Source organism: Macaca mulatta, chromosome 7 (genome assembly GCF_049350105.2).
Source record: "Macaca mulatta isolate MMU2019108-1 chromosome 7, T2T-MMU8v2.0, whole genome shotgun sequence".
Classification (NCBI taxonomy): Eukaryota; Metazoa; Chordata; class Mammalia; order Primates; family Cercopithecidae; genus Macaca; species Macaca mulatta.
In genome coordinates, this window is record NC_133412.1 from 122809241 (window position 1) to 123097598 (window position 288358).

The 288358-nt window shown below is 41.6% G+C and overlaps 8 protein-coding genes, 3 long non-coding RNA genes, 1 other non-coding gene and 3 pseudogenes across 25 annotated transcripts in view; 9 read left to right on the forward strand and 6 right to left on the reverse strand.

Annotated features, from left to right (window-relative positions):
- Nucleotides 1–9839: 9839 nt before the first annotated feature.
- LRR1 (leucine rich repeat protein 1) lies at nucleotides 9840–24305 on the forward strand. 2 transcript variants are annotated; one of them, XM_001088975.5, is made up of 4 exons: nucleotides 9840–10477; nucleotides 12034–12132; nucleotides 17430–18151; nucleotides 23622–24305. In XM_001088975.5, the coding sequence occupies exons 1-4, from the start codon at nucleotides 10295–10297 to the stop codon at nucleotides 23860–23862; spliced, it is 1245 nt and encodes a 414-aa protein (XP_001088975.2). In that variant the 5' UTR covers nucleotides 9840–10294; the 3' UTR covers nucleotides 23863–24305. The 2 variants fall into 2 exon arrangements, with proteins under 2 accessions (XP_001088975.2, XP_014999133.1); XM_015143647.3 differs by lacking the exon at nucleotides 17430–18151 and having other exon boundaries at nucleotides 9960–10477; nucleotides 23622–24034.
- A 4061-nt stretch (nucleotides 24306–28366) lies between these two features.
- On the reverse strand, nucleotides 28367–30278 carry RPL36AL (ribosomal protein L36a like). The gene is made up of 2 exons (XM_001088742.5): nucleotides 30235–30278; nucleotides 28367–28816 (listed from the first exon to the last, which is right to left on the reverse strand). The coding sequence occupies exon 2, from the start codon at nucleotides 28780–28782 to the stop codon at nucleotides 28462–28464; it is 321 nt and encodes a 106-aa protein (XP_001088742.1). The 5' UTR covers nucleotides 28783–28816; nucleotides 30235–30278; the 3' UTR covers nucleotides 28367–28461.
- Nucleotides 30279–30458: 180 nt separating this feature from the next.
- Nucleotides 30459–32989, forward strand: MGAT2 (alpha-1,6-mannosyl-glycoprotein 2-beta-N-acetylglucosaminyltransferase). The gene has a single exon (XM_015143648.3). It carries the CDS (start codon nucleotides 30926–30928, stop codon nucleotides 32267–32269), a length of 1344 nt encoding a protein of 447 aa, XP_014999134.3. The 5' UTR covers nucleotides 30459–30925; the 3' UTR covers nucleotides 32270–32989.
- Nucleotides 32990–35135: 2146 nt separating this feature from the next.
- Nucleotides 35136–44193, reverse strand: DNAAF2 (dynein axonemal assembly factor 2). Of its 2 annotated transcripts, XM_001112551.5 has the most exons (3): nucleotides 42307–44193; nucleotides 37353–37496; nucleotides 35136–35994 (listed from the first exon to the last, which is right to left on the reverse strand). In XM_001112551.5, exons 1-3 carry the CDS (start codon nucleotides 44191–44193, stop codon nucleotides 35488–35490), a joined length of 2538 nt encoding a protein of 845 aa, XP_001112551.5. In that variant the 3' UTR covers nucleotides 35136–35487. The 2 variants fall into 2 exon arrangements, with proteins under 2 accessions (XP_001112551.5, XP_002805277.4); XM_002805231.4 differs by lacking the exon at nucleotides 37353–37496.
- A 9123-nt stretch (nucleotides 44194–53316) lies between these two features.
- On the reverse strand, nucleotides 53317–112071 carry POLE2 (DNA polymerase epsilon 2, accessory subunit). 6 transcript variants are annotated; one of them, XM_028851535.2, is made up of 19 exons: nucleotides 111883–112071; nucleotides 100778–100878; nucleotides 97214–97289; nucleotides 91861–91938; nucleotides 91631–91724; nucleotides 87061–87135; nucleotides 83843–83926; nucleotides 82621–82677; nucleotides 82140–82188; nucleotides 80869–80941; nucleotides 66776–66948; nucleotides 66128–66217; nucleotides 65906–65960; nucleotides 64959–65018; nucleotides 64794–64871; nucleotides 62273–62381; nucleotides 61269–61445; nucleotides 57973–58040; nucleotides 53317–53431 (listed from the first exon to the last, which is right to left on the reverse strand). In XM_028851535.2, exons 3-19 carry the CDS (start codon nucleotides 97276–97278, stop codon nucleotides 53413–53415), a joined length of 1404 nt encoding a protein of 467 aa, XP_028707368.1. In that variant the 5' UTR covers nucleotides 97279–97289; nucleotides 100778–100878; nucleotides 111883–112071; the 3' UTR covers nucleotides 53317–53412. The 6 variants fall into 6 exon arrangements, with proteins under 6 accessions (XP_028707368.1, XP_014999135.1, XP_077797092.1 ...); XM_015143649.3 differs by lacking the exon at nucleotides 111883–112071 and adding an exon at nucleotides 105372–105472; XM_077940966.1 differs by lacking the exons at nucleotides 91861–91938; nucleotides 111883–112071 and adding an exon at nucleotides 105372–105472.
- LOC100425163 (serine/threonine-protein kinase 16 pseudogene) lies at nucleotides 94383–95543 on the forward strand (annotated as a pseudogene).
- LOC114680029 (U6atac minor spliceosomal RNA) lies at nucleotides 101731–101852 on the forward strand. The gene has a single exon (XR_003732104.1). It is a non-coding gene; the product is annotated as a U6atac minor spliceosomal RNA (small nuclear RNA).
- KLHDC1 (kelch domain containing 1) lies at nucleotides 111795–172342 on the forward strand. Of its 3 annotated transcripts, none has more exons than XM_015143652.3 (13): nucleotides 111795–111965; nucleotides 127898–127968; nucleotides 128447–128564; nucleotides 129005–129123; nucleotides 142238–142316; nucleotides 144384–144467; nucleotides 147625–147708; nucleotides 148160–148218; nucleotides 151811–151947; nucleotides 153743–153815; nucleotides 159426–159510; nucleotides 163365–163417; nucleotides 170975–172342. In XM_015143652.3, exons 1-13 carry the CDS (start codon nucleotides 111861–111863, stop codon nucleotides 171159–171161), a joined length of 1254 nt encoding a protein of 417 aa, XP_014999138.1. In that variant the 5' UTR covers nucleotides 111795–111860; the 3' UTR covers nucleotides 171162–172342. The 3 variants fall into 3 exon arrangements, with proteins under 3 accessions (XP_014999138.1, XP_001098337.2, XP_077797095.1); XM_001098337.5 differs by having other exon boundaries at nucleotides 151835–151947; XM_077940969.1 differs by lacking the exon at nucleotides 111795–111965 and adding an exon at nucleotides 118680–118812.
- Nucleotides 139559–141160, reverse strand: LOC144330250 (small ribosomal subunit protein uS13 pseudogene; annotated as a pseudogene). The gene has a single exon (XR_013396254.1). The product of XR_013396254.1 is annotated as a small ribosomal subunit protein uS13 pseudogene (transcript).
- A 17141-nt stretch (nucleotides 172343–189483) lies between the features above and the next one.
- Nucleotides 189484–206040, forward strand: KLHDC2 (kelch domain containing 2). 2 transcript variants are annotated; one of them, XM_077940970.1, is made up of 13 exons: nucleotides 189484–189536; nucleotides 193716–193795; nucleotides 196953–197070; nucleotides 200245–200360; nucleotides 200584–200665; nucleotides 200827–200910; nucleotides 202464–202544; nucleotides 202617–202675; nucleotides 203083–203192; nucleotides 203594–203666; nucleotides 205272–205359; nucleotides 205445–205497; nucleotides 205730–206040. In XM_077940970.1, the coding sequence occupies exons 2-13, from the start codon at nucleotides 193779–193781 to the stop codon at nucleotides 205851–205853; spliced, it is 1005 nt and encodes a 334-aa protein (XP_077797096.1). In that variant the 5' UTR covers nucleotides 189484–189536; nucleotides 193716–193778; the 3' UTR covers nucleotides 205854–206040. The 2 variants fall into 2 exon arrangements, with proteins under 2 accessions (XP_077797096.1, XP_014999142.1); XM_015143656.3 differs by lacking the exon at nucleotides 189484–189536 and adding an exon at nucleotides 190295–190768.
- Nucleotides 206041–206192: 152 nt separating this feature from the next.
- On the reverse strand, nucleotides 206193–275906 carry NEMF (nuclear export mediator factor). Of its 3 annotated transcripts, XM_015143655.3 has the most exons (33): nucleotides 275765–275906; nucleotides 274884–274952; nucleotides 274636–274738; nucleotides 269223–269348; nucleotides 263350–263498; nucleotides 261270–261337; nucleotides 257494–257580; nucleotides 256540–256613; nucleotides 254683–254753; nucleotides 254527–254602; nucleotides 253774–253836; nucleotides 251197–251274; nucleotides 250902–251110; nucleotides 250475–250666; nucleotides 250157–250220; nucleotides 247790–247878; nucleotides 238655–238758; nucleotides 237874–237936; nucleotides 229020–229132; nucleotides 226231–226288; nucleotides 225666–225724; nucleotides 225450–225570; nucleotides 223715–223994; nucleotides 222945–222987; nucleotides 222771–222820; nucleotides 219094–219247; nucleotides 212700–212777; nucleotides 212390–212587; nucleotides 209662–209694; nucleotides 207862–207962; nucleotides 207734–207777; nucleotides 207568–207647; nucleotides 206193–207356 (listed from the first exon to the last, which is right to left on the reverse strand). In XM_015143655.3, exons 1-33 carry the CDS (start codon nucleotides 275821–275823, stop codon nucleotides 207279–207281), a joined length of 3234 nt encoding a protein of 1077 aa, XP_014999141.2. In that variant the 5' UTR covers nucleotides 275824–275906; the 3' UTR covers nucleotides 206193–207278. The 3 variants fall into 3 exon arrangements, with proteins under 3 accessions (XP_014999141.2, XP_077797090.1, XP_028707369.1); XM_077940964.1 differs by lacking the exon at nucleotides 274884–274952; XM_028851536.2 differs by lacking the exon at nucleotides 263350–263498.
- LOC144330253 (uncharacterized) lies at nucleotides 239517–242238 on the forward strand. Its single transcript, XR_013396258.1, has 2 exons — nucleotides 239517–240322; nucleotides 241920–242238. It is a non-coding gene; the product is annotated as an uncharacterized LOC144330253 (long non-coding RNA).
- LOC114679775 (U6 spliceosomal RNA) lies at nucleotides 262373–262468 on the forward strand (annotated as a pseudogene).
- Nucleotides 275907–283992: 8086 nt separating the features above from the next.
- On the reverse strand, nucleotides 283993–285742 carry LOC114679282 (uncharacterized). The gene is made up of 4 exons (XR_013396256.1): nucleotides 285493–285742; nucleotides 285129–285310; nucleotides 284727–284890; nucleotides 283993–284229 (listed from the first exon to the last, which is right to left on the reverse strand). It is a non-coding gene; the product is annotated as an uncharacterized LOC114679282 (long non-coding RNA).
- Nucleotides 285743–285947: 205 nt separating this feature from the next.
- The window catches only part of LOC144330252 (uncharacterized), a 5020-nt gene continuing 2609 nt past the window's right edge, over nucleotides 285948–288358 (forward strand). Inside the window, exons 1-2 of the long non-coding RNA XR_013396257.1 lie at nucleotides 285948–286083; nucleotides 288194–288260. This is a non-coding gene — a long non-coding RNA (uncharacterized LOC144330252). The remainder of the gene's footprint in view (nucleotides 286084–288193; nucleotides 288261–288358) is intronic.

Here is a 288358-nt window from a genome sequence, read left to right on the forward strand (position 1 = left end):
TTCCCTTGAAACTAAAACTTTTTTTTTTTTTTTTTTTTTTTTTGAGACGGAGTCCGCTCTGTCACCCAGGCTGGAGTGCAGTGGCGCGATCTCGGCTCACTGCAAGCTCCGCCTCCCGGGTTCACGCCATTCTCCTGTGACACATAGTTTATCTATAGAACCAACCTGTACATGTTCCCTTGAAACTAAAACTTTTTTAAGAAAAAACCTGGCCGGGCGTGGTGGCTCATGCCTGTAATCCCAGCACTTTGGGAGGCTGAGGCAGGCGGATCACAAGGTCAGGAGTTCAAGATCAGCCTGGTCAATATGGTGAAACTCAGTCTCCACTAAAAATACAAAAATTAGCCAGGCATGGTGGCGGTGGCCTGTAGTCCCAGCTACTCTGGAGGCTGAGGTAGAAGAATTGCTTAAACCCAGGACGTGGAGGTTGCAGTGAGCCAAGATTGCACCACTGCACTCTGGTGTGGGCAACAGAGTGAGACTCCATCTCGAAAAAAAACCAAAAAACAAAAAACCCTGCATCACTCTTGAGTTACTTTCAATTTCAGAACCTTTAGGAGGCTGGGCATGGTGGCTCACGCCTGTAATCCCAGCACTTTAGGAGGCCGAGGCAGGCGCATCACGAGGCAGATCGAGACCATCCTGGCTAACACAGTGAAACCCCATCTCTGCTAAATAATACAAAAAATTAGCTGGACGTAGTGGCGACCTCATATAGTCCCAGCTACTCGGGAGGCTGAGGCAGGAGAATGGCGTCAACCCAAGAGGCAGAGGTTGCAGTGAGCCGAGATGGTGTCACTGCACTCCAGCCTGGGCGACAGAGCAAGACTCCGTCTCAAAAAAAAAAAAAAAAAAAACAAAACAAAAAAAAACAGAATAGACTCTTTAGGAATAGAATCATACTTTTCCTCTAAACTTTACAAAACCTGTTTTACCAGAGACAGAGTCTAAAATACATGTTTTGCATGTTTGGTTATTACAATATGCACACTTCAGTGTCATGCCCCAGTTAGAATGAGGTCTTATTTTTTTCTTTTCTTTTGGAGACGGAGTCTTACTCTGTCACCCAGGCTGGAGTGCAGTGGCAACATCTAGGCTCACTGCAACCTCCACATCCCGGGCATTAGTGATTCTCCTGCCTCAGTCTCCTGGGTAGCTGGGATCACAGGCGTGCGCCACCACTCCTGGCTAATTTTTATGTTTTTATTAAAGACAGGGTTTTGCCATGTTGGCCAGGCTGGTCTCGAACTTCTGGCCTCTAGTGATCTTCCCCCCTCGACCTCCCAAAGTGCTGGGATTACAGGAGTAAGCCACCATGCCCACCCAGAATTAGGTCTTTATTAATAATTATTAACCCGCCGGGCGCGGTGGCTCAAGCCTGTAATCCCAGCACTTTGGGAGGCCGAGGCGGGCGGATCACAAGGTCAGGAGATCGAGACCACAGTGAAACCCCGTCTCTACTAAAAATACAAAAAAAAATTAGCCGGGCGCGGTGGCGGGCGCCTGTAGTCCCAGCTACTCCGGAGGCTGAGGCAGGAGAATGGCGGGAACCCAGGAGGCGGAGCTTGCAGTGAGCCGAGATCGCGCCACTGCACTCCAGCCTGGGCAACAGCGTGAGACTCCGTCTCAAAAAAAAAATAATAATAATAATAATTATTAACCCTTCAAAAAAGCCCAGTTGTTCAATAGTGTTATGTGTTTGTCCATATCTATTTTAGGAAATATTAAATTTTAATTAACTGTACGTATTATATTTTAAAGTAAAACATACATACTTTGGGAAAGGGGACTCAGAAAAAGGAAAAAAAAATACACACATACATGCATACATTAAATATATTATTAAAAGTAAGTCTTTCTCTAACCCCAGGCCCCTATTTTCCCAGTCTCCCTATCCAAACCAACAAGTTAGCAGTTTTTAGAGGTTTTTTTGTTTTGTTTTGTTTTTGTTTTTGTTTTTTTGACAGTCTCACTCTGTTGCCCAGGCTGGAGGGCAATGGCGCAATGCAATCTCAATCTCAGCTCAGGACAACCTCTGCCGGGATCCCGGCTCAAGTGATTCTCCTGCCTCAGCCTCCCAAGTAGCTAAGATTACAGGCACAGGTCACCACACTCAGCTAATTTTTGTATTTTTAGTAATCACAGGTTTTCACCATGTTGGCCAGGCTGGTCTCGAACTCCCGACCTCAGGTAATCCACCTGCCTCAGCCTCCCAAAGTGCTGGGATTACAGGCATGAGCTGTCAGGCCTGGCCCAATCTGACTTTTTTTTTTTTTTTTTTTTTTGAGATGGAGTCTTGCTGTGTCGCCCAGGATGGAGTGCAGTGGTATGATCTCGGCTCACTGCAACCTCTGCCTCCCGGGTTCAAATGATTCTCCTACCTCAGCCTCCCGAGTAGCTGAGATTACAGGTGCCCACCACCACGCCCAGCTAATTTTGTGTATTTTTAGTAGAGAACGGGTTTCACCGTGTTAGCCAGAATGGTCTCGATATCCTGACCTCATGATTTGCCTGCCTGCCTCAGCCTCCCAAAGTGCTGGGATTGCAGGCGTGAGGCACCGTGCCTCACCCCAATTTGATTTTTTGAAGTCCATTTAGCAAGATTCAATTTGATTTTTTGATGAGACACAGCATAATTTCCTATGTTTATAAGCCAGACATGTATCTTTATCTGGGAACTTTTTTGAGTCCATAGCCCAATTTTTTAATCCATTGGTAATCTAGAGTTTATATATTTATAAATACTTATGTATAAGGAAATACACCTTTGACCTTCAGATAAGATGCAAAGTTATTTTCTTTGCCACCATCCCAGATTCTTATTTATTTATTTATTTATTTATATTTATTTATTTTTTTTTTTGAGACGGAGTCTCGCTCTGTCACCCAGGCTGGAGTGCAGTGGCCGGATCTCAGCTCACTGCAAGCTCCGCCTCCCGGGTTCACGCCATTCTCCGGCCTCAGCCTCCCGAGTAGCTGGGACTACAGGCGCCCGCCGCCTCGCCCGGCTAGTTTTTTTTTTTTTTTTTGTATTTCTTAATAGAGACGGGGTTTCACCGTGTTAGCCAGGATGGTCTCGATCTCTTGACCTCGTGATCCGCCCGTCTCGGCCTCCCAAAGTGCTGGGATTACAGGCTTGAGCCACCACGCCCGGCCGATTCTTATTTATTTTTTAAATTTGTTTATAGTATATTTTTCCATGCAACAAGTTTTTATTTTTTGTTTGTTTGTTTTTTAGGCTAGTCAAGTGAAGCAGTGGGAGTGGAGAAGGAACAAATAAATCTGTAACTGGTTTAGTTGTAAACGCCACTGCACTCAGACCAGCACCATGCAAAAAGTTTTAAAGTCTATGTTTTTTTTTTTTTTTTTTGAGACGGAGTTTCGCTCTTGTTGCCCAGGCTGAAGTGCAATGGCGTGATCTTGCCTCACTGCAACCTCTGTCTCCCGGGTTCAAGCGATTCTCCTGCCTCAGCCTCCCGAGTAGCTGGAATTACAGGCATGCGCCACCACCCCAGCTAATTTTGTATTTTCAATAGAGACAGGGTTTCTCCAGGTTGGTCAGGCTGGTCTTGAACTCCCGACCTCAGGTGATCCACCCGCCTCAGCCTCCCAAAGTGCTGGGATTACAGGCATGAGGCACCGTGCCTGGACAAAAGTCCATGTATTAAATGTGTTAACTTGTCATACTACTGCCTTTAGGTTTTGCATCAAAATTCTTTAAAGGTTACATGTGTTTTCCTGTGATATTTTTAAAGTTTTTATTTTAAATCTTGAAACCACCTAAAATTGATGTCACTGTTCCCCAGGAATGAGGGAGAAATTCAGCTTCTTTTCCCCTCCCAAATGGCTACTTATCCCAACACAAGCATGTAAGACTGCTGTATTCTAGCACAATGCATGCTTTCACAAATATTTGCTAAATGAATAAATGAAAAGCAGTATTTGTTTATTCTTTCTACAAATATGCATTGAGTACCGACTGCATATAAACACTATGCTAGGCTTTGCATATAACAGCAGTGACTCGGAAGCCAGGAAGCATATCATCTAGAGGTGAAGATAAGCATTAAATAAGTAATCATATAGCAATATTTTGAACAGAATAAAATTCCTCTTACCGTCAACTCCCAAATGTGCTGGATAAAATATGACATTTTGGCTGGGCGCAGTGACTCACGCCTGTAATCCCAGCACTTTGGGAGGCCAAAGTGGGTGGATCACCTGAGGTTAGGAGTTTGAGACCAGCCTAACATGGTGAAACCCCATCTGTACCAAAAATATAAAAATTAGCCAGGCATAGTGTAATCACAGCTACTCGGGAGGCTGAGGCAGGAGAATCACTTGAACCTGGGAAGTGGAGGTTGCAGTGAGCTGAGATCGCGCCATTGCAGCACTCCAGCCTGGGCGACGGAGCAAGACTCTGTCTCAAAAAAAAAAAAAAAAAAAAAAAACCTTTTAAAATGCAGAGGTGAACTCACAAGAAAGGGGTATACTGGGGGCAGGTGCTAAGTGGGAACTGAAAAACCAGAGGCTGTCCTGGGGCGATTTGTCCTGCTAAGTAATATTAAATATAACCTGGATTCCAAAGGGAGCAAGAGACAAGCCTTTGGGCAACAGACAAACCTTTGTATTTAATTAAATTGTGAAGAGTAGAAATCCATGAAGGTTTTTGGGAGAAATTAAATACAGCATCTGAGACTTGAGTTCTAGACCTCTTTAGTCTAACATTGACTATCTATGAGGTCATGGTCAAATAGTGTACCTTTACTCTTAATTCCATTCCCTCTTGTGCGAAATGAGAGAATTGAAGTAAAATATCTGTAATCGACATTTCAGCTCTAAAACTTGAGGATTCTATGATAGGATATCCCTTTACAAATTTAATTTGGCTGCAGTATGGATGGTGGATTATTACAACAGCCTCCTGATACATCTGCTTTCAGGCTTGCTCTACCTCCAAAATCATCTTTTTACTGACCACAAGAACCTTTCCTGATCAGGTCTGAATTTTATCTTTTTAAAAATTTTTCAAAGGTTTTCCAGAACTTTCAGAGCCTGGGGGACAGGGTGTGAACCTGTCTCAAAAAAAAAAAAAAAAAAAAAAAATACTGTGTTAAATGAATGAATAAATGTATTGAAGCAAGAAGACCTTGTAAATTTTGCAACAGCTCTGTAGCAAAGTAATGCAGCTCTGAATTGATACGGCAGTGCTAAGAATGGAAAGGTGGTCATTCATTAGTAAATAATCATGGAAACACAATCTATAAGACATAATCAAAGAGTGTCACTGAAGAAAGGCAGCACTGAGAGGAGTGAAATTTGCAGATACCAGGATGAAATCACTTTTGTCAGAACCAAACAAAATAGGGCCAGAAAGGCACAAAGGAAGGGGCTCATGTTTGTATGTCTGAGATAAGAACTGTTCCTGAAGACTTTCTAAAAGCTCCACAAGAGATCAGTTCGCATCCTTCACACATGTCCTCCTTTGCACAGTCGGCAGGTTTCAGACATATACATGTTTCTATGACAAAGCTTATCATTCTTTAGGACTGCAGTAATTTAGATAAGATGCTCTTAAAAGAACACTTGCCCAGTAACAGCATCTCCACTAATGAAATGATGACAACTCTGGCTCTGAGCCTCTGGAACCAATGAACTCTGTTCATTGAACAGAACTCTTGCTTCTGTTTCCAAGCAGCTTTATTTGAACTTGCCCTTTTTGCCAATAAAAGCTTCCTTTTACCCTTCCCTCACTGGACATACTTTTGGCTTGCCATTTCATGCATCCTGAATTCTAATATTCTCTTCCCATTCCTGAATAAATTCAACATATTTGGAGACATTTTTCTCCAGTCTTTTTTTTCCTTGACATTGAAAGAGGTCTGATGCTTAGCTTAGGTTCATATTTGTTAACTATTTAGCTGTACTGAGTCTTAGATGATTTTTACCACTAAAATAAAAAAAAAAAAAAAAAAAAAAAAAAAAACTAACTCCAACATCTGGATCCAATGTGCTAGGGCAAGCAAGTCTACATTGTCCATAGCTTCTGACCTAGTTCTTTAAGAATCTGATGTGGGCGGGGCATGGTGGCTCATACCTGTAATCCGAGTGCTTTGGGAGGCTGAGGCAGGAGGACACCTTGAGGCCAGGAGGTCAAGACCAGACTAGGCAACATAGCAAGAACCCCCATCCCTAGCAAAAAGTGAAAAAAAAAAAAAAAAAGAAAAGAAAACCACACACATCTGGCCATGGTGGCACGCACCTGTAGTCTCAGCTACTCGGGAGGCTAGGGCAGGAGGATGGCTTGAGCCCAGAAGTTTGAGGTTGCAGTGAGTTATGAATGTTGCCACTGTACTACAGCCTGGGTGAAACCCTGTCTCCAAAACTAAACTAAAAAAAAAAATTCTGATGTGACTGTGATTTTATTAGCTCAAATCTAGTGAGCTACAATGTGAGCAAAGTTCACTATGACTACAAATGAAAAGTTAAAGAAATCCATTATCACCAGGGCGCGGTGGCTCACACCTGTAATCCCAGCACTTTGGGAGGCCGAGGAGGGTGGATCACCAGAGGTCAGGAGTTCGAGACCAGCCTGGCCAACATGGTGAAACCCCATCTCTACTAAAAACACAAAAATTAACCGGGCGTGGTGACGGGCACATGTAGTCCCAGCTACTCGGGAGGATGAGGCAGGAGAATCGCTTGAGCCCGGGAGACTGAGGTTGCAGTGAGCTGAGATCTTGCCACTGCACTCGAGCCTGGGAAACAGAGGGGAGGGGAGGGGAGGGGAGGGGAGAGGAGGGGAGGGGATTCAATCCAAGGGAATCCATTATCTGTTGAATGCCTAGTATGTGCCAGAAAGCCAGGGAAATAAACGAAAAGTGCAATTGGAGCTTGCAAAAAGGAAGGTCAAGATGCTAAAGAAGGTTTAGCGGAAACTGAACTGGAATTTGATAATATTAATTAGTATGAACAAAACAGAGAGAAAAGAATGTAGTTTGTAGGCCAGGTAGAAGAGAAACTAATTTTATAGAAGAAAAACAAATCTAAATGTTTTATCTCTTATTTCTCTTGTCAAAAACTTGTAACCCAATTATTTTAAACTCCTTATGTATTTCCATTTTCAGTCTGTCTACAAGGGAAACTAACTCGAGGTAATTAAGGGTAGAGATCAAAGAACAGATTTTATTTGTATGGTGGTAATGTTCAAAGGGCTCTTTGCTTCACAAGCAATCCACTAAGACCAAAACCTTTAGGTGTACTCTAAAGTGTCAGATCCAAGTATTTAAACCATTAAATTTGGGTGGACAAAGGGGAGGATGTGGAAAGGGAAATGAGATATCAAAAACTGATAGATGTTTAAAAAAGAGGTAGTTTTGAAACTACCTCTTTTTTGAGACTGACAGGAAGACAGGTTTTCGGCAGTATACACCACTGTTTCACTCGAAAATCACCGTTGAACTGTTATGTAACTTTCACCTATTTATTTAATTACTGAATCCATGCTTCAACAACCCAAGCCTAAGTAACACCAAATAAAGGATTGAGATTGAAGCTTTTCTTTTTTTTTTTTTTTTTTTGAGACAAGGTATCGCTCTGTCGCCCAGGCTGGAAGGCAGTTTCCGCTCACGGCAACTTCGGCCTCCCAGGCTCAAGCTGGGACTACAGGCGCGCGCCGCCCCGCCCAACTAATTTTTTTTTCTTTCTTCTTTTTTTTTTTTTTTTTTTTTTTGAGAGTCTTGCTCTGTCGCCCAGGCTGGAGGGCAGTGGCACGATCTCGGCTCACTGCAACTTCCGCGTCCTGGGTTCAAGCGATTCTCCTACCTCAGCTTCCCGAGTAGCTGGGACTACAGGCAGCGCCACCACGCCCTGCCTCCCAAACTGTTGGGCTTCAGGTGTGAGCCACCGCGCCCGGCCTAGCTAATTTTTTAATTTAAATATTTCGTGGAGACAAGGTCTCACTATTGCCCAGGCTAATCTCGAACTCCTGGGCTAAGCGATCCTCCTGCCTCGGGCCTCCCAAATTGTTGGGCTTACAGGCGTGAGCCACTGCACCACGCCGGCAGAACATTTCTACTCTAATGAAAATTTCTGTATTTTTAGTAGAGACGGGGTTTCACCATGCTGGCCAGGCCGGTCTCCAACTCCCGACCTCAGGCGATTCTCCCACCTCGGCCTCCCAAAGTGCTGGGATTACAGGCGTGAGCCACCGCGCCCGGCCTAATTTTTTAATTTAAACTTTTTGTGGAGGCAAAGGGCTCACTATTGCCCAGGCTAATCTCGAACTCCTGGGCTAAGCGACCCTCCTGCCTCGGGCCTCCCAAATTGTTGGGCTTACAGACGTGAGCCACCGCGGCCAGCCTAGCTAATTTTTTAATTTAAACTTTTTGTGGAGGCAAAGGGCTCACTATTACCCAGGCTAATCTCGAACTCCTGGGCTAAGCGACCCTCCGGCCTCGGGCCTCCCAAATTGTTGGGCTTACAGACGTGAGCCACCGCGGCCGGCCTAGCTAATTTTTTAATTTAAATTTTTTGTGGAGACGAGGTCTCACTATTGCTCAGGCTAATCTCGAACTCCTGGGCTAAGCGACCCGCCTGCCTCGGGCCTCCCAAATTGTTGGGCTTACAGGCGTGAGCCACCGCACCTGGCAGAACATTTCTAATGAACAGTTTTTAGTTTTCCTAGTTCCCAACTGTACTTGGAAGTTCAGAGTCCATTTAATGTACTTGTAATAATTTAGGCTGTTTTATTTTTTCTATATTATTACCCTCTCAAAGAACAAAAGCAGGTAACTCCTATAAAGTCTAATAGTCTGAAAATTGTAGTGTCCGTTTTCTCTTTAGGCATAAGGTTAAGTTTTGCTAAATGCTGAGTAGCGTTTTAATGCTCTACTAGATGTACATGTAAGAATACTAAATGGAGGGGAAGTTAATTTTTTTTTTGAGTCGAGATGGGGTCTCACTGTGTCACTCAAGCTGGAGTGCCAGTGCGTGATTATGGCTCACCGCAGTCTGTCGACCTCCCTAGGCTCAAGTGATCCTCCCGAGTAGCTGGTACTACAGACACGCGCCACAATGCCCGGCTAATTTTTTTGTATTTTTTCGTAGAGACGGGGTTTTGCCATGTTACCCAAGCTGGTCTTGAACTCCTGGGCTCAAGTGACCTGCCTGCCTCAGCCCCCCAAAGTGCTGGGATTACAAGCGTGAGCCACCGCCGCCGGCCATAATTTTATTTTAATCACTATTTTTCAGAAACCATTACGTCTTAAAGAATGAGGAATTGACCGACACCGCAGGTTCAACATGTAAATAGGGACGCTCATTTGAGAATAAGCCACATTTTGTCACAGTTGTATTGAAAAATCGGTATTTCTGAACGTCATTTTACCATTACGGAAGTATAACTCAAACAAAATAAAATGTTTACTATACAGCTAGGACTAGGTTAAGGCGAAAGAGGCGCCTAAAGCACAAATTTTAAGGAGGCAAGACTACTACCCCGACAGTGAACGCCTCCTTAACACTTGCTCCCCAGGCGCTTCCCACTCCCCAGCCAGGCCCCGCCCTAGTTCAATCAATCAAGAAAATCAAGAGTACGAAGGCCTTGTGCGGTCTGGATGGTCTTTCCACGTCTCACGTGCAGTTAAGCCAGTCACAGTCCATCCACCCTACTCGCCATGGAAAATTATTTGTTCAGCAGGAATTAACAAGTCAAATACAGCCATATAAAGCCCCCCTCCGACGTGCCAGGTTTGCCTCCGGAGAGCAGCCACCAAAACCACCAAAAGCCCGTCCGCGCCGGGAAATGAGCCCTCGCTGGGTTGGCGGGCCACGCGGACAGTTCTAAATCCCTTTCCCCGTAACGCAGACGCACACCTGCCTTCCCTTGGGAAACAGCGGCCCAACGTGCGCCGGCAACGCGTAAAGCGTCAACAGCTGAAACCCTCGGAATCCGCCCCAAACAGAAACAACCACCCCTGCCAGCTGCGCGCTCGGGGGAAAAGACGTTGCGCCCCCGCCGATTGCCGGTTTCCGGGGGCGCGAGCCCGGATCTCAAGTGGTCAGTCCCGGTACGCAGCCACGGCGAGGACCCGGCGCTGCGAAGGGAGAAGGGAAGCCGTTTCCCGCGGGCTTCATAGAGCCACCGTATTAAGACAGCCCCAGTCGCGGACAAGTCCAACAGGCAGGCGGATCCGCGGGCAGCCCGCGTGCGCGAGGACCCCGGTGGCGGCGCTGGGTGGCGGGAAGGAGGAAGTTTCAAAGCCAGGTGGCCTGGTTGTGGCCTCTGGGCGAGATGAAGCTACACTGTGAGGTGGAGGTGATCAGCCGGCACTTGCCCGCCTTGGGGCTTAGGAACCGGGGCAAGGGCGTCCGAGCCGTGTTGAGCCTCTGTCAGCAGACTTCCAGGAGTCAGCCGTCGGCCCGAGCCTTCCTGCTCATCTCCACCCTGAAGGACAAGCGCGGGACCCGCTATGAGGTGCGTGAAGTGGGCAGGCCCTGTCAGCCTCGCGTTCTTCTCGGAAGCCGAGACGCGGGCCGCCCTAGGTCCTCATGCGCTCGCCTGCTCCCGAGGCGAGAGCCCGCCTTGGGGGTTCCTGAACTCCCAGCCCTGAGACCTACTACCAACCGGACCCCAGGGTCCTGTGCGTCTTCCTACGGACCCGAAAGAAGAAAGCTTTTGAGAGTGCACCTTTTCGATATTTTTCCTCCCCACTTTTACGACTTTGAATTTACAGTGTTGCTATTTAGTAGTGGATGGCAATCCCGCCTGTTTCAAGCTTCTGAAATTTTGCGTGAAACAACTGCAAATGAAGCCGCTGTCCAATTGGGGAACAGTAAAATAACTGCACTTCTGTTCAGTGAATTCTTTCTCCCACAGTATTTTCCTTAGCTTAAAAAAGGAGGTCATAGCATCCTGCACTTCCCTTGTCTTGATATTTGTTATAAGTACTTGTTTAATAACGCTCTCTCATTAGATTGTCAACTCTAAGTGTAGTTACCCAGTCAGTCTTATTCATTGCTATGTCCCAAGACCCTATTAGAGTACCTGGTACATAGTGGGTTGTGACTCAATAGTTGTTGAAATCTAAAGCAGATGCAACAGCAATCATTAATTTTTTTAAATTTTAAATATTCCATTTATATAGATGATAGTCATTAAAATTTTTTTCAGCATCCATTATGTGTCAGTCACCGTTCTTGCACTCAGGATAGAATAGCAAAGGAGACAAGATTCCTGCTCTCATGGAGTTTGTATATAATCTACTGGGAGGTGTGCCCACCCCAGGCTAATGGACTGAAGTTATGAAGGCAAGTAACTACTATTGGCAACTCTGCCTACAATTACATAGTTGGAATGGGAGAACAGGAGCATTCTCTCAAAACATGGTGATCCTGTTCTCAAAGGAGAGTTACTGGACAGACAGAGCAGTAACATCCACTACCAGCTAGATGGGGAGTATAACTTCCCAACTGCTTAAAAAAAAAAAAAAAAACTTTAAAACTTGGCCAGGCGCTGTGGCTCATGCCTGTAATCCCAGCACTTCGGGAGGCCCAGGCAGGCAGATCACTTGAAGCCAAGAGTTCTAGACCAGCCTGGCCAACATGATGAAACCCTGTTTCTACTAAAAATACAAAAATTAACCGGGCATGGTGGCATGCACCTGTAATCTGAGCTACTAGGAAGGCTGAGTCAGGAGAATTGCTTGAACCTGGGAAGCGGAGGTTGCAGTGAGCCAAGATTGGCACCACTTCACTCCAGCCTGGGCGAGAGTGAGACTCCATCTCAAAAAAAACAAAACAACTGTTTTTTGTTTGTTTGTTTGTTTTGAGAAGGAGTCTCATTCTGTTGCCCAGCCTGGAGTGCAGTGGTGTGATAAAAAGCTTTAAAACTTAAAACTATGAAAACACTCAGACTCAAGGACTAAAAGCCAAACCAAAGTCTGGCAAAGTGACTGGCACATTCTAGTTGTAATAAATGTTACTGAGTAACAATAGTTAATTTTGTTCTTTTTTCCCACTGGTTTTATGCAGCTAAGGGAGAACATTGAGCAATTCTTCACCAAATTTGTAGATGAGGGGAAGGCCACTGTTCGGTTAAAGGAGCCTCCTGTGGATATCTGTCTAAGTAAGGTATGGTATTAAAAACATTAATGGTTAATGTTTGGCTGTATTTTCTAGAAACAGAATCTTGTTCTGTCACCCAAGCTGAAATACATTGGCACAGTCATAGCTCACTGCAGCCTCGAACACCTAGGCTCAAGCGAGCCTCCTAAATATCTGGGACTACAGATGTACCTCACCACTCCCGGCTAATTTTTTAAAATAACTTTTTGTAGAGACAGAGTCTTGATATGATGTTGCCCAGGCTGCCCTCAAACTTCTGGCCTCAAGCGATCCTCCTGCCTCAGCCTTCCAAAGTGTTGGAATTACAAGCATGAGCCACGATGCTCGGCCTGGCATGTATTTTCTTTCCTTCTTTTTCTTTTTTTTTCTTTTTTTTTTTTTTTTGAGACGGAGTTTCGCTCTTGCTTCCCAGGCTGGAGTGCAGTGGCACGATTTTGGCTCACTGCAACCTCTGCCTCCTCCTGGGTTCAAGTGATTCTCCTGCCTCAGCCTCCTGAATAGCTGGGATTACAGACATCTGCCACCATGCCTGGCTGATTTTTTTTTTTTTTTTTTTTTTTTTTTGTATCTTTAGTAGAGACAGGGTTTCACCATGTTGACCAGGCTGGTTTTGAACTTCTGACCTCAGGCGATCCACCCACCTCAGCCTTCCAAAGTGCTGGGATTACAGGCGTGAGCCACTGTGCCTGGCCTGGCATGTATTTTCTTTACAGAAGGCTGTTTGCACATTCTGATATTCCATTTGCTGAACAGGGACAGACTCTTGCAGGTTTGTTTGAAGAGGCAGTGGCACAAGAGGTAGCTTCCCAAATATGCTTGTGTGCCTTCTAAAAGGGCAAAGTCTGCCTCAGTAAGATTCCCAGGATGGGAAGAAAACTGAGTTTGCTTCTGTGCTGAAGATGGAGCCCTAGGGTATTCTTAGACTGGAACTCCATAAGACAACTGCACAGGTCTACATTTTGCCAGCTAAACCACAGGTTACAAACCTTAAGTTTGGTGTAATAAAAGAGGAAAAAATTCAATTAGAACTATCTTGTATTTTATTTACTGTAATCATTCTTTTTACTTTTTTTTTTTTTTTTTTTGAGATGGAGTCTCACTCTGTCACCCAGGTTGGAGTGCAGTGGGAAGAGCTTGGCTCACTGCAACCCACAGCTGGGTGCCACCACTCCTGGTGAATTTTTGTATTTTTAGTAGAGATGGGGTTTCACTACATTGCCCAGGCTGATCTTGAACTGAGCTCAGGCGGTCCACCTGCCTCAGCCTCCCAAAGGGCTGGGATTACAAGTGTGAGCCACCATGCCTGGCCCCTACTGTAATCACTTTTTGTTGTTGTTGTTGTTTGAGACAGAGAGACTGTCTCTCCCTGTCACCCAGGCTGGAGTGCAATGGTGCGATCTCAGCTCACTGCAACCTTCGCCTCCTGGGTTCAAGCGATTCTCCTGCCCCAGCCTCTGAGTAGCTGGGATTACAGGCACGTGCCACTATGCCCAGCTAACTTTTTGTATCTTTAGTAGAGATGGGTTTCACCATGTTGGCCCAGCTGGTTTCAAACTCCTGACCTCGTGATCCGCCCACCTCAGCCGCCCAAAGTGCTGGGATTATAGGCGTGAGCCACCGCGCCCAGACTGTAGTCATTCTTTTTTTTTTTTTTTGAGACGGAGTCTCGCCCAGGCTGGAGTGCAGTGGCGGGATCTCAGCTCACTGCAAGCTCCGCCTCCCGGGTTTACGCCATTCTCCTGCCTCAGCCTCCCGAGTAGCTGGGACTACAGGCGCCTGCCACCGCGCCTGGCTAGTTTTTTTTGCATTTTTTAGTAGAGACAGGGTTTCACCGTGTTAGCCAGGATGGTCTCGATCTCCTGACCTCGTGATCCGCCCGTCTCGGCCTCCCAAAGTGCTGGGAGGCCAGGCTTGAGCCACCGCGCCCGGCCCAGTCATTCTTATGAAAACATAAACCGAGGCTGGGTGCCATAGCTCACACCTCTAATCCCAGCACTTTGGAAGGCCAAGACTGGTGGATCACTTGACCTCAGGAGTTCAAGTCCAGCCTGGGCAACATGATGAAACCCTATTTCCACACACAAAAAAAGAAAAGCCAGGTGTGGTTTTCGTATCTGTAGTCCCAGCTACTTGGGAGCCAGAGGTGGGAGGATCACTTGACCCTTGGAGGCACAGGTTACAGTGTGCCAAGATTGCACCACTGCACTCCAACCTGGGCGACAGAGTCAGACCCTGTCTCAAACAAAACAAAACAAAAATACCATAAACTGGTTGGGTGCAGTGGCTCACACCTGGGAGGCCGAGGCAGGAGGATCACTTAATCCCACAAGTTAGAAGCTGGAGGCCAGACGGGGTGGCTCACGTATATGATCCCAGCACTTTGGGAGCCCTAGGTGGATGGATTGCTTGAATCCAAGTGTTCAAGATCAGCCTGGGTGACATGGTGAAACCCCATCTCTACAAAAAAATTAGGCACGGTAGTTGTACACCTGTAATCTCAGCTACTTGGGTGGCTAAGGTGGAGGGTCACCTGAACCTGGAAGGTCAAGGCTGCAGTGAACTGTGATTGCAGTCACTGCACTCCATCCTGGTTGATAGAGGAAGACCCTGTCTCAAAAAAAAGTTCAAGGCTTCAGTGAATTATGATTGTGCCACTGTACTCTAGCATGGGTGACAGAGCAAGACCCTTTCTCAAACAAAAATATATAGATCTTTAGAATTTTAAAACTGGTGGGGTTTTTCTGCCCTCTCTCACCTTTTCCTCTTTCCCTTCCAGGTGGGTGGAAACAATGTCACATTCAACCTTACTTTTTTTTTGTGTGTGTGTGTGTGTGTGTGTGTGAGATAGGGTCTCACTCTGTCACTTAGGCTGGAGTGCAGTGACACCATCACAGCTCACTGTAGCCTCGACCTTCCAGGCTCAGGTGATCCATCCTTCTCAGCCTCCCAAGTAACTGGGACTATAGGGGCACAACACCATGCCCGGCTAATTTTTTTTGTGTTGGTAGAGACAGGGTTTCAGCTTGTTGCACAGGCTGGTCTCAAACTTCTGGGCTCAAGCAATCTGCCCATGGTGGCCTCCCAAAGTGGTGACATTACAGGCATGATCCACCACATCTGGCCCAACTGTGCATTATTCTTAACTCCAAGCAAAGTGCTTTGCAACATTAAAAGTTTGATAACTAAGGAGTTTAGATTGAATGGGATCATTTTGTCCATTGATCCTCCTTGTGATTTTTCATTTTTTTCTTGACTTGCAGCTTATTCTTTCACTAATTCCTCCTTTCTATCTAAAAACAAGCTGAGATCTGACTGATTTAAACAAACAAATTTCTAGAAAGACAAGGCTGAATTCATTGTCTCCACTTTTTATCTTTTGACCTTTACTTTTACTGGTTTACTGAAAACACTGCCTCAGAGATCAATGATCTTTTCACTTGTCTGTCACAGTATCATTTCTCATTATTTTTGCACTCTGTAGAATTTGACAATGATAATTACCCTTTTCTTAATAAAACTCTTTTCTTGGTATCTATGATAGGGCACTATGGGTTACCTTCAGTTTTCTTAGTCACTTCTTTGTCTCCTGCTTCCAGCAATGTTTTTTTCTATACCCAGAATAAAGGCTTTATTTCAGCCCTCTGCTGTTTTCTGTCATACCTGCCTTCCGTTTGATAGCTCAGCTGTTATGTGGGTGACTCCCAAGTCTGTGAGCCAGTATGCTTTATAGTACCTAGTTGACCCAGGTCTTCTCCAGACTTTTTCCCTACCCTGCTTCATTGTGTACAGTGCTACCAAAATAGTATTTAGCTCTTGTCATGTAACTTTCATGCTTAAAATCCTTCCACTTTATGCTGGCATCTGAGCTCATTTACAATCTGTCCTCATATTATATTTCCAATCTTTTGCTCTACATGGCTTCCATATTCCAACAAAAATTAGCTTTTTTTTTTTTTTTTTTTGATATGGAGTCTTGCTCTGTTGCCCAGGCTGCCGTGCAGTAGTATGATCATGGCTTACTGCAACCTCTGCCTCCCAGTTTCAAGCAACTCTTCTGCCTCAGCCTACCGAGCAGCTGGGATTACAGGTGCCTGCCACCATGCCCCGCTAATTTTTATATTTTTAGTAGAGACGGGGTTTCACCATGTTGGCCAGGCTGGTCTTGAACTCCTAACCTTAGGTGATCCACCCACCTCAGCCTCCCAAAGTGCTGGGATTACAGGCGTGAGCCACCACTCCCAGCCTTTTTGTTTGTTTGTTTTTGTTTTGAAATGGAGTTTCACTTGTGTCACCCAGGCTGGAGTGCAGTGGTGTGATCTCGGCTCACTGCAATCTCTGTCTCCCAGGTTCAAGCATTCTCGTGCTTCAGCTTCCTGAGTAGCTGGGATTACAGGCGTGCGCCACATTGCCTGGCTAATTTTTATATATTAGTAGAGAAGGGGTTTCACCATGTTGGCCAGGCTGGTCTCAAACTCCTGACCTCAAGTAATCTACCTGCCTCGGCCTCCCAATGTTTTGGGATTATAGGCGTTGAGTCACTACACCTGGCCTTAAATTCAATTTTTTTTTTTTTTTTAATTTTTCAGATGGAGTCTTGCTCTGTTGCCCAGCCTGGAGTGCAGTGGCATGATCTTGACTCAGTGCAACCTCCACCTCCTGGGTTCAAGCGATTCTCCTTCCTCAGCCTCCGAAGTAGCTGGGATTACAGGCACGCGCCACCACACCCAGCTAATTTTTGTAGTTTTAGTAAAATCAGGGCTTCACCATGTTGGCCAGGCTGGTCTCAAATTCCTGACCTCAATTGATCCACCTGCCTCGGCCTCCCAAAGTGCTGAGATTACAGGTGTGAGCCACTGCACCCCACCTAAACTCAAATCTTAAGTGGAATATTCAATCCTTTCCTGTCTTATTTTATACTCTTATGATTTCCCTTTATTTTTGTTAATTTTTGTTTTTTGAGACAGTCTTACTCTGTTGCTCAGGCAAGAGGGCAGTGATACTATCATGCTTACTGCAGCCTCTACTTCCTAGGCTTAGGTGATCGTCCCACCTCAGCCTCCCAAAGTGTTGGCATGATTTCCCTTTGAACAGTTTTATTTAGAATGTGTCCCTCCATGTAATTTTTTTTCAAAAACTTTTAAACTTGAAATTTAGTCAAAGTACTAAGAAAAGTTTTACAGCCAATTTCAATAAATCATTGTATCATATTCATAAGAAATGCTATAGAATTTGTTATGGGAAGAACTAGCATGTATGCATTATCTCCAGTGGAATTTATAATTCTACAACTTTTATTTATTCAGGCCAATTCCAGCAGTTTAAAAGGTTTCCTTTCAGCTGTGAGACTGGCTCATAGAGGCTGTAAGGTTGATATACCAGTTTCAACACTCACACCAGTGAAGACTTCAGAATTTGAAAACTTTAAAACTAAAATGGTTATCACATCCAAAAAAGACTATCCTCTAAGTAAGAACTTTCCATATTCCTTGGAACATCTTCAGACTTCTTACTGTGGGCTTGTCCGAGTTGATATGCGTATGCTTTGCTTAAAAAACCTTAGGAAATTAGACTTGAGTCACAACCATATAAAAAAGCTTCCAGCTACAATTGGAGACCTCATACACCTTCAAGAACTTAACCTGAATGACAATCACTTGGAGTCATTTAGTGTAGCTTTGTGTCAGTCTACACTCCAGAAGTCACTTCGGACTTTGGACCTCAGCAAGAACAAAATCAAGGCACTCCCTGTGCAGTTTTGCCAGCTCCAGGAACTTACAAATTTAAAACTTGACGATAATGAATTGATTCAATTTCCTTGCAAGATAGGACAACTAATAAACCTTCGCTTTTTGTCAGCAGCTCGAAATAAGCTTCCATTTTTGCCTAGTGAATTTAGAAATTTATCCCTTGAATACTTGGATCTTTTTGGAAATACTTTTGAACAACCAAAAATCCTTCCAGTAATAAAGCTGCAAGCACCATTAACTTTATTGGAATCTTCTGCACGAACCATATTATATAATAGGTAAGATTTTAATAGTCACATAATGTGATGTCTTTGATAGCATTCTAATATTCTCATCAAACTCAGAGTAATAAAGTCTAACATTGCTTACAATACTATGCACAGTCTAACCCTTTGCTGTAATAGTCTTCTTGCTGTTCTTTACCTCTACTTAGAACGATTTTTCTCCAGGAAGTCTCGTAGCTCACTCCCTCACTTCATTCCGTTCTCTGCCCAAGTGTCATCCCAGAAAGGTCTTACCTGTCCATTCTATCTAAATTTTATTTCTTACCTCCTTACATTGCTTTTTTTTTTTTTTTTTTTTTTTTTTGTCATAGGACTCATTGCCTATTATATATTTTTAAACATTTTTTTTTTTTGGTTTACTGTCAGTTTTCCCCACTAGAATGTAAGATCCACGAGCACATGGATGTTGTTTTATTCTCCACTATTTCCCTGGGATCTAAACTGTATCCCCTGCTCCTAGCATATATTAAGCACTCAATAAGTAGTTAAAGGAATGAATGACATTGTTTCTCAAAGTGTGCTCCCCAGACCAGCAGGATCTGTATCACCTAGGAACTTCTTAGAGATGCAAGTTCTAACATTCCAGACCTACTGAATCAGAAACTGAGAGTGGGGTCCAGCTATCTGTGTTTTAGTGAGTCCTCCAGATGATTTTCATGTACTGTAAAATTAGAGAGTTGGCACAGTGATGAAGTATGGTCTTTGGAGTCAGACTTGGGTTTGATTCCTGGCTTCACCACTTTGTATGACTTTAACCTCTTTTTTTTTGAGACAGGGTCTCACTCTGTTGCCCAGGCTGGAGTGCAGTGGTCCAATCTCAGCTCACTGCAACTTCTGCCTCCCGGATTCAAGCGAATCTCCTGCCTCAGCCTCCTGAGTAGCTGGGATTACAGGTGCCCGCCACCATGCCTGGCTCATTTTTGTATTTTCATTGTATTTATTTGTTTGAGACAGAGTCTCACTGTGTCACCGAGGGTGGAGTGCAATGGCGCCATCTCGGCTCACTGCAACCTCTGCCTCCCGAGTTCAAGCGATTCTCCTGCCTCAGCCTCTTAAGTAGCTGAGATTACAGGCACCCACCACCACACCTGGCTAATTTCTTTTGTATTTTTAGTAGAGACGGGGTTTCACTATGTTGTTCAGGCTGGTCTTGAACTCCTGATCTCGTGATCTGCCCACCTTGGCCTCCCAAAGTGCTGGGATTACAGGTGTGAGTCACCACGCCCGGCCTTATTGTTTTAATTTTTGAGATGGAGGCTTGTTCTGTCGCCCAGGTTGGAGTGCATTGGCATGATCTTGGCTCAACTATAACCTCTGCCTTCTGAGTTCCAGCAATTTTCCTGCCTCAGCCTCTCTAGTAGCTGGGATTACAAGCGTGTGCCACCACGCACAGCTGATTTTTGTATTTTTAGTAGAGACGGAGCTTCACCATGTTGACCAGGCTGGTCTCCAACTCCTGACCTCAGGTGATCTGCCTGCCTCGGTCTCTCAAAATGCTGGAATTACAGGTGTGAGCCTCTCAAAGTGCTGGGATTACAGGCGTGAGCCACCACGCCCGACCTATTTAACCTCTTTGATTCCATTTTCTCAGCTGTGAAACAGGAACAATAATACCCACCTGACAGAGTTGTGACAATAAATGAGATAATGTAATGCCAAAGCATTTGGCATATAGTAGGATTCAGTAGCTGTTGGTTCTCTTCTCTTTGTCTTTAAACAACACTAACTGCATTTGGTTTCATGACACCCTGAGCGCCAGATTCATTTTGTTCAGGCTTTCTGTATTTTTTTTTTTTTTTTTTTTTTTTGAGATAGAGTTTCGCTCTTGTTGCCCAAGCTGCGGTGCAGTGCCCAAGCTTGAGTGCCTCCTGGGTTCAAGTGATTCTCCCGCCTCAGCCTCCCAAGTAGCTGGGATTACAGGCACCCACCACCATGGTCGGCTAATTTTTTGTATTTTTAGTAGAGATGGGGTTTCACCATGTTGGCCAGGCTGGTTTTGGACTCTTGGCCTCAAGCAATCCACCTGGCTCGGCCTCCCAAAGTGCTAGGATTACAGGTGTGAGCCACCATGCCCTGCCATTGTTCAGGCTGCTTTTTATTTTTTGAGACGATCTCTCTCACTGTTGCCTGGGCTGGAGTGCAATGGCATGATCTCAGCTCACTGCAGCCTCTGCCTCCCAGGTTCAAGCAGTTCTCCTGCCCCAGCCTCCCAAGTAGCTGGGATTACAGGCACCCACCACTATGGCCAGCTAATTTTTTGTATTTTTATTAGAGGCGGGGTTTCATTATGTTGGCCAGGCTAGTCTCGAACTCCTGACCTTGCGATCCACCTGCCTCGGCCTCCCAAAGTGCTGAGATTACAGATGTGAGCCACCGCACCCGGCCTGTTTAGGCTTCTTGAATGCATGTGTGGAAGCTAAGATGTGGACCAAAGTATTACTGAGAGCCTATAAAATGGTAGAAAGATCATATTTCAAATAAGAAATTCTTAACTTTTTTAGGGGGAAGGGGCTGTTAAAACTGACCAAAGTTAAGGATCCAGAAAACTGTACACATGAGTACACAGAATGTTGCATAAAATGAGCCTGGTTCCCACTGAAACTCAGTCCAGTCATCTCCTTGCCATCCCCAGTGTAAGAATGCTTATTCTAAACCAATGGTTCTCAGACGTTACTTCAAATTTAGAATAACCTGAGAAACATTTAAAACATCTGAAGGCCAGGTGCAGTGGCTCACGCCTGTAATCCCAACATTTTGGGAGGCCAAGGCAGGTGGATCACGAGGTCAGGAGTTCGAGACTAGCCTAACCAACATGGTGAAACCTTGTCTCTACTAAAAATACAAAAATCAGCCAGGCGTGGTGGCGTGTACCTGTAATCCCAGCTACTCAGGAGGCTGAGGCGGGAGAATCACTTGAATCCAGGAGGCAGAGGTTGCAGTGAGCCAAGAAGGCACCACTGCACTCCAGCTTGGGAGTGGAGATTGAGACTCCATCTTAATCAATCAATCAATTAATAAAATCACCAGAAGTGATACTGATGATTCAGGGTATCACCAGAAGTGATACTGATGATTCAGGGTAAATCCACTGATTTGAAGGAACTCCAAATGGTATCTTTTGGCAGTGAGGTGCACCTGAGGCTATTGTTTCTCTAAGCCATACATAAAAGAAATTGTAAGGCGGGGCGTGGTGTCTCATGCCTATAATCTGAGCACTTTGGGAGGTCGAGGCGGGTGGATCACTTGAGGCCAGGAGTTTGAGACCAGCGGGACTAATATGGTGAAATCCTGTCTCCACTAAAAATATAAAAATTAGCCAGGTGTCATGGCAGGCACCTGTAATCTCAGCTACTGGGGAGGCTGAGGCAGGAGAATTGCTTGAACCCAGGAGGTGGAGGTTGTAGTGAGCCGAGATTGTACCCCTGCACTCCAGCCTGGGCTACAGAGCGAGACTGCATCTAAAAAAAAAAAAAAAAGGAATTGTATTTATTCAAATTTGAAAATTATGTCCAAATGAGAAATGTTATAGTTTTGATTTGAAAAGACTAACAAGTTGGCTAAATGATCAGGTAAAAACATGCTAAAGTCCAACACGAAAAAGTACAAATTTGGAAGGAAAAAAAAGATCAAAATATAGTATAATTGGCAAGGCAAAATTTGGCAGAATAGTAATTTATTAGTGCTGAATGATTTCGCATTATAGCATTTATATTGCTTTTTAAATCTTACCCCTATTAATATAGCTTTCTTGTAAGACGACCAAACCTTTGCTGAAGTATAATTTTGCATGTTTTAAGCTCCCTTGTTTTAAAAAGTATATAGATTTAAAGCTGTGACACCAATATCTATTATCTAGCTGTTGATAAATGGCTCTAACTACTGGTTACAAGCATACAGTTATGATCTATTAGGAAAATATGTGGGAATTTAAGTTATGCCAGATAGAAAATACAGTTTTTAACTATTATCTGTTTCCTCAGACTAGAACCATCTATCCTGAAAGAGATTAACATAAACATGTGAGAGACATTCCCTGGCAGAGTTTTTTTAAAAAATGGTTACTTACACAAGCAACAGATTAATACAGTTTTTTATGAAAAATTTAAAAATTGCAAATAGGGCCATCCTAGATCCCCTACCAAAGGTAATCGCTGTTTTTATTTGAAATGTGTATCTTTTCAGACTTTTCTGATAGGGTTTTAAACTCTCATTTTAAGTTATAAGGCTAGGCTTGCTTGTTTGTTGAAAAATATCTGAGCACCTATTATGTGCCAGCCTAAGCTAGATACTAGAGAAACAACAAAGAGCAAGACAATGTGTGGGAGGCAAAGTGGCTGGGGCATGGTTGTGTGTAGCGGGGACATTTGGGCAGTGAGCAGGCAATCTCAAGACTGTCTTTTAGTGTCTTGTGGGTGATTTAAAAACTTCGAGGCCCAGCGCAGTGGCTCTTGCCTGTAATCTCAGCACTTTGGGAGGCCGAGGTGGGCGAAATCACTTGAGGTCAGGAGTTCAAGACCAGCCTGGCCAACATGGTTAACCGCCGTCTCTACTAAAAATGCAAAAATTAGCTGGGAATGATGGTGTGTGCCTGTAATCCCAGCTACTTGGGAGGCTGAGGCAGGAGAATCACTTGAACCCTCGAGGTGGAGGTTGCAGTGAGCTGGGATTGCACCACTGCACTCCAGTCTGGGCAACAAAACGAGACTCCATGTCAAAAAAAAAAGTTTAGGCCAGGTGCGGTAGCTCACACTTGTAATCCTAGCACTTTTGGAGGCTGAGGCTGGCGGATCACTTGAGGTCGGGAGTTTGAGACCAGCCTGGCTATCATGGTAAAACCTTGTCTCTACTAAAAATACAATACAAAAAAAAATTAGCTGGGCGTGATGGTAGGCGCCTGTAATCCTAGCTACTTGGGAGGCTGAGGCAAAAGAATTGCTTGAACCCAGGAGGCAGAGGTTGTAGTGAGATGGCACGCCACTGTACTCTAGCCTGGGTGTCAAAGCGAGACTATGTCTCAAAAAATAAAAATAAAAAGTTTGACTTGGGCACCATTGAAGGGTTTTAAGTGTGAGAGTGAAATGCCTTAAGCAAGGTAAGGTTAGCCTTACTTGCCCAGCCACTAAAGTAAAACTCATGTCCCAAGTAACATGTATTTTAAATTTGTCTTACAGAGTTTAAATTTCCCTTTTGAACAGTTGATCCCTGAAAGAGCCTATATAAAAGACAGGTGACTTTTTCATTCTGTTTAGGAAGTTATGCTATTAAGTGGTTGTGCTGGAAGATATTTTATGGTGTCATATCTGAAGTTTACAATACATCATATGCTGTATTTTAGTATATTTTAAATATACTAATCACTTAATAAAGTAATTTTATTTTTCATTGTTACAATTCCATGTCCTAATAATTCATGTCCTGAATCTAGTAACATGTTATAAAATATTTTTATCATTCTTTCCAATAGGATTCCATATGGCTCTCATATCATTCCATTCCATCTCTGCCAAGATTTGGATACCGCAAAAACCTGTGTTTGTGGAAGATTCTGTCTGAACTCTTTCATTCAGGGAACTACTACCATGAATCTGCATTCTGTTGCCCACACTGTGGTCTTAGTAGATAATATGGGTGGTACTGAAGCACCTATTGTCTCTTATTTCTGTTCTCTAGGCTGTTATGTAAATTCCTCTGATATGTTAAAGTAATGGGAGAGACCAGAAAAAGAAATTTCAATAACAGATCAGTTTGGGATGCAAGTATGATTTTGCGACGTCAAATTGGAGTAAGGGAAGATTTCTGTATAGTTGCTGGAGAGGAGGAATGTGTATAGTTACTCATTTGACTCCAAAACTTTTATTAAAACCAATTTTAATTTCACTGTGGGGTTAACTTTTTTTTAGTTTATTGTACTTGTGTTTATTTCAGCCTAAAGTTTCCAAGATGGGTTGTGGAGTTTTCTTTTAATGTTAAACAGATATTGATCCCAGTTACTCTGTTGATAAGAATTTTACCAACTTTCTTCTTGCATTTCAGTTAAACACATCTGAGTTTCTGTGTGCAGAAAATATCTGTTGGAGGGCTAATATGTCCTAAATTATAGTGAAAACTTGTTTATTATGAAATTATATGTAAGTTTTTAAGCATGCCACTTTTTGTGTGTTTCAGATACATTATTCTACATGTGGAATTTACATTTACCAAGCAAAACATAGGAATTGTTTCGGGAAAGACTTCAGCTTTCATAATTTTTAAAAATGTTCCCATAGTAATTGTTGTGATTTCTTTTTTTGTTTTTGTTTTTCTGAGATGGAGTCTCTGTCTCCCAGGATGGAGTGCAGTGGCGCAATCTCGGCTTACTGCAGCCTCTGCCTCAGCCTCCTGCATAGCTGGGGTTGCAGGTGCACGCCACCATACCCGGCTAATTTTTTGTATTTTTCAGTAGAGACGGTGTTTCACCATGTTGGCCAGGCTGGTTTCGAACTCCTGACCTCAAATGATCCACCCATCTGAGCATCCCAGAGTGCTGGGATTACAGGCTTGAGCCACCGTGCATTGGGATTGGGTGGGATGGGAACGGGAACAGAAAATTGCTACTTTTTTTTTTTGAGACAGAGTCTCACTCTGTCACCCAGGCTGGAGTGCAGTGGCATGGTCTCGGCCCATTGCAACCTCCGCCTCCCAGGTTCAAGCGATTCTGCTGCCTCAGCCTCCCGATTAGCTGGGACTACAGGCGTATGCCACCACACTCAGCTAATTTTTTTGTATTTTTAGTGGAGACAGGGTTTCACTATGATGGCCAGGCTGGTCTCGAACTCCTGACCTCGTGATCCACCTGCCTCGGCCTCCCAAAGTGCTGGGATTGCAGGTGTGAGCCACCGCGCCCGGCGAAAAATTGCTACGTTTTGCTGATTACATTTTGTATTATTAGGGTGGGTTTTTAAATTATTTTTGTCACATAAGATGACAAAAATATATTAATGACAAAATGTTTAATATATTATTTTTGTCGCTCACGCCTGTAATCCCAGCACTTTGGGAGGCCGAGGCGGGCGGATCACGAGGTCAGGAGATCGAGACCATCCTGGCTAACACGGTGAAACCCCGTCTCGACTAAAAATGCAAAAAATTAGCCGGGCGAGGCGGCGGGCGCCTGTAGTCCCAGCTACTCGGGAGGCTGAGGCAGGAGAATGGCGTGAACCCGGGAGGCGGAGCTTGCAGTGAGCCGAGATCGTGCCATTGCACTCCAGCCTGGGCGACTAAGCGAGACTCTGTCTCAAAAAATAAAAATAAAATAATATATTATTTTTGTCATATTAAATGACAAAATGTTTAATGTTTTTAATTTTAAAAGGAGTGGCAATATACCAGCTAAATGGTGATTTGGGCCCGGTGCAGTGCCTCACTCCTGTAATCCCAACACTTCAGGAGGTCGAGGCGGGCAGATTGCTCGAGCCCAGGAATTCGAGACCAGCCTGGGCACCAAGACAAAATCCTATCTCTACAAAAAATACAAAACTTAACTGAGCATTGTGGCGTACGCCTGTAGTCCCAGCTACTCTGGAGGCTGAAGTAGGAGGATCACTTGAGCCTGGGAGATTGCAGTAAGCCAAGATCATGCCACTGCACTCCAACCTGGGTGACAGATGGAGACCCTGTCTCAAAAAAAGATGACGTGAACTAGCATGAGGAATGGAAAAATAACCAACTTGAAAGACTCATGGAAAATAAAACCAGTATTAACTTTTTCATTCTGTTCATTCCCACTGACCTATCATGGAAAATAGAACCAGTATTAACTTTTTCATTCTGTTCATTCCCACTGACCTACCTCAAGTCAGCCTCTCCACCAGAACATTGCAATAACCTCAGACTGGTTTTTGTGAACAAAAGAAAGAATAAAAGTTACTGGAGAAAAGCCCTCTCCAGTGTTAACATAATTGCTGTTTTGGGCTTGTTAGCAGGGTCTCTGTACGATTATTTCTTACAAAATAATTAACTGCCTTTGTCTCCCTAAAATGTTTATTTGAGGCATTTTTTTTTCTTTTTTGAAAGTTCAGATATTTGAGTAGATGCAATTTCTTTTTGTTTTTGTTTTTTGAGATAGAGTCTTGCTCTCACCCAGACTGGAGTGTGATGGCATGGTCTCGGCTTACTGCAACCTCCGCTCTGCCTCCCGAGTTCAAGTGATTCTCCTGCCTCAGCCTCCCAAGTAGCTGGGATTACAGGCATGTGCCACCACGCCTGGCTAATTTTTGCATTTTTAGTAGAGACAGGGTTTCACTATGTTGACCAGGCCGGTCTCGAACTCCTGACCTCGTGATCCACCCTCCTTGGCCTCCCAAAGTGCTGGGGTTACAGGCATAAGCCACCGCGCCTGGCCATCTAATTTTTGTATGTTTAGTAGAGTTTTCACCATGTTGGTCAGGCTGGTCTCGAACTCCTGACCTCAAGTGATCCGCCCACCTCGGCCTCACAAAGTGCTGGGGTTACAGGCATGACCCACTGCACCCAGCCATTCCAGGTGTTTTATAAGCATTTATTCTTTACAAATCATCCTACGAAGGAAGTACTATGAACCCAGATCAGATTTTAAGCCCAGGCTACTGTCTTCTAGTTAATTCACTTTTGGTCTTTAAAACCAAGAATTCTCTAAGTAAAATATTTTAGGATTTTCTAAACTTGTAGGTTGGTGAGGGATTGTCCATAAATATTACAAAACAGCTGCATTAAAACGTTCTTTAAAAAGTGATGGGAGGCCAGGTGAGGTGGTTCACGCCTGTAATCCCAACACTTTGGGCTGAAATGGGTGGATCCTTTGAGCCCAGGAATTTGAGATCAGCCTGAGCCACATGGCAAAACTCCCTCTCTATAAAAAATACAAAAATTAGCCGAGCATGGTGCTGCGTGCCTGCAGTCCCAGCTACTAGGAAGGCTGAGGTGAGAGGATAGCTTGAGCCTGGGAGGTCAAAGCTACAGTGAGTAGAGTAAGCCACTGCACTCAAGTCTGGGCAACAGAGCAAGACCCTGTCTCCAAAAAAGTAAAAAGTGATGGTGATGTATTTAAAAATAAACTTGTATACATGATTTTTACAATCAACAAATGCAGCTATAATCGTCAGTTATTGGGATTATGTGCAAACCATGTTACTCCTAGACACCCTAGCCCTTTGCATTCTCTTATTCAGTCATTCCCATGTATCTTAGTCAACTTAAATTCATATACAAAAGGCAGAAATTGCCCTCTTATAACCCATACCTTTTCCCAGCTTTTCATTTGATGCTGAACTTTTCTTGCCTTTCATAACTACAAGGCTCAATTTTTTTCATTGTGAATTTCAACCTTTTTGTTTTCAGTTTATAACTCCTAAACCTTCCCAACTGTCAGTAAGTTCTGGCCAAGCACAGTAGCAGACACTGTAATCCCAACACTTTGGGAGCCCGAGAGTTGAGACCAGCCTAGACCAACATAGTGAGACCCCATCTTAAAAAAAATGCCAGGCAAATTTGCCAGGCATGGTGGTGCCCAACTACTCCAAGGCTAAGGTAGGACCTATAGAGCCTGAAAGGCCACAGTGAGCCATGAATGTGCCACTGCACTCCAGCGTGACAGTGACAGATTGTCTTAAAAAAAAAATTTCCGTACCTCCTAGAGTGTTCTAAGAGGTTCAAAAAACAAAATTTATGCTATCTTGGACTTTCACTCGATTAACTTTAGTTTGAAGTCAAGTCAATTTTGAACTATTCTTTTATACTCAAGGCCATAGTCTATACTGTCCAAAAGAACTTTCTGCAGTGGTAATGTTTTACATCTTTGTTGTTCAATAAACTAGCCACACGTGGCTGTTGAGTACTAAATGTGACTAGTTTAACAAGAAGCACATTACCTGGCTAGTTACCCCTACTAGACAGAACATTTGCCGTCAGCTCTTACTATCCCCCAACTTCAATCCTCTGCCTAACCCAGCCTGCTATACACAAGCCTAGCATATCTTGTTTCTTATCTTGCAAAATCTTATAGACCCTTCTAAGCTGCTCAATGTTTATGAATTCACTCAACATTTGAAATTGACTAGAAAACAATATAGTATTTTCCCTTCATATATATATATATGTTTATATAGATAAATATATATATAAACTTGTTAGAAAAGTTTGAGGTGGGACTACACTAAACATGGAATTCTATTTATAAGTAAAAACGACAAAAGGTTTGCGTAAGAATATCACTATTTATTTTCCCTCAGGTAATCTTCCTATGGCTTCAACATTTTCTCTTCAAAATCAGAAGAAAAATATCCCAAAGTTTAGAACTGGATCACTTGGCCCTTTCTCTTCTTATCTCCTCCCAGTTCAAAATGCTTGCATCTCTTAATGGCCAGCATCCTCTTGGATCTGCAGTTAGGCTCAACACATTCCAGCCTTAGCACAATCTTCTTTGTGGTCTTAGCCTTCTTCCGGAAAATTGGCTTTGTCTGCCCACCATAGCCACTCTGCTTCCGATCATAGCGCCTCTTTCCCTGGGCATACAAAGAATCCTTGCCCTTCTTATACTGTGTCACTTTGTGAGGCTGATGCTTGCCACACTTCTTACAGAAGGTTCTTCGGGTTTTAGGCACGTTGACCATCTTTGCAGCAGGGCTGTTGTCTATATGATGAAAACTGTAGTAAAATATTTAAGATAGCGGACATTAAACATTCCGAAAAGTGAAAGTGCTATTCAAGTAGATATACGAAAACCGTATAAATAATATATAAACCCACCACGTACTCATTTTCCATATGAATAAATGCACATACAAGTGCATACCTTTTTTAAACACTTCGTTTAAATTACTGGAGGACTAATTTTTTGTCAACCTCAAGAACTGAGGCAAGGCCGGGCGCGGTGGCTCATGCCTGTAATCCCAGCACTTTGGGAGGCCGAGGTGAGTGGATCTCCTGAGGTCAGGAGTTCGAGACCAGCCTGACCAACATGGAGAAACCCCCGTCTCTACTAAAAATACAAAATTAGACGGGCGTGGTGGTACATGCCTGTAATCCCAGCTACTCGGGAGGCTGAGGCAAGAGAATGCTTGAACGCGGGGCGCGGAGGTTGCGGTGAGCCAAGATCGCACCATTGCACTCCAGGCTGGGCAACAAGAGCGGAATTCCGCCTCAAAAACAAAAACAAAAAAACAAAACACAACTGGAGCAAAATTCATAAGTAGAGTGTTTATTTGGGCCAAGTTTGAGGACTGCAACCCGGAGCACAGATTCAAATTGCCGTGAATAGCAGCAGTTGCAAGCGGATTTTTAGAGAAAAAAATGGCAGTTCCTAAGTTGTTTACCAAGAATTTACATTAAAATAACACAAGCGATTGGCTGGCTATACATCGTTCTTTTTATGACAAATTCCAGGAGCACGGACATAATGGGTGAAGCAGCTAGTCAGGAATAAAATGCCAGGCATGAAGTGGGGAGGTGTCCGAAGTCTCATACTCCTGTCTCTCTGGGCCCAGCAAATTTTGCACACCTCAAAGAACTCACAATGCTACGAGCCATTTTTCTTTTCTCATATAGAACAAGATTCACGAAAATCAAGAGCAGCAGCTTTAGGAGGCCCAATACAGTCAGTTTTCTGTACGAAATGGGTTTAATTTATTGTGGCTGCCCCAAAAGAAATGTGCGGCTCATCTAGTTTTCTTCCGCAGAAAAAGAAGAGTTTCTTTGACTCTCTTTCCCCCAACCACCTCCTCCATTTTCCAACTCTAGAGAATGGCTGGGGCAGTGCGCGACGTCGTAGCTACGGTTACGACCCGCCCAGTTCCTTCTCCGAGAACCACATCAGCGTGGTATCACTTTTCCTCTCCGAAGCACGGTCACCCGTCAGCAGCCTAGAGGGCTGACGTGTCTTTATCAAGCCAGCGCGCCTCGCGATCCTATAGCCGCCATGCCTGAAGGGAGAAGCCTGCTCTCGAACTAAGGCCGACGAGGGCCGTGGGTCTCGCCTTCCCTTTCCTAAGAAGGCCTAGTCCTACCCCGGATTCTGAGCAACGGAGGCTCCAATTGGAACCGCTACAGTTCCGTTCTTAGCTTACCGAGAAACGGCGTCCGACACCCTCGCGTAGCGCAGCTCTCGCCTAACAGGAAAGGGAAGAGAGAAGCGGAAGTAGGAACTGCACCTGAGCGACAGTACTGCGAACCAATAGGCAGCCGGTCACGGCGGCCAGGCGCCTTCGGTCGCGTCTGGAAAGCACCAACCAACGGTCTAAGGGGCGGGCCGGAGGGGTGTGGGCCGGAGGGCCGCGGTGTTCCGCGGGCCAGTTGCGGGTTGTCAGAACTGTCGCCACCGGAGTGGGGCGAGGCTGCGTCGCTCAGTCCTCGCCGTCTAGGGCCCACGTAAGGATGAGAACACAGAGGACGCAGGGCCGCTGGAGGCGCAGGTAACGAAGCTAGGGTGCGGTGGGGCAGCTGCTGGGTTTCTTCCGGGACCCGTGGTGCTGAATGGAGAGGACCGAGACGAAGCCGAGCCGCGGCTCCTAGCGGCGGCGCCGATGCCCGAGCTGTAGCTGCCAGGCGAGGATGTGTGGAGCGCAGGCGGCGCGGGGTAGCTGAGAGGTCTCGGGCCTCAGGACCCCCGGGGTCCGGGATGAGTTAGCGAGGGCAGCCGCGGGGGCCAGTTCCGACCGTGACAGGCCAAGGCGACGGCCGCCGCCCGCCCGCCCCATCCGTGCAGAAGCAGCTACTCCTTTCCGCGCCCGCCCGCCCGCGCTCCCGGCCCTGGAGACCATGAGGTTCCGCATCTACAAACGGAAGGTGCTAATCCTGACGCTCGTGGTGGCCGCCTGCGGCTTCGTCCTCTGGAGCAGCAATGGGCGACAAAGGAAGAACGAGGCCCTCGCCCCGCCGTTGGTGGACGCCGAACCCGTGCGGGGTGCCGGCAGCCGTGGCGGGGACCACCCCTCTGTGGCTGTGGGCATCCGCAGGGTCTCCAACGAGTCGGCGGCTCCCCTGGTCCCGGCGGCCCCTCAGCCCGAGGCGGACAACCTGACGCTGCGGTACCGGTCCCTGGTGTACCAGCTGAACTTTGATCAGACGCTGAGGAATGTAGATAAGACTGGCAACTGGGCCCCCCGGGAGCTGGTGCTGGTGGTCCAGGTGCATAACCGGCCCGAATACCTCAGACTGCTGCTGGACTCACTTCGAAAAGCCCAGGGAATTGACAACGTCCTCGTCATCTTTAGCCACGACTTCTGGTCGACCGAGATCAATCAGCTGATCGCCGGGGTGGATTTCTGTCCGGTTCTGCAGGTGTTCTTTCCTTTCAGCATTCAGTTGTACCCTAATGAGTTTCCAGGCAGTGACCCTAGAGATTGTCCCAGAGACCTGTCGAAGAATGCCGCTTTGAAATTGGGGTGCATCAATGCTGAGTATCCCGACTCCTTCGGCCATTATAGAGAGGCCAAATTCTCCCAGACCAAACATCACTGGTGGTGGAAGCTGCATTTTGTGTGGGAAAGAGTCAAAATTCTTCGAGATTATGCTGGCCTTATACTTTTCCTAGAAGAAGATCACTACTTAGCCCCAGACTTTTACCATGTCTTCAAAAAGATGTGGAAACTGAAGCAGCAAGAGTGCCCTGAATGTGATGTTCTCTCCCTGGGGACCTATACTGCCAGTCGCAGTTTCTATGGCATGGCTGACAAGGTAGATGTGAAAACTTGGAAATCCACAGAGCACAATATGGGTCTAGCCTTGACCCGGAATGCCTATCAGAAGCTGATCGAGTGCACAGACACTTTCTGTACTTACGATGATTATAACTGGGACTGGACTCTTCAATACTTGACTGTATCTTGTCTTCCAAAATTCTGGAAAGTGCTGGTTCCTCAAGTTCCTAGGATTTTTCATGCTGGAGACTGTGGTATGCATCACAAGAAAACCTGTAGACCATCCACCCAGAGTGCCCAAATTGAGTCACTCTTAAATAATAACAAACAATACATGTTTCCAGAAACTCTAACTATCAGTGAGAAGTTTACTATGGTAGCCATTTCTCCACCTAGAAAAAATGGAGGGTGGGGAGATATTAGGGACCATGAACTCTGTAAAAGTTATAGAAGACTGCAGTGAAAATCACAATTACAGAAGCAAAAGTGACAGTCTTCTATTTTTGATATTTGTCCAAACAGGACATACAATTGAATAAAAGAGTTTAGGAACTGGTTTCTGCTTTAATACAAAAACAAAATCTTGTAAAAGGTGTCCAAATACATAGTAATCTTTTCCAATTATGTCTGATTAAGATTTAAAACTGAAGGTTTCATTTTGGGAGTAGGATTTTAAAGCTCAATCTGTATCTGCTAAAACTGATTATTGTTGATTGATAGAAGAGGGGAAATTTGATTTAAATTGCATCTATTAATCTTTTTATCTGAAACTTTGTACACTTTTCCACTTTTAAAACCTATTTTAAGTACAGCAAAATTTATTTAAAACTGTCAAAGCAGTAAAAAGTATTACCATGAAATGGTTAGGGTATTAATGGAACAAACCCAGTTTCCCTCTATTGACACACTTACTAGGAAGGGATTGCTTCACTGGTTTAATAATTAAAAAGTTATGTTTATTAAAACACCCTGTCAGAACAGTCATTTTCAGTATTAGATTCCTGTACTGTTGTGTTTTGAGTGTGCTTTGGAACCTTCATAGAACACACTTTCTTTTGGAATGTATTTGATTGATAAGAAAGTTTAAACATTGTTTTCACCTCAATGTAGAAATACAGTGGTTTTGTTTTTTTTTTTTTTCTTTTAGTGCTGACAAAATAAAATACTCATTTTTGCATAAAAAGGTTCCTAATCCTTTTGCAGAATAAGTTTTGTTTACTCTTTATAGCAAGTTTAGTGAAGGCATTCTACAAGTTTTGAGTTAGCATTATAATATTTATTATTGCCACATTGTATAATTGAGTTTGAAATAAAACCCAGCTCATGACAATGCATTCCCTGTGCAAGAAACTGTTTGGCTTTCAAATTACCCAGGCATAGATAATGAACAATAAAATGTTGCTGTGTAAGGTAAATACAGCGTAAATTGTTTTTGAAAGCCAGAAATGGTACAAAGTTCAGTCATGCCAAAGTGAAATACTTTCTAGTGCCGGCTTTAACTTAAATCATACTTTTTAAAAGGACAGATACAGAAAATTATAGGAAACAGGCTTAAATTTTGCTCCATATTTAATGTAGAAGTTTCCCTTAATTTGTAATTGCATTCAACCAAAAATTTCTCATAAAAGACTAATTTCTGTGTAAAGATATTAGGGGCTGGGTGTGGTGGCTCATGTCTGTAATCTCAGCACTCTGGGAGTCTGAGGCAGGCAGATTGCTTGAACTCAGGAGTTTGAGACCAGCCTGGGCAACATGGCAAAAACCCATTGCTACCAAAAATACAAAAAATTAGCCTGGTGTAGTGGTGCATCTGTAGTCCCAGCTACTTGAGAGGCTGAGGTGGGAGGATCCTTTGAGTTTGGGAGGCAGAGGTTGCAGTGAGCCTAGAGCATGCCACTGCACTCCAGCCTGGGCAACAGAGTGAGCCTCCATCTCAAGAAAAAAAAAAGTTACTTCAACTTACAACTATTAAATGGTAGTCTCAAAATTATTGCATCAATTTAAGATTCATAGTGGTTTAAGAGCACATATGCTCATCCAAGGTGAGGTAAATAGTTCTCTTGCTTTACGAGCTACCTTTAGACTTACCCTCACAGCCCAATCTGGTGCAAGATTTGGGGGTGGTTAAATAAGGGTGAATCAGGAGGCTTTTTACCTATTTCTGGTACTCTGACCTGACATCACTAGTTCAAAGAACTAAAAACTTAGGTTATTTCCAGGACAGAGCTAAGAAGGCCAGAGTCTGAAGTAGCAGCTGTTTTTGAAACAAATAGATCAGTTCCTGGCTTTGGGGGTTAGTGATTAGATCAACAAATATTTTCCTTTCTGCATTTTCTTCCTTTAATTTTCTTGCCCTAAAATTTTTTGTGAGAAAAAAACCTGTTAGGATCTTCTCTTTGCCTCACATTTTAGGTGTTATAAAAGAAATTGATTATGCAGGAGGCTGAGATGAGAGCTTTGCTTGAGCCTAGGAGTTTGAATCCAGCCTGGACAACATAGCAAGACCCTATCTGTTGTTTTTTTTGAAACGGAGTCTCTCTTTGTCACCCAGGCTGGAGTGCAGTGGTGTGATCTCAGCTCACTGCAAGCTCTGCCTCTCGGGTTCATGCCATTCTCCTGCCTCAGCCTCCCGAATAGCTGGGACTATAGGCGCCTGCCACCACGCCTGGCTAATTTTTTATATTTTTAGTAGAGACAGGGTTTCACCATGTTAGCCAGGATGGTCTCGATCTCCTTACCTCGTGATCCACCCGCCTCGGCCTCCCAAAGTGCTGGGACTACAGGCGTGAGCCACCGCGCCCGGCCGACCCTATCTCTTAAAGAAAGAAAGTGATTAGGAAACACTGGCTTTTTTTGTTTTTGTGTGTGTGTAATAATATAATGAAGGCAATTTTCCTATCAGAGCAAATTGCCAGATTCAAAAAATTCCAGTTTTACTCTTAAATTTCTATAAAACCACAAGATGTTTTAGTATTTCAATAACTTATAAGAAATTCTTCAAAATTGAATTTTCAAAATCATTACTAAATAACTAAATCTATTATATATACTTTATGTGACAAAAATATATATAGTTTGTGTGACAAAGTGAAATATAGAGTTGATGAAAAATACTATATTTTATCTGGTGTATTTGTATCCTAATTATTTAGATTAATATTGGTTAGTAAAGTTCTTTCCCCTCTAAGTTCTATTTCAAGCTTAAAAATGTCCTATTTAGTGAGACTGAGAAACAGTTTTGAAATTCTACCCCCAACACATGTACTCACAATTCCAGTTAATTGCATTCTTGAGAATTACTTTGTGTGACAAACACAACTTAGTGAATATTTATTTTGAAATTTTATTAAAGTAATGACAAAGCAAAATTTAACACAGAAGTATATATACACAGGTTATATTAAACAATGTTTTAACTCTCAAATAGAAAAATATACACATCTATTACAGGAATCACAAAACTTATCTCCATAAGGAAACTTTAAACTCCAGAGGTAAAAAAAATAAAAATCTCCAGTTTCCCCCATGAGAATCAAAACTGCAATTTAAAAAAAAAAAAAAAATTGCAAATTTTAATTTTATACTTTAATGCCTTTAGTTTTAAGACAACAGTTAACAGAATCAATTTTAGATACAGGCATTTTTTAACCTTAATATTTAAAAGTCCAAAATTATATAGAATTAATCCAAATCATATAGCAAAGAATTCTGAAAATTGAATGCACAATTGGTCACATGATCTTTAATGACCTGTACACTACCATCCTGCATATTGGTTTCTTTTATGCTGTCAAATCCAGGTATATTGTGAACTGTAGTTTTGTTCAGTAATGAAGATAGGTGATCTCCATCTGTTTCTTTCTCTTCAGTTATTATTGACTCGTTTAAGTTATCTTTTTCCTCATTTGAGCAAGTAGCACTTTTTTCTTTTATAAATTCAGATTGCATTTTTGACTCAGGTTGCTGAGATTTTCCAAGTATCATTTGAGAAACATCAAGAGACTCTTGTTGAAAGCATGTAACTGAACCAAAGCTATCTATTTGTAGTGCTTTAACTGCTATAGATGAATCAGAATCAGTTGTAGAGGTGTTACAATGTTCTATATATTCCTTTTTAGTTAGACGACTTTCTTCGTTTACTCTTTCTTCCTTTCCTTGTAGCTGATCAGAGTTACTACATTCTTGCAACTATGTCAAGAGAAACAACCAATTAATAATTATTTGAAATAATATAAAATTAAATTGTACTACCTCCTGGCCTCAAATGATCCACCTCCTTAGCCTCCCAAAGTGCTGGGATTACAGGCATGAACCACCACAACTGGTTTGCTGCCAGTCTTTTTTTTTTTTTTTTGAGATTGAGTCTGGCTCTGTCGCCCAGGCTGGAGTGCAGTGGTACAATCTTGGCTCACTGCAACCTTTGCCTCCCAGATTCAAGCGATTCTCCTGCTTCAGCCTCCAAAGTAGCTGGGATTACAGGCGCCCGCGACCATACCCAGCTAATTTTTATATTTTTAGTACAGACGGGGTTTCACAATGTTGGCCAGGCTGGTCTCAAACTCCTGACCTCAGGTGATCCGCACACCTTGGCCTCCCAAAGTGCTGGGATTACAGTTGTGAACTACTGCACCCAGCCTACTGCCAGTCATTTTTTAACAATGTAAGCCTGGCATTGATATCCTGATTATATCCTTTCACAACAATAATCCATACTTTTCAACATGGTCTACAAAACTATTTAAGTTATTCTTATAAGCACATTGTTGAATTTCTTGAATTTTCTTGAATTCCTCTTAATTTTTCGGAGCCGCCCTTCTAATACATATGTCTGCCAATTGTGGTAGTTACTAAATTATTTGCATCTTCAATACTGAAGACTATAAAAATGACCAAAATTAAGATTGAATTAGAAAGAATGTTACGACATAGTTCCCATGGTTTGAGAGTCAAAAAAGATTGTATGTCCCTGGACTAGTACTCAAACTTCCTAAGTGTTATTCTCTCTTTGTTCCTCATTGTAGGGTTATTTTGGGATTAAATGAGATGACGTGAAAATGAACAGCAAAGTGTGTAGCACATAATAAATACACAGACAAAAGGCTTTCCTTGGCCGGGCGCAGTGGCTCACGCCTGTAATCTCAGCACTTTGGGAGGCCGAGGCGGGCGGATCATGAGGTCAGGAGATCGAGGCCATCCTGGCTAACACGGTGACACCCAATCTCTACTAAAAATACAAAAAATTAGCCGGCCATGGTGGCACGCTCCTGTAGTCCCAGCTACTCAGGAGGCTGAGGCAGGAGAATCTCTTGAACCCAAGAGGCAGAGGTTGCAGTGAGCCGAGATCACGCTACTGCACTTCAGCCTGGGTGACAGAGCGAGACTCTATCTCAAAAAAAAAAAAAAAAAAAGACTTTTCTTCTCTTAACATCACTCTGCTCCACCATTATGTTCATTTTGTTTAAAGTTATGACATTAGAAATGAATAATTTGTTAGGTTTTAACTCTGTGCTTCATTACTCCTCTATAGAGCCCACCAACTTCCTTACCTTTGCATTAATTTCAATCTTATTATCAGTAACTTGAAGAACTTCAATTAATGGTGGGGTTAAGGACATACACTGTTTGAATGGAGAGCTCAGGACCTCTTCAAGAAACTCATTAACATTTTCTTCATTGACAAATAACCTTTCCTAAAATAAAAAGGGAAAAAATATTCTGCCTTATAAGTCACACTTGACACAGTTGTATCTCAAAGCAGCTCACAAAATTTCTCACATTGTTCAGGGGTATATTTTTTAAAATGTTTATTTTGACCGGGCGCAGTGGCTCAAGCCTGTAATCCCAGCACTTTGGGAGGCCGAGACGGGCGGATCACGAGGTCAGGAGATCGAGACCATCCTGGCTAACACGGTGAAGCCCCGTCTCTACTAAAAAAATACAAAAAACTAGCCGGGCGAGGTGGCGGGCGCCTGTAGTCCCAGCTACTCGGGAGGCTGAGGCAGGAGAATGGTCTAAACCCGGGAGGCGGAGCTTGCAGTGAGCTGAGATCCGGCCACTGCACCCCAGCCTGGGCGTCAGAGCAAGACTCTGTCTCAAAAAAAAAAAAAATGTTTATTTTAATGTTATTCCTATGAGCTGTCTTGGAAAAATTTAAGTTTGGTATTATACAGAGCAGTAAGAGTTGTACTGAGGACAAACATAAATGTATAGGAAAAGAACCTAAAAGAAAGAGGTCTTGGTACTTTGTCTATTAAATCTGACCTTTTAGTATTTCTTTTCTTTCTTTTTTTGTTTGTTTTGTTAAGACATAGTCTCACTATGCTGGAGTGCAGTGGTGCAATCTCGGCTCACCGCAACCTCCGCCTCCCAAGTTCAAGCAATTCTCCTGCCCCAGACTACCAAGTAGCTAGGATTACAGGCAACCGCCACCACGCCGGGATAATTTTTGTGTTTTTGGTAGAGACGGGGTTTTACCATGTTGGCCAGGCTGGTCTTGAACTCCTGACCTCAAGCTATCCACCTGCCCTGGCCTCCCAAAGGGCTGGGATTACAGGTGTGAGCCACTGCACCTGGCCTCTTTTAGTATTTCATAAGAATAACATCATCTCTAGGGCTATAAATGGGATCCCAGATACAAAATATAATTCAGCTTTAAAACATTTCCTAATGAGGTGGCTAAGAAATATACATGAAAGGATCTATTCCAATTTTGTGTGACCAGTTTGCCTTATAGTTCTTGGGCAGGTAAGAGCTAATTACAGTATTTTATTTAAAAGAAGTGGTGTGTTTTTTTGTTTAATTTTGTTTTTGAGACAGAGTCTTGCTCTGTCACCCAGGCTGGAGTGCAGTGGCATAATCACGGCTCATTGCAGCAGCCTTGACCTTCTAGGCTCAAGTGATCTTCCCCCACCTCAGCCTCCAGAGTAGCTGGGACCACAGAACATGCCACCATTCTCAGCTAATTTTTGTATTTTTTTGTAGAGACAGGGTTTTGCCATGTTGCTCAGGCTGGCCTCAAACTTCTGGACTCAAGTGATCCACCTGCTTTGGCCTCCCGAAGTGGTGGGATTACAGGCATGAGCCACAACCACACCCAGCCCTTTTTTTTTTCCCCCTTGAGACAGGGTCTCGATTTGTTGCCCAGGCTGGAATGCAGTGGCACTCATAGCTTCCTGCAGCCTTGACCTCCCTGGCTCAAGCAATCCTCCCATCTGTGCCCCCAAGTACCTAGGTACCTGGGACTACAGGTGCATGCCATAATGCCCAACTAATTTTTACATTTTTTGGGCCGGGTGTGGCAGCTCACACCTGTAATTCCAGCACTTTGGGAGGCCAAGGCGGGTGGATCACTTGAGGTCAGGAATTCAAGACCAGCCTGGCCAACATAGTGAAACCCTGTCTCTACTAAGACTGTGATCACTTGAACCCGTGAGGCAGAGACTGCAGTGAGTCCAGCCTGGGTGACAGAGTGAGGCTCTGTCTCAAAAGAAAAAAAAATTTTTTTTAAAGTTTTTTGTAGAGACAGGTCTCACTTTGTTGCCCAGGCTGCTCTCCAACTCCTGGATTCAAGCTGTCCTCCCACCTTGGCCTCCCAAAGTGCTAGGATTACGGGTGTGAGCCACTACACCCAGTCAAGAAGTGTATTGTATTTTTAAGCACTGGGATACTCCAGTGTGACATTAGCAAACTGTATAGTTATTAAAAGAATGAAGTAGAGCGCATATATTCAGGGCATTTTGAATCTACGCTCCAGAGAAAAGGTAAATTATGAAAAAAAATAGGTTGGGCACAGTGGCTCATGCCTATAATTCCAGCACTTTAGGAAGCCAAGGCGGGTGGATTGTTTGAGCCAGAAGTTCGAGACCAGCCTGGGCAACATGGCAAAACCCAGCTCTACAAAAAATACAAAAATTAGCCAGGCGTGGTGGCATGCACCTGTGGTCCTAGCTACTCCAGAGGCTAAGCTGGGAGGATGGCTTGAGTCTGGGAGGTTGAGGCTGCAGTGAGCCATGATCGCACCACTGCACTCCAGCCTGGATGAGACAGACTGAGACCCTGTCTCCAAAAATAAATAAATAAAGAATGAGATAGATTTCGAGATGCTGACACGAAAAGATTTCCAAATTATTACTAGGAAATGCAAAAATCACTCTTTTACCTGAATTCCAAACACAAAGCAGTTTGTTCACGTCAAGTGAATACAGGTATATAGTTAGGGTGTGGGGAGAATAACCATATTTTAAATTACTTAATTTATAAAAGCAGTTCATTGTTGCCCCAAATAAAAATGTTTTCCTCTGTAGTTTTATATAAGCAAATTTTGTAATTACAAAATAAACACAGCTCATTGTTTGGTCCAAATAGGTAGAAAATATCAGAAAGAAACAAGTTTCAAGTTATCTTCTATTGGGAACATATATTCAGGGCCACTTGAATATGTGTCTCCCGGGTTACAGTCCTCTATTTTGGCCCAAATAAACTCTCTCTACACACACACACACACTCCGTTTTTTCTTTGAGACGGAGTCTTCCTCTGTCACCAGACTGGAGTACTATGGCGCCATCTCGGCTCACTGCAACCTCCACTTCCCGGGTTCAACAAATTCTCCTGCCTCAGCCTCCCAAGTAGCTGGGACTATAGGTGCGCATCACCACACCCGGCTAATTTTTGTATTTTTAGTAGAGACGGGGTTTCACCATGTTGGCCAGGATGGTCTCAATCTCCTGACCTCGTGATCTGCCTGCCTCATCCTTCCAAAGTGCCGGAATTACAGGCGTGAGCCACCACGCCTGGCTGTATATTTTTCTTCCATTAAACAGTATTTAAAATCGTGAAAACCTACCAAAACAAAAGTGAACCTTGAGAATAGAAAGATTTTACATTTAGAGTAATTGGCCTTGCTATTATTTGAAGATCCAGAATAACACTGTGTTACAGAAACATCCCCATCAAAAGCATTTCTAAGGTTCATGCCTCTAGAAAAAGACATCATCTTTGACTCATTGCAAATAATACACCAAATATTTTAATTTTTAGTTAACCCAAGGAATATATAACAGAAATGGTTATGAATAAAATACAGAAGATTTGCGGCGGGCGCGGTGGCTCACGCCTGTAATCCCAGCACTTTGGGAGGCTGAGGCGGGTGGATCACGAGATCAGGAGATGAAGACCATCCTGGCTAACACGGTGAAACCCCCTCTCTACTAAAAATACAAAAAATTAGCCGGACGTGGTGGCGAGCACTTGTAATCCTAGCTACTTGGGAGGCTGAGGCAGGAGAATCCTTTGAACCCAGGAGGCGAAGGTTGCAGTGAGCCGAGATCGCGCCACTGCACTCCAGCCTGGGCGGCAGAGCGAGACTCCGTCTCAACAATAACAACAAAATAAATAAAATAACCTCTTCCCAGAAGAGGTGCAGTTAACGTATGTACTGTTAGGTTCAACAAATATTTATCACACTTTGTTAAATGCTAGTCATTGTGCTAAATATTAGTAGGGACCTAAGCATGATTACGAGATGCAAAGTGACATAATCTCAATTTAATATAGCGCCAACCCAAGGACAATCCCGCCAAAATCTTAGACTAAAATTAAGCAGCACCATATGGCCCAAAGGGCATTTGAACATAATAACTGTGTGAGTAACTGGATAAGTAACTGGCTGAGTTACTTTTCCTCTCTGGAAGTAAATTATTCTTCTCTACTTTCTAAGCTCGGAAAAAATGATTTACTAACTTCAAATGCCCATTATAGAATGCTTTTTAAACTTCTTTGTGTTACAAACCCCTTTTAAGAACATAACTAAAATTATAGCCCTTCTCCCCGGAAGAGATCACTCCCTACTTTTTGCATACAATTCCAGAGGTCTACGGCTCCCTGAAAATTCATTTAAGGTCTCCTTCCGAGTCAATGGACCTCAGGAAACAACGCATTCGAGGTAACTTTGAAGATCTGAAACCCATCCACCAGATGCGATGCATGTTGTTTTTTTTTTTTTTTTCAAAATACGCTTAACAAGCACTGACATCTTTCATCATGTGCATCAGTGCAAGTCATTACAAGAAAAGTTATAATGGAAAATGCTTTGTTTAGGATAAACTGAAAAGGTGCCCGTAATGGCAGTTTTTTTTTTTTTTTTTTTTTTTTTTTTGAGATGGAGTCTCGCTCTGTCGCCCAGACTGTTCTGCAGTGGCACGATCTCGGCTCACTGCAACCTCCGCTTCCCGGGTTCAAGCGATTCTCGTGCCTCAGCCTCCCAAGTAGCTAGGACTACAGGCGCCCGCTACCATGCCCTGCTAATTTTGTATTTTTAGTAGAGACGGGATTTCATCATATTGGCCAGGCTGGTCCAGAACTCCTGACCTCGTGATCCGCCCGCCTAGGCCTCCCAAAATGCTGGGATTACAGGCGTGAGCCACCGCGCCCGGCCCGTAATAGCAAATTTTTTAAGTGAGATGGGATATTTCAAATATGAGGACTCTGGAAAGAACTGTTACCTCCAAAGAATCGTTGTTTACACCATAATACCACTCTCTCCAATGTCCATGGCTCTCTGGAGATTTTGCCAGTTCTATCACTGCATTGTTTGAAGAAATGCTAATCACAGGTTCTGTGGTACTCAATTTATTCTCTGGAGCAAATTGCAAAAAGAAGGAATAAACTAAGTCTTGTGTGGAGAAGCGTAATTTGTACCAGAGGGGATTCAAATCTCCTTGAAGACTTTGCGGCTGGATCCGAGGCACCTGAATGAGCAGAGTCAAGGTTTCTTTGTCCTGATTACACAGTAACGGAGGACACAAAGGCTCCCCGCTCTTGGTCCCGGGACCACCCATGGCGCGGGCTGAGGGCTCGCAGCGCTTGCCCTCCGACTCCGCGCGCGTCTCCACACCGGTATCTCCGCGCGCACTCTCTCTTCCCGCATAAGACTCCCAGGCAAGGCCCCGGCAGGACGTACAAAGGGAGCCTCCGCCACCAGGTGAGTTCTCTCCTCCGGAAGATGGTTCCTCCACGCTGCCCGGCGGCGACCCCGCGTGCGTGCTCAAGTCCTGCTCCCCCGGCTTGGGGACACGTTCCTCTCCAGCGCCGGCCGGCGGGGACGCCACCTTGGGGTAGCCCACGGTGGTGACCCCAGAGCTCGCAGCCCCAGCCACGCAGGTATCGCGGCCTCCGTCCTCGGCGGGACTCCCCACGGGTCCCGCCTCCCCCTCGTGAACGGAAGTGCAGGCCTGGCCATCAGTTCCGGACGGGTCCAAGGACTCTTCCGGCGTGGCGGCGGCGACTGCGCCGGCGACGGCGGGATCCCGGCGCGCGGCCGGTAGTACCACTGGCAGCGTAACCACCAGCTGCCGCCGGGCCTTGTTGAATTGTGCCTTGCCGCGGCCGTCGTCCACTGGGTACGGGAGCGATAGTCGCAGCCGGTAGTCGGGTTTCCTTGAGTCGAGGCACAGCAGCTTTCCCGTCACCTCCAGCGCCGCCTGCGCGGCCGAGCGCAACAGCGGCAGTTCTATGGTGACCACCAGCTCATGGGGTACGGGGCTCGGGGCTGAGTCCCGGGAGCAGCGGTAATCCTGGAGGTCCACGTGGTGGCGCTGCACCACGCTGTAGCGGGGCTCAGTGGGGGCGGGCTGCAAGGCCGCTTCCGGAGGGGAGGGCACCCGGGGCCCGTGGGTTGCAGAGTTCCCGGAGGTTGCCGGGTACTGGTAGGGGTAGGGGAAGTCCGGGAGAGGACCCTTCGGCTCCTCCTCAGGCCTGGCCAGGATGACCCCGGGCAGGGGTGTGCGCAGCACCGCAGCCTCGGGGGTCCCCTTATACTTGGCTTTCAGGGTCTTGGCATTCCTGCGGTCCAGCTTCACGCCGAACTGCTTCTCGACTGCCTCCAGGGCCGTAGCGTCCAGCATCTGGCGGAAGCCCTCGTGCCGCCGGGCCAGCGCTAGCGCGTCTGGATGGAAGACCACGTCGTAGACCATGTATCGGCTGCTGTTGCGCCCCGCGTACTCACGGCCTGGCGCCAAGCTGTAGGGCAGGGACCAGTGACTGCCAGGAGCTGCTCCCCGGTCGTCATCGGAGCCGGGCCGGCTGCTGGGCGCGCCCACCAGCGCATTGCTGCAGACGTTCACGAAGCAGCGCCGTGTCTCGTCCAGGCTGGTGCGCAGCACGTGCCCCGGCTCCGGGTGCACGAACCGCACCTCCACCCCGCGCTCACGCTCTAGCGCGGTGATCTCCGCCTCGTAGCGCCGCCGGTTCTCCGGGTTGGTGAGCTCCTCGGCGTACTGGGAGAACATTCGCCGGAACTCCGGGTCCTGGAAGGCGGAGGTGAGCCGCTGGACCTCCTCTCCACTCAGGTCTAAGTCCTCCAGCGACGAGGAGGCCTCCGCTTTGGCCATACTGCCCTGTGGCTTCTCGCCCTCTGGCCAAGGGGGATCAATCTGAGACTGGCTTGGGGGATCCGCCTCAGAGTCTCTTGGCAGCCGAGAGTGACGCGGTGGAGATCAGTAACGGCTGGAAAATTGAGCCTTGAGCAGCGCGTGCTTGTTGCCATAGTGACACCACTAACATTCGGGAGGAGGGGTAGAAATCTTGGTGGAATAGGCTGGGCGCGTGGTTCAGGCCTGTAATCCCAGCACTTTGGGAGGCCGAGGTGGGCGGATCACGAAGTCAGGAGATTGAGACCATCCTGGCTAAAACGGTGAAACCCCGTCTCTACTAAAAATACAAAAAAATTAGCCGGGCTAGGGGGCGCCTGTAGTCCCAGCTACGTGGGAGACTGAGGCAGGAGAATAGCGTGAACCCGGGAGGCGGAGCTCTTGCAGTGAGCCGAGATCGCGCCACTGCACTCCAGCCTGGGCAACAGAGCGAGACTCCGTCTCAAAAAAAAAAAAAAAAAAAGGAAATAATGGTGGAATAGTGGAAATGCCAGAAATAGCCCTCTTAGATTCTTCAAACTAACTCACCGCTGTACTTTCTCTGTTTTATAGATTCCTGTGCCATAGTGCAGTTACTTACTTCTGCAGAATAACTATCGTAGTAACTGTCATAATTTCCAGCATTACGTGCATTATCCCATTCATTGCTCACACCACTAAAAGATAAAAACCTCATCCCCCTTTCACAAACAAGATGGGACCTGAGAAGTTGAACCAAGGTCACATAGCCAGTGTATTCAACAGGCGAATCCAAACCTAAGTTTATCTGCGTTTTTCACTTTGCTAAACCAACATTTCAATCTTTTTTGTTGTTGTTGAGATAGTCTCACTCTGTCTCCCAGGCTGGCATGCGGTGGCGAGATCTTGGCTCACTGCAGCTTTAGCTTCCCGGGTTCAAGCAATTCTCCTGCCTCAGCCTCCCAAGTAGCTGGGATTACAGGTGCCTGCAACCACGCCGGGCTAATTTTTGTATTTTTAGTAGAGATGGGGTTTTACCATGTTGGCCAGGCTGGTCTTGAACTCTTGACCTCAGGTGATCCACCCTCCTCGGCCTCCCAAAATGCTGGGATTACAGACGTGAGCGATGGCGCCCGGCCAACCTTTCAATCTCAGTGTTCCTCCTTTGCATTTTCTGGCGATTCCACTATAATATTTACCCAGTAAAAACTCATTTAGGGCAAGACATATGGGCAGGGTGTTCATAAACAATTGCCAGTGGCCCGTGAACATATAAGACTACATTAATAATAAAAATGCAAATATACCACATTTAAACTACCAAAATAGCAAAGATCCTTATAGTTACTGTGTTTCCTTGGGGTGGGAGTAGACTTTAGTAAAATCTTTTTAGAAAGCAGTTGTGCAATTGTATCAACACCATTTATTCATTTGTGTATGTATGTATATATTTTTGAGACAGGGTCTCACTCTGTTGCCCAGGCTGGAGTGCAGCTTCAACCTCTCCGGGGCTCAAGCAGTACTCCTGCCTCAGCCTCCCAAGTAACTGGGACTACAGGCATGCGCCACCATGCCTGGCTAATTTTTTAAGTTTTTGTAGAGATAGGGTTCTCACTGTGTTGCCCAGGCTGGTCTCCAACTCCTGGATTCAGATGATCCTCACACCTTGGCCTCCCAGAGTGCTAGGATTATAGGCGTGAGCCACCACACCAGGTCCAAAACCCTTTTTTTTTTTTTTTTTTTTGAGGCTATCTCACTCTTTTGCCCAGGCTGGAGTGCAGTGGTGCAATCATGGCTCACTGCAACCTCCGCCTCCCAGGTTCAAGCAATTCTCGCTGCCTCAGCCTCCCAAGTAGCTGGGATTACAGTCACTCACCACCACATCCGGCTAAGTTTTGTATTTTTAGTAGAGATGGGGTTTCACCATGTTGGCCAGGCTGGTCTCCCACCTTTGACCTCAAGTGATCTGCCCACGTCAGCCTCCCAAAGTGCTGGGATTACAGGCATGAGCTACCGCGCCTGGCCTAAAACCTTTCTAATGTGCTTTTTTTTTTTCACCCAAATGCCCTTAGAGTATTTGACACAATACTCTTAGAACATTCTCAAGGTGACATCATTTATGATTCTAAAGGTTTGAGAAGAATCTACAAATTCAGCAATGGAACTGATTGAGCAGGTTTTGGTAGAGCCACACAACAGAATTTTGTACAACCATTGAAAATGATCATATGGAAGTATGCTTATTTACTGGAGTAGTTATTTATTCATTGGTAATTGGTCAATTCAGTGATCATTTTTCTATTCTCAGCAACATTTAACACAGTTGATGTTGGCATTACCTCAGTGACAAGACACTTTCCAGATTTCTCTTCTATCTCATCAGTCACTCTCATAGTTTTGCTCTGTAGGTATCTACTTCTTTTCAACTTCTACATGGAAATGCCCCAAAACTAGGACCCAGTCTGTTACCCATCTATATTCTCCTTCAGAAATATATTTACACTCACACATACTTGTCTTACACTCAGGTTTTACACTCCTATATCCAGCTGCACATTCGAGGTGTCCATTTGAGTGATTAATACGTAAGCTACTCAGGCTTGAAATGATCCAGATCAGCAGAACTCCTGACTGTCTTCCCAAACCACTGCCTCATCTTATGGTCTCTTGGAAGCATTCAAAGCAGTTGACTGCCCCCTTGAAACACATCTTTCTCATGTTTTGCAGAACTCCAAACTGTCCCATTTTCCTCCTCCTTTATGCTCCTGCCAGTTTTCCAAATGTGGGAGTCACCCAAGGCTTTGTTCATCAGCCCTCTTACCTAATCATATTTCTTCCAAGATGTCTTATGCAGGCCCATAGTTTTAACTGCCATCTGTGTTCAAATTAGTCCTTTCAAGAAATATTTATTGTGTGCTCATTGCACTTATTATATAGGTAATTAACAAGGATGTGAAGCAGTTGCATTTCCTTTTTTTTTTTTTCTTTGAGACAGAGTCTTGCTCTATCGCCTAGGCTGGAGTGCAATGGCGCGATCTTGGCTCACTGCAACCTCCGCCTCCTGGGTTCAAACGATTCTCCTGCATCAGCCTCCCAAGTAGCTGGGATTGCAGGGGCCCACCACCATGCCCGGCTAATATTTGTATTATTTAGTAGAGATGGGGTTTCACTATATTGGTCGGGCTGGTCTCGAATTCCTGACCTCAGGTGATCCGCCCACATCAGCCTCCCAAAGTGCTGAGATTACAGGTGCAAGCCACCATGCCCAGCCAGCAATTACACTTTCATATCCTGGGAGTCTGTATTGGAACACTGTTAACATAATGCTTATGACAATGAAATTCTACTCCCAGATACACATTCAACAGAAACACGTATCCCCACCAAAAGACATGTACTACAATGTGTGTATTCATAGCGGCACTATTCATAACTGACAAATTCTGGAAACAACCCAAATTCTCATTCATAGTAGAATGGATAAATAAATGGTAAATACCCGCCCATACAATGCACTACTCAACAGTATAGATGAATATCATTAACATCATGGTGCTTGAAAGAAACCAGATGTAAAATAATACATATGACTCTGTCATATAATAGACAAAACTTGGCAAAATAAATCTGTTAAGCCAAGCTAGTGATGGCCATTTTGGGAGAGCTTCTGGGGTGAGAGTCTGTTAATCTTGGTTACATTGGGTATGCAATTTGTGAAATTCATTGTGCTGTACACTGACAATAGATTTTGTGTATCTTTTAAAGTCAAAAAATGTACTTTTTTTTGTTTTTTTGGAGACAGAGTCTCCCTCTGTGATCTAGGCTGGAGTGCAGTGGCACAATCTCAGCTCACTGCAACCTCCGCCTCCCAGGTTCAAGCAGTACTCCTGCCTCAGCCTCCCGGGTAGCTGGTATTACAGATGCCCACCACCCACGCCTGGCTAATTTTTGTATTTTTAGTAGAGATGGGGTTTTGCCATATTAGCCAGGCTGGTCTCAAACTCCTGACCTCAGGTGATCCACCCTCCTCAGCCTCCCAAAGTGCTGGGATTACAGGAATGAGCCACCTTACTCAGCCTAAAAAAAAAAACTTTGGTTTTTTTTTGTTAAAAAATAAAGAAACTTTGCCCTCATGGATTTCATCTGGGGTGAGACTAGTGAGTCCAAAATGGTATCTCCAGTTCTGTCTGACCACTGAACTCTAAGAGACTTACATGCCACTGCCCTGCAGAGTTCTCCACCTGGATGTTTGATGGGCATCTCACATTAACAGTTCTACATAGAAATCTTGATTTTTACATCTTGAACTTGTCCTCTCCCCAGTCGCACTAAATGATACTGCCTGCCCAGCTACTTAAACCTAAAACGTAAGCATAATTCTCGATTCCTCTTTCCCTCACCCTGCTGCCATTCAGTTACATAGTCCTGTTGCCTCTTCTTGTACACTCCAAATATATCCACTTCTTTCTATTTCTACTGTGAGCCACCATCATCTCCATCGCAGACTAGTGCAATAGCTTCCAATTGGTCTCTTTAGCTCTTCCCTTCTGACAATCTCTTTTCCACACAATTGCTTTAGTGATCTTTAAAATCAAATCAATTTACATCATTCTCTGCTGAAAACCTAGTAGCTTCATATCCAGGTTCCTTACATGTGTCTACACTTAATCCCTAACCCTCTTCATATTCACCATCTAATTTTCTTCCCCAGATCAGTCTAATGTCAGAATACTCTTGACTCCTCTGCAGCCTGGGTACAGGCCATTGAACCTCAAGACCTTAAATGATGTCACCTTAGTGACTCCCTGCAACATGCTTCTCCCACCTCCAACACCTTATATAATTATGGCCAGCAACGTTTTTTGTTGTTCTTGTTTTGAGATGGAGTTTCACTCTGTCACCCAGGCTGGAGTGCAGCAGCGCGATGGCGGCTCACTGCAACCTCTGCCTCCTGGGTTCAAGCAATTCTCGTGCCCCGGCCTGCAAGTAGCTGGGACTACAGGAAGGTACCACCATGCCCAGCTAATTTTTTTTTTTGTATTAGTAGAGATGAGGTTGTCTCCATGTTGGCCAGGCTGGTCTCGAACTCCTGACCTCAAGTGATCTGCCCGCCTCAGCCTCCCAAAGTGCTGGGATTACGGCCATGAGGCACCATGCTTGGCTTTTTTTTTTTTTTTTTTTTTAAACCATGGTTTATATTTGGTATTTTCTTGTTATAGGGTATGGCTCTCCCCATTTGAAAAGGGAAGCATCATGAAATCTAGGACCTTGCCTTTCTGATTTACCACTGGATTCTCTGATGCCTAGAACATTATTGGGCAGGCAGATGAATTAATATAGTAAAGAAAAAAATCAAGTTTAGTATGTATAGTATGATCCCAAAATATTTTTATAGGAAAAATGTATACATAGAGAAAAATCCGGAAGCATATTTACCAAATATTAACAATATTTCTGATAGTGGAATTGCAGGTTGTTAAAAATTTTCTTTATGCTTGCTTATATTTTATAATTTTCTATGAACTTGTTTAGTAAAAAGTCTTAGAACACCCTGCTGTTAGGTTTTAAAGCTTTGCATCTAAAATAGCTTTGTGACATAAAGATGAGTTCCAAAGGGTTTAAAGCACCTGAGGGATGTGTAAAATTGCACTCTTTTCTATTATAACCCTGAGGTCAGTGAGCATAACCAAGGATTGTCAACTTATTTTCACTCACCTTTATAATGTCAAAATTCTGGACGTTTGACCTTAAAAAAGGCATTTCCAAACATGAACACACCATACTTCTCAAAAGACAACAAACTACAACTGGTTGTTTAGAAGTGATGATGGCCTTTAGGGTTCCTGAACCCTCTGAAATTATGTGTAGGGGTAGGCTCATGTGGGGCTGGGGGACATGGGTCTCAGTAGAGGCCCATAGGGCCCGTAGCTTTCATTAGATTTTCTGAGGGTTCCTACCCTCTGCTTTGCCAAATTTCTTACTATGTGATGTTCTCTTTCCCAGAAGAATCTCTTTGGGAAAAGACAGTGTAGTTGTGGAAGAGCCCCCTTGCCCAAGACAAATGTTCCCTTGCCTAAAATTCATCCATTAAAGAAAGCTGTCCTTAAAAAAAACAATGGGCCAGGTGCAGTGGCCCACACCTATAATCCCAGCACTTTGGGAGGCCGAGGTGGGTGGATCACCTGAGGTCAGGGGTTTGAGACCAGCCTGGCCAACGTGGTGAAACACCACTTCTACTAAAAATACAAAAATTAGCCAGGAGTGGTGGCGGGCACCTGTAATCCCAGCTAGTTAGGAGGCTGAGGCAGGAGAATTGCTTGAACCCAGGAGGCTGAGGTTGCAGTGAGCCGAGATTGTGCCATTGCATTCCAGCCTGGGCGACAAGAATGAGACTCCGTCTCAAAAAAAAAAAAAAAAAAAAAAAAAATGCCTTTTGGAGGGAGAAGGTCCTAAGTACTAGAGCCATTATCAGTTATTAACCCCTTTGTGCAACCTGTCTTATCCTATCCTTCCACAAATACTGCTTTTGCTCTCTTCAGATGCCATTGTTCTATTTACTGGGAAGTAGAGGTCCAGAGTAGATGGCTGAGACCTACTGACTTAAGTGAGACACTGTGATAGCACATGCCAGATCCTAATACATAACAAACAGCTTCATGAGACAAAACTTAATGCACTGGAATTTTCTATTCTGCCGTGACTTATTTATATTTCAACCCACGGATCAGTTTGACCTTCAGTCTGAAACACTGCTCAAGATAAATGATCTTTTGTAGCTTCAGTAGCATGTTCAGTAAGGAAGTAGAGGAAGGCAAGACAATACTATGCTGGTGAGGCGCCTGGGCTCCATTCAGATAACCCAGCATCAACTCTGCTGTGACCCTTACCAGCTGTGTGACTTTGGGCAACTTATTTAACCTCCTTATGCCTGTTTTCTTCATGTATAACTAAAGGTAATAGTGAACCTAATGAGGATTAAACTGCGCAATGAATAAGCACTTAGCACAGTGCCTAACATAGTAAACATTTAATACATGCATTAAGGAATTGGAGCAACGGTCTTGCAACCCTTTCCACAACCCCCCCAGCCCTTTAATTCAGAAAACCTGCCTAAAAATGAAGCCCAAAGTGTAAGCACAATAAAAGAAATAAAAGTGGAGCTTTTGAATAGAGTGGGTAGGAGCCTTAGCTCCAGAGAAAACGTGTATGTGGGCACAGGATCAGAATGAAATGTCCCATTTTAAGTTTACCTTCCCTCATCACCAGTACAAGAGGACACTAAATTTTACAGATGGTGGTGAATGATTGGGGCTCACCTGATTTTGCTTAATAGGGATATCTTATGGACCACAAAATTAAATTCCTGTGCCTATAAGGCAGAGAAAACAGTTCGTGAGCACAATCCAATCTGTAAGCATGTCTTCTTGGTTGCAAACTGCAATTTAAATTAGTGCTTGCGAAGTCAGGATATTGTACCGAAAACTCCAGATTTCTCTAAAATGGCCCTATAGGCCTGGTTTCCTGCATGGCTGCCCGTGGCTAAAGAATGCTTCATTCGGTCTGTCCAGTCTCTGGCATTCCATGGTTTCCCTACAGAGACTACGTGTTTGCTTTTATAGTAGAGAAATCTTTTGTGTGTTAATAATCTGGCTCCTGCTCTGAGGTGCACCTTTACTTAATGGTGCCTCGTAAACACTGCAGCAGTGAGATCAGCCGGGCTTCAGCTGATTAAACACCCATTTGGGAACACCCAGTTGGGAACACGCTGTCTCTGTTCTTTACTAAAGTCAAGTCCAGACGTTCTTTCACACCGGCTCCTCTGCTGTCTCATCTCACAGACCTTGGCTTTCTTTTCCATCTCTGAACGATGTTGATCCTCACCTGGTTCTAGCTCCTGCCTTACCTTATTCTATTGATGGCCTGCTTCTGGCAATTTACTGCTCTGGGTTAACTGCCTTGTTTCACTTCACTTCATCTTGTTTAACCCCTAAATGCACCCTACTTTCACTGTGTTCTTGAAAAGATCTCAAAATACCTCTAATTATAGAAGCAATTATGTAACCAGTGAATGAGAGGACACCTTGATTTCAATTTCCATTTATAAACTTCTGCCCATCGTCATTCATATTTAGCTCTGTGACTCTCATAACTGGACCAGCAGCCTTGCATGTCTATTTTACTGCTACTTTCTAGGCCCTGTTTAAATTTATGTCTTGACTTCGTCTTTAAATTTTGATTTTACCAGGTTATTCTTGAAATTAAAGCTAAACCTTGCTCTTCTAACATTAGGCCCCTTCTAACATCCTTCCAATTTTCCATCTCCAAACCACATGTCAGATTGTCATGTCCTTGCTGCTAAATTCACTTATCACTGCATTCATATTAAATTTCCTTGAGGAATTTCCCGTTCACTGTGTCATTTTTATATTTTTTTATTAGTACCTTTTCTCTCAAAAGCTAATTCTCTTTGAAAGCAATGTCTTCCAGTCCAGGCTCTTCGTTTTTTTGTTTTTTTTTTTGAGACAGAGTCTCATTCTGTCACCCAGACTGGAGTGCAGTGGCCTGATCTCAGCTCACTGCAACCTCTGCCTCCCAGGTTCAAGCAATTCTCCCTGCACTCCAGCCTGGGTGACAGAGCAAGACTCTGTCTCCAAAAAAAAAAAAAGAGTATATCTTAACACATATCCACATAGTTTTCTTTCTTTCTTTCTTTCTTTTTTGATGGAGTCTTGTTCTGTTACCCAGGCTGGAGTACAATGGCACGATCTTGGCTCACTGTAACCTCTACCTCTTGGGTTCAAGTGATTCTCCTGCCTCAGCCTCCCGAGTAGTTGGGATTACAGGTGCCCACCACCACGCCCAGCTAATTTTTGTATTTTTTTTTAGTAGAGACAGGGTTTTGCCATCTTGGCTAGGCTGGTCTTGACCTCCTGACCTCAGGTGATCACCCGCCTCGGCCTCCCAGAGCACTAGGATTACAGGTGTGAGACACTACGCCTGGCCCCCATTATATTTTTCTTAAAAATACGCAGAAAATATTTTTCCTAGAAATCTTTCTAAAGTATACCATCATATTTATCACTTAGTATCAAAATTTCACAAAATACAAATTTAAGCAGAACCTCCTAAAGTTTACCATAATTTTATTGTAATATCAAAATCACATAAGATACAGAGTTAAGCAGAAAACTGATGAATTTTCTTCAGATGGTCTTCAAGATCTCAAAAGCCTTGAAGTTTGCTGAAAATAGGAAAAGAAAAATATTTGGAAACCTAAGTTGTACACTTACTAATACTTAGTTGTAGTTAATTTTTAAAAATAGGTATAATTGATTTTAAAAAGTAGGTCAATACATACATACTGTTTCAAATTCAAAAGGAGACTCTAAAAAATAAGTCATTCTCACGCCCCTTTTCTGCTCCCCAAAAAGCAAGTGTATATCTTTTTTTTTTTCGAGATGGAGTCTCACTCTGTCGCCCAGGCTGGGGTGCAATGGCGTAGTCTCGGCTCACCGCAACTTCTGCCTCCTGGGTTCCAGTGATTCTCCTGCCTCAGCCTCCTGAGTAGCTGGGATTACAGGCACCCACCACCACATCCAGCTAATTTTTGTATTTTTAGTAGAGACGAGGTTTCACCATGTTGGATAGACTGGTCTCGAACTCCTGACCTCAAGTGATCCACCTGCCTCGGCCTCCCAAAAAGTGCTAGGATTAGAGGCATGAACCATCGCGCCCGGCCGACAACTGTATGTTCTTATAAAGGTAGACTAATTTTAAAAAAAGGTAGCCGGGCGCAGTGGCTCACGCCTATAATCCAGCACTTTGGGGGACAGAGGCAGATGGATCACCTGAGATCTGGAGTTTGAGACCAGCCCGACCAACCTGGAGAAACCCCGTCTGTACTAAAAATACAAAATTAGCCGGGTGTGGTGGTACATGCCTGTAATCCCAGCTACTCAGGAGGTTGAGGCAGGAGAATCTCTTGAACCCGGGAGGCGGAGGCTGCGGTGAGCCAAGATGGCACCACTGCACTCCAGCCTGGGCAACAAGAGCGAAACTCTATCTCCAAAAAAAAAAAAAAAAAAAAAAAAGTAAGTCTAATCATATGTAAGCACATGTATATGTGGTCTTATGCTTTAAAAACACAGAAGTGAGATGATATTATGCATACTTTCTACACCTTTTTTCCATTAGTAGTAAATACATTATATTTATCTATATTTAATTCTTTAAGGCTTTGAAATTTAAGTAAATCAGAAAGTTCTGAATAGGTACATTTAGATATATATACATTTTTAAAATTTCTTGGTATAAAAACTGCAGTAAAAAGGCTGGGCACAGTGGCTCATGCCTGTAATCCCAGCCACTTTGGGAGGCCAAGGCTGGTGGATCACCTGAGGTCAGGAGTTTAAGACCAGCCTGGTCAACATGGTGAAACCCCATCTCTACTGAAAATACAAAAAATAGCTGGGTGTGGTGGTGTGTGCCTGTGATCCCAGCTATTTGGGAGGCTGAGGCAGGAAAATCGCTTGAGCCCGAGAGATGGAGGTTGCAGTGAGCTGAGATTGTGGCACTGCACTCTAGCCTGGACAACAGAGCAAGACTCCATCTCACAAAAAAAACTGCAGTAAAAAGCCAATTGTACCTAATTCTACATGATGTACTTGTATACATAGGCTTAAGTATACCTTAAGGATAAATTCCTTTTAGGATAAATTCCTAAAAGTGGAATTGTTGGTGTAGGCATTAATAAATCTTGTCAAATTGTCCTCCGAAAAGGTTTTTGCCATTTTTCATTCTGACCAAGTACATGTGAGAATGTGTATTTCCTCCACTACATCACCAACATTGTCTTTAAATAAAACTACTTGAAAGTCATGTTGAAACAGGGTTAATTTTATCAACTTTGACTACATTTCTGTGATTAATTCCACAATATAATTTCGCAAATATTCTAACAGAAGGCTTCTTAGAAGAAACTAAGTGGCAAGAAGACCAGATTATTTCAATATATCTTGAAATTTTCTGTTTTCCCAAAACATAAACTCAGATCAATTTATTTGATCTAGCATTGAAAAGATTCCCCAGTTACCAATACAAAATTATAGTTTGGAAATTATGTCAAGGCTTTCAGCATCTGAGGCCACAGCAGATAAAGGAAGCAACTATTTCAGTTCGACAAAGAGTGAGCATCAACTACAAGTACCATGAGACAGGGTACTTAACAGCTGTCACCCAGGCTGGAGTGCAATGTGGACCAATCACAGTTCACTGCAACCTCCGACTCCTGAGCTCAAGTGATCTTCCCACCTCAGTCTCCCCAGTAACTGGGACTACAGCTGTGGGCCACCACGCCCAGCTAATTTTTTGTATTTTTTTTTTTTTTTTTTTTTTTTTTTTTTTTTTTTTTTTTGAGACGGAGTCTCGCTGTGTCTCCCAGGCTGGATGGAGTGCAGTGGCGTGATCTCGGCTCACTGCAAGCTCCGCCTCCCGGGTTCACGCCATTCTCCCGCCTCAGCCTCCTGAGTAGCTGGGACTACAGGCGCCCGCCACCACGCCCGGCTAGTTTTTTGTATTTTTAGTAGAGACGGGGTTTCACCATGTTAGCCAGGATAGTCTCGATCTCCTGACCTCGTGATCCACCCGCCTCGGCCTCCCAAAGTGCTGGGATTACAGGCTTGAGCCACCGCGCCCGGCTTAATTTTTTGTATTTTTTGTAGAGAAAGGGCTTTGCCATATTGCCCAGGCTGGTCTTAAACTCCTGACTTAAGCCATCTCCCTGCCTTAGCCTCCCAAAGTGCTAGATTACAGGTGTGAGTCACCACGAATGGCTGCAGGCCGTTTTATGTCTACAAGTTTTATGCCAAATCTTACTTTAGTAAAAGTCATTCTAACAGTGGACAAGACCATATGCTCCAGGCTGACAGCCCTCAGAGTTGACTTAGTCCTGAGGTCACAAAATCAAGTGCCCTCAGGATATCCAGCGTAGACAGGTGGGCTGGAAAAGAGCATATGTCTGTCCCTTACCTAAAGGCATTCCAAATCAATTTTTTAAGTATTCAGTGTGGGCTAGGTAAAATCAAATACACATTAGGCTTTCATAAAACTAGGGGCTAGAATATCTTATGTCCTTTATGAGAATATCTATCTGCCCCTATATTCCAAGAACTAAGCTGTGCTTGGAATACAGCAAGAATCAGCTGTATGTAAAATAAGCAAATTCAAGAATAAAATTTAGAATATATCATGGAATAAATGGACTTAAATCTTCCATGAGTATTAAGCAGCAAGAATATATGCATAAAAATTTTCTAAAATAAATATATTTAAGAAACTTAATCATGGTTTCAGGATTAGGAAACAGAGGTGTTTTTCCTTTTCTCTTTTTTTCTTTAAGACAGAGTCTCGCTCTGTTACCCAGGCTGGAGTGTAGTGGCACAATCTCAGCTCACTGCAACCTCAGCCTCCTGGGTTCAAGAGATTCTCCTGCCTCAGCCTCCTGAGTAGCTAGGACTACAGGCGTGTGTCACCATGCCTGGCTAGTTTTTTGTATTTTTAGTAGAGATGGGGTTTCACTATGTTGGCCAGGCTGGTCTCAAACACCTGACCTCAGGTGATCTGCCCGCCTCAGCCTCCCAAAGTGCTGGGATTACAGACTTGAGCCACAGTGTCTGGCCTCCTTTTTAATTTTATATTTGTAAGCATTATTTTGAAAATTTTGTTATTCATTTTGTATTCACTTTTATTTAAATAAATATGTTAATTCCAAAAAGAAAAAGACAATTGGGCTGTGTTCAAGATTATATTCTCTGACGAGAATCTGGAGGGGAGTTACTTGATTTGGTCACTTGTTCTTGTTTTTTGAGACGCTCTGTTGCCCAGGCTGGAGTGCAGTGGCACCATCTCCGCTCACTGCAACCTCTACCTGCCAGGTTCAAGCAATTCTGCCGTAGCCGCCTCCTCCTGAGTAGCTGGGATTACAGGTACATGCCACCATGCCCGGCTAATTTTTGTATTTTTAGTAGAGACGGGGTTTCAGCATGTTGGTCAGGCTGGTCTCGAACTCCCGACCTCGTGATCCCCACACCTCGGCCTCCCAAAGTCCTGGGATTACAGGTGTGAGCCACTGCGCCCTGCCTGGTCACTTGTTCTTAACCAGTGGTGGGAGCTTTTTCAAAATATAGTTATCTGAGAAATCACGTTAGGATGTCTGAAATCAAGGGAAATAATATTTAACATGCCTATTCTTTACAATTAGAAAGTCATTTGATGAGTCTGGGGTAAAATCCTAAAACTTAACATTTTTAACAAGGACCCCAGAGGATTCTGATGTGGGTGATCTATATAGATCACTCTGAAAACTACTACCCACTAGCTGGTTATTTTCTTCTCTCCCAAGACCTTTCTGTAACTCCAACCCCATACCATCACCAGACTCACACACAGCTCCCTCACTGTCAATTTAAGGGAAAGTAGGGCTGACCTCTCAGAAGAATGAGAACAGCATCAGGAGTCAGCCTGTAAGAGAACTAGCCCACCTCCACAGCTGGCCTGAGATTTCCCCCAAAAAACAGTTCTTGATCTATTTCAACACAAACGTACTGTCATGTATGCACAATTCTATGTCACACAGCATAACCATGATAAGCTCAGCCAATAATATTTCTTACGGGCCAGTGTAGACATTTTCGAAAAATCTCAACACACTGATAGAACATCTCATTTTCAGTAATTTAACACCTAGAGAAAGATCTTTTTTACTGTGTCTGTGCACACACTTACCTATCTTCTACTGTCTTATTAGAAGGATAAAAAACTTTGAATGAAAATCCACTTCTTGGAAAAGAGCCCTTTGGGGAAGAAAAATGTCTGTAAGTGAATATTCCAACTTTTTTTTAAAATAAATTTTTAAAAACAATATATGTATATATATTTTTTTATTTTATTTATTTATTTATTTATTTTTTTTTTTTTTTTTGAGACACGGTCTCACTCTCATCATCCAGGCTGGAGTGCAGTGGGGGCAATCTCACTGCAACCTCCATTTCCAGGATTCAAGCAATCTTCCCACCTCAGCCTCCCAGGTAGCTGGGACCACAGGCGTGGGCCACCATGCCTAGCTAATTTTTGTATTTTTTGTCAAGACAGATGGGGTTTCACTGTGTTGCCCAGGATGGTCTTGAACACCTGGGCACATGTGATCTGCCCACCTCGGCCTCTCAGAGTGCTGGGATTATAGGCATGAGCCACCGTGCCCCGCCGAATACTCAAGTTTTATAAAATAATCCCTGTTTTTTAAATTAAATTCCTTGGTTATGATTTAAAAATGACAAGATGTGACTATAAAGTAACACAACAGGCCGGGCGCGGTGGCTCAAGCCTGTAATCCCAGCACTTTGGGAGGCCGAGGCGGGTGGATCACGAGGTCAGGAGATCGAGACTATCCTGGCTAACATGGTGAAACCCCGTCTCTACTAAAAATACAAAAAACTAGCCGGGCGTGGTGGCGGGCACCTGTAGTCTCAGCTACTTGGGAGGCTGAGGCGGGAGAATGGCGTGAACCCGGGAGGCGGAGCTTGCAGTGAGCCGAGATCTCGCCACTGCACTCCAGCCTGGGAGACACAGCGAGACTCCGTCTCAAAAAAAACAAAAAAAAAACAAAAAAAAAAGTAACACAACAGATTTTTACATGATCTCTGTACAGAGTTGTTCCTATAAAATATCTCCACTTGAAGCAAGTCTTTCGAGTTGGCTAGACAGTCTTATGCTAAAAGATGAGGTTGGAAATGCTGAGGAGGAGCCTACTTAGTATAAGAAATAAACAGACTGTGTAATGCCAAATATGCATGTGAGACAATCAGCAAGTTCAAGAAGTCTTTCCTGCCCCTCCCTCTAATGCAAATCTGATTTGCATTCCTATGTGCCTGTTTGATTCCCTTCCTATGTGCCTGTAAAGCAACTGAGCAATAATCACACATACAGTTGTCTACTATGAAACTCTCAAGTGGCTGAGCAGAGGCCCTGTCTTTTCAGTCTTTGTGCCCCAAGCACTGAACCCAGCGCCTAGCCTATAGCAGGCATTCGTTAATGTGAATAAATATCAAGAAAGGATGAAGTAATGTCTAAAGCTAGTTTTGAGCTTGCCCAAAAGGTATAAATAAGGTAAAAAAGATATAATGATGGTGTAGGAGGTGGTGGTTTACTCACAGGAATGAAAAAGTAGAAAAATTCAGAAAGAAGTTGTATTCAAATAGAGCATTAACTAGGAGAATGCTCAAAGTTTAAGTAAGGAAATAGGATCACTATGAAAGACTATTTCAATGTGAATAAAAATGAGGTCATAAATTTCTAAGCAATAAAACCAAATCAGTTAACTGTGTTCATCCTTAAAGCAGACGTTCTTTCTTTTTTTTTTTGGAGACAGAGGCTCGCTCTGTCCCCCAGGCTGGAGTGCAGTGGCGGATCTTGGCTCTCTGCAAGCTCCACCTCCCGGGTTCATGCCATTCTCCTGCCTCAGCTTCCCGAGTAGCTGGGACTACAGGCGCCTGCCACCACGCCCAGCTAATTTTTTTTGTATTTTTAGTAGAGATGGGGTTTCTCCTTGTTAGCCAGGATGGTCTCGATCTCCTGACCTCGTGATCTGCCCGCCTCGGCCTCCCAAAGTGCTGGGATTACAGGCGTGAGCCACCGTGCCTGGCCAAAGCAGACGTTCTTAACCAGGGCTACTTTGTCCCTCGGGGATATTTGGCCAATGTCTGGAAACACTTCTGATTGTTACAGCTGGGGGATGCTACTGGCATTTATTGGATAGAGGCCAGGGGTGCTGCTAAACAGCTTACAGTACACAGGATAGCCCCCACAACCAAAAATTACTTGGTCCAAAATGTCAAAAGTGCCAAGGTTGATAAGCCATGTCTTAGAGGAAGCCGGACAAACTGTGTGTTTGTGGAAAGCAAAGTAAGTAGAGACAGGCCCTTCCTATGTTGCCCATGCTGGTTGTGAACTCCTGGACTCAAGCCATCTTCCTGCCTCGGCCTCCCAAAGTGCTAGGATGACAGGTCCAGCATCATGCCAAAACTAAGGCATGATGTTTCTAGAAATTACTCAGATGAAACAAAAAATTAGTAAAGTCTAAAATTCACAAGAATCAAGGAAGCATGCAATTCAAAAATCACTAGTGGAGATAATATTTTGTTTGACATAACTGTGTTTATGTCATTGTTTATGCAGTATTTATTCTCCAAGTTCAAAAAGTCAATTATATTTCTTTTCTTTTTTTTTTTTTTTTTTTGAGATGGAGTCTCGCTCTGTTGCCCAGGCTGGAGTGCAATGGCGTGATCTCCACTCACTGTAACCTCTGCCTCCCGGGTTCAAGCAATTCTCCTGCCTCAGCCTCCCGAGTAGCTGGATTACAGTTGTGCGCCACCACGCCCAGCTAATTTTTGTAATTTTTAGTAGAGACGGGGTTTCACCATGTTGGTCAGGCTGGTCTTGAACTCCTGACCTCATGATCCACCTGCCTCAGCCTCTGAAAGTGCTAAGATTACAGGCATGAGCCAGCACGCCCAGCCTAAAAGTCAATTATATTTCTGTAGAAATTCTGAAGCAATGTCAAGATTCTGAAGCAATTTCAAGGTTCTACATAAAAAGTAATAAAATGTGTACCAATGAGGTTTCTACATTAATCAGGCTTAGATTTTTGGGACCTGTGCAATTTCTAAAAATCAAAATCATTTTCAAAGGACAGGTACCACCAATATACAGACTCTGAAGCAATTCCCAGAAGGGAATCCCAATATAAGTTTTAAAGAGGAGAAAATACTGTTTTGGATTCATGTTTTGGTATGGTTGTTTTGTTTTTTTTTTAAAAAGTCACATTACTTTATAGTCACATACTATACTGAAAATTTAAGAACTTTCTGTGTATACCAACTTTCTGTGTATAGAAACTTAATTCAGTGTTTCCTTAATAGCATATTTTTATTTCAACAATAATTTTATTAAATATATATTTTAAATTAAAAAATGTACTCTAATCTTGACAAATAATGACTATATAAGATTAACTACATTCTTACAGGGTTTATGCAGAGGCATTCAGTATTCGTGATAGTGAAGGGATCGTATTTGTCTGCAATGACAAGTAGATCGGGCACAGGATACACTCTCAAAGCATAGTCATATGCCCAATACACTGGGCAGACATAAAGAGGTAGGGGAGTCAGATGTCCTTGGGATAAGATAGTCTTTACAAACTACAAAAGAGCACAAAACAAAACAAACTTCAATTCATTTGCAAAAGTGAAAATAGCTAAACAAATAATTTCAAATTAAACCAAAAGGAACCAGAAAATTTGAGAAACAACTAGGAAAGCTTTGACTCACAGAGCTTTGGGAGACACTAATTTAAAAACGAAATGAACTATTCTGTATTTTAGGGAAAAAAAATCTATGAGTTTTCATTTAATAACATATATATATACATCATTATGCTGCCCAGGCTGGTCTCAAACTCCTGGCCTCAAACAAGCCTCCCAAAGTGCTGGGATTACAGGCATAAGCCACTGCGCCTGGTCCATAAACTTTAAATATTATAAAATGAATAACACAAATGCTCTGTAACATCTATTTCCATACTTCTCAAATGGGGGTATATGTAACCTGGGATTGATAACTGTATGTGAGGGAACCTTGAAGCTACAAGATAAATACTGCACATTCTTGTGATATGGACATACTATATAAAATATGTAACCAATGGGATAAATAAGAACAGTTTATTAAAACAAATATACATATATTTTAAAGTATGATTTAAGAGTTTAAAAGACAAAACACAAAGCTTGAAAGAAATTTTCTGCTTATTCTCAGCTTTTCTCTGTCCTTTAGGGTATACACTTTGGTAGAAAGCTGCGAAACACTGACTTCACTAACAGAAATTAACATACTGACAAAAGTATGTTCAAACTATTTTGAACCATAAATAAATGTCCTAACCCAAGGACAAATTATTAAGTGGCTTAATAAAATTTTATATAATGCAACATGTAAGACAGTTTAATAAAAAAGATGTTTCACTTACATGATTAGGAATAGCCAAATTGCTACTAGGAAAACGGACGCAGTTTCTGCACATTTTATTTACTAAGTCTTCACGGAAGACAATAATTTCCTGTGTACAGTACTGAATTCTGAAATGAAAACAGTAGTTGAATTTGACTTCTCAGAAAAAAATGAGATTAATTTTAAAGGTAAAATCTCTTAGAATACAAGCCCATTCCCACATCAACTGTTCACCATACAAAACTGCAACCAGAGTCTGTCTATTCATCCATTCATTTAACAGCTATGTATTGAGCTCTTAATATATGCCTACCCCCTTCTAGGGATTAGCGAACAGAACCAAGAGATCCCAGCCCTCATACAGTTTACATTCTAGTGAAGAGTGGGGCTAAGAAAATAAAAAGCAAACATAATTATATAGTATGTTTTAAGATAATTAAGTGTATGAGAAAAAGAAAAAGACAGGCTAAGAGGGATAACATATGTAGGAAGAGAGAGCCTAGAAGGCTGGCATATTAATAGGATGATCAGAACAGGCAGGGCTCATAATTTAGTGTGACTTGAGCACAGGCTTGAAGCGGAAGAGGGACTTAGTCAAGCAGATATCTAGAGGAAGCGCACTGCAGGCAAAGGGAAGATGTAGCACAGGCCCTCAGACTGGAGCTTGCCTGGCATCCTTGAGGAACAGAAGGGAAGCTAGGGTGGCTGGAGTAAATGGGGAGGAGAGGAAATCAGAGGGAGAACGGGGCCAGATCACACAGGGCCTTGATTCCCACTGCAAGGATACGGCTGTCACTAAATCACATGAGGGGGCCCTTTTTCCAGGATCAGGAAGATGGACTGGATATGTCTTATGCTTTACAGGATCACTTTCACACTGCATTAAGAGTAGAATATGGAGGGGAAGGGGTAGAAGCTGGAGACCAATTAGGAGGCTATTGTAATAATCCAGGCCGACCAGATGGCAGAGCGGGGCTCTGCTAGCAGTCCATGGTCTGTTAGGAACTGGACCACACAGCAGGAGGTGAGCGGCAGGCTGCAAGCAAGCAAAGCTTCATCTGTATCTACAGCCGCTCCCCATCAGTTGCATTACATCCTGACCTCTGCCTCCTATCAGATCGGTAGGGGCATTCGATTCTCACAGGAGCACGAATCCGGTTGTGAACTGCACATGTGAGTGATCTAGGCTGCACACTCCTTGTAAGAATCTAATGCCTGATGATCTGTCACTGTCTCATCATCCCCAGATGGGACCATCTAATTTCAGGAAAACAGGCTCAGGGCTCCCACTGATTCTATATTATAGTAAGTTGTATAATTGTTTTATTATATATTACAATGTAATAATAATAGAAATAAAGTACACAATAAGTGTAATACGCTTGAATCATCCCAAAATCACCCCCACCCCCCTGGGGTCTCTGGAAAAACTGTCTCCTGTAAAACCAGTCCCTGGTGCCAAAAAGGTTGGGTACCACTGTGGTAGAGGGTTGTGGAGGTGGAGGTATAGACAGGTGGCAGATTCTGGATATAATTTGAAGTTAATAGGACTTCCTGAAAAAACATATGTGAGAGAAACCCTAAAGTGTTTGGCCTGAACAACTGGAATAATTGTTATTCAGGCCATGAAGGTGCCACGAACTAAGATGGAGAAGTCTACAGAAGAGGTTAGGGGCGCTGGTGGGGAGGAAGATCAGGAGTTCACTTAGGTTGGGATGGTGATAAGTAGGCAACTGGATACCTGAGTCTGGAGTTTGGAAGGTAGGTTGAGGTGGAACTATAAATGTGGGAGGTGTCAATACACAGATGATACTTAAAGCCAGAGGACACTGGAGAAGGCCAGCAAAGAAGTGAATGTAGGCAGAAAAGAGAGGCGAACCAAGGCTGACTCTTCCCACAGGAAGAATTTATGATTACAATGAGCAATACCAACAGTAAATAAGTAATCTTTGTATTCTTCCTTTGTAACCTTTCTTAAAGGATGTGTAATAATAGTATCTATTTTTAAATCGCTATCCATTATTCAAGAGTCTGAATTCACTACCAATAAATTATTTAAATATAGTTAAACTATTTTCAAAGTTTTGAGAAACCTAAAACAAAAATAAATTTTCTACTTGTATTTATTCCATAACTGTTGAAATTCAGAGACACACTTTAGGAATCAAGTTAGTTTTTTTTTGCTGTTTTTTTTTGTTTGAGACAGGGTCTCACTCTGTCGCCCAGGCTGCAGGCTGGAATGCAGTAGTGCACTCTCAGCTCACTGCAACCTCTCCACCGACCAAGCTCAAGCGATTCTCCCATCTCAACCTCTTGAGTAGAACCACAGGCGTGTGCCACCACGCCCAGCTAATTTTTGTATTTTTTGTAGAGATGGGTTTCACTGTGTTGCCCAAGCTGGTCTTGGAACTCCTGAGCTCAAGCAGCCTGCCTGCCTCGGCCTCCCAAAGTGCTGAGATTACAGGTATGAGCCACCGCAGCTGGCTGAATTATTTTTTAAATGAAAGGAAAAATGTGTAACACAGAATACTAATTCTTACCTGCAAGGATTAGTAGTAAAAACTGAAAATGGTACCCTTTGTCTGAATTCATTAGTGATGCTTTCAGCAAGTGGTGGCCTATAAAAACAATTTATGTGATATAGTTTATCTTTTTAAATTTTACAACATTTTCTACACTGTTGCAAAAATTTGAACAAAACTTACCTTGGTAAGATGGAACCAAATCCAGGATCCTCTGGACCAGGTACAAACACAAAACGACTACTGTAGCAAAATTCAACACAATTCATTTCAAAATATTATTGTAACACTATCCAATAGCTTAAAAACAAGTAATTCCCTTTGTTTTCACTTTAAAATTAAAAAATGTTTAAATTTCATGCATTATAATAAATGAACTATTAAGTCTCCAGACCAACACTGTCTAGTAATGTGATGATAGAAAAGTTCTATATCCGCACTATCCAATTGAACACTTGAATTGTGGCTAGCATAGCTGATGGACTGAATTTTATATTTTATTTAACTTCAATTAAACTTAAATTTAAAGAGACATGTGGCCAGTGACTATCATATTGGAGAGTGAAGCTCTAGACTCTTTTTTTTTTTTTTTTTTTTGAGATGGAGTCTGGCCCAGGCCGGAGTGCAGTGGGCGGATCTCAGCTCACTGCAAGCTCCGCCTCCCGGGTTTACGCCATTCTCCTGCCTCAGCCTCCCGAGTAGCTGGGACTACAGGCGCCCGCCACCTCGCCCGGCTAGTTTTTTTGTATTTTTTAGTAGAGACGGGGTTTCACCGTGTTCGCCAGGATGGTCTCGATCTCCTGACCTCGTGATCCGCCCGTCTCGGCCTCCCAAAGTGCTGGGATTACAGGCTTGAGCCACCGCGCCCGGCCGAAGCTCTAGACTCTTAAGAGTAATGTCACAAAGAAATTCCAAGTATGGCTGAAATTACCTCTATCCCTTTCAATACTTTTCATTATAAACCTCTAGTACAATGTGAGGATAACTTTATCTCTTAGCTCTTTTAATTTTCTCAACTTTATCTTTCTTCCTTAGTTTTGTAATAATTATTGCTGATATGATATAACAAAATTCATTTTTTGTTTTTTAAGCAAAATGGTGAAAAAAATATACAGTGGTGAGATCATTACCTTTGGTGAATATCTGGGTATTCACATATTATATCTGCCAAAGTTTTTAGGGAATCTAAAATTTTAAAAAGGTATTGAATTAAATTTGCATATAATGCCATAAAAATTATATTTGATTAGACACAATTCTGTATATTCTTAATTAAAATATTATGGATAATTCCTTATTACTTTAGTTTATATGACTATAGAAACACTTCTTATTAAATAGACCCTTAATACCTTTCAAAGCTTGAACTTGATTTTTTCCATATGGTGCAGATGAAAAATTACCACACAGAATAAAGCAGGTTGGAGGTGCTGGTGAATAACCTAAAGAATAAAAGAGTAATGAACAATACTTTTCTAGTCTACAAATCAAGTTAAAAACCTTTAACCATGAGTTTTTAATAATAAAAATTTATTTTAATTAAAATAACATTTTAATAACTTATTAAAATAATACTAATAACCGTACTCATTTATTGGGCACTTACTATAGGCCAGGCCTGCACTGGCTTAATTACTCCTTAGAATGTCCATATAATCTGAGACTTAGGTTAAGTAACATGCCCAAGGTAATAGGCTCACACTTAAACCCAGTTTGTTTTTGTTTTTGTTTAGAGATGGGGTCTCACTATGTTGGCCAGCTGGTCTTGAGCTTCAGGACTAATTCTTATTTATCATGACTATAAACACACACACACACAGGTTTTGTTCTTAATGTAAAAATTTAAGTCTTTAAAATGAAATCTAATTTAAATTATCTCATTGTTAACTCAGTATTTTTTTTTAAATAGAATACTCAAAAAGATAAATATAATACTCAAAAAGTTTTAAGACATGAACCCTCATAAGAGTTCAAGAAAGAAGAAAAAAAATAAGACCTACCAGCAAACATTATGCGAAGTTTTTCCAATACTTCCACCTGGTCCAACCAAACATCAGATAAAAACACAAACATAGCATCTTTATTCTCTTCTTCTAGTTGTTTTAGTTTTGCAGAAGTCTTCACAGATGTATTAGAAGGACCTCCAAAAAAATTAATATTTCCATAGTATGCCCTAGATAATTATAACATAATTATCTTCTATATACTACTAGAGATATTTTTCTAATAATTTTATACATTTAGCTTCTTTTTATCCTATGAAGTTATTTTCCAGTGTAAATAGGTGAAAATGTACTCTTTGTAATACTTTAAAAGTACAAAGGTTATCTAAATATTCTAAAATAAGACAAGCAATATGGAAGCAGTAAATAAAATAATAGGCTATATCTGTGTCTTAAAACTGACTAAAGCAAACATTAAAATAACAATTTCCTATGTCGCTGAAAGAGAAATGAGTACACCATTTGAACAATACCTAATAGAAACCTCAAAATATGTGCTAACCATCTGCCCAAGTAATTCCACTTCTGGAATGGTTAATCCTAAGGAATTAAGGATATATACAGAGACTAGCCTATATCCAAGAACTGTGAAAAAAATTATTCAACGGTTCCTTCAAAGCTTGGTTTTATTCAACGCTCACCAAGCAAGGGTCAGTAGGAAAGTGGGTAATCTACACACTCCCAGCCTCCACCACTCTTGCCCACTCTACACTGACAGCTTGCAGTTCCCAGCTTAAATGCAAATACCCCAGAGGCCTCCTCTGAGGATCCCAAAAGAGGTTAGATTTTCCCATTATACACTCTCATAGGAACCTGCGCTTCTCCTTTGCAGATCTTATCAAATTTGTAATCAGGCCAGGGTGGCTCACACCTGTAATCCCAGCACTTTGGGAGGCCGAGGTGGGGGGATTGCTTGAGGTCAGGAGTTCAAAACCAGCCTGACCAACATGGTGAACTCCACCCAGTCTCTACTAAAAATATGAAAATTAACCAGGTGTCGTGGCAGGCACCTATAATCCCAGCTACTTGGGCGGCTGAGGCAGGAGGATCGCTTGAACCTAGGAGACGGAGGTTGTAGTGAGCCAAGATCGTGCCACTGCACTCCAGCTTGGGCGACAAAGCAAGATTTAGTCTCAAAAAAAAAAAAAAAAAAATTGTAATTGGCCAATTGTAATTGGGCATTCTTTCATGTCTGTCTCCCCCACCTAGTGGCAAAAAGTATGTGCTCAAAACATATTTCCTAAATGTCACAAATCATGCTATAAAACAATATTTCACAGTAATAGAAAATGTTGATAGCATATTATTAGATGAAAAACATGTACAAAGCAAGGTACAGTATGTATCCATTTATAGTGCCAAAAAAAGGGAATATAGACCTCTGCATTCATGCATAAAAAGAAACTCTCTAGATACACATACATACCCTGTTATAATTAATTTCCTTTTTTTTTTTTTTTTTTTTTTTTTAAAGACGGAGTCTCACTCTGTCTCCCAGGCTGGAGTGCAGTGGTGCATGGTGCAATCTCAGCTCACTGCAACCTTCGTCTCCCAGGTTCAAGCAATTCTCCTGCCTTAGTCTCCCAAGTAGCTGAGATTACAGGCACGTGCCACCACGTTCAGCCAATTTTGTATTTTTAGTACAGATGGGGTTTCACCATGTTGGCCAGGCTGGTCTTGAACTCCTGACCCCAAATGATTCGCCCTCCTCAGCCTCCCAAAGTGCTGGGATTACAGGCATGAGCCACCATGCCCAGCCAGTTGATTCTTGTTATTAGTGATAGTTATGTTCTATAAAATCTCCACAATGAATTGGCAAACACTGAACCACTGCTCCATGGGAAAATTTGTACATATATATACGTGGATTGATTATAGTCTTAAGTCCTAAAACCAGTTTATCCTGGTAGATTCTAATTTACAAATGAGAAAAGTTTAATGACTTGTCTCAGGTTGCTCCAAAAACAAATGCCAGAGCTGAGATTCAAATGCCCCCTCTCCACTCACAACTGGCCCCAGGGCCAGAGCTTCTTGCACTACCCTGTACTGCTCCCTGCAGTCTCTGTCCTCTGGTCATCTCTTTTTTTTTTTTTCTTTTTGAGATGAGTCTCGCTCTGTCACCCAGGCTGGAGTGCAATGGCGTGATCTTGGCTCACTGCAAACTCCGCCTCCTGGGTTCATGCCATTCTCCTGCCCCAGCCTCCTGAGTAGCTGGACTACAGGCGTCCGCCACCACCCCCACTAATTTTTTTTTCTTTTTTTAGTAGAGACGGGGTTTCATCGTGTTAGCCAGGATGGTCTCGATCTCCTGATCTAGTGATCCGCCCGCCTTGGCCTCCCAAAGTGCTGGGATTACAGGCGTGAGCCACCGCGCCTGGCCCCTCTGGTCATCTCTTAATGAAGCTGAAACAAGAGGGCAGTGTGGCCTTGTTCGACTTCAGCTGGGAACATGCATGCCAGGTGACTCAAAATTTTTTGCTGTTCTGCTGAGCATAAATGACTAAAGCACCTTTACTATTGGCTTTAGGAGGTACAAAAACATTTTAGCACAAATCTGTAAATAATGAGGATCTACTATATATGGACAGTCATGCACAGCATAACAACATTTTGGCAATTACAGACTGCATATATGAGTGGTTTCATAGAATGACAATGGAACTGAAAAGCTCTTATGGCCTAGTGACATCTTAGCTGTCAAAATGTCCTAGTGCCATACATTACTGTGTTTGTAGAAACCCTGGTGTATACAACCTACTGAGCTGCCAGTTGCAGGAAAGTAGAGCACATACAATAATGTACAATATGTAGCACTTGATAACAATAATAAATGACTATGTTACTAGTAAATATGTAAACATTTACTGTACTTTTAATCATTATTTTAGAGTGTACTCCTTCTACTTTTTTTTTTTTTTTGAGTTAACTGTAAAACAGCCTCAGGCAGGTCCTTCAGGAGGTCCTTCAAGAAGAACGCATTGTTACTACAGATGGCAGCTCCATGAATTATTGCCCCTGAAGACCCTCCAGTGGAAAAGATGTGGAGGTGAAAGATAGTGATACTGATGACTAACTGTGTATAGGCATAGGTTAATACATTTGTCTTAGTTTTTAACAAAAAACATTTTTAGAAAATATAAAGATGGAAAAAAGTGGCTGAGCACAGTGGCTCATGCATGTAATCACAGCACTTTGGGAGGCTGAGACAGGAGGACTGCTTGAGGCCAGGAGTTCGAGACCAGCCTGAGTAACATAGTGAGACCCTCCCCCACTAATCCCTACACAAAATTTTTTTTTAATTAGCAGTCCTAGCTACTTGGGAAGCTGAGGCAGGAGGAACACTTATGTCCAGGAATTTGAGGTTGCAGTGAGCTATAATCCAGCCTGAAGAGAGGAGTAAGATTCTGTCAGTAAGTCAATTAATCAATGAAAGAAAAAAGCTTACAAAATCAGGATATAAAGAAACAATTTTTGTGCAGCTGTACAATGTGTTTGTTTTAAGCTGTTTATTACAAAAGAATCAAGAAGTTTACAGTTTTTTAAAGTTTCTAAAGTAAGAATGTTATAGTAAACTACAGTTACTTTCATTAAAAAATTTTTCTTCTGAGACAGGGTCTTGCTTTGTCACTCTGGCTGGAGTACAGTGGCACAATCATAATTGACAGCAGCCCTGAACTCCTGGGCTCGAGCAATGCTGCCACTTCAGCTCACCAAGTAGCTAGGACTACAGGCACACACTGCCACACCCAGCCAATTTTGTTGTTGTTGTTGTTGTTGGTAGAGATGAGGTTTCGTTATGCTGTCTAGGCTGGTCGCAAACTCCTGGCCTTAAGCGATATTCACTTCATCCTCCCAAAGTGCTAGGATTGATTACAGGTGTGAGCCACTGTGCCCAGCCTAGGTTAATTTCTTACTGAAGAAAGAGAACCTTTTTTGGCCGGGCGCAGTGGCTCACGCCTGTAATCCCAGCACTTTGGGAGGCCGAGGCGGGCAGATCACGAGGTAGGAGATCGAGACCATCCTGGCTAACACGGTGAAACCCCGTCTCTACTAAAAATACAAAAAATTAGCCGGGCGTGGTGGCGGGCGCCGGTAGTCCCAGCTACTCAGGAGGCCAAGGCAGGAGAATGACGTGAACCTGGGAGGCGGAGCTTGCAGTGAGCCGAGATCACGCCACTGCACTCCAACCTGGGCGACAGAGCGAGACTCCGTCTCAAAAAAAAAACTCTTTTTAAATAAATTTAGTGTAGCCTCAGTGTACAGTGTTGATAGCCTACAGTAGTGTACAGTAATGTCCTAGGCCTTCAGATTCACTCACTACTCACTTACTAACTCACCCAGAGCAACTTCCAGTCCTGCAAGTTCCATTCATGGTAAGTGCTCTATATAGGTGTACCAATTTTATCTTTTAAACCATAGTTTTACTTTATCTTTTCTACAATCTAGATAGACAAATACTTATCATTGTGTTACAGTTGCCTATAGTATTCAATACAGCAACATGTCATACAGGTTTGTAGCATAGAAGCAACAGGCTGTACCATACAGCCTTGGTGTGCAGTGGGCTATATCATCTAGGTTTGTGTAAGTACACTGTGATGTTTGCACAATGCCATAATCACCTAACAACACATTTCTCACGATGTATCCCTGTTATGTAATACACAACTGTATATACATATAAAATGTAATGTTAACAGTGTTTTCTCTGTTTAGTAAAATTACAGGTGATTTTCCTTTCCTTTTGTGTGCCTTTATATATTTTCTAATTTTTTTTTTGCAATCATGAACTACATTATTAATGAGAAAAAAAACTTTTTTTTTTAAAGACCCAACTACTTTTCCAATGCAGCATACCAGCTTGAGTCAGAAACCTTGGGATCAAAGCACATCTCTAACACTAAAAAGTTTGGGCCAGGCGCAGTGGCTCATACCTATAATCCCAGCCTCCCTCTGGAAGGCTGAGGCAGGTGGATCGCCTGAAGTCGGGAGTTCAAGACCAGCCTGACTAACATGGCAAAACTCCGTCTCTACTAAAAATACAAAATTAGCTGAGTGAGGTGGCACATGCCTCTAATCCCAGCTACTTGGGAGGCTGAGGCAGGAGAATCGTTTGAAACCGGGAGGTAGAGGTTGTGGTGAGCTGAGATGGTGCCATTGCACTCCAGCCTGGACAACAAGAGTGAAACTACATCTTAAAAAAAAGTTTGTGACCGTGGACAAATTACCCAACCTTTCTTTTTTGGGGGGTAGAGGGACAAAGTCTCAGTGTGTCGCCCAGGCTGGAGTGCAGTGGCAGGATCTCGGCTCACTGCAGCCTCCACCTCCAAAGTTCAAGTGATTGTCCCGCCCAAGTAGCTGGGACTATAAGCACATGCCACCACACCTGGCTAATTTTTGTATTTTTAATAGAGACAGGGTTTACCGTGTTGCCCAGGCTAGTCCTGAACTCCACAGCTCAAGCAATCCACCCACCTCAGCCTCCCAAATCAACACTTCTTAACCTAACTCTTCAAATGCAAAAAAACTAAACTCATGTCTACTGCACAGGTTTACTAGAAGGAATAAAAGTGATAATGTACAGAAAGCAGATAGGGCACAGTACTTAGTACACTGTAAGCCCTTAGACATGGTAACTGATATTGTTCCCACCAAGTGGACCAACTGGCATTTTCAAAGGTACAGTAATAATTTTGCAGTTGCTAGAGGAATGCAGTAAGTAGATGCAATTATATGATGATTTCAGTTAAGCATATACCCAAACATAAACCAGAGCATCACAGAAACACCTATTAAGCTAAATATTGAGAAATTAAACTTCAGAAAAGCCTTACTCACATCTTCCATTTAAAAAAATTATTTGCATTAACTACACAATGGTAGGGAGGGTATTAAGTCAGTGTAAATCTCTTTAGGATAGGACCATACTGTAGACCTATTTGCACTTATTTCTAAAACAGTATTTTCACATAAAAAAACTCAGTAAAATATTAGTTGTTGAGTTGTCTACCACCAGATTTAGTGCCCTGAATTTTGTATTTTGAAGGTATTTTAAGAGAAAAGTAATTTATAATCCTAACAGGAATAAAATGATTATTTCATTTTAATGTACTTTATTACACCTCATTACCAGTCCTGTGGTTTACTAAGCATATACTGAACAGCTGGATGTAGAGAAAATGGTACAATTTAAGTGGAAAATTATTTGAAACATTATAATAATGATCTCTTGGCTAAAGAGAAATAAATGGTAAACTGACAGCCAGCCAACTCAAATATACCTCTCATTCCAAAGTAGTAATTTTGAAACTTGTACAAAACAAAAACACCACAGCGCTTGAGGTTCCAAGATGGCCGAATAGGAACAGCTCCAGTCTACAGCTCCAAGCGTGAGCGATGCACAAGACAGGTGATTTCTGGATTTCCAACTGAGGAACTCGGTTCATCTCACTGGGGCTTGTCAGACAATGGGTGCAGCCCATGGAGTGTGAGCCGAAGTGGGGTGGGGCATCGACTCACCCGGGAAGTGCAAGGGGTCAGGGAATTCCCTTTCCTAGCCAAGGAAGCTGTAACAGACGGTACCTGGAAAATCGGGACACTCCCACCCAAATACTGCACTTTTCCAACAGTCTCAGCAAACGGCACACGAGGAGATTATATCCCACACCTGGCTCAGAGGATCCCATGCCCACGGAGCCTCGCTCACTGCTAGCACAACAGTCTGAGATCAAACTGCAAGACACAGTGAGGCTGGGGGAGGGGCATCTGCCATTGCTGAGGCATGAGTAGGTAAACAAAGTGGCCAGGAAGTTTGAACTGGGTGGAGCCCATTGCAGCTCAAGGAGGCCTGCCTGCCTCTGTAGACTCTACCACTGCGAGCAGGGCATAGCTGAACAAAAGACAGTAGAAACTTCTGCAGACTTAAACTTCCCTGTCTGACACCTCTGAAGAGAGTTGTGGTTCTCCCAGCATGGAGTTTGAGATCTGAGAACAGACAGACTGCCTCCTCAAGTGGGTCCCTGACCCCTGAGTAGCCTAACTGGGAGACACCTCCCAGTAGGGGCTGACTGACACCTCATACAGCCCAGTGCCCCTGTGAGACAAAGCTTCCAGAGGAAGTATCAGGCAGCAACATTTGCTGTTCTGCAATATTTGCTGTTCTGCAGCCTCCACTGGTGATACCCAGGCAAACAGGGTCTGGATTGGACCTCCAGCAAACTCCAACAGACCTGCAGCTTAGGGTCCTGACTGTTAGAAGGAAAACTAACAAACGGAAAGGACATCTACATCAAAACCCCATTTGTACGTCACCATCATAAAAGACCAAAGGTGGACAAAACCACAAAGATGGGGAGAAACCAGAGCAGAAAAGCTGAAAATTCTAAAAATCAGAGCGCCTCTTCTTCTCCAAAGGAACGCGGCTCCTCGCCAGCAACAGAACAAAGCTGCATGGAAAATGACTTTGATAAGTTGAGAGAAGAAGGCTTCAGACAATCGGTAATAACAAACTGCTCCAAGCTAAAGAAGGATGTTCGAACCCATCGCAAAGAAGCTAAAAACCTTGAAAAAAGATTAGACGAATGGCTAACTTGAATAAACAGCGTAGAGAAGACCTTAAATGACCTGATGGAGCTGAAAACCATGGCATGAGAACTACGTGACACATGCAACAAGCTTCAGTAGCTGATTTGATCAACTGGAAGAAAGGGTATCAGTGATTGAAGATCAAATGAATGAAATGAAGGGAGAAGTTTAGAGAAAAAACAGCAAAAAGAAATGAACAAAGCCTCCAAGAAATATGGGACTATGTGAAAAGACCAAATTTACGTTTGACTGGTATACCTGAAAGTGACGGGGAGGATGGAACCAAGTTGGAAAACACTCTTCAGGATATTATCCAGGAGATCTTCCCCAAACTAGCAAGGCAGGTCAACATTAAAATTCAGGAAATACAGAGAACACCACAGAGATACTCCTCAAGAAGAGCAACTCCAAGACACATAATTGTTAGATTCACCAAAGTTGAAATGAAGGAAAAAAATGTTAAGGGCAGCCATAGAGAAAGGTCGGGTTACCCACAAAGGGAAGCCTATCAGACTAACAGCGGATCTCTCAGCAGAAACTCTACAAGCCAGAAGAGAGTGGGGGCCAATACTCAACATTCTTAAAGAAAAGAATTTTCAACCCAGAATTTCATATCCAGCCAAACTAAGCTTCATAAGTGAAGGAGAAATAAAATCCTTTACAAACAAACAAATGCTGAGATTTTGTCACTACCAGGCCTGCCTTACAAGAGCTCCTGAAGGAAGCACTAAACATGGAAAGGAACAACCGGTACCAACCACTGCAAAAACATACCAAATTGTAAAGACCTTCAATGCTAGGAAGAAACTGCATCAACTAATGAGCAAAATAACCAGCTAACATCATAAGGACAGGATGAAATTCACACATAACAATATTAACCTTAAATGTAAATGGGCTAAATGCTTGAATTAAAAGACACAGACTGGCAAACTGATGAGTCAAGACCCATCAGTGTGCTGTATTCAGGAGACCCATCTCATGTGCAGAGACACACACAGGCTCAAAATAAAGGGGTGGAGGAAGATCTACCAAGCAAATGGAAAACAAAAAAAAGCAGGGGTTGCAATCCTAGTCTCTGATAAAACAGACTTTAAACGAACAAAGATCAAAAGAGACAAAGAAGGCCATTACATAATGGTAAAGGGATCAATTCAACAAGAAGAGCTAACTATCCTAAGTATTTATGCATCCAATACAGGAGCACCCACATTCATAAAGCAAGTCCTTAGAGACCTACAGAGACTTAGACTCCCACACAATAATGATGGGAGATTTTAACACCCCACTGTCAACATTAGACAGATCAATGAGACAGAAAGTTAACAAGGATACCCAGGAATTGAACTCAGCTCTGCACCAAGCAGACCTAATAGACATCTACAGAACTCTCCACCCCAAATCCACAGAATATACATTCTTCTCAGCACCACATCGCACTTATTCCAAAATTGACCACATAGTTGGAAGTAAAGCCCTCCTCACCAAATGTAAAAGAATAGAAATTATAACAAACTGTCTCTCAGACTACAGTGCAATTAAACTAGAACTCAGGATTAAGAAACTCACTCAAAACCACTCAACTACATGGAAACTGAACAATCTGCTCCTGAATGACTACTGGGTACGTAACAAAATGAAGGCAGAAATAAAGATGTTCTTTAAAACCAATGAGAACAAAGATACAACATACCAAAATATCTGGGACACATTTAAAGCAGTGTGTAGCGGGAAATTTATAGCACTAAATGCCCACAAGAGAAAGCAGGAAAGATCTAAAATTGACACCCTAACATCACAATTAAAAGAACTAGAGAAGCAAGAACAAACACATTCAAAAGTTAGCAGAAGGCAAGAAATAACTAAGATCAGAGCAGAACTGAAGGAGATGGAGACACAAAAAACCCTTCAAAAAAATCATTGAATCCAGGAGCTGGTTTTTTGAAAAGATCAACAAAATTGATAGACTGCTAGCAAGACTAATACAGAAGAGAGAAGAATCAAATAGACGCACTAAAAAATGATAAAGGGGATATCACCACTGACCCCACAGAAATACAAACTACCATCAGGGAATACTATAAACACCTCTACGCAAATAAACTAGAAAATCTAGAAGAAATGGATATATTCCTGGACACATACAGCCTCCCAAGACTAAACCAGGAAGAAGTTGAATCCCTGAATAGACCAATAACAGGCTCTGAAATTGAAGCAATAATTAATAACCTACCAACCAAAAAAAGTCCAGGACCAGACGGATTCACAGCCGAATTCTACCAGAGGTACAAAGAGGGGCTGGTACCATTCCTTCTGAAACTACTGAATCAACAGAAATAAAAGGAATCCTCCCTGACTCATTTTATGAGGCCAGCATCATCCTGATACCAAAGCCTGGCAAAGACACAACAAAAAAAAGAGAATTTCAGGCCAATATTCCTGATGAACATTGATGCAAAAATCCTCAATAAAATACTGGCAAACCTAATCCAGCAGCACATCAGAAAGCTTATTCACCATGATCAAGTGGGCTTGATCCCTGGGATGTAAGGCTGGTTCAACATATGCAAATCAATAAACATAATCCATCATTTAAACAGAACCAAATACAAAAACCACATGATTATCTCAATAGATGCAGAAAAGGCCTTCGACAAAATTCAACAGCCTTCATGCTAAAAACTCTCAATAAACTAGGTATTGATGGGACGTATCTCAAAATAATAAGAGCTATTTATGACAGATCTACAGCCCATATCATACTGAATGGGCAAAAACTGGAAGCATTCCCTTTGAAAACTGGCACAAGACAGGGATGCCCTATCTCACCACTCCTATCCAACATAGTGTTGGAAGTTCTGGCCAGGGCAATCAGGCAGGATAAAGAAATAAAGGGTATTCAATTAGGAAAAGAGGAAGTCAAATTGTCCCTGTTTGTAGATGACATGATTATATATTTAGAAAACCCCACTGTCCCAGCCCAAAATCTCCTTAAGCTGATAAGCAACTTCAGTAAAGTCTCAGGATACAAAATCAATGTGCAGAAATCACACGCATTCCTATACACCAATAACAGACAAACGAGAGCCAAATCATGCGTGAACTCCCATTCACAACTGCTTCAAAGAGAATAAAATACCTAGAAATCCAACTTACATGGGATGTGAAGGACCTCTTCAAGGAGAACTACAAATCACTGCTCAACAAAATAAAAGAGGACACAAACAAATGGAAGAACATTCCATGCTCATGGATAGAAATAATCAATATCGTGAAAATGGCCATACTGCCCAAGATAATTTATAGATTCAGTGCCATCCCCATCAAGCTACCAATGACTTTCTTCACAGAATTGGAAAAAACTAAAGTTCATATGGAACCAAAAAAGAGCCTGCATTGCCAAGACAATTCTAAGCCAAAAGAAGAAAGCTAGAAGCATCATGCTACCTGACTTCAAATTATACTACAAGGCTACAGTAACCAAAACAGCATGGTACTGGTATCAAAACAGAGATATAGACCAATGGAACAGAACAAAGCCCTCAGCAATAATACCACACATTTACAACCAGCTGGTCTTTGACAAACCTGACAAAAACAAGAAATGGGGAAAGGATTCCCTATTTAATAAATGGTACTGGGAAAACTGGCTAGCTGTATGTAGAAAGCTGAAACTGGATCCCTTCCTTACACTTTATACAACAATTAATTCAAGATGGATTAAAGACTTAAATGTTAGACTTAAAACCATAAAAACCCTAGAAGAAAACCTAGGCAATACCATTCAGGACATAGGCATGGGCAAGGACTTCATGACTAAAACACCAAAAGCAATGGCAACAAAAGCCAAAATTGACAAATGGGATCTAATTACACTAAAGAGCTTCTGCACAGCAAAAGAAACTACCATTCAAGTGAACAGGCAACCTACAGAATGGGAGAAAATGTTTACAATCTACCCACTGACAAAGGGCTAATATCCAGAATCTACAAAGAACTTAAACAAATTTACAAGAAAAAAATCAAAGAACTCCATCAAAAAGTGGGCGAAGGATATGAACAGACGCTTCTCAAAAGAAGATATTTATGTAGCCAACAGACACATGAAAAAATGCTCATCGTCACTGGCTATCAGAGAAATGCAAATCAAAACCACAATGAGATACCATCTCACACCAGTTAGAATGGCAATCATTAAAAACTCAGGAAACGGCCGGGCGCGGTGGCTCAAGCCTGTAATCCCAGCACTTTGGGAGGCCGAGATGGGCGGATCACGAGGTCAGGAGATCGAGAGACGATCCCGGCTAACACGGTGAAACCCCGTCTCTACTAAAAAATACAAAAAAAAAAATAGCCGGGCGAGGTGGCGGGCGCCTGTAGTCCCAGCTACTCGGGAGGCTGAGGCAAGGAGAATGGCGTAAACCCGGGAGGCGGAGCTTGCAGTGAGCTGAGATCCGGCCACTGCACTCCAGCCTGGGTGACAGAGCAAGACTCCGTCTCAAAAAAAAAAAAAAAAAACAACTCAGGAAACAACAGGTGCTGGAGAGGATGTGGAAAAATAGGAACACTTTTACACTGTTAATGGGACTGTAAACTAGTTCAACCATTATGGAAGACAGTGTGGCGATTCCTCAAGCATCTAGAAGTAGAAATACCATTAGACCCAGCCATCCCATTACTGGGTATATATCCAAAGGATTATAAATCATGCTGCTATAAAGACACATGCACACGTATGTTTATTGCAGCACTATTCACAATAGCAAAGACTTGGAACCAACCCAAACGTCCATCAATGATAGGCTGGATTAAGAAAATGTGGCACATATACGCCATGGAATACTATGCAGCCATAAAAAAGGATGAGTTCATGTCCTTTTTGGGGACATGGATGAAGCTGGAAACCATAATTCTCAGCAAACTATCGCAAGGACAGAAAACCAAACACCGCATGTTCTCACTCATAGGTGGGAATTGAACAATGAGAACACTTGGACCCAGGGTGGGGAACATCATACACTGGGGCCTGTTGTGGGGTGGGGGGCTAGGGGAGGGATAGCATTAGGAGATATACCTAATGTAAATGACAAGTTAATGGGTGCAGCACACCAACATGGCACATGTATACATATGTAACAAACCTGCACATTGTGCACATGTACCCTAGACCTTAAAGTATAATAATAATTTAAAAAAAAAAAAACACACACACACAACAATGGCAATTTTGCTCTAAACATATTCCAAAGGAAACTTACCATATTGGAAAAAGCCACAAACTGCACCAAAAGCACTCACCAAAAGCTCGAGGTGAGCTTGGCTTGATTAGGGCTTGTGTTCTCCTTAGCAAGATCAGTACCTTTCCCTCAGTCACTTCAACAGGAAGAGTAGATGCTCTACAAAGGCTGCCCTGCCAGTAAACTCCCAGCCAGAAAATGTTGCCTTTGCACCCTGAATTTATACAGGCATACTAAAACTAAAATCTTTGTTGTTGTTGTTGTTGAGATGGAGTCTCGCTCTGTTGCCAGGCTGGAGTGCAGTGGCGCGATCTCAGCTCACTGCAACCTCTGCCTCCTGATAAAACTAAAATCTTAATCCTTATGCTTCCTTTTGATATCATCACCATCATACAGAATCTCATGATTAGAAGTCAACTACTTTAATTCCCCCAGAAGTGGCAAATTCGAATGCTTACAGGCTCCAAGAAGATAACACCAAATAGCAAAGCAGCAGTCCACTGACAGTAACTAGGGCAGACATACCTGCCCTGCCCAAAGTGGGCAACCACTGCAGTTTAGTTTTTGCCATGTGAAAATTCAGGCACTGTATTGCCAGATCCTACTGTTAAAAGAGAACTCCGAAACCTAGACCTTTATGAGAAATCTTCTAATTTTTATACAACGGAAACTAACTCAAAATGTTTTTAAATACCTCAAAGTGGGGAGAAGGAAAGGTCTACAGACTACTTTCAACCCATGAGCCACCAAGTACAACTTTTATACTATCATACAGCCTCTGCCCAAATAACTCAAGTGACAGGGAGCTCAGTTCCTCTAAGAGAAGGCCATTTTGGAATAGCTCTAGTATTATGATGCTTTTACTTATATTAAGGAGCTATAAGCTACCTCACATAACTTTCATTCATTAGAATATAAAAGTGAGAATTTTATATTAACATGGAATTATATTCTTCTAAGTGTTATTCTATCTCTCTTATCTCACTTGAACCTCTCATCAACCCCAAAGATAAATAAAACAGATAGACTGGAAATCTTTCCCAGTTAAAGCTGAAGTACAAAGACGGTATTGCAACTAATCTTTGGCCAATCTGTGAGTTTTCACATTACATATAAAATCCAGTCTTCTAATTCTCATTTTCCATTGCTCTTTCCATTCTGACACAAAGCCTGACACCTTGTAGTAACTGAGATATGATGTACTATCTTACATTCACTCCTGCCAGCATTACCAAATTCCCGTAGAGTATAAACCAAACATTTTAATACCTAGTAGTGCTAGAGGGCTCAGTGGGTGGAAATCCAAAGGCATTGACATGAAACACTTGATCTTCAAACCAACCTGAAAAAAAGTAACATCACTTTCATTTGTCTAATCCTCTGTGTTTGAAAGGACAAAATTATGTTACAACAAAGCAGTAATGTCAGGCTAGTCTTATGCCCTGTGAACTAATTACAGAGGTTGCCAGACTCAACTTTAGATCCACAGAGTCTCAACTTATAAAGTTCATAAAATAGAAATAGATTCATAACTTTTCACTTTTCAGTTTGGCAGTACGTGTTGAAATACATATTAGGAAATGTTTCATTTTATGGCCCTATATAAAATTAAGTGTTTTTTCCAACTTTATTGAGATATCATTCACATACTATACAATTCACCCTTTAAAAGTATATAATTCAGGGCCGGGCGCAGTGGCTCATGCCTGTAATCCCAGCACTTTGGGAGGCTGAGGTGGGCGGATCACAAGAAACCATCCTGGCTAACATGGTGAAACCTCGTCTCTACTAAAAATACAAAAATAAAAAAAAAATTAACCAGGTGTAGTGGCAGGCAACTGTAGTCCCAGCTACTAAGGAGGCCAAGGCAGGAGAATGGCGTGAACCCAGGAGGTGGAGCTTGCAGTGAGCCGAGATTGTGCCATTGCACTTCAGCCTGGGCGACAGAGTGAGACTCCGTCTCAAAAAAAAAACAAAAAAAAAAGTGCATAATTCAGGTCGGGCATGGCTCATGCCTGTAATCCCAACACTTTGGGAGGCCAAGACAGGTGGATTGCCTGAGCTCAGGAGTTTGAAACCAGCCTGGGCAACATGGTGAAACCCCGTCTCTACTAAAATACAAAAAATTAGCCAGGCATGGTGGCATGCACCTATAATCCCAGCTACTCGGAAGGCTGAGGCATAAGAATCACTTGAACCCAGGAGGCGGAGGTTGCAGTGAGCCGAGATCACACCACTGCACTCCAGCCTAGGTGACATAGTGAGACTCTGTCTCAAAAAAAAAAAAAAGTGTATCATTTGGTGATTTTTAGTATATTCACAAGTTGTATAGCCATTACTACTATCTAATTTCAGAACATTTTCATCACCCCAAAAAGATATCTATTAGCCCATTAACAGTCTAAGAGTTATTTTGCCAAAAATATGCTCTTCTAATTAATGGTATCCCAAATTATATCATGTTAACATATTTTACCCAAAGCAGAAATAGTTTTACTGGAGAATGAGAAGGAGGACAGTAACAAAGTATACTGACTTACCTTCTGCTAAGACAAAGCATGCCTCTGTGTATAAACCACTATGGAACTGGTATACAACAGCTGAGGAAAATAATTCTATTCTTGAGGCAGTAATAAAGTCAACATACATTTTGAGACCAATAAGGCTTCTAAATAATAAATTCAAAGACTTCCCATTTGAAACTGTGAATAGACCACAGCTTAGAAAGAGCTTTAAAAAATTTAGGTTTAAATGTCCTCATGTTTAATTCTTGGTAATATTGACAGGGTGGATCATTCTTATCATGATATAAACTTCGTCAGTCATTCGTCTAGATTCTTCAAATAAGAGGAAATTAAAGTTGTTCTGTCTCTGTTTAGGATTATATCTCTATATTCCTATACCAGCAACATAGAGAAGTTACATTGAGAACCCAAATAGGTAAGTTTTAGAAGGATATATAATCAATTTCCCCAATTCACATAATGCAGATTTTAAAAAATACAGACAAGTGAAGGATATAGCTTTACTAAGGTCTAGTTGTACTGTTCCAGTAGGATCTTCCAGAAAAAATTTTCCCTAAAAAAAAAATGAAAAGAAATAAATCCACATTTATGTAACAATGAAAACTATGACCAAAAAATGAAACTACAAGTTTGACAACAGAATACAGTAGGGAGAAAAGTGGATTTTAAAAATCAGCTATGATTTCTAGTCCAGGCTCTTCCATTTACTAGTTTGATAACCCCAGACTAATCACTTAACTGAGATTCTGACTCCTCACAGGTACAAAATGGAGAATGACTCCTACAGATAAAAAATGGCAAGAGGGACACTCAATGTCTGCCATACGGAGGGTCTCCCCAGGTACCTTCTAAGACAGCCAACAGCATCTCCAAGTGACCAGGACATACTCTGCAGATTGCTTGTTCAGAAACCCAGTACTCTCTGTTTATCCAGAGGTCACTAGGGGCCTAATTTCAGGCTATGCAAACTGGGCTCCCAGACAAGACACTGTCCTGATGTCTACTCAGGAAACCAACCACAAACGAAAAAGACACTTGGTAACTGAGAAAAGTTTTTTGTGTTTTTGTTTTCTGGTTTTTTTGACTATTACAAAAGTTTATTTAACAAAAAGTCTAATATGAAAATGAACATGACCTAATTTTTACATCATTGTAAAACAGGCCCTATGGAGACAGGAAATGGGTTTCTCTGCTGAACAGCCATTATTTTATTTTATTTATTTATTTATTTTGAGACAAAGTTTCGCTCTTGTTGCCCAGGCTAGAGTGCAATGGCACCATCTCGGCTCACTGCAACCTCCACCTCCTGGGTTCAAGCAATTCTCCTGCCTCAGCCTCCAGAGTAGCTGGGATTACAGGCATGCGCCACCACACCCGGCTAATTTTGTATTTTTAGTAGAGACAGGGTTTCTCCATGTTGGTCAGGCTGGTCTCGAACTCCTGGCCTCAGGTGATCCGCCTGCCTCGGACTCCTAAAGTGGCTGGGATTACAGGCGTGAGCCACTATGCCTGGCCAACAGCCATTATTTATCCTTATTCCAAGGCTTCTAACATGATGATACTATTTCCTTATATTACCACTATTCCAATATTTTTCTGTTGGTGAGGCGAGTTTTCAATAAAGAGTACATTCCTGTGCCCGCCACAAAAATGTTCTATGTAACCGACATTTTATCAATCCAAGGCCAAAACTAAAAGTTTGATGTTTATTAAGTTACCTCTTTTAACTGCGTTATCATTCCAAGAACAATCACATCTCCGATTTTGGTTGTACTACCCAATAAGGTTTCTATTGTTTTAAGCTAAAATAAAACAAAATAAATTTTAAAGACTATAAATATATTCTTTCAAGAAACTAAACTTTTTATAAGTAAGTAAATTTGGGGTACACATTTCAGCATTTATAACTACTTTACAGTAGAAAATCAAATAAAATGGAAATAAAGTTGTAAAATTAAACTTAGGATGTTTAATTTTGTCCTACAAAAAAGCTGTAAGATCAAGTGTATGATGGCCTGAAAGAATCATGCCTAAAGAAACACCACATCAACTCAGGCTCTTACCAATGACTGAATCCACACCATATCATTCCGAATAATGATAAGTACATTTATTTTTAAAATATAGAAAAGAATATCAATTTTATTTTATTTGAACAGTACCTTTTGAAAATTAGCAAGCTATTTAAAAATATATATTCTAATTTTACTTAGTATTTTAAAAGGCTCTCATTATTATTTACATTCTCAATCTGATCTTTTTTTCTAATCAGAAAGTTTAAGGTAGTAAAAATTGGGACACCATTGTAAAAAATCCTTGCCACCCGGGCACAGTGGCTCACACCTGTAATCCCAGCACTTTGGGAGGCCAAGGCGGGCGGATCACAAGGTCAGGAGATCGAGACCACAGTGAAACCCCATCTCTACTAAAAATACAAAAAATTAGCCGGGCGTGGTGGTGGGCGCCTGTAGTCCCAGCTACTCAGGAGGCTGAGGCAGGAAAATGGCGTGAACCCAGGAGGCAGAGCTTGCAGTGAGCTGATATCACGCCACTGCACTCCAGCCTGGGCAACAGAGCAAGATTACATCTCAAAAAAATAAAAATAAAAATAAAATAAAATAAAATAAAAATTCCTTTCTAACTTTTTCTGTATGTAATCCTAAATATATGTAAATACATACATATATAACTTATGACACACACCTATACAGTTTATTCACAAAGATGAAATCATAGTATATGTACTATTCTGCAACTTAACTTTTTGAAGTTAATATCTGAGATATCTTTCCACTTTTCTACATATAAATTTCCTTCTGTTTAAAGAATAGAGATATCTATATTATACATATGACCATTTATTTCACCAAACTCCCATTAAAGGACATTTAAGTTGTTCCCAGTTTTCTACTAATAAAAACAATTTTTAATATTTCTGTGCACCTTTCTTTGGCCCACTACAGCGATAGAAACTTTTTTCTTTTTTTTTTTGAGATGGGGTCTCACATTGCCCAGGCTAGAGTGCAGTGACACTCTCATACCTCACTGCAGCCTTCAACTGGGCTCAAGTGATCCTTCCACCACAGCCCCCTGAGTCACCAGGATTACAGGCACTAGCCACTGCATCCAGCTACAGATAATAATTGTTGAATAAAGTTCTACACATTCTAGAAACACAATTGCTAGATAAAAGGATATATAAGTTTTCATATTTATAGAAATTACCAAGTAGAGCTTCTTTTATCTTTATGTTTTATCTTTGTTTTCTTATTACAAATAATTCATGTATACTATAGAAAAAAATTTAAAATATAGACAAGAAAGAAAGAAAAACTTATACAATCCTATCATTCCATAGTAATCACATTAACATTTAATACTGGAGTTACTCTTAAAAAATCTGAACGTAGGGCTGGGCGTGGTGGCTCACGCCTGTAAACCCAGCACTTTGGGAGGCTGAGGTGGATGGATCACTTGAGGTCAGGAGTTCAAGACCAGCCTGGCCTACATGGCAAAACACCATCTCTACTAAAAATACAAAAAAATTAGTTAGGCATGGTGGTGTGCACGTATAATCCCAGCTACTCAAGAGGCTGAGGCAGAATTGCTTGAACCTGGGAAGAGGAGGTTGCAGTGAGCCAAGATTGCACTACTGCACTACAGCCTGGGTGACAGAGCAAGACTGTCAGAAAGAAAGGAAAGAAAAGGGAAAGGGTGAAGGGGGAAGGGAAGGGAAAAGAACCTAGCCAAGTGTAGTGGTGCACACCTGTTGTCCCAGCTACTCAGGAGGCTGGGGCAGGAGGATCACTTGAGGCCAGGAATTCAAGACCAGCCTGGGCAACATCACAAGACCCCATGTCTCTATCAAAAGAAAAAAAAAAAAAGAACCTAAAACAACACAGGAGAAGTAAAAATAATAGTATTTTTTAGCACATCGTTTTTGCAATCTGTAAAGGGATATTATCATACAGGTAGATAAATGTAATTTAAGTAGGGAATGTGCCATCACAGATACAGAATTAGACAGTTCGAAAAGAATAATTATTTAGTTAAGCCTTAAATTACTTTGTCAAAGAGGAGACGAGGGAAAAGGCTCCTGGGCTGTGGGCATCTCAGTTGCCAGAGAAAACCTAATATGGAAAACATATAGATGATCTTTGGTAGGGAAATATAAGTAATGCCAATTTCTAAAACCTAATTTATACTCTAATAAAAGTTTTGTTTGTTTGAGGGGGTCCTTACACTGTCACCCAGGCTGGAGTACAGTGGCATGATCTCAGCTCACTGCAGCCTCAACCTCCCAAGCTCAAGTCATCCTCCCACCTCAGCCTCTCAGGTAGCTGGGACCACAGGTGCACACCACCATGCCTAGCTAATGTTTTTTATTGTTTGTAAAGATGAGGTCTTGCTATGTTGCCTAGGTTGTGGGATCCATTTGTGTTCTCACATTCATTCTATAAATGTTGTTTCCTTAGTACGTTAAGTAAAGTTTTCACTTCAACCAATGTAACACATTCTAGTTCAATAACTGTGTGTGGTGGTCACGAGGGATGAGTTGGGCAAGGAACCAGTATTTGAGTTCCTTAGTGCTATGGTCACTAAGGGATGAGTGAGGGCAAGAAAAGAAATGTTGAAAAGTTATCAGAAGGCCAGTGTAGTATCCAAATGGGCTAGAAAGCTATCTTGGAGGCCAGAGTGTATCTGGGGCTAGCATTGTATCAGGGCCTTCTCAAAGGAAGCAGTAGCTTCTGATAGAGATTTGTGGGACACAGGACTCTAGGAATGGACTATATCAAAAGTGGGCATGCAGCCAGTCCAGTTAGCTAAACAGTTACCAGTAGTTTATTTTCATTTAAAATTCAACAAATTAGAATTAAGCAACAAATATTAAACTTATACACTTATATCCCCTACATAACTAGGATAATGTTCTAACCTGGAATTTGCTTCCGCTTTCATCAGGGTGAGAACCTATCACCGGAGGAGTAAATAATTCATGCCTGTGGGTCCTCTATAAAAAAGAAAGATTCACATGAATTCCTGAAACAGACATTTAAATGTAAGATTCACTAAAATAGTGTCCTGATGAAACATTGTCCTTAAACTAATGTCACTATTACTCATTCTCAACAAATTTGAAAACCCACATAATTTAACATACAAATATCTAGTAATATAAGTTTTAAAATTAAAAAAATAAAAGTAAAAATTTTAAAGGTCTATTGTGCATATGGCAGCAGCACATAGTGGGCTGAGGATATGAAGAACAACCAAGTGTCACTCTGAGAGCACTGGGGCTACTGAAAGAGAAGTGCCACCACACAACAAAGTACTGTGAGGGCTGACTGTACCCCAGGCCAAAGGGGCCATTGAACAACAGCCCAGATGATAAATAAGGTTTGGGTAGTAAGAAACAAAAGGAGGCTGAGATAAGACATTTCAGGGCCAAGCACAGTGGCTCACGCCTGTAATCCCAGCACTTTGGGAGGCCAAGGAGGGCGGATCACCTGAGGTCAGGAGTTCGAGACCAGCCTGGCCAACATAGTGAAACTCCGTCTGTACCAAAAATACAAAAATTAGCTGGGTATGGTGGCAGGTGCCTGTAATTTCAGCTACTCAGGAGGCTGAGGTAGGAGAATTGCTTGAATCCGGGAGGCAGAGATTAAGTGAGCTGAGATTGTGCCACTGCACTCCTGCCTGGGCAACAAGACCGAAACTCTGTCTCAAAAAAAAAAAAAAACGGCATTTCAGGCAGAGAAACCATAAGAGTTAGAGTATTTAGGAAGCTATGCAAAGTTTAACACAGTTGAATTATGGAGTGCAGACAAGGCCAGAGATTAGTAAGATCCATGTGGGGATACTTCCCTCCCCAACTCTCAGTCCATATAGTTTAGGTAGGATTGATACCCCTTCCCCTTTCTATAGATAGGAATTCAAGGCCTAGAAAATGAAAGTACTCCATCCTTTTGGCCAGTGATTGGTTCAAGGATGAGCAAGTGCTTCAAGGTAGGCTCAAAAAAGACAGATTCAAGACTTTTGCTAGAACTATTAGAAAAGAGGAACTCTCTTTCCAAGAGTTGCTAAGGCTACTAGTGGAGATCTTTGTCACTTTATAGGGAGAACCTATTTGAAAGTAAAATCAATTTTTTAAAAGAGCTGGGACATGGAAAGAGACAGATGCCTCCTGATATTGTGTGAACACCTGGATCCAGCCAGGCTTGAAACTGGTGGACTTCTAGACTTCATAATACAAGCTAAACCAATATATTCCTTTTTCAGTTTTAATCAATTTGAGTTTCCGTAACCTCCAACTCAAAAAGCCCTGACAATACAAACTGTATCCCCAGCCAAGAAGTTTATCATATAGACAATGAGAAACAAATATTTTGAAGTAGGATAATGAAAACATCAGATTGATTTTCTGGAAGATAACTGCAATGAAAATATGAATGGACTGAACTTCAACCTGTTTATTTCACAGATGAATAAATGAGGCTCAGAAGGGATAAGTGGCACACCCACAATAACAGAGTAGACTTCAAAACATACTTAAGAAAAAAGAAATATGGTGTTTACTAAGCACCTTCTTTGTATAAAGGACAGTGCCAAATGTGGCAGAGGAGATAAACAAGGAATTCACAGTCTAATCACAGGGTAAACACCTCAAATGCAAGGTAGGGCCAAGTCCAGTCAGTGACAGAAAAGACGTACTACTCGGCTGGACTCAGTGGCTCACGCCTGTGATCCCAACACTTTGGGAGGCCAAGGCAGGTGGATCACGAGGTCAGGGGATTGAGACCATCCTGGCTAACACAGTGAAACCCTGTCTCTACTAAAAATACAAAAAATTAGCCGGGCGTTGTGGCATGTGCCTGTAGTCCCAGCTACTCAGGAGGCTGAGGCAGGAATATCTCTTGAACCTGGGAGGCAGAGGTTGCAGCAAACCGAGATTGCGCCACTGCACTACAGCCTGGGCAACAGAGTAAGACTCTGCCTCAGGAAAAAAAAAAAAAAAAGGACGTACTACTCGGTTCGAGCAGAAAGAGATTGCATTCAGCTAGGCATGGTGGCTCAGGCCGGTAATCCCAGCACTTTGGGAGGCTGAGGTGGGCAGATCACTTGAGGTCAGGAGTTTGAGCCCAGCCTGGCCAACATGGTGAAACCCCGTCTCTACTAAAATAAAAAAGTTAACTGGGTGTAGTGGTATGTGCCTATAATCCCAGCTACTTGGGAGTCTGAGGAAGAAGAATCACTTGAACCCAGGAGGCAGAGGTTGCAGTGAGCCAAGTTTGTACCACTGCACTCTAGCCTAGGCAACAGAGCGGGACTTCATCTCAAAAATAAAATAAATAAAAAAGAAAAAGATTGTATCCAACTGAAGATCAAGAAGGGCTCCAGAAAGGAGGAATCTGAGAAGAGCCTTCCAAAATTAGGACAGTTTCAACAGTGGAGATAAGAGGGAAGAGCAGTCTACAGGATAAACAAAGTCACAGAAGTAGTGAAAGAAACAGAAACAATAATTCCATATTTCAGTTTTGGCTCCAGCACAGAGTATGACTAGAGGAAAAGTAGAGATTAGGACAATTATGTGTGAGAGAAGATCTTACATATTAAGGATAATCTGCATTTAATAGGCAGTGAATTTCCTTGAAAGACTTCTGTGCAAAACCCCTGAGGTGGTCAGAGCTACACTTTGGACAGATTAACCTGGCAACACTATGTCAGCAATGAAAGCAGCAGAGGATACTGTTTCCTCAAGGATCATTCTTTTCAACCTTTATTTAACCTACTGCTGACCATCTGCTCCTCCTTGAAGCCTTCTTGTGCTTCTACCATATAACACCATCCTCGCCTGGCCCCCAAGTTCTATCTATCCGCTTCCCCTCTTCTCTCTTTTTTTTTTTTTTTTTTGAAATGGAGTTTCGCTCTTGTTGCCCAGGCTGGAGTGCAATGGCGCCATCTCGGCTCACCACAACCTCTGCCTTCCGGGTTCAAGCGATTCTCCTGCCTCAGCCTCTCCAGTAGCTGGAATTACAGGCATGCGCCACCATGCCTGGCTAATTTTGTATTTTTAGTAGAGACAGGGTTTCTCCATATTGGTCAGACAGGTCTCGAGATCCCGACCTCAGGCGATCCACCCGCCTCAGCCTCCCAGGGTGCTGGGATTACAGGCGTGAGCCATCGCGCCTAGCCTCCCTCTTCTCTTTCTGCCAGGGTCTCATCCTTGTAGTTCCATTTTTTACTCTATGCAGATGCTCCCAAATCTCTCTCATGCTACCAGCTCTCTTTCCTTAGCTCCAGATGTACACTTCACTTGATATTCTCCTGGCAATCTTAACTCAAATGCTTAAAACAGAAACTGCCATCACCTTCTACAAACATTCTCTTTTTCTGTTTAATGCATTATTCTATATTCTACTCTCTCAGACTCCAGGCCTTACTCATCTCTGATTCTTCACCCCCTCCCTTCTCCTTCACATCCAGACAGTCACCATGTGCTTATAGTTTCTGCTGCTTGAGGGTGATGCCCTCATTCTACACCCCTTGCCACTTCCTTCATCCCGGCTATCATTTATGCCAAGACTAATAGCACAGACTTCTAGAAGGCTTCTCTCACACTCTTAAGTCATCTCCATATCTGCTGGGGGAGGAAGCACTCAAAAAACCTGGCTGCGATTTTCTCTGGTATTCCAAAGCACCTCGCACAAGGAGAACAGTCCCAACTCCCAACGGTGGCATCCAAAGTGCTCCTACAATTTGGCTCCCACTTGCCTTTCCAAACTGATCCCATGCTACTCCTGATTTTCTCATCATTTCCTGCACAGAGTCCATTTTTTGCTGTACCTTTGTTCACAATCACCACCACCCTTTCCCCATTTCCACAAGATTAAAGCAATCTAGGTCCATGCCAAATGCCATCATTTCCTTGAAGCCTTCCCTGATTCTTTTATTGAATACATTGTTTGTATCTGTTATAGCACATATAAAATTCTACTTTATATATTTGCACAAATGTCTATAACTTCATAGACTGTAAGCTACTTGAAGGTAGTAAAGTATAGTAGGCAATGGCTGGGCTTTAGAGTCAGGCTGGATTGAAATCCTGTCTTACTATATGTGATCTATGGGCAAGTTACTAAACTTCTTTAAGCCTCAGTTTCCTCATCTGTAAAATGGGGATAATAATAGCATTTACACATATATTAGTATCATGAGGATTAAATGAGGTAAATAATGTATGTTAAGTGCTAACTGGCATATCATGTATTAAATGGTAACTACTATTTTTACCACCATCATTGTTGTTAAGAGGAAAATAGCTTTTTCAGCTCTGTATCTTCTACATGGTCTCAATTACAGAAATCTCAGTAACAGTTTATTGAATGACCAATTTTGGACCACAAAATTCCATTCATTAAACATCCCTGAGATTTCCCTAAACTGAAACAGTCTCTTTTTTTCTCTGTTTACCTAATATCCTCCCCTCCGCCCGCTACCAAACTTACCTGGTGCAAAATGGTATATCGCTCACGAAACAGCTCTGCTTTATCTCTTGCTGTTCCAAATAAATTTGGTGCAGGGTGGTTGGTCATTAACAGCCTAGAAAAAAAGAATGCCTATTTTTGACTATCATAATACACAAAGGTGAGCCAAAAGTGAAGCAAGAAACTATATACCTTCTGGGAAAAAAAAGTACATTTGAAATTAATTTAAAATCAGTGGATGGCATACTTACGGAAGAAATTTTTTTCTTTCTGAATTGTACACAAAGCGTGGAATATCAAATGCTCCTATGATATTGAAAACGTGCTCTCTGAAAAACATCCCACAAAACACAGACCTGATTTACTAAAACGTAAGTACTCTAGGTGAACATGATAACTTGCATTATAAGTCTTTGTAATAACACACTTTTCACATTTTCTCAGGCCAGGCACACAATTTCTTTCTCTTTTTCTTTCTTTTTTTTTTTTTTAAGACAGAGTTTCACTATTGTTACCCAGGCTAGAGTGCAATGGCGTGATATTGGCTCACTGCAACCTCTGCCTCCCGGGTTCAAGTGATTCTCCTGCCTCAGTCTCCCAAGTAGCTGGGATCACAGGCATGCAGTAGCTGGGATCACAGGCATGCACCACCATGTCCAGCTAATTTTGTATTTTTAGTAGAGATGGGGTTTCTCCATGTTGGTCAGGCTGGTCTCGAACTCCTGACCTCAGGAGATCCACTCACCTCGGCCTCCCAAAGTGCTGGGATTACAGATGTGAGCCACCATGCCTGGCCCACAATTTCTTATAGTGTCAAAAATACTATGGGGTTTAGCTTGTGCATTTTCATCTCAAGGGACAAGAAAGCATTGCCAAAACTCACAAGAAAAAAAAATTAATCAAGTTAACTTCCAGTTAAGAATTTCATCTGTTGAAAAAGAACAATTATATAAACAATAGTCACATCTTAAAGAAATCTCTACTTTTACGAGCTACAGTGTTTTTGTTTTTGTTTTTGTTTGAGACGGAGTTTCGTTCTTGTTGCCCAAGCTGGAGTACAATGGCTCGATCTTGGCTCATCACAACCTCCGCCTCCAGGGTTCAAGAGATTCTGCTGCCTCAGCCCCCCGAGTAGGTGGGATTACAGGCATGCACCACCACGCCCGGCTAATTTTGTATTTCTAACAAAGGCAGGGTTTCTTCATGTTGGTCAGGCTGGTCACTAACTCCCAACCTCAGGTGATCCGCCTGCCTCAGCCTCCCAAAGTGCTGGATTATAGGCATGAGCCACCGTGCCCGGCCATGAGCTACAGTATTATTAAAGGATATGATTAAGTTCCAACAATTTTTATTTTTTTGTTTTTGTTTTGTTTTTTGAGACAGTCTCACTCTGATGCCCAGGCTGGGGTGTGATCTTGGCTCACTGCAACCTCTTCGTCCTGGCCTCAAGCAATTCTCCCGCCTCTCAAGTAGCTGGGATTACAGGCATGTGCCACCACACCCAGCTAATTTTTGTATTTTTAGTAGAGAAAGAGTTTTGCCATAGTGGCCAGGCTGGGCTCAAACTCCTAACCTCAAGTGATCCGCCTGCCTCAGCCTCCCAAAGTGCTAGAATTACAGTCATGAGCCACCATGCCCAACCCCAACAATTTTAAAAATCTAAAATGTTTTTTTGTTTGTTGTTTGCTTGTTTGTCTGAGATGGAGTCTACTTCTGTCACCCAGGCTGGAGTGCAGTGGTACAATCTCGGCTCACTGCAACCTCTGCCTCCCAGGTTCAAGCGATTCTCCTGCCTCAGCCTCCCAAGAAGCTGGGATTACAGGTGCCCTCCACCACGCCCAGCTAATTTTTGTATTTTTAGTAGAGATGAGATTTCACTGTGTTGGCCAGGCTGGTCTTAAACTCCTGACCTCATGATCTGCTTGCTTTGGCCTCCCAAAGTGCTAGGATTACAGGCGTGAGCCACCGCATCCTGCCAAATCTAAAATGTTATGTAAAAGTGTCCCAGGAAAAGTTATACAATGGAAAAAGAACCCCCCCCCCCCCAATTCTGGCCATATCTTTCAGACTTATACAATATGTATATAGTGTTAGAGATGGAAAACCAAAAAAAAATATTTAATTTCAGACACTTTTAATAATACAACCATGTTTAAAAGAAGTTAAAAATTTCCACAGCACTATTGTATAAATATCCCAACCTAAAAATCTTTCCTAAAATTATATGTTTATCTCCCAAATTGAAAATGATCAAAAAAGGTTAATGCTACCCTAGAGGTAACAGGTATGGAGTAGCTGAGAATCAGTGAACTTGAGGAAACTCTAGACTCCAGACACTGCTCCACTATTTTCTGGTGGATCAGTCTGAGTAAGTTATTGAACTTCTCATGCCTTCTCTTCATCTATGAGAACAAGAGCCTCTATTGTGGTATGATATAATGATTCTGACAACTGAAGGTACAAAAATCCTTTACCGTTCAGTCCCCACTGGACCTCCATGTGGGTTGGCTGTAACATATAAACAGCCTGACAGAAATAGCCGAGCCAGGTCAGTGAGGAGTGCGGGCTGGCTGACCCTGGCACTGCACACTGAGGCCAGGGATAGGCCTGAGGCTCGCACCTCCTCTGAAACTGTGCCCTGCCTTTGAGGCCTGGCAGGTGTGGGAGCAGGGGCTGCCCAAAGGTGGGCTGGGGTTGGAGGAAGCAGCCTGGTAGTTGCTATGTGTCCTGAGGCTTTAAGGCACCTGACCCCATCCTTGTTAGAACTGGCGTCACTAGGACCTGTTTACTCTTGATGAGAATCATGATCCCTGGGCACGTAGTGCATTTTCTGGAAGAGCCCACTCACCCTGGACCAGCCCTTTGGCAGCCTCAGACAGTCCTTGAGGAGGATGACTGAGACATCATGGGCCACACACTGTGTGCCATCTCTTAGGGAAATGTCATCATTGACAATAGCTATTTCTTCATCCAGAACCTGGGGGAGGGTGGGTTCAGCTCTGTGGACCTAGTGGAGAGGTTACAGGATGGAGACTTCTACGCCCTGAAGTGAATCCTGCGTCACAAGCAGCAGGACCAGGAGGAGGCCCAGCCAAGAAGCGAACATGCATCGCCTCTTCAATCCTTTACCTCACGGCTTACTGTCTGAGGGAGCAGGGTGCTGAGCATGAGGCCTGGCTGCTGCTTCCGTTCTTTAAGAGAGGTATACTGTGGAATGGAGAGAAAGGCCGAAGGACGATGGCAACTTCCTCACTTATGATCAAATCTTTCAGCTGCTGCTGGGTATCTACAGCAGCCATGAGGCCATTCATGCCAAGGGTTAGGCCCACAGGGACCTGAAGCCCACCAGTATCTTGCTTGGAGATGAGGGGCAGCCAGTTTTAATAGACTTGGATGCCATGAATCAAGCATGCCTCGAGTGAAGGTCTCCCACCAGGCCCTGACCCTGCAGGACTAGGCGACCCAGTGCACCATCTCCTACTGAGCCCTAGAGCTCTTCCCTGAGCAGTCACTGTGTCATTGATGAATAGACTGGTGTCTGGTCTCTGGGCTGTGTGATACATGCCACAATGTTTGAGGAAGGCCCTTATGAAATGGTGTTCAGGAAACGTGACAGTGTGGCCCTTGCTGTGCAGAACCAACACAGCATCCCACAAAGCCCCATGCATTCTTCAGGAGTGTGGCAGCTCCTGGCCTCAGTGATCACTGTGGACTTGCTGCAGCAGCCTCACAATGCTTGCCTCCTCAATCAGCTGGAGGTACTGCAGCCCCCAGCTCCTGGCCAGCACACTACCCAAATCTGAACAAAGCAGTGGCCATGTTGAGGAGGTAGCCCCTTGTGCCTTGGAAAGAGGCTCCCATCCCTCACTGGACTCTCTACCCATTCTTTCTTTTTTTTTCTTTTTCTTTTTCGTCTGTCCATGCTGGAGCAGAGTGGCACGATCTTGGCTCACTGCAATCTCCGCCTCCCGGGTTCAAGTGATTCTCCTGCCTCAACTTCCCAAATAGCTGAGACTACAGGCATACACCACCATGCCCAGCTAATTTTTGTATTTTTTAGTAGAGATGCGGTTTCACTGTATGTTGGCCAGGCTGGTCTCGAACTCCTGACCTCAGGTGATCTGCCCACCTCAGCCTCCCAAAGTGCTGGGATTACAAGCATGAGCCACTGCGCCCAGCCTGATTTTCTGCTTTCTTACCGCGAAGAGCAACACCTGGACAAGGGGCTTTACTGAGTGGGGGTGAGACAGGGGTTGGGAAAAGGAAAACTGATGGGATATGGTACATGGCTCTGTGCAGGACTGCTGAGCTCATATTATTATGTTCTGCCTCCAAATCTGGGAGCAGGAGAATGTATAAACAGAAGAATAAAGTGAATGCAGATTGATGTGGGGGAAAGTAAGTAAATAAATAAATAACAGGTAACTTTAGGGTAAACAATGAGTAATGTCTATTTTAGGATAATAATCCTTAAACTTTAATACAATCGTTTTGAATTTCTATTGATTGCTTTAGGAACATTCATTATACTCTAGTATTTATTTTATTTTATTTTTTGAGACAGGGTCTCACTCTGTCACCCAGACTGGACTATAGTGGCATGATCTCAGCTCACTGCAACCTCCACCTCCCAGGCTCAAGTGATTCTCCTGTCTCAGCCTCCCAAGTACCTGGGATTACAGGTCCATCCCACTACCGCCCGGCTAATTTTTGTATTTTTAGTAGAGACGGGGTTTCACCATATTGGCCAGGCTGGTCTTGAACTCCTGACCTCAAGTGATCCAACCACCTTGGCCTCCCAAAGTGCTGGGATTATAGGCGTGAGCCACTGTGCCTGGTCACACTAGTATTTTAAATGAGTTTGCAAGGGTAAAATTAAAAATCCTCAATTTCTGTATTTATTTATTTATTTAGCAGTTATAAGTTCTGACACGGAGAGGATTACAACTTCTGACTAAAATAAAGATAATGACTCCTTTCAGTCACCTCCATTACCCCAAATAGGAAAGAAGTGGCAATGTTAAAACTGTCTCTCAGCCCATTTTCCCCAGTGTTTTCCATGGCAATTCATAATAAAATGCCATGAATTTGGATAGAAGTATCATATCAAGAGGGATATTCACAGAAATAAAACCCAGAAGAATTACTGCCATATAAATTCTTAAACCTAAAAACATGAGATAGTAGAGTCACAAAACTGAGGTCCTACTCTCATTTGCCATTCACCATGTGACCAAGTAAAGTTGCTGAACTTCTCTGGGCATGGTACTTTCCTAAGAGCAAAGTAAACTATACTTCTGAATATTCATTTCAATTCAACTCATTTGTAGCATACAGAATAAAAAGTCAGATCCACTGGCTGGGTAGGCAGCAAAAGTTAGTAATGAATGGTACAGCAACATTGTAACTTCAAATCCTAGGAGAAACCAGTAAAGATGAATCATTTAATAATGAGGTTTGCAAAGAAAGCCATTATTTAAAAAGACATACAGAAATAACAACAGCAACCACTGTGGAAATGTTGATCACTAATAATTTTCCAAGACAATAATTAAAACTAAGTGCTCAATAACACCTCCAATGAGGTTAACTGTACCCACATACATAGTTTCATCAACAGACTGACTGCATTCCTGGACTGCTGCTTCCACCACAGATCGTTCAATCATGCTTGATGACACTGAAAAGAGAATTGCAGAGTCAAATTTTAAAAACAAAAAAAAAATTAGTTCTTTCCACAGACAGCTCTTTTCCCAAAAATAATTTGCAAATATTAATACTGGGATTCTCATTATACAGTTTTTGGAGGAAAAAAGTGTTAGGTCAGAACAATAACAAAAGCCTTATCTCAAATACCTTAATTTTCCACTCCAGACTCCCAGTCTGGAGTGCGGTAGCATAATCTCAGCTCACTGAAAAGTTTTCCACACTCAAAGTTACAATACCTTAATATATAATCAAATGCCTTAATTTCCTAAACCCTGTTTAGTTATAAGAACATTTCTGAGCCAGGGTCGGTGGCTCATACCTATAATCCTAACACTTTGGGAGGCTGAGGCAGGAGGATGGCTTGAGCCCAGGAGTTTGAGACCAGCCCAGGCAATGTGGTGAAACCCCATCTCTACAAAAAATACAAAACTTAGCTGGGTGGGTTGGCACACGCCTATAGTCCCAGATACTCAGGAGGCCAAGGTGGGAGGATCACCTGAGCCCAGGGAGGTGGAGGCTGCAGTGAGCTGTGATCATGCCACTGGCATGATCTCAAAAAAAAAAAAAAAAAAATTCCCTAAGCTCTCACTTTTAATAAGGTTACATTAGTATAACTTTATCGTTGTAACTGCTCAGTTTCAATGAGCATGATAGTAACAATAATAACAATAGCAGCTACCACTTATTAAGCACTGAGTAAATGTGGGGCACCATGCTCAGTACTTTATTTACAAGCATTATTCCATTAGGTAGACGTCCTGTAAGACTGATGTTAAAATGCCCATATCTTATAGATAGGGAAAATACAACTTTAAGAGGTTGAAAATTTTGCCCAAAAACTAGAAGAGATAGAGAGCAACAAAAACCCAGGTCTGATTCCAGAGTGGGCTCTTTTAATCACTTTGATATGCTGTCAAGCAAAATACCATGTGCCATCTTAAATCAATGTACACAGAGACAAGTATCATTTTCTTTTTCTTTTTTTTTTTTTTTGAGACGGAGTCTTACTCTGTCACCCAGGCAGGAGTGCAGTGGCGCGATCTTGGCTCATTGCAAGCTCCACCTCCCGGGTTCACGCCATTCTCCTGCCTCAGCCTCCCAAGTAGCTGGGACTACAGGCACCCGCCACCACGCCTGGCTAATTTTTTGTATTTTTAGGAGAGAAGGGGTTTCACCGTGTTAGCCAGGATGGTCTCGATCTCCTGACCTCGTGATCTGCCTGCCTCGGCCTCCCAAAGTGCTGGGATTACAGGCGTGAGACAAGTATCATTTTCTAAATTTATGTAAAAACTCCCCCAGGTATACGGCTGAAATGGACTGCAAATTATAAAACAGCGGAACAGAGGTTTAGTTCATGTATTGGTGGTCCCATTCTAGCTTCTTTGGGCATGTTTCAACAGATGTGAATTTCCAAAAAAGGACACGAAGAAGGAGTGGAGGGGCCGGGCGTGGTGGCTCACGCCTATAATCCCAGCACTCTGGGGGGCCAAGGTGGGTGGATTACCTGAGGTCAGGAGTTCAAGACCAGCCTGACCAATATGGTGAAACCTTGTCTCTACTAAAAATATAAAAATTAGACGGGTGTGGTGGCGTGCACCTGTAGTCCCAGCTATTTAGGAGGCTGGGCCAGGAAAATCACTTGAACCCAGGAGGCAGAGGTTGTAGTGAACCGAGATCGTGCCACTGCACTCCAGCCTAGGTGACAGAGTGAAACTGTCCCCCTCTTACTAAAATAAAAAAAAAAAAAAGGAGAAGAAGGAAGCACTGTGTAGAAAGGAAATGCCTTGAAGGAATTCCCAAACCTCTACCTTCCTGGGTCACCTTATGTTTCATAACTTTGGTATACTCAAGAAAAAAACGACCATCTTTTATAGAATGTGCTTTTCTTGAAATCCACTTATTCTTTTTTTTTTTTAAGATGGAATCTCATTCTGTCACCCGGTCTGGAATGCAGTGGCATAATCTCAGCTCACTGCAACCTCTGCCTCCCAGGTTCCAGCGATTCTCCTGCCTCAGCCTCCCAAGGAGCTGGGATTATAGGCGCCTGCCACCATGTCTGGCTAATTTTTGTATTTTCAGTAGAGACAGGGTTTGCCATGTTGGCCAGGCTGATCTTGAACTCCTGACCTCAGGCATTCCCACCAGCCTCGGTCTCCCAAAGTGCTGGGATTACAGGTGTGAGCCACCATGTCTGGCCCCACTTATCACAAGCATTATATAATTTTGTACAAATGTCTGTTTTCGCCGGGCGCGGTGGCTCACGCCTGTAATCCCAGCACTTTGGGAGGCTGAGGCGGGAGATCACCTGAAGTCAGCAGTTCGAGACCAGCCTGGTCATCATGGTGAAACCTTGTCTCTACTAAAAATACAAAAATTAGCCAGGTGTATTGGTGCACACCTGTAATCCCAGCTACTCGGGAGGCTGAGGCTGGAGAATCGTTTGAACCCAGGAGACAGAGGTTGCAGTGAGCCGAAATTGCACCACTGCACTCCAGCCTGGGTGACAGTGTAAGACTCCTCGGAAAAAAAAAAAAAGTCTATTTTCTATAGTTTGCTTTCAGTAAAATGCTTTCCAACTCTGTTTAGTATATTCATTATCAGTGCATTAGTAGAATTGCTTTTTATTGAAAAGTTACTATCTCTGCCCTTTAACTTAGACTTACAAAATTAAGTTAAAATGACTAGCCATTCTATTAAAAAAAAAAAAACCCTGAAGAAATTAAGAAGAGATGGCAGCTCTGTTTACTTTACTCTTTTTTCCTCCCAAACATTTAGGAGTACCTCACTTAAATATGACATGGTAATAGCCACTAGGAGAGACAAAGTGACTGTAAAGGACCAGATCAAAATCAGAAGCCAAGTGCAGGAAACACGGTGGTGACACCTCCACTGGGGGAGAGGAACTATAAAAGGGCCCTTGGGGAATATCTTGAGGTTCCAACTAAATTAAAGGTTTGGATGTCTTCAACAGTTAAAATAAAAAAGAAGGCCGGGCATGGTGGCTCCCACCTGTAATCCTAGCACTTTGGGAGGCTGAGGCAGGTGGACTGCGTGAGCCCAGGAGTTCGAGACCAGGCTGAACAACACAGTGAAATCCCGTCTCTATTAAAATACAAAAAATTAGCCCAACATGGAGGTGTGTGCCTGTAATCCCACCTAATCAGGAGGCTGAGACAGGAGAATTGCTTGAACCTGGGAGGTAGGGGTTGCAGTGAGTCGAGATAGCGCCGTTGCACTCCAGCCTGGGCAACAGAGCGAGATTCCGTCCCAAAAAAGAAAGAAAAAAAATTAAAATAAACTAAAGGTATTACCCCTTGGGAAGAAATGCTACCATGCATACATCTTATAACACTGGGACATCTTAATACTGAAGCCTCAACTTCACTATAAATCTACACATCTAACTGAAGATGCAGAACTATATTAACAATTTAGGAGTTATCAGAAAATATTACTTACAGGGTTGCTTTTCAACTGCATCAATTATCTTTTCCAGTTTATCGTCAAGCTCTAATTCACTGATAGACTGCAGAGCTTCTGTGAGGTACTTAATAGCTTCACTAAGAAAAGGAAAGAAAAAATGAGGCAGGTCATTAGTAATTAAAGGCTAAAAGTTTTCTGCCAAAAAGCGGCAAACACTCATCAACCTGGCACTGAAAGGAAGAACACTAACTTCTCTCTTCAAATAGCACTCATCTTTCCTGTGCTTTCTGAACAAAATCATCCTCCTATATCTTGCTAACATAAAGCCTCAAATCACATCGTTCCTCTAAAAAGCCTTCCTAGACCAGCTCTACCTGCTGCAATCTTCCCTTTCTTCTGAAATTGTTAAAAATCATATTTACATATACCTTAGATCTGATATATCACATTAGCCTTGTACTACTTACTACCCTACATTTAAGGCAAGAGTCCATCTGTTTCAATGTCAAGCACCATATCCTGAACATAACAGACACTCATATATTTAATTTGATAATGCACTTGTTCAAAGTAAATTCCAGTAATCACTGTTTTCAATTATAAAATAAGACAAAAAAATAGGCTTGGCCGTGTGCCGTGGCTCACGCCTGTAATCCCCGCACTTTGGGAGGCCAAGGCGGGCAGATCACGAGGTCAGGAGATGGAGACCATCCTGGCTAACACACGATGAAACCCCATCTCTACTAAAAATACAAAAAAATTAGCCGGGCATGGTGGCAGGCACCTGTAGTCCCAGACACTCGGGAGGCTGAGGCAGGAGAATGCCGTGAATCTGGGAGGCGGAGCTTGCAGTGGGCCGAGATCGTGCCACTGCACTCCAGCCTGGGCGACAGAGCGAGACTCCATCTCAAAAAAAGAAAAAGGCTTAAAAAAACTATGACATCTGAATATAATCATAGAAACAACACTCATTAAAATCACATGAATTTGTGTTATATGAAAAGAGAGGTTGGCACTCCCTTTGACAAAGATGGAAGAGGCCCTCGGGCCTGACAATACGCATATTGTTAAGGCACTGCCACCTGCTTCATGGATGAGTCTGACCATCATTAAAAAAAAAAAAAAAAAATCACAGCTGGGCGTGCAGTGGCTCACGCCTGTAATCCCAGCACTTTGGGAGGCCGAGGTGGGCAGATCACAAGGTTAGGATATCGAGACCATCCTGGCTAACACGGTGAAACCCCATCTCTACTAAAAATACAAAAACAAAATTAGCTGGGCGTGGTGGCAGGCGCCTGTAGTCCCAGCTACTCGGAGGCTGAGGCGAGAGAATGGCGTGAACCCGAGAGGCGGAGCTTACAGTGAGCAGAGATCGCGCCACTGCACTCCAACCTGGGCGACAGAGAGAGGCTCCGTCTCAAAAAATAAATAAATAAAATAAAATAAAATAAAATCACATTAATTCCTGACTTAAATCCCAATAATGATCAGAATGAACAGTATTAACTAGTTACATGCCATTACATGCCATTCTGTATTTGCAGCACACAACTTTACACCTCACATCAATATTATTGCTGATTACCGTATTAAACAATTAGCTAATTACATGCCATTCTGTATTTGTAGCACACAACTTAACATTTCACATATTATTGTTATACTCATCACACTAATTGTTCTATATGTTGGGTTGCTTATTAGTTGTTTTGTGTGTAGGTGTTGCATCTCTCCAATTTATTATAGATAACTGAGAACTGAGTTATTATAGATAACTTTAAAACTGTAACTTAGAAGTCTGTGCCATCCTTCCACAGGGTTCTAAATACACTTGAAAGTGGTCCATAAATATTTGATCACTGAGTCCCTAAAATCATATACATTTTGGGTACGTCTTGGGACAGTTCTTAGCATAGACCAAAACCTGCAAAGCCATACAGGATCTTGCCCCTGCCAAATCCCATTAAGCTCATACCATGTCCCTGGCCTTCCTGGCACTCTCCTCCTGCTTCGGGGTGTTTACATGGCCATTTTCTCCCACTTTTCTCTCCACCTAGTCAGGTCCTGTTCTTTTTTTTCTTTTTTTTTCTTTCTTTTTTGAGATAGAGTCTTGCTCTCTCACTCAGGCTGAAGTGCAGTGGCGCAATCTCGGCTCACTGCAACCTCCACCTCCCGGGTTCAAGCTATTCTCCTGCCTCAGCCTCCTGAGTAGCTGAGATTACAGGCGCGCAACACCAGGCCCGGCTAATTTTTGTATTTTTAGTAGAGATGGGGTTTCACTTTGTTGTCCAGGTTGGTCTCGAATTCCTGACCTCATGATCCACCCGCCTCAGCCTCCCAAAGTGCTGGGATTACAGGCATGAACCACCACACCTGGCCAAGTCCTGCTCATTTTTTAACAGTCAGCCCAAACCACTTCTGAAGTGAAGTTTTTCCCTGACTCTACAGCAGTTTATACACGTTATTATACACTCTCATAGCACTTCTTTCCTGAAATCCCTTTCACAATTGAGATTAAATAGCTGTGAAATAGTCATTTAATATCCATGGTAGACAGACGTCTAAGATGGCCCCCAATAATCCATTACTCCTAGTAGTTACACCTATGTAATCCCCTGCCCTTAAGTGTGGGCTGGACCTAGTAACTTGTTTCTAAAAATAGAATATAGCAAAAGGGATAGAAAAACTTACTGTATTGTAATTTTGAAAGTAAAATTTAAAAGTGAAAAGAAAAAATTTAAAAATAACAAGATGTCGGGCGACAGAGCGAGACTCCGTCTCAAAAAAAATAAAAATAAAAAAAATAACAAGATGTCACTTCCTTGATTAGGTTACTTCAGAGTTACTAGCGGACTCTCTCTCTTGATGAAGCCATGTCGGGGGCACACATGGCAAGCGACTGAGGGTAGCCTCCAGCCAACAGCCTGCAAGGCAATCAGGAACTGAATCCTGCCAACAACTGAATGAGCTTGAAGCGAATGCTGCCTGGTCAACATTTGAGATGATCCATCTTGACTGCAACCTTGTGAAAAGACCCTGAAGTTGAGGACCCAACGAAGCCACACCTGAATTCCTAACCCACAGAAAATGTGAGATAATAAATGTGTACTGTTTTAGCCTCTAAGTTGTGGGGTAATTTGTCATGCAGCAATAGAATACACTATCTGCCCCCTACAAAGCTCTTGCTCTCTCTTGCACCCCCTTGCCCTAGCACAGTGCTTTGCAGCTAACAGATTTAAGTATACTTATGACTGAAATAATTAATGAACAAAAGCTTAATATTAGGTCAAATTCTAAGTGAAAAGAAAGTTAATTCATCAGTTGCTCATGCTTTCAAAATGTCAAGGACCAATTGAACAAAACTCATTATTTTCCCCCAAGGTATATCCATTACTAACCCAAAGTACAGTTAAAAGTCCCATAAAACTCACAAAAACCAACAAAAAATCTACACACACGAGAGCAATAAAAACAGATACAATGAGGTATATCCAGTTCAGCAGGTATTTAAATATGTATAAAATATTGTGTTCTAGGCCAGGCACGGTGGTTCACACCTGTAATTCCAGCATTCTGGGAGGCCACAGCGGGAGGATTACTTGAGCTCAGGAGTTCAAGACCAGGCTAGGCAACATAGCCAGACCCCGTCTCTACAAAAAATACAACAAAAATTAGCCAGGTATGGTGGCCCACGCCTGTAGTCCCAGCTACTTGAGCCCAGGAGGTTGAGGCTGCAGTAAGTCAAGTTCGCATCACTGCCCTCCAGCTTCGGCGACAGTGAGACCATGTCTCAAAAAAAAAAAAAAAAAAACACACACACACACACACACACACACACAGAGAGAACTCTAAAACACCTAACAGATTTAATGAGAAAAATCTTGGAAAGGTTAATATGTTCTATAGGTCCTCAGAAACACAGATATGTCCAGACTTGGACCTGACTTTCACATAAATTGGCAACTGCAGACGTGCGAGCGGGCTGTTTTGGGTCTCTCATCTGATGTCTCAGCAACCTTCCCCGGAGCCTGAGAGCTGACCGGGTCACCAACGCTGATAACCGGCTGCCATAGACAGGTTGCCGCTTCTCGGGCTCAGTTTGACACGTGAAAAGAGCCCGGGCCCGCCTAGAAGAAACATTAAACTCCTTGCACGGGTCGGTGAAACCAAAGAAGGCACGGCAGCCTCAAGATCTTAGAACTTTTTTTTTTTTTTAATGGAGTTTCTCTCTGTCGCCAGGATGGAGTGCAGTCGCGCGATATCGGCTCACCGCAACCTCCTCCTCCTGGGTTCAAGCGATTCTCCTGCCTCAGCCTCCCGAGTAACTGGGACTACAAGCGCGCGCCACCACGCCCAGCTAATTTTTGTATTTTTAGTAGAGACGGGGCTTCACCACGTTGGCCAGGATGGTCTCGATCTCCTGACCTCGTGATCCGCCCGCCTCGACCTCCCAAAGTGGTGGGATTACTGGCGTGAACCACCACGCCCGGCCGCTTCTTAGAACTCTGTCATTTAAGATCAAGCCCCCTCTCCGCGCGCTGGGAGCCGCCGCGGTGCGTCCCGCTGCCGCACGAGGCAGCCGGGCCCCAGCTCTTCCCTCTCGCCCCTCAAGCTGCCCAAGCCCACTCACCCCCGGAGTAGCAAGCCCCGCAACTTAAAGGCAGAGAGCGCCCGGCTCCGCAACCGCTCCGGCGCCATATTCGCGATTTGGCGCCACCGCCGCAGCTCCGCCCCTTCCCGGGCGAGCCCCGGCCCGGCTCCGCCCCCGGACCTGTCCTGGGTCGCGCTCGACCCTGTTACGATCCCTGCTTGGTCCCGGCTGTCTGCGCCGCAGCCACTCACACCTAGCAGTTTGCAACCCCGGACCGAGTAGGCTGAAAGTGGAGATCACCTCGCGCTCCTTTGCTGCCGGGAAATTGAGGGCCAGAGCGTCTTCCCTGGTGTCGGGCTGCGTTGAGCCAGCCACAGCGCTCTCACCGCTGCCCTAGACATTCCACGACTGCGGCCGAGCTTCCCGGACCCAGGATCCCCCTTCTTTGAAGGCCGTGAGAGCTGTTGGGTTCCCTACTTCGCACAAGCTCTGGAAATACTGTGCCTCGACATTTACTGGAAGCTGTTATAAATCTTCATCGCTCCCATCTACCCCATTTTTATTTAACTTGAGGGCTTCGTATGCGCCATGCACTGTCATAAGCACTTTAAATGTATGAATTGATGTGTTGCTCATGACAGCCCGATGAGCTGTGTGCTGTCTTTTCCACAACAGCCTCATTTTACAGATGAGAAAACTGAGACACAAAAATGGTAAAGGACTTGCTCAAGATGAAACGACGAGTTAAGTGGTGGAGTCAGGATCTGAACTCAGGTATTCTGATTCCAAGTGGACTGTCAATCCGCCACACTTTAAAACGCTTGCTCCAATGAGTTGACTAAACCGTGGAGTACTTATAAGTAAACACGCGGCCTATAAAACATGAGGATGAGGCCGGGCGCGGTGGCTCACGCCTGTAATCCCAGCACTTTGGGAGGCCGAGATGGGCGGATAACGAGGTCAGGAGATCGAGACCATCCTGGCTAACACGGTGAAACCCCAGTCTCTACTAAAAAATACAAAAAACTAGCCGGGCGAGGTGGCAGGCGCCTATAGTCCCAGCTACTCGGGAGGCTGAGGCAGGAGAATGGCGTGAACCCGGGAGGCAGAGCTTGCAGTGAGCTGAGAAACGGCCACTGCACTCCAGCCTGGGCGACAGAGCAAAATAAAAAAATAAAAATAAAAATAAAACATGAGGATGATTTCGCAGTACCAATATAAAGTGACCTCCAACGTATACGGTTTTTTTTCTTTTTTAAAAAAGCGCAGTTTAATGAAGGAAGGGAAACAAAAATATATGTATTAGTTTTTGCATTTTAAAAAACCTCTGGGCCCGGGCGCAGTGGCTCACATCTGTAATCCCAGAACTTTGGGAGGCCGACGCTGGCAGATCACTTGAGGCCAAGAGTTCGAGAACAGCCGGGACAACATCGTGAAAGCCCGTCTCTACCAAAAAAAGAAAATACAAAAAAACACAAAAATTAGCCAGATGTGGTGGCGCGTGCTTGTAATCCCAGCTCCTGAGAGGCTGAGGCAGGAGAATCTCTTGAGCCTCGGGGGCGGAGGGTGCAGTGAGCCGAGATCATGCCACCACTCCAGCCTGGACAACAAAGCAAGACTCTATCTCAAAAACAAAAAAAGCCCGGCGCAGTGGTTCACGCCTGTAATCCCAGCACTTTGGGAGGCCGAGGTGGGTGGATCATATGAGGTCGGGAGTTCGAGACCAGCCTGACCAACATGGAGAAACCCCATCTCTACAAAAATACAAAAAAATTAGCCGGGTATGGTGGTGCATGCCTGTAATCCCAGCTACTCGGGAGGCTGAAGCAGGAGAATCGTTTGAACCCGGGAAGCGGAGGTTGCCCTGAGCCAAGATGGCGCCATTGCACTCCAGCCTAGGCAACAAGAGCCAGACTGTCTCAAAACAACAACAACAAAACAACTCTGGAAGGTTAAACTAGAGACCACAAAAATGATTAACTATAAAGGGGTGAGGCGATAGGGATGAAAGTGAAAACTTTCTTTACAGTGAGACTTTTAATGCATGTGTATGTCTTATGTATTCAAAAAATAGAAAATAAAAAGGTGAGCTTAAAATTGAATGCATACTAAAACCAATACACCTAATTGCATATTAAATTGGTAACATAACATCACAAGTGATTTTTGAACACAGTTCTCTTTATTTAGTGAAATATTTTTCAAAGACAAAAAGTACAAATAAATTTTTAATTTTTATGTAAGAAAGGATAGGAGATAGGAATAGAAAGACATACAGTTAATTCTCATTACTGTACCTGTGATAGTTAGATTTTATAAGTAGCCACCAACAAATAATTAGTGAATACTAAACCATTGCTACTAGGGGAAGTACAGAATTAAGTTCCTGTGAGCGTCTGGTGACAATGTTTTCATCAACTGACCAATATATAACCTTGTTTTATGTGTGTTTTTATTTAAAAACATCTTTATATTGTGATTCATTAGCACTGAACTCAGGGCCAACAGCCCTATAACTCATAGCTGAAGGAAGCTTATTTATTACATGTGTTTTCTCCATAAGGCACATTACAACCTTCTTGTACCTTCAAATACTAGACAAAACTTTAGCACTGTGCTTGGAGGCAACTTTAAACAGCAAAATCACCAACAAAAATAGCAAAAATGCTGAAAATACAGCACTAAATGTACCAGAAAAGGGACATTTACTTATAGTATGAGAGATGACACGAGAAGGCAGTGTCACTCTGTTTAACCTCATCTGGGAATGTACGTGATAGGCAACTCAAATGTTCTGCTTCTCTATGCATGTCCTCAAAAGACCATGAAAGCTTCCAACATTGATTTGGGCATTACAAATAAATGTTAGTGAACAGGTGAATTTGCGAATAAGGAATGCACAAATAATGGGGATTATCTGCTTACCCCCTAGAAGGATGAACAAGGAATAAATGGTTACCTATGGGCATGAAAGGAGGGGGAATAGGGACATAAAATGATAAAGCTATTAAGTAAAGTGTTTTAGGAAATGGATATTTGCACAGTCCCAAAATATCATCCTCCGGATAACTGATAATTATACAGGGGAAAATGCACTTTTACAATGGAACATTCAGAGGTTACCACCTTAATCAAGTATCAAACTTAGCAGGAGAATTGCTTGAACCCAGGAGGCAGAGGTTTCAGTGAGCTAAGTTCATGCCACTGCATTCCAGCCTGGGCCACACAGTGAGACTCTGTCTCAAAAACAAAAAACAACAACAAAAACCGGCCATGGGCAGTGGCTCACACCTATAATCCCAGCACTTTGGGAGGCTGAGGTAGGCAGATACCTGAGGTCAGGAGTTTGAGACAAGCCTGGCCAACATGGTGAAACCCCATCTCTATTAAAAATACAAAAATTAGCCGGGCGTGGTGGTAGGCGCCTGTAATCCCAGCTATTCGGGAGGCTGAGGCAGGAGAATCATTTGAACCTGGGAGGCGGAAGTTACAGTGAGCTGAGATTGTGCCACTGCACTCTGCCCTGGGCGACAGAGCAAGACTCTGTCTCAAAAAAAAAAAAAAAGACTAAAAGAACTTAACAACCAAATGCAATAGGTAAGCTTTGATTGGGTCCCAGTTTGGAAGAAAAAGCTATAGTTATAATACAACTCAGGAATTCTGAATATCAAATTATATCAAGAAATAACAGCCAAGCGCGGTGGCTCACGCCTGTAATCCCAGCACTTTGGGAGGCCGAGGCGGGCAGATCACGAGGTCAGGAGATCGAGACCATCCTGGCTAACACGGTGAAACCCCGTCTGGACTGAAAAAAAATACAAAAAATTAGCCGGGCGTGGTAGCGGGCGCCTGTAGTCCCAGCTACTCAGGAGGCTCAGGCAGGAGAATGGCATGAACCTGGGAGGTGGAGCTTGCATGAGCGGAGATGTGACAATGCACTCCAGCCTGGGCAACAGAGCGAGACTCCGTCTCAAAAAACAAACAAACAAAAAAAACAGTTGATTTTCTTACGTGTAGTAATAATATTGTGGTTATGTAAGTAAACATCCCTGTTTTTAGAAAATGTGTGCTGAAGTGCAACATTACACCTCCCACTCTCAAATAATTCAACAAAATGAAAAAGACAGACACACACATACCAACTAGTATGGTAGTATTAATAATAAAACTAGTATAAAACTAGTGTGGTAGTATTAATAATTATTAACCTGGAGTGGAAGATACACAGGTACTCCTTGAACTATTTTTTCAACTTTTTTTGTTTGCTATCTTTTATATTAAGAAATTGGAGAGAAAATAATCAATTCCAGTTGCCCAGCTTCCTCTCACAATCTGACCTCACAATTCCCATTTTCCCATAAATTTTCCCAATCACAATTCTCTTTCTCTCATAAATTTTCAACTTCTTCTATGGCTCCTTCACCTGGCCAGCTCATAAAGTCCCAATACTTAAATGAACAATTATATGCTGATGACTCCAAAATCCCTATCTCTACCCCTTAGCTCTCTTAGACTTCAAATCCAACTCACTGTGCCTCCAAATGAACTCACCATTGCCCCTGCCCTCCCGGACCACCACCAAAACCTGTTGCTCCTCCCATATTGACTAACCTAGTGAAGGGCTCCACCCACCTTCCACCCAGTGACCAAGCTGGTAAACTAGGCATATTCTTGACTCTACCCTCTCACAAATCAAAGTTCCCTGAACAACTTCCATTCATCTTTCAGTTCTTAGCTTAGACTTTACTTTCCCTCAGGAACCTTCCCTGTCTCCCCTCAATCTGAGTTAAAGGACCTCTGTAGACCCAAGGTGCCCTGGACTTTTGCTATTTTCACACTTACTGCACGGTATGTTGTCTGTTTGCTGGTCTGTAGACTCCACCAGACTCTACAGTCCAGGAGGACAAGTGCTCCATTTCAAAAATACAATACCAATATTACTAGTAACAATAAAGTGATGGAGTGAGAATTATAATTGACACATAGTTTACACTAAGTAAAATGCACATATCTGTATGCAGTTCAATGCATTTTGATAAATGTATACACCTATGTAACCACCACCTCAATCAAGATACAGTAGAACATTTTCATCACTCCAGAACACTTCCTGTACTCCTTTTTATCAATCCCCTCCGCCTCCCTACTCCCAAATAACCACTTTTCTGCTTTCTATTACCATAGGTCACTTTTGTCTATCTTGAATTTTTCTTTTTTCTTTTTTTGAGAAGGAATCTTGCTCTGTCGCCCAGACTGGAGTGCAGTGGCGCGATCTCGGCTCACTGCAACCTCCACGTCCTGGATTCAAGCGATTCTCCTGCCTTTGCCTCCCAAGTAGCTGGGATTACAGGCATGCGCCACCATGCTAATTTATGCATTTTTAGTAGAGACGGGATTGCCCAGGTTGGCCAGGCTGGTCTCAAACTCCTGAGCTCAAGTGATCCGCCCACCCCATCCTCCCAAAGGGGTGAGATTACAGGCGTGAGCCACTGCGCACGGCACACAACTCCTATTGAGGGAAATCCAGTTACATCTTGTAAAGTTAAATAGGATTCCACATCTAGAACTCCACTCCAAAGATAGGCTTCTACAAATACAAAATAACATATGCATAACGTTATTCATCGCAGCATTATTTATGATAGCCAAAAAACCTGGAAATAACCGATATGTCCATCAATAACCTGTTTGAATAAGCTATGACACCTCCAATCAGTGGAGTGCTATGAAGCTAAAAAAAGGACTGAGGAGACCGCTGTACCCTGATATGGATCGTCAAGTGAAAAGAGCAAGTTAAGGAACACTGTATATACTTCCTTTTGTGTAAGAAAAGGAGCAGATACTCTGTTTATTTGTGTCATCAAAAATAAACAATAGAAAGTATCATTAAGTTGCACCACACTTAAGTGCCTTCTAATGTGATGCAATATGAAGTATTTTCAAAAAAAAAAAAATCTGAACTAGAATCTAATAAAGCTTTTAGATACAGCTTCCAGCCTAAAAGAAATATGGGGAAAGCTTGCACAAGTTAATGAGAAAGGACATTGAGGAACCAAACCCAGAAGGCTGTAGGAAAATAAGAAAACTAATCCATATAACAAACCAATGGCACAAGAGAGAAGGGAGAGAAGCTATTCTAGAGTAAAAAAGACATAAAGCGTTAACAACGAATTACAATGCTGGACAAACCAACTGTAGAAACGACATTTTGAGATAATCAAGGAATTTGACTACAGACTGACTACTAAATGAGGCTGTACTGCCAAAACACAATTCCAAGAGAGAAGGAATCTGCGCGTGGGAACCCCAGGCCCCTTCCCCACTGCCAGGAGCCAGACGTCCCTCCGCAGCCGCGCCGCCCCTCGCTCTACTCCCCGAGCGAAAGCCGCGGGACGTAGCAGACGCACTGACTCCGCCTTCCACCAATCTCGACCCTCGCCGCGTTCCGTTCGTGCGTGGAGCAGTCGGGACTGGAGGCTAGGCCGCCGGGCGGGCAGGGGCTGTGGCGCGGCAAGCGGCGGGCCAGCGATGGCGCGAATGGCGGACTCACAGCTGTTCTGCGTGGCGGAGGAACGCAGCGGCCACTGCGCCGTGGTGGACGGAAACTTCCTCTACGTGTGGGGGGGCTACGTGGTAAGGGGAAGAGGCGGGACGGGGCGAACTCGCGCCGGGAGACGCTCGGCCTGAGCGGACGCAGCGCCCGCCACACCCGCTCCCGAGGCCGCGGCCCAGGCCTGGCGCGCCCGGCGCCTGCCGCCCCCCCCAGCCCCTCCGCTGGCCGCCGCCCCCACAGCCGCGCCAGGGCTTGACGTCGTCCCGCCGTTACTACTTCTGTTAAAGCCTCAGACCCGGCTCCGGGCGTCTTTCCATTCTCCGCCCCCCACCCCCAGCAGTTCAGTAACCCGGGTCTGCCCAATGCAAAGGCAGTTACAGCGCGATTAAGTATTATCCTTACATACTGGCGCAGACTTAGAAGGACCCGAGGACGCCGCGCGGTATCATTTTGTATATATTTCCTTATTCCCACGGCGCGATTCGAAATAAAATATTGAAATCACTGAAGCATTTAAATTTTTTTTTTTGTTTTTTTTTTTGTTTTTGTTTTTGAGATGGAGTTTCGCTCTTGTTGCCCAGGGCTGGAGTGCAATGGCACGATCTCAGCTCACCGTAACCTCCGCCACCCCAGGTTCAAGCGATTCTCCTGCCTCAGCCTCTCTAGTAGCTGGGATTACCGGCATGTGCCATCATGCCCGGTTAGTTTTGTATTTTTAGTTGAGACAGGGTTTCCCATGTTGGTCAGGCTGGTCTCGAGCGACCTCAGGTGATCCGCCCTCCTTGGCTTCCCAGAGTACTGGGATTACAAGCCTGAGCCACCGTGCCTGGCCTATATATTTAAATATTTCTAAGCTATTTTTAGTGGTGTTTCTTTACTAATGGCTACGAATATTTTTCTAGTCTCAGAATAGACCCATGTTAGCAATAATATGCTAAGGAATATTATGCTTTAAAATTCTTGTTACAATGGAGGTTTGAACGTATGTGTGTGTTGTGTGTCCATAATCACAGAATTATAGAAGCAAGAATGGTAAAGCTGGAAAACAGGAATACTATATGCCAACCCTCTTAGTTTACAGATTTTTTTTCTTAAGCCATCTGGAAGTTCTACTGATAGTAGAACCTACATCTTCTGTCTCGCTACCATTATATGACAGACCTGTGACATGACTGAATCACATTGAAATGACCAACAGACAGGCATACGTCGAAAGTATGGTGGGTTCTGTTCCAGACCACTGCAATAAAGCGCGGTCATACGAATTTTTTTATATCTTAGTGTATATAAAAGTCATGTTTACACTGTAGTGTGTTAAGTATGCAATAGTATTATGTGTAAAAAAAAAATGTACCTGGCCGGGCGTGGTGGCTCACACCCGTAAGCCCAGCACTTCGGGAGGCTGAGACGGGTGGATTACCTGAAGTCAGGAGTCCGAGAACAGCCTGGCCAACATGGTGAAACCCCGTCTCTACTAAAAATACAAAAATTAGCCGGACATGGTGGCGGATGCCTGTAATCCCGGCTAGTCGGGAGGCTGAGCCAAGATCGTGTCATTGCACTCCAGCCTGGGCGACAGAGGGAGACTCCGTCTCAGAAAAAAAAACAAAAACAAAAACAAAAAAACTGTACATACCTAATTTCAAAATTATTGCTAAAAAATGCTAAGAATTATCTGAGCCTTCAGTGAGTTGTATTCTTTTTGCTCATGGAGGGTCTTCCTCCATGTAGATGGCTACTGACTGATTAGGGTGGTTGTTGCTGAAGGTTGTAGTGGCTGTGGCAATTTCTTAAAATAAGACAATGAAGTTTGCCACATTGAGCCTTCCTTTCACAAAATATTTCTCTGTAGCATGCAGTGCAGTTTGATTGTGTGTGTGTGTGTGTGTGTGTGTGTGTGTGTGTGTGTGTGTGTTGAGACGGAGTCTCTCCTGCAACCTCCGCCTCCCAGGTTCAAGCGATTCTCCTGCCTCAGCCTCCTAAGTAGCTGGGATTACAGGTGTGCACCACCATGCCTGGCTAATTTTTGTATTTTTTACAGGCGTGAGCCACTGTGCCCAGCCATGAAATGTATTTTCTTAAATAATAAGACTTGAAAGTCAAAATGATTCCTTGATCCATGGGCTACAGAATGGATATTGTGTAGCAGGCAGGAAAAGATAAATCTTGTAGATCTCCATCAGAGCTCTTGGGTAACTAGGTGCGTTATCAATGAGTAGTGAGTGATATTTTCTGAGCAGTAGTTCTCAACAGTACACTTAAACTACTCAGTAAGCCGTGCTGTTAAAGAGACATGCTGTCATCCAGGCTTTTTTCTTTTCTTTTTTTTTTTTTTTTTTTTTTTGAGACGGAGTCTCGCTCTGTCGCCCAGGCTGGAGTGCAGTGGCGCGATCTCGGCTCACTGCAAGCTCCGCCTCCTGGGTTCACGCCATTCTCCTGCCTCAGCCTCCCGAGTAGCTGGGACTACAGGCGCCCACAACCGCGCCCGGCTAATTTTTTGTATTTTTACTGGAGACGGGGTTTCACCGTGGTCTCGATCTCCTGACCTTGTGATCCGCCCGCCTCGGCCTCCCAAAGTGCTGGGATTACAGGCGTGAGCCACCGCGCCCGGCTATCCAGGCTTTCTTGTTCCATTGTTACAGCATAGGCAATGTAGATTTAGCATAATTCTTAAGGGCCCTAGGATTTTCAGAATGATGAACATTGGCTTCGACTTAAAGACAGCTACTACATTAGCCACTAACAAGAGAATTAGCCAGTCCTTTGAAATCGGGCATTGACTTCTCCTCTCTAGCTATGAAAGTCCTAGATGGCATCCTCTTCCAATATAAAGCTGTTTCATCCACATTAAAAATCTATTGTCAGCCGGGCGTGTTGGCTCACGCCTGTAATCCCAGCACTTTGGGAGGCTGAGGCGGGCGGATCACGAGGTCAGGAGATCGAGACCATCCTGCCTAACACGGTGAAACCTCATCTCTACTAAAAATACAAAAAAAAAATTAGCTGGGCGTGGTGGCAGGCGCCTGTAGTCCCAGCTACTCTGGAGGCTGAGGCAGGAGAATGGTGAGAACCCAGGAGGCGGAGCTTGCACTGAGCTGAGATCCCACTACTGCCCTCCAGTCTGGGCTACAGAGCAAGACTCCGTCTCAGAAAAAAAAAAAAAAAAAAATCTATTGTTTAGTGTAGCCACCTTCATCAGGTAGCTACACTAGAGACAGGGTTTAGCCAGATCTTTTGGATAACTTGCTGCAGCTTCTACATGAGGACATGCTGCTTCACCTTATACTTTTTTTTTTTTTTTTTTGGAGACAGAGTTGCCCAGGCTGTGGTACAGTGGCAAGTCTCAGCTCACTACAGCCTCCGCCTTCTGAGCTCAAGCAATTCTCTTGCCTCAGCCTCCTGAGTAGCTGGGATTACAGGTGCATGACACCACACCTGGCTAATTTTTGTATTTTTAGTAGTAATTTAGTAATTTTTGTATTTTTGCCATATTGGCCAGGCTGATCTCTAACTCCTATCCTCAGGAGATCTGCCCACCTTGGCCTCCCAAAGTGCTGGGATTACAGGTGTGAGCCACTGTGCCCAGCCTTACCTTGTAATTTTATGTAATGAAGAACAGCTTCCTTCCTAAAAATTCATATTAGCTTCAAAATTCTGCAATTTCTCAATTCTCTCAGCCTTCATAGAATTTAAGAGAGTTAAGACCCTCTTCTGGGTTAGGCTCTGGCCTAAGGGAATGTTGTGGCTGCTTTGATCATGTATCCAGACCACTAAAACTTTCTCCACATCAGGAATAAGGCTGTTTTGCTTTCATGTTACGCATTTTTCATTAAAATAGCACTTTTGATTTCCTTTAAGAACTTTCTCTTTGGATTCACAATGTGGCTAACTGGCACAAGAGGCCTAGCTTTTGGCCTGTATTAGCTTTTGACTTGCCTTTTTCACTAAGCTTAATTGTTTCTAGCTTTTGATTTAAAGTGAGGGACATGCCACTCTTCCTTTCACTTGAACACTTAGAGTCCATTGTAGAGTTACTAATTGGCCTACTTACTTTTTTTTTTTTTTTTTTTGAGATGGAGTCTCACTGTGTCGCCCAGGCTGGAGTGCAATGGCGCAATCTCGGCTCACTGCAAGCTCCACCTCCCAGGTTCACGCCATTCTCCTGCCTCAGCCTCCCGAGTAGCTGGGACTATAGGCGCCCACCACCGTGCCCAGCTAATTTTTTTGAATTTTAATAGAGACGGGGTTTCACTGTGTTAGCCAGGATGGTCTCAATCTCCTGACCTCGTGATCCACCCGCCTTGGCCTCCCAGAGAGTTGGGATTAAGGAGGGAATAAGGAGGCTCAAGGAGAGGGAGAGAGACGGGGGAGTGGTTAGTCAGCGGAGTAGTCAGAACACACACATTTATCAGTTAAGTTCACCATCTTATACAGGCACAGTTTATGGTGCCCCAAAACAATTGCAGTAGTACATAAAAGATCATTGATCACAGATCATCCTAACAGATATAATAATAATGCAAAAGTTTGAAATACTGTGAGAATTGCCAAAATGTGACATAGACATGAAGTGAGCATCACATGCTGTTGGAAAAATGGTGCCAATGGACTTGCTTGATGCAGAGTTGCCACACACCTTCAATTTATTTAAAAAATGCAGTATCTGTCAAGCACAGTAAAGCAAAGCACAATAAAATGAAGTATGCCTGTACTGTGTATGTTAAATAATTCTGAGATTCAAGTTGGTTTTTGTTGTTGTTTTGTGTGTTTATTTTTAATTTGGTTCAGTACCAGTGGGGGAAAATGAGAAGTAACTTTTGAGTGCTTACTACATCTGGCATGTGCTAGGTACTCTCACATCCCTAATCTTATATATTCTTACTGTATTCCTGTAAAGTAGGTCATATCCCTATTTTATAAATAAGGAAAATGAGTCGATTAGAGTAAGTGACTTTAATAGCCGTTGGACTTCAAGGGCAGCAGATACCAACCGACATGTATAGGATTTCCAAAGGCAACTTTTTAATGATAAATTAGGTGATTGTGCTTTGTTAGTGTCTGATATTTCCACCATTTATTCTTGATGCAAAGAGTCTAGTATAAAGATGGCTATATGCATGAGAAATAAACTTTGATTGTTTTGAGTTCTGCCACTTGTAGAGGTGTCAGACTTCATCTGCTGTATTCTTGATGTTGTAAAAGTTAAGTAAAAAATTCACTTAAAACAGCAATCTGTAATATATCTGTATAGATTTCTTTTGAGCCCATAAATGAAAACTTTTTTTCTCCAAGACGGAGTCTTGCTGTGTCGCCCAGACTGGAGTGCAGTGGCACAATCTCAGCTCACTGCAACCTCCGCCTCCTAGGTTCAAGATATTCTCCTGCCTCAACCTCCTGAGTAGCTGGGATTATAGGCACATGCCACCACGCCCAACTAATTTTTACATTCTTAGTACAGACGAGGTTTCACTCTCAAACTCTTGACGTCGTGATCCGCCCACCTCAGCCTCCCAAAGTGTTGGGATTACAGGCGTGAGCCACCATGCCTGGCCTTTGTTTTTTGTTTTGTTCTGTTTTTTGAGACAGAGTCTCCCTCTGTCGCCCAGGCTGGAGTGCAGTGGCACCATCTCAGCTCACTGCAACCTCTGCCTCCTGGGTTCAAGCGATTCTCCTGCCTCAGCCTCTCAGGAAGCTGAGGTTACAGGCACACGCCACCACGCCCGGCTAATTTTTGTATTTTTAGTAGAGACGGAGTTTTGCCATGTTGGCCAGGCTGGTCTCAAACTCCTGACGTTAGGCAATCAGCCCGCCTCGGCCTCCCAAAGTGCTGGGATTACAGGCGTGAGCCACTGTGCCTGGCCTAAATGTCTGAATTTTTTACATCTCATTTTAATCTTGAAAATTGTATAATTGGTAAGATTCCAGTTCTTTAGGTGGAGGTTATTGAATTGAAATACTTCTTTTTCTCCTGTTTATTAATCCAGTCAGTAGCGATGCTGTAAGAACCACTCTGAAAAATACAATACAGATGTAGATCCTGAGTCTACCACTTTTTTAAATTCCAGGGATTATCAGCAGTCAAGAAGTGTCTAAGGCATAAGTGGAAGGAAAGGGAGAGTAGGAGGCAAAAAAGAAACCGTATGGGTAGTATAGGCTTTAAAAAAAAAATCAGAAGACATGGCATATCAGGAGAAAAAGTAGAATTCTTCTAATAATTATCTTATTCCCATCGTTCTAAACAGAAAATAGTTAAAAGGCCCTGGAATCTGGTGGTATTCAGTACTCAATAGTTAAGTATAATGATCGATGGTTCCAGATTATATATTCCAGTCACAATTTTCCTCTTCATTGATACAAACAATGTATTAAAATGGACAGACATATGTTCTAAAGCTCACTGATATCTGTCTAAATTACTAATTGCTCCATTGTCAAACATATTCTGAAGGCCATTATATTAGTATCTGAAAATAGCCCCTCCCAGAGGTAAGAATGATAATATCAAAAAAGTAAATGGTCGATTTTAATTGGTGTCAGAATATGATTTTGCTCTTAGTTCTACATCCTTTCCACATTACAGAAATTCACACAGACTTTGGTGCTACTGCAAGGAACATTAAAAGTTTTGAATAGCTTTTCCAAATTTAGGGGGAAAACTCGATGTCTTGGCATGTTTGCAGATAGTATGGTTTTCCTCTTATGGCCCTAATCATTTGAACCATTTTATTTCTGTAATATAGTTGATATTAATACGTTTTGCTCTGAACCTTTTTTTTTTTTTTCGTTTTCTTTGAGATGGAGTCTCGCTCTTGCCCAGGCTGGAGTACAGTGGTATGATCTCGGCTCACTGCAACCTCTGCCTCCCAGGTTCAACTGACTCTCCTGCCTCAGCCGCCCAAGTATCTGGGACTACAGGTGCATGCCTAGGTAATTACTGTATTTTTAGTAGAGACGAGGGTTCACCATGTTGGTCAGGCTAGTCTTGAACTCCTGACCTCAGGTGATCCACCCACCTTGGCCTCCCAAAATGTCTTCACAGGCTGGGTGTGGTGACTCAGGCCTGTAATCCCAGCACTTTTGGAGGCCAAGGCAGGAGGATTGCTTGAGTCCAGGAGTTTGAGACCAGCGTGGGCAACATAGCAAGACCCTTGTCTCTGCCAAAAAGAAAATAATTAGTTGGGCATGGTAGTGTGCTTCTATGGTCCTAGCTACTTCAGAAGCTGAGGTGGGAGGATCACTTGAGCCCATGTATTCAAGGATGCAGTGAACTATGATTGTGCCATCGCACTCCAGCCTGGGTGACAGAGACCCTGTTACTTGAAAGAAATATTTGTATACATATGCTTAACTACATATTTCTGCTATGGATATGGCCTTAAAGGGAAAAAGCATCAATTTAGAAAATGTTTAGGTCAGGAGATCGAGACCATACTGGCTAACAAGGTGAAACCCCGTCTCTACTAAAAAAAATACAAAAAACTAGCCGGGCGAGGTCGCAGGCGTCTGTAGTCCCAGCTACTCGGGAGGTTGAGGCAGGAGAATGGCGTAAACCCCGGAGATGGAGCTTGCAGTGAGCTGAGATCCAGCCACTGCACTCCAGCCTGGGCGACAGAGCGAGACTCCGTCTCAAAAAAAAAAAAAAAAAAAAAAAAAATTGAAAAGAATGAAGATGGAAGCCTTACCATGTCAGATATTAAAACATATCACAATACCGTAATAATGAGTTGACTTGATGCAAGTAGAGATAGTACATGAAATGCGAAAGGAATTACGGAAACAGCCGGGCACAGTGGCTCACGCCTGTAATCCCAGCACTTTGGGAGGCCGAGGCAGGCAGATCACCTGAGGTCAGGAATTCAAGACCAGCCTGGCCAACATGGTGAAACCCCGTCTCTACTAAAAATATAAATAAAAACATTAGCCAGGTGTGGTGGCGCATGCCTGTAATCCCAGCTACTGGGGGGGCTGAGGTAGGAGAATTGCTAGAACTCGGGAGGTGGAGGTTGCATGAGCCAAGATCGCGCTATTGCACTCCAGCCTGAGTGACAGAGCAAGACTCCATCTCAAAAAAAAAAAAAAAGAAAAAGAAAAACGAAAAAACTACAAAAACAGCCAAGCATATAAGGAGAAAAATATAAGACTATTTTGTATTTAAAAGGTAGCCTTTCAAATCTGGGAAAATGATCACTTATGCAATAAATGATCCTAGGATAGCTAGAGGAAAATATTATTGGTGCCTTAGGATTGAAGGGTTAAATACAGAAAAAAATAAGCTATATAATACTGGAAGAGAATATATGACTTCTAAAATCTTGAGGAAAAAGCTATAATGGAAAAAATTGGCAGATCAGACTTTTAAAAAACTGATTTTTGGCCAGGCACGGTGGCTTATGCCAGTAATCCTAGCACTTTGGGAGGCCAAGGTAGATGGATCACCTGAGGTCGGGAGTTCGAGACCAGCCTGACCAACATGGTGAAACCACGTCTCTACTGAAAATACAAAACTAGTCGGGCGTGGTGGCATGGGCCTGTAATCCCAGCTACTCAGGAGGCTGAGACAGGAGAATCGCTTGAACCTGAGAGGCAGAGGTTGCAGTAAGCCAAGATCACGCCACTGCACTCTAGCCTGGGCAACAAGAGTGAAATTCTGTCTCAAAAAAAAAAAAAGGTACAGATAACATCCCCATTGAAAAATGAGCATTAGATAAGTACAGTTTATAAAATAAATACAAATATCATACAAACGAAAGAAACCCAGGTAAAAATCACGATGAGGTTTTTCTTCTCCAATTTGCAAAGATTAGAAAGAATTTTGATGAAGAGCATGGAGAAATGAATTACTAGTACGCTGGTAATAGGAGTACAAGTTTGTGTAACCTTTTTGAGGAGAAATTTAGCAATGTGTATCAAAAGTATAAGGTGTGTTTTCTCTTTAACCTAATAGTTCCACTTTATATATTCATAAATGATCACATTGGTTATCTGTGTCATATGGAAGACATTTATCATTCTTTTTAAATGACCAGAATATAAACCTCCTTTCTCTATTTGTGGTATTCCCCTAGTGAGTGAATATTGTCAGGGTATTTTTTCTAGTTGTGTCCTACTTATCCTCATAAAATATAAGATATATAACTTGTTCTCTGTTGTATCCTCAATGTCTAGAACTGGTTATAACAGTAGGTACCCAATAAAAATACTTGAAAGTCAGGTACTAACTTTTCCTGCCTCGCTTGCAGCTAGGTTGCAGGCAAGTGGCTGGGACTCCATTGGTTAGATGAATCTGTGCTAGATTTGGACTTGGGAATAAAGATATAAAAAACCACAACCTGTAGAAGATTCTTAGCCTGCAATACAGTTTAGGAAGATCAAGGTTCCTTGCATAAAAGGCAGCAGTGTGGTGTGCGCCAGTGACCACAGACCTGCTCTCTTGGCATGGTTTCAGACCTCGCTTTTCCTTACATAGACCAGAGTCTGGTTCTCCAGCCTCCCTGATGATTCTGTGAGCTACTTAATATTCATTTCTTACCATTTTATTTACTTAATTTTTGAATTTGAAATATATGTACAAAAGAATGTATAAAATAAGTATTATTTAAATGTAAACAACTGTTTATTTTCTAGATTAAGAAATAAACAATACCTTAGAAGCTTCCTTTTATCCTGCATTGATTGCATTGCTCCCAGCACCCCCACTCATACAGGTTACCACTGTCTTAAATTTCTTTATAATTGTACCTCATGTATATCTCTAAACGACATATTATTTGGTTTGGAATCATAGCATATGTTTTCTTTCATGAATTTTTTTTTTTTTTTTTTTTGAGACAGAGTTTCACTCTTGTTGCCTAGGCTGGATTGCAGTGGCACGATCTCAGCTCACTGTAACCTCCACCTCCTGGGTTCAAGTGATCCTCCTGCCTCAGCCTCCCAAGTAGCTGGAATTACAGGTGCCCACCACCACACCCAGCTAATTTTTGTATTTTTAGTAGAGATGGGGTTTCACCATGTTGGGCAAGGTGATCTTGGACTCCTCACCTTAGGTGATCCACCCACCTCGGCCTCCCAAAGTGCTGGAATTACAGGTGTGAGCCAGTTGTTAAATAATTTGAAAATCATCTCTGGATCTATTCATTTGATGTATATCCTATATAACATTCTACTGTATGAGTTTACTGCAATTTATCCATTCCATTATTGGTGAATATTTGAATATTTCTAATTTTTTGCTATTATAAGCATTCTTATAACATGCTTCCTATTGTGTATTCATAAGGGCATGTACATTCCCTAGGGAATCTACCAATGAATGAAATGTTGGTTCACTTGATATGCACATCTCCAAAATTATTTGGAAATGTCAGACTGTTACCAAAACATTTGTATCAATTTACACTCCCACCAGCCACTTCCTTGCCCCATATCCTTGACAACACATTTGGTACCATCTGGCCTTACATTTTTGCCATTCCAGTGAGTGCAACATGATAGTTCATTGTGGTTTTTGTTTTCATTTCCCTTGGTTACTGATAAAATTGAGTGTCTAACTTTATGGACTATTTGTGTCTTCTGTAAAAATGCTGGCTCATGTCTTTTGCTCTTTTTTCTATTGGGTTATTTGCTTTTTTAAAAAAACTAATTTATACAAGTTTTAAAATACATAATTGTGTGAGTTCAATATGTCTTCAATTTATAGCTTGTCTTTTTATTTCTTTTTTTTTCCTTTTTTCTTTCTTTTTTTTTTTTTTTTTTTTTCCAGACAGAGTCTTGCTTTGTCGCCCAGGCTGGAGTGCAGTGGTGCAATCTGGGCTCACTGCACCCTCTGCCTCCCAGGCTCAAGCAATTCTCGTGCCTCAGCCTCCTGAGTAGCTGGGATTACAGGTGCCCGCCACCACGCCCAGCTAATTTTTTGTATTTTTAGTAGAGGCCAGAGTTTCACCATGTTGACCGGGCTGGCCTTGAACTCCTGACCTCGGGTGTTCTGCCCACCTTGGCCTCCCAAAGTGCTGGGATTACAAGCATGAGCCACTGTGCCTGGCCTTGTCAAACATATTCTAACCATTCCTAGAAATGGAAGAGGAGTCAAGGGAGAATTTTTTTTTTTTTTGAAAGATGAGATGAGGCATGTTTGTGTATTGATAGGAATAAGGAAAACTTGGGCTGGGCGCGGTGGCTCGCCCCTGTAATCCCAGCACTTTGGGAGGCCGAGGCAGGTGGATCACAAGGTCAGGAGTTCGAGACCAGCCTGACCAATGTGGTGAAACCCTGTCTCTACTAAAAATACAAAAATTAGCTGGGTGTGGTGGCAGGTGCCTATTTCCCAGTTACTCGGGAGGCTGAGGCAGGAGAGTTGCTTGAACCCAGGAGGCGGAGGTTGCAGTGAGCCAAGATGGCACCACTGCACTCTAGCCTGAGTGACAGAGTGAGACTCCGTCTCAAAAAAAAGAAAAGAGAAGGAAAACTTGTGGAAAAGAAGGGATAATGTAGGAGGGAAGTCTCTGAGAAAGTGAGAAGGAACTACGTCTAAACTTTTCAATTCTGTGCTTTATCTGTGTTGAGATATTAGGGAAAATGACTTTTAAAAAATATCAGTTTGAAGTGACTGTGCAGTGAGTTTAACAGATGTTATTCACTTACCCGTTCACTCAATCAATAAATATTTTATTTGTCTTTTATGTGTGAGGCACTGTAGTAGGCTCTGGGAGCATAACAAGATAGACAAGATCCCTGTACTCATGAAGCTTACAGTTTAGCAGTATTGGTGGTGGTGAGGATGGGTGTGATACAGACAAGGAACTTCAAAGGGAAAGTACAGGACTATAAGAGCCTTTAATAGGGGACCTTAATACTTTAAACTATGATAGAGAATAGGTTAAAGAAGTACCTTTAAGCTGATTCCCAAAAAAGGAGGAGTTAGGCAAACTCTGAAAGAGCACTACAAGAAGAGAAAAGAGAATAGATGAATGGTCCTATCATAGCAAGGAACTAGGAGATGTTTAAGCACTGAACGCGTACTGTGTGTGAAAGGCAACTTGAAATTTCGAGGGACAGCAGGTACCATATAATATAGAATCATAAACATTTTAGATTATGCTAAAAGCAAGAGAGAGCCATTGAAAGGACTTAAACAGAATAATGACAATTCACTTTCATAATATTTCTTTTTTTTTTTTTTTTTTTGAGATGGAGTCTTGCTCTGTCATCCAGGCTAGAGTGCAGTGGCATGATCTCAGCTGACTGCAACCTCCGCCTCCTGGGTTCAAGCAGTTCTCCTGCCTCAGCCTCCCAAGTAGCTAAGACTACAGGCGCCTGTCATCACGTCTGGCTAATTTTTTTGTACTTTTAGAAGAGACAGGGTTTCACCATATTGGCCAGGCTGGTCTCAAACTCCTGACCTTGTGATCTGCTTGCCTCAGCCTCCCAAAGTGCTAGGATTACAGGTGTGAGCCACTGCACCCAGCCTATAATATTTCTTTTGTAAAGGAGTACACATGAGACTACTGGAACCTAATGCTTATTCAGTAGCTCCCCTTCTTAAAATTATTTGTTTACTTAGACATTTTAATATGGATTCCTCAGTCAGACATGAGTGTAAGTTTATGTTTTTTCACTGTTTGAATTTTTTTTTATTTTAATTTTTGTGAGTACATAGTAGGTATATATATTTATGGGATGCATGAGATATTGATACAGGCATGCAATGCATAATAGTCACATCATATAAAATGGGGCATCTATCCCCTCAAGTATTTATCCTTTGTGTTGCAGACAATCCAATTACATTCTTTTAGTTATTTTGAAATGTACAATTATTATTGACTATAGTCACCCTATTGTGCTATCAAATACTAGGTCTTATTCTTTCTAACTATTTTTTGGTACCCATTAGCCATCCCTACCCACCCACCGCCACCCTCCCACTACCCTTCCTAGCCTCTGGTAACTGTCCTTCTGCTCTCTATTTCCATGAGGTCAATTGTTTTGATTTTTACCTCTCACGTAAGAGCATGTGATGTTTGTCTTTCTGTGTCTGGCTTATTTCACTTAGCTAATGACCTCCAGTTCCATCCATGTTACTGCAAATAACAGGATCTCATTCTTTTTTATAGTGGAATGGTACTCCATTGTGTATGAGTACCACATTTTCTTTATTCATTCATGTGCTGATGGACACAAGTTGCTTCCAAATTTTGGGTATTGTGAACAGTGCTGCAACAAACATGGGAGTGCAGATATTTGTGCAATATACTGATTTCCTTTCTTTTGCATATATATCTAGCAGTGGGGGTGCTGGATCATATGGTGGCTCTATTTTTAATTTTTTAAGGAACCTCCAAACTGTTCTCCATAGTAGTTGTACTAATTTACATTCCCACCAACAGTGTATGAGGGTTCCCTTTTCTTCACTTCCTTGCCAGCATTTGTTATTGCCTTTCTTTTGGATAAAAGCCATTTTAACTGAAGTGAGATGATATCTCATTGTAGTTTTGATTTGCATTTCTCTGATGATCAGTGATGTTGAGTACCTTTTCCTGTGCCTGTTTGCCATTCATATGTCTTTGGAGAAATGTGCATACAAATATTTTGCCCATTTTTAAATTAGATTGTTAGATTTTTTTTTTTCCTGTAGAGTCGTTTGAGCTCCTTATATATTCTGGTTATTAATCCCTTGTCAGATGGGAAGTTTGCAAATGTTTTCTCTCATTCTGTAGGTTGTCACTTCATTTTGTTGATTGTTCCCTTCACTGTGCAGAAGCATTTAAAATTGATATGATCCCATTTGTCCATTTTTGCTTTGGTGCCCTGTGCCTGTGGGGTATTATTCAAGAAATTTTTGCCCAGACCAATGTCCTGGAGAGTTTCCCCCCTGTTTTCTTGTAGTAGTTTTATAGTTTGAAGTCTTAGATTTAAGTCTTTATTCCATTTTGATGTTATTTTTGTATATGGTGAAAGATAGGAGTCTAGTTTTATTCTTTTGCACCATCTATTGAAAAGACTCAGACATGAGTGTAAGTTTAATTTCCTTGGAAGTAATACAACAGTTTTCTCTTTTTACGTGTGTGTGTGTGTGTGTGTGTGTGTGTGTGAGACAGAGAGAGAGAGAGAGAGAGAGAGAGAGAGAGAGAGAGAGAGAGAGAGAGAGTGAGAGAGATGGTAGACAAGATACTTTTTTTTTTTTTTTTTTTTTGAGACAGAGTCTCCATCTGTTGCCTAGGCTAGAGTGCAGTGGCACAGTCTCAGCTCACTGCAACCTCCATCTCCAGGGTTCAAGTGATTCACCTGCCTCAGCCTCCCAAGTTGCTGGGATTACAGGCACACGCCACCACGCCCAACTGATTTTTGTATTTTTAGTAGAGATGAGGTTTCACCATGTTGGCCAGGATGGTCTCGATCTCTTGACCTCGTGATCCACCTGCCTCTGCCTGCCAAAGTGCTGGGATTACAGGCGTGAGCCACCACACCCGGCCTTTTTTTTTTTTTTTTTTTTTTTTTTTTAAGAAACAGGGTCTGCCTCTTTCACCTAGGCTGGAGTGCATTGGTACTAGCATAGCTCACTGCAGCCTCGAACTCGTGAGCTCAAGTGATCCTCCCACTGCAGCCTCCTGAGTAGCTAGGACTACAGGCGTGTACCACCAGGCCTAACTAATATTTTGGTTTGTTTGTTTTTTTTTTTTTTTTTTTTTTTTTAGAGACAGGGTCTGGCTATGATGCCCAGGCTGGTCTTGAATTCCTGGATTCAAGCAGTCCTCCTGCCTTGGCCTCCCAAAGTGCTGGGATTACAGGAATGAGCCACTATACCCGGCCTATTTTTAAATTTAAAGAACATATAGTGAGAAACAGCTAAATCTTCTTAGCATGTTAATAACTTATGTATTATATAGTTTTAGAAATTCTTAAAGTGCTATTTTAAAATTCTAGTTGTTTGTTTGTTTGTTTGTTTTGTTTGTTTTTGAGACGAATTCTCACTCTTTTGTCCAGGCTGGAGTGCAGTGTCACGATTTCAGCTCACTGCAACCTCTGCCTCCCAGGTTCAAGCAATTCTCCTCCCCCAGCCTCCTGAGTAGCTGGGATTACAGGCATATGCCACCATGCCCAGCTAGGTTTTTTGTATTTTTAGTAGAGGTGGAGTTTCACTATGTTGGCCAGGCTGGTCTCAAACTTCTAACCTCAGGTGATCCACCTGCCTCAGCCTCCCAAAGTGCTGGGATTACACTGTGCTGGGATTACAAAGTGCTGGCTGAGCCACTGTGCCCAGCTGGTTATGTTTGAATTATTATATAGATTCTGAGAACTATGACAGATTTATGTAAAAATTTATTTTAAGCCCTAAGTTTGTTTAAGCTCAAAATAAGTAAGATTGTTATACAAGTCTGACTTCTCTTTTCATCATGAATGTAAGAATGTGCTATTCTATTTGTGATCAGCTTCTTTAGAGATTATTCAAGTTCAGAGTTGTCATTTTGACTAGTTAAATGTATTGTGATCCTTATATTCTAGATTTAATGAACAACTAATACTATGCCTTGCATATAGTAGGCACTCAAAAAATATGTTCAGTGAATTAAAGTATCTGAGATATCTTAATAAGATATTTAGTTGTATCTTTTAAAAATTTCCTCCATTAATACTTCCTGTCACCCAAAATATATTGCCCTTTTTTGATGATCTTTTTCTTCCTGGCTTTATAGTCTTTAATATTCTGCTCTAAATCTTATTGTTTTGCTGTTTTGTTTTACATAAAGCCCCTTTTAAAGGTTTAATTGTCCTAAGTATTTTCTTGAGACTTATATACTTGCTATGGTTTATTTGGATCCTTTATTGTTTTCCCACTTTCTCTTAGAAAATCTTTCTTTCGTTTTCTTTTGATATATTTTATTTTATATTGAAAAAAATCCTTGAGCCTTCTTTTGTGTTTTATATATTTTCCTAGCAATTTTTCTCATCCTGAGAAGCTGTGTAACTGTTTGCTATGTACTTGATAAACATAATTTTATGTATTCTGTATTTTTAGTCTATTGAAGACAATGAAGTATATTTGCCTAATGATGAAATTTGGACCTATGATATTGATAGTGGGTTGTGGTAAGTAATTTTAAATTGCATACTGTCTGATCTTAATTTCTATTATTAATGTTTCTGTAGACTTTAGGGAATTTGAGACCATACTTTGAATATACTGCTACATTTTTGAAGTCTCTCTTTCCTTTTCTTTCAATGCTTTAATTTTCTGACGCTTTCATTCCCCTGCTGTCTTCCCTGCTCCATTTTTTGTCTTTTAGTATTTCTCTCAAGACCAGTGCTGTCTCTGAAGATTTTGTTTTATTCTGCAAATTCCCAGTTCTAGTGATGTGTGAAATTTTTGTGATTTTTTTTTTCCCCCAGCAAATTGAAAAATTTTTACCCTGGATCTTCTTAGAGTTTTTACATTATTGGTCACCATTACATTATAATTGTAATTGACAGTGACAGTTTTCACTGACAAAAGTACTCATGGAGTTTAAAGAGAATTTTAATTTGCCTTTCTGGAAAGTTATGGGATTCCGTGTTATTCTTGCTGCAGGAGAATGCACCTCATGGAAGGAGAACTCCCAGCCTCCATGTCAGGAAGCTGTGGTGCTTGCATTAATGGAAAGCTGTACATTTTTGGAGGATATGATGACAAAGGATACAGCAATCGAGTAATAATTTCTTTAATTCAAGAGTGCAGCAAAATGTAATATTTAATGTATCATTTCATCTCACAAGTTACAAATATTTTAAAAAGAAGATATATATAGAAAACCTTAAACTTATGATTAAAGATTTTAAAGCTAGATTGAAAATGCAGCAGTTCTGCTCTTCTCTTCTTCTGTGTCTTTCTGCTTCGGAATTAACTGCATATTTAATTGATATTCATAGGATAAGAGCAGGATGGGAAAGACCTATTTTAATATGTTTTATATATCATTTTTACTCCTAAAACAGTCTCGTTTTTATTCTACAACTTTTAATTTTTAATAGGTAACAAGCTTACCTATTAAAAAGAAAAAAATAGTATTAATTCTTGGATCACATTCCCTCTGATGTAGATTTAATTTTTAAATGCCGTGTCTGCTAATAGTGTTCTCGTCTTTTAAAGCTTTATTTTGTTAATTTACGAACACGAGATGGAACCTACATTTGGGAAAAAATCACCAACTTTGAAGGACAACCACCCACACCACGTGATAAACTTTCCTGCTGGGTATATAAAGACAGGTAATGCAGCAGTTGCACTTAATGCATTATGTCTACCTAAGCAAAGATAATAACTTTTGGCTAAAATACAGAACACTTAAAGGTATGAGTTTTTTCAGGATAGCAATTGATTTTCTAAATAATCGGAATATCTGTGGATAATGCCCGTTGTATTTCTTCCTTTCTAATCTTTAAACTTTTTGTTTCCTTATTGCACTGGGTAGGACCTTGAGTAAATCCAGTGCTTATGTTTATACTTTCACATATTACTCATTCTTTTTCTCTGAACAACATCTATCATTTCCCTACTCTGAGCATCAATAAAACTAGATGGTAGCCTCTTCATCCCTCTCTGCCTCCCATTCCTTCAACACCAGTTTTTGCGAGTTACGTTTGTAATCCTTCTGTTCCATTTTTGGGAAGAAGGGGAACTTTAGTGATGAACATTTTAGCTCCCCACTCCCTGTTTATCATTTCTTGCTAATTCTTTTTAACTATTCTTTGTGGTTTTTCACATTTTTATTCTTTATGTCCTTTACTGTATTTTCTGTGATAATTGTCTCTTTGCTATTTATAACACTGTCTTCATTTCTGAAATGAGTTTTTCTCCCCTTTTATTTCTTTCCTGATTTTTTGTTTTTTGTTTTTTGGAGATGGAGCCTCACTCTGTCACTCAGGCTGGAGTGCAATGGCATGATCTCTGCTCACTGCAACCTCTGCCTCCCAGGTTCAAGCGATTCTCTGGCCTCAGCCTCCTGAGTAGCTGGGATTACAGGCGCCTGCCACCATGCTCGGCTAATTTTTGTGTTTTTATTTTATTTATTTATTTATTTTTGAGACAGTCTCACTCTATCACCTAGGCTGGAATGCAGTGGCGCGATCTTAGCTCACTGCAACCTCCACCTCCCAGGTTCAAGCAATTCTCTTGCCTCAGCCTCCCAAGTAACTGGGACAATAGGGGTGTGCTACCACGCTGGCTAATTTTTTTTGTATTTTTAGTAGAGACTGTGTTTCACTGTGTTAGCCAGGATGATCTCAATCCCCTGTGCTTGTGGTCCCCCAGCCTCGGCCTCCCAAAGTGCTGGGATTACAAGCATGAGCCACCGCGCCTGGCCCTAATTTTTGTATTTTTAGTAGAGATGGGGTTTCGCCATGTTGGCCAGGCTAGTCTCGAACTCCTGACCTCATGATTTACCCGCCTTGGCCTCCCAAAGTGCTGGGATTACAGGTGTGAGCCACTGTGCCTGGCCTTCTTTCCTAATTTCTAACAATTCTGTTTCAGCTCCTCATATTTTATGGCCATCAACTTTGTTATTTGAGTTCTTATATTTTTTGTTTTAAGGGTTTTCTTCATTGCTAATTACTTTATTAAATTTTATTTGTGTTTTAAAATATCATTCGGTATTCAATTTCCAGTTTTCAGATTTGCTTGTTTGTCTCTTAAATGTTTTTAAACAATTTGTTCAGTAGAGGACTAGATAAGGTCTATACATTGCAATCAATTTATATGTCTTTTTTTTCTTTTTTTCTTTTTTTTTTTTTTTTAAGGCAGAATCTCTCTCTGTCGCCCAGGCTGGAATGCAGTGGTGCCATTTCGGCTCACTGTAACCTCTGCCTCCCAAGTTCAAGCAATTCTCCTGCCTCACCCTCCTGAGTAGCTGGGACGACAGGCATATACCACCATGCCTGGCTAATTTTTTTGTATTTTTAGTAGAGACCAGGTTTTACCGTGTTAGCCAGGATGGTCTCGATCTGACCTTGTGATCCACCTGCCTTGGCCTCCCAAGGTGCTGGGATTACAGGCATGAGCCACTGCACCCGGCCAATATGCCTTTCAAGTTGCTTTTATTCTAGATATTTCCTTTTGGTCTTTTTTTGTTGTTTTGTTCTTGAAATTTATTTGATAAAGAAACCATGTCATTTGGCTGTAGAATCCCAATAGTCTGCACTGTGTTGGTTGTATCTCTGATATCATTTAACGTATTCATCTACACCTTCTATTTTCTGTAAATTGGTACTTAGATCTAGAAACTTAAGCAAATTAATGTTCTTGTGTTGGTTGTTGGTTTGGGAGCAAATAAAAAGTACTTCATAGCTATGTTTGTTTGTTTGTTTGTTTTGAGATGGAGTCTTCCTCTGTTGCCTAGGCTGGAGTGCAATGGTGCGATCTCAGCTCACTGCAACCTCCGCCTCCTGGGTTCAAGTGATTCTCCTGTGAGCTCAGCCTCCTAAGTAGCTGGGATTACAGGCACCTACCACCATGCCTAGCTAATTTTTTTTTTTTTTTTTGAGACGGATAGAGTCCCCCTCTATTGCCGAGGATGAAGTGCAGTGGTGGAATCTCGGCTCACTGCAACCTCTGCCTCCTGGGTTCAAGCGATTCTTCTGCCTCAGCCTCCCGAAGCTGGGACTACAGGCGTGTGCCGCCACGCCTGGCTAGTTTTTTTGTTGTTGTTGTTGTTGTTTGTATTTTTAGTAGAGACGGGGTTTCACCATATTGGCCAGGCTGGTCTCGAACTTCTGACCTCGTGATCCTCCTGCCTCCGCCTCCCAAAGTGCTGGGATTACAGGCATGAATCACCGCACCCGGCTTAATTTTTGTATTTTTTAGTAGAGACGGGGTTTCACTATGTTAACCAGGCTGGTCTTGAACTCCTGACTTCCTGACCTCAGGTGATCCACCCTCCTCGGCCTCTGAAAGTGCTGGGATTACAGGCGTGAGCCAGGACGCCTGGCCCATAGCTTTTTTTTTTTTTTTTTTGAGATGGAGTCTCGCTCTGTCACCCAGCCTGGAGTGCAGTGGTGCAATCTCTGCTCACTGCAAGCTCCGCCTCCTGGGTTCACGCCATTCTCCTGTCTCAGCCTCCTGAGTAGCTAAAACTACAGGCACCCGCCACCACACCCGGGTAATTTTTTTTTTTTTTTTTTTTTTGTATTTTTAGTAGAGACGGGGTTTTACCATGTTAGCCAGGATGGTCTCGATATCCTGACTTCGTGATCCACCCGCCTCCGCCTTCCAAAGTGCTGGGATTACAGGCGTGAGCCACCGCGCCCGGCCCATAGCTAACTATTTTTAGACATTAGTAGGCACATGTTTGGTTGTCTCTGTATGTTAGCAAGCACCGATGATTGTTGCCTAGATCCATTTTTGTACAAGAATATGCAAAGTGATGATATTCTAATTCTGTTATTTGTTCTTAATTTGTTAGTGGAATACTTCTATAAAAAGAAGCTTTCTTTAACTGTTTATTAACCCTAAGGTACTGTATAGGAAAATCAGGATAAATGCTTGATTCTTTCCCCTTTTGGATCAGTGTTCAGGAGTCATTTCTCTAGTATCCTTCAAAGTGGTCAGTAAGGTTTTAAATTACCATTTTAAAATCAGAGATTTGAAATATTTGATGTCGACCTTCCCTAGTGGCTCTCGCCTATAATCCCAGCATTTTGGGGGGCTGCGGTAGGAGGATCACTTGGGGCCAGGAGTTGGAGACTAGCCTGGCCAACATGGCAAAACCCCATCTTTACTAAATTTAGAAAAAAAATAGCCAGGTGTGGTGGCATGCTATGCACCTGTGGTCCCAGCTACTTGGGAGGCTGAGGCAGGAGGATATGAATAGTATAGTATTTGACTCATATACTCATGTATAATATAGTATTTGACTCAAATACCCTGACTCATACACTATGCATGTATAGTATATGTTATTTAATATATACTTTAACATATACTTAACACATAGTATATATAATATAAATATGTCTATATATTATATATACTTTTACATATATACTTAATATATATTTGTATATACTTTATTTCCATATATATGGAAATTACATGTACACTTTATTTCCATATATATGGAAAATATATATATACTTTATTTCCATATATATGGAGACTTATTTTTATATATTTTATATTTTATATATAATGCATACTTATTATATATTATATATTTTATATTATGTATATTTATTATATTAAGTGTATATGTATTTATATATTTTTTACTTTATTATTATTTTTTTATGAGACAGAGTCTCATTCTGTCACCCAGGCTGGAGTGCAGTGGCATGATCTTGGCTCACTGCAACCTCCGACTCCCTGGTTCAAGCTATTCTCCTGCCTCAGCCTCCCGAGTAGCTGGGATTACAGGCATGCACCACCACGCCCAGCTAATATTTGTATTTTTAGTAGAGACGGGGTTTCACCATGTTGGCAAGGATGGTTTTGATCTCTTGACCTCATGATCTGACCGCCTCAGCCTCCCAAAGTGCTGGGATTACAGGCGTGAGCCACCACGCCCAGCCTACTTTATTATATTAAGTATATTAAGTATATATAAAAGTATATATAAAATATAAAATACAGACCAGATGCAGTGGCTCACGCCTGTAAGCCCAGCACTTTAGGAGGCCGAGGCAGGCAGATCACTTGAGGTCAGGAGTTCGAGACCAGCCTGGCCAACATGGTGAAACCCCATCTCTATTAAAAATACAAAGATTATTTTTTTGCGTGGTGGCAGTCACTTGTAGTCCCAGCTACTCAGGAGGCTGAGGCAAGAGAATTGCTTGAACCTGGGAGGCGGAGGTTTCAGTGACCTAAGGTTGTACCTTGTACCATTACACTCCAGCCTGGGTGACAAGAGTGAAACTCTGTCTAAAAAAAAAAAAAAATAGTCCAGGCGCGGTGGCTCACGCCTGTAATCCCAGCACTTTGGGAGGCCGAGGCGGGTGACATGAGGTCAGGAGATCGAGACCATGGTGAAACCCCGTCTCTACTAAAAACACAAAAACTTAACCGGGCGCGGTGGCGGGCGCCTGTAGTCCCAGCTACTCAGGAGCTTGCAGTGAGCCGAGATTGCGCCACTGCACTCCAGCCTGGGCGACAGAGCAAGACTCTGTCTTAAAAAAAAAAAAAAAAAAAAAAAGATATGTATATAAAAAATAAAAGATAAAACATAACCTTACCTTTTAAACCTAGATGTTTATGAGCAATGAGTATTGATTTTTATTAAATACTTTTTCTTTTAAAGTCGTTTGAGGTTTTTTTCTCATTTAAGTACTGATGTCATTAAATATTTTCTAATATGATATACTCGTGTTTCTGATATAAATCTTACTTGGTTGTAACAAGTATTTCAACATATCATTGAATTTTATTCACAGGTATATACATAATTTTTTAGGAGGAGTAATTGATAGCTTTGTTGATTTGCTTCCTGGTTATGCTTAACTTTTTGTCATTTCCGTTTGCAAAAAGCATTTTAAGGGCTAGAGGCAAACATAGGACTGAACTCTATCGCTGAACCTTACATAGGCTTATATAAAGGGAATATCTTTGAATGCTTATGACAATGACGTGTGTTTCTGTAAGCCACTATGGTTTTCTGCCTTTGTTTTTCCAGGTTAATCTACCCTATATTTTTGGACCTTTAAAGGTTTTTTTGTTGTTGTTAATATGTAAAAGAAACCAGTAACAGTGATTGCCCTAGGCAAGGGAATTAAGTGACAGAGTAGGAGGGAGACTTGACTTTTGCTATGCTTTTTTTTTTTTTTTGAGAAAGTCTAGCTCTTGTCACCCAGGCTGGAGTGCAGTGACGTGATCTCTACTCACTGCAACCTCTGCCTCCTGGTTCAAGGGATTCTCCTGCTTCAGCCTCCCAAATAGCTGGGGTTACAGGTGCCTGCCACCATGCCCAGATAATTTTTGTATTTTTGGTTGAGACAGGGTTTCACCATGTTGGCCAGGCTGGTCTCAAACTCCAGACCTCAGGTGATCCGCCCACCTCAGCCTCCCAAAGTGCTGGGATTACAGCCATGAGATACCACACCCGGCTTGCTACACCTTTTTGAAAGGTTGTGGTAAATACATAAAACATAAAATTTTTCATTTTAACTATATTAAGTATACAATCCAGTGGCGTTAATTACCTTCATAATGTTGTGCAACCATCACCAGTACCTACTTCCAAACTTTTTAATTACTCCAAACAGAAACTCTGTACCCATTAAGCAATATCTCCCCATTCTCCCTTCTTTCCAACCCCTGGTGACCTCTAATCTTTCCGTCTATAATAATTTACGAATAAGCAGATAATAGGTATGTCATAAAAATTGAATTATAAAATGTTTGTTCTTTTTGTCTGCCTTATTTCACTTAACATGATGTTTTCAAGGTGCATTATGTTGTAGCATATATTATTCCTTTTTATTGCTGAGTAATATTCCACTGTATATATATACCGCATGTTGTTTAGCCATTTATATGTTGATAGATGCTTGGGTTGTTTCTACCTTTTGGCTATTTGTGAATAATGCTGCTGTCAGTGTTGGCATATAACTTTGTTTGATTCAATTTTCAATTCTTTTGAGTATATATGTTAAGAATAGAACTGCTGGGTCATTTGATGAATCTATGTTTCAGTTTTTGAGGAACCACCAACTATCTTCCTTAGTGATTATACCATTTTACACTCCCACCAGCAAGAAACAAGGTTTCCAGTTTCCCCACATCCTCACCTATGCTTATTTTGGGGGTGTGTGTGTGTGTGTGTGTGTGTGTATGTGTTTAATAATAGCTATACTAGCAGATGTGAAATAGCATTTCATTGTGATTTTGATTTGTATTTTCCTAATGACTAATGATGTTAGCTTATTGGACATTTGTACATCTTCTTTGGAGAAATGTCTATTCAAATCGTTTACCCATTTAAAAAAACGAGTTGTCTGTCTTTTTGATGTTACGTTACAGTAGTACTTTATGTATTCTGGGTGTTGATCCCTTATCAGATATATTTAGTTGTATTTTATTTGTCTTGCTTTGGTATCATGGTAATGCTAGTCTCAAACTAAGTTAGGAAGTATTCCCTCCTCACTTTTTTTCTTTTTTTTTTTTGGAAGAGTTTGAGTGGGATTGGTGTTAATTCTTTTTAAAATATATGGTAGAATTCGCCAGTGAAGCCATTTGGTCTTGGGCTTTTCTTTCTTGGGAGGGTTTTGATTACTGATTCAATCGTCTTACTTGTTATAGGTTTATTCAGATTTTCTATTTCTTCTTGAGATATATTTTGTTTTTGTTTTTATAAGAGTCAGGGTCTTTCTCTGTTACCCAGACTGGAGTGCAGTGGTGCTATCATGGCTTACTGCAGCTTTGAACTCCTTGAACCCTCAAGCAGTCCTTCCACCTCAGCCTCCTGAATAGCTGGGACTACAGGCACGTGCCACCATCCCTGACTAAGATTTTTATTATTTGTAGGGATAGGGTCTCATTATGTTGCCAGGCTGGTCTCAGACTCTTGGCTTCAAGTGATCCTTTCACCGCAGCCTCCCAAATTGCTAGGATTACAGGCATGAACCACTGTGCCCGGCATTGAGGGTGTGCGTCTTTCCGGGAAGTTTTCCATTTCATCTAAGTTATCCAACTTGTTGATATACCCTTCTTCATGGTATTCTGTTTTTTTTGTTGTTGTTGTTGTTTGTTTGTTTTTGAAACAGGGTCTCACTCTGGTTGCCCAGGCAGGAGTGTAGTGGTACTGTCTTGGTTTGCTGCAGCCTCTACCTCCTAAGCTCAGGTGATTCTCCCACCTCAGCCTCCCAAACAGGCAGGACTACAGTTGCACGCGATCACGCACAGCTGAGTTTTTTGTACTTTTAGAGACAAGGTTTCACCATGTTGGCCAGGCTGGTCTTGAACTCCTGGACTCAGGCAATCTGCCAACCTCGGCCTCCCAAAGTGCTGGGATTAAAGATGTGAACCAGCATGCCCAGCATAGTATTCTTTTGTCATCCTTTTTATTCTGTAGTATCTTCACTTCTGATTTTAGTAATTTGAATCTGCTCACTTTTTTCTTAGTACAGCTGTCTAAGCATTTGTCAATTTTGTTGATCTTTTCAAAGAATCAACTTTTGTTTTGTTGCTTTTCTTTCTTTTCTTTTCTTTTCTTTTCTTTTCTTTTCTTTTCTTTTCTTTTCTTTTCTTTTCTTTCTTTCTTTTTTTTGAGTCGTAGTCTCACTCTGTTCACTCTGTTGCCCAGGTTGGAGTGCAGTGACATGATCGTGGCTCACTGCAACCCCCACCTCCTGGGTTCAAGCGATTCTCCTGCCTCAGCCTCCCAAGTAGCTGGGATTACAGCTGCCTGCCATCACACCCACCTAATTTTTTTATATTTTTAGTAGAGACGGGGTTTCACCATGTTGGCCAAGCTGGTCTCGAACTCCTGACCTGAAGTGATCAGCCTGCCTTGGCCTCTCAAAAGTGCTGGGATTACAGCCATGAGCCACCCTGTCTGGTCTGTTGTTTTTCTTGATTGTTTTTCTATTCACTATTTTATCTCGCCTCCAACCTTTATCATTTTCTTCCTTCTGCTCTCTGTAAGTTTAGTTTGTTCTTGTCTAGTTCCTTAACTTGTACAGTTACGTTATGGATTTGAGATTTTATTTTTAATGTAGGCATTTATAGTGATACATTTCCCTCTGAGCCCTGCCTTCGCTGCATCTCAGAAGTTTTGTTGTTTTTGTTTTCATTTATCTCAAGGTAATTTCTAATTTCCCTTATGATTTCTTCTTTGACCATTTGGGTTAACAGGATTTTTTTTCTCTCAGCACTTTACATGTTTTATTACATTGCTTTTTGGCCTCCATTTTTCTTTCTCTTTTTTCTTCCCTTCCTTTCTTACTTTTATGTATTTCCTTTATTTATTATTATTATTTTTGTGTTATAGGGTTGGTCTCACTCCATCACTCACCCAGGCTGAAGTGCAGTGATGTAATCATGGCTCACTGCAGCCTCAGACTCCTGGGCTCAAGTATTCCTCCTTCCTCCTCTCAAGTAGCTAGGACTACAAGTGCATGCCACCACACTCAGCTAATTTTTTTTTTTTTTTTTTGAGACGGAGCTTTGCTGTTGTTGCCCAGGCTGAAGTGCAATGGCGCAATCTTGGCTCACCGCAACCTCTGTCTCCCGGGTTCAAGCAATTCTCCTGTCTCAGCCTCCTGGGTAGCTGGGATTACAGGCATGCGCCACCAAACCCAGCTAATTTTGTATTTTTAGTAGCGATGGGGTTTCTCCATGTTGGTCAGGCTCGTCTCAAACTCCTGACCTCAGGTGATCCGCCTGCCTTGGCCTCCCAAAGTGCTGAGATTACAGGCATAAGCCACAGCACTCAGCCTTTTTTTATTTTTTGTAGAGATGGGGATCTCACTATGTTGCCCAGGCAGACCTGAAACTCCTGGGTTCAAGCAGTCCTCCTGCCTCAGCCCACCACATTGCTGGTATTGCAGGTGTGACCCACTGTGCCCAGTCTGGCTTCCATCTTTTTTGTGACAAATTTACCCTCATTTGTGTTTTTGTTTCTCTGTATATGTCTTTTTTTTTGTCTTTATCTTTTCTGTATTTTTGCCCTTAAATAATTTGATTAATTATGCCTTGGTGTAGTTCCTTTGTATTTAACTTGGAGTGTGCTGAGCTTCTTGGGTTTGGAGGTTGATAGCTTCCATCAGTTTCTTAGTAATTAAATTATCAAATATTTCTTTGCCATATTTCTTTGTCTCCCCTTCTGGGACTCCCATTACATGTATGTTAGACCATTTTGATACTGTTCCACAAAGCTTTGGCTACCTGTTTCTTTTCCTCCCATTCTTTCCTTTTCTTTGTGTTTTAACTTGGATATTTTTTATGAATCTATTGACTTGTCTTCAAGTTTACTGATGTTTTCCATTGCTGTGCCAAGTTTATTAATTATCAAGTTCCAGAAAGGAAATTTTTTTTAAAAGTTTGCTGTTTAACCTATATAATGAATTCTTTAGTTCTGACATCTTATTTTCTATTTTTAGCATTTCCATTTAGTTCTTTTTTATGTTTCTATCTCTTTGCTCAAATTAACCATTTATTCCTGCATGTTGTCCACATTTTTCCACTATTAGTATCCTCATCATAGTTTTTTTAAAGGCCCTTTCTGATAATTCCATTATCTAGACCACCTCTTTCTGAGTCTATTTATATTGAGTCTTTTCTTTCATCATCATGGGCCGCTTTTTTGTGCCTTTTTGTGTATTTTGTAATTTTTATTTTTTTGAGACAAGGTCTCACTCTCACTCAGGCTGTAGTGCAGTGGTGGCTCGGTACAACTGAGACAAGGTCTCACCTCACTCAGGCTGGAGTGCAGTGGTGTGATCATAACTCGATACAACTGAGACAAGGTCTCACCTCACTCAGGCTGGAGTGCAGTGGTGACTCGGTACAACTGAGACAAGGTCTCACTCTTACCCAGGCTGGAGTGCAGTGATGTGATCATAACTGGGTACAACTGAGACAAGGTCTCATCTCACTCAGGCTGGAGTGCAGTGGTGTGATCATAACTCAGTACAACCTTGAACTCTGAGTTCAAGCAGTCTTCCCACCTCAGCCACCTGGGTAGCTGAGACTACAGGTATGCACTGCCACACCTTTCTTTCCTTTTTTTTTTTTTTTTAATTTCTTGTGGAGACAGGTCTCCTTATGTTGCCTAGGCTGATCTCAAACTCCTGCCCTCAAGCAATCCGCCTGCCTCAACCTCCCTGTAGTTTTTAAATTATATGCCAGATCTTCTGTCTGAAAGAACAGTAAAGATTGGAATAAATTATATTTATCTTCAGAAAGGGACATGCCCTTTCTTCTTTTTTAGGTTGCTAGAGTAAGAGCTGAGTCAGTCTAATTTGTAGGTAATTTGTATTTGGGCTTTGTTGTACCTTTAGTTTGACTGAGTTTTACCTCTGGCTTCAAATGTTTTAGAACAGTACTTTCCTATACTAGGGATCCCTATTTGAGCACTGAGATTTTCTGCTGTGCTTCACAGCTGCATTCCTGCCTCTCAGAACTGTGGGAGATCTCTCCATGTTTTATAGTCCAGTTGGTAGGTCATTGGGACACGAGGCAATTCTCTTTGCTCTCTGATCCCACTTTATGCTTTCTGCACCCTGGAAGACCTCTTTCAGCCTTGCATTTCCTCCCCTGGCCTTTGGAGGGCAGGTACTCTATAGGGTGTAAATGTTTGGCATGCCCCTGAGGTGTTTCTTTCAGATCTCCTGTTTGCATCCCAAACTTTAGTAGTCCAAAGCTTAGATTGCCTAAAGGGGATTTTCTCAGCTCTCCTCTGCCTCCAGCTGTTGGTGACTGACCCTCATCCCTCCCTGAAGATTATGTGAAAGAGTTAAGGAGTAGGTTAAATTCCCTCTATGGCTGGGTTTCTTTTTCTTTTCTTTTCTTTTCTTTTTTAAGATGTATAAACTATTTATTAACAGACAAGGCCTACAGACTTATTTCTTCTCGGACACACCCATGGTGCGGCCCCGGCGGCCAGTGGTCTTGGTGTGCTGGCCTTGGACACAAAGGCCCCAGAAGTGGCGCAGCCCTCTATGGGCCTGAATCTTCTTCAGTCGCTCTAGGTCTTTATGGAGGTTGTTGTCCAGACCATTGGCTAGGACCTGGCTATATTTTCCATCCTTTACATCCTTCTGTCTATTCAAGAACCTGTCTGGGATCTTGTACTGGCGTGGATTCTGCATAATGGTGATCACACGTTCCACCTCGTCCTCAGTGAGTTCTCCCGCCCTCTTGGTGAGGTCAGTGTCTGCTTTCCTCAACACCACATGAGCATATCTTCGGCCCACACCCTTAATGGCAGTAATGGCAAAGGCTATTTTCCACCGCCCGTCGATGTTGGTGTTGAGTACTCGCAAAATATGCTGAAACTTTTCAGGGATCACTAGAGACATGGCGGCAGCACAAGCAGCAGCCTGTAGGCCTCCTGTGGAAGAGAGCGGCTGGGTTTCTTCAGATGCTAATTTGGGGCCGGGCGCCATGGCTCAAGCCTTGTATTAGGCGTTTTTCACACTGCTGATGATGACATACCCAAGACTGGGCAATTTACAAGAGAAAGAGATTTATTGGACTTACAGTTCCATGTGGCTGGGGAGGCCTCACAATTATGGCTCAAAGTGAAAGGCAAGTCTCACATGGCGGCAGATAAGAGAAGAGAGCTTGTGGAGGGAAACTCCCCTTTTGAAAACCATCAGATCAGTGGGCGCAGTGGCTCATGCCTGTAATCCCAGCACTTTGGGAGGCCGAGGTGGGCAGATCACTTGAGGTCAGGAGTTCGAGACCAGTCTGGCCAACATGGTGAAATCGTATCTCTACTAAGAATACAAAAATGAGCCAGGCATGGTGACAGGCGTCTGTAATCCCAGCTACTCGGGAGACTGAGGAAGGAGATTCACTCCGGGAGGCAGAGGTTGCCATGAGCAGAGATCACGCCACTGCACTCCAGCCTGGGAGACAAGAGTGAGACTCTGTCTCAAAAAACAAAAACAAAACAAAACAAACAAACAAACAAAAACCATCAGATCTCATGACACTTATTCACTATCACGAGAACAGCCTGGGAAAGATCTGTCCCCATGATTCAGTTGCCTCCCATTGGGTCCCTCCCACAGCACATGGGAATTCAAGATGAAATTTGGGTAGGGACACAGCCAAACCATATCACGCCTGTAAATCCCAGCACTTTGAGACGCCAGGGTGGGAGGATTACCTGACCCCAAGAGTTCAAGACCAGCCTGGGCAATATGGTGAAACCCCATCTCTACAACAATACAAAAATTAGCCAGGCATGGTGGCACACACCTGTAGTCACAGCTACTCAGGGGTCTGAGGCAGGAGGACTGCTTGAACCCGGGAGGTGGAGATTGCAGTGAGCCGAGATCATGTTCATGCTACTGCGCTGAAGCCTGGGTGACAGAGGGAAACTGTGTCTCAAAAAGAATAAATAAATAAGTCTAATTTGCCATGCCAATATAAATGTAGCTGTTAAAAATTTGAGTAGCTTCTTCTTACAAACCCTGTGTGTGCTGGATTCTTCCTCTTGCTGTTACACAAGGGATGAAAGCAGCTATGGGTCTCTTCTTTCCCATTGAGAGCTCATCACTTTCTGGAATTGGTTTATTTAGGTCTCTTTGTTCCCTCAGCTCTGAAATTATTCTTTTTAAACTGTGATTTTGTGTTTGGGTTGTTAAGGTGAGAGGATCTTTTTCAGCTTTCTATGAACAAACTGGAAACAGAATTCCTAAAGTGTGTCCTTTTGTGTTTGTTTTTCAGACTAATATATTTTGGTGGTTATGGGTGTAGGAGACACAGTGAACTCCAAGACTGTTTTGATGTTCATGATGCATCTTGGGTAAGATAGTAATCACTGTTTACATTTCCCTCCAATTAAGTGTGTAGCCTCAACATCTTAGAAATAATGAGCCTGGTCTTTCTCATTTTTGGAGCTACCAATTTGTCATAATTGACACTATGAAAAAATGTGTTTTCTCTCTTTAACATTTGTATCCATTTGGCAAGAGGTATCTCATCTAGTGGTATTAGCCTTCATGGCTATTGGCATAGTAATTTCTTTTCTTATATCATTAATCACAGATACCTGCTTCTGTTAGACAGGTAGCGACTTTAGTGCAACTTAGAAAAATTATGTTCATATTTAACCACAATAGCTCTTGTTGACATACATCTCTTTTTAGATATGTCCACTAGAATTATTCATAGGTCAGACTGGCCTCTAGGTAAGAGTCCATGGGTAGTGATATTAATTTTTCTACCTATTCTTACTGATTAGACAGTAAATCATTATTAATGAAAGAAGTTATGAATTACAAAAATGAAATTTTTAAACAGATAATTTAAAAAACCATTGATCCTCTCACCAAGATGCAGTCTTATTAGTTTTACCTTCTACTAGTATGTATTATTCTATATTATTAATGTAAATAAATATATACATGTATATATGTGTATGTGTATATATGTTTATACACACACACATTTCATGTATATTGCTTTGTATATGGGTATTTTTGAAAATTCCCCATGTTTCTATGTCGTTTTTGAGTTTTAAAAATGATATATCATTAAAGCTTTGCTACTTAAAGTATTGCTGAGAATTTTCAGGAATATAACTTCTATTTATATCTAGTTATTTTTATTCATCAGTGAAATAACTCAATTTTTTTCTCCTACAATACAGTTACTAAGCTAAATATCATGTCCTGAAGTTTCTGGAACACAAATGGGTTTTTTTCATTTAGACTCTAAATGAGTTGGGTGTGGTGGCACATTTCTATAATCCCACGTACTAGGGAGGCTGAGGCAGAAGGATCACTTGTACCAAGGAGTTTGAGACCAGCCTGGGTAACATGGTGAGACCGTTTCAATTTAAATAAAATTTAAAAATAGATTCTAAACTAAGTAAATTGTTTAGCTTATTTGTCTTGCTTGACAAGGCCTGACAAAAATAGATGATGTATTTCTGACACACAATATAAAACTGGCACAGAGATCATCTAGAGTAGTGATAGAGGATTTCAGCACTCTGGGAGATGCTAAATACAGTATAGCTGCTAAGTCTTTACCTTGCTGACAAAGAATTTTATATCTTAGGATATAAAGAAGAGAGTGGTTGGCTGGGCATGGTGGCTCACGCCTGTAATCCTAACACTTTGGGAGGTGGAGGTGGGCAGATTACGCGGTCAGGAGATCAAGACCATCCTGACTAACATGGTGAAACCCAGTCTCTACTAAAAATACAAAAAAAAAATTAGCCGTGCGCGGTGGCAGGCACCTGTAGTCCCAGCTACTCGGGAAGCTGAGGCAGGAGAATCGCTTGAACCGGGAGACGGAGGTTGCAGTGAGCCGAGATCGCGCCACTGCACTTCAGCCTGGGCAACAGAGAGAGACTCTGTCTCAAAAAAAGAAAGAAAGAAATCTTAAAAAAAAAAGAAGAGAGTGGTCATAAGTTTAATCTATAAGAACCAGTTGCTTGGTGAAGTAGAAGTGATTAGAAGTTTTTGGAAACAGGAACCATGCCCACCCCCTAAAGTTCATTATGGCAAAAATGAGTTCTGAGCATGTACTTTAGGAAAACAGATTTAAAAATGTAAACATTATTCTACCCTCTGCAATTTTAAAAATGATCATCCTTTGAGAAAATTGGAAGATTGTCAACAAGTAAAATTATGATTCACTGCAAACATTACTGTGAGAAGAAAAGTTGCCAGGTGGTGCTGCTACTGGTCTGGGGACCATGCTTTGGGAGGAACCCATGTATCCATTGGCTTTGTGACTATGGTAACACTTAACTCTATTTTTGTAAGGTGTCTATTATTTTACCAGTAAATATGTGATAAAACTGTAATAATAATGTAAAAATTATTAAAGCTTTTAGATATTTAAAAAATTTCTCTTTTAGGAAGAGCAGATATTCTGGGGATGGCATAATGATGTCCATATATTTGACACAAAGACACAGACTTGGTTTCAACCAGAAATTAAAGTGAGTGTTGTAAAAAGTCATCTTTATATATTTGTATTTAAAACTCAATTTTTTACTGTGGATTTTGGGGTTTTTTTGTTTGTTTGTTTGTTTGTTTGTTTTGTGTTTTTGAGACAGGGTCTTGCTTTGTTGCCCAGGCTGGAGTGCAGTGGCACAATCTCAGCTCACTGCAACCTCCGCCTCCCGGGTTCAAGTGGTTCTCCTGCCTCAGCCTCCGCTGGGACTACAGGCGCGGGCCACCATGCCTGGCTAATTTTTGTATTTTTAGTAGACACGGAGTTTCACCATGTTGGCCACAGTGGTCTCGAACTCCTGACCTCAAGCAATCTGCCCACCTCAGCCTTGCAAAGTGCTCAGATTACAGGCATTATAGGTCACCACACCCAACCTGTTATTTGGATTTTTGTAATTAGGTTTGTAATCACATACCAAGTAGTTCTCTAGAGTACTTTCATTAATAGCATTAAGAAAAATATCAGAGCCGTAGATGGCACCTGTAGTCCCAACTACTCAGGAGGCTGAGGCAGGAGGATCACTTTAGTCCAGGAGTTTGAGGCTGTAGTGTGCTACAGTCACACCTGTGAATAGCCACTGCACTCCACTGCATTCTAGCCTGGGCAACATAGCGAAGCCCCATCGCTCAAAATAAATAAATAAAACAAAAAAAAAATGCATATTCTTCTCCATGTCAGCTAAGGTTTTCTAGAAAAAAATCTTTTAATGAGGTGCCATCATCATTCTTTACCACAAGTGTCATGCCCTGATTTAATAAAGGCCTATTTTTAAAAATCCTTTTATAACAAAGCCCATGTTTTTTATACCCTTGAATTCAGAGGTAGATGCAATTATGGCATGACAAAAAGTACGTTATCAGTATTCTTTCATTTGTTAGTGACCAAAAACAAATTCAAATTAGATTAAGCAATAATGAATTCTCACATAGCTGGAAAGCATATTGGAATGGCTCACAAAGTAGAAGGAAGAGCCGCAGGGACCACGGCCTCAGGAACCGGAGCAGGTTACTCAGCATCCTTACAATACATTCTGTCTTTCTGTCTGCTTTTCTCTGCTTCTCCTTGTGTGCTTGTTTCATTCCGTCTATGGCAGACACATTGGCTCATTTAGGAGGGAATATGGTCCTGGTTACACACACAGTTATTTGTATTGTACTCTCTCAACGTCTATATATTAGTCTTAGAAAAGGGCCGGGCTTGGTGGCTCATGCCTGTAATCCTAGCACTTTGGGAGCCAGAGGCGGGCGGATTGCCTGAGCTCAGAAGTTTGAGACCATCCTGGGCAACACCTTGAAACCCCGTCTCTACTAAAAATACAAAATAAATTAGCTGGGCGTGGCGGCATGCGCCTGTAGTCCCAGCTACTCAGGAGGCTGCGGCAGGAGAATTGCTTGAACCTGGGTGGCCGAGGTTGCAGTGAGACGAGATTGCGCCACTGCACTCCAGCCTGGGCAACAGAATGAGACTCCGTCTCTACAAAAAAAAAAAAAAAAAGAAAGAAAGAAAGAAAAGGACTTGGCCTCTACTTCGGCATGTTCCTACTCTTTACAGCAATTCCTGATGCCAAAGGGATGACTGGCCAGTCTTGAGTCACATGTTCATTGCTAGCGACAGCAGGGTATTGTGACTGAAAAGCTTACCAGAATTGAACAGAGTGGAATGCTAAGCAGGTCGTATATGCGCAGTTACATATGTGTCTACTAATACACATATATGACCAGAATTCCTTACAGTCCAGCTTCTGTTCATGGAAATGATGGGAAGGTCTATGCAAAATAGTAAGTGTTAGAGTTTGACCATTCTCTGGATCCTCTTTTCCAGGCAGTAAATTTCAGATTTTCAGTGCTCTTCTGTTCTCTTCTATATAGTAGAAGAATTCTTCCAAAATTTCAGATCAAGCCTGGGGTAATAATAAAAATTTTGTTCTGCTGGAAGGGCTGGGAACCAAAATTCTTAAATGGTTCTCATTTAAGTGTTATATAGTTAGTATCTGAATTATGTCTTACCAAGTTGACCTCAGCACAGTTATTCAAATAAGCCTGAAAAGTTTAGGAAGTTATGATATTGGATGCAGGCTTTAATTTCCTATACCCACTTTGAGTAGCCAGTGAGCTGAAAATGTCAGGTTCTTTCAGAACTTGGAATTAAAATACATACATAAAGGCACTCACCATGAAAACATGGAAATTATGCAGAAGATTCTTCCCTTAAATCTTATTCATTCATCTACCCATGATACTTGCTTTTGCCACCAATTAAAAACCTCTCTAGGGTGGCGCGGTGGCTCACACCTGTAATCCCAGCACTTTGGGAGGTCGAGGCAGGCAGATTACTTGAGGCCGGGAGTTTGAGACCAGCCTGGACAACAAAGCAAAACCCCATCTCTACTAAAAATACAAAAATTAGCTAGGCCTGGTGTTACGCGCCTGTAATCCCAGCTACTCAGGAGGCTGAGGCAGGAGAACTGCGTAAACCTGGGAGGTGGAGGTGGCAGTGAGCCAAGATCGCACCGTTGCACTCAAGCCTTGGTGACAGAGCAAGACTGCCTCAAAACAAAAAACAAAACTTCTCTAAAGAAAAGATCTGCTATATTTATTCAAAATAAAGTGTAGAGAAGTATTACCAATGTTAAGAGTTTTAGTAAGAGAGAGAGCACTGTCTGGCTTAAGCCAAGAGTGAACTTATTGTAAATTTGAGGCATCAAGAGTTTTGGAGCCATTTTTAATTTTACAGAGTTTCTGAGATAATCGCAATATGCACCGCTCACTTCTAATAGGAACTCTGTGTGTGAGAGGGAGACAGAGGAGAGAGGGAGAGAGAGAAAATTTCAAAATTTGATTTAAAAATCTTTATACAGTATTTCAAACAAAAATTTACATGAAACCTTATTTTGCTAAATAGTGTCAGACATACAAGAAAAACATTTTCAAAAGTAAAGATCAGGGAGAATAAAATTTATTCTGACAAATAGTATTTGTCTGCAATTAGTACTATTTAGAATAAACTTTTGCATTAGCATTTTTAATTGAATTACATAGGTAATGATAACTTAGTGATTAAGACTTTCTCATACTGAGCATAGGAATGTAACTTTATTACAGATATTTCAAGTCTTTGCAATCTGTTCTGATTTCTACTTGCAGGGTGGAGTTCCACCACAGCCACGAGCCGCGCATACGTGTGCAGTTCTTGGAAATAAGGGTTATATCTTTGGCGGACGTGTTTTGGTGAGTGTTTTTAATGGAAATGTGCAGTGCTCCTTATAAAAATTTATCCTCTGATTTCGTGGAATAATTGAACATTCATGTAATCTAGAGATTAAAATGGCATTCAATACTAACTTTTATTTATCTTCTAATTCGTAAACAGACAATACATGAACAATCATAGATGATTATAAATCATATTTTAATGAGAATCTTTCGGTGCAGTATCAGAAAAAATTAATTTCTTGTCATCTAAAGCCTGTGAATTTAAACCTATTTCTTCCTGTCCCCTTTGACACGTTGATTTGGGAGCTCTGTGTCAGTCTTATTAATTATTGTTTTCCAATATTTAAACTTCTCATGTGAAGTAAAATAGAAATAGTCTATTTTTAATCTGAACTTACTTTAAAAGAAAAATTTTAGCTGATAAAAGATGTGAAATACTGACCAGTGTAACACACTTTTCTTTTAGCAAACTAGGATGAATGATTTGCACTATCTAAACCTAGACAACTGGACTTGGTCTGGAAGGTAAGTTTGAAGTCTAAGTACATTTTAATCTATAGGCATGTGTGTGTGTCTGTATGTGTCCATAATCCAAATGTGGGTCTTTAACACTGAACTGTCATTTTTTTCCTTCAGATTGTATGTTTAAGCAAGGACTTATAGATTTAAATAGAGTTTGTTCCTTAACCAAACAAGATAAAACATGAAAATACTAACAGTTGAAATTAGATTATATAAAAGTACTGGTTTTATACTAAGTATTTTTTGAGGATTGATCAGTAGAAGAAATGAAGAAGTGGTTGAATGGGGTCATCTCAGGTAAACAAGTAATGGAGTAAAGTCAGATTTTATTTGTAGCTCATAAAATGTATTTAATAATAGAACAAATATATTTAGCTATCAACTTAGCAATTTATATAATGAGATGGAATCAGGGCTATATATTATTCCAAAGTATAAATACCATTAAATACCATAAAACCGTGAAAGTTTCAGAAGAAAATATAGCATATTATCTTTAAAATCTTGGCATGGATGCACACCAACATGGCACAAGTATACATATGTAACAAACCTGCACGTTGTGCGCATGTACCCTAGAACTTAAAGTATAATAATAAAAAATAAATGAAAAGAAAAAAGGCCGGGTGCGGTGGCTCAAGCCTGTAATCCCAGCACTTTGGGAGGCCGAGACGGGCGGATCACAAGGTCGGGAGATCGAGACCATCCTGGCTAATCCGGTGAAACCCCATCTCTACCAAAAAATACAAAAAACTAGCTGGGCGAGGTGGCGGGCGCCTATAGTCCCAGCTACTCGGGAGGCTGAGGCAGGAGAATGGCGTGAACCCGGGAGGCGGAGCTTGCAGTGAGCTGAGATCCGGCCACTGCACTCCAGCCTGGGCGACAGAGTGAGACTCCGTCTCAAAAAAAAAAAAAAAAGAAAAAGAAAATCCTAAAAAAAAAATATCTTGGCATGGAGAAAGCTTTGTAAAGACGATATGAACTCAAAATTCATAAATGAAAAGACTGATCGATAAGACCACTTAAAAATTAAATATTTCTCTACAGAAAAATGTACCACAAAAAATTAAATGGCAAATTGTAAAATAGAAACAAAAAAACTGGAAGCAATATTTGGAATTTTTTTTTTTGTTTTTTTTTTTTTTTTTTTGAGACAGAGTCTCGCTCTGTCACCAGACTGGAGTGTAGTAGCATGATCTCGGCTCACTGCAACCTCTGACTCCCTGGTTCAAGCTCTTCTCCTGCCTCAGCCTCCCGAGTAGCTGGGTCTACAGGCACGCACCACCATGCCTAGCTACTTTTTGTATTTTTAGTAAAGACAGGGTTTCACCATGTTAGACAGGATGGTCTCGATCTCTTGACCTTGTGATCTGCCCGCCTCAGCCTCCCAAACTGCTGGGATTACAGGCATGAGCCACTGCACCCAGCTGATATCTGCAGTATTTTTAACAGAGAGATGTCAGGGCAAAGATCCACAAGAACTCAGTAAATCAATAAAAAAAAGACAGTCTAATAGAAGGTGGACAAAGAACATGCATGAACAACTGACAGAAGAAATAATAATAGGTAAAAATTATGTTTAAAAGGTGTTCAACCTAGGCTGGATGTGGTGGCTCATACGTGTAATCCCAGCACGTTGGGAGGCCGAGGCGGGTGGATCACCTGAGGTCGGGAGTTTGAGAACAGCCTGGCCAACATGGTGAAACCCCGGCTCTACTAAAAATACAAAAAAAGTAAGGTATGGTGGCGGATGCCTGTAATCCCAGCCACTCGGGAGGCTGAGGCAGGAGAATCACTTGAACCCAGGAGGTAGAGGGTGTAGTGAGCCAAGATCATGCCACTGCACTCCAGCCTGGCCAATAAGAGTGAAACTCAGTCTCAAAAAATAATAATAATAATAAAAATAAAATGTGGCAGGCGCAGTGGTACACACCTGTAATCCCAGTACTTTGGGAGGCCGAGACAGATGGATCACCTGAAGTCAGGAGTTCTTCACCAGCCTGACTAACATAGTGAAACCCGGTCTCTACTAAATACAAAACAATTAGCCAGGTGTATTGGCGCATGCTTGTAAACTGAGCTACTCAGGAAGCTGAGACAGGAGAATTGCTTGTACCTGGGAGGCAGAGGTTGCAGTGAGCTGAGATCACGCTATTGCACTCCAGCGTGGGAAACAAGAGTGAAACTCCGCCTCAAAAAAAAAAGTTTCTTATAATTAACACAAACAGTAAAAATATTTCCGTTTTGTAAAAAACAAATTATATCTTCCAAAAATGGCCTGTGTTATTCTGGAACATTCCAGACTGTGGAAGAATGGTATCTTTTCACCTCCTAAATTAAATTATTTTGCTTCTAACTTACGCTTTTTAATTTAATTTTATTATTATTATTATTATTTTTGGAGAGGGAGTTTCGCTCTTGTTGCCCTGGCTGGAATGCAATGGCGCGACCTTGGCTCACTGCAACCTCCACTTCCCAGGTTCAAGCGATTCTCCTGCCTCAGCCTCCCGAGTAGCTGGGATTACAGGCGCATGCCACCAGGCCCAGCTATAAGTTATGCTTATGTTTTTATTTTTCATGCCCCATCTCTTTTAAATGCCCCCCTTATTATTATGATTATTCTTGTTCTGTTTTCTTTTGTTTTAAGAGACAATGTCTCTATTTTGCTCAGGATGGTCTGTCTAGCTCCTGGGCTCGAGCAATCCTCCTGCCTTGGCTTCCCAAAGTGCTGGGATTACAGTAGTGAGCCACTGTGCCTGGCCTTGTTTTTATTTTTATTTTTTTGAGAAATCCTTAGAGGTTTACCCTGGATCTGGAATGACTTTCATGTTTTTACTCTGAAGTTAGAATAGCTAGCGTTTTTCAGAGGAAGATAATGTTTTGGGAAATTCTAGAAGTAGATCAAAGTAAAAACAACAATATAAAAACCCATAATATCCTTGGGGAAATCAACTAAAAACACAAAATTAACCATGAAACAACAGTAAAAAGTTACAGACATGAAAAAAAAATTGTGTTGAAAAACTGAGGGAGCAGCTGATTAGCCAATAAGAATGATGCTGAGTATGCATTGTGAATTAACGGAGAATTGACTTTTTTTTTTCTTGGAGAAGCAGTCTCGCTCTGTCACCCAGGCTGAAGTGTAGTGGCACAAACTTGGCTCACTGCAACCTCCACCTCCCGGGTTCAAGCAGTTCTCCTGCCTCAGCCTCCCGAGTAGCTGGGACTATAGGCGCATGCTGCCATGCCCGGCTGATTTTTTGTATTTTAGTAGAGACAGGGTTTCACCGTGCTGCCCGGTCTGGTCTCGAACTCCTGAGCTCAGGCAATCCACCCGCCTTGGCCTCCCAAAGTGTTGGGATTACAGGCGTGAGCCACCATGTTGGGCTGAGAATTGACTTTTATTTTCACTCCATAGCCAGGTGGAATGGTCATTAAATGGAAAGATTTTTAAAATTCATCTAAGAATTTAATAATGTTTTTCAAATATTCATGTAGGTGGGACTAGTAAAAGTTTTTTGGAGCAGTGAGGGCAGATTTTTTTAAGATCTAAGATGATTAAAAAATCTTTTCTTTTGATTAACATAGTACCTAGACTTTTTTTCCCCCCTTGCCACAGGATTACTATTAATGGAGAAAGCCCAAAACATCGGTCATGGCATACTTTAACACCTATAGCTGATGATAAACTTTTCCTATGTGGTGGACTAAGTGCAGATAATATCCCATTAAGTAAGTTGATTAGTTTGGCTATAATTATTATCTCATTCTTTTTTCTTAATTGTATTTCATAGTTACAGTGAAGTAAATCTTTCTTTTTTCCTGTTTTTCTGGTTTGCCTTTATCTTCAACTGTTTTCTTGCATGAATTGTGACCTCTTTGGTTTTGTACCCTTGGCTCTCCACATTCACCTGTTTTCTAGGGAAGGAGAAGAGGAAGGGTGATTGAAGCTAGATTAAATAAAGCCCCTTTCTACTACTATATTCTGTGATTCTGTGTCCACTGATTTTTGATCCAGATGCTTGTACTGTAGGGTAGGATGCTTGCACTGTTCGCTTGTGCTATACTCCAGGCTGGGGGGTTTTCTTAAAAGGCCCTGGAAAAACAAAGTGGGAAGCCCAGTTGCTTCTCTTTTTGTTCCAGAGCTGTAGAGGAAAGTGTTTAGCTAGATTTTTTAAACTCCTATCATTGCTGGTCCCAGTGGCTGTGGGTTTTGGAATGCAGTTTTTCTTTCAGCAGTAAAATAGTGGCATCAGGATAGACAGATGACCAAGAATATCGACTTCTTAATTGGCGTGTTAGATGTTTTGTGTTTTCTATTTTCTTTTCTTTTTTTTTCCTCTTTTTTTTTTTTTTTTTTTTTTTTTGAGATGGAGTCTTGCTCTGTGGCCCAGGCTAGAGTGCAATGGCGCAATCTCGGCTCACTGCAACCTCCATCTCCCGGGTTCAAGCGATTCTCCTTCCTCAGGCTCCTGAGTAGCTGGGATTACAGGTGCCCACCACCATGCCCAGCTAATTTTTGTATTTTTAGTAGAGGTAGGGTTTTGCCATGTTGGCCAGGCTGGTCTCGAATTCCTGACCTCGTGATCCACTCGCCTCAGCTTCCCAAAGTGCTGGGACTACAGGTGTCAGCCACCAAACCCAGCCGTTTTCTGTTTTCTTAACCCAGAAGTTTTCTATGGCTAGAGATGTTTTCATTCAGAAACATTATATACTATTAAAACATTTATATAATTATATATTAGGGTCTGGAAACAACTATTTTCCGACAAAAGTTTATTGAGCATCAGCTGTGTGTCTGGCAGTCAGCTGGCCACCAAACAAATTCCAGAGGTTAGTTGGAGAAACAACAGTTCCTAGTAGGAGATGTTAGTTATTCTTGCATATTATTATACTTCTCCAATTTGTGAGATATTTAATTAAAAGAGATTGGGAATCTAACAAAAAACTAACATCTGTACATTTCACTAGGGGCTGTTTAATATCATATCTTCATGATCTCTAGTGTTTTTAGGTTCTGTTTTCTGTTTTTGGTCATTGACCTATGGGAAATTAAATGTCCTAACTCATAAGCTAGTCTATTTCCTCCCTTAAAGATTCCGTTTCAGTATAAGATTTGTTCATATGGATATTCGATGATCCCAAGAAATTTTTTTGTTTGGTTGACTGTCATAATGGCATTGTGGTTATGTAAAAAGTGTCCTTTTATTTTCAGTAATGCATACTGAAGTATGTATGGGGAAAATGATAGGAGATCTAGGATTTCATTTAGAAAAATTAAGCAATAAGAATAACAAAAAGATAAGTGGAGCACATATAGCAAAGTCTTGATGGTTGTTGAATCTGCAGTATATGGAAGTTCATTGTCATGGTCACTCTACTTTTGTAAATGTTTGAAAATTTGTATGGTAAAATAGGTGCACTCAGAAAAGATAGTCATTTAAATGTAGCATGATACATTTGGGGGAAAATTAAAATTGTATCTCAAAGACCTATTCTTATTTTCTGAACTGTCATGATATTGCAGGTGATGGTTGGATTCATAATGTCACAACAAATTGTTGGAAACAACTTACACATTTACCTAAAACAAGACCTAGGTAAGTCTAGAAATTCACAAATAGTAAAATCGTTAAGAATTTTTAAAGTATTAAAATATAGTACCAAATTTATAGTGTTTGCCATTGAAACCATAAGCCATTAAGAAGGATATCTTTCAAATGAGCTTGATGTTACCTAAATAATTTATTATTTTAATTATATCTGATTGTTAGAAATGATCTATCCAGTTTTCACCCATATTTGCATATTTGAAAATGTTGTTCTTTTAGGTAAATGCATAATCTTGCCTGATAACTGTGAAAATTAAGATAATTAAAATCATCATATGAGATTAATGTTTTTAATATTAATATTTTTAATAAGCAGACAAAAATGGGGTTGGCTTTAATAGTAGTTATTTGTTTTTGGAAGAGGTTTAAAGCAAATTAATCAGGAAATTTACTTCCATGTTGATTCAGTGGATGGCAGGTTATTATTAATCTTTATTAGCTGCATGATGTATTCATTGATGGAAATTTTTTGAAAATGAAAATGTTATTTATGGTGTATCATAGGATTAAAAATTTTAGAAGTTATATACTATTATTAGACTACAAAGAAAACTACATTTGTACTATAATTCTTATTGTTTTCTAATTTTATTGAATAGTATAATAATATCTTCATAGGAAATTCAGATTCAGCACATTATGATCATTATAATTGGTAATTCTTTTTTACGCTATATATTTTAGAATTTTAAAAATACAGATTATTTATGCTAGTGTGAAATCAATTTAATGATATGTATTTTTGTTATTTAATAAATGATAGCTTACTTGAGAAACAGACCTGAAAATATTTATATTTATTTTGGTATATGTGTCTATATTAATATTCACAATATATTTAGAATTCATAATTGCAATTGTGATTCTTATGTTTTCATGTAAAAACATTCATTGGAATGTATTACTTTAACAATTCTGGCTCTTTTGAAATTTTTTTTTTTTTAATGTAAAGAGTTTTGTACTAAGACATGGGAGCCCAGAGTTCCAGTCCTTGCTCAGCTACTACCTACTTTTTTGGCTTTGAAAAGTCACTTAAAGAAACTGAGCATTGGCCAGGTGTGGTGGCTCACGCCTATTAATCCCAGCACTTTGGGAGGCCGAGGCAGGAGGATCACTTGAGTCCAGGAGTTTGAGACCAGCCTGGGCAACATAGTGAGACCCCATCTCTACAGTTTTGTTTTTTTTTAAAGGCCGGGTGTGGTGGTGCACACCTGTAGTCCCAGCTACTCGGGAGGCTGAGGTGGGAGGATCACTTGATCCCAGGAGGTTGAGGTTGTAGTGAGCTGAGATGTGCCACTGCACTCCAGCCTGGGTAACACAGACCCTGTCTCAAAAAAAGAAAGAAAGAAAGAAACTGAGCATCGATTTCTTCATCTCTGAAATAAGACAGTTGGACTAGATAATCTCTTAGTTTATTCCAGTTGTTTGATTGTATGAATGCATTAATTATAGACCAAAGTATTAGTAAAAATGTTTAATTTTAAAGTTGCTCCTATTTTATATTTCAACCCTTAATGAGTAATTAGAGCAACACAACTATTATCTATAATATACTATTAGTTAGAACTAGAGCTATGTAAAGAGATTTCTTTTAATTCAGCTGATGTGTCATGTAAATAATATGCTTTATTAGAATGTTTAGGTGATAAGTTTAGAGCAGCTGTGAAAGGACATAAACTATCAGTCTGTAGAAAAAACATCAGGTTGCAAGCTAGATGTCACCAAAATCAAGGCAGGAAAGGCTTTCCAGTGTTCTTCGATGATGAAATCCAGGCCAGAGTTTCCCTAAGGCAGATAAGACAGAGGCAGATCTACAGGTATGAGGTGAGGAGGAGAACAGGTGGGATACAGTTGAGTGTAAGGAGAACATATATATGTGTGTGTGTGTGTATATATATATATACTAATTTTTATAAAAGTGACAATTTAGCTAAGATCTTTAAGCAATTTGTGCAAACTTTTCAAGTTGTAATTTGAAATGTAAGCTGCCCAATTCTCCTCTTAGAACTCTACAGCAAGGTTTCTCAACCTTGGCATTGCTGACATTTTAGACCACATAATTCTTTGTCATGAGGGTGTCCTGTGCATTGTAGTATGTTTAGCAGTATCCCTGTCCTTTACCCAGTAGATGCCAGTTGTACTACCTTTTCTCTCCCAAGTTGTGACGACTAAAAATATCTCCATATACTGTGAAATGCCTCTTTAGGGGACAAATTGCCCCTGGTTGAGAACAACTGTTCTATAGTGTAGCACTCCTATTCTCTGGGTCTCACCTTCAATAAACCTATGGCTGAAAAGCCATATATATAGCCAGACCTGATAGCCTGTAGAGTTGGCTATCAGCAAGGACCCTTTTTTATGTGTCTGAAAAAGATGTTGGAGAAAATATTAGTATATAGAGCCCCAAGTACTGTTGGATCTGGTGAGTATCGCCAAGGTTACACATAACCTTCTCTCCAGGAAATTACTCTGTTCCTTCCCATGTATGAGAGCATTTTTTGTATTCTCTCTCCTTTACCTAACCCTCTTCCAGTCCCCATCCTCAACCCCACCACATAGTCTGGGTTCTTGTTGAAGATTTATATCAATGTATCATCTAAGATAAGAGTTGGAGAATTGGGCAGAGTATTTCCCAAACAACATCTCTAATGACTTGGTTCCATTTTGGGCCACAAGTGCATTTGTCATTAAATGTGTACATGATTGTCTGAGGAAAGTATTTGGTTTAACGAATTGTGCATAATTCCACTGTTTGCACTTGTGAAATTTAAGTAAAAGGGATTAACGTACTAAAAATTAGTTATGTGTCCCAGTTCCTGGGAAGTAGAAAAAATAAAATAAGTTGTGTGGTAATAAAATAAGTTATGATTTATAATTGTTTTAGGAATCTGCTGCTTTAACAGTTGGTATATTAAGAAAAGTAATCAAGGCCAGGTGTGGTGGCTCACGCCTGTAATCCCAGCACTTTGGGAGGCCAAGGTGAGAGGATTGCTTGAGCCCAGGAGTTCAAGACCAGCCTGGATAATACAGTGAAACCCCATCTCTGAAGAAAAAAAAACAAAAAACAAATTAGCTAGGTGTGGTGGCATGTGCCTATAGTCCCAGCTACTCAGGAGGCTGAGGTGGAAGGATTGCTTGAGCCCGGGAGACAGAGGATGGAGGAAGCGGAGATTGTGCCACTGCACTCCAGCCTGGGTGACAGAGCCAGATCCTGTCTCAAAAAAAAAAAAAAAAGAAAAGAAAAGGAATCAAAGTACTCTAAAAGTCAAAGCAATAACTATGTAAAAATCCCTAATTTACCCTCTAAAATTGGGAAAGTTTTTTGAGAGTTCTCATACTCTGGAAATATTCAACTTTGTAAAACCATAAAATTAGTATTTGTTTTGTTTTTTTGTTTTTTGAGATGGAGTCTCAGTCTGTCATCAGGCTGGAGTGCAGTGGCATGATCTTGGCTCACTGCGACCTCTGCCTCCCGGGTTCAAGCGATCCTCCTGCCTCAGCCTCCTGAGTAGCTGGGACTACAGGAGAAAATTATTGTTTGTTAATAATGTGATACTGGAAATAGACGTGAGCTATCAGACCACTTCCAAAAGAGCATTAGATGCTCTACTCCTTTGTGAAATAATTTGTATATATGATGACTGAATATATTATGTTGTTTTCTTGATATTTATTTTTGTTTGTTTGGTTGGTTGTTGTTTTTTTGTTTGTTTGTTTTTTTGAATCGGAGGCTCACTCTATCGCCCAGGCTAGAGTGCATGGAGAAATAATTTGTGTATCTAATCACTGAATATATTATGTTTTTTTTTCATGTTTGCTTTTGTTTGGTTGTTTTTTTGTTTGTTCGGTTTTTTTTTTTGAGTTGGAGTCTCGCTCTGTCGCCCAGGCTGGGGTGCAGTGGTGTGATCTCGGCTCACTACAACCTCCACCTCCTGGGTTCAAGCAGTTCTCCTGCCTCAGCCTTCTAAGTAGCTAGGATTACAGGCATGTGCCAATACGCTCAGCTAATTTTTTTTTTATTTTTAGTAGAGATGGAGTTTCACCACGTTGGTCAGGCTGATCTTGAACTCCTGTCCTTGTGATCTGCCCATCTCAGCCTCCCAAAGTGCTGGGATTACAGGCTTGAGCCACCACGCCCAGCCTCATGTTTGCTTTTGTTATTCACAAGTTTTCGAGCAGAAAACTGGGTACAGAACACCACATGAGGCATTTTTAAGAAACCATAAAATTAGATTCCCCAAGTTCCCATGGTGTGCTGGTAATGGCCAACAACCACTCTCTAGAGTGTGAGGATGCCCTAATTTGTAGCATTTGCTGATTTCCAAGGTGTAAATACTCCTACCCTGGCCAATTTCAAGCTTCCAATGTGATGTCACTGCACGTGGGGTTGGATGCAGATATGCACAATCAGCTTCTGCTAGCCAGTAAGCTGATTCCAGCACACCACTGTGACAATTTCTTACCTCAAGGACCTCGTAATCTTAGGTAGCTAGTCAAACAGCTAAAGTAGCATACAGAGCAGTTCATCTTCAAATGTAAGTGAGGCGAGTATAAAATGAGCACATAAACATTAAAAGGTGCTGAATAGAGATGGTAACAGAACCAGTTTTGGGTAGGTATTTGGAATACTTCCTGGGTGTTTGGAGCCTGTTTTTAAGGCCCAGTAAGAATGGCTTATTATTCTAAGCATGAGAAACAGAGTGAACAAAAGCCTAGAGATAGATAATAAGCTTTTCTCATAGGGGAAGCAAGGAAATGAATTTAGCTAAGTAGAGGGCTCATTTAGGAAGAAGCCAAGAATTTAGATTTGTGGGAAAAAGAAACAGTGGTTGATCACAAATATTAGGCTAGGAAAAACAGCCATTGGTAGCACAGATACTTCCTCATCAGGAAATTTCCATGGTTAGAAACAATATTTGAAAAATATTTGTTATTAGCCATGTGTAGCTGGGGGAGATGAGAGACTGAAAAACTAGGAACGTATTATGGTGTTCTGTACTCCGAGTCAAGAGTAGTGTGACAATGGAAATGTGAAGGAGTGCCAAACTGGATTTGTTGGGTGATGGGGAGCATAGAGTAGGAAAAAAAAGAGGCAAAAATTATAAGAACAGTAACATGGCAGATAGTAATAAGAAAACTGGGAAAGTGCCTGTTTCAGCAATAAGGTGATCAGTTCCTTTTTAATTTATTTCACTGTAGGAATAATATGTATGAGAGAAAAAGGTTATAAAAATATTGAAGGATATAATAGGGTTATTAAGAGTCATCTCTGGCTGCGTGTGGTGGCTCATGCCTATAATCCCAGCACTTCGGGAGACCGAGGCAGGACGATTACCTGATCCCAGGAGTTCAAAACTAGCCTCATCTCTTTAAAAAACAAAAACAAAAAACAGAGAGCGTCATCTCCTTAATGGTGTGATTTAATGAACTCTAGAGGAATCTTTATAACCCCTTTTAGGATATTCCAGACGTTCAAATTCAATCATGTCTCTTTTAAATAGATTACATTTTAGAGTATGAAATTTAGAATTGATTTATATATAATATACAGTTTCTTCCATGACAGTGTTTCACTCTGTTTATAATTTTCAATCACAGGTTATGGCACACAGCCTGTTTGGGAAAAGAAAATGAAATAATGGTATTTGGTGGGAGCAAAGATGACTTACTTGCCTTGGATACAGTAAGAAAATTTTGTATCTAAATATGTCCTCTGAGTAGTTGTGTTATTCAGCCTAAATGGCTATTCAGCAAGAATGTTGATATTCTAACATTGCAAAATATGAAGGGCATGAAATGTTACTCTGTGGTTTAAATGATCTTCAGGATGACTGGCTTTTTTTTTTTTTTTTTTTTTTTTGAGATGGAGTCTTGCTCTGTCGCCCAGGATGGAGTGCAGTGGCACGATCTCGGCTCACTGCAAGCTTCACCTCCCGGGTTCATGCCATTCTCCTGCCTCAGCCTCCTGAGAAGCTGGGACTACAGGTGCCCGCCACCTCGCCCAGCTAATTTTTTGTATTTTCAGTAGAGATGGGGTTTCACCATGTTAGCCAGGACAGTCTCGATCTCCTGACCTCATGATCCACCCGCCTCGGCCTCCCAAAGTGCTGGGATTGCAGGTGTGAACCACCGCGCCCAGCAAGAATGACTGGCTTTTATGAAGCCTTTCTGGATATTTTGGATTTACAAATCAAAATAGGTCTATTAGTTTGATTAGCCATATTATTAAGAAGACCTTTTAAAGGATAACTCCTCTTTCTCTTTTCTCTTACATGGGTTTCTCTAATATTGTTGAATTAAAATATTTGTATGTAGGCCAGGTGTAGTTGCCTACGCCTCTAATCCCAGCACTTTGGGAGGCCAAGGCAGGCAAATCACTTGAGGCCAGGAGTTCGAGACCAGCCTGGTCAACATAGCAAAAACCCATCTCCACTAAAAATACAAAAATGACCCAGGTGCGGAGACGCATGCCTGTAGTCCCAGCTACTTGGGAGGCTGAGGCATGAGAATCGCTTGAACCCAGGAGGTGGAGGTTGCAGCAAACCAAGATCATGCCATTGCACTCCAGTCTGGGTGACAGAGCGAGACCCTGTCTCAAAGAAATACATATTTGTATCTAATATTTGATACATAAAAAGAATATTAATCATGTAGATTCTAAGTATAATAAATACCCATGAATTTTGTTAGCTAATTTTATTTTTATTTTTATTTTTTTTTTTTTTTGAGACGGAGTCTCGCTGTGTCTCCCAGGCTGGAGTGCAGTGGCGTGATCTCGGCTCACTGCAAACTCCGCCTCCCGGGTTCACGCCATTCTCCCGCCTCAGCCTCCCAAGTAGCTGAGACTACAGGCGCCCGCCACCACGCCCGGCTAGTTTTTTTTTTTGTATTTTTAGTAGAGACGGGGTTTCACCATGTTAGCCAGGATAGTCTCGATCTCCTGACCTCGTGATCCACCCGCCTCGGCCTCCCAAAGTGCTGGGATTACAGGCTTGAGCCACCGCGCCCGGCCTAGCTAATTTTAGAGTTAGAACATCATCAGTACTGTTGAAGCCACTTGATTATTCCTTCTGAATCTTACCTCCTAGCTTCTTCCCTCAAGAGGAAACTACTTTGTTGAAATATTTCAAGTATATTCTTTTTTATTTTTTTGAGCCAGGGTTTTGCTGTTGCCCAGGTTGGAGTGCAGTGGCATGATCTCGGTTCACTGCAGCATCTACCTCCTGAGTTCAAGCGATTCACCTGCCTCAGCCTCCCAAGTAGCTGGGATTACAGGTGTGTGCCACCATGCCTGGCTAATTTTTTGTATTTTTAGTAGAGATGAGGTTTCACCATGTTGGTCAGGCTGGTCTTGAACTCGTGACCTCAAGTGATCCACTCACCTCAGCCTCCCAAAGTGCAGGGATTACAGGCATCAGCACCGTGCCTGGCCTATTCTCTTTTTTACTGTGTATCTTTTACCACTGCTTTACTCAGCTGTTTTACATTTAGTTTAAAGCATTGCAATTTTAAAATTTGATAAAACTAAGGTCAAAGGTATAAATGAATAGCATTTGGAGAGTATGGTTCTTTCACTCCTAGCACCCTGGGAAATTCAGAGCAGGGCGGCCATATTTATATACTATACACAATGGGACAGTTCAGGAACGATTTGTCTGGTTTCGTGTAGTGCACTCAAATATAGAGCATTCTGAGCCATCAGGGATGGGGTACTGCGAGCCAGAGCCTAACCCAGAGGGCAATAGCTCTCTTTCATCTCTTGAGGCGCAGTTATCTCCAGAGCTTCTCCTATGGAGTGGCAAACTCCAAAATAGGATGGCTTCTCTCCAGGGAATTTGCTTTATTTTGTAGTTATGAAGCCCCTAACTTAAATGTTTTGTATATTGAAAGTTTTAGAGCTTTCTTTGGCTGAGAATTCAGTGCTTCACTAAAAGATTAAAACTACAACTTTGCATTTATTAAAAAAGCAAATTTTGTGGTTTGTCTTCTCTTGGCACTAGAAATCTTCATTTAGGATGCAAAGTTTATCATGAAAATAAGAATTCTGATTAAAAGTATGATCATAAATTATGAAATTCTAAAGACCTATTTGAAAGGATTAGATAAATTTTCTGTGACTTTTCTACCACATTAACTTTTAGATGAGAGAGTCATTATTCAAATAATCTTGAGATCTTGACTTTCAAATTAAGAATTCCCGGGGAGGACTGGGCGTGGTGACTCACGCCTGTAATCCCAGCACTTTGGGAAGCTGAGGTGGGCGGATCACCCTGAGGTCAGGAGTTTGAGACTAGCCTGGCCAACATGGCAAAACCCCATCTCTACTAAAAATTACAAAAATTAGCCAGGGTGTGGTGGCGTGCACCTGTAATCCCAGCTACTCAGGAGGCTGAGGCAGGAGAATCACTTGAACCTGAGGGGCAGAGGTTGCAGTGAGCCGAGATCGCACTACCGCACTCTAGCCTGGGCAATAGAGTGAGACTCCGAACTAAAAAAAAAAAAAAAAAAAAAAAGGATTCCCGGGGAATCCTGAGACCACCTGGAAAAGGAGGACAAGGTAAAGAGGAAATTTTAACATATGAGTTATTTGAAAGAAAAAGTTCAGCTTAAAAACAAAAAAAGCGCCAGGCATGGTGGCTCACACCTCTAATCCCAGCACTTTGGAAGGCTGAGGCCAGTAGATTGCTTGAACTCAAGGCAACCTGGTGAAACCCTGTCTGTACAACAGCTGGACGTGGTAGCCTGTTCCTGTGGTCCCAGCTACTTGCGGGGCTGAGGTTGGAGGATGGCTTGAGCCAAGAAGACAAGAGGTTGCAGTGAGCTCTGATTGTGCCACTGCACTCCAGCCTGGGAAAGAGAGCCAGACCCTGTCTCCAAAAAAAAAAAAAAAAAGGTTTTGAAAACACTACTGGGCTGGGTGTGGTGGCTCACATCTGTAATCACAACACTTTGGGAGGCTGAGGCAAGTGGATCACCTGAGGTCAGGAGTCTGAAACCAGCCTGGCCAATATGGCGAAACCTAGTCTCTACTAAAAATACAAAAAAAAATTAGCCAGCCATGGTGGTGGGCACCTGTAATCCCAGCTACTCAGGAGGCTGAAGCAAGAGAATCGCTTGAACCTGGGAGTTGGAAGTTGGAGGTTGCAGTGAGCGGAGATTGTACCACTGTACTCCAGTCTGGGCGACAGAGTGGGACTCCATCTCAAAAAAAAAAAAAAAAAGGAAAACCACTACTGTTATTTTTTAACTCACTTCTTGGTGAAGAATGTATTTCTTATTTTCAAATTTGCAATTATGTAGGCTATTGGTTAGGTAAAAATGTGGTCACTGAAAATTGGAAACCACAAACTCAAAGTTTGTAGGTAGCAGGTATGTGTATCTACGTGTATGTTTATGTGTGTGCATGAATTTATGTATCAACAGCTAGAAAGATTTATTTGCTGCCTTATACAATCTTTTACATTTATAAAATTAAAAAACATTCACTTATTGTTATTTTTATCAAAAACTCAATAATGCCTTTTTTATGTTGATTAGGGTCACTGTAATGATTTATTGATCTTTCAAACACAGCCTTATTCGCTACTCAGGTAAGCAAATTTAATATTTTCTATATATTTGCTATGAATATATGATAATTTATTTCTCATTTTTGGGAAGAGTTGAAATAGTTTTCAGGTTGTTTATGACATGAATTCAAGAATATGTTCACATCTTCTTAATAGTATAATCAAATTTATAATGGCGAACTATACACCAATGTGAGTTTTAAAAATTAAAATATACTGGCTTGGTGTGATGGCTCACACCTGTAATCCGAGTGCTCTGAGAGGCCAAAGCAGGAGGATCACTTGAGGTCAGGAGTTCAAGACCAGCGTGGGTAACATCATGAAACCCACATCTCTACAAAAAAAAAAAAAGTAGCTGGCATGGTTGCTCACGTGTGTAGTCCTGGCTACTGTGGCTACTAGGGAGGCTGAAGTGGGAGGATGGCTTGAGCCCAGGAGTTTGAGGCTGCAGTGAGTTATGATCATGTTTCCTGCACTCCAGCCTGGAAATAGACTGAAAGCCTGTCTCAAAAATAAATAAATAAATAAATATTTATTACACACACATATATACATACATGTGTGTATGTGTATTTTGTGTGTATATGTGTGTGTGTGTGTGTATGTATACATACAATACAGTCACTGTTTTGTTTGTAAAATTGCCTTTAGTTTATATGGTAATATTAAACATACTATATTTCCTTAATTCTAAGCCTGACATTTTTCACATTTTAACTTTTTGGAAATTAGAATGTGCCTAAAAATATATATCATATATATGTTATATACAGTCATTCCTTGGTATTTGTGGGAATCGGTTCCAGGAAAACCCCCACTTGGATACCAAAATTCATGAGTGCTCAAGTCTCTTATATAGGGTGATGTAATATTTGCATATAAACCTATGCCCATCCTACTATATACTTTAAATAATCTCTACTTTACTCATAATTCCTAATACAATTTAAATACTATGAAAGTAATTGTTACACTGTATTGTTTTGGGTGTAATTACAAGAAAAAAATGTCTGTACATGTTCAGTACAGATACAACCTTCATAAGCCTAACTACATTTTCAATCTGCAGTTGGTTGAATCCACAGAGGAGGAACTTACAGATACAGGGGGCTGACTGTATATATACACATACACAGACATTTAATATCGAAGAATTTCTTTTTTAACCCCAAAGCTAGTATTAAGTTGGTGATATGACTTACAGTGTCTTAGCTCATACATTCTTGCTCTAAAAGGAATCCATACAAAGTTTAGTGGGAGGAGTATGGAAGAAACCCCTATTTCTATCTGTGAGAGTTGGGAGAAAGGATTTGAGAGATGTAGAAGTTGCCCAGTGAACATGTGTGGGAATTTTATGCAGAGGGAATAACATAAGCGAAGACATACGAGAAAGAGAGGGGACACGCTATATTTCAAGGAGTATACTGTAACATTTAGATGTTCTATAACATGAACCACTTGAAAACCATTAGACTAGCTCAAACTGGACCTTTCTAATATCTTTCTTAACTACCCCTTCTCTTCGCACAGTAGTTCTCTAACTAAACTCTCATGAGGGGTTTCAAAAAAATTAATGCCTGTGTTCTGCCCTCACAGGTGGTGATTTAATTAGTCCAGGGTGTGGCCCGCACTTTGGATTGCAAGTTCCTCATATGCAGGGATCAAGAAACACTTGAGTGCCTACTTGGGAAGGCGCTGTGCCATGAAATAAAAAGGCATAGCCTTTCCCTAAAATTGCAAATAATATAGAAGGTAGACTGTCAAGCTTTCAGACTTTTTCTACAATAGAAAAAGGAAGTTGCCTTAAAAGAAACATATACAAAGTTTATGAGAATACTGGAGAAGAAGGCATTTTGTCTGTCTATGATTAAGATGGCAGAGGTTAGGGAAGTCTTCACAAAAGAAGGGTTTGAGCTAAGAATTTGCCATGAACAAACAATGAAAGGGTGTTAGTGTAAAGATATATAAAAAAGCATAGTGTGTTCTGGAAACTGAATTCTTCAGCATCCCTGGAATGTAGTATGAGGCAGAGAGTTGCAAGAAATGATGTTGGACAAGAAATCAGAAATCATATGTCATCTAGAACTTTATCTCTCTTTTACAGTATCTGGTGTAAAAGAGATCAAGAGCCATTCAAAAATTTGGAGCAAGAGAATAAGATGATCATATTACAAGTTAGACAATTCCTCTGGCAACAGAGTGGATGAAAAATTGAAGGGATATGTGACTGGGTAAAGAAAATCGGTAAAGAGACTATTACAACGGTCAGGTACAGAGTGAATGTCTGATTTGGAGAGTATCAATGGGGCTGGAGAAGGAAGGGAGATGGAGACATTTAGGAGAGAGAATGGACTTGGTAGTTAAATAGATGCCAAGGAAAAGGAGTGGGAAGACTTAATGATAGGAATATGGAGAAAGGCAGTGGTCTGAAGATGGGATAAGGGTAGAAATGATGAGTTTGGTTTTGGATGTGCTAAGTGTTTATGGGAACTCCAGTGGAGCTATCCATTAAATGCTTAAATATATGGAAAAAGGTCTGGGCCAGACATAAAATTTCAGAATCATTGGAGAATTAATAAGTGTGGATTAGCTCTGGCCAGGAGGAGTTTTAGGAGTAAGGAGGAAGCCAACAACTCAGCATTAGGAACTTACTACATTTGAGAGGTAGGGAGAAGAAAAGGAGGCAGCAAGAGAGTGACCAGAGAAGTTGAAGGCTAGCCAGGAGATAATGGTAGCACAAAAACCAAGAGAAGGGAGATCTGAACAAGGAAAGACTACTGTAAAGAGATCCCAGAATATTTGGACTGAAAAGCACTGTGGATAGTACACATTTTCCCTCGTCTCCATTTTCACAGTCAAGGATCCAGTGTCTGTAGTCTCACTCCTCACCACTGCTTCCAGGTTATATCATTTCACATGCAGGTGTTGCCATCCACTAACCTCTGGCTCATTTTCCCCCAGTCACTGAAGACTTTGGCCCTGGCTCACTACAGTCCCTTTTCGTGACTGGTTTTAGCATCTGTGTGGAGAACTCTTTTCATTCTTTATGATCTCGCTCAGGACAGTTCCACCTGTGAAATCTTAAACTCCCATCCTCCTCTTGGACCAGAAGCCTCTTATCCTTTTAATTCTTACACTCCCTTACTGCTTGGACTCTTCTGGGTTCTCCAAATAATAAGACCCTTCCAGTTTTAACTTTCTTTCGTATCCAGCCTAGTTCCCTGCACTTCCTTCCCTTGCCAGCAATTTTAATCCCTTTCTCCACCGTTTCTCTGTTGGTGAAGGTGGAAGCCAGGATGACTTCTGGGGAAGAGCACCAAGACCAAGGGAGGATGAGTATGTTTGTTTATATCCTGGTCGGGCAAGAGAAGCCAATGGAGAGTAGGTTGTTAGAAACAAGAAAATGTAGGAAAAGTGGGTAGAGCAGTGTCTTGAGAAGGTGATTTTAGCAAAAAGATTTTTAAATTAGTTCTTGACTGGAGAAAGGATTCTTTTCCTTAAAATAGTGGAGAAAGAAGGAAGTATGGATATATAGATAGAAAACTTTTTTGGTTGGGGCAGGACGTTGAGAAGTTCCACTTGATAGTGAGGTCATCTGATAAGAGAAAAGAGAAGTGAGGATAAGAACTTAATGATGAATGGTGAAGATTTGAAGTAGCTGCCTAGGTGACTGCAAGAAGATGCTGACTTCTGTCTGTGGGATATATAACAAAGGAGCACGCAGCTGTGGTAGAATATCATCAATATGTAGTGGCACCATAGCTGAGAAACATGGCTTTCCCCAGTAGCACTAAGCAGCCGGGTTGCAGGTGCAGAAAGGAGATGACCGGCTGAATTTATCCATCATTGCAGTTTGGCTGGGATGGGTAACAGAAATGGTGGAGAAGGGGATTAAAATTGCTGGCAAGAGAAGGAAGTGCAGGGAACTAGGCTGGATACGAAAGAAAGTTAAAACTGGAAGAGTCTTATTATTTGGAGAACCCAGAAGAGTCCAAGCAGTAAGGGAGTGTAAGAATTAAAAGGATAAGAGGTTTCTGGTCCAAGAGGAGGATGGGAGTTTAAGATTTCACAGGTGGAACTGTCCTGAGCGAGATCATAAAGAATGAAAAGGGTTCTCCACACAGATGCTAAAACCAGTCACGAAAAGGGACTGTAGTGAGCCAGGGCCAAAGTCTTCAGTGACTGGGGGAAAATGAGCCAGAGGTTAGTGGATGGCAACACCTGCATGTGAAATGATATAACCTGGAAGCAGTGGTGAGGAGTGAGACTACAGACACTGGATCCTTGACTGTGAAAATGGAGACGAGGGAAAATGTGTACTATTTTCTCAAGAAAGCTGCACACACAACAATTTTCTTAGATTTCAGAAAGTCAGAGGAAGCAGGGGTGCTTACAGAACATACAACTGGTGTTCCAAAAAGCAGAAAACCCAGGTTTGGGAGGGAAGATAAGCAGTAATGCGGCAGATGAAGAAATGTAGAAATGATAGAAAGTGGCTTATATTGTCTCGTAGATTTGTGGGATCATGTTCATCATACCTTTGGATATAAAAGGATATTATAAGAAATTAAAAGAAATAGCTATATTATTCTGATTGTAAAAAGATGTATTTACCAAGAAAATTCATACAATATGAAAAGTATATGGTAAAAAAAAAATCACCTATGAACCATCGTAGGGGACATATATATATACATGTATTAGTAAAATTATAAAAATTGTACATGTATATATATGTGTGTGTGTATATGTGTGTGTGTAAATATATATAGAGAGAGAGACAGAGAGAGAGAGTTTGTTTTTTTTTTTTTTTTTTTGCTTTTTTTTTCCTTTTGCCAAGGCTGGAGTGCAGTGGTGCAATCTTGGCTCTCTGCAGCCTCCGCCTCCCGGGTTCAAGCTATTCTTCTGCCTCAGCCTCCCGAGCAACTGGAATTACAGGCACGCACCACCACACCCAGCTAATTTTTGTATTTTTAGTAGGGACGGGGTTTCACCATATTGGCCAGGCTGGTCTCGAACTCCTGACCTCATGATCTGCCCGCCTCGGCCTCCCAAAGTGCTGGGATTACAGGCGTGAGCCACACCGCCCAGCAGAGAGAGATTTTATATATAAATCATTTATATAATGATCAATGTATAACCATATAAACATGATTTTAATGATTTTATTAAATGATTAGAGTGGACTTAATCATGCTAAGAGGTCATTGGAAGCCTCAGCAAGAACAGCACACATATATGTATATGTGAGTGTGTATAAAGGATCAAATTATGCAGGCTGTTTTGTAATATCTTTCATGTAAATAATCATTCAATGTAATAAATCTATACTTTGTTAGTGATGGCTATATAGATTCTATCTTGTGGAAATACAATTTATTGGCTAGGTACAATGGCTCAAGCCTGTAATCCCAGCACTTTGGGAGGTCGAGGCAGGTGGATCACCCAAGGGCAGGAGTTTGAAGTTCGAGACTAGCCTGGCCAAAGTGGTGAAACCCCATCTCCACTAAAAATACAAAAAAATTAGCTGGCTGTGGTGGCATACGCCTGTAGTCCCAGCTACTTGGGAGGATGAGGTGGGAGAATTGCTTGAAACTGGGAAGCGGAGGCTGCAGTGAGCCGAGATCACATTACTACACTCCAGCCTGGGCAACAGAGTGAGACTCCGTCCCAAAAACAAACAAAAAAAACCCCATTTATTAACTAGTCTATTAATAGATATTTAGGATATCTGCAATTTGGGGCTATTATAAAAATTAGGCATGAGGCCGGGCACAGTGACTCATGCCTGTAATCCCAACACTTTGGGAGGCCAAGGTGGGCGGATCACTTGAGGCAAGCGTTCAAAACCAGCCTGGCCCACATGGTGAAACCCCATTTCTATTAAAAATACAAAAATTAGCCGGGCGTGGTATGGCGCACACCTGTAATAGCAGCTGCTCGGGAGGCTGAGGCAGGAGAATCGCTTGAACCCAGGAGTGGGAGGTTGCAGTAAGCTGAGATCAGGCCACTGCACTCCAGCCTGGGTAACAGAGAAAGACTCCATCTCAAGGGAAAAAAAAAATTAGTCATGAAATATTCTTATATATTCCTATGGAAGGCTGACATATCACCTGTTGTATTGTGATGATTCCTGCTTGGCTCCCACTGCCAGAGACAAACTGCAGATTCCTTCGAGTGGTACTCAGGGCCTCCATTTATCTGTCTCACTTCTGGCCATGCCCCACTCTAATGCTCTGCCCTCCAGCTGTATTTAGACAATAGAAGTGCAGTTTCTGTAATCTTATTTCTCATCTCTAGGGCTTTGCCAGTGTGGTTCTTCTAGCTGGAATACCTTTGTTTCTTTAATTTGTTGAGGACCTCAAGGTCTCAGCTTGGACCTCCCATCGGGAGAGTTTCCCTGGGCTTGCTAAGGTTGTCTTAGTTATTCTTTTCCTCTGATTCCCACAGAACCCTGTACCTGTACTTCGACCTCCCAGGACATTTTAACTCACTTCTTGTTTAGAGTTGTTCCAGAGTGGAGGGAAAAAGCTTCATAAGAGTATGGAAGAACATCTAAATCTCTAAGAGTCTAAGTGCTTGTAACAATGACAACTAAACCACAGCAGAATCAAATGAGTCTGTTAAAAAAAATTTTTAACACTTATTTTTTGAATTAAAGTTTATTAATTGAAACAGATGCTTTTTTGATAGTTCTTAAGTTTCTTTTGGTTTTAAAGTACAAAATCCTCTTCAAAATAGCATAAGATTTAAAAGGGCATTGTACTTGGAAGGATACTGCCCTCTAGTCTAATGGAATCAAAGGGAAAAGAAATGAACACCCAGGCCCCCAGAAGAGTAGAAACCCAAGTGGTCTCTTGGCACTTTCTGTATTGCTCCATTCCTGTCTTTCAACCTGCTCTCTCTGGGTCACATAAGTCAAGTGTGTAACCCCCGTGCAGTTGTTTATGGAGAAAACATGGAGCAGATATAAAAATAGATGTTAGATGTTTCATCTTGAGGTGACAGAAGCAAAGGGCAGTTCTGAGAGAAGGGTGTATGGTTACTGGGCTGATTGAAAGGATAACATAAACAGGAGCTGCTGTAGACTCATCTGGTTTGAAATTAAGTCTGAATCATTTTTACTTAAAGAACATTATGCATGGTAAGCCGTATATTCTGTTTCCGTTGTATTTTGGTCAGATTTAGTCTCTATGCTATAAAAATACATGATTATTGTGGTGCTCTGGGGAAAAAAATCCTATCATGTTCCAAACAAGACAAATGAATGCATTGCCATATAAAATTTTTATGATGATTTTAAATTTTAGGAATACTTAACTATAACAAAGGATAAATGTTTGAGGGGATGGATACCCCATTTTCCATGTCATGATTATTATGCATTGCATATCTGTGTCAAAACATCTCATGTACTGCATAAATATATATACCTACTATGTACTGACAAAAATTAAAACTGAAAAAAGGTGGAAGTCCAGTACTACAATGTTAAGAAAGAAAGAATTCTTAACTATAAATCTTTTATATTATAACCTCAGGTTCAAGACTAATAATTCTGTTATGTTTTATTTACAGGTCATGCCTTGACTGCATTGGTAAAAATTCTATCATGTTAGAAAGTCAGATATCTTTGTTACCTCCTAAACTTCTGCAACAAGTACTCAAAAAAATAACATTTTGGGCTGCAGCTAATCACCGAGAAGAACAAAGAGTCCAAAAAGAAGAAACAGAAAAGAAGTATCAGTGGATCAGTAGCAATTAAATTGTTACATACTCTACATATTTAGTATGTCTTAACATTTTAATCAGACTGTACATTTACACTCCCAAATTGCAGGCTGTATTTAAAGGATAAAATTTGGAATACAAATACTCTGTTAAGTGACTATATGCCATGGGATATATGAAAAAAAGATGTTAATGCAGATTAATTTATATTTGTAAACAAATTTCCTTACAAGCTACAGAACAATTATTCTTTCTGAAAGTAAGTACAGTTATAACAGATTTTAACTCAAATATGTATTCTTTACTGGAAAGATTACATACATTTGAGAATAAGAAATTACTCTCAAGAACTTCAGAAATCCCCAACGTAATTTCATAAATATATAAATACATGTATGTATGCGAAAACACTACATATACACTTTCAGAAAGAATAAACTTTCTCAAGTCATTTTGAAGTTACCTAAGGTTCTCTTTGAATAACTAATACAGTGGGCCAAATATTATAAAATAGGCAAACACCAGAATGGTATTAAATATTGAACTCTTGCCCTTTTCGACACTTACCTAGTAAAGTATTCTTAGGCATCATCATAACTTTTCCTCACCTTTATTCGAATAGAGGAATAAATGTCTTCAATTGTCTCTCCATTACCCCTAAGTTATTAGTTTGTCTAGTTTATATATAAAGACCATGCTTTAAAGTACATAAAGTGGAGGTTTATTTATCATACAGGCTTTGAAACATTGAGAAGCAGTATTTTTATTAACTTTTTGAGACATATTAAAATACATTTTGCCTTAGAAGACTGCTTCTAAAGTAATTTTTGTAAGTAATGAGATGGGATGGTAATCTAGTAATTTGACTTTATAGAAACCCCTCAGTTTGGCCCACACCATTCCACAGAGTTGTGCTCAAGACAGACACTGAAAAAATCTCATACCTTCCGTTTTATTTTCAGCATTACCATCTCTACAGAAATAGAACACTGTATCTTTATATTCCTAAAAATGGTACTTTTGGCATAATTAAGAAATTTTTCTTCATATTGTCACAATCATGCCCTTCCATTGAATTACTAATTACAATTAATTACTAAAAAGCTTGGTATATGAAATTATTCTCCACAATATTACCATGTAAGTTATCTCTGAAATTTAAAATGTTAAAGAAAAATATTTCTATATTGAAATATATATAATTTATAAATGAAATTATAGTAGTTTGTAGTATTTCATTGAATTTTAGAGAGATATTTCATATATATTTACTGTATTTTGGATGTGTAAAGCTTCTATTTATGTATTGAAATATTTTTTTACATTTTATTTATTGTACAAAGTATATGTGATTACTGTCTTCGTTTTTGTCAGTGTAAAGCAGTCATTAGAATTGATTGTACAAAAAATATTTCATTGTCAGTTTTCATTTTTCTCACTATTTTTAGGCTGAATAACAGATTTAGAAAATGAATCTCACAAGTAATTCACATCTTGGAAATAATTACCTTATTATGCTACGGTGCTGATGAACTTTAGCATCAGTCTTTTATATTTAAGGCAAAAATATATCAAAATCTGATTAGATATTGATAGATGACATTGAGCAGAAGGAACACCGTTTTAAAATGGCTTCTGGATTATGTGAATGCCTTCGCCCGCCTCTTAGAAGAGCACCTCTATTTTTAAATGGTGTATTTGGAACATTAAAAGTTGGATTAGCCCCCTCAAAATACACACTCTGATGGGCTTTAAGAGAATGAAAATCTGGCCAGGTGCAGTGGCTAACGGCTGTAATCCCAGCATTCTGGGAGGCTGAGGCAGGAGGCTTGCTTGAGGCCAGAAATTCAAGACCAACCTGTCTGTTAAAAAAACAAAAAAACAAAAACTCAGAATATTACAGTTGTCAGAAAGGATTCTTTTAAGGTTATTATTATTTTTAGTGTGATATAATAACACATCAAAATTAGTGTACTTTTTTTCCAAATAGTATTTTTGCAAAAACACCTTTAGAAATATTTTTTAGAGGCTGGGCATGGTGGCTCATGTCTGTAATTCCAGCACTTTGGGGGGCCGTGGTGGACAGATCACTTAAGGCCAGGAGTTCGAGACCAGCCTGGCCAACATGGCAAAACCCTTTCTCTACCAAAAATACAAAAATTAGCTGGGTGTAGTGGCATGCACCTATAGTGCATGCACATATATATATATATATATATAAATAAAATATATCTCATATATATATATCTCATATATATATACACATATCCATCATATATATATGAGATGTGTATATACTTTGGAACTTTGTACTGTCAGCTGACACACACACTGATGTTTTCATCAATGTGGGGTTTTTTTTGCTTTTTTTGGAGACAGAGTCTCACTCTGTCACCCAGGCTGGAATGCAGTGGTGCGGTCTCAGCTCACTGCAACCTCCGCCTCCCAGGTTCAATTCTCGTGCCTCAGTCACCCAAGTAGCTAGGATTACAGGTGCGTGCCACCACGCCCAGCACTAATTTTTGTATTTTTAGTAGAGACGAGGTTTTGCTGTGTTGGCCAGGCTGGTCTCAAACTCCTAACCTCAAGTGATCCGCCTGCCTTGGCCTTCCAAAGTGCTGGGATTACAGGCATGAGCCACCATGCCCAGCCACCAGTGTGTTATTTAAACATGTATGTGAGAGAAATAAAGTCACTGTGATAGAATAATTGTCAGGGTAGTGCATACTATTGATGAATTAAAATTTAGATTTCAGAATTTCTGGGAGGAAAAGCAATTTTAAGGAGCAGATGATCCCCATACCCACGTTTTTTGGTGCCTCTTTCCATTGTATTAATTTAATTCTTTTGGAATTTCCACTTTGATGAAGTTGCCATACAGTCCAGCATGTGGGCACAGCATGATTTTTTCAAATCATTCAATGTCTGTTGTTTACATTATGGCTCATTCTTGGTATTGTATATTCTATGGGTTTTGACATGTATATAAGGACATGTATTCACCAGTGTAGTATCATACAAAATAGTTTCACTGCCCTAAGAAATCCTCTGTGCTCTGCCTGTTCATTCCTCCCTCTTCTCTAACCCCTGGAAACCACTGACCTTTTTACTGTTTACATAGTTCTTTCTTTTCCAGAATGTCATATAGTCATACTGGCTTCTTCACTTAGCAGTATGCATTTACATTTCTTCCATTTATCTTCAAAGCTTTATAGCTCATTTCTTTTTAGAGTTGAATAATATTCCATTGTCTGAATTACCACAGTTATCCATTCATCTACTGAAAACCATCTTGGTTGCTTCCAAGTTTTGGCAATTAGGAATAAAGCTGCTATAAACATCTGTATGCAAGGTTTTGTATAGACATAAGTTTTCATTTCATTTGGATCAATACCAAGGATCAAGATGGTTGAATCATATGGTAAGAATATATTTAGTTTATTAAGAAACCACCAGACTGCCTTCCAAAGTTTCTATACTCAATGAATGAGAGTTCCTGTTGCTTCACATCCTTGCCGGCATTTGGTATTGTCAGTGTTTTGGGTTTCTTTGTTCTTTGTTCTAGTAGATATGTAGTGGTATCATATTGTTTTAATTTGCAATTTCCTAGTGACATAGGATGTTGACATTTTTCATATGCTGACTTGCCATCTATATATCTTCTTTGGCGAGGTGTCTGTTCAGGTCTTTTGCTCATTTTTCAATCAGGTTATTCGTTTTCTTATTGTTACGTTTTAGGAATTCTTTGTATATTGTAGATAACAGCCCTTTATCAGCAGTGACTTGCAAAATTTTCTCCCAGTCTGTGGCTTCACTTCCAATTCTCTTAACATTGTCTTTCACAGAGCAAGTCCATCTCATCAGTTCTTTATTTCATGGACTGTGCTTTGGTGGTGTATCTGAAGTCATCACCAAACCCAAGATTATCTAGGTTTTCTCTTCTACAAATGTTACAGTTTTATGTTTTACATTTAGGTCAGTGGCCCATTTTGAGTTAATTTTTTTTTAAGGATGTAAGGTGTTTGTCTAGATTCATATTTTTGTTTGTCACTGTCCAGTTGTTCCAGCACCACTTGTTGAAAAGACTATCTTTGCTTCATTAATATTGCCTTTGCTCCTTTGTCAAAGATCAGTTTACTATATTCATGTGGATCTATTCTTAAGATCTCCATTCTGCTGCGTTTGCTTATTCTTTTGCCAGTACTACGCTGTCTTTAATACTGTCACTTTGTGGCAAGTCTTGAAGTTGGGTAGTGGCAGTCCTCTGATGTTCTCTTTCAATATTTTAGATCTTTTGCATTTCCATATTAATTTTAGAATCAATTTTTCAGTATGTACAAAATAACTTGCTGGAATTGTTATTGGGATTGCATTGAATCTGTAGATCAAGTGAGGAAGTACCGATATTTATTTATTTATTTATTTATTTATTTATTTATTTATTTATTTAGAGATGGAGTCTCGCTCGTCACCCAGGCTGGAGTGCAATGGCGCAATCTTGGCTCACTGCAACCTCTGACTCCTGGTTTCAAGCGATTCTCCTGCCTCAGCCTCCTGAGAAGCTGGGATTACAGGCGCACAACACCACACCTGGCTAATTTTTGTATTTTAGTAGAGACGGGGTTTACATGTTGATCAGGCTGGTCTCGAACTCCTGACCTCTTGATCTGCCTGCCTCGGCCTCCCAAAGTGCTGGGATTACAGGCATGAGCTACTGCACCCAGCCAGAACTGATAACAGTAAACCTCCTGTCCATGAATATGGAATATATCTCCAATTATTTAGATGTTCTTTGAAGATTTTCATCCAAGTTTTGTGCATATTTTGTTAGACTTATACCTATGTATTTCATTTTGGGTGTTGCTAACATAATGCTAATGTGTTTTTAATTTCAAATTCCACTTACTCATTGCTGGTATAGGAAAATGATTGGCTCTTATATATTAATTCTGTATCCTGAAACCTTGCTATAATTGCTTATTAGTTCCAGGAGGGATTTTCTGGTCAGATTTTCTACATAGATGGTCATGTCATCTGCTAACAAAGACAGTTTTATTTCTTCCATCCCAATCTGTATAAAATTTCCTTTTCCTGTCTTATTGCATTAACTGAGACTTCCAATATGATGTTGGAAAGCAGTGGTGAGAGCAGACATCCTTACTTTGTTCCTGATCTTAAGGGAAAGTTTTGAGTTTCTCACCATTATATCTGATGTTAGCATAGGTATTTTGTAGATGTTCTTCATTAAGTTGAGGAGATTCCTGTCTGTTCCTCGTTTGCTGAGAGTTCTTATCATGAATGGGTGTTGGATTTTGTCCAGTGCTTTTCCTGTATCTATTGATATGCTCATGTGACTGATTATGTAAATTGATTTTCTTTTTTTGTTGTTGTTGAGACCCAGTCTCGCTCTGTTGCCCAGGCTGGAGTGCAGTGATGCGACCTTGGCTCACTGCATCCTCCACCTTCCAGGTTCAAGTGATTCTCCTGCCTCAGCCTCCCAAGTAGCTGGGATTACAGGCTCCTGCCACCACGCTGGGCTAATTTTTGTACTTTTTAATAGTGACAGGAGTTCACTACTTTGGCCAGGCTGGTCTTGAACTCCAGAGCTCAAGTGATCCGCCCACCTTGGCCTCCCAAAGTGCTGGGATTACAGGCGTGAGCCACTGCACCTGGCCGTTAATTGATTTTCAAATGTTAAACCAGCCTTGCATATCTGGGATAAATCCTACTCAGCTGTGGTATATAATTCTTTTTGCACAGGATTTACTAATACAGATGTTCCTCAACTTTTGTTGGTGTTAAGTCCCAATAAACCCATTGTAAATTGAAAATATAAATCAAAAAATGCATAGTACACCTAACCTACCAAACATCATAGCTTAGCCTAGCCTACCTTAAACACGTTCAGAATACTGGCCAGGCATGGTGGATCACATCCATAATCCCAGCACTTTGGGAGGCCAAGGTTTGCAGATCATAAAGTCAGGACATCGAGACCATCCTGGCCAACATGGTGAAAACCTGTCTCTATTAAAATACAAAAAAATTAGCCAGGTGTGGTGGCATGCTCCTGTAGTCCCAGCTACTTGGGAGGCTGAGGCAGGGCAATCACTTGAACCTGGGAAAGGAGGTTGCAATGAGCCAAGATTGGGCCACTGCACTCCAGCCTGGTGACAGAGCAAGACTCCGTCTCAAAAAAAAAAAAAAAAAAAAAAAAACTGAGAATACTTATATTAGCCTATTGTTGGGCAAAATAATCTAAGACAAAGCCTATTTTATAATAAATTATTGAATATATTGAATACAGTATAGTACAGTATTCGTTGTTTACCCTCATCATCGCATGGCTGATTGGGAGCTGCAGGTTACCACAGCTGCCCAGTGTAAGCAAGTATGATATTGCATATAACTTGCCCAGGAAAAGATCAAAAATCAAAATTTGAAGTACTATTTCTACTTAATGGTTATTACAGTCACACCATCATAAAGTCAAAAATCTTTAAGTAGAACCATAGTAAGTTAGGGATTGTTTGTATTTTGTTGAGAATTTTTGCATCTATATTTATGAGGGATATTAGTCTGTAGCTTTCTTACACTGTCTTTGCCTGGCTTTGATATTAGGGTAATGCTGGCCTCATATAATTAGTTAAGAAATATTTTCTCAGGCCAGGCACAGTGGCTCACACCTGTAATCTCAGCACTTTGGGAGGCCGAGATGGGTGGATCACTTGAAGTCAGGAGTTCGAGACTAGCCTGGCCAACATGGTGAAGCCCCGTCTCTACAGAAAATACAAAAAATTAGCCAGGTGTGGTGGCAGACGCCTGTAATCCCAGCTACTCAGGAGGCTGAAGCATAAGAATTGCTTGAACCCGGGAGGTAGAGGTTGCAGTGAGCCAGGATCGTATCACTGCGCTCCAGCCTGGGAGATGAGCGAAACTACATCTCAAAAAAAAAAAAAAAAGAAGAAGAAGTAGTAGTAGTAAGAAGTGTTTTCTCTGACTCTAATCTTCTGAAAGAGATTATAGAGAATTGGGGTGTTAAAGTCTCCAGCTATTATTGTATTGGGGTCTATCTCTCTCTTTAGCTCTACTAATATTTACCTTAAACATCTGGGTGCTCCAGTGTTGAGTGCATAGATCTTTAATTGTTGGCCGGGCGTGGTGGCTCATGCCTGTAATCCCAGCACTTTGGGAAGCTGAGGCAGGTGGATCACCTGAGGTCAGGAGTTTGAGACCATCTTGGCCAACATGGTGAAACCCTGTCTCTAGTAAACATACAAAAATTAGCCGGGCATGGTAGCACATGCCTGTAGTCCCAGCTACTTGGAAGGCTGAGGCAGGAGAATCACTTGAACCCGGGAGGCAGAAGTTGCAGTGAGCCGAGATGGTGCCACTGCACTCCAGCCTGGCAAGAGAGCAAGAGACCATCTCAATAAAACAAAATAAAATTGTTATATCCTCTTGCTGAATTGACCCCTTTATCATTTATATAATGACTTTGTCCCTTACAGTTTTTGTCCTGAAATTTATTTTGTCTGAATAAGCATAGCTTCTCCTGCTCTTTTGTTTGTTTGTTTCCATTGGCATGGAACATCTTTTTCCATCCCTTTATTTTCAGACTGTGTGTCTTTATAGGTGAAGTGCATTTCTTCCAGGCAACAGATCATTGAGTCTGTTTTTTGTTTTTTTTTTTTAATTCATTCAGCCACTATATGTCTTTTGATTGGAGACTTTAGTCCATTTACACTCAATGTTATTATTGATAAGTCAGGACTTATTCCTGCCATTTTGTTATTTGTTCTCCGGTTCTTTTGTTTCTCTTCTTTCTTGTCTTCCTTTTAGTAAAAGATGATTTTCTCTGGTGGTATGATTGAATTTCTTGCTTTTTATTCTTTGTGTTTCCGTTATATGTTTTTTGATTTGAGGTTACCGTGAAGCTTGCAGATACTGTCTTAAAACCTATTATTTTAAGCTGATAGCTACTTAACACTGCTTGCATAAACTAACAAGCAAAAGGAAAACTAATAAAACCTCTACATTTTAACTTCATTCCCCAGCTTTTTAACTTTTTATCTCATCTATTTATTATTGTCCTATATATGTCTTGAAAGTTTGTTGTAGTGATTATTTTTGACTAGTTCATTTTTGTCTTTCTACTTAAGAGTAGTTTGCACACCAGTTACAGTGTTATAATAGTCTGTGTTTTTCTGTGTATTTACTATTACCAGTGAGTTTAGTACTTTCAGATTATTTCTTACTGCTCACTGACATCCTTTTCTTTCTGAATTGAAGTACTCCCTTTAGCATTTCTTGTAGGACAGGTCTGGTACTGATGAAATCCCTCAGCTCTTGTTTGTCTGGAAAAGTCTTTATTTCTCCTTCATGTTTGATGGATATTTTCACTGGACATACTATTCTAGGGCAAAAGGGTTTTTTTTCCTTCAGAATTTAATTTTTTTCTTTTTTTATTATACTTTAAGTTCTGGGGTACATGTGCAGAACGTGCAGGATTGTTACATAGGTATACACGTGCCATGGTGGTTTGCTGCACCCATCAACCCATCATCTATGTAAGGTATTTCTAATGCTATCCTCCCCCAGCCCCCCACTCCCGACAGGCCCTGGTATGTGATGTTCCCCTCGCTGTGTCCATGTGTTCTCATTGTTCAACTCCCACTTATGAGTGAGAACATGGTGGTGTTTGGTTTTCTGTCCTTGTGTTAGTTTGCTGAGAATGATGGTTTCCAGTTTCATCCATGTCCCTGCAAAGGACGTGAACTCATCCTTTTTTTATGGCTGCATAGTATTCCATGGTGTATATGTGCCACATTTTCTTTATTCAGTCTATCATTGATGGGTATTTGGGTTGGTTCCAAGTCTTTGCTATTGTGAATAGTGCCACAATAAACATACATGCGCATGTGTCTTTATAGTAGAATGATTTATAATCCTTTGGGTATATACCCAGTAATGGAATTGCTGGGTCAAATGGTATTTCTAGTTCTAGATCCTTGAGGAATTGCCACATTTGTCTTCCACAATGGTTGAACTAATTTACACTCCCACCAACAGTGTAAAAGTGTCTCTATTCCTCCACATCTTCTCCAGCATCTGTTGTTTCCTGACTTTTTAATGATCGCCATTCTAACTGGTGTGAGATGGTATCTCATTGTGATTTTGATTTGCATTTCTCTAATGACCAGTGATGATGAGCTTTTTTTCATATGTTTGTTGGCCACATAAATGTCTTCTTTTGAGAAATGTCTGTTCATATTCTTGGCCCACTTTTTGATGGGGTGGTTTGTTTTCTTCTTGTAAATTTGTTTAAGTTCTTTGTAGATTCTGGATATTAGCCCTTTGTCAGATGGATAGATTGCAAAAATTTTCTCCCATTCTACAGGTTGCCTGTTCACTGTGATGATAGTTTGCTTCGCTGTGCAGAAGCTCTTTAGTTTAATTAGATCCCATTTGTCAATTTTGGTTTTTGTTGCCATTGCTTTTGGTGTTTTAGTCATGAAGTCTTTGCCCATGCCTATGTCCTGAATTGCCTCGGTTTTCTTCTAGGGTTTTTATGGTTTTAGGTCTTACATTTAAGTCTTTAATCCACCTTGAGTTAGTTTTTGTATAATAAGTAAGGAAGGGGTCCAGTTTCAGTTTTCTCCATATGGCTAGCCAGTTTTCCCAACACCATTTATTAAATAGGGCATCCTTTCCCCATTGCTTGTTTTTGTCAGGTTTGTCAAAGATCAGATGGTTGTAGATGTGTGGTGTTATTTCTGAGGCCTCTATTCTGTTCCATTGGTCTATATATCTGTTTTGGTACCAGTACCATCCTGTTTTGGTTACTGTAGACTTATAGTATATTTTAAAGTCAGGTAGCATGATGCTTCCAGCTTTGTTCTTTTTGCTTAGGATTGTCTTGGCTGTATGGGCTCTTTTTTGGTTCCATATGAAATTTAAAGTAGTTTTTTCTAATTCTGTGAAGAAAGTCAATAATAGCTTGATGGGGATAGCATTGAACCTGTAAATTACTTTGGGCAGTATGGCCATTTTCACAATATTAATTCTTCCTATCCATGAGCATGGAATGTTTTTCTATTTATTTGTGTCCTCAATTATTTCCTTGAGCAGTGGTTTGTAGTTCTTGAAGAGGTCCTTCACATCCCTTGTAAGCTGTATTCCTAGGTATTTTACTCTCTTTGTAGCAATTGTGAATGGGAATTCACTCATAATTTGGCCCCCTGTTTGTCTGTTACTGGTGTCTAGGAATGCTTGTGATTTTTGCACATTGATTTTGTATCCTGAGACTTTGCTGAATTTGCTTATCGACTTAAGGAGGTTTTGGACTGAGACGATGGGGTTTTCTTTCTTTTCTTTTCTTTTTCTTTTTTTTTTTTTTTTGAGACAGAGTTTTTGCTCTTGTTGCCCAGGCTGGAGTGCAATGGCGCAATCTCGGCCAACTGCAACCTCCACCTCCTGGGTTCAAGCTATTCTCCTGCTTCAGCCTCCCAAGTAGCTGGGATTACAGGCATGTGCCTCCATGTCCGGCTAATTTTGTATTTTTAGTAGAGACGGGGTATCTCCATGTTGGTCAGGCTGGTCTTGAACTCCCGACCTCAGGTGATCCACCTGCCTCGGCCTCCCGAAGTGCTGGGATTACAGGTGTGAGCCACCGCACCTGGCTGACGGTGGGGTTTTCTAAATATACAATCATGTCATCTGCAAACAGAGACAATTTGACTTCCTCTTTTCCTATTTGAATGCCCTTTATTTCTTTCTCTTGCCTGATTGCCCTGGCCAGAACTTCCAATACTGTGTTCAATAGAAGTGGTGAGAGAGGGCATCCTTGTCTTGTGCCAGTTTTCAAAGGGAATATTTCCAGTTTTTGTCCATTCCGTATGATATTGGCTGTGGGTTTGTCATAAATAGCTCTTATTATTTTGAGATACGTTCCATCAATACCTAATTTATTCAAGCCTGTAATCCCAGCACTTTGGGAGGCCAAGACGGGTGGATCACGAGGTCAGGAGATCGAGACCATCCTGGCTAACACGGTGAAACCCCGTCTCTACTAAAAAATACAAAAAAAAAAAAAAAAAAAAACTAGCCGGGCGAGGTGGCGGGCGCCTGTAGTCCCAGCCACTCGGGAGGCTGAGGCAGGAGAATGGCGTGAACCCGGGAGGCGGAGCTTGCAGTGAGCTGAGATCCGGCCACTGCACTCCAGCCTGGGCGACAGAGTGAGACTCCGTCTCAAAAAAAAAAAAACAAAAAAAACCCTAATTTATTGAGAGTTTTTACCTTGAAGGGGTGTTGAATTTTATCAAAAGACTTTTCTGTATCTGAGATAATCATGTGGTTTTTGTCATTGGTTCTGTTTATATGCTGGATTACGTTTATTGATTTGCATATGTTGAACCAGTCTTGCATCCCAGGATGAAGCCAACTTAGTCATGGTGGATAAGCTTTTAGATGTGCTGCTGGATTCGGTTTGTCAGTATTTTATTGAGGATTTTTGCATCGATATTCATCAGGGATATTGGCCTGAAATTTTCTTTTTTGTTGTTGTGTCTCTGCCAGTTTTTGCTATCAGGGTGATGCTAGCCTCCTAAAATGAGTTAGGGAGGATTCCCTCTTTTTGTATTGTTTGGAATAGTTTCAGAAGGAATGATACCAGCTCCTCTTTGTACCTCTAGTAGAATTCAGCTGTGAATCCATCTCGTGCTGGACTTTTTTTGGTTGGTAGGCTGTTAATTACAGCCTCAATTTTAGAACTTGCTGTTGGTCTATTCAGGGATTTGACTTCTTCCTGGTTTAGTCTTGGGAGGGTGTATGTGTCCAGAAATTTATCCATTTCTTCTAGGTTTTCTAGTTTATTTGCCTAGAGGTGTTTATAGTATTCTCTGATGGTAGTTTGTATTTCTGTGGGATCAGTGGTGATATCCCCTTTATCATTTTTTATTGCATCTATTTGATTCTTCTCTCTTTTCTTTTTTATTCGTCTGGCTAGCAGTCTATCTGTTTTGTTGATCTTTTCAAAAAACCAACTCCTGGATTTATTGATTTTTTGTGTGTTTTTGTGTCTCTGTCTCCTTCAGTTCTGCTCTGATCTTAGTTATTTCTTCTCTTCTGCTAGGTTCTGAATTTGTTTGCCCTTGCTTCTCTAGTTCTTTTAATTGTGACGTTAGAGTGTCAATTTTACATCTTTCCTCCTTTCTTTTGTGGGCATTTAGTGCTATAAATTTCTGTCTAAACACTGCTTTAAATGTGTTTCAGAGATTCTGGTATGTTGTGTCTTTGTTCTCATTAGTTTCAAAGGACATCTTTTTTTTTTTTTTTTTTTTTTTTTTTTTGAGACGGAGTCTCGCTCTGTCACCCAGGCTGGAGTGCAGTGGCGCGATCTCGGCTCACTGCAAGCTCCGCCTCCCGGGTTCACGCCATTCTCCTTCCTCAGCCTCCCGAGTAGCTGGGACTACAGGCGCCCACAACCGCGCCCGGCTAATTTTTTGTATTTTTAGTAGAGACGGGGTTTCACCGTGGTCTCGATCTCCTGACCTTGTGATCCGCCCGCCTCGGCCTCCCAAAGTGCTGGGATTACAGGCGTGAGCCACCGCGCCCGGCCCAAAGAACATCTTTATTTCTCCCTTCATTTCATTATTTACCCAGTAGTTATTCAGGAGCAAGTTGTTCAGTTTCCATGTAGTTGTGCGGTTTTGAGTGAGGTTTTTTTTTTTGTTTGTTTGTTTGTTTTTTGTTTGTTTTTGAGACAAAGTCTTGCTCTGTCACCTCAGCTGGAGTGCAGTGGCACGATCTCAGCTCACTACAACCTCCACCTCCCGGGTTCAAGTGATTCTCCTGCCTCAGCCTCCCAAGTAACTGAGATTACAGGTGCCCGCCACCACGCCCAGCTAATTTTGTATTTTTAGTAGAGACAGGGTTTCACCATGTTGGCCAGGATGGTCTCAAACTCCTAACCTCATGATCCACCCGTCTCGGCCTCTCAACGTGCTGGGATTACAGGCATGAGCCACTGCACCCAGCCTTGAGTGAGTTTCTTAATCCTGAGTTCTAATTTGATTGCAATGTGGTCTGAAAGACCGTTATGATTTCCATTCTTTTGCATTTGCTGAGGAGTGTTTTACTTTCAGTTATGTGGTCAATTTTAGAATAAGTGTGATGTGGTGCTGAGAAGAATGTATATTCTGTTGATTGGGGGTGGAGAGTTCTGTGGGTGTCTGTTAGGTTTGCTTGGTCCAGAACTGAGTTCAGGTCCTGAATATTCTTGTTAATTTTCTGTCTCATTGATCTGTCTGATATTGACAGTGTGGTGTTAATGTCTCCCACTATTATTGTGTGGGAGTCTAAGTGTCTTTGTAGGTCTCTAAGAACTTTCTTTATGATCTGGTTCCTCCTGTATTGGGTGCATATATATTTAGGATAGTTGGCTCTTCTTGTTGAATTGATCCCTTTACCATTATATAATGCCCTTCTTTGTCTCTTTCGATCTTTGTTGGTTTAAAGTCTGTTTTATCAGAAACTAGGATTGCAACCCCTGCTTTTTTTGCTTTCCATTTGCTTGGTAATATTCCGCCATCCCTTTATTTTGAGCCTATGTGCGTCTTTGCACATGAGATGGGTCTCCTGAATACAGCACACTGATGGGTCTTGACTCTATTCAATTTGCCAGTCTGTGTCTTTTCATTGGGGCATTTATCCCATTTACATTTAAGGTTAATATTGTCATGTGTGAATTTGATCCTATCATTATGATGCTAGCTGGTTATTTTGCCCGTTAGTTGATAGAGTTTCTTCATAGCATCAATGGCCTTTACAATTTGGTATGTTTTTGCAGTGGCTGGTACCAGTTTTTCCTTTCCATATTTAGTGCTTCCTTTAGGAGCTCTTGTAAGGCAGGCCTGGTGGTGACAAAATCTCTCAGCATTTGCTTGTCTGTAAAGGATTTTATTTCTCCTTTGCTTATTAAGCTTAGTTTTGCTGGATATGAAATTCTGGGTTGAAAATTCTCTTCTTTAAGAATGTCAAATATTGGCCCCCACTCTCTTCTGGCTTGTAGGGTTTCTGCAGAGAGATCTGCTGTTAGTCTGATGAGCTTCACTTTGTCGGTAACCCGACCTTTCTCTCTGGCTGCTCTTAACATTTTTTCCTTCATTTAAATTTTGGTGAATCTGACAATTATGTGTCTTGGAGTTGCTCTTCTCGAGGAGTATCTTTGTGGCGTTCCCTATATTTCCTGAATTTTAATGTTGGCCTGCCTTGCTAGGTTGGGGAAGTTCTCCTGGATAATAGCCTGAAGAGTGTTTTCCAACTGATTCCATTCTCCCTGTCACTTTCAGGTACATCAATCAAACATAGATTTGGTCTTTTTACATAGTCCCATATTTCTTGGAGGCTTTGTTCGTTCCTTTTCATTATTTTTTCTCTAATCTTGTCTTGATGCTTTATTTCGTTAAGTTGATCTTCAGTCTCTGATATCCTTTCTTCTGCTTGATTGATTTTGCTAGTGATACTTGTATATGCTTCATGAAGTTCTTGTGCTGTGTTTTTCAGCTCCATCAGGTTGTTTATGTTCTTCTCTAAACTGGTTATTCTAGTTAGCAATTCATCTAACACTTTTTCAAGGTTCTTAGCTTCCTTGCATTGGGTTAGAACATGCTCCTTTAGCTGGAAGGAGTTTGTTATTACCCACCTTCTGAAGCCTACTTGTGTCAACTTGTCAAACTCATTTTCCATCCAGCTTTGTTCCCTTTCTGGCGAGGAGTTATGATCCTCTGGAGGAGAAGAGGCATTCTGGATTTTGGAATTTTCAGCCCTTTTGCGCTGTTTCTCCCCATCTTCATGGATTTATCTACCTTTGGTCTTTGATGTTGGGGACCTTTGGATGGGGTCTCTGAGTGGACACCCTTTTTGTTGATATTGATGCTACTCCTTTCTGTTTGTTAGTTTTCCTTCTGACAGTCACACCCCTCTGCTTCAGGTCTACTGAAGTCTACTGGAGGTCCACTCCAGATGCTGTTTGCCTGGGTGTCACCAGCAGAGGCTGCAGAACAGTAAAGATTGCTGCCTGTTCCTTCCTCTGGAAACTTCGTCCCAGACGGGCACCCGCCATATGCCAGCCAGAGCTCTCCTGTATGAGGTGTCTCCCAGTCAGGAGATACGGGGGTCAGGAACTCACTTGAGGAGGCAGTCTGTTCCCGAGCAGAGCTCAAATGCTGTGCTGGGAGATCCGCTGCTCTCTTCAGAGCCATCAGGCAAGGACCTTTAAGTCTGCTGAAGCTGTGTCCACAGCCGCCCTTTCCCCCAGGTGCTCTGTCTCAGGGAGAGGGTTTTTTTGTTTGTTTTTTGAGACGGAGTCTCGCTCTGTCACCCAGGCTGGAGTGCAGTGGCACTATCTCGGCTCACTGCAACCTCCATATCCCGGGTTCAAGCAATTCTTCGGCCTCAGCCTCCCAAATAGCTGGGATTACAGGCGCCCACCACCACGCCCGGGTAATTTTTGTATTTTTTTAGTAGTGATGGGGTTTCACCATGTCAATCAGCTGGTCTCGAACTCCTGACCTCAAGTGATCCACCCACCTCGGCCTCCCAAAGTCCTGGGATTATAGGCATGAGACAGTGCGCCAGGCTGACTTAAGTGAAGAAAATCTGGCCTCACACAGGTACATAGTTAGAAAAGAGAGTTCCTTAAGGAGCCCCTGAAAAGATCTCCAGGTACCCACAGGGCTTGGAACTATACTTTGATACAATGAGAAACTCTGCTTATAATAAAACTAATTAATGTGTTTCAGAGACTCTTTTTGTTGTTACTGTTCTAAGTAGGATAAAAGTATGGTTTGAAACATAAATAGTAAATCAAAGTGGATATTATAGTATTTTATTAAATGGCATTTATATATGAAATATAGGCTGGGCGCGGTGGCTCACACCTGTAATCCCAGGATGTTGGGAGGCCAAGGTGGGTGGATCACGAAGTCAGGAGATTGAGACCCATCCTGGCCAACATGTTGAAACCCCATCTCTCCTAAAAATACAAAAATTAGCCAGGCAAGGTGGCGTTAGCCTGTAGTCTCAGCTACTCGGGAGGCTGAGGCAGGAGACTCACTTAAACCTGGTGGGGGCAGAAGTTGCAGTGAGCCAAGATCGTGCCACTGCACTCCAGCCTGGGTGACAGAGCGAGACTGCACCTAAAATAAATTAATAAATAAATACACACACACACATATTCAACATATCTTTGACTCTAGGTAAAGATGTATTGATTTATGCATCCAGAAATGTTTATGGTACTATATTTAGTCCCTTAGAAGCTGTGGCCCCTATGGTTCTAAGGATAGAATGTAGTGGGTAGAAACTTAGGGGATGTTAGTGATTATTATTATATTTAAAATGCCACAGGAGTGAAGCAATGATCTGATTCAAAGAGGGACTCTTTTATAAGGATTTTGAATGTATGATATTAGAAAATATTCCTCAGTCTAATCCTGATAATGGTAATCTCTTCCATTACCATGGTAACCCACTCATACCTGTGACAAATATTTTCTGAGTGCCTCTGTTGGGGAAACAGAATTAAAAACAAAATATTTTCCCAACCCAGAAAGCCTTTCCACAAAGGTAGTTGAGAAAGCGCTTTCATTTGTTGAATAAGCATTAAACCAGAATGTGATGTCCATCACAGGCAATCTGCTAAGAGATTGCAAGGACAAAGAAATCTCACCTTTTCATATAGCCAAGCAGATACAAAGCATTACATACACGGTCTCAAGAAAAACAATAACTAGTCTTCCAGTAAGAGGACTTAACAGTACCACTTGTCACACACAGTTCATCCTAGATTCACCTGATAAGGTGACTGTGTTAGCTGATTAGCTGTATTCAGAGGAAAAGCAAACTTCTCATATCTTTGACAGAAGGTGGTTTTGCAACATGCGCAAGAGGCCACTGAAGTTAAGCTCATACTTCAAGCTTAGAATTTAACAGGGGAAACTAACAATAGACAAGTAATTAATTACATGATGGTTTTAATAAGTGGTATGGAGAAGTACCAAGGATGCTAACAGCATCTAATAGGGAACCTAAAAGTAGACTGGGGCATCCAGAAAGGTTTCCCCAAGGAAGTTTCAACTGAATTGAGAGGTGAAGAATAAGTTATGGCCGAGTGCAGTGGCCCTGTAATTCCAGCACTTTGGGAGGCCGAGGTGGGAGGATCACTTGAGGTCAGGAGTTCGAGACCAGCCGGGCCAACACGGCCAAACCCCATCTCTACTAAAAATACAAAAATTAGCCGGGAGTGGTGGCAGACACCTGTAATCCCAGCTACTCGGGATGCAGAGGCAGGAGAATCATTCGGATCTGGGAGGCGGAGGTTGCAGTGAGCGAGATCGAGCCATTGCACTCAAGCCTGGGGGACAAGAGCGAGACTGCTCTCAAATACAAAAACAAACAAACAAAAAGGTGATAGAAGGGTAATGTAGCTGTAGCTGGAAGGAGGACCCAGCCAGGAATTGAAGCTGGAAAGGCAAGCTGGGGCTGGACCATGCTGAGTCTTCTTGCACAGCACTGTGATATGAATTATTATTATTATTATTATTGAGACGGAGTTTCATTCTTGTTGCCCAGTCTGGAGTACAACCATGCCCTCTCGGTTCACTGTGACCTCCACCTCCGGGCTTCAAGAGTTTCTCCCGCCTCAGCCTCCCAAGTAACTGGGATTACAGGCACCGGCCACCCCGCCTGCGTAATTTTTTTGTATTTTTAGTAGAGAAGGGGTTTCGCCATGTTGGCCAGACTGGTCTCGAACTCCTGACCTCAGGTGATCCTCCTGTCTCAGCCTCCCAAAGTGTTGGGATTACAGGCGTGAGCCACCGCGCCCAGCCGAGATTTGAAATTTGGATTCTACTAAGGACGACGGGAGCCAGCACAAGGTTTTCAAGTGACTTGATCAGATTCCCAAGGTTGGTTCACAAGGAACTTCGATAATCGCAGTCTAGTGAGCATAATTGCACTGGGAGAAGGCACTGCTGCAAGAATCCTGTGAGCCAGACAGATGAGGGCACCAACCAGGATGGGTGGCAGATAAGGTCTTAACAGCCTCAAGGTGATTTGCTTCCTTGTTGAAGGCTTTAATTAATCCTCTTAAGTAACTTTCAAGTTCTTGAGTTCAAGTAAACACACTGGTCCACTAGGGGAGGAGTGTCAGGCTATAAACATTTTAATAATTAAAAAGAAAAGGCTTTAATTGGTCAAAGTATTCATTTTCTATGGAGTGCTCCCAACCAGAAGATGAGGGAAATGGAGATAATGAAGCACGCCCCTCCTACCAAACACGATAAATTCTAGAGGCACTGTGAGATCAGGAATTTAAGGTGTATTTTTGTCCCACCCTGTTTTACAGGTGAGGTATCAAGTACGGTAACTCGTAATTTTCTTTTGGCCCAATCGAAAGGTATCATATAAAACAAAAGAAAGCTGTGTATGCGTGAAAAGGATCCGCCTTCCTCTCTGAAGAAAAGGGTGATTACGGCTTCGGAAACGCTTTTCAACCCAACACTGCTGCCCGGCTGGCGGCAACGGCGGCGGCGGCAACGACAGATTCCTGCAGAAGCGGCGCCCGGCAGGGGCGGCGGGAGCTCGGGAGAGGCCGCCGGGGATCGGGCGGGGCCCCGCGTGAGAGCTAAGCGCCTGCCCTCGCGCCCGCAGGACAGCAGGGCCTGCATCGACTCTAAGGCGAGACCAGAAACTTGCTAGTGGAGCAATTCTGGTGCCCCTGCCAGGGCTGTGAACCCTCTGAGATCATCCCTCAATCAAACGAATAGAAATTCTCGGGAAGAAAAAAAAAAAAAATTGCAGGAATCCGGCTAAAATTCAGCAGCTTTCAGGGACCGATTCAGGGCATTATCCCTGTGGTTCCCTCGGCGAAAGGAGACTCGAAGCGCGACTGGAAGTCGCCGGGCCCCACAGAGCTGCGGTGCCCAGGCCGTAGGCTGTGGCGCGGGCGGAGGCGGCGGCGGCGGCGGCGGCGGCAGCGGCAGCGGGAGGACTCGGCGCTGGGGGCGCTGAGCGGCAGCCTCGCTTCCGGAGCTCGGCGGGCGGCGTCAGAGGAACGGGCGGCTTCCGGTCGGGGCGTAAACAAGGCCGTGGGCTGCAGGAGGCGGGGCGGACGGGCTGCAAGAGGGAGCCGGCCAGACCCGGATCTCTTCCCCGCCGTGCTCCGGGTCCCGGGCCCGCGCCGCCGCCGCCTGGCTCCGCTCGCGGCCCCGCTGTCTGCAGGCGTGCCCCGGCGGCGGCGGAGAGCCGTCCTCGGCCGAGGAGGCTGGTAAACGCGAGCGCAGGCGGCAAAGAGGCCTTAACGCCGTCCCTTTTGCCGCCGCCTTCTTTTTGCCGCGCGCCACTGTGCATTTCTCTCCTTTTCCTTTGTTTCTTTGGCCCCTCGCGGGTGTGGGCATTCCTGGTGAGCAAAAGTGCAGCCTCAAGATGGCTGATGGCAACGAGGATATGCGGGCGGACGACTTGCCGGGGCCAGCCTTCGAGAGCTATGAGTCCATGGAGCTCGCCTGCCCCGCCGAGCGCAGCGGCCACGTAGCCGTCAGCGACGGGCGCCACATGTTCGTCTGGGGCGGCTACAAGGTCAGTGAGTGGCCGGGCCGCGGCAGACGTCGCTCGGCTGTGACTTGGGTCTGGGTTCGCGGCCAGGCGGGGAGGCCAGAGCGGCCCGCCAAGGGCGCTCCCCGCCTCCGTCGCGCGCCCCACCTCAGACTCTGCCCGTTGGTTGGTTTTTCTTGCGCGCGGGAATCTTCCTTCTCTCGAGTCCCCCAACCCGTCTCGAACCTCCAGGGCTGCTGGCACGTCAACCTGGTGCTCACAAAGCCAACTCACTCCCACCCCCGTTGTTGCCATTGGAGCGTTATTCCGGGGAAGGCCCTGTTAATGTTGCTTGGGCGGTGCATTCGGAAGGGTTGGGGTGTGTAAGGTGACGGTGTGTGATATCACTCAGACGCGTTATCAGGACGGCCTACGAGGACTTTACCCTCTGGAGCTAGAAACCGCTGCCCACTTAACGGGGAGTCCGAGGTGTAGGAAAACTGGAATTCCAAAAGGTTACAGGAATCACCTTATTCAGCCTTCTCGCCTGTGCAAATGGCCATCATACTATTGTTTGAACCTCTCAGGACTATTTTCCTTCTGGCTTCAGCTGGGTGAAGTTTTTCAGCAGACACCCGTATTAAAGATAATGGAAAAGCTCCACCAGTAACCAAAAAATCCACAGCATCAAATGAACACAGAGTGCAGCTCTTTGACTCTCCGATCCCCTGGTTATAAACAACGTGATTAGTTAGCAGTTTAAAGCCAGTTGCCCTTCTTTACCCTGCTACCTCGGAAATCTAAAATTTTATTTGCTGGGATGGCTCTGATCCAGTCCTACCACAAAATTCCTCTTTGGTCTTGAAAATGTTCTCCGCCCTCCCTATGCCCATGCCTTGTGATTGCTTTTAGCTTATGGTACAGTTGATTTGATCATAGTTGACCATTTTTGAGACAGCTTTCAAAGATAGCTGTCCTGATACTTTAATTTGGTTTAACTGCAGAAGTAATTTTTTGCCAATCCTAATTAATCTGCAGTGTTTTTCCCAGTCTCCGGTGAATGTGGTTAGAAAATAGAAAGGGGGGCTGGGCGCGGTGGCTCACTCCTCTAATCCTAGCACTTTGGGAGGCCAAGGTAGGTGGATCACCTGAAGTCAGGAGCTGGAGACCAGTCTGGCCAACATGGTGAAACTCCGTCTCTACTAAAAATACAAAAAAAATTAGCCGGGCGTGGTGACGGGCGCCCTAATCCTGGCTACTTGGGAGGCGGAGGTTGCAGTGAGCTGAGACGGCGCCATTGCACTCCAGCCCGGGCAACAAGAAGGAAACTGTCTCAAAAATACTTTAGAAAGGGGTAGGGAATTGCAAGGAGGGGGGCAAGCATGTAGTCACCCTTATAAAAATGTAAATTAATTCCCCTGGAGAAACCTGTCAATTACACTTCTGTCTAAGCTACCTAATTCATAATTGTATTTTTAAAATGACAGCATGAAAGAATGAGACTTTGGGAGTGGGGCAGGGGAGGATTCTCAATGTGGAGTATTTCTTGTGGTGGATTTAAAAAGGCCTGGATGATTGGGACTGATTCAGGGAGAAGCACACAATCACTGAATTGGATGGTTCTGAAACAGACTGCCCTCCCCATTTATGGCTGGTGGCTGGAACTCTGAGGGTAGGCACAGAAGCCCTTGGAGACTGTTTCAAAGGCAATAAACCTTGGCTTCCTACATAGTAGGCAGTTTTCCTCCCCAGGACAGGCTGGTCACCTCTGGGTCAGCCCACTTCCAGCCTTTCCCTTCATCACCGGTGGGGTGGAAAAAGAAGTGTTTACATGGTCAACTGTTCTGTTTCTGTATGTTTATTATTCAAGCTTGCTGGACTTTGACACCCATTTTTGGCTAGCCGCAGTCGTGTACTGTATCAACATTGTTTGGAAAGTGGCTAGGGAGGGTCAAAGGCAGGGAATGTCAAGCAGTTGTTAAAGTTCAGGGAAAGGATAGAATCCTGGCGCCACCATTACTTCATAAATAACCTTGGGCAAATTACTTAAACTCTAAACTCATTTTCTCATAAAATCAGCTATTTTTTAGGGTTGTTGTAAGGATTACATAAAGCAATCCATGGATAGCTTTCAGCTGCAGCATATGGTAGGCTCAGTCTGTGTTAGGAATTAATACCTGAAGGGAAATGGAGCAGAACAAAGAACTTAAAATTCTGCATGAGGATTTAATATTTTGCATATTTGCAGTTCTGCCCTCTCTGTTGCTGCTTAGAGAATGAATAGGTGAAAGGAAGGCATGCCTAGAAAACCACGCATCGTGTTAGTGTGGATCAGTGTGGATCAGGCACTTTCAGTAACAGCCTGCTGACGATGGCACAGGTAGTCTCCCGAAGTCTTGCAGCTGAAATTTGGTGCATGGTTCTGTTCAGGATAAAGCTGCCTTAGAGAGTTCCCAGAGATCTCTTGGCTGGGCACAATGGCTCACAGCCTGTAATCCCAGCACTTGGGGAGGCTGAGGTGGGTGGATTGCTAGAGGTCGGGAGTTTGAGACCAGCCTGGCCAACATGGTGAAACCCTGTCTCTACTAAAAATACAAAAATTAGCCAGGTGTGATGGCAAGCTATCTGTAGTCCCAGCTACTCAGGAGCTGAGGCATGAGAATTGCTTGAACCCAGGAGGTGGACGTTGCAGTGAGCCAGCAGAGATCGCGCCACTGCACTCCATCCTGAGCGATAGAGACTTGGATTAAAAAAAAAAAAAGTTCCCAGAGATCTCTTCTTGCCCTATTGTAACTGCTGTATCAAAATTCTGAATTAAGAGCTATCTATATTGAGCTTTACCTTGAGTGTGTGGCATGGGTTGGGGGGAGGATTGTGTACTATAATACCTATTTAACTTTTCATCAAATTAGTATGTCAAGATCGATTTAAAAAATACAGTAGTGCCTCTTTAAAATCAGTTTTTATATTTATAATTTTTTTTTATTTTTAGAGTAATCAAGTCAGAGGATTATATGACTTTTATCTGCCTAGAGAAGAACTATGGATCTACAACATGGAGACTGGAAGATGGTAAATATGGATATTATAAGGGGGACTAAAAAATTCAGATAAGGGCTGGGCATGGTGGCTGGCTCACGCCTATAATCCCAGCACTTTGGGAGGCCGACGCGGGCGGATCACTTGAGGTCAGGAGTTCAACACCAGCCTGGGCAACATGGTGAAACCCCATCTCTACTAAAAATACAAAAATTAGCCAGGTGTGGTGATGTGCACATGTAATTGCAGCTACTTGGGAGGCTGAGGTGAGAGAATTTCTTGAACCCGGGAGGCAGAGGTGGCAGTGAGCCAAGATTGCACCACTGCACTCCAGCCTGGGTAACAGAACAAAACTGTCTCCAAAAACAAACAAACAAATCAGATGTGGCTGCAAAGAAAAAAATGTAAAACCCATTTTAAGCTATTTATATATTCTAAAAACACTGTTCTGCTACTTTAGCTTAGCTGCTAAGCTTAATTTAGCACCTGTTCTGTAGTTACTAGATACTTCTGATAACTTAGAATAAATTTCTATCCCAAGTATCATAGTAATATTTAAAATAGATGTAGAGGCTTCAGATCTAGAATGGAAAGATAATGTTCCATTTTTTTCAAGATACTAAGTCTTCTATCTTGAATAAGGAAAGGATTTTAAATGGTTGTTAGATTTTAGATTGTATAGAATTTTATCTCCTAAAAATAAAGGTGGTATTCTATTTTAATGAGCTCTCAAAATTTGCATGCAAATCTTTTTTTTTTTTTTGCCACAGAATCTAGTTCTCTCGCCCAGGTTGGAGTGCAGTGGCCGGATCTCAGCTCACTGCAAGCTCTGCCTCCCGGGTTTACGCCATTCTCCTGCCTCAGCCTCCCAAGTAGCTGGGACTACAGGCGCCCGCCACCTCGCCCGGCTAGTTTTTTGTATTTTTTAGTAGAGACGGGGTTTCACCGTGTTAGCCAGGATGGTCTCGATCTCCTGACCTCGTGATCCACCCCTCTCGGCCTCCCAAAGTGCTGGGATTACAGGCGTGAGCCACCGCGCTCGGCGCAAATCTTTTTAAAAAGAGTGTTGTTCTGTTTAAAAACCAAAATGACCTCCAGTTTGCCCTTTTTGAAAACTGGAGATAATCTGAAATGATCTTTTGCCAGTTTCATAGTAGTAGTAGTCAAAAGCATGTCCCTGGTAGAATTTAGGTGTTTCTCAAAATGCTGGGTTAGCCATGGTTGGGGATTTACAAAGTAGTTTTCCCCATGGTGTGCTTTGTGAGAACTTTGTGCTTTAAATATTTTACTTACTGGTAGATCTCAAAATTACCATAGTAGTCCCACTTAAGAGGCGGGATGCTGTGGCTCATGCCTGTAATCCCAGCACTTTGGGAGGCTGAGGCAGGCAGATCACCTTAGGTCAGGAGTTCAAGACCAGCCTGGCCAACACGGTGAAACCCCGTCTCTACAAAAATTAGCCAGGCATGATGGCAGGTGCCTGTAATCCCAGCTACTAGGGAGGCTGAGGCAGGAGAATCACTTGAACCCGGGAGGCAGAGGCTGCAGTGAGCCAAGATCACGGCATTGTACTCCAGCCTGGCTGATACAGTGAGACTCCATCTCAAAAAACAAAAAAGTTTAAGATTTACAAACTAGGCCGGGCACGGTGGCTCATGCCTGTAATCCCAGCACTTTGGGAGGCTGAGGCAGGTGGATCACGAGGTCAGGAGATCAAGACCATCCTGGCGAACACTGAAACCCCGTCTCAACTAAAAATACGAAAAAATTAGCTGGACGTGGTGGTGGGCGCCTGTAGTCCCAGCTACTCGGGAGGCTGAGGCAGGAGAATGGCATGAACCCAGGGGGTGGAACTTGCAGTGAGCAGAGATAGTGCCACTGCACTCCAGCCTGGGTGACAAAAAGACTCCATCTCCAAAAAAAAAAAAAAAGTTACAAACTAAAAATAAGTCATGAGTATTTCTGTATATAACAAATTGGTGTTAATATGAAGCTGTTTCTTAATCCTTTTCTAGAGAATTGGGAATTTATAATTCTCTTAAAAGCGGAATGCTACATATTTTAAAAAATAATTTTTAAGGCCAGGTGTGGTGGCTCACACCTGTAATCCTAGCACTTTGGGAGGCTGAGGTGGGAGGATCACTTGAGCCCAGGAGTTCAAGACCAGCATGAGCAACACAGTGAGACCCTGTTTCTATTTAAAATTAATAACTTTTTTTTTTTTTTTTTGAGAGGGAGTCTCGCTCTGTCTGTCGCCCAGGCTGTAGTGCAGTGGCGCAATCTCGGCTCACTGCAAGCTCCGCCTCCTGGGTTCACACCATTCTCCTGCCTCAGCTTCCCTAGTAGCTGGGACTACAGGCATGTGCCACAACGCCCGGCTAATTTTTTGTATTTTTAGTAGAGATGGGGTTTCACCATGTTAACCAGAATAGTCTCGGTTTCTTGACCTTGTGATCCACCTGCCTCGGCCTCCCAAAGTGCTGCAATAACAGGCGTGAGCCACTGTGCCCAGCCAAAAATAGTAACTTTTTAAAAAGTGAGCCTTCTAAAACTTTAAGTTTAGCAAAGATAAATATTATATCTGACAGTTTTAGCAGAAGACCTTGAGTATACTGTTAGAATTTTGAATATTAGATTCCTTAGGTTGATTCAGATCAATTTTTAGATTCAGAATGAGTTAATACATACAAAGCACTCAGGAATGCCTGGCACATGGCACTACCTGTTTGTAGTGTTACATAAAGGACTGAATCTGATGCATATGAACAGCTAAAAGGTGACTGAAGAAAAAACACTGAATTAATCTATCAGGACTGGGAATGTTGAGGTTTTCCTTCTGGGCTCCTGGCCCACTCAAAAACAAAACAACTTATGGCCATGTAAATAAATAGCAAACAATTTAGTCTGAGAAACATAAAATGGTATGCTCCTAGAATAGTAAAATATGACTTAGGCTTTCAGAATCTCTCATTATGCCTGTACAATGGGGCCAGCTGGCACTGTCTGTGGAATAGGTAAAGAGGGAAAAACACATTCCTTGAACTAAGTTTAGACCTAGAAGAGACCCTAGAGGCACTGTCTACTCTGCCTTCTCGTTTTATTCCTTTATTGTGAGGATATAAGTAGAAGAAAAATAGACTTCTGCATTTTTTCCCTTTAACTTACATACATTTAATTTATTCCCCCTTAGGAAAAAAATCAACACTGAAGGTGATGTTCCTCCTTCTATGTCAGGAAGCTGTGCTGTGTGTGTAGACAGGGTGCTGTACTTGTTTGGAGGACACCATTCAAGAGGCAATACCAATAAGGTTAGTGTTTCCAAGGATTATGGCTGGAGGCATTTTTATTCTTACTATCTTTCAAACAACTGCAAATTTCTAAGGTTAGCCCAAGACTTATTTGTGTCCCAGTTAAAAATGATTTGTACTTGATTATGATATGAATGTGCATTTTAGTATTTTGTTTGTCAATCTGTATTTACCTAGGCATTATGTAAAATCAACTTTTGCTGGTAACTTGTGTGCAGTAACTTCCTGAGTGGTTTTTCTTTGTGCTTTTTGCAGCTACTTGTTCTCTTAGAACCCTTAAATGTTAGATGAACATTAGTAATAAAATTGCAGACAAAATAAAGACAAGATGTAATGGAGGGAAGGGTAAAAATGAGCAGGCCAACCAGTCAGAAAGCCATAAGGATAAATTAAAACTGACAAAACTACATGTTAACATTCCTATAAAGTGGTGCCAAAGATACTGCTGTTCAGACTTTGCCGTATTTTGTTCCAAGTAGGAAAAAGACATCACTTCTTCTCTTTCAGACCAATAAGAGACAGATTAAGTCAATCAGAAATGATACATATGCCATGTATTAGTGCTTATTGAGTTGCCAAATAAATGAATCGATAGGAGTCTACTAAGTGGGCAACTTAGTAAGCACTTTATATGCTGAGCACTTGACTGGACACTGGAGACAGAAGAATGATACAGTTCTCACCTCTTGGAACTCATTCTAGAAGGGACACATATAGTAAGTAAATCACTGCAGTAGCATCTGCTAGAGAGATACACAGCACCTGGCATATAGAAAGTAACTCAGTAAGTATTGTTGAATCTGAAAAAGTCTTTGACATTGTGTTTGGTGGGATGAGGGAACAGAACAAGAAAAATCTTGACCGAAGAGGTGATGCTTGAACTGAATAAAAAAACTGGAAGGAGTAGCCAAGATAAAGAGATATAAGCAAATGCCTTTTTTTGGGGTGGGGCGGGGTGGGGAACAGAGTCTTGCTCTGTCGCCCAGGCTGGAATGCAGTGGCACAATCTTGGCTCACTGCAACCTCCGCCTCCCAGGTTCAAGTGATTCTCGTACCTCAGCCTCCTGAGTAGCTGGGATTACCGGCATGCATCACCGTGCCCGGCTAATTTTTTTGTATTGTTAGTAGAGACAGGGTTTCACCATGCTAGCTAGGCTGGTATTGAACTCCTGACCTCAGGTCATCCACCTGCTTCGGCCTCACAAAGTGCTGGGATTACAGACGTGAGCCACCGCGCCCGGCAGCAAATGTCTTAATTATGGAAATTCCAAGTGGATGGAACATGTGGCTGAGATGGTTTCAAACTATGTTCTTAGAAACTTTAGGGATTTCAGATGCCTTGGGACACCTGTGGGAGGAGCATATGGTGTTAGGTAGGCTCCAAGCTGCCCCTTCCTCCTCCGTTTTAACATGTGTAGCTCCACTTTTGTTTGTATACATTGGGCTTTTGCTTTGTATTTTGCTTGAAGAAAGAGTTCTATGCCTGAAAGATTGTGAGGCACATCTATAGGCTATCATTGAGCCATATATATTTCAGAGCCAAGGGGGAGAACAATAACTGACACAACTTAAAAGCTTGGGACAAGCTGTGGTTTTATGGACAAGGTTTTATGGACAAGGAGACAAGCTGTGGTTTTATGGAGGTAGTTACAGAAACAATGGTAGTATGTCGAGTGGCTAGGGCTGTGTGTTTTAAGTTTGACTCAGTGGAAGCTTGAGTGTCTCAGAGAAGAAATACATATATTGTGGTCAGATATATTCAGTTGCCTGGATGTGAACCCTTTAAAGGAAAGATCCTTAATTAATTAAAGTTAATTAATTTAAGTATTGATCCTTAATCTCTTTAATCTTAAAGATTAACTCAATTAACTCTTTAATCTTAAAGAGGCACCAAGTACATATTTGTTAAATTGAATTTAAAGGTAAAATTACTAAACCTAATTTTTTTTGGGTAATACCATTCTGATACCCATAAATTAAATAACTACAATTCAGAGTCCCTATATCAGGGCCAGGTGTGGTGGCTTATGCTTACAATCCAGCACTTTGGGAGGCCCAAGTGGGCACATCACTTGAGGCCAGGAGTTTGAGACCAGCCTGGCCAACATGACAAAAACCTGTCTCTACTAAAAATACAAAAATTAGCTGGGCATGTTGGTGCATGTCTGTAATGCCAGCTACAGGAGGCAGAAATTGCAGTGAGCCAAGATCATGCCACTGCACTCCAGCCTGGGTGACAGTGAGATTCTGTCCCCACCAAAAATAATAATAATAAAATAAATATGGCTATCAGCACAGTTTTGCAATTGCAAAAATATGGAACCAGCCCAATGCCCACCAATCAACAAGTGGATAAAGAAAATGTAGTGCATACATATACCAGGGAATACTACTCTGCCATAAAAAGGAACAAAATAATGGCATTTGCAGCAACCTAGATGGAAATGGAGACCGTTATTCTAAGTGAAGTAACTCAGGAATGGAAAACCAAACACCGTATGTTCTCAGTCGTAAGTGGGAGCTAAGCTATGAGGATGCAAAGGCATAAGAATGATACAATGGACTTTGGAGACTCAGAGGGAAAGGGTGATAGGTGGATGAGGGATAAAAGACTACACATTGGGTACACTGTACACTGCTTGGGTGATGAGTGCACCAAAATCGCAGAAATCACCACGAAAGACCTTAGACATGTAACCAAACACCACCTGTTCCCCAAAAACCTATTGAGATAAAAAATAAAAAAATAAAAATGGGAAAAGAAAATATATGGCTGTCTTAGCCAGGTATGGTGGTCCATGCCTGTGGTCCATCTACTTGGGAAGCTAAGGTGGGAAGATAACTAAGCCTAGGAGTTGAGATTATAGTAATCTATGATTGTGCCACTGCACTCCAGCCTGGGCAAGAGAGACCCTGTCTCTTAAAAAAAAAAATAAAGTGCGGCTATGAAAAAAAAATTAGTCGAGCTAACTGTGTGCTTAGTGACTTAGGAGATTGGTATTCAGTCACAGAGTCCTAATCTGGACTCTGAGCAGTCTGGCAGCCAGTCTGCAGTCACAATTCCAGTAGCACTGAATTAGATGGTACTCTTATCATAAATCATAGTAAAATTAAATGCTAAACTTGAATTTCTTTCATATAACCAAATCTAACGGAAACCATTGCTTCTGACAGTTCTACATGCTGGATTCAAGGTCTACAGACAGAGTGTTACAATGGGAAAGAATTGATTGCCAAGGAATTCCTCCATCATCAAAGGACAAACTTGGAGTCTGGGTATATAAAAACAAGTGAGTTGGTAGCATTACAGGTTTGGGTTTTTATGTGTAAAGTGCTTTACCATTCAAGTATCCTTAACCAGTGACCATTTGCACAGAACATACCTCATAGGGCCCATATGAAGATTAACTGAGTAAATACATGAAAGCATTTAACACAGCACTTAAGATAAAGTGCTTGTATCCTATCCTACGGGTATTTGAATTTTTAGTGTCTTGGTTTTTCATCAAACAGGTTAATATTTTTTGGAGGGTATGGATATTTGCCTGAAGATAAAGTATTGGGAACTTTTGAATTTGATGAAACATCTTTTTGGGTAAGTGAAGTTCTGTATTTGCATATGGCCTCCTTAGTATATTGAAATAATACATTTTATGTTTGCTAATAAGTTTTGTGCACTTTTCTTTGGTAATCAGGCAGGCCATCTAATTTTATAAATATCATTTGTAAAATAACTCAGATTCTTATTTTCTGTAGAATTCAAGTCATCCAAGAGGATGGAATGATCATGTACATATTTTAGATACTGAAACATTTACCTGGAGCCAGCCTATAACTACTGTGAGTTGCTAAAGAATAAAACGGGGAGGGTTGGGGTGCGGAGAGAGGTATACCAGAGTTGGAAGATACTGTAAAAGTGACAGTTCATTCTTGTTTTCTGGGGATAAGATCCATAACTTTAATGATTTCCAAGGAATCTAGAACACAGAAGTTTAATGAATGTATGAAATGACTAATGCAGCATCTATTATTTAATACTTTTTTTTTGAGACAGTTTTACACTGTTGCCTGGGCTGGAGTGCAGTGGCGGGATCTCCGCTCACTGCCACGTCTGCCTCCCGGGTTCAAGCAATTATCGTGCCTCAGCTTCCTGAGTACCTGGGATTACAGGCGCCCGCCACCAGGCCCAGCTAAGTTTTTTTTTTTGTGAGACGGAGTCCTGCTCTGTTGCCCAGGCTGGAGTGCAGTGGCGCGATCTCCGCTCACTGCAAGCTCCGCCGCCTTCCGGGTTAACGCCATTCTCCTGCCTCAGCCTCCAGAGTAGCTGGGACTACAGGCGCCTGCCACCACACCTGGCAATTTTTTTTGTGTTTTCAGTAGAGACGGGGTTTCACCGTGTTTGCCAGGATGGTCTCGAACTCCTGACCTCGTGATCCGCCCGCCTCGGCCTCCCAAAGTGCTGGGATTACAGGCATGAACCACCATGCCCAACCTATCTAATACATTTTACATGATAGAAGTGTTTGATTTTTTTTCAGATTTGGGGATATTTGTATTATATACTTAACAGCTATCTCTAATCCAAAGATCCAAAATGCTCCAATGAGCATTTCCTTTCAGTATCATGTTGGCACTCAAATTTTCAGATTTTGGAGCATTTCAGATTTTGGATTTTCTGATTACAGATACTCAACCTGTAATTAAATAACTCTGCACTAGATAGGAACTTGTATTACTTAAATATTAGATTTCTTTTCCCTCTGACACAGATATTATATTTCTTTTCCCTCTGACACAGATATTATATAATATGCCAGCCTTTATTTTAAAAGAGAAAAAATAAAGCAGCCTGTTATGTTAGCCAGCCCATTCAGTAGCACATCTCAAAAATAGAAAATTAAAATGCCAAGTTTTGGTAGTCAGCTTGTAGTACTGCTGTTGTCTCTAAGTCTACACTCCAACTTTTAAAAGCTCAAGTGCCTTACATATTCTTTTTTTTTTTTTTTTTGAGACGGAGTCTCGCTTTGTCGCCCAGGCTGGAGTGCAGTGGCACCATCTTGGCTCACTGCAAGCTCCGCCTCCTGGGTTCACGCTATTCTCCTGCCTCAGCCTCCGAGTAGCTGGGATTACAGGCATGCATCACCATGCCGGGCTAATTTTTTGTATTTTTAGCAGAGACGGGGTTTCACCGTGTTAGCCAGGATGGTCTCGATCTCCTGACCTCGTGATCCACCCGTCTCGGCCTCCCAAAGTGCTAGGATTACAGGCTTGAGCCACCGCGCCCGGCCAATGCCTTACATATTCTTATCCCATATCCAGAGTCGAGTCTGGTATTTTCCCTCTGTTTATAAAAAGTTCACTTATGTACTGACTTGCTTATGTGACTCTAATAGGGTAAAACACCTTCACCTCGTGCTGCCCATGCCTGTGCAACTGTCGGAAATAGAGGCTTTGTGTTTGGAGGCAGATATCGAGTAAGTATTTAAACAACTTCAATGACTTGCTTTTGAATTCTTCAAAATGATAACTTAATTATCCTTTTCTAGGATGCTAGAATGAATGATCTTCACTATCTTAATCTGGATACATGGGAGTGGAATGAATTGTAGGTATCGCTTTAGATAAGTTTTTCCAAAATTCAGATTGTTTTTACCCTATATTCCCTACTATTGATATATAATGTCCTTGCTTAACTTTTCTGTAACTATGAAATTAAATAAAACATAATTACTAGGTCCTTAAGGAATGAATTTTAGTTTTCTGTTTCCAGTTCCTGTAACTGTGTGCCTAGTACATAGCATGTGCTCAGTGTTTGTTGAAAATAAAAGGTCTGAAGTCGATTCTATCTTCAAAGAAAATATTTCAGTATAAAGCATGTAGTTTATACTAAGAAGCCTTTTTAAACTTAAGGTCTCTTTTTCCGTAACATGTACATATACATTTTAAAAGAAAACTTAAAAATACAGTAGCTGCTTCTAAATGCAGATATTGTAACTTAGCTGTTATTTTCAGAATTCCACAAGGCATATGCCCAGTTGGCCGATCTTGGCACTCACTAACACCAGTTTCTTCAGATCATCTTTTTCTCTTTGGAGGATTTACCACTGATAAACAGCCACTAAGTAAGTCCTTGAAAAATATGATAACAAAATCATCATATATCATCTATATATAATAGCTGAAAATGAGTCTATTAGAGACTTAACGAGAGGGCTTATAGGGTTGGTTGGAAGGTGTGAAATTAACTTTGATCCTGTAACATAGCTATAATTGTACTATATGGCATACTTCTGCTCAATAAAGAACCTGGAGCACTTAAGAGCCCTGCTGAAGGGCTATAACATGCAAAGGGCTTACTTTGTTAATTGCAGGAAAAAAAAAAGAAAAGAAAAGAAAATATACGCTCTGTATCTACTCATGATCTGATTTATTACCTTTCTTGCCGAAACTGTGCCCTTTAAATGTCAATGTCATATTGGTAGACTAATATACTTCATAGCTCTTTTTTCTTTGCTTTAATCAGGTGATGCCTGGACTTACTGCATCAGTAAAAATGAATGGATACAATTTAATCATCCATATACTGAAAAACCAAGGTATTTAAAGGCAATTCTTATACTGAATATGCACAAGATGTAAGAATTGAGGTTTTGGCTGCATTATATCCAGCATTCTTATTTATAAAAATCTTAGCATTCACTAAGGCTTGAAATACTTCTTAATGAAAAGAAAACCAATGTTATCCTAGTATTAAATGCTCTCCTTTCCATCATCTGTGTATGAAGAACAGGGGTGGAATTTTATTTTTGCTGCTTCCTTCCATTATAAAATTGACACATAGTTAAAATATACAATCAAGCTTTTCACTTCAATGAGTTGAACTGCATCTAAGTTTATTAAAAATGAGGGTCAGCCAGGTGTGGTGGCTCACACGGGTAATCCTAGCACTTGGGGAGGCCGAGGCAGGCAGATCACCTGAGGTCAGGAGTTCCAGCCTGGCCAACATGGTGAAACCCCATCTCTACTAAAAATACAAAATTAGCTGGGCGTGGTGGCACATGCCTGTAATCCCAACTACTTGAGAGGCTGAGGCAGGAGAATCGCCTGAACCAGGGAGGTAGAGGCTGCAGTGGGCTGAGATCGTGCCATTGCACTCCAGCTTGGGCAACAAGAGCAAAACTCTGTCTTCAAAAAAATAAAAAGGGTAGAGGTGCTGGAATGGGTAAAATTTTTAAACCTTAATCACATGGGAGGCCAGGTGCAGTGGGATTGCAGGATTACAGCTGTAATCCCAGCACTTTTGGAGGCTGAGGCAGGCAGATTGCTTGAACCCAGGGGTTCAAGACCTGCTTGGGCAGCATGGCAAAACCCCATCTCTATAAAAAATAGAAAAAATTAGCTAGGTGTGGTAGTATATGCCTATAGTCCCAGCTATTCAGGAGGTAGAGGATGCAGTGAGCTGAGATTGCACCACTGCACTCCAGCCTGGGTGACAGAGAAAGACTGTCTCAAAAAAAAAACACTACATGGGGAAAAAACAAGAACTGTCCATTCGATTTACAGTAGCACTGTATAACAAAGATGAAGAAATCAAATCATCCAAAAAGAAAAGCTTATTAAACACCAATAATTTTCTCTTGTTAATCTCAAAACAAAATGCTAAAAGAAATGATACAATCAGAATTAGTGTTCAAAGCCTGCATTTTTTCCCCAAGCCTCTAAACCAAGTATAGTCATGCCAGTAAGACTTCATTTGCACAAATGATCTCTCCATAACACTACCAGGCCTTCTGAGACTTTATAGTTTACTCAAGCAGGGCTTTCACCATCCCTCAGATGTTCTGTGTAAGGCCAGTTGGCCCTACCTATGGAAGAAGGCATATACCACTCAGCTCCCATACAACTTTTATTGCTAACAAAGACCTAGAGAACAGATCGTTCAGTTCAAACTCCTCATTGCATAAATGAGAACTGACCAGAGAGATAAAATAATATCCAGATAAAATAGATATTGATTGATCTGCTTTTGCTACTTTCCCTTAAGATTTTACTTCTAAAACAAACAAACAAAAAAAGATTTTACTTCTCGCTATGATGTTTTGGTATGAACTACCTTAAGATCTCTAGTCTTTATTTCATAGCTCAAATGAGCAGCTGGCGTTCTGGGTGACTTCAAACTCAAGTTTTTGTTTTAAATGCAGGTTATGGCACACAGCTTGTGCCAGTGATGAAGGAGAAGTAATTGTTTTTGGTGGATGTGCCAACAACCTGCTTGTCCATCACAGAGCTGTAAGTATACTACCTTCATATTATTACTGAAACTTACTTGCAAAAAAAAGCATTTGCTTTTAAATGTGTTCTTCCTATGTTTCAGGCACACAGTAATGAAATACTAATATTTTCAGTTCAACCAAAATCTCTTGTACGGTAAGTTAACTTTGTACTTGGCACTTAGATTATTTAAAATTGTTTCCTAAGACTTAGCACTCTCAAAAAACCAGGTTTATGGATTATTTAGGGCAATAATAAAACTTCATTGCGATAACCAGTTCCTATGAAAATCTTTGAAGAAAGAGGGATGTTTTATGTAGTTTTTCAAGTGAATGTACTTCTAAACAGTAAAGTGAAATTACTTTTCTCTTTGCTTGTCCACTTTCAGGCTAAGCTTAGAAGCAGTCATTTGCTTTAAAGAAATGTTAGCCAACTCATGGAACTGCCTTCCAAAACACTTACTTCACAGTGTTAATCAGAGGTTTGGTAGTAACAACACTTCTGGATCTTAACGCTTCATAAATAATGCCTATGATCACCTTGCATGGACAGCAATCCTGTAAACATCACAGAGTGGCATCATTTGTATAATTATATGCATTGTTGTAGTTTGCAGCTTTTGGTTTTAATGTGCATGTGAATGGCCTAGAGAACCTATTTTTGTGTCTATAAAGTTTACAATAAATGTATTTAACACCAGTAGCTGTCCTCTATTAAAGTAAAAGAAAAGTAATGGTTGGGCTTTTTACCCTGGAGAATGGTTGTTACATTTCCTTTTCGGTAACTTCAGGATATATATCTGTAGAAACATTATACTAAATAGTCCTACCATCATCAAAATGCTGAAGTCATTTTTTAAAAACATTATAGATTTTTTTTTAATGGCAAGAGTAGTCTATAATCATGTAACCTAGTGTTGTAAATACAACATAATAAAGGGTTTTTTTTTTTTAAACATTAATATTCACATTATGACGAGGCTGGGAAAACAAAGTGTGGAGGGACCAACAACTATGTAGTACTTTGACCTTAACGCTCCAGCGCAGCGGCTGGAGCAGGTGGTCATGCTGAATACAGGCAGGTGTTCTCCAGTCAATTACGAAGTTTTTTTTTTAATTAATTAAAAAGTTTTGTAGCTCATGAAGGAATGGAAATAATGATTTCATTTTCCATTCTGTTAAGAGACAGGAAAAGTGGGTCAGAGTCTTTAGTGGTAAGCCTTAAAATGCACTTCTGGTATTATAGGTTAAGATGCTCTGTAACGTGCTATATTGGTAATTAATTAGTAAAGGTGGAAATTAAAATGGTACAGAACTGAATGAGACTACAAGGAAAAAAATAAGATCAAACCTGAAGGTCTACAAATGAATAGAAATGATTAACACCAATTTCTTCTAGGACTTACTAAGCTGAGTCATGAGAATTATTACTTACATTTTACATTTTGGTCTAATATATTTTTTGACAAGTATAGATGAAAGCAGAAGAAAATCCACTCCAATACTTAGTTTTCAAGACACAATCCTAAATACACCCCTGTGGCTGGCCCGTAATATATATATTAGATGTTATATACAGTAGACTTAACAAGTCAGTAGTCTAAGCAATCAAGCCACTTCACTGTTCAGTTTCTTTACATCATGAAATGAATACTTGGTATTAACCTCCCAAATGTCAAGAAAATGTAGAATAATTACAGATGTATATAATTAGCATTTAACTATCCACAAATACTTTAGGAAATCCTATCATAGACAGTGTTTCCTCTATATAAAACTGGGAAAAAAACAAGAATTAAGTCCTTTTGGTGAATAGAGCAAGGCAATGTTTAGTTCATTTTTATAATGCAGAAGTCCTGATACATGGTGTTTTCATCTTTGAACTTCCAAAAGGCTATAAAATTGGCTCTTCTCAAATATTTTAGAATTTCATTTCAGCTATTTCCTTTTTACATTCAGAAGATTGGGTGCAGACACTTTCACTTTGCCAGGAATGTTTCTTGATAAATCTGTGTCCTAAAAAAAGAAAATTGCTGAATATCTTCACATCCTATATAGTCAATCATGTTTCTTTTATGACAAAAAAGAAAAACATTTCCAAACTTTTAGCTGAAATGGTATTACTGCTTCTAATAAGACAGCATTTTCTACTAAAATAACAAAAAACTGCTAACATTTTAAATTGTACTGTCAGTCTCCACATTCCTTTTCTGAAGGAGAACTTTACCTTTACGCTGCGGAATAAGTCTTTTTCTCTTGCTGTTGCTTCTTTGGAATGCATGAAATTATTCAAGGCTGTTTTTGCAGCTGTAAATAAAAAAGTAAGAATAATCTACTCCTGTTAAGTCACTGAACTGTTTAAAATCATAATTCAAAAAGACAAATTTAAATACCTTTTCCCTTTTTCTGCACTCCAGGAGTAAGTTTCACTTTATATCTTTAAAAAGGAATTACATGTGTTACTAAATAGACATTACAAAACAATTCACAAAAGCCATTCTGTCAACTAATGGTAACTTACTTGTAGTTTGTCATGGTGGTGTAAGGGGCACATATTGGAATGGCAAACAGTAGTACATCTTCAGGATGTGGCTGGCCTGTCAAAGAATCAAATAGGTTTTCCTAAAAAGGGAAAATAACAGTTACAAAAGCAATTTATACCACTCTTTAAAAAAAATGCAAAAACACTTGAATTAATATCTCAACATATTTTTTATCTTTTTCTGATACATATACCATCTAAGCTGGAACAGTCGTGCTTAAACTCTGCTTCATAGTTCCAAAGAGTTGAAGACCAATGTTTAAATATATTCTTTACTACTTAATTTTTGCCTAGCATAATAAGTAATGAGAACAATAATTTTCAAAATACCACCTACAGTTCCATTTAAGAGAAAGAAGGCCCAGGAGCAGTGGCTCACACCTGTAATCCTAGGACTCTGGAAGACTGAGGCTGAGGTGGGTGGATCACTTGAGCCCAGGAGTTCAAGACCAGCCTGGGCAACATGGAGAAACCCCATCTCTAAAAAAATACAAAAATTAGCTGGGCATAGTGGTGGGTGCCTGTAGTCCCAGCTACTTGGGAGGCTGAGGGGGGCGGATCACCTGAGTCCAGGAAGTAGAGGTTGTGGAGAGCCATGATCCTGTCACTGCACTGAGTGACACCAGCCTGGGTGACAGAGACCCTGTCTCAAAAAAGAAAAAACTATTGTATATTACCTGAGTTGCAGAAACCTGTTATGGATTTAAATGATGCAGTAATAACCACAAGTAGATTTAAGTCCCATCATATGGAAATGGGACTAATACCTTGGCTACACTACTATTTCTCGACCTGGGGAGATTCTGCCCTCAGAAGACAATGGGCAATGTCTGGAGATAGTTTTGGTTGACACGATGAGGGGTGAGAAGGAAGAGGTAGGGGCTGCTACTGGCATCTAGTGGGTAAAGGCCAAGGATGTCGCTAACCATTTTATAATGAATGGGACAGACCCCACAACAAATAATTAACCAACCCCTAATGTTAATAGTGCCAAAGCTGAGAAACCCTAGGCTAGAACAGCCTTCTCTCTTCCCCATTATTAAGGAGAAATCCCAGAGCTTCTTAGAGTTCTTATTTGCTGTGCTACCTGTGAGACTGCCCCCATTTATTTAACAATATGAATAAACTTATAGATTTAGGACAGAATACTTGGTGTTGAAGTATAACTGATATTTGAGTGTTTGCTATGTGCCATAAACTTTTCTAAATACCCTTTACATATATTAGTTATCAAAACAACCCTCTCCTGGGTAGGGACATTATCCCCATTCTTCAGATAAGGAAACTGAGGCACAAAGAATAGTGTTTCCAAGTTGGTACAGTTACATACAGCAGAGGTGGGATTAAGACCCTGAAAGTTTGACTTCTTGACCTGCAGTCTTTTTTTTTTTTTTTTGAGACGGAGTGTCGCTGTGTCGCCCAGGCCATAGTGCAGTGGCGCGATCTCGGCTCACTACAAGCTCCACCTCCCGGGTTCACGCCATTCCCTGCCTCAGCCTCCCGAGTAGCTGGGACTACAGGCGTTGCCACCACGTCCGGTTTTTTGTATTTTTAGTAGAGACGGGGTTTCACCATGTTAGCCAGGATGGTCTCGATTTCCTGACCTCATGATCCACCCACCTCGGCCTCCCAAAGTGCTGGGATTACAGGCTTGAGCCACCGCGCCCGGCCAGACCTGCAGTCTTAAGTTTTTAAGTTTTAATAAGTTGTGTTTCAAACATTCTGGGAACTGAATTGTAATCACAGTGTTGCATTAGGAACCCCAACATAAAATCATACCTCATTTCCCTGTTGATCCAGATCTTGCTCCTCCTGTTCCGAACATATAAAAATAAAAATGTCAGCTATAATGTAAAATGAAATTCCACGCCATTAAACCATAAGGAGAAAGAAACAGTGATATAACCAGACTGTCATTTCTGACCCACAGGATAGGGGGCCTCACCATTAAACCATAAGGAGAAAGAAACAGTGATATAACCAGGATAGGGGGCCTCAAGGTTGTATTCTTCCTAAGACTCTGAAGTGTGTGTGTGTGTGTGTGTGTGTGTGTGTGTGTGTGTGTGTGTGTTCTTCCTAAGACTCTGAAGTGTGTGTGTGTGTGTGTGTGTGTTCTTCCTAAGACTCTGAAGACTCTGAAGTGTGTGTGTGTGTGTGTGTGTGTGTGTGTGTGTGTTCTTCCTAAGACTCTGAAGTGTGTGTGTGTGTGTGTGTGTGTGTGTGTGTTCTTCCTAAGACTCTGAAGTGTGTGTGTGTGTGTGTGTGTGTGTGTGTGTGTTCTTCCTAAGACTCTGAAGTGTGTGTGTGTGTGTGTGTGTGTGTGTGTGTGTGTATTAAGAAAGTAATGTCATTCAAGAGAAGAAGGGTAGTTCTCTGAGATAGAGGAGGTGGGAACTGAAACTTTCATATAAAGTATATGTTAAAGCAGCAAAAGTTACAGGGAGAATTTAAAATGACAACTAAGGTTGATAAGTTTGCCAGGAGAAAAGCAAATGGAGAATTCTGGTAAACATAACTTTTATTTTTAAATATTTGTTCAACAGTTTTGGATAAATTTTTCCCATATCCCATAAAATATGCTTAATTTTGTTTGCTTACTTAAGAAAAATCTATCTGGAGATAACCGACTGTCTCGCTGCTGTAACAGAATACCTTAGGCTGTATAATTTATAAACAGAAATTTTACTTCTTACAGTTCTGGAGGCTAGGAAGTCCAGCATCAAGGCACCAGCAGATTCAATGTCTGATAAGGGCTTGCCTCAAAGATGGCACCTTAGGCTGGATGTGGTGGCTCATACCTGTAATCCGAGTACTTTTGAGAGCCTGAGGTTGGGGGATCCCTTGAGCCCAGGAGTTCAACACCAGCCTGGGCAACATAGGGAGACCTCATCTTAAAAAAAGATGGCACCTTATTGCAGTGTCCTCATATGGCAAAAGGGCACTCATTCATGACAGAAGAGCCCTCATGACTTCACTTCCTAAAGGCCCAACCTCTTAATACCATCACACTGGGAATTTAGGTTCCCATATATGAATTGTGGGGGGTACTAACATTTAGACCACAGCACCTACTCATGAAAGAACATTAATAATTAACACCTCTAGTGAGCAGTTTTGAGTCTAGGATTTACAGAACACAAGAATAATGTACAAATTTTAAGAGCCAAAATGAGTTTTAGTATTACTAAACAACAACTGTTCATCAGGGAAAAAAAGAAAATAGTAATATAGAATCCCTGTAAGCATTACCTGCACTAAACTGAGCACACAATTATAACTCAAGCTTTACATAAAAATGCTGGAGACAAAAGTAAAATTTTTTTATTTGGCCTCTGTTTTAAACCAAGTTATTAAAAAATAAACAGGCTGGGCATGTGGCTCATGCCTGTAATCCCAACACTTTGGGAGGCCAAGGCAGGCGGATCACCTGAGATCAGGAGTTAAAGACCAGCCTGGCCAACATGGTGAAATCCCATCTCTACTAAAAATGCAAAAATTAGCCAGGTGTGATGATGCACGCCTGTAATCCCAGCTACTTGGAAGGCTGAGGCAGGATAATCGCTTGAATCTGGGAGGCGGAGGTTGCAGTGAGCCGAGATTGTGCCACTGCATTCCAGCCTGGGCAACAGAGCAAGACTGCCTCAAAAAAAAAAAAAAAAAGCAAGAAGATGTACATATTCATGTAAGAAGATATACAGAAGGCTGAGCTTGCTGTACTTTTAATAGAACAATTAGGCAATCATCTTAGCTGGAAAAATACAAACTTCTCACTGGTTTTGTAACCAGGGTACTTGGCTCTTAAATGGTGTACCCATTTTCAACATTATATGAGACAATATAGCATAGATTCCTACAGAAAAGCTTAGAGAAAGTGAAAATTTATTTTCTACTCATCTTCAAGACAATCCCAATTCTCTTTCCTTTTTTTTTGAGACGGAGTCTCACTCTGTCGCCCAGGCTGGAGTGCAGTGGCGCGATCTCGGCTCACTACAAGCTCCGCCTCCTGGGTTCATGCTATTCTCCTGCCTCAGCCTCCTGAGTAGCTGGGACTACAGGCGCTTGCCACCACACCTGGCTAATATTTTTGTATTTTTTTAGTAGAGACAGGGTTTCACCATGTTAGCCAGGATGGTCTCGATCTCCTGACCTTGTGATCCGCCTGCCTTGGCCTCCTAAAGTGTTGGCAATACAGGCGTGAGCCACGGCGCCCGGCCTCTCTGTCTTAATTTAACTCAGTTCCCATCAGAATCAAAGCCTCTCCATAAAACTGATTACTTCCTAAAGGCTTGTAACAAAATTTTTATCAGCTATCAATACTATCATTTCATGCTTAGATAAGATATTGCAATTTTAGTCTTTCAGGTTATATTTCTGAGACGACATTCCATTAAGAATAGGGTTACCCACTTGTCTTGGTTTTAGCACTGAAAGTCCCATGTCCTGGGAACCCCAGGATGGTTAATCACCCTAATTAAGAAGCAGAAGCCCACATGTATAGTAGCCTTACCTTGTCATCATGTGGATCATCTACAGCAAAGTCTTGTAACTCATGAGTTATAACCTCAAGGAACGGAGTTTCTTTCTTAATGTTGTCAGAGATCCTTTGTCCACCTCTGGGTTTCTGGGGCTGTTTCTTCACCGGTTCATCCTTTGTTTTTCCTTTCTTCCCCTTCTTCCCTTTTTCTTCTCTGTTTGAACCGGCAGACTTTAATTCATAGAGGAAACATTAGTCAGTGTTAAGAATGTATTGAATGCCAGCAGTGGACTAGATGCCCATTTGAAAAGCAAAAGAAAAAATGTTTTTAGATGTTACTTACCCCCAGCAATTTCATGATAAGTTCACGGTCTTCTTCATCCTGGTCTTTGTATTTTTCTTTCATTTTTTTCATTTTACTCTACAAAATCAGAAGATTTTGGTTGGAAATATTCAGCAGCAAAAAAATGTCAACAAATACTTGCAAAGAAATGGTGTTACTTTATATTCTCTGTCAAAAATGCTTACTGAATAAGGCACTATTATAATAAACAATATGAAGTCTACAAAGTTGGATAACCGAAGTCCTCATCCTCAAGGAATGTACCATAGGGTGGAGAGAAGATACACAGAGAAGTAAGGATAAATTAACACAACATAATGAACTGCGAGGAAGAAATAAAGTAAAACAGTATTGGAAAAGCAAGTCTAAAAAGAAAGAGAATAGTAATAGCAAGTCATCACATTTGGTTGGAGTCAGGGTACACATGGAGGAAGAATAAGAAATAAAGCAGCAAAGCTAGGCTAGGCACTTATTCTAGAGGCTTTCAAGACTCTGTATTTTATTAAATAAACCAGTTATTCTTTACCCTGATTACATCCCCAAATCACTCTAGGGGTTTTAAACTATAAACATCTAGGCCCCACCCTAGAGATGTTTGTCTTGATTAATTGTATTAGCTGGGACCAAAATAACACATTTTGAAAATTGTGAAGACTTCCCTAAACAGGACACAAACGCCGTAAAAGAAGACTGATAAATCAGACTTAATTAGAATTTTAAAATGCTACTCATCAAAAAAGACTATTAGAAAAGTGAAAAAGAGCAAGCCCCAAAGTGTGAAAAGCACTTGCAATACATATATCCAAGAAAGGACTTGTATTCAGGATTAGAGAGAACTCGTATACATCAACTAGAAAGATAGGACAAACCAATTTTTAAAATAGGTGCTTCGAGATCCAAAAAACATGAGAAAGTGCTCAATATCATTAGTCATCAGGGACATGAAATAAAAGCCAAATGAGCTATCAGCATATATACACACTTAAATGACTGAAAAAAGAAAACCTGACAATACTAAGTGTTACTACGGATGGGGGGTAACTGGACTCTCATACACTGCTTGGTGGGAAACTGACACAGGTACTCTGGAAAACTGACTGGCAGTATCTAATACAGCCAAACAACATGTATGCCACAACCCAGAAAATTCCACTCATATGTATATGAACAGAAATGCATACTTATGGATCCAAAAGTCATGTGAGGGTCTGGCACGGTGGTTCACGCGTGTAATCCCAACACTTTGGGAGGTCCGGGCGGGTGGATCATCTGAGGTCAGGAGTTCAAGACCAGCCTGACCAAAATGGTGAAACACCATCTCTACCAAAAATACAAAAAAAAAAAAACAGCCAGGCGTGGTGGTGCATGCCTGTAATCCCAGATACTTGGAAGGCTGAGGCAGGAGAATCGCTTGCACCTGGGAGACAGAGGTTGCAGTGAGTCAAGACCATGCTATTGCACTCCAGCCTGGGCAACAAGAGTAAAACTCTGTCTCAAAAAACAAGAAGTCATGTGGGGATATTCTTAGAAAGTGGCAAGCATGAGCCTTCCAGCTGGGCGCAGTGGCTCACGCCTGTAAGCCCAGCACTTTGGGAGGCCGAGGCGGGTGGATCACAAGGTCAAGAGCAAGACCATCCTGGCCAACATAAGTGAAACCCCGTCTCTATTAAAAATACAAAAATTAGCTGGGTGTGGTGGCGTGTGCCTGTAGTTCCAGCTACTCAGGAGGCTGAAGCAGAAGAATCACTTGAACCCAGGAGGAGAAGGATCCAGTGAGCTGAGATCACACCACCACTGTACTCCCGCCTGGCAACATAGCAAGACCCTGTCTCAAAAAAAAAAAAAAAAGAAACTGGCAAACAAGCATGAGCCTTCTGGGATGCTGGAAACATTCCAAGTAAAGTATCTGGATCTGAGTGGTGGTTTCACAGATGTGTGTGCTTACAAAAATTCACTGAGGCCGGACACGGTGGCTCATGCCTGTAATCCCAGCCCTTTGGGAAGCCAAGGCAGGCGGATCACGAGGTCAAGAGATCAAGACCATCCTGGCCAACATGGTGAAACTCTGTCTCTACTAAAAATACAAAAAGTAGCCAGGTATAGTGGCGCACGCCTGTAGTCCCAGCTACTCGGGAGGCTGAGGCAGGAGAATTGCTTGAACCCGGGAGGTGGAGGTTGCAGTGAGCCGAGATCGGGCCATTACACTCCAGCCTGGGCAACAGAGCGAGACTCTGTCTCCAAAAAAAAAAAAAAAAATTCACTGAGCCAAAGATTTGTGCATTTTACTATTATGTACACTGTACCTCAAAAAAATTGAGAAAAACTATTGTTACCAATAAACTGGACTGAGAAATGGAAAACCTGATGACAACAGAGTTTCTTAGAAAATACAACTTCGGAAAACCAACTTCAAAAAAAATCCCAGAAAACCTGAATAAACCTAAAGTCATTAAATAAACTGAAAATAGTTCTTAAAAATCTCCTCACAATAGCCGGGCATGGTGGCACACATCTGTGGTCCCAGCTACTAGGGAAGCTGACGTGGGAGGATTGCTTGAGCCCAGGGGGTCAAGGCTGCAGTGAGCCAAGATTGCAACACTACATCCCAGCCTGGGCAACAAAGCAAGACTCAGTCTAAAAAAAAAAAAAAAAAAAAAATCTCCTCACAAAACCCAAAACATTAGGTCTAGTTTTATAAGCAAATGCTATCCAATTTCAAGGAACAATCTCCATTTTGTGACAGAGTCTTGCTCCAGGCTAGAGTGCAGTGCATGACCTCGGCTCACTGCAACCACTGCCTCCTAGGCTCAAGCAATTCTCTTGCCTCAGCCTCCAAGAAGCTGGGACCTTACAGGTCCCGCCACACCTGGCTAATTTTTGTATTTTTAATACAGACGGGGTTTCACCATGTTAGCCAGGCTGGTTTCAAACTCCTGACCTCAGGTGACCCAACCACCTCAGCCTCCCAAAGTGCTGGGATTACAGGTATGAGCCACCGTGCTCGGCCACAATCTCCATTTTATACAAAGTTCTAGAGAGCAGAAAAAGCGGGAGAGGTCCTAAACTTATTTTATGAAACTGATATAATGTGTAAACACAAAAACCAGGCAGAGACAGTATGAGAAATTAGAGGCCAATTAATAGATTCTGCTCAAGTAATATACCATACTGACTGATTAATAGAGAAAATAATGCAATAGGCTGGGCATGGTGGCTCATGCCTGTAACTTTAGCACTTTCAGATACCAAGCAGGAGGATAACTTGAACCTAGGAGTTAGAGACCAGCCTGGGCAAATAGGAAGACCCTGTCTCTAAAAATAATAAAAGGAAAAATTAGCCAGGCATAGTGGCACACGCCTGTGGTCCCAGCTGTTTGGGAAGCTGAGGTAGAAAGACGGTTTGGGCCCAGAAGGTTGAGGATGCAGTGAGCCATAACCATACCACTGCATTCCAGCCTGGGCGACAGAGTGAGACCCTGTCTCAAAAACAAAAAAACAAGCAAAAAGAATCCAATAGATACAGAAAAACCATTCAGAGACATTTAGCTCATCATTACTAAAAAAAACTTTCAAAAAGGTATCCTCCAACAACCCAAAGGAAACATCCCACAATGATAAAATCTTAGAAACAGTTCCTTTAATGGCATTAACAGATATACACAATTACTACTTCTATGAAACACAATACTTTTGCTTTTCAGTCACTGCAAAAAACATGGGGAAAATAAAAAGGTATTAAGACTAGAAGAAAAGCCATAATTTGCAGACGATATGACTGCCTACAGATGAAGTATTAAAATTAGTAAGTGCTCTGTAAGATTGCTCATTACTAGATCAACACGAATGGTGTCTTCCCATGTACCAGCAAATAACAACTAGGAAATGAAAGTTTTAAAAATAGGTAGGGCGCAGTGGCTCACGTCTGTAATCCCAACACTTTGGGAGGCTGAGGCGGGCAGATTGCTCAATTATAGTTTTATAATTGCACAATTATGGTTTTCCATAAGAAGACTCAAAGTGGTTAAAATGACAATTCCCCAGAAAATAATCTAAAAATCTAATGTATTTTAATAAAAATTCTATCAGGATTTGCCTTGAAACTTAACCTATCTGCAGAACATTTCATTGTAAAAATGCATCATTTATTATTTCATATTGTTGTACACTTAAGATTAATTGCAGTTTTTGTGCTACTACAAATATAAACTTCAACGTCCTCAGTGCATACCCATCATTTTTTTTTTTTTAGGATAAATTCCTATAAGAGGAATTGCTGAGTCAAAGGGCAGAAGCACTGTTAAGACTTTTGACTGGAATTCCCATGTTGTACACTCAAACATTTACTGAACGACTGACAATGTAGCATCTATTAAAATGATGGGTAAAAAAAATTCCCCAGGTTTACACAGCATTTCTTTCATCACTTTTTTTTTTTTTTTTCCAGATTGGCCATTTGTTTTTTTATTGGTGGTTCTTTACTTTCTCCACCTGCAATGCACTGTGGTACCGTTTTCACATGGTTAGCCATCATTCTGAATATTTCATATCTTCTCAAATGATCTGCAATATTATTTTATCACATACTAAAACGCTAAATATCAGGTAGTGGTCCTGTGTCTAGATTTTATTCTGTCTCACTTTTTTCTGTCTAGCTATTCCTATGTTAATAACATGCTGTTGTAAAAATTCTAGCGTTAATTATTTTACTACCTCATAGGGAAATCCCTCAATTTCTTAGCTATTCTCAAGCATTTACTCCTTTTAAAATAAATTTAGAATTATTTTATCAAGCATTAAAATCTCAATTCTGATTAAAGTCATGTTGAAATTATATATGAGGAGAATTTATATTTTTATTATGTTGAGTCTTCCCTTCCTTATGCACATGTTCATTTATTTGCAGCTCACTGGAAAAAAGCATAGGAAAATCTGACCTCTATGGATGAAGGAAAGATCACAAAACATATTTATAAAGATTATAGCGGCCAGGCGCGGTGGCTCAAGCCTGTAATCCCAGCACTTTGGGAGGCCGAGGTGGGTGGATCATGAGGTCAGGAGATCGACACCATCCTGGCTAACACAGTGAAACCCCGTCTCTACTAAAAAATACAAAAAGCTAGCCGGGCGAGGTGGCGGGCGCCTGTAGTTCCAGCTACTCGGGAGGCTGAGGCAGGAGAATGGCGTAAACCCGGGGGGCGGAGCTTGCAGTGAGCTGAGATCCGGCCACTGCACTCCAGCCTGGGTGACAGACCGAGACTGTCTCAAAAAAAAAAAAAAAAAAGATTGCAAAGAAATTTAAAAGAAGTACACTGATAAATTAAGTCCATAATCCCCTCACTTTTATACTGCTACAGCATTTTTTTTTTTTGAGACAGAGTCTCGCCATGTCACCCAGGCTGGAGTGCAGTGGCATGATCTTGGCTCACTGCAACCTCCGCCTCCTGGGTTCAAGCAATTCTCCTGCCTCAGCCTCTTGAGTAGCTGCGACTATAGGCATGTACCACCATGCCTGGCTAATTTTTGTATATTTAGTAGAGATGGGGTTCACCATGTTAGATAGGCTGGTCTTGAACTCCTGGCCTCAAGTGATCGACCTGCCTCGGCCTCCCAAAGTGCTGAGATTACAGGCATGAGCCACTGCACCTGGCTGCTACAGCGTTTTGAAGAGTGTATTATATTGTAACCAGACATGGTGGCTAACACACGTCTAGTTCCAAGCACCTTGGGAGGGTGAGGCAGGAAGATCACTTGAGCCTGGGAGTTTGAGACCAGTCTGGACAATATAGTTAGACCCCATCGCTACAAAAAATAAAAAGAATTAGCTGAGTATGGTGGCATGCACCTGTGTGGTCCCAGCTACTTGGAAGACTGAGATGGGAAGATCACTTGAGCCTAGAAGTTAAGGCTACTGCAGTGAGCCCTGACTGCACCACTGCATTCCAGCATGGGTGACAGAGCAAGACTCTATCTTGGGAGAGCTGGCGGGGGCGGTGTGGAAAGAGTATGTTCTATCACAAGTACTTCTTTCTTCATCATCCACTTTTAGCAAAATATCTAAGAACTCTAAACAACATCGAAAAATTACTGAGCTAAATTCTCAATAAATATCAGCTCTGCTACTTAACTAGCTGGGCGACTTTGGCAAACCATAATCTCCTATTACTCTTCCAGATAAAATGAAAGCTTCTGTGCAGATGATCTTGAAAGTCTAAATAACTTCTAGTAGTGATCTCTATGTTCCCCAAATGCTATATCTACTCAACTAATTTTTAGTCAAAGGATATCACAAAGGATTATTTTTTGGCCTACATTTTCTATTTCACTTCAACTTTAAAAAATTAAAAAGGAACCTCACAACTTAACTGTGAACCATATAGATCATCCTGAAGTTTACCTTTTGTCCTCGTTTCATTGGCTGTACAGCCGCAACATTTTTGCTTGTGTTCTGATGAGTTTCAATGTGTACAGTACTTTCTTTTTCTTTATCCTTTCCCTCTATCACTTCTAAATCTCCTGAGTCACTTGGAAGCTTTTTCTTTTTCATTTCCCTGAATAAAAAAGACATGGAAACATCTCATTCTTAGAATTTCAATTCTTAGTGCCCTAAAAAAGTTCCATGGGAAAGGGCACATATACAGTATATAAATGGTCATGCCTTCTGCTTCACTTGTTAATCACCAAGTTAGAAAATACAAAGATGCTCAAAATCATCACGTAGGAAAAAGATGAAAATTTTTCATCTCTCATGGATTTATCTTTCTTTCTATCATCCAAGCTCAACATATTGTCACCCCTGACTCATCCTTACTCACTAGGCACATTTAGCCCCTGAACACCTTAATGGCCAGGCACTGGGATTTGTACTCTTTGTATCAACATAGCGTTGGGAGGTCTTAGGCATTTAATAAAACATTTCTTGACTGGTTGGTGGACTAAATGGATTAAAAAATACACAGGTTAAGAAGGAAGGGTAAATTTTATTACTGTGGTATTCTTCTTTCTGTTCCCAATGCCAACGTCTTAGTTCAGGTCCTCATTACATCCCACCCAGACTTCTTCCAGAGTCTACATATTCTGAACTTTTTTTTAAGACAGAGTTTGTGCCACCACGCCCAGTTAACTTTGTATTTTTAGTAGATATAGGGTTTCACCATGCTGCTCAGGCTGGTCTTGAACTGACCTCAGGTGATCTATTCGCCTCAGCCTCCCAAAGTGCTGGGATTACAGGCATGAGCCACCACATCCAGCCATTAACTTCTGTTTTAATCTTCCTTAATCATTTGCCTATGTCACATTCTCTTCGTATCACTTTAAAGGGTACAGTCCAAAATCCTTAGCTTTTAAGTACTCCATTTTTAGTTCAAATTTACTTCTCCAATCATATCATCTACCATTTAATAAACAAACTTTCTCTTCCTTCCCACTGAGTCTATTTATCATTTCCCCAAAGCACTATGCATATTACCCCAAAGAAGCACTCCTCTTTGTTAATGCTAATTCTCCTTGGAGTCTCCCTCCTTCACTTACTTAACCGCTAACATATCTTTCAAGGTGTACTTCTGATGTTATTTCCCCAAACATCTGAACTCATAGCAATCTCTTACTCTTGAACTACTTTATCACTTTCAGATACTATTTACATATTTATGACTACTTCCTGAATCCAGGACTCAAAAGCCTCTTTAAGGCAGGAGCTTTATACTTTACCTCTTTGTATACTCCGTAAGTATCTAGCACAGTGCTATATGCTCAGAATTCTCTGTAATTGTTTAATGATTATCTTTCTCAAATGAAAAGGCTTTACTGTCCATTCCGATTTAGGGCCTCTTCCTGGAATGCTTTAGTTGTCTTAGTCTTTCCCACCCTACAGTAGTCGTTTCCTTCCCTTCTGCCCTTGCCTTGCTTCTACTTGCTTCCTGAGACCTGCTAAAAAAAAAAAAAAAAAAAAAAAATTGGCCTGGCATGGTGGCTCACGTCTGTAATCCAGCACTTTGGGAGGCTGAGGCGGGCAGATCACGAGGTCAGAAGATCGAGACCATCCTGGCTAACATGGTGAAACCCCATCTCTACTAAAAATACAAAAATAAAATTAGCCAGGCGTGGTGGCAGGCGCCTGTAGTCCCAGCTACTCGGGAGGCTGAGGCAGGAGAATAGTGTGAACCTGGGAGGCAGAGCTTGCAGTGAGCCAAGATCACACCACTGCACTCCAGCCTGGGCCACAGAGCGAGACTCCATCTCAAAAAAAAATAAAAAATAAAAAATCAAGTCTTCTGCCTTATGTAAAACTTTCCTAATTTCAGGTATTCCTATTTATTCCTGACAATATTACCCTAGAACTAGTCTATGTAATACACTGAAATCATTATTGTACATGTTTATGTAGTAAAAGCTCTGTCTTATTAGAGCAAGTCCTCAAATAACATAATTTAATTCAACATCATTGTTGTAACTTTGATGAGAATGAAAAACAAAATTGATTCCTGGCCATGGCCACCATCTGTGCAGAGTCTACATGTTTTCCCCATGTCTGTGTGGGTTTTCACCAGGTACTCAGGTTTTCTCTCACATCCCAAAATGCGCATGTTAGGTTAACTGGCGTGTCTAAATTATCCCAGCATGAATGAGTGCCCTGCAATGGAATGACATCCTGTTCTGGGTTGGTTCTGGCCTGTTGCCCTGATTTGCCAGGATAGGCTCTTGCCACCAATGACCCTTAACTGGAATAAGCGGTTGAAAAACGAATGAATGAATGAATGACAATATAAATGATTGTCAAAAATTCATAAACTAAACAATAGTCATACAAATGTACAATAAACAATGTAGTATGAAAGTGCTTAAAGAACGTGCCATATTTTTGTTTTTGAACCTCATGGTAGTAGGAGGTACTCTACAATTTTCACTTTGCAAATAGTCCTTGATTTAACCCACTACCACAACTACCATCACTCATTGATTTACCAAAAATTGGGTAAATAATTATCGTGCTTGCTTTCATTAATCTTTCTTAAATATATGTACAGTTTATATTTATTTTAATGTTTAGTATTAGAAGTGTTTTCAGTCTTTATTTAGAAGTTTTGTGATAGTTTTGTGACCAAAAATATGCCAGAGGAACTTAACTCCTGTTTATATCAATTAGCCCATGGCAAAATTGGTTTCATTACACATTGTTTCTCTTAAGTCCAAGTTTCCAAGAACCTACTGAAAATGTTAAGTGGGCTGGGCGCAGTGGCTCACGCCTGTAATTCCAGCACTTTGGGAGGCCAAGGCGCTTGGATTACGAGGTCAGAAGATCGATACCATCCTGGTTAACACGGTGAAACCCCATCTCTACTAATACAAAAAATTAGCCGGGCATGGTGGCCGGTGCCTGTAGTCCCAGCAACTTGGGAGGCTGAGGCAGGAGAATGGCGTGAACCCGGGAGATGGGGCTTGTAGTGAGCTAAGATCGCGCCACTGCACTCCAGCCTGGGCGACAGAGTGAGACTCCATCTCAAAAAAAAAAAAAAGAAAATGTTAAGTGAAGGCCGGGCATCAATGGTTCATGCCTGTAATCCCAGCACTTTGGGCAGCCACGGTGGGAGGATCACTTGAGCCCAGGAGTTCAAGACCAGCCTGGGCAACATGATGAAACCCCATCTCTACAAAAAATATAAACATTTTTGTAGTGGCATGTGCCACTACAGCTACTTGGGAGGCTGAAGCAGGAGACTGCCTGAGCCTGGGAGTTTGAGGCTGTAGTGAGCCACAACTGCACCTTAGCACTCAAGCCTGGGCAACAAAGCGAGACCCTGTCTCAAAAAAAAAAAAACAAAAAAAAAGAAAAGAAAATGTTAAGTGAGGACTTACCCTACTAGGTCTATTTCATTGATTACAGTGACAGATTAGGGCCCTTAAACAGAAAAATGTATTAGAGCTTAATATTAACAACGAAAAATTTCTGCTAAATCTTGGTCAATTTAATGAAGGAAGTCTTTAAACAGCTAAGTAATCTGTGGTAGCTGAGCTATCAATTAAAAAAAAAAAAGAAAATCATGCTTTGTAGTTAGATAACACAGATGTGTTTACCTTCTTTCCTTGGCTGACAAATGTCTCCGGCTCTGTGATTTACTGTCACTCTATTAAAACAAAAAAACAGGCAAATGCAAACATCACTATTATTAATTTTTTTGAAAAGTATTAAAAAGTAGAAAATGATTCCTTGAGAATAGGATGTTCTTCATAAAACTGAAAATAGCTTACAGAATTAGAAGATTCCTCTTTTGAAGCCAATTTCTGGAGGGACCTATGAAAATAAACAGAACGGAGTCTCTACCAGCCTGTAAAAGACACTCATTTACAAAGCCCCCAGATGTTCCCACACCATACTCTTAAGTACTGGCAATCCAACAGATTTTCACATTTGGTAAAGTGAGAAAAACATACAACCAAATTGCTCCTCTCTCCACACTTCCATATACATTTTAAAATAGGTGACGTGTACTGAAAACTTACTGTGTGTCAGGCACTGCCAGGTGGTATACATGCATAAATCCCCATGAAAGGGATACCATTCTGTTTCACCAAGAAGGAAACTGAAGCTTAAGCACAAAGTAACTTTACCAAGGACACACCCTAAGACCCAACACTGGTCTGTCTGACTCCTACACTGTTCTGAATTACATCGTTAATTGTGCATTTATAACTGTGGACTATTTACCTGATGATCTGTAAAACATTATGTAAACTAAAACATATTTCTTTGATGGAACTGCCTTTGTTATGTTTTTAGCATTTATAACCATTTAGTTGTTTCTCTTTGGATCTAGTTTGGCCACTCTAAATGCACTGTATTTTTCTACCCTGGTCCTGGGAATTCCTTTGCAGAGAGACCCAATCAAATGGTGAAAAAGCAGTAAAACAATGGAGGGTAAAAGTACTGATGTCAATCTTGGTATTTTCTTGGTAAGGATTACACCTCATCATCATTCTCGGCTTACACAATAATATGTAAAATTTTATTTTTTAATTACCTTTGGGGTTGAAGGTGGGACAAGTCAATGGTAGTATCAGGATAATTTAATGTCTCTTCCCCTTCATCCTTCATTTCACCAACAGGATCCTGATCTTTTCTAACCTCTTCATATTCTCCTTCATCTTCAGAGCTTTCTTCCTGAATGAGCTCCTCATTCAGTTCATCTCTACCACTCTGAACAGTGATATCCTCTTGGTTAAGCTGAGTCATGAGTTCTACTTCTACAGGAGGAGTTTCATGTTCCTCTTTATCCTCATCACTGCTAGTGTCACCTCCATCTGTAGAATTACCATAAGGAAAGTCAGTGTGGGACTACCAACCATGCCAGGTCATTTCCTGAAAACGTCATAAAAATATTCCACTGACTGTTTCTCCCATATTTCTCCAAAAAATCACCAGAAAAATGCCTGATCGTTCCCAAAGGGTACTCTTAGACAAAAGAATAACCTGTATCATGAATAGGTTGAACTAAATGATCTCCAAGATCCTTTACCACAACAAATTTCTTGGACATTGCTACCCTTTCAACATACAAAACCACAACTTTGCCTTAGTTGAGTATTTCCAAAAAGCAAGACAGCAAAATTAGTTGTATAACTTTTGCTGCTTTTATTATAATTTGCACATAAAACTTAAATACATATTACATAACACACATAACAGGTGCTCATTCTTTTGCAAAGGAACTAATAGTAGTAATAGGGTCTACTGCCTCACCTGCAAAATGACATGCCACCACTCATCTGACAAGGATGGTTACAAGAATAGAAAATAATGTAAATAGGCCAGGTGCAGTGGCTCACGCCTGTAATCCCAGCACTTTGGGAGGCCGAGGTGGGTGGATCACGAGGTCAGGAGCTCAAGACCAGCCTGGCCAAGATGGTGAAACCCCGTCTACTAAAAATACAAAAATTAGCCAGGCGTGGTGGCAGGTGCCTGTAATCCCAGCTACTCAGGAGGCTGAGGCAGAAGAATTGTTTGAACCTGGGCAGCAGAGGTTGCAGTGAGCCAAGATCGCGCCACTACACTCTAGTCTGGCAACAGACTGAAACTCCGTCTCAGGGATTAAAAAAAAAAAAGAAAAGAATGTAAATAAGGCACTTTATACAGTCCCAGGGAAATGGTGAGCCTCAATCAATAGAATCTTACAGCACAACAGTAATAGTAAATGAAACAATGCAATATTACCTGTAAAAAGGAATGACCTTGGCAGAGAGAGTAACTACAAAATAGTTTAGTGGAAATATTTTCCGTAGTTCCTTTAGGTAGGCAGGTAAATTTATTCTAGCAACTATAATTACTCTCTACTTGAAACAAATATTTTGCCTCCCAGGTTCAAGCCTCCCACCTCAGCCTCTTCAGTAGCTGGGACTAGAGGCGCTGATTTTTTTGGTAGAGATGGGGTTTTGCCATGTTGCCCAGGCTCGTCCTTGGGTTGTCCCAGGAGCTGGTCTCAAACTCCTGAGCTCAAGCAATCCACCTGCCTCGGACTCCCAAAAGTGCTGGGATTACAGCATGAGCCACAACGCCCGGCCTGATAAATACTTTTAAATTCACTAGAATAAGTATATTTAGCATTTCCAAAAACAAAATTCAGTAAAACAGCAAGTACTTTGGGTTTTTTTTTTTGAAATTTAGATTATCCCAAAAGAGACATGATCTTCTAAGGATTTAGAAGCAAAACTTGGTAACAAAAAACATCACAAACTAATTTCTTAAAATCTATAAACTACCTAATTGTTCCATTTCTTCTGATATGAGTTCGCTTGTGCAACTTGCCAGTGTCTCCATGTCTTCATCCTGTACTCTGACTTTTCGTTCACCCCGATGTCTCCAAACACAAGACTCATCTACCTAAAGAAATAGTTATTTGTCAGTGACGGAGCTTTAAACAAGACTAATGAAAATCAGGAAAAAAATAAATAAATAACCAAGAAGCTGAAGAGTACCTTAAAAAGGAAGCTAAACCCCATCATTAGATATGAGGGAGGAAGAAAATTCTTTTTTCCTACAAAAGATAACGTACATTAATGCTTTAAAAATCAGGTTTCTCCACTTTTTGCTTACAAAACAAAAAAAAATTAGTGTCAGATGACAGGAATGGTCATATCCATTTTGTCTTTTACTATGTCATGAATAACATTTCCCATTTATAGAACTGGGCAGTATGTATAGGAACAGTTATTAAGAAGAAAAAAAATACATGCTTGCTCTGATATTCTGGGTCAGTCAGACCCTGAATATTCTATTTTCAGAAATAAGTTCAGGCTATACTTTCTTAACCTTATAACTAAACTACACGAAAGTGCACTGCCCTCAAAAAAAATATACATGAAGATATGACAAACACTAAACTTGTCCCACCAAGGCAAAAATTTCTTTACTTCATAGCAGACTTTATATAAGAAATCCGAGTAATTAGTTTCTGTTCTAAGAGTATCTGTAAACTGTCCTCAAACCTGTCTCCATAATCTATTGACAAGTCTAGGGATATTTTTCCTGTCAAGACATTACCTCTTATCATGAAGCTTCCTGTTGTCAAATATTCTCCAGTTGGTGCTGTTTTAGATACCTGAAGAACACAATAATACATTGTATTCTTATTTTAAAAATACTCCGGGGTTTTCTTTTTCCACTTGAGAAAGTAAAGTCAGAGTCAAGTAAGCCACACTGTCTCCTGAAAAGTTTGTAATTTCGTATAAATTCTCAATACTGAAGGGAAAGATAGCCCTTTCATGACAGATAAGCCTCTGGAAGTAACAAAGAAAAACAAAGAATCCACAGCATCAATCATTTTCTTTCTTTTTTCTTTTGAGACGAAGTCTCACTCTGTTGCCCAAGCTGAAGTGCAGTGGCACAATCTCGGCTCACTGCAACCTCTACCTCCTGGGTTCAAGCGATTCTCCTGCCTCAGCCTCCTGAGTAGCTGGGACTACAGGCACCCGCCACCATGCCCGGCTGATTTGTGTATTTTTAGTAGAGACGGGCTTTCACTATGTTGGCCAGGCTGGTCTTGAACTCCTAACCTCGTGATCCACCTGCCTCAGCCTCCCAAAGTGCTGGGATTACAGGCGTGAGCCACCATGCCCGGCAATAATTTTCAAATGCCATGGACGACAGCAGAACTGGTCCACTCATCTCTTCCAGCGTGAGATGTAATGAGAAAACTAATGCTAGGTCAATGAGCTTATCATAAAGCTATGTTTATTAAAATAAAGCTCTATTTATTAAATAAAATCCTTGTCTAAGATACTGTTTTTGATAATAAAGTTTTTTTTCTCTTTTTTTTGAGACGGAGTCTCGCACTGTCACCCAGGCTGGAGTGCAGTGGCCCAATCTTGGCTCACTGCAATCTCAGCCTCCCAGGTTCCAGCGATTCTCCTGCCTCAGCCTCCCAAGTAGCTGGGACTACAGGCACGCACCACCACGCCCGGCTAATTTTTGTATTTTTTTAGTAGAGGTGGGGTTTCACCATACTGGCCAGGCTGGCCTCGAACTCCTGACTTTATGATCTGCCCACCTTGGCCTCCCAAAGTGCTGGGATTACAGGCATGAGGCAAAAGTAACTTTTCACTATATGAAATAAAGATTATAGGAAAATTTAAAAAAATATATCCTATTTCGGCAAACAGAAAGTGAGTAAACTTATCCCATAATTTAAAAAAATTTTGGGGCCAGGCGTGGTAGCTCACGCCTGTAATCCCAGCACTCTGGGAAGCCAAGGCAGGTGGATCATGAGGTCAGGAGTTCAAGACCAGCGTGGCTAAGACAGTGAAACCCTGTCCCTATTAAAAACACAAAAATTAGCCAGGCGTGGTGGCAGGTACCTATAATCCCAGTTACTCAGGAGGCTGAGGCAGAGAACTGCTTGAACCCAGAAGGCGGAGGTTGCAGTGAGCCGAGATCATGCCACTGCATTCTAGCCTGGGTGACAGAGCAACACTCCATCTCAAAAATATATATATAAATAAATAAAAAATTATAAATCTTTGAAACCCCCAAATCGTCAGAGTATCTTTATTAGTCATAGTTATTAAAATAGCAAGGGGCCAAGTGTGCTAGCTCACACCTGTAATCCCAGCACTTTGGGAGGCGGAAGGAGTTCACTTGAGGCCAGGAGTTTGAGACCTGGCCTGGCCAACATGGCCAAACCCCATCTCTACAAAAACAGAAAAAGTAGCCAGGTGTGGTGGCACACTCCTGTAGTCCCAGCTACTCAGGAGGCAGAGGCAGGAGAATCGCTTGAACTCATGAGGCGGAGGCTACAGTGAGCTGAAATTGCACCACTGCACTCGAGCCTGGGCAACAGAGCAAGACTCCATCTCAAAACAAACAAAACAAACACAAAAAACCAGCAAGGGATTAAAAACACACTAAATTTCATTCTAAAAAATTTCTTAATAAAAGAATTAAAACCACTTTTATAACAGCACTGAGGTAGCAATTTATAATCCCCCTATAATGACAATATCACAGCACAGCATATAATAAATATAAAAAGATACAAAAATGAAACTAAATCTAAGGGAGTATAATGAAACTGAACTCTTTTTATCCTACTGTACAGCTTTATGAACTTATAAAAGTACATCATCATCAATTATAATTCTCAAAAGTATGATAAGAAATCAATAGCAATGTGAGGTCAAATATGGAATGAAGTATCACCAAACTAAACAGCACTGGCCAGGCACCATGGCTTACACCTGTAATCCCAGCACTTTGGGAGGTTGAGGCAAGAGGATCACTTGAGGTCAGGAATTCGAGACCAGCCTGGCCAACATGGTGAAACCCCATCTCTACAAAGAAAAAAAAAATGCAAAAAAAAAAACCCAACAACATCATTAACCACCAAGAAGGGCAATTACTAAAAACAAATGAGGATATGCCTACTTTTCTGGAAGGGCCCAAGAGAATTCAGAATATTCCAACAAAGATGAACAGGAGAAAGGCCTTTTAGGTCAGTATGCCAATAATAATCAATAATAATTGGAATACTCTTTATCCTGTATAACTGTATGGATCACTCTCTCTTCATTTACATCTCTGCTCAAATCCTACCTTCCTAGAAAGGTTTCCCCAATACTTCATCCAAAATGGTATCCCCTATCACTCTCTATCCCCTTTCATACTTTAAAAAATACATATTTTATGGCACTTATTACCTGACATTATGTACATATTTTCCTCTACCAAAAAAATGTTAGCTCTATTAGAGCCTTGTCTGCTTTATTTATTTCTATACTCTCAAAATTTGACACACAGTAGCTCTTAATAAGAAAAAGGACAAGAGCCCTTATTACCTGATGATGGTACACCCACCAAGCACTAGTGATAACTCGTGCATCCCAAGCAGCACTGTAGCAAAGTGCCATTGTGCCAGCTTCAGTCAAGGTCCGTGGGGGGATGGGTTCTCCTGGAATAACAATGCATAATGTTTCAATACCAAAGTATGGACTTTCTCCAAAGATGAAAATTACATGCTGCATGACAGGGTCAATCATATTTTTTTTTTTTGAGACAGAGTCTTGCTCTGTCACTCAGGCTGGAGTGCAGTGGCACAATCTCAGCTCACTGCAACCTCCACCTCCTGGGTTCAAGCAATTCTCTGCCTCAGCCTACTGAGTAGCTGCAATTACAGGCGCCCGCCACCATTCCCCACTAAATGTTTGTATCTTTAGTAGAGACGGGGTTTCACCATCTTGGCCAGGCTGGTCTTGAACTCCTGACCTCATGATCCACCCACCTCAGCCTTCCAGAATGCTGGGATTACAGGCATAAGCCACCGCATCCGGCCAGTCAATCATATATCTTAAATACTAATACATTTTTACTTCATCATTATAAAAAGTTACTAAAAATATATTTTTAATATTGCTATTTACAGAGCAAGCTTTTAAATGACCTATGTAAATAAAACATGTCAGAGAAGAAATATCCTCTCACATCAATAATTCTAACTTCACTCCAGAAAAGATAATTTAGAGAAATCCATTTAAAGTTTGAAGACTTCCAAAATTAAAATAGATTGGCGGAATCATGAACATGAAGAGCATACATGAATAATATGTCCCTTATGGTTAGATTTCAAATATTTTTAAATTGGGGTATAATTCACCTGCCATAAAATTCACCCCTTTAAAGTGCACAATTCAATGGCTTTTTGTATATTCATAATGCTGTGTGACCATGACCATCAACACTATTTAATTCCAGAACATTTTCATCATCCCAGAAAAGAAACCCTATATTCACTAGCAGCCACTCCCCATTTTCTCCTCTGTACCCAGTCCCTGGCAATTACTAATCTATTTTCTGTCTCTATGGTTTTGCCTAATTTGGACGTTTTATACAAATGTAATCATACATGGCATTTTAGGTTTGGCTTCTTTCACTTAGCTTAATGTTTTTCAAGGTCATTCCATGTTAAAAGCACATATAAGTACTTCTGTTCTTTGTAAGCCTGAATAATATTCCATTATATGGATATACCACATTTTGTTTATTCATTAATTGAATGACATATGAATTGTTTCCATTTCTTGGCTATTATAAATAATGCTGCTATCAGTATCTGCAAACAAGTTTTGTATGGACACATACCTTTGCTTATCTTGGGTATATACCTAAGAGAGGAATTGCAGGGTCAATTATGTTTTACATTTTTTGCAACTGCCAAACCATTTCCCATAGCAGTATTCTATTTTCTCCACCATCATCACCAACACGTGTTACTGTTTTCTCCAGCATCATCACCAACATGTGTTAGTGGGTATAAAGTGGTATCTTGTGTTTTTTTGAGACGGAGTCGTGCTCTTTTCGCCCTGGCTGGAGTGCACTGGCGTGATCTCAGCTCACTGCAACCTCCGCCACCTGGGTTCAAGCGATTCTCCTGCCTCAGCCTCCTGAGTAGCTGGGATTACAGGCATGTGCCACTACACCCGGCTAATTTTATATATATATATATATATATATATATTTTTTTTTTTTTTTTTTTTTTTTTTTACTAGAGATGGGTTTCACTATACTGGCCAGGCTGTTCTCAAACTCCTGACCTCAATGATCTACCTGCCTCTGCCTCCCAAAGTGCTGGGATTACATACATGAGCCACAGCGCCTGACTGGTATCTTGTGATTTTGATTTAAATTTTCCTAATGACTGATGATACTGAGAATTGTTCCATGTGATTGTTGGCCATTCACATATCTTTGCAGAAATATCCATACAAATCTCTTGCTCATTTTTCAGCTGGGTTACTTCCCTTTCTATTGTTGAAACTTAAGAATTATTTGGATACTAGTCTCATCAGATAAATGATTTGCAAATATGTTCTCTTATTCTGTGGGTTGTCGTTTAACTTTCTTGATAATGTTCTTTGGATTAAGGTTTTATTTATTTATTGTATTTTTTGAGACAGAATTTCGCTCATTGCCCAGGCTGGAATGCAATGATGCCATCTCAGCTCACTGCAATCTCCGCCTCCTGGGTTCAAGCGATTCTCCTGCCTCAGCCTCCCAAGTAGCTTGGATTACAGATGCCTGCCACCATGCCAGGCTAATTTTTCATATTTTTTAGTTGACACAGGGTTTCACCACGTTGGCCAGGCTGGTCTTGAACTCTTGACCTCAGGTGATCCACCTGCCTCGGCCTTCCAAAGTGCTGGGATTACAGGCATGAGCCACCGTGTCCAGGCTGAATTAAGGTTTTTAATTTCATGTCTAACTTATCTGTTTTTTGTTTGATTACTTATGATTCTGGTATCATATCTAAGAAATTACTGCATGATACAAGATCATGAAAATTTATGCCTTGTTTTCTTCTAGCAGCTTTATACTTCTGGCTTTTAAATTTAGGTCTTGGATGCATTTTAAGTTAATTTTTATAAATAGTGTGATGAACAGGTCTATCCTCAATCTTTTTGCATGTCGATATCTAGTAGTCCACACTACCGTTAAAAAGCTAAGCCACAGACTGGCAGAAAATATTTGCAAAAGACATAGCAGATGAAAGACTATTATCTAAAATATACAAAAAACTCTTAGAACTCTGGCCGGGCGCGGTGGCTCAAGCCTGTAATCCCAGCACTTTGGGAGGCCGAGGCGGGCGGATCACAAGGTCAGGAGATCGAGACCATCCTGGCTAACACGGTGAAACCCCGTCTCTACTAAAAAATACAAAAAACTAGCCGGGCAAGGTGGCGGGCGCCTGTAGTTCCAGCTACTCGGGAGGCTGAGGCAGGAGAATGGCGTGAACCCGGGAGGCGGAGGCTGCAGTGAGCTGAGATCCGGCCACTGCACTCCAGCCTGGGTGACAGAGCAAGACTCTGTCTCAAAAAAAAAAAAAAAAAAAACTCTTAGAACTCAACAGTAAAAACACAAACAGCCCAATTAAAAACTAGGCCACTTTTAACAGACACTACATCAAAGATATACATATGGATATCTAATAAGTCATTAAGGAAATGCAAATTACAACAACACTGAAATACACTATGCATCAATGATAACGGCCAAAATCCAAAACACTGACAACACTAAATTCTGGTGGCAGTGGAACAACAGGAACTCCCATTGCTGGTGGTGATGTAAAAGGATACAGCCACTTTAGAAGAGAGTCTGGTGGTTTCTTACAAAACTAAAAATATGGCTGGGTGCGGTGGCTCATGCGTGTAATCCCAGCATTTTGGGAGGCCGAGACAGGTGGATCACAGGATCGAGAGCATCCTGGCTAACACAGTGAAACCCTGTCTCTACTAAAAATACAAAAAATTAGCCAGCCTGGTGGCAGGCGCCTGTAGTCCCCAGCTACTCAGAAGGCTGAAGTAGGAGAATGGCATGAACCCAGGAGGCAGAGCTTGCAGTGAGCCGAGATCACACCACTGCACTCCAGCCTGGGCGACAGAGTGAGACTCCATCTCAAAAAAAAAACTAAAAATACTCTTACCATGTGATTGAACAATCTTGATGTTCGGTATTTATCAAAATGAACTGAAAACTTATATCCATACAAAAACCTACGCAGATGTTTACAGTAGCTTTATTCATATTGCCAAAACTTGGAAGCAACCAAATTCAGTAGATTAATGGATAAACTGTGGTTCATCCAGACAACTGAATATTACTCAGGGATAAAAAGAAATGAGCTATCAAGCCATGAAGAGACATGGAGGAAAGGTAAAAGCATACTACTAAGTGAAGAAGCCAGCCTTTAAAGATCAGTGGTTGTCAGGGGTTAGGGGAAGGGAGGGATGAACAGGCAAGGCACAGAGGATTTTTTTTAGCACAGCAAACTAAATCTGTATGATACTATAATGGCAGATACATGTTTTATACATTTGTCCAAACTTGAAGACTACACATCATCAAGAGTGAATACTGGCTGGGCTTGGTGACTCATGCCTGTAATCCCAGCACTTTGGGAGGCCGAGGTGGGCAGATCACTTGAGGTCAGGAGTTCGAGACCAGTCTGGCCAACACAGTAAAACCCTGTTTCTTTTAAAAATACAAAAACTAGCCAGGTGTGATGGCGTGTGCCTGTAATTGCAGCTACTTTGGAGGCTGAGGCAGGAGAATCGCTTGAACCGGGGAGGCAAGGTTGCAGTGAGCCAAGATTACGCCACTGCACTCCAGCTGGGCAAAAGAGCAAGACTCCATCTCAAAAAAAAAAAAAGAGTGAATCCTAATACAAACTACGGACTCTGGGTCATAATGATGTGTCAATGTAGATTCATTAGTTGTAACAAATGTACCATTCTGGTAGGGGATATTGATAATAGGGGAGGTTACGCATGTATGCAGCGGGGGTATGTGGGAAATCTCTATACATTCTGCTCAATTTTGTTGTGAACCTAAAACTGGTCGAAAAAATTGTCTTTTTAAAAAAAGAGGCCAGAGGCTGGACGCAGTTGTTCACGCCTGTAATCCCAGCACTTTGGGAGGCCAAGGCAGGCGGATCAGAAGGTCAAGAGATCAAGACCATCCTAGCTAACACGGTGAAACCCTGTCTCTACTAAAAATACAAAAAATTAGCCGGGCGTGGTGGCAGGCACCTGTAGTCCCAGCTACTCAGGAGGCTGAGGCAGGAGAATGGTGTGAACCTGGGAGGCAGAGCTTGCAGTGAGCAGAGATCGCACCACTGCACTCCAGCCTGGGCGACACTGCAAGACCTCATCTCAAAAAACCAAAAACAAAAAAAAAAAGAAAGAAAGAAAAAAGAAACAGGAAATTCTATCCCCATTGGTCTTGGCACCACTGCTGAAAATTAACTGATCATAAACTACAGGTTTATTTCTGGAATCTCAATTCTATACCTTGATCTATTTGTCCATCTTCATGCCAGTACCACAGTGTCCTGATTACTGTTACTCTGTAGAAAGCTTTAAAATCAGGAAATATGATTTTATTTGCTTCAAAATTTGCTCTTCATTTTCAATACTGCTTTGGCTAATCTGAGTCCCCTTGCATTACCATATGAATTTTAGAATCAGCTTCTCCATCTCTTTAAAAAAAAAAAAAAAAAAAAATGCTGGGCCAGGGGCAGTGGCTCATGCCTGTAATCCCAGTACTTGAGGAGGTCAAAGTGGGTGGATTGCTTGAGCTCAGGAGCTCGAGAGCAGTCTGGGCAACATGGCAAAACTTCATCTCTACAAAAAACACAAAAATTAGTTGGGCACAGTGGCATGTGTCTATGGTCCCAACTACTCAGGAGGCTGAGATGGGAGGATCGCTTGAACCTGGAAGGTCAAGGCTGCAGGGCGCCAATCACACCACTTTATTACAGCCTGGGTGACAGGAGACCCTGTCTCAAAACAAACAAACAAAAAAAGCAGCTGCAATTTTGAGGGATTACATTGAATCCATAGATTACTGGGGAGTACTGCTATCACAACAATATTAAGACTTTCAATACAAGCACATGGGATGTCCAATTTAGCTCTTTAATTCCTTAAAGTAATTTTATAGTTTATTATCTGTAAGTGTTGTTAAGTCTTTTGGTAAATTGATTCCTAAGTATTTTATTCTTTTTAATGCTATTATAAATTGACTTGTTTTATTAATTTCCTTTTCAGATTGTTAATTGGTAGTGTATAGAAATACAACTGATTTTTGTTTATTGATCTCATATCCTGGACATTGCTGAACTTGTTTATTAGCTATGATAATTTCTGGTGGATTCTTTAGGTTTTTTTAATGTGTGAGATCATATCAACTGTAAACATAGTTTTACTTTTGCCTAATTTGGATTTTTAAATTTCTTTTTATTGCCTAATGACCTATATAGAACCATCAGTATAATGTTAAATAGAAATGGCAAGAAACAAACATATCTGTCTTATTACTGATGGGAGGAGGAAAGTACCCAATCTTTCAGCAGTACGTATGATTGTTAGCTGCGGGTTCTTCATAAGTGCTTGTTTACCAAGTTGAGGAATATCCCTTCTATTCCTAGTTTGCTAAGTGTTTTTATCACATACAAATGTTGAATTTTGTCAAATGGTTTTTCTTCGTAAGTTGAGATAATCTATGTGTTTTTTGTCCTTTATTAGTAGACTGTATTACATTAATTTCCATATACTGAACCAACCTTTCATTCCTGAGATAAATCACACTTTGTCATGGTATATAGTCACTTTAATATACTGCCAGATTCAGTTTGCTAATATTTTGTCAAATATTTTTGTCTATATTTATAACTGGTATTGGTCTATAGTTTTCTTGTGTTATCTTTGGTTTTTGTAATACTGGCCTTGTAGAATGAGTTAGGAAGTGTTCCCATTGATCCCATATTTTGGAAGAGTTTGTGAAGAACTGGCATTCAACCTTCCTTATAATTCACCAGTGAATCCATCTAGCCTAGGGTTTTCTTTGATGAGTATTTTTTAAATATTTTTCTTTATTATTAATCCAATCTCTGCACTTACAAGTTTATTTCAATTCTCTATTTCTTCTTGAGTCAGTTTTAGTATTTATATCTTTGTAGGAATTTGTCCATTTCATCTAGGTTACATAATCTGCTGGCATATAATTGTTCATGGTATTGCCCTATAATCTTTTCAATATCTGTAAAGTCAGTAGTAATGTACCCTATTTCATTCCTGATTTTAGGAATTTGAGTCCTCTATTTTCTTGGTCAGTCTAGCCAAGGGTTTATCAATTTTGTTTATCTTTTCAAAGAACCAACTTGGGTTTTGTTCATTTTCTCTATTTTTTTCCTATTCTCTGTTTTATTCATTTCTACTCTAATATTTACTATTTTCTTCCTTCTCCTTGCTTTGGGTTGTTTTTGTAGTTCTTAAAGTGCAAAGTTAGGTTACTGATTTGAGATAGAAATTTCCTTTTTTTTTTTTTTTTTTTTTTTGAGACGGAGTCTCGCTCTGTCGCCCAGGCTGGAGTGCAGTGGCCGGATCTCAGCTCACTGCAAGCTCCGCCTCCCGGGTTTGCGCCATTCTCCTGCCTCAGCCTCCCGAGTAGCTGGGACTACAGGCGCCCGCCACCTCGCCCGGCTAGTTTTTTTGTATTTTTAGTAGAGACAGGGTTTCACCATGTTAGCCAGGATGGTCTCGATCTCCTGACCTTGTGATCCGCCCGTCTCGGCCTCCCAAAGTGCTGGGATTACAGGCTTGAGCCACCGCGCCCGGCCAGAAATTTCCTTTTTAAATATAGGTATTTACAGCTATAAATTACCCCCTAAGGGCTGCTCTTCTTGCATCTCATAAGTTTTGACATACTGTATTTTCATTTCATTCATCTCAAAGTGTTTTGTGGCATCTTTTGTGATTTCCTCTTTGTTCCATTGCTTATTTGTAACTGTGGTATTTAATTTCCACATACTTATGAATTTAAAACATTTTCTTCTACTACTGGTTTCTAATTTCACCCCACTATAATCAGAAAACTTACTTTGTCTAATTTCAAGAGTTTTAAATGTATTGAGGCTTGTTTTTGTTTCTTTTTTTGAGATGGGAGTCTCACCCTGTCGCCCAGGCTGGAGTGCAATGGCGCTGTCTCAGCTCGCTGCAACCTCTGCCTCCTGGGTTCAAGCGATTCTCCTGCCTCAGCCTCCCAAGTAGCTGGGACTACGGGCGTGTGCCACCACACCTAGCTTATTTTTTGTATTTTTAGTAGAAATAGAGTTTCACCATGTTAGCCAGGTTGGTCTCAACCTCCTGACTTCATAATCTGCCTGCCTCAGCCTCCCAAAGTGCTGGGATTACAGGCGTGAGCCACTAGATTGCCAAGGCCTGTTTTAGAGACTATCCTATGGTTTACCCCAGAGAAGATTTCATGTGCACCTAAGAATACAGGGTGAGCACCCCAAATCTGAAAATCCAAAATGCTCCAAAATCTAAAACTTTCCTAGTGCAGCATGACGACTAAAGAAAATGCCCACTGGCGTTTGCTAGAAATGTTTTGGAGCATTTTGAATCTCTGATTTTTGGATTTGGGATGCTAAACTGGTAAGTATAATGCAAATACTTCAAAATATAAAAACACTTCTGGTCCCAAGCATTTCAGATAGGATACTCAGCCTGTATTGTGCTGTTGTTAGATAGAGTATTCTAGAGGTGTCTGTTAGATTTAGTTTATAGTGTTGTTCAAGTCTTCATTTCCTTGCTGATTCTGCGTCCAGTTATTCCATGACTGAAAGTTGGGTATTAAAGTCCTCAATTATTATTGTAGAATTCTCTCTTTCTCCCTTCAATTCTGTCAGGTCTGCTTCATGTATTCTAGGGCTCTGTTATTAGCAGCACATATAACTGTTATATCTTCTTGATAGACTGATCCTTTTATCACTATATCTTTTTTTATTACACGCGTGTGTGTGTGTGTGTGTGTATGTGTGTGTCTGTGTTTTAGAGATCCAGTCTCATTCTCTCATCCAAGCTGATCCTCCCACCTCAACTTTCTGTAGCTGGGCCCACAGGTGCATGCCACTGCACCCAGATTTTTAAAAATTATTCTAGAGGTGGGGTTTCACTGTCTTGCCCAGTCTGGTCTCAAACTCCTGGCCTCAAATAATCCTCACACTTCAGCCTCCCAAAGTGCTGGGATTACAGCCATGAGCCACCACATCTGGCCCTCTATTAAATTTTTGTCTTACACTAAAAATATTTTAAAGAAAGGAATAAAAATTCTGAATAGAAAGAAATATGTTACCTGTTGGATTCTTAATTACACAGCTAGTAGCTCCATGAAGATCAGCGTGTACATAAATGTCTCCTTAAATACAGACAAAAAAAAAAAAATGACACTTTAAGTTCTAATTCTCTTTTTCTTTTTCTTTTTTTTTTTTTTCAGATGGAGTCTCACTCTGTCGCCCAGGCTGGAGTGCAGTGGTGCAATTTCGGCTCACTGCAACCTCCGCCCCTGAGGTTCAGGCAATTCTCCCACCTCAGCCTCCCGAGTAGCTGGGATTACAGGCACGCACTACCATGCCCAGCTAATTTTTTTGGTATTTTTAGTGGAGACAGGGTTTCACCATGTTGGCCAGGCTGTTCTTGAACTCCTGACCTCAGGTGATCCACCTGCCTCAGCCTCCCAAAGTGGCTGAGATTACAGGCGTGAGCCACCACACCCGGCCAAGTCCTAACTCTAAGTGTGAAAAATGATTGCAAACTTTAACACCGCAACAGTAACCTTTTAAAAATTTGACCTACAATGACTCTGAAGACTGAAAGTTATTCAATACTCTAATGTAATAGAGTATTGAAAGTCCAACACTGCAGATTAGCTCAGCAATACCATTTTAGGAATATTCACTTAAAAACTAAAAGCATCAAAACACATATTCAACAAACCATGAAGCATCATGCATCAAATCTTTCTACTAGTTAAATCTATCAAACAAAAGAGTATAACAAGAAAATGAATGCCTAATATTGAGATAACTGATCCAATCATTTAAGAGAAAATTCTTCCAAATTTTAATCTTACCTACCTGGTGTCAAGTATCTTTTCACAATTATTTCATTCTGTTGCTGATCTCGTCCACCTATAATTAGATAGTTCTCTGAGCTAATGAACCATAGAAATTTCTCAAACCTACCAAGATGAAAGAAAAAAAGTTAATTTTTCTTTATAGCTGCCTGAATTCATACCCTTTTTGCAAACGAAACACAACAGGAAGCTATCCTGCCTGTGTAGTTTAAGACAAGTTGATGGTTTAATTTTTTTTAAGGCATCAAGCTGAATTTGACTAAAAACCTATAATACAAATTGCCCTAGGATATTCTTAAGACAGTCTTAGAAAAAAGAAATTAAATTCTATATTTAAAAAAGTTACTTTCTTACTCCATATAGCCTTCTTAAACTAGTAACTTCTAACAATAAATTACATAAAGCAAAAGTATAAAATGTCATATGGTCCTTAAGTTTAGCTTTCTTTTAGTGAGGTACTGAATAGGCTTTAGACCACTGATAAGAAAGAAATGTTGTTTTCCCACTCTGTTCTCAATAAATGAACGTAATTAATCTTTATATATGATATTATTTACATTGTTTTAAACACAAAAGACCAAAAATTGTCTTTAGGAGGGTAAAATTATAACTTTTCTCAAAAGACAAAGTAACTTGGGTTTTCATGATTAATACCTGCAAGATAAAAAGTATAGAGTATATTATTTGTAGGACATTTAGAAAATGACATGCAAGACAGATGAAAATAAATACTTGCTACATGATATATGACTACAGAGATTATCTTCCGTATGTTTTAATCCACAATTTTTAAAACTTTTGGTTAAAAATGGTAGACTAAATTTCTGTTTTAACTACTCATTTCATATTTCCTTTGTTTTCAGCCAACACCTTTATTGGAAAGTTTCTTGAGCTGACAGTTCATTTGAAATTTATCCCTGAGAAGTTTGCACTGTGGATTCTGCCTTTATAAGATGCTGACTTATTTCCTTCACTCCTTCAACTGCATGTGGGCAGACTAGGAAGGAACTAGCAGGATTTCCTGAATGATAGACATTCTCCTCCTTATCTCCAGTCATACGTCAGCAATCCTACCTCTCTCCTTGATAGTAAGAATCATTTACCCTAGATAACACAACAGATAAGGAATATGGTAATTGAAGTTCTTCCCACTTGAAGGTGTTTCCATTCCCATTGACCTTCCAGACCACTCAAAATGGTAAAAGCAGAGCCGTAACGATCCAGTTTTGTGTGGTGCCAGGATGCCATGAAGAACCATCTGTAAGCCAGACTTGAGGTTTGTTTTTCATTTTTTTTCCTCAACTAGTCAGAGGGAATTCTGAATGAGGCCCAGGTATGTCCTGAGGGCTAACTATTAACATGCAGCAGGATTAGGCATTGACATGGTTTGGTTGTGTCTCCACCCAAATCTCATCTTGAATTGTAGCTTCCATAATTCCCAGATGTTGTGGGAGGGTCCCGGTGGGAGATAACTGAATCACAGGAGGAGGGAGGGTGATTACCCCCATACTGTTCTTGTGGTAGTGAATAAGTCTCATGAGAGCTGACGGTTTTATAAGGGGAAACCCCTTTCGCTTGGTTCTCTCATTCTCTCTCTCGCCTGCTGCCATGTAAGACGTGCCTTTCACCTTCCACCATGATTGTGATGCCTTCCCAGCCATTTGGAACTGTGAGTCTATTAAACCTCTTTTTCTTTATAAATCAAAAAAAAAAAAAAAAAATGGTAGACTAAGCACAGATACTTAACTTAAACTCCCTAATACAATAGTGAAAGGATTTTATTACTATTTTCTAATCTGATTTTTTTATTGGGTAACACATACTCACAGTTGAATAAAATTTTTTACTTATATAAAAAAGGTCAGCCAGACACGGTGGCTCACACCTGTAATCCCAGCACTTCAGGAGACTGAGGCGGGCAGATCACAAGGTCAGGAGATCTAGACCACCCTGGTTAACACGGTGAAACCCCGTCTCTACTGAAAATACGAAAAATCAGCCGGGCATGGTGGCGGGGTCCTGTAGTCTCAGCTACACTAGAGGCAGAGGCAGGAGAATGGCGTGAACCTGTGAGGCAGAGCTTACAGTGAGCCGATATCACGCCCCTGCACTCCAGTCCAGGCGACAGAGTGAGACTCCGTCTCAATAAAAAATAAAAATAAAAAATAAAGGTAGTGAGAGATCCTGCATCCCTTCAGTTCCTGTCACTACACCAAAGAGGGAGCCATTGTGATTGGTTTTCTGAGCATCCCTCTCGAGATTCTTTACACATAGAAAAGTTAAAATATTTATCCTAATCTTCTCTTTTCTGTTGCGGGAAGTCAGGGACCCCGAATGGAGGGACCAGCTGGAGCTGTGGCAGAGGAACATAAATTGTTAAGATTTCATGGACATTTACCAGTTCCCAAACAATACTTTCATAATTTCTTACACCTGTCTTACTTTAATATCTTTTTTTTTTTTTTTGAGACAGAGTCTCGCTCTGTCACCCAGGCTGGAGTGCAGTGGCGCAATCTTGGCTCACTGCAAGCTCCACCTCCCAGGTTCATGCCATTCTCCTGCCTCAGCCTCCCAAATAGCTGGGGCTACAGGCACCTGCCACCATGCCCAGCTAATTTTTTGTATTTTTTTTAGTAGAGACATGTTAACCAGGATGGTCTCGATCTCCTGACCTCGTGATCCCCCTGCCTCAGCCTCCCAAAGTGCTGGGATTACAGGCATGAGCCACAGCACCCAGCCCTTACTTTAATCTCTTAATCCTGTTATCTTCGTAAGCTGAGGACGTACATCACCTCAGGACCACTGTGATAATTGTGTTAACTGTACAAACTGATTGTAAAACGTGTGTTTGAACAATATGAAATCAGTGCACCTTGAAAAAGAACAAAATAACAGCGATATTCAGGGAACTAGGGAAGACAACCATAATGTCTGACTGCCTGCAGGGTCGGGCAAAATAGAGTCATATTTTCCTTCTTGCAGAGAGCCTATAAATGGACAAGCAAGTAGGGAAGATATCGCTAAATTCCTTTCCTAGCAAGGAATATTAATAATTAATATCCTGGGGAAGGAATGCATTCCAAGGGGGAGGTCTATAAATGGCCACTCTGGGAGTGTCTGTCTTATGCAGTTGAGATAAAGACTGCAATACGCCCTGGTCTCCTGCAGTACCCTCAGGCTTATTAGGGTGTGGAAAAAACTCTGCCCTGGTAAATTTGTGGTCAGACCAGTTCTCTGCTCTTGAACCCTGTTTTCTGTCATTTCAGATGTTCATCAAGACAATACATGCACTGCTGAACATAGACCCTTATCAGTAATTCTGCTTTTGTCCTTTGCCTTGTGATCTTTCTTGGACCCTTATCAGGAGTTTTTGATTTTGCCCTTGTCCTGTTTCCTCAGAAGCATGTGATCTTTGTTCTCCGTTTTGCCCTTTAAAGCATGTGATCTTTGTGACCTACTCCCTGTTCTTGCACCCCCTCCCCTTTTGAAATCCTTAATAAAACTTGCTGGCTTTAAGGCTCAGGTGGGCATCATGGTCCTACTGATATGTGATGTCACCCCCGGCAGCCCAGCTGTAAAATTCCTCTCTTTGTACTCTTTCTCTTTATTTCTCAGCCTGCCAGCACTTATGGAAAATAGAAAGAAACTATGTTGAAATATTGGGGGTGGGTTCCCCCAATACATTTTTAGACAGAGCACAAACTGTACTGCATATTGCTTTTTTCACCTAAAAGTACATTTTCTTCATTGCTGAATGGACACACTACACTTACTTAATCATTCCCCTACTGATAGTAATGAGGTCTGTAAAAAGACAAAGATATAGGGACAAAAATAATGGGAGAGAAAAATCAAAGATGTATTCTGTAATCATCCTAGTAAAGGAATGTACAGCCAACAAGTTAATAAAAAGTAGTCAATCAAAAGGTGGCAATAATGAAGACAAAAGAGGACACAGAATAAATGGGACAAGTAAAAAGCAAATAGTAAGATGGGTAGATTTAAACCCAAATATATCAGAGATTACATTAAATATAAATGCATTAAATGCCCAGGAAAACGGCAAAGACTGTCAGACTGGAAAACAATGACAATGATACATATGATGCTCCTTTAAAATACAAGGATGGAAAGGCTGAAATATAATGATGAAAAAAGATAGGCCAGGTAAAGTGGCTTATACCTGTAATCCCAGCACTTTGGGAGGCCAAGGCAGGTGGAGCACTTGAGGTCAGGAGTTTGAGACCAGCCTGGCCAACATGGTGAAGCCTCATCTCTACTAAAAATAGAAAAATTAGCCAGGCATGGTGGTGGACGCCTGTAATCTCTGCTACTCAGAGGGCTGAGGCAGAATTGCTTGAACCCAGGAGGCAGAAGTTGCAGTGAGCCAAGATTGCACCACTGCACTTCAACCTAGGTGACAGAGCAAGACTATGTCTCAAAAAACAAAAAACAAAAAGAAAGAAAGAAAGAAAAAAGATATACCATGTAAACACTAACCAAATGAAAGCTGAACTAGTTACACCTGACAAAGAAGGAAAAAATAATTACAAGTTAGAAGGACATTTCATTAAAGTTGATAGAAGGCTCAATTCATTAGAAAGATACAACAGTTACATAGTTGTATCATCGAATTATATTGTCTCATATAAAAAAAGCAAACACTGGCAAAAGTAAAAGGAGAAATGGACAAATTCGCAGAAGAATATTATAAACTTTCTGCCAATATATTTTAAACTTTAGACAAAGTCTTTAAAAAAAACACTGCTTACCAAAACTAGGAAATTTGAACAGTCCTTGCATTTACTAAATAATTTGAATCTGCAATGAAAAGCTTCCCCAACGAAAACTCCAGGACTACTCAGCTTCACAGGTGAATTTCATCAGATATTTAAGAACAACTGGCCGGGCACGGTGGCTCAAGCCTGTAATCCCAGCACTTTGGGAGGCCGAGACGGGCGGATCACGAGGTCAGGGGATCGAGACCATCCTGGCTAACACGGTGAAACCCCGTCTCTGCTAAAAAATACAAAAAACTAGCCGGGCGCGGTGGCGGGCGCCTGTAGTCCCAACTACTCGGGAGGCTGAGGCAGGAGAATGGCGTGAACCCGGGAGGCGGAGCTTGCAGTGAGCTGAGATCCGGCCACTGCACTCCAGCCTGGGCGGCAGAGCGAGACTCCGTCTCAAAAAAAAAAAAAAAAAAAAAAAAAAAAAAAAAAGAACAACTGAAAAAGGAACACTTTCCAACTTGTTTATGACGCAATATGACCTTGATACCAATACCCAACAAGAACATTACAAGAAATGATAATTACAGGATGATCCTATTCAACAACAGAGATGTCAAACAAAACAGAGAGAGAGAGGAGACAAATACAACCAAATTTTGAAAGGTGGAAAACAAATGGACAAGTGATCAGACTTAAGAAGCTGAATCCTAAGCTAACGGTGAAAAAAGCAACAACTAAATTTACAATGTAAAACTCATAAAAGGCTAAACAAATGGCAGCACAAACAAGGAAGTAAGAGTTTAAGATGGGAATGAAAACAGGAGGACTGGCTGAGAGTCTGTTCAAGAAGCAGTTAGTTCCACATACGTTCTTTCCAGTTAATTCCTGTTCCATTTCCTAACAGAAGGCCAGAGGTTAATTTATCTAGAAAGGGTATAAAGATCATCTCTGGACAAGGGTAAATGTGGCACAGCTATATAACCAGGAGTAATATATGTAAAACACAGCAAGTAAGTAAATGAATTACTGGATCCTGAGACTCTCAGTCTATTATTTTCACTGGGCTCCCCAAATGCTGCAGCAGCCAGGTCTTCACCTTACAAGCAGGAGAGAAAAAGAATCTTTTCCGGGAAATGAGACTAGCTCAAGAGGAAAAGGGCTAAAGACAATGAAGATTCTACACAAAATGGCCAACACAGATCATTTCACAAGCCCAACCACCCAGGGAACTTCCAGTCAGCATTTTAATACCCTACCATAAAATGTAAAACATTGAACAGACAATCAAGGAGCACCAGACATTAATGAAAGTCTCTAATGTGAAAGCTGGAGATAAAAAGCAACATTTTTTAAAAAGTGCCTGTACTCCCAGCTACTCAGCAGCCTGTGCGACAGAGCAAGGCTCTGTCTCCAAAAAAAAGAAAAAAAAAAGAGGGTGCGGTAGGGCTGATGTGGGTATGTCAAAAACAAGTTACGGTAACCTGAGTAACTATAGACATCCAATATATGGCACAAGGAATACAGTTAATAACACTGTATTATATATTGGAAATTTGCTGAGAGTAGATTTTTTAAGTGTTCTTACCACACACATGAAAAATAGAGAGAGTATGTGAGATGATGGATACGTTAATGTGCTTGACTGTTTCATTTCATTATGCATGTGTATATAATAAAAACATACTATAGACCTTATATATATATAAATATATGAATATATATATAAATATATATAAAAAACCATATATATATATATATATATATATATATATATGTTTCTTTTTTTGAGATGGAGTCTCGCTCTGTTGTCTAGGCTGGAGTGCAGTGGCACGGTCTTGGCTCACTGCAACGTATGCCTCCCAGGCTCAAGTGATCCTCCCACCTTAGCCTCTCAAGTAGGTGGGACTACAGGTGTGCGCAACCACACCTAGCTAATTTTTGTACTTTCTGTAGAGACGGGGTTTTGCCATGTTGCCCAGGCTGGTCTCGAACTCCTCATCTCAGGTTATCTGCCCGCCTATGGCCTCCCAAAGTGCTGGGATTACAGGAGTGAGCCACTGCACCCTGTCTTTACAGAAAAATCTTGAAAAGCAGAGAGTTCTGAATGTTGATGTCCCTGAGACAGAGCAATTGCATGTACCCAAAATCTGTGTGTTTTCGTCTGTGAGCATCTGGTCCAGTGCCCTCCCTTCACTTGCTCCAAGGGTATAGGATGTTGTGATAATCATTAGCTAATTACCTTTGGGAAATGATTTCAGAGCATTAGAGTGCTATTTCAGCCATCTATTTGCTTTTTTTTGAGACAAAGTCTCGCTCTATTGCCCAGACTGGAGTGCAGTGGCACGATCTTGGCTCACTGCAACCTCCGCCTCCCAGGTTCAAGCGATTCTTCTGCCTCAGCCTCCAGAGTAGTTTGGTCTACAGGCACAAGCCACCACACCTGGCTAATTTTTGTATTTTTAGTAGAAACGGGGTTTCACCTTATTGGCCAGGCTGGTCTCGAACTCCTGATCTCGTCATCCACCCGTCTTGGCCTCCCAAAGTGCTGGGATTATAGGCTTGAGCCACCGCACCCGGCCCATTTGATCCTTTTTAAGGCTCGAAGAAAAGTTAATGAATATCTTTTGAGTTTGGTGCCACGACAGAGTCATTCCTCAAAGCTGTCAGCACTTATGCGCTGTCCTCTGGTATGCATGACTGCATGACTTTGCTTAAGTTCCTTACCCTCTCTGTTTCAGATTCTGAAAGTATTGTATCAAGAGGTAATAATGGGCTGGGTGTGGTGGCTCATGCCTATAAGCCTGGCACTTTGGAAGGCCAAGTAGAGTGGATCACTTGAGGTCAGGAGTTTGAGACTAGCCTGGCCAATACGGTGAAATCCATCTCTACTGAAAATACAAAAGTTAGCCAGGCATGGGGGTGCACACCTGTAGTCCCAGCTACTTGGGAGGCTTAGGCAGAGAATCCCTTGAGCCCAGGAGGTGAGGGCTGCAGTGAGCCGAGATTGCGCCACTGTACTCCAGCCTGGGCAATAAAAGTGAAACTCTATCTCAAAAAAAAAAAAAAAAAAATGTCTGAGGAAAACGTATTTTTATAGTAGAATTCTATATTTAATTTTTTTTTTTTTTTAAGAGATGGGGTTTGGCATGTTGCACAGGCTAGTCTCGAACTCCAGAGGTCAAGAGATCCACTCACCTCAGCCTCTCAGAGTGCTGACATTACAGGAATGGGCCACCATGCCCAGCCCAGTCAAACTATAAGAGTAAAATGTTTTATACATTGGAGACCTCAAAAACTTTGCTTTCTATACACCATTTCTTGTGAAGCTTCTGGAACACACACTCTTTCAACCAAGAAACAGATCCAGAAAAGAGGTTCCAAAACAGAGAAGGTAAAGATAACTTTCAAGATAACAATAAAAGGAAATTGTATGATGCTTAGAGAGAACCAATCTAAAATTAAGTCAGTCAAAAAGCTACAGGAGAGACTTCTGACCTCTGCAAGATAATACTGATTGAATTCCAATGTGTCTGAACACACTTGGAAGATAATATTTAGATAAATTAGTGATAAGAACAAAAATAAAGAGCAAATGAAATGACAATTAGTAACTTCAGGGAAGATTTTTAAAACTGAGCAAGGAAGGAAAAAGAAAACAATTCTATGTGGGTCAGCTATAACATATAAATTATAATATGACTAATTTAATATAATTACGACTAATTTAAATATTTATAATGATGCCAATGCTATTAATCTTGACAAAACTATGCTGCAACTGTGTGTGTATGTAATGGAACACAAGTGGAAAGAGGGAAATCCTCATCTTTCCCAGCGGGAAGTTAGTAAGAGTGTAAAACAGAAAAATTAAGAAGCAGCAATATAAGCACACTACTAAGATAAATAAAGGCAAATATCAAAACAATCAACTAAAAGAGCTAAAAGTAGTTTCCTTCAGAGAGCAGGCAATAGGAGTAAAGGTGAGGAACTAGAGAGCTAGCTGAGTGCAGAAACGTATGCCTGTCATCCAGCACTGAGGCTGAGACAGGAGAATCTCTTGAGCTTAGAAGTGTGAGACCAGCCTGGGCAACAAACTGAGACCCTGCCTCTACAGAAAATTTAAACATTAGCTGGGCACGGTGCCATGTGCCTGTAGTCTCAGCTACTTGGGAGGCTGAGGTGGGAGAACTGCTTGAGCCCAGGAGGTCAAAGCTACAGTGAGCCATGTTCACGCCACTGTATTCCACCCTGGGTGACAGAGACCCTGTCTCAAACAAACCAACAAAAAATTGCAGAGCTACTGGTTTTGTAACAAGCTTTGTAGAACTGTTTGACTTTTCTAAACAATGTGCACGGATAATTTTAATAAAAACAAAAACTAAATTTGAAAGAGACAGAACACTTACCAATACACTTTTCTTGCTTTTTGAATAGAAGTAACAGTCTGAACTTCTTTTAATGTTTGCTTTGTTTTCTTTTCTGCTGATTTGAATGCCTATTTATAGAAAAGAGTTTTAAAAATAATTTGCTAAGAATTTATTTAAATAACACCAAAGTAAATAACGGGGCAAGAAATTTTTTAAATGTCACAAAATGGCACAATCTACACACACACATACACACACACACACAAATATGCATATTTGAAAGTAATAAATGAAAATATTTTTGCCTTAAGTATTAAAATAATCCAAACCAAAGAATTACTATATGAAAATATTTGCCCAAGACCTACAAATTAATAAATACATTGCCATTTTCTAGATACTGAGTACCTATCATGTGCTAGGTTCTAGGCTAGATGCCGTTAGAGATACAAGAGTGAACAAGATGGACAAAGCCCCCACTCCCACCCCACTAGGTCTAGAAGAGACAACTATTAATCATAAAATCCTTTAAATAAACATATAATGGTAAGTGCTTCTAAAGATGCTATACGAGTGTAACAAGGAAACCCGATTTATATTGGATTATGGTCAAAGAAGGTATCTCTGAGGAAATGACATTTAAGCTGAATCCTCAATGACTAATGGGGTTATCAGGCAGAGAATAGGAAAAAGGGTATTATAAAAGGACCAGCAAGCAGTAATCAAGGGAAAGATGTCAAGAAATGAGGTTGAAGCAGTAGAAAGAGGGCCAAGTCATGAAGGCCACTCATTTAACAGCTATTAAAGTGCCTATTCTGTACCAGGGAATATTCCAGGGATTGGGATGCAGCAACGAACCACACAAAGATTCTACTTTCGTGCAATCTATATTCTAGAGGGAATCCAGAAAAAATAAATATATGTTGGGCTGGGGGGAGTGTTTTTCAAGAAAAAAATATGGCAAAATAAAGACAGAGATTCAGGGTGGTACTATTGTTAGCAATGAGTGGTCAAGGAAGGATTCTCTGATTAAATTTCATTTAAGTAGATATGTAAATGAAGAGAGGCGTCAAACTGAAAATTCCAGGTAGAGAGAACAGCAAGGGCAAAGACCCTGAGAGTGGAGCATGTGCCATTATTTTATGAACAGCTAAGATCCCAGTGTAGCCAGAAAGAGTATATGAGAGGACGAATGCAGGTGATGAGGTCAGAGGGGAGCAGGTCTCCTGTTCTTGAAGGATAGGAGAAGGGCTCTGAATTGCATTAAGACAGGGAGCAACTGGAAGATTTTGTCCAGAGAAAAAGGACTTCACTTTTGATTTATTTATTTTAATATATTTTTTGGGACAGAGTCTCGCTCTGTCACCCAGACTAGAGTGCAATGGCATGATCTCAGCTCACTGTAACCTCCACCTCCTGGGTTCATTTGATTCTTCCACCTCAGCCGCCTGAGTAGCTGGGATTACAGGTACCCGCCATCATGTTGGGCTAATTTTTGTATTTTCAATACATATGGGGGTCTCACCATGTTGGCCAGGATGGTCTCAAACTCCTGGCTTCAAGTGATTCACCGGCCTCGGCCTTTCAAAGTGCTGGGATTACAAGCGTGAACCATCACATCCAGTTGAAAGGATCACAACGGGCCTATGTGTGGTGGCTCACACCTGTAATCCCAGCATTTTGGGAGACCAAGGGTCAAGGCCCGAAGCGGTCAGATCACCTGAGGCCAGCAGTTTGAGACCAGCCTGACCAACATGGCGAAACCCCGTCTCTACTAAAATTACAAAAAGCAGCTGGGCGTGGTGGCGGGCACCCAGCTACTCAGGAGGCTGAGGTGGGAGAATCGCTTGAACCTGGGAGGCAGAAGTTGCAGTGAGCTGAGATCAAGCCATTGCACTCCAGCCTGAGCAATAAGAGTGAAACTCCATCTCAAAAAAAAAAAGGGGGATCACAATGGTGGTTATGTGGAGAACAGATTGTACTGGGAAAAGAGGAGAAGGAGAGAGACCCAATAAGACACTACTATCATAGTCCATGTGAACAAAGAGATGATAGGGGACTGACCAGTGGAAATAATGAGCAGTAGCTAGATTCTGGCTATACTTTAAAGGAAGAACCAAAATGATTTACTGATGGATTGCATGATTTATGGGAAACGAGTCCAGGATATCACAAACGTTTTTAACCTGAGTGAACAGAAAAATGAAGGTGCTATTTACTGAGATGAAGAATGGGGGAGGAGCAGGCGTGGGGGGAAAAATACTGGAAATACATACATTTAAAGCAAAGTTAAATTTTAAATATACTTCTGAATTAGAAAATCTCATTTAAACAGAAGAAACAATATTGTCCATTAAATTAAGCAGGCAAAACCAACTAACATTCACTCTAAGAAATACTCAGTACCTTCTCAGCAGCTTCAACTGTTTTTTGTGTCTTCTTAGCAGCATATCTCTTGTGATCATAATACCTAGAAAAGCACATTTCTCTTAAATTTTAAGTAAAATATTTATTCTTTAGTTTTCTACTTAGTTCTAACTTTACAAATTCTCAAATTATACAGAACAAATCAGAACAAACTGTATAATTGACAAAACTAAGTTTAAAAAAGTATTTTCACCCAAAAAAAAGTATGCATATACAGGTGAAATGTAAAAGTTTTTTTAACATCCTTAATTTGCTGCAGATAATACTTGGCCTAAAATTTAAAGTTAAATGACTTACTTTTTGGCATTGGCATATGCTGACAAGCTGAGATCAACATCTACAAGTAAGGGCTTATTTTTCTGAGGCTTCTGCAGCTGTTTATTCTTTTGTTTTTTCTTTTTTCCTTTTGGTGGTTCAGTTTCATTTTTTTCAACATTGACGTCACCATCAACATCATCATCTTCCTCCTCTGATAACAAGTATGGATTTCTATTAAAAATATTCAATAGTATTTCACTAATGTCAATGACATCACTTTATTTTCAATTTTCTTCTTTGAAAAAATTATAAATGGTTTACAGTACTGAAAGTTTCATTATTTAATCTAAATTAGTTTTTTCCCTTTCTCTGAGAATTTAAAAATATGAAGAAAAAATGTTTAATACAGTGAACAATTAACAAAATAAAGACAAGCATTAACTGCTTGACTAGGAGTCAAACTTACCTTAGCAGCATTGTAACATGATTTGTTTGTAGTTTTAATTCTTTGATTGCACTTGCAACAGGGTCTCCTTGAGCCTGGGCTTCTTTCACAATTAACCCAATTTCTGTCCAATCTATCTGGTTAGCTAAAGCACTTCGAACTACCTGAATGGCTCTGTCAACTATTTGCAGGTTCATTTCTATGAGCTCTCCTTTCAGTTTGTCTATTTCCTTAAGAAACAAACCACACACATTTACTACATTGTCAGTTAAAGTTAACATTTTTGAAAAAGCACTGAGAAAGCCAAACATAATACCTGAGCCTGCTGAAGAGCTTCCAATCTGTTTTCGTGATCCTTTCGAACATTATCTAATTTCTTCAATGCTTGTTTTTCCTTTTATTGGCAAAACAGATTTTTTAAAAATTAGATTTCTCCTACCTCATGACACTCCTCTTTTACTTCCCAACACTCACTATCCTGACCCCATCTATGCTGTTATCTAGCTGGCTAAAGTTCCCATAGTCTACCACCCTCGGCCGATCCCACTACAACGAGTTCCATGCCCCAAAATTACTTCTCCTGTCTCCCTAACTCCCAGTCCCTATATAGAAAGGTACTTTGATTACAGGTTACTGTGTATATAAGATACGCCCTTAATACCCTTGGCATTATTCAAACAGGCAGAAATCAAGACATTTTTTCCTATGGCACAAAAGTAAAGTTTTGGAGAACAAATTCTTTATTTTTTTTTAAATAACAGAGACAAGGTCCTGCTATGTTGCCCAGGCTGCTCTTGAACGTCTGAGCTCAATCCTTCCACCTCGGCCTCCCAGAGTGCTGGGATTACAGGCCTGAGCCACAGCACCTGGCAGGGAATGAATTCTTAAAGAGCATAAACTACTAAATAACTTTTATTTTTTGCTGCTTTTGATTTTCTCAGAACTATTTCCAGTATTTTACAGAAGCTTTTTCCCGTAAATTAGTAAGACAAAGGCTCATGGTAGTTATTTGACCTTCTATATGGCATTTTATCATATATAATCTACATTTCAAGGTTATCAATTTGGGGGCAAAATTTCTAACACTAGTAATATCATCAATTAGGCCAGGAGCGGTGGCTAAAGCCTGTAATCCCAGCACTTTGGGAGGCCGAGATGGGCGGATCACGAGGTCAGGAGATCGAGACCATCCTGCCTAACACAGTGAAACCCCGTCTCTACTAAAAAAAATACAAAAAAACTAGCCAGGCAAGGTGGCGGGCGCCTGTAGTCCCAGCTACTCAGGAGGCTGAGGCAGGAGAATGGCGTAAATCTGGGAGGCGGAGCTTGCAGTGAGCCGAGATCCGGCCACTGCACTGCAGCCTGGGCGACAGAGCAAGACTCTGTCTCAAAAAAAAAAAAAAATCATCAATTAATGAGTATTTAAATGCTAGATGAAGTATTTAAATGCTAGACGAAATATTTTTTAAAATTTACATAGTAAGGATGGTGACTATTAAGACACCCATAAAAACATGGGGTTCAGTTTACTAGCCAAAGTGCTGACACCATGTGGTAATTACATGATGTATATAATTCATCTGACTGGCCTACCTGCTTTGAAACTGTGCTATGATTAACTAACTTTTTTTTTCTCTTTTGAGACGGAGTTTCGCTCTTGTTGCCCAGGCTGGAGCGCAATGGCGCGATCTCAGCTCACCGCAACCTCCGCCACCCAGGTTCAAGCAATTCTCCTGCCTCAGCCTTTCGAGTAGCTGAGATTACAGGAATGCACCACCATGCCTGCCTAATTTTTCTGTATTTTTAGCGGAGACGGGGTTTCTGCATGTTGGTAAGTTGGTCTCTAACTCCTAACCTCAGGTGATCCACCCACCCCGGCCTTCCAAAGTGCTGGGATTACAAGCGTGAGCCACCGCGCCCGGCTTATGATCAACTAATTTTTTAAAACTGAAGGAGAAGTAGTACAGGGATTCAAACAATTTGATTTTTTTTTTCTTTAAGACAGAGTATCACTCTGTCGCCCAGGCTGGAGTGCAGTAGCACGGTCTCAGCTCATTGCAACCTCCGCCTCCCAGGGTCAAACAATTCTCGTGCCTTAGGCTCCTGAGTAGCTGGACTACAGACACCCATACCACACCCCGCTAATTTTCGTATTTCCAGTAGAGACGGGGTTTCACCATGTTGGCCAGGCTGTTCTCGAACTCCTGATCTCAAGTGATCTGCCCGCCTCGGCCTGCCAAAGTGTTGGAATTTACAGGTGTGCGCCACCACGCCCAGCCTCAAATAATTTGAAATTTTTGCACACATATTTTAAGACTACTTTTGAAAAAATCAAATCCCCTTCAAATCAAGAGTGACTATTAACAATTTATGAAACTGTTCTGCAGCAAATGCTCTAAAAACATGATTAAATATGCTGGGAAAATACTGTACGTCACTTCTTTTGGAGTCATGATACACAGAAAACATATTAAGACCTAGCTTTAAAGTCCATTTAAAAAAGAAACAATATAATGATAAACAATATCTCCTCCTCTGGCCTATTTAAAATCTCCCTAGAACAGTATCTCCTTAACAGCAATGTTTTGAGAAGCTTTGGGTTGTTCTGAGCAAACCACATTAAGGTGTAAAGAACAGGCCTCACCTTCCCACTGTATTTTCCTTTTTCTACATAATATCTGAAACACTCATGAAACAAATGAGGACATACTTTTCAACAATAAAATCCCCCATGGACCTTCTTCATAAATCTCTATCACAAATAAAGAGGCAGGTCAGAGAGTTCCTATACTACTTCTTACACTCTTTCTGAAAGGCTACCCTTTCCTATATCATCTACCCATCAAACCACTAAAGATTACCTGGTTTAATATGTGTTTTTAATAATACATACCTGTTGTAAAGCTTTTAAGTCAATTTTCTGGCCTTCTATCTTGGAATAAAATTCATCCACGGCCTTATTAAAAAAACAGACAAACAACTAGTTGAAAAAAAAAGCACGATCTCTACTTGAACTTGCATTCACAGAATTTTATTTTACTTTTTTTTTGAGACAGAGTCTTGCTCTGTTGCCCAGCCTGGATTGCAGTGGCGCGATCTCGGCTCACTGCAACTTCCACCTTCCAGGTTCAAGTGATTCTCCTGCCTCAGCCTCTCAAATAGCTGGGACTACAGGCACACCCCACCACATACTACTAATTTTTGTAGTTTTTCGTTGAGACAGGGTTTCACTGTGTTGGCCAGTCTGGTCTTGAACTCCTGACCTCAAGTGATCTGCCTGCCTTGGCCTCCCAAAATGCTGAGATTATAGGCATGATCCAGCATGCCCAGCTGCATACACAGAATTTTAGATTCCATTGTGTTTCATACCACCACTCAAAGAACTTGAACAGATTTCCAGTAAATGTATTATTTGGCTAAACAGTATCAAGAATCAAACGAAGTTCAAATCTCTGGTCCTTCATCCTAAAATAAAGTGGCAACAATTATTTCCAACAGCTGTATCTGTGACTACACTGATCTTTAATGCCCAGATTCATAGTGAATGTAAAGCAAGTATAGTTTCAATTCCTCAATAGAAGCAAGTTGATATTAACAGCTCATATCATGCTAACTAACTGGTAAAGAAACAGAATGGAAAACCCACCTTGTCAAATGATTCAAATTCTATATATGGACATTGTGAATGTTGAGAAAACAGGAAAGGATGAAATTCCTCGTACCTGTAAAACAAATTTATTATATCACAATCAAGAACATTAACAAACATCCAAAGCAAATCGACCCATGCCTATATGCTTACGTGAGTATGTCTTCAACTGGTTTATCTGCTTCCAAGCTTGGTTTTATTTCTCTTTTCTGAATGATATATCCCTACAAAAATCCAGTATTAAAATCATTCCTATTCATAATTAACAAAGATTTACTTTCTTTCTTTCTTTTTATTTTTCAATACAGAATCTCACTCGCTCCGTCACCCAGGCTCGAGTGCAGTGGTGTATTCTTGGCTCACTGCAACCTCTGCCTCCTGGTTCAAGCGATTCTCATGCCTCAGCCTCCCAAGGAGCTAGGATTACAGGTGTGCACCACCATACCTGGCTAATTTTTGTATTTTTAGTAGAGACACAGGTTTTGCCATGATGGCCAGGGTGGTCTTGAACTCTTGGTCTCAAGTGATCCGCCCACCTTGGCCTCCAAAAGTGCTGGGATCACAGGTGTGAGCCACTGCACCTGGCCCAAAGATTTAGTTTCTGTGACTGATATTAATTTGCACCTAGCCCAAAGGTTTACTTTCTATGACTGGTATTAATTTTAATTTTCTATAAATAGAGTTATACTTTGAAAAGGGAAGAAAAACAATCATAAGCTCCAAGGTAATTCAGAAAATGCTTAATGGCTGGGAACTGTAAATCACAACATTTTTGAAAAGGGCTGACAAATGAAAATGTGCTTCTCTATCTAAAACAACTAAAGAAATAATTGTAAATTCCTCAACTTTTCTGAAGAGCCAATACTAACCTGTCATTGTACTTTCTATAAAAGGGAACAGAAAAAAACTTACAAACCAACAGAAATTTTTAAAACACTATCCTGGGTCGGGTGCAGTGGCCCATGTCTATGATCCCAGCACTTTGGGAGGCTGAGGTGGGCAGATCACTTGAGGTCAGGAGTTCGAGACCAGCCTGGCCAACAAGGTGATACCCCATCTCTACTGAAAATATAAAAACTGGCCAGGCATGGTGGCACGTGCCTATAGTCCCAGCTCCTCGGGAGGCTGAGACAGGAGAATCACTTCAACCAGGGAGGTAGAGGTTGCAATGAGCCAAGATCGTGCCACTGCACTCCAGCCTGGGTAACAGAGCAAGACTGTCTCAAAAAACAAAACAAAACAAAACAAACATCCTGGCCGGGCGCGGTGGCTCACGCCTGTAATCCTAGCACTTTGGGAGGTTGAGGTGGGTGGGTCACAAGGTCAGGAGATCGAGACCATCCTGGCTAACATGGTGAAACCCCGTCTCTACTAAAAATACAAAAAAAAAAAATTAGCCAGGCATGGTGGCGGGCGCCTGTAGTCCCAGCTACTCGGGAGGTTGAGGCAGGAAAACGGCGTGAACCCGGGAGGCGGAGCTTGCAATGAGCCGAGATCACACCACTGCACTCCAGCCTGGGCGACACAGCGAGACTCCGTTTCAAAACAAAACAAAACAAGGGCACAGTGGCTCAAGCCTGTAATCCCAGCACTTTGGGAGGCCGAGACGGGCGGATCAAGAGGTCAGGAGATCGAGACCATCCTGGCTAACACGGTGAAACCCCGTCTCTACTAAAAAAATACAAAAAAAAACTAGCCAGGCGAGGTGGCGGGAGCCTGTAGTCCCAGCTACTCGGGAGGCTGAGGCAGGAGAATGGCGTAAACCCGGGAGGCGGAGCTTGCAGTGAGCTGAGATCCGGCCACTGCACTCCAGTCTGGGCTACAGAGCCAGACTCCGTCTCAAAAAACAAAACAAAACAAAACAAAACAAAACAAATCCTGGAATAAGTATATTACAGGTAACAATCTTCCAAATTAAAATAAAATTTATATATAATGATCCTTTAATGAATATTTAATTTCTGAAAACCCAAATAAATCACAATATATAGTAAGTATACATGGTGCTACCTTCCCACTGAAGTTGGATGTTGTTTTCATATAGTCTTCCGCTTTCTGCAGAGAAACAAGTACTTTTTCAATATCTAATGGTGGGGGAAAAAAAGAATAAAGGAGTGCCAATTAAGTCAATCAATCATGGCTAAACAACTATGCAGAAAAACAGGAAAGTGCTTATGAAATAATGTAGTGTTCAAGAAAATTAGAGATAGTGATTTCATGTTTGTAATCAGTAGATGTGGGTATATGGTTACGTTTTGACCAGACTATTGTCCAAGCAGCTTTTATTGAATCATCCACCCTTCCCTCCATGACCTGAAAGGAACTTTGTTCATAAACTAAATTCCCAAATTATTTCTAACTATTTTTGGATTCTTTATGCCATTCCTTCTTCAAAAACTTACAGTTTTAATTACTATAGCTTCGTATTTTAATCTGTGAAGGGTTACACAGACAGTAATAATAGGAAATCATTACTAGTATTTTCCAGAGTTATCCTGAACATTTTCACATGCTTTTGCTCCACACAAACATCAGAGTCATTTTATAAAAACAAAAACAAAACATCACCACCAGCACCTGTTGTCATTTTATGGCTGCACTGATTTCATATACTGCCAAAACTAAAACATTCACTAAAATCTCATTCAATTTTTTTTTTTTTGAGGGTGGTGATATTTGTTTTTGTGGGGTTTTTTTTGAGATTGGGGTCTCACTCTGTTGCTCAGGCTGGAGTGCAGCGGTGCAGTGACCACCCACTGCAGCCTGAAACACCCAGGCTTAAGTGATCCTCCTGTCTTAGCCTCCCAAAGTGCTGGGATTGCAGGCATGAGCCACTGTGCTTGGTCAAATGTTTTTCATTCTAGAACCACCTGCTCCCTTATTACTTTCCCATAAAAAATTTTTCCCACAAAAAATCGTTAAAAAAAAAAACGAAATAAATGAAAATGTACCATGCAGACATACCTTTAGTTTCAAGTTTTTCATCCACTTTGACATTACCCGAGAATCCATTTTCTATAAGACAGTGTTCAATGAGAGCTGGTCCATAGGCTATAAATGCAGAGGATATTACTTTTAGTATTTTCCCATAAATTGTTTCTTTTTGTTTTTGTTTTTTGAGATGGAGTTTTACCCATCACCCAGGCTGGAGTGCAATGGTACAATCTTGGCTCACTGCAACCTCCGCCTCCCACCTTCCGCCTCAGCCTCCCGAGTAGCTGGGATCACAGGCACCTACCACCACGCCCAGCTAATTTTTGTATTTTTAGTAGGGACGGGGTTTCACCATGTTGTCCAAGCTGGTCTCAAACTCCTAACCTCAGGTGATCCACCCACCCTGACCTCCCAAAGTGCTGAGATGACAGGTGTGAGCCACCATGACCCAGCCTAAAATTTAACATTCAAAATATAGCACAAATTTATATCCCAATATCAATGATCCACTCAATAACAGTAGCCAGCGAAAACAACAATAAGTTTATTTATTTTGAAGTGTTATTTAGTAATGACAATTCTAGTTCTCAGACTGGGTGTGGTGGCTCACGCCTATAATCCCAGCACTTTGGGAGGCTGAGGCAGGAGGATCACCTGAGGTCAGGAGCTCGAGAGCAGCCTGACCAACATGGAGAAACCCCGTTTCTACTAAGAATATAATAAATTAGCCGGGTGTGGTGGCGCATGCCTATAATCCCAGCTACTAGGGAGGCTGAGGCAGGAGAATCGTTTGAACCTGGGAGGCGGAGGTTGTGGTGAGCCAAGATCACGCCATTGCACTGCAGCCTGGGCAACAAGAGTGAAATTCCATTCCCCGCCCCTCCCGCCCCCCCTCCAAAAAAAGAAATGACAGTTCTAGTCCTTAAAGAAATTTGAGACTACAATTAACTTACAAAAGTCAGTGCAAGTTATAGGAATTTAATGGGCTTCAACCACAATGAGGACTTATCCCCAGAATGCAAGGTTGGTTTAGCAACCAAAAATTGGTTAATATCCCATATTAATAAATAAAGGAAAAAGGCCATATATCATTTCAGTAGATGCAGAAAAAGCATTTGACAAAATTCAACACTAATTCCTAATAAAAACTCTCAATAAACTAGGAATAGAGGAGCATTCTCAACCTTATAAGGACACCTATGAAAAACCTATAGCTAACATGATAATTATTGGTGAAGGACTGAATATTATCCCCCTAAGATCAGGAACAAGGAAAGAATATTCAGTCTCACACTGCTATTCAACATTGTACTGGAGGCTACAGCTAGCACAATAAGGCAAATTAATTAATAGCATTCAGATTCTAAAGGAAGAAGTAAAGCATCCTTATTCACAGATGACATGATCCCATATGTTAAAAAATCCTAAGGAACCCCCCAAAAAAAAAAACCTACTAGAATGAATAAACAAGTTTATCAGGTTTGTAGGATACAAAAACCAATATATAGAAATCAATAGTATTTCTATGCAAAAATGAAATTAAGAAAACAATTCCACTGAGAATAGCATCAAAAAGAATAGAATGTTTAGGAATAAATCTAACTGAGAGAAATTAAAGATCTAAATAAACAGTCAGACATTCTCTCTTCATAGAAGACTCAATGTTAGTTAAAATGGCAATTCTCCCCAAACTGATCCATAGACTTAGTGTAATCCTTACCAGGCCAGGCAGTGGCTCACAGCTGTAATTAAGACCAGCCTGGCCAAGAAGGTGAAACCCCATCTCCACTAAAAATACAAAACTTAGTGGGTGTGGTGGCGCACACTTGTAATCCCAGCTACATGGGAGGGTGAGGCAAGCCAATCACTTGAACCCAGGAGGTGGAGGTTGCAGTGAGCTGAGATCATGCCACTGCACTCCAGCCTGGGCAACAGAATGAGATTGTCTCAAATAATAGTAATAACGTAATCCTTATCAAAATCCTACGAGGCTTTTTTCGTAGAAAGTAACAAGTCAACTCTAAATTTTATAAGGAAATGCAGGCTGGGCGCAGTTGCTCACGCCTGTAATCCCAGCACTTTGGGAGGCTGAGGCGGGCAGATTGCTTGAGTTCAGGAGTTCGAGACCAACCTGGACAACATGGCAAAACTCTGTCTCTACCAAATAGAAAAATTAGCCAGGAGTGCATCCCTGTAATCCCATCTACTTGGGGGGCTGAGGCAGGAGGATGGCCTGAGCCTGGGAGGTTGAAGCTGCAGTGAGCAGTGTTTGTGGCACTGCACTTCAGCCTGGGCAACAGAGTGAGACACTTGGGAAATGCAAAAGATCTTTTGAAATGCCAAATGCCAAAACTCCTTTGAAAAAAAAGTGAACAGTTAGAGGACATATAAGTTGAGTATCCCTTATGTGATGTGTTGGGATAGAAGTGTTCCAGATTTCAGATTTTTTCACATTTTGGAATATCTGCATATACATAATGAGATATCTTGGGGATGCAACCCAAGTCTAAACACAAAGTTCATTTATAACTTTACACAATATAGCCTGGAGGTGATTTTATACAATATTTTAAATAATTCTGTATAGCTGTCACATAGGGTCAGTGTGGAATTTTCCACCTGTGGCATCATGTCTGTGCTCAAAAAGTTTCAGACTTCAGGCCAGGCATGGTGGCTCACGCCTGTAATCCCAGCACTTTGGGAGGCCAAGGCAGGTGGATCATGAGGTCAAGAGATTGAGACCATGCTGGCCAACATGGTGAAACCCTGTTTCTACTAAAAATACAAAAAAAATTAGTTGAGCGTAGTGGCGCACGCCTGTAGTCCCGGCTACTCGGGAGGCTGAGGCAGGAGAATTGCTTGAACCCGGGAGGCAGAGGTTGCCGTGAGCCGAGATTGCACCACTGCACTCCAGCCTGGTGACAGAGAGAGACTCTGTCTCAAAAAAAATAATAATTTTAGGCTTAAGATTTTCACATTAGGAATGTTCAACCTGTAATATCTGATTTCAAACATTACAGAAATTTGCCAGGGGAAGGCCAAGTGTGGGGGCTCACACCTATAATCCCAGCAACTGAGTGGCCGAGGTGGGTGGACTGCTTGAGCTCAGGAGTTTGAGACCAGCCTGGGCAACATAATGAGACCCTACCTCTAAAATAAAAAAAATTAAATTAAAAAAGAAATCTGCATTTGCCAGGGAGACATTGGCTTAAATGAAACACACAAATTTTATACATGCTATACTAACAGTTGGAAAGTTCTAAAGATAACTTTGAATACATTCCAATTTCATAAGAGAGGAAGAGTAACTCTCTAGTGCTCAGTAATCAATGGTACCTGCCTCCCTCTATGTCTTCTCTAGATTCCTTAATATAGGGCTAAGTGATGATCTTCTTAAGTATAAAGTATATTGGGATCAAAAATGCTTATTGGGATCAAAAGGACCTGTCAGATGCTGGGATGCCCTGAAGCCCACCAATTAAAAAAAAAAAAAAAAAAAAAAGCTAAGCTAAGTGGTTATTAAATCAAAGACTCACAATGAAAAAATCTGATGTCTTAGAATACTACCATTAGCACTGAAGTACCAGATAACACAATCTGTGTTGCTTTGAAATAAAATCTAATAGATAAAGCTCAGACTTCATGTGGTTTAACTTCTCTTTATTTGACAATAAACTCCTACTTACTCCAGAATCACTTTAAGCTTTTTGTTCAAATTTTCTAATAAAAGCATAAAAGATTTCAATACATTCCTGAACACCACACTGTCTTGCAAACAGTTCACTGCTATTCGCAGGAATACTCACGAAGCAATGGGTTAAGCACTCTCTTCAGCAGTTCACCCTTAGGTGCGCTGGCTACTATTTCAGTCAAGCTGTGAAACAAAATTGACATGTCTCTTACTATCATATATTAAATAAACCTTATAGCAATCTTCATATTCACACTACTTTCATCTTACCAGTTCACCTGATCTTTACAATAATCTGAAATGTAACAGGAATTTGTTCTTCTGTTGTGAGAAAATGGATCATAAAAGTAATTTATCCAAGATTACCAGGTTCTTGAACAGCAGTTTTCTAAAAGCAGCCAGTATTTTTTTGACCAAGACATATTGTTCATCAGCAATGTGCCCACATATAAATGACATAAAACTGACATTTTTCTATAAAAGTTAAAAGTTTGTAAAGTTTCATGCCATATCTTAATATTCAAAATGGCTTTACCTAATTAAGTATCTAATAACCTTTTTTGTTTGCTTCTGTTTTTGTTTTTGTGACGGTGTCTCCCTCTGTCGCCCAGGCTGGAGTGCAGTGGTGCGATTTCGGCTCACTGCAAGCTCCGCCTCCCGGGTTCACGCCATTCTCCTGCATTGGCCTCCTGAGTAGCTAGGACTACAGGCGCACGCCACCATACCTGGCTAATTTTTTGTATTTTTAGTAGAGACGGGGTTTCATCATGTTAGCCAGGATGGTCTCGATCTCCTGACCTCATGATCCACCCACGTCGGCCTCCCAAAGTGCTGGGATTACAGGCGTGAGCCACCGCGCCTGACCAACTTTATTTATTTATGTAATGTAGGCTAGTTAAGTGAAGCAGCGGGAGTAAAGAAGGAACAAAGAAATGATGTATGTTAAACTTTAAGAACGACTGCTGTAGAATATCAGTCAGCAGGGCCTTCCAGCTAGCAGGAATACAGCTGAAATACAAAATAAGTGATGAATACAGGTACAATCATCACTTTACCTCACCTTACTTCCCTTTTTCTTATGTAAACCAGAATTTATCTCCCTTTGTCCTCTGCACATCCATCTGTCTTCTCACAGAGTAGCTAGTAAGTCTCCCCAATTTACCAAGAAATCATAACCATTTGAAGTAACCCAAAACTTAGCTAAAAAACACATTGGGCTTGCTTCAGCAGCATATATACTAAAATTAGAACGATACAGAGATTAGCACGACCCCTGCACAAGGATGACAGGAAATTTAAGTGTTCCATATTTTTTAATTTAAAATTTAAAATTAAAAAAAATTAAAATGAAAAAGAAGGACATTGGCTGGGCCCGATCACTCATGCCTGTAACTCCAACACTTTAGAAGGCTGAAGTGGAAGGATTGCTAAAGCCATAAGTTTGAGATCAGTCTGGGCAACAAAGCAAGACCCCATCTCTAAAAAAAACATTTTTAAATTAGTCAGGCATTGTGGTGTGCTCCTGTAGTCCCACCTACTTGGGAGGCTGAGGCAGGAGGATTGCTTGAGCCCAGGAGTTCAAGACTGCAGTGAGCTATGATCACGCCAACTGCACTGTAGCCTCAGGGAAGGAGGAGTGAGACACCACCTCTAAAAAAACTAAAGACAACTGAGCGTGGTGGCTCATGCCTATAATCCCAGCACTTTGGGAGGCCGAGGCAGGCAGATTGCCTGAGGTCAGGAGATCAAGACCAGCCTGGCTAACATGGTGAAACCCTATCTCTACTAAAAATACAAAAATTAATTGCACATGGTGGCGCGTACCTGTAGTCCCAGCTACTTGGGAGGCTGAGGCAGCAGAATCACTTGAACCTGGGATGCAGAGGTTGCAGTGAGCTGAGATCATGCCACTGCACTCCAGCCTGAGCAACAAGGCAAGACTCCGTCTCAAAAAAAAAAAACAGCACCTAAAGACATACATTTGCCTCTCCCAAATAAGGCTTAATTGCTTACATGCATATTTACGTAGTTCAAATAGTCTAAATTGAGTTACATTATCTAAGTAAAACAAAATATTTTATTTCATGTTCTGACATATGACCCATTTTACCTTTTTTTTAAGAGACAGAGTCTCATTATGTTGCCCAGCACATTTTAATACAATATGAAAAGGGTTTAAAAACAAAACACTTTACCTTTCCAAAGTAAGCAAAGGTTCAGCAGCTCTAGCATGATCAAGTGGATAGCGTTCACGAACAGCAAATTTAACATCATCTGCCTCATCAGTTCGAAACCTTAGAATATTTAAAATTACGTACTCATAATCTGTAAGAACAATGTTCCCCTGCAATAGAATAAAATATAATTTAGTGCTCTTTCAAATCATTTTTGAGGCTGGGCACGGTGGCTCACACCTGTAACCCCAGCACTGTGGAAGGCCAAGGGGGGCAGATCACTTGAAGTCAGGACTTTGAGACCAGCCTGGCCAACATGGTGAAATTCCATCTCTACTAAAAATACAAAAGTTAGCTGGGTGTGGTGGCAGGTGCCTGTAATCCCAGCTACTTGGGAGGCTGAGGCAGGAGAATCACTTGAACCTGGGAGATGAAGGTTGTAGTGAGCCAAGATCGCACCATTGCATTCCAGCTTGGGCAGCAAGAGCAAACTCTGTCTCCAAAAAAAAAAAAAAAAAAAAAAAGGAAATAACAAAACAAACAAAACAGAAAAAAACAAATCAAATCATTTTTGAAACTACTTAAAAATTGAGAAAGAAGCCAGGCATGGTGGCTCACACCTGTAACCCAGCACTTTGGGAGGCTGGGGCGGGAGGATCACCTGAGGTTGGGAGTTCAAAACCAGCTTGACCAACATGGAGAAACCCTGTCTCTACTGAAAATACAAAATTAGCCAGGTGTGGTGGCACATGACTGTAATCCCAGCTACTCAGGAGGCTGAGGCAGGAGAATCGCTTAAACCTGGGAGGCGGGGATTGCAGTGAGCTGAGATTCCGCCATTGCACTCCAGCCTGGGAAACGAGCGAAACTCTGTCTTAAAAAAAAAAAAAAAAAAAATTGAGAAAGAAAATGTGGTCAATTTCAGAAGCCAGCCAGGCAAGGAACATATTATCCTTTCACTTGCAATTTGTCTTTTAATAGTAATAGTTACGTGGCAAGAGCAATACAGTTAGTTATACCCTTTGCCCACGTATTTCCACATTTGGTAATGTAGCCCAATGAAGTAACTCCAACACTCCAGTAAAACCAAAGGCAATATGCTTAAGGATGTTCACTGAAATTTATTTACAACAGTTTAAAAAAAAAAAAAAACCCAAACAGCCTAGATGTAAAAATTAGGGAAATTTAATTATGATAGATCAACACAACAAAACAGTAAAAAGAGGTTACCTAATGGAAACTATGTTAAAAAAAAAAAAAGGAAAATATAAATAATGTTAGGTAAAACATAGCAAGACACACAAAAAAGTTGTATTCTAGAAAATGGAAGGCATATGTAGGTTAAAATGAAATTACTTCTTAAAAATTTAGAATTAAAGACTTTAAAATTTAATACTGCTAGATAACCTTTTCAATAAAAAAGAAGGGGGAACATAATGAAAATAAAGCTAATGAAAGAATATCACCTTCCAAATTTATTACAGTGAAGATAAGAGTTACTCTACAGGTGTAATTAAAATACAAAGAAGCATCCACAAAAATAGTCAAAAATGCCTTACAACTGCTTACAACATAGTCATAGAATACAGTGGGAGTAATCCCAAATTCATCTGAAATGACAGATTGCAACATAAGTGGCTTCAGTAAATGTAGCCACCATTTACCTTGATTAGAGAGATAGATAACTAGAAATTACTAAGTGTTGAAAAAATAGTACCAGGCCAGGTGCAGTGGCTCATGCCTGTAATCCCAGCACTTTGGGAGGCCAAGGCGGGCAGATTACCTGAGGTCAGGAGTTCAAGACCAGCCTGGCCAACATGGTGAAACCGTCTTATTAAGAGTACAAAAACTAGCTGGGCGTGGTGGCAGGCGCCTGTAATCCCAGCTACTCGGGAGGCTGAGGCAGGAGAATCACTTGAACCCAGGAGGCGGAGGTTGCAGTGAGCCGAGATCGCACCACTGCATTCTAGCCTGGTGACAGAGCGAGACTTATTCTCAAAAAGAGTTAAAAAAAAAAAAAAAAAGAAAAGAAAAGAAGAGTAAAAACTCAGAGTAGAAAAGGACATTTACAACACAAATAATCAGCAAAGGGCTCATAATCAGATTAGATAAAAGACCTCTAAGAGATCCTATCAAAGGTTGCTAAGGATGTGGAGCTAAGGGAATTCTCAACATCAATGAATCTCACAGACATTATATATTGAATAAAAGAGTCAGGTGCGGTGGCTCACCCCCGTAATCCCAACACTTTAGGAGGTTTAGGTGGGAAGATCGTTTGAGCCAGAGGTCCAAGATCAGCCTGGGCAACAAAGTGAGAGTCCGTCTCTACAAAAAATCAAAAAATTGGCCAGGCGTGGTGGTGCACATCTGTGGTACCAGCTACATGGAAGGCTAAGGCAAGAGGGTCACTTGAGCCCAGGAGGCCGAGTTTGCAGTAAGCCCTGATCATGTCACTGAATTCCAGCCTGGCCAACAGAGCGAGACTCTGTCTCAAAAAAATAAAAAATAAAAAATATTGCATAAAAGAAGGTAGACCCAAAAATGAACAGTACAGTCATGCATTGCTTAACAATGGGGATACATTCCGAGAAATGCATTTAGGCAACTTCCATGTTGTGTGAACATAACAGAATATACTTACACAAACCTAGACGGTATAGCCTACTACATCCACCAAGGATATAATATAACCTATTGCTCCTAGGCTAGGAATCTGTATAGCATGTTACTGAATACTGTAGTCAATTGTAACACAATGCCAAGTATTTGTGTATCTAAGCATATCTAAATACACAAAAAGTACAGTAAAAATATAGTATTGCAACAGCAGTTCCAGGACAGGCGCAGTGGCTCACACCTGTGATCCCAGCACTTTGGGAGGCCGAGGCGAGCAGATCACCTGAGGTCAGGAGTTTGAGAACAGTCTGGCCAACATGGTGAAACCCCGTCTCTACTAAAAATACAAAAATTAGCTGGGCATGGTAGTACATGCCAGTAATCCCAGCTACTCGGGAGGCAGAAGCACAAGAATTGCTTGAACCCAGGAGGCGGAGGTTGCAGTGAGCTGAGATCATGCCCTTGCACTGCAGCCTGGGCGACAGAGTGAGACTCTGGTTCAAAAAAAAAAAAACCAAAACCAACAAACAAACAAACAAAAACAGCAGTCCCCAACCTTTGGCACCCGGGACCAGTTTCATGGAAGATGATTTTTCCATGGATGGAGGGTGCAGGGGTATGGTTTCCGGATGAAATCGTTTCACCTCAGATCATCAGGAATCAGATTCTCACAAGAAGCACGCAACCCAGATTCCTTGCATGCACAGTTCACAATAGGGTTCACGCTCCTATAAGAATCTAATGCCACCACTGATCCGACAGGAGGCAGAGCTCAGGCAAGTAATGCTCACTTGCCTACTGCTCACCTCCTGCCATGTGGCCCGGTTCCATGGTCCAGTTCCACAGACCGTTTCCAGTCTGCGGCACAGGGGTTGAAGACCCCTGGTATAAAAGATTAAAAATGGAACACCTGTACAGGGCACTTACCATGAATGCAGCTTGCAGGACTGAAAACTGCTCTGGGTGAGTGATGGTGAGTGAATATGAAGGCCTGGGACATTACTGTATACTACTATAGACTTGATAAATACTGCACACTTGGGCTACACTAAATTTGCTTTTTTTAAAATTTTTTAATTTTTTAAAAAATTATGCTATAAACATACGTGTGCATGTGTCTTTATAGCAGCATAATTTATAATCCTTTGGGTATATACCCAGTAATGGGATGGCTGGGTCATATGGTACATCTAGTTCTAGATCCTTGAGGAATCGCCATACTGTTTTCCATAATGGTTGAACTAGTTTACAATCCCACCAACAGTGTAAAAGTGTTCCTATTTCTCCACATCCTCTCCAGCACCTGTTGTTTCCTGACTTTTTAATGATTGCCATTCTAACTGGTGTGAGATGGTATCTCATTATTGCAGCACTATTCACAATAGCAAAGACTTGGAATCAACCCAAATGTCCATCAGTGACAGATTGGATTAAGAAAATGTGGCACATATACACCATGGAATACTATGCAGCCATAAAAAAGGATGAGTTTGAGTCCTTTGTAGGGACTTGGATGCAGCTGGAATCCATCATTCTTAGCAAACTATCACAAGAACAGAAAACCAAACACCGCATGTTCTCACTCATAGGAGGGAACTGAACAATGAGATCACTCGGACTCAGGAAGGGGAACATCACACACCAGGGCCTATCATGGGGAGGGGGGAGGGGGGAGGGATTGCATTGGGAGTTATACCTGATGTAAATGACGAGTTGATGGGTGCAGCACAGCAACATGGCACAAGTATACATATGTAACAAACCTGCACGTTATGCACATGTACCCTACAACTTAAAGTATAATAATAATAAATAAATTAAAAAATAATAATAAAAAATAAAAAATTAAAAATTAAAAAAAAAAAAAAAAAATTATGCTTACTTCAGACCAGATGAAATTTATGTATTTATTTCTATATATAAATTGTTTTTGTTTTTGTTTTTTGAGACTGAATCTCACTCTGTCACCTGGGTTGACGTGCAAAGGCGTGATCTCGGCTCACTACAACCACCACCTCCCAGGTTCAAGTGATTCTCCTGCCTCAGCCTCCTGAGTAGCTGGGACTACAGGCACGCACCACCACACCAGGCTAATTTTTGTATTTTCAGTAGAGATGGGGTTTTGCCACGTTGGGCGGGCTAGGCTCAAACTCCTGACCTCAGGTGATCCACTCGCCTCAGCCTCCCAAAGTGCTGGGATTACAGGTGTGAGCCACCGCACCTGGCCCAGATTAAGTTAGTTAGTTAGTTAGTTAATTTATTTATGAGACCAAGTCTTGCTCTGTAGCCCAGGCTGGAGCACAGTGGCGCAATCTTAGCTCACTGGAACCTCCGCCTCCCAGGTTCAAGTGATTCTCCTGCCTCAGCCTCCCAAGTAGCTGGGATTATAGGCACCCGCCACCACGCCCGGCTAATTTTTGTATTTTTCAGTAGAGACGGGGTTTTGCCATGTTGGCCAGGCTGGTCTTGAACTCCTGACCTCAGGTGATCCTCCCTCCTCAGCCTCCCAAAATGCTAGATTACAAGTGTGAGCCAGTGCGACCGGCCTGAGCCACTGTGCTCAGCCAAATTTGTTTTTAAGATGTTTTTCTTTCTTCAATAATAAATTAACCTTAGCTTACTGGAACTTTTTTACTTTATAAACTTTAAACTTTCTAACTTTTTGACTCTTGTAGTAACACTTAGCTTAAAACACGTATCGTACAGCTGTACAATATTTTCTTTATATCTTTATTCTATAAGCTTTTTTCCATTCAAATTTTGTTTTGTTTTTACTTTTAATATTTTTGTTAAAAACTAACACACAAACACACATACCAGCCTAGGCCTACACAGGGTCAGGATCAAGATGTCACTAAGCAGTAAGAGTATATTAGATCCATTAGCATCTTACGGGACCAACGTTTACACGCAGTCTGTTGTTGACTGAAATATCATTATACATACAGCGCATCAGTGCATGACTGTATTTGACTATTTTCTGGTTGCATGGTATTAGTCCTGAAATGTCAAGTACCAAATACTTTACTTCTCAGATCTTCATCTCCTACATTTTCACAAGGCTATTTCTAAATGGCTAAAGTCTGCCTAAACTCAGACCTACAGATAAAATGAAGGTTATTACCGGAAAATTTTATTTTATTTGTGTGGCACCCATTTCCCAGAGTAGTAATAACCTTTGACACAGAAAAAAATGTTCCCCACTCATGTTATATAGCACTATTGCAAAATGATTAATAATGAATTTTCCTTCACCAAATCCCACAAATTTAACTTACCCTATCATAGAGCTCAATGATTAAATGATAAGCAGCTTCATCACTTCCAAACTGAAAATCTACAATTCTATCCACACCAAGCTGTTTTGCACTGACTAATCTCCGACTCTTCAAATGTTTTCGGCACTAGTAAGAGAAAGAAAAAGGCATTCATTTAGTAAAAGTGAATTCCTAACCATTTGGTATTGGTTTATAAATAAGCTTCTTTTCATTATCATCAGGAATATTTAAAACATTGTAAATAATAGTATAGTCATAAAGTAAAAGAAACAAAAGAGGGAAAACATTATAAACACTGCTAACTCCAAAACGATGTTTTATTTGCATTTTTTTAAGACAGGGTCTTGCTCTGTCACCCAAACTGGAACCCAGTGGTGTGATCATGGCTCACTGCAGCCTTGACTTCCCTGGCTCAGGTGATCCTCCTGCATCAGCCTCCTAAGGATTGGGACCACAGGCACATGCCACTATCCCCAGCTAATTTTTTCATTATTTGCACAGACAGGGTCTCACTATGTTGCCCAGGCTAATCTCAAACTCCTGGGCACAAGCAATCCTCCTGCCTCGGCCTCTCAAAGTGCTGGGATTACAAGAGTAAGCCACTGAGCCAGGTCTTTATTTTCAACTTTTAAGTAGAGAATGACAGGCCTATAGCAAAATTTGTTTTGTTGCTTTATACCACTGCTAAATCCCTTGTTGTTGTCCTAATGACCTCACTCAAAGCCACCACCTTTATTTTATTTTGAGACAGTGTCTCGCTCTGTCACCTAGGCTGGAATGCAGTGGCACAATCTCAGCTCACTGCAACCTCCGCCTCCCAAGTTCACGCAATTCTCCTGCCTCAGCCTCCCGAGTAGCTGAAATGACATGTGTGTGCCACCACGCCTGGCTAATTTTTATATTTTCAGTAGAGACGGGGTTTTACCATGTTGCTCAGGCTGAAGCTCCAACTTCTGACCTTGTGATCTGCCCACCTCAGCCTCCTAAAGTGCTGGGATTACAGGCGTGAGCCACTGCGCCCACCAACCTTTATTTATGTATTTTTATTTATTTATTTATTTTTGGAGACGGAGTCTCACTTTGTCACCCAGGCTGGAGTACAGTGGCACAATCTCGGCTCACTGCAACTTCTGCCTCCTGGGTTCAAGCAATCCTCCTGCCTCAGCCTCCTAAGTAGTTGGGACTACAGGCACCCACTACCACACCCGGCTAATTTTCTGTATTTTAATAGAGATGGGGTTTCACCATGTTGCCCAGGCTGGTCTCCAACTCCTGAGCTCAGGCAAGCTGTTCGCCTCAGCCTCCCAAATTGTTAGGATTACAGGCGTGTGCCACCACGCCCGGTCCCTTTTTTTTTTTTTAAGTCTCTTTGATGACACTTCTAAGTATGCCAAATTTCCCTTTTGTGTGCTTCATTTATGTTCAAAATTAAATAATGGTTTCCACTAATCTTCTGCTTCCAATATATATCAACTATGGACCATGAGCTTATGGCTTATGGTATCCTGTAAATTAGTCCACTACCTTATATCCAGTTACCCCTCCCTACTAATTCTTCCTTTTCTTTTTTCTTTTTAAGAGAGAGAGTCTTTGCCGGGAGCAGTGGCTCAGGCCTGTAATCCCAACACTCTGGGAGGCCGAGGTGGGTGGATCACTTGAGGTCAGGAGTTCAAGACTAGCCTGGCCAATATGGTGAAACCCCATTTCTACTAAAAATACAAAAATTAGCTGGGCATGCTGGCATATGCCTGTAATCCCAGCTACTCAGGAGGCTGAGGCAGAAGAATCGCTTGAACTCAGGAGGCGGAGATTGCAGTGAGCCGAGATGGCGCCATTGCACTCTAGCCTGTGCAACAGAGCGAGACTCTGTCTCAAAAACAAAACAAAACAAAAAAAAAACAAAGGACAGAGTCTCGCTCTATTGCCCAGGCAGGGCTCAAACTCCTGGACTCAAGCAATCCTCCCACCTTAGCCTCCCAAGCAGCTAGGATTACAAGTGCCCTGCCAATGTGCCCAGCTTATTCCTACAAACTTTACTAATATAACCCAAAGAGAATTTTCCTGGTATCGTCTCTAAGCTTTTGATTAACCTATTTCAATCCAATGTAATAACTCTCTCTCTTTATTAAATCCCCTTCCTCCTATCCCTGGACATAAGATTCTTTTTCTTATTAACAATTAAAATAATATCAGCATGTCAAACCCAAATACAATTTACTTGGCAATACCGATTCTTTTAGATTACATGTACCGTCTTTTTGTACAAATATTTAAGTATGACATGGACTGGTAACAAGACTACTCTGTAGCCTCTAAAATATCTTACAATTGTTTCTAATTTTTTAATATAAAAGACCCCTTAGTCAAGACCAGTAAGAAAGAATGCTTTCTTCAACACTCAAATACAGTCTGGGCATGGTGGCTCACACCTGTAATTCCAGCACTTTGGGAGTCCAAGGCGGGTGGATCACGAGGCCAGGAGTTCAAGACCAGCCTGGCCAACATGGTGAAACCCCATCTCTACTAAAAATACAAAAATTAGCCAGGCATGATGGCACATGCCTGTAATCTCAGCTACTTGGGAAGTTGAGGCAGGAGAATCACTTGAACCCAGGAGACTGAGGTTGTAGTGAGCCAAGACCATGCCACTGCACTCCAGCCTGGCGACTAAGACTCCATCAAAAAAAAAAAAAAAAAAGAAAAAAGAAAAAAGGACTTAACTACAAAACAAATTTTATGTAAGTTAATCTAAAACCACCTTTAAAAAAAAAAAATCCACTCTTTGACAAAGGCTGGAAAAAAAAAAGAAACACATAAATTCATTATTAAAATGCTAACATTTTCATAACTAAGAAGAGTTCTTCTCCAGATCTTATAGTTCAATAAAATGAGAATTAACTGAAATTCTCATTTTATGTACTTATATACTTAGGCAGAATAACTTCCTAGAATAAACAATCTGCTCCTCCTTAACTCAGTAGTTTTAAGAATGACCTATACTGATTTGATTAAACAGTAACCTACATGTAGGGATATCTTTAAATCCCTAAAGGAAAATCACAATCAGTTCTTCCAGAGTCCCTCAGTAATAATTTTATTCAAGAAAAATAAAGATAAAAGACATCATTGACAGGACAGAAGTTCACATAAAGGAACAGTAAAAAGGGGATTATTTATCATGGAGAGTACAGATGGACACACAGTACATATTTAAAGCTTGTTTCATTTCCCTATCAACAGCTTGGTGAAATCAACCTTCTGCTGTGTGCCACAAAGCTATAGCTGTCATCCCCAAATGTGAATACTGGAACAACCACTGGGATTTACCATATAATGGACATAACTCTACCTGTGCCATGCAACAGTAACAGCTCTTTGTTTTATTTATAAAGTGCTTAACATTGTCTGCTCCATTGAGGAAATCTTTTTATACATTTAGATTGACATGTACACCTAACCCATAGAATTCTAAGTATTTTTTAAAATGACTGACCTCCTATTAGTGTAGCCTCATTTGGAGATGTTTACACAATCCCAGTGTCCTATCTCACTGGCCTGTTACCTCAACCACAAAACTGAAATTGTATTTGTTTTCACATTCCACTGAGTTGTTAAACAACTTAAATGAAATACATAGTATTCATCTGCCTTTAAAAGTGCTACACAACACATAGCATTATTATTGTCATTATTATTAAGGACAGATCCCAAAAGAACTATTTTGGGTTACTATTAAATAAATTAAACTTTAATAATCTGAGAATTTTGTGAAAGCCCTTGTGATATGGGAACACTTACCTAATTTGTAATCCAAAACAGACTCTATAAATTGCTGGGGGGGTAAAGCTCTTCTCTGTAAAGCCTCTAATGAAATAACTCAATGCCATAACAGATACATTTCCAAAGTAAGGAGCAGAGCAAGAAGGAAATGAACAAGTATAGAATTCTAATATGCGTCAGGTATTGTTTCAGGTCTTTTTTTTTTTTTGAGACAGAGTCTCACTCTGTCGCCCAGGCTGGAGTGAAACAGTGTGACCTTGGCTCACTGCAACCTCTACCTCCCAGGTTCAAGTGGTTCTCCTGCCCCAGCCTCCCAAGTAGCTGGAATTACAGGTGTGTGCCACCACGCCTGGCTAATGTTGTATTTTTAGTAGAGACAGGGTTTCAACATGTTGGCTGGGCTGGCCTTGAACTTCTGACCTCAAGTGATCCACCTGCCTCAGCCTCCCAAAGTGTTGGGATTACAGGCATGAGCCACCGTGCTCGGCCTGTTTTAGGTGTTTTATATGTCATTTCAATTAATCCAATAATTTCATGAGGGAGCTACAATCCACATTTTACATTTAAAGAAACCAAGTTCCAAGAGGTTAATTAACTTTTCCAGGTTATAAAATTACTTTCTGACAAAGCCATTAATTCAAAGTTAAGTATATCTGACTCAAAAGTCTTGCGTACCACATGAATTTTCAATCTATATGTTACATCAATAAAAGAATGGGTAGCATGCCCACACATGTAAAAATCTGTTTTAATAGAAAAAACAAAAGAGGAAAGTAAAAAGACTTAGTAACATATTAATGATAGTGAGTGTTCCAAAAAAAAAAAAAAAAACCCTGGGTAGAGGAATACGATTCACAAAAGTAAGCTCTGGAAGATAAGACTAGGAAAAAAAGGTGGGGCAGGGAGGAGGAAGAACACAGAAAGCCAAGAATGTTAGGCTATAGAATATGGATTTAGAAATTAGGAAACCATAAAAGATAACTAATGAAAATTATACTTTAAAAAAATTAATGTTGGGCCAGGCGTGGTGGCTCATGCCTGTAATTCCAGCACTTCAGGAGGCTGAGATGGGCGGATCACCTGAGGTCAGGAGTTCGAGATCAGACTGGCCAACATGGTGAAACCCCATCTCTACTAAAAATACAGAAATTAGCCGGGCCTACTGGCATGCACCTGTAATCCCAGCTACTCAGGAGGCTGAGGCAGGAGAATCACTTGAACCTGGGAGGCAGAGGTTGCAGTGAGCCAAGACTGTGCCACCGCACTCCAGCCTGGGTGACAGAGCGAGACTCCGTCTCAAAAAAACAAACAAACAAAAACAAAACATTAACGTTGGTCTAATTTAGAATTGTTTTGACGCGGAAAAGTGGACTACAGTTAAGGAACTGTAAGGCTGAATGTGATAAAAGTTTGAACTCTAATAGTGACTGTGGAAACAAGATCTGGAGCAGAACAGGATGTGAAAGGTAATGGGGAGAAGTCAACCAATAAATATTCACTTTATTCAACCCATTATCTGTCAACCACTCCCTTTACCTTCATTTCATCTGCACTTTATTCGTAACAGTGAAGGAAACCCCAATTAAAAACTTTGAGCAATCTTAAAATTTAGCTTCAAGTGTAACAAGTTTACCTTCATGGCAAAACTAGACGGCATCATATTCTTAGGCCACTCAAATTCTGTTGTATGAATTCGTATGCCAGATTCAAGTAAAAGTGTAGCTTTAAAGTCTGGCCTGTAGAAGAAAAAAGTCAAATTTTTCTTCAGGGTATACGCCAAAGCTAACTGAAACAAGACTTAAAATGTAGGTAAAAAAAAAAAAAATCAGTAATCTCACACTTAATCGCCAAAGAGAAAATAAGCCTATAAAATGTTCTTACTTTTGAAGACGAATAAGGTATGTCTTATTATCCACATCATAAACATTGTTTACTCTCATTCCTAGCAAGCTGCAAAGATAAAGGAAACATGTAACATACCACACTATTGTTTGAAACATAAAACTACACATAATTTAATAAAAGCTTCCAAAGAGCGGATCTCAGTCTCTAAGGATACGGAGTCAGCCGGGGAGCAGAGTCTGAAAGCCATCTGGGCATTCAGCTCAAAGCTTAAGAGTAACGATTTTAAAACAAAAGTGGTCTATCAGCTCTAGGAACACCACACTATAGCTTGCGTCTTCCAAATGACCCAATTTTGGGAGAGAAATACAGTGAAATATAATCCAATTAATTTATTACAAGGGAGAAAAAAAAGAAAAGAGGGCCTCGAAAACATGACAAAGCTCACACGGCTGACTAATAGAATCCAGACTAGAATCCAGATCTCAGTCCAAATCTGCTCAACCCAGCTAAAACGGCGATGTTCTCTCTCTTTTGGGTGAGGGGCGGGAGGTGTTCAAGAAACCAAGCCTCCAGTCTGGAAACCTCTGGAGCAAACGACCACTCTGGCGTCTCACGTTTTACCAAACGTTTCCTGCCCGACCCGGACAACCCAGGCCAACAATGCAAGAACGTCGCGCTAGTGGGGCAAGCCAGAGAGCTGGAAGGACGCGGGGGACGGGGCACGAGGTGCCTGGGACCCCCAGGGTATCCTAAGGGCCAAAGGAAATACACCACACGCCTGCCCACTCAGGCCTAGACAGGTCCACAGACGCACTAAGAAATAAGGAAACACATCAAGCTGGTCTGTTTGCGCCATGGGACCCCGGCCTCTGCCTCCTGCAATCCCCGCACGAGCCTGGTCACTTAGGGGACTGTACCTAGCGTTCAGCTCCGCGAGTACGGCGCGGAGGTCAATGGTGCTAAAGCGGGTCTTCATGGCGAGGTCCGAGGGTCACTACCGCAATTTCCTCTACTGCCCGGCCGGACTCGACACCGCTTCTCTTCCGCGCAGGCGCACTTGGCGGAGATCTACGGCCGCGCAGAAGACCCAATATTCCTTGAGGCGAACGTATTCGTGTCCCTTTTCTGAAGATTTCTATTGTCAAGTTGTAGTTGACTCTCTTCATTATACCAAAACAATTCGAATAAAGATCCAAACTGTTCTCCTGAAACTGTGCATTCCTTCCTGGAACCCTCACGGGCCAGTCTGGTTACCTTGCCCCCTTGTGTTTCGGGCTCAAGCCAGCCTTCATAGTGACCCCTGCTGGTCGAAACAATTTTCGAGACAATTAACAGGAGTATTTCCCCACAGGCGGGCTGTAGGGCTCAGTGCAGAAGAGCAAGGACCCCTTCCTGCGCGCTTACTTTGACATAAGATTTTGAAATGTAACGAAACGGAACCGCTTCGGTCCTTCTAAGATTATCCTCAACTATCAAGGCGAACTCTCAAAACGGAGTTCCTATTTTGATGGGTCCTGCTCTCCGAAGGGGCATTCTGCAGTTGTTTACAGTATTCTCTTCAAACCTCGGTCTTGGTACCCCTGAGACGCAGCGCAGTACCTGGTATACAACCGGTGCTCCATAAACACTTGGCAACATGAATATGCAAGTGTTTAGCTAGATAATGGTGAATACGATAAAAATAAAAATAAGATTCCCAACGGGAGTGGGGTGGGAGGGGGGATTCACAGTGTAGTGAGGAAAATAATCTTGTAAGAATGTAAATTTTGCATTTATTTTGTCTTAGGATAGATGTATGGGAAGAAAGGATACTTTATAAGGTGAGAACTCAAAAGAGGCAGGGTCTCACTATGTTGCCCAGGCTGGAGTGCAGTGGCTATTCACAGGCGCGATCCCACTACTGATCAGCACGGGAGTTTTGACCTGCTCCGTTTCCGACCTGGGCCGGTTCACCCCTCCTTAGGCAACCTGGTGGTCCCCCGCTCCCGGGAGGTCACCATATTGATGCCGAACTTAGTGCGGACACCCGATCGGCATAGCGCACTACAGCCCAGAACTCCTGAACTCAAGGGATCCTCAAGCCTCAGCCTCCCGAGTAGCTGGGACTACAGGCACGCGCCACCGCGCCCGGCGCTTGGCGTCGCTGCAAAGAGCTGCCCTCTAGAGGCTTGCAGGTTACACACGGTAGCAACCAGAATTCCTACCACCAGAAGGCGACTCTAAACAGAAAGGGCGCCGCTGCTATTTCAGAACTGGTACCAGTGGATGCAAAAATGACTATAGCACATACTGCACAGCATTACTGTCATACGGTACAGTAAACCATACAGAATGGCCCAAAATATGAAAGCATTGGCGAGAATGTGGAGAAAAGGGAACTTTTGTATGCTGCTGATGGGAATGTAAATTAGTAGAGCCATTGTACAAAACAGTATGAAGGCTCCTCACAAAATTAGGAAAAGAATTACCATGTGATCTAGCAACAAAATCACTATCCTGAAGATACATGTTCATGTTCATTGCAGCTTTATTCACAATAGTCAGGATATAGGGATAATCTACTTTTCATCAATGGATGAACGGATAATGAGTGCAAATATATATGTACACACACACACATACATACTGTGGAATATTATTCAGTTTTTTAAAAAGAAATAAATCTTGCTGTTTGCAACTGGCATGGATTTAACAACATGGATGAATCTGGATGACATTATGCTAAGTGAAATAAGCCAGACACAAAAAGACAAATACTGCATGATCTCACTTATACGTGGAATCTAGAAGTTTCTCATAGAAACAGAGAGTAGAAATGTGGTTTCCAGCACTTGGGAGGTGGGGGAAATGGGAAGATACTGGTCAAAATGCACAAACTTTCGGTTATAAGTGGAATAAGTTCTAGAGACTTAATGTACAACTTGCTGATTATAGTTCATAGTAATGTATTTTATGCTTGAAATTTGCACGGGATCAGAAAACCAACTACCGTATGTTCTCACTTATAAATGGGAGCTGAATGATGAGAACACATGGACCCATGGAAGGGGAACAGCACACACTGGGGCTTATCAGAGGGTGGAGAATGGGAGGAGGGAGAGGGTCAGCAAAAATAACTAATGGGTACTAGGTTTAATACCTGGTGATGAAATAACCTGTAAAACAAACCCCATGACACAAATTTACCTATATAACAAACCTGCACATATAACCCATGAACTTAAAATAAAAGTTAAATTAAAATAAAAAACAGAAATTTGCTAAGAAAGTGGATCTCAAATACACACATGCAAATTGTGAGGTTATGGATGTGTTAATTGGCTTGATTGCAGTAATCATCTCACAGTGTATACATACATCAAAACATCACATGGCTGGGCTGGGTGGCTCACACCTATAATTCCAACACCTTGGGAGGCCAAGGCTGGCAGATGGCTTGAGCCCAGAAGACCAGCCCAGACAACAAAGTGAGGCCCCCTGATCGATCTCTACAAAAAAATAACAAAATTAGCCGGGCGTGATGACATGTACCTATGGTCCCAGCTACATGGGAGGCTGAGATAGGAGGATCCCTTCAGTCCAGGAGGTCAAGGCATGGTGGCCATAATTGTGCCACCACACTGCAGCAGGTGCCTCAGAGTAAGACCCTGTCTTAAAAAAAAAAAAAAAAAAAAAAAAAAAAGGCCAGGTGCAGTAGCTCACACCTGTAATCCCAGCACTTTGGGAGGCTGAGTTGGGTGTATCACCTGAGGTCAGGAGTTTGAGATCAACCTGGTCAACATGGTGAAACCCCATCTCTACTAAAAATACAAAAATTAGCCGGGTGTGGTGGCAGGCGTCTGTAATCCCAGCTACTTGGGAAGCCGAGGCAGGAGAATCACTTGAACCCAGGAGGTGGAGGCTGCAATGAGCTGAGACTGTGCCATTGTACTCTAGCCTGGGCAACAAGAGGGAAATCCTGTCTCAAAAAAAAAAAAATCAAATATGCACTTCAAATATATGGAAATTTTATTTGTTGCCATAATTCATTTTACACTGCTATAACAGAACACCACAAACTGAGTAATTTATAAAGAACATAAATTTATTGCCTCACAGTTCTGGAGACTAGGAAGTCCAAGATCAAAGGACTGGCATTTTGAAAGGGTTTTCTTGGTGTTACATCCCATGGTGGAAGGGCAACGAGAGAATGAGAGAGACAAGAGGACCAAACTCATCCTTTTATAAGGAAACCATTCCCATTTATTTTTTCAGTAGCCCTAAATTGAGCCCCAGGCACTGTTCCTTTTATAAGGAAACCATTCCCATTTATTTTTTCAGTACCCCTAAACTGAGCCCCAGGCACTGTCTTATATAAGATATTTTAGTCTCTCATAAGCTTAGCATTAATTGATTGTTTGACCTCATCAATAGACATCTGGGATCTAGAATGAGAGATGGGATTTTTCAGTCCTATGCTTATGTAGTAAATCAGAGATAGAATACTTTGTTGTGTACTGGTGAATCATATTTTCCCAGAAAGATATACAAATTGACCAAACAGAATAGTGAAATTCAATTGAAACCATGTAATGCAAGAAATAGTTGTGGTTCTTCTGGGTAAAAATAATGCTAAATTTATTGTTTATAAGCCCATGGGTTAAAGAAAGTACTAATGAGAACATTTTAGGGTAATGGATTAAATCTTCATATAAGGAAGAACTTTTTAGTAGTCAAGACTGTTCAAATACTATTTAGGGATATATTCAGGCATTAAAACCATTAAGAGTAATGAGCTAATGCCACGAAGTCAGAATAGTGGTTATTTCTAAGAGGGAAGGTATTTGGGTATTGGTTTCTGGGATGCAGGCAAAGTTCTATTTCTAGATGCCAATTATATAGTTTCTCACTTTATAAATTCCTTAAACTTACATTTTGTGTATGTCTTATGCACAGTTTCATATGTACGACACAGCTTACAAAGTTTAAAAAACAAAACAGCCAGGGGCAGTGGCTCACACCTGTAATCCCAGCCTTTTAGGAGACTGAGGCGGGTAGACCACTTGAGCCCAGGAGTTTGAAACCAGCCTATGCAACATGTTGAAATCCAATCTCTACAAAAAATATAAGAAACTAGCCAGACGTGGTGGCATGCACCTGTAGTCCCAGCTACCAGGGAGGCTGAGGTGAGAGGATCACCTGAGCCCAGGAGGTTGAGGCTGCAGTGAGCTGTGAGTATGCCATTGCACTCCAGCCTGGGTGACTGAGTGAGACCCTGTCTCAAACAAAACAAAACAAATTAAATTTTAAAAGGAAATTAAAGAGCCTGGGCATGGTGGCTCACACCTGTAATCCCAGCAATTTGGGAGGCTGAGGCAGGCGCAGATCACCTGAGATCAGGAGTTCGAGACTACCCTGGAAAACATGGTGAAACCCCGCCTCTACTAAAAATACAAAAATTAGCCAGGTGTGGTGGCGCATGCCTGTAATTCCAGCTACTGGGGAAGCTTAGGCAGGAGAATCATTTGAACCTGGGAGGTGGAGGTTGCAGTGAGTCAAGATCACAACATGTGAATGAAGTTATCTTGGGCCCTACAAATTAGACCAGCCACCAGCTGAATACCACAATCAACTTCACTTGGAGCATAAGAATTGTTCAGCAGAGCTTTGCTCCAAATTCCTGACCCTCAAAGTCATGAAACCTAATAAAACCTAGTTGTATTTTCAAACTACTAAATGTTGGAGTAGTTTGTTACATGCAATAAATTACACAAAAATAGGCAGATTTAGGCAAATACATTGAAAAAGAAAGTAAGGGCCGAGGCGAGGTGGCTCAAGCCTGTAATCCCAGCACTTTGGGAGGCCGAGGTGGGTGGATCACAAGGCCTGGAGTTCAAGACAAGCCTGGCCAAGATGGTGAAACCCCGTCTCTGCTTATAAAAATACAAAAATTAGCCAGGCGTGGTGGCAGGTGCCTATAATCCATTACTCGGGAGGCTGAGGCAGGAGAATTGCTTGAACCCAGGAGGCGGAGGTTGTAGTGAGCCGAGATTGCTGCACTCTAGCCTGGGTGACACAGAAAGACCCCATCTCAAAAAAAAAAAAAAAGAAAAGAAGAGTTCTGCTAAATTAAATTTGGCCTAAGGCTGCTGCTGTACCTTGAGTCCCTCAAGACTGAACAACAATCCAATTTGGTACGTAAACAAATCGAAAGCTTACGAGTATATTCTTGTAACATATAGCTGTCTCAGCCATCACAGCTGCCCAGCTTCAGCTAATCATAGGCTGCTAATTGAGCCAACCATGTCCAAATAAGGCAAACACTGAGCTGTAACCAATCAAGCTGTTTCAGTATCTCACTTCCCTTCTCTATCTGTGAATATTCTCTGCCCACAATGTGGAACTCTCTGAATCTCTTCTGGTTCTGAGTGCTGTCCTGTTCATGAATCATTCTTTGCTCAAAAAAACTCTGAAAAATTTAATTTGTCTGAATTTTTTTTTTTAACATTTCTCATATTACTAGTAAACAAATTTAAGCTGGGCATGGTGGTATGTGCGTATAGTTCTAATTGCTTGGAAGGCTGTGGCAAAAGGCTTGAGCCCAGGAGTGAGGCTGCAGTGAGCTATGATATATGATCACGCCACTGCAACGCAGCCTGGTGATGGAGCGAGACCCCATCTTTAAAAAAAAAAAAAAAAAATTAGAGTTTTAGAATAAGAAAACATTGTTTTGGACAAAGAATGTTATTTTTATTGATTGACTGATTGATATATATTTTTGAGACAGAGTCTCACTCTGTCACCCAGACTGGAGTGCAATGGCACAATCTCGGCTCACTGCAACCTCCACCTCCCAGGTCCAAGTAATTATCCTGCTTCAGCCTCCTGAGTAGCTGGGATTACAGGCGCACACCACCACGCCCAGCTAATTTTTGTATTTTTAGTAGGGACGGGATTTCGCCATGTTGGTCAGGCTGGTCTCAAACTCCTGACCTCGTGATCCGCCTGCCTCGGCTTCCCAAAGTGCTGGGATTACAGGTGTGAGCCACTGCGCCTGGCCTAGGAATGTTATTTTTAAATCAGTGAAGTATGTACTCTAAAAGATAAAAGTCATAAACATTTATGTGAATATTTATATGCTCTTGCCATGGGTGAGACCCTTCAAAGCAAAACACTAAAAGCAGAAAACATAAATGATTAGATTAACAGATCTGAATACATTCAAGATGTGTGTGTGTGGTTTTTTTTTGAGACCGAGTTTCACTCTTATTGCCCAGGCTGAAGCACAATGGCTCACTCTTGGCTCACCTCAGCCTCTGCCTCCCGGGTTCAAGCAATTCTCCTGCCTCAGCCTCCTGAGTAGCTGGGATTATAGGCATGCACCACCACACCCGGCTAATTTTGTATTTTTGGTAGAGACGGGGGTTTCTCCATGTTGGTCAGTCTGGTCTTGAACTCCCGACCTCAGGTGATCTGCCCGCCTTGGCCTCCCAAATTGTTAGGATTACAGGCCTGAGCCACTGTGCCCAGCCCATAAAAGTTTAAAGTCATTGTATATCAAAATATTCCACCATAACCCTAATCTTAACCCTAAACATAATTAAAAACTTAAAAGTGTAGTATACACACACACACACACACACACACGGAAAAATATATCAATGTGAAAATGCGTTGAACTTAAAAGTTTTTATTTATTTATTTATTTTTTAAGTACAAGTACATTAAACAAGACAGTTACGGCCGGGCGCGGTGGCTCAAGCCTGTAATCCCAGCACTTTAGGAGGCCGAGATGGGCAGATCATGAGGTCAGGAGATCAAGACCATCCTGGCTAACACGGTGAAACCCTATCTCTACTAAAAAATACAAAAAACTGGCCAGGTGAGGTGGCGGGCGCCTGTATCCCAGCTACTCGGGAGGCTGAGGCAGGAAAATGGCCTAAACCTGGGAGGTGGAGCTTGCAGTGAGCTGAGATCCGGCCAGTGCACTCCAGCCTGGGCAACAGAGTGAGACTCCGTCTCAAAAAAGAAAAAAAAGAAAAAAGAAGACAGTTACTGGCTGGGCACAGGTTGAGGGGTTGAGGCAGGCGCATCACTTGAGCTCAGGAGTTCAAGAAGACAATTACTGAAAGGATACCTTTCTGACCTCTCAGAGTTTTGTCAGGCATAGACTGAGCTTGATTCCCCCCATGTATTACTGTCCTATTCTGTGATAATTTGCTGTATCAAATTACCACAAATTTAGAGGCTTAAACAACATAAATGTATTACTATTATTTTTGAGATGGGGTCTCACTCTGTCCTCCTGGCTGGAATGCAGTGGGACACTAATGACTCACTGCAGTCTCAATCTCCTGCGCTCAGGCAATCCTCCCACCTCAGCCTCCCTGGTAGATGAGACTACAGGCACACACTTTCACACATGGTTAATTTTCATATTTTTTGTAGAGACAGGATTTCACCATGTTGTGCAGGCTGCTCTCCAACTCCTGAGCTCAAGCAATCCACCTGCCTTGGCCTCTCAAAGTGCTGGGAATTACAGGTGTGAGCCACTGCACCCAGCCAAATTTATTATTTAAGAGTTCTGGAGATCAGAAGTACCAAATGGGTGAGTAGGGCTGCATTCCTTCTGGAAGCTCTTGAAGAGAATCCCTTCCCTTGCCTTTTCCAGCTTCAGGGGGGCTGTCCACATTCCTTGGTTAGGTAGCACATAGATATCATTGGGGAGGGGGTCATTATGCTGCCTATCACACCTCAGTTCCACAAAGCTGAGTTATCCCAGAGGTCATAGAAGAAACTCAGGAAGTAGGAACCCCAGGACTAATAGAGGCAGCTACTCAAAAGCAGTTCTTACATCCATAGCTAAGTCATTCTGGGTCCAATTCAAGGATCCATTTAGTGAAAAACAAAAGAGATACAAAAATTAGCCGGGTGTGGTAGTGTGTGCCTGTAATCCCAGCCACTGGGGAGGCTTGAGGCAGGAGAATCGCTTAAACTCAGGAGGCAGAGGTTGCAGTGAGCGGAGATGGCTCCACAGAACTCCAGTCTGGGCGACAGAGCAAGACTCTGTCTCAAAAAAGAAAAAAAAAAAAAAAGAAAAAAAAAAAATATATATATATATGCCAAAATTATTTTGCTTCTTATTTTAAGGTTGGTGAGAAGGTAAAGTTGTTTTTTTTTTTTTTTTAAAAAATAGCATCTCTAGCTATTTTCATTTAGTAAAAATGCATTCATTTGGAGGTGATTTTTTTAATTCTTGAAAAGTTGTCCTCTAGAACTGGAATAAGACTTATTCCACGTGGTTGCAGAGGGCAGACCCAGAAGCAGCCATGGGGGAGATATCTGCTCGATTCAAACAGGATCTTCTCTGACAGTTGTCCTTGTTCAAAATGCAGTGAACTACCTCAAAATAAATATATAAATAAAAATTTAAAAAAAGGAATACAATTAGCTTTATACACAATTGAGTACAATGTTTCTTTCCTCTTTCATTTTATAGATAGTGAGGAAAATCTGTGTTTAGTACTTAGAGTCTTTAAACTCCCAATAGATTATCAGATTAATGTTAAGAGTGATGTGAATGCTTAACCAATTTCCACTGGCCCTAAAACGCCTGAATTTAACAGTAAGTCCTCCAAAACTGTTATTTCATATAGATGAAATTTCTAATCACAGACCACCAAGAACTTTTGAAAAATTTAAAGGCTGTCTTCTTTCATAGCGTATTCACTTATTTCTTTTTTAAAAATGAAGCATGATTATGAGACATGCTCAACACAGCTCAGTGGAGGATGCAGAGGTTTTTGCTCTCTTTAACACTGGGTTCAAGACCCAGGCCGTCGGGCGCGTTCTTTAAACTCCCTTTGCTTCAATTACTTTTCGGAGTCTAGGTGCCGTTACCTTTTGGCAATCCGACGGAGAGCGAAGCGAGCAGGGAGACAAGGTGATGCATTCTGCCACGCTGGCCCCTCACCTCTGTCATCACAGGATGTTATGGGTTCCTCTGAGACGAGTTTTTCCCTTATAAGGAGGCAGTAGTGGGGTTCCTCGTCGGAAAGTTAGCCCTGCTTGTAGGAAAGTAGAACGAAAGATTTGTGTGAAAGACTAGATCAGCCCGTCTTTGGTCGATAGCATTCTAAAGCAAAAACCTTGACAGGACAGAGGTGAAAGAAGGTGACATCCGTGACAGGAGGTAGGGAGGGAAGCTCAGGTCAGCTCAGTGCAGGGGAATAGTGTTGGTAACTGCAAGCAGCATCCTGGACCGCCGTGGGAATATCTTGGAAATTCTTAAAGAGAACGTACTTTTTGCTCTCTGTGGTCCGGCGGCCATTTTTTCCGACTGGCTGTGGGTAAACGAGCAGCCCCTGTTGGCTCCGAGAGTAATAACAGCTTTTCGCAGAGACGTTTTGAAGATGCGCCGGTAGGGGGCAGCGATGAGGTGGTTGCAAGTCCCCGAGCATCCCGTCAACTGGTGGGTTTTAACGCTAAAGGAAACGTAAAATAGTGGATAAATAGAAGCGTGGAGAGAGAAATCCGACTATAAACCTCAGTAATATCTCTCCGTATATTTTTGTCTTTAGAGGAAGACTGGGTTCGTCTTTAAATGCGCTCATTAGTATGCTTCTTAATACGTATGGAAGCAAACTTCTTGACACTATCCACTTACAAAGGTACCCTTAGTGAGCGAGGAGGGCAAAAGAGACAGGGTCTCGCTATGTTGCCCAGGCTGGAGTGCAGTGGCTATTCACAGGCGCGATCCCACTACTGATCAGCACGGGAGTTTTGACCTGCTCCGTTTCCGACCTGGGCCGGTTCACCCCTCCTTAGGCAACCTGGTGGTCCCCCGCTCCCGGGAGGTCACCATATTGATGCCGAACTTAGTGCGGACACCCGATCGGCATAGCGCACTACAGCCCAGAACTCCTGGGCTCAAGCGATCCTCCCACCTCAGCCTCCCTAGTAGCTGGGACTACAGGCACGCGCCACCGCGCCCGGCGGTTGGAAACGCTGCGAAAAGCTACTAGAAGCTGAACTGCGGTGACGTCATCGGGGGAGGGGTTGAAGGGGGCCCAAGCCCGGCGACGTAGCTTGGACACACCCACACTGGGCGGTCTGGAGGCTACGATAGTGTGGCGTCATCTGAGCTGGCGAGCCGTTAAGCCTTACAGGGTTGGGACCCCGGAAGCTACAGGCGCAGTTGCTGCCACGGCTCACGGTGTTTTGATCCGAATACCGCGTTCCTGCTTAAAAGAAATTGGTCAGTATGCGCTTAATGCTCATAGTGTGGCGTCCGGACACGCAGCGACAGAAAGAAAAACGCAATAACCTGGTCCCTCAGCGTTGCTTGCTTCAGCAGGCCTTAAATATATGCTTCATCTTTTGGGGGACGTTACTTAAGGGGCAACCATTTGGCTCGAAATCTTCCATTATTTTCAGCAAGCATTTAGGAGGTGACTGCATTATAAGGAGAATAACCCACAGTAGCAGAGGTTGGGAGTCTGCATGGTGCCGAGGCCAGCTCAGTCTTCACTATTTGAATGAAGGAAGCCTGGGGCAACTTTTGTTTTCTCTGCCCTGCATGTTAGTTGCCCGTTGTTTTTGGAGAAAAAACTAGTATCGGGTATATTGGTGGAAAAATTTGGATTTGGCAGCCCGAAGTCTTTTTTGAGACAAACTTAGGAAGGGATAGAGAGGAGGAAAGAAAAAATTTTCGACTATAGTAGATCTGCAAAAGCAGACCTTCTATTAGTTCTCTATAGTCTTTCCCTCACCCCCTACCCCTTGTCTCCTAAAAACCAGTCTAGACTTTCCCCTCCACCTCCGTCCTTGTAGCAGATAACTTTGCTCCCTCCTTCATGGATAAATTGAAGGCCATCAGACAAAAAATTTTCAATTCCTTGCTACTCTCCCCGCTCTAAATTTATCTTTACAGCTTCAGAGAAGAGCACCCTTCTGTTTTCCCCTCCTACCTCAAACCCAATAGGTCAAAATTCTTCCATCAATCATTTTCACCCATCCTATCTCTCTCTTTCACTTAATACAGATTCCAAGCCGCGTTTCTTCTTTAAAAAAACGCCTTTGACCTTGCCTGTCTTTCTAAATGAAATCTGTTTTCATGGCTGCACTTCTTCAAACCATGTTCAACAATAACTACATTCGCTTCTTAACCTTCTGTCGTCAGTCCATAGCCCACCAATCCACTGAAACTATTCTAGCTAAGGCTGCAATACCCAAGCCTCCTAACTGGCAGCTCTAAGGAACCCTTTCTGACTTGGCTGACATAATTTACCACCAATCTCTGTCACTTGTGACTACTATTTCCTCCCTGAACATTTCTTCTACCTGGTTCTTGTTCACAGCCCCTGATATTTCCTCCCAGGCTGTCTCTTCTGCCCACCCAGCAAATGTTTTTGTTCCCTACAGTTCCCTCATAAATGTTCTCTGTTCTCCATGTTCTTCATGAGTGATCTAATCAATTCTCAAGGCTTTCAAATCTATAGTTCCAATCTGATGCTGTTTCCAGAGCTTCAGATTCACATTTTTAGTTGCCTTCTGGATGTCACGAAATCATTCAAAACTTCAGTATTTGCAAACAAAACTGATCTTCTCTTCTTCCTCCAAACTTGTTCAATTTTCCTTTTTATCAATATGTTTGTTTGTTTATTTATTTATTTATTTATTGAGACAGAGTCTTGCTCTGTTGCCCAGGCTGGAGTGCAGTGGTGCGATCTTGGCTCACTGCAACCTCCGCCTCCTGGGTTCAAGCGATTCCCCTGCCTCAGCCTCCTCAGCAGCTGGGATTACAGGTGCCCACCATCGCGCCCAGCTAATTTTTGTATTTTCAGTAAAGATGGGGTTTCGCCATGTTGGCCAGGCTGGTCTTGAACTTCTGACCTCGTGATCCATCTGCCTCAGCCTCCCAAAGTGCTGGGATTACAGGCGTGAGCCACCGTGCCTGGCCCATCAGTATGTTTAGTTGCTTACTTCAGAACTCTGAGTCATCCTTGACTACTGTTTCATTCATTTAATACCAAATATTTACTTTTTACTTATCCAATGACAGGCACTGTACTAGGTGATAGAGATGTGGTGGTGAAGAAAAGAGACACGGTGGAAGAGACAGACAAAAATTTAGCAAAAAAATTATAATTTCAAACTGATAAGTGCTGGTGAAGGAAGCACAGTACTGAGATATAAACAATGGTGGTAGGAAGCAGGTGGGGCACCAGGTTTCGAGAATGTAGTCAGGTAAGCCTCTTTTAGGAGGTATCATTTAAATTAGAGCCTGAAGAATGAGGCATCGGTTAAGGTACATTGATTGCAAACGAGGACTGTCTGTAAACTGAAGTAAACGAACCTCTCTTTAGGAAATTTCAGAAGAAAGTAAGTTATCTCAAGCAAGTTGGTCAGAAGAAAATGGGCTGATAATGAAATGTAAGTTGTCCCCCAAAGTCGGTTCTCCCCTTTTACAACGCTAATACATTGCTACTTGGGCACGTGAAATGCCAGCTAGAGACCATATTGCCCGGATT

Excerpts from the sequence above, each read along its gene's own strand:
- LRR1 (XM_001088975.5), top strand. The coding sequence starts at position 10,295 with ATGAAGCTACACTGTGAGGTGGAGGTGATCAGCCGGCACTTGCCCGCC. Across the intron at positions 12,133-17,429 it reads TGGATATCTGTCTAAGTAAG|GCCAATTCCAGCAGTTTAAA; the intron begins GTATGGTATTAA and ends TTATTTATTCAG. Across the intron at positions 18,152-23,621 it reads CGAACCATATTATATAATAG|GATTCCATATGGCTCTCATA; the intron begins GTAAGATTTTAA and ends TCTTTCCAATAG.
- RPL36AL (XM_001088742.5), bottom strand. The coding sequence starts at position 28,782 with ATGGTCAACGTGCCTAAAACCCGAAGAACCTTCTGTAAGAAGTGTGGC.
- MGAT2 (XM_015143648.3), top strand. The coding sequence starts at position 30,926 with ATGAGGTTCCGCATCTACAAACGGAAGGTGCTAATCCTGACGCTCGTG.
- DNAAF2 (XM_001112551.5), bottom strand. The coding sequence starts at position 44,193 with ATGGCCAAAGCGGAGGCCTCCTCGTCGCTGGAGGACTTAGACCTGAGT. Across the intron at positions 37,497-42,306 it reads TAAACAACGATTCTTTGGAG|GAAAGGTTATTTGTCAATGA; the intron begins GTAACAGTTCTT and ends TTTTTATTTTAG. Across the intron at positions 35,995-37,352 it reads AGATTGAAATTAATGCAAAG|TTGCAAGAATGTAGTAACTC; the intron begins GTAAGGAAGTTG and ends CTCTTGACATAG.
- POLE2 (XM_015143649.3), bottom strand. The coding sequence starts at position 105,439 with ATGGCGCCGGAGCGGTTGCGGAGCCGGGCGCTCTCTGCCTTTAAGTTG. Across the intron at positions 87,136-91,630 it reads GATATACCATTTTGCACCAG|AGGACCCACAGGCATGAATT; the intron begins GTAAGTTTGGTA and ends TCTTTTTTATAG. Across the intron at positions 62,382-64,793 it reads TTTACTACTAATCCTTGCAG|AATTCAGTACTGTACACAGG; the intron begins GTAAGAATTAGT and ends TTTTCATTTCAG.
- KLHDC1 (XM_015143652.3), top strand. The coding sequence starts at position 111,861 with ATGGCGCGAATGGCGGACTCACAGCTGTTCTGCGTGGCGGAGGAACGC. Across the intron at positions 128,565-129,004 it reads ACAAAGGATACAGCAATCGA|CTTTATTTTGTTAATTTACG; the intron begins GTAATAATTTCT and ends CGTCTTTTAAAG. Across the intron at positions 159,511-163,364 it reads ACTTACTTGCCTTGGATACA|GGTCACTGTAATGATTTATT; the intron begins GTAAGAAAATTT and ends TATGTTGATTAG.
- KLHDC2 (XM_015143656.3), top strand. The coding sequence starts at position 190,616 with ATGGCTGATGGCAACGAGGATATGCGGGCGGACGACTTGCCGGGGCCA. Across the intron at positions 205,360-205,444 it reads TGCTTGTCCATCACAGAGCT|GCACACAGTAATGAAATACT; the intron begins GTAAGTATACTA and ends CCTATGTTTCAG. Across the intron at positions 205,498-205,729 it reads CAACCAAAATCTCTTGTACG|GCTAAGCTTAGAAGCAGTCA; the intron begins GTAAGTTAACTT and ends GTCCACTTTCAG.
- NEMF (XM_015143655.3), bottom strand. The coding sequence starts at position 275,823 with ATGAAGACCCGCTTTAGCACCATTGACCTCCGCGCCGTACTCGCGGAG. Across the intron at positions 274,739-274,883 it reads TACCTTATTCGTCTTCAAAA|GCCAGACTTTAAAGCTACAC; the intron begins GTAAGAACATTT and ends TTTCTTCTACAG. Across the intron at positions 254,754-256,539 it reads CATCCAACTTCAGTGGGAAG|GGATATATCATTCAGAAAAG; the intron begins GTAGCACCATGT and ends GGATTTTTGTAG.